The sequence below is a fragment of the Talpa europaea genome (assembly GCF_964194135.1).
Source record: "Talpa europaea genome assembly, chromosome: 16".
In the NCBI taxonomy this organism is placed as follows: domain Eukaryota; kingdom Metazoa; phylum Chordata; class Mammalia; order Eulipotyphla; family Talpidae; genus Talpa; species Talpa europaea.
The window spans coordinates 11,734,964-12,023,321 of NC_140084.1; the positions used below are offsets into that span (position 1 = coordinate 11,734,964).

A 288,358-nucleotide genomic window follows, 5' to 3' on the forward strand; every position below is an offset into this window, starting at 1 on the left:
GGTGTTGCCATCCACGCTGGGGGTCCAGAGATCATTCTGTCCAGTTCTGGACCTTGGTTTCATGTTGTTCCAAAGGCCCCATTTCTGCAGAGGTGGAGCCTGGGCATTCCCACATCTGCTCGCATCTCCTGGTGCAGGCCCCGAATTTTCTGTGCTCTCCTTTCCTGCACTGTCCCCAGGAAAGTAAACTCTGTGAAAAATAACTCCAGCCTTCTGCGATGCTGCCTTTACATGCATTGGAAATGCCAACCCTTTCCCGCTGCCGAGGACTGGTTTGTTCCCTGAAGACAAGGCCCCGCCCGAGTGCTCGCTCTGCACGTGGACACCCCGCCGCGTCTGACGCAGGGGGAGCATGAGCGCACCAGAGCAGGGGAAGCCTCAGCTCACCCTGCCGTCTCAGGTCTGAACCCGCCAGCACATCCTCGGGGGGCTGCGCTGCTGCATTCAGGAGTCAGTGACCAGATTCACCTCTGAATCTCTGCTGCTGGGCCAGTGTAGCCAGCGAGGACCCCCTCACTACCCGAGAGGATCTATGGGCGGTACTCGACCTTCCTGCGCACGCCCCTCCCAGAGCGCTTTCGGACTTGGCTAGAAGCAGCATTTCTCAACCTGAGTTGGGAGGATTTCTCATGAGTGAAACACTCACCTCACACCGGAGCAGCCCGATGTGAGGAAGCAGCGGGAGAGGAGAGTTTCGGGTGTCCATCCGCAGTAAGTGAGCGAGCGAGGGTCAGCTGGCACCGACCCGCCCCCACCCCGTTTACGGTGCTGAGTTGTCAGGCTCCTTCACGGTCAGGGTTCGCCTCTGCGCACCCTCATCACTACAGATGCACTATTTTTCCAGAGCAGTGAGTATTTTTGTATGTGTCGTCACTGTCCACTACACACCAGGTGGGTCCTGGGGTACGAGTCTTCACTTCTTGGCACAGAGCACCCGTGAGGAACGAACGCGGGTCGTGCGCCACTGTTCTCGTATTTACATGCACCTGTTTTCATCCTTTGCAAACCTCCTGCCGCTTCCTCTTTCTGCCTCCCAAGGTCAGAAATGACAAGAGGTGGGAGGATATTTTTAGCGTCTGTTCCGAAAGCTCTAGCCAGGATTTCCTTTGCACACCAAGAACTGGAGCTGAGAGCGCCTTACTCCAACCCGGTTCTAGTGCCTTACACCCCACAATGCCAGTGGGGTGGAGAGCGGAGGGCAAGACAGAGGAGCTTCATTTCACCGTGGGGCCCCCGTGCACCCCCACGGCCGCTCCTGCCCAGAGGGATGGCGTGGGGGAGAAAGCCCCAGCAGCCCTGTCACCGAAGGGCAGCTGTGACGCTGATGGAGGCCGCCACTCATTTTGGCGTTGGCACCGCTCCAGTGGCGCTTCCCCGCGCAGAGCGAGCGCCTGGTCCCGGGGACACTGGCGGCCCTTTAGCCCACGGACCCTTCTGGAGTCTCTGGGACACAGGGAGGCCGGCTCCTCTGCCCTCCGGGGACGCGGCCTTCACGCTGTGCCCCGCGTGCCCTTCCCGCCCCATTCTCGCGCCGCCTTCCTAGTTTGTACGTGAATAAACATTTTACCTGCCCTGTCGTGTCCCTCTGTGGAGCGCGCCCCCGGGTAACCTGGTGTGTGTTTGCCCTCAGGAGGCGTCGGCTTTGTACAGAAACCCTTAGTAGCCGGAGCGCAAAGTGTGAAAGGACCGGGCGCCAGAGGTCAAGAAGACACGGGCCTCGGGACCCTCTGAGCCTGGGGGAGGACGCCTCGCCCCTCCTCGGTGACCCCGGAACCTGAGAGAGCACCAGGTTTGTGCGGCGACCGGCGGCGCGTGCTCACAGCTGAGAGAGGACACGGGCTTTAGCCAAGCTCCAGGGCCCGTGCCCACCGCACTGCAGAGGTCTGTCCCGGGCGTGTGCTCACCTCACGGGCTGTGAGCCTCTCCACGGAGGAGCCCGGAGCCCGTCTCCTCGCCCAGTCGGGAGCACGCGCTCCCCACGAGGAGCCAGGAGGCAGAGACGAGAGAGAAGTGGGACATGGACACAGAAGGGAGGGGCTGAGAGCTGGAGGGGAGGTGAGAGAAAGGGAGATGGGGTGGAAGAGATGGAGAGGAGAGGGCAGAGAGCTGAGTGATGAGGGGAGATAGAGACGGAGAACAGAGAGCGGGGGAGAGAATGGGAGAAGTAGCAGGAGAGAGAGGGGGAGAGACAGGAGGAGATGGGGGAGAGAGAGGCAGAGAGAGAGAGAGATAGGGAGCGATACAGCCAAGAGGTACAGAGAGATAGAAGGAGAGATGGGAGAGAGATGGGATAGATAAAGCTGAGAGATAAGGGGAGAGACAGGAGGAGAGGAGATGTAGGGAGACAGATGAGGGAGAGATAGTTGGAGATAGGGAGCGAGAGAGCAAGAGAGCTACGAGGAGACATAGGGAGAGGACATAGCAGAGAGACGGGGAGCGATAAGGGGACCCATAGGAGGAGAGATAGGAGAGAGAGAGGGAGCGATATAGCCGAGAGATAGCAGGAGACAGACACGGAGAGAAATAGGAGAGGAGGAGAGAGGAGTGATAGGGAGGCCATAGGGAGAGATCATGAGAGAGATGGGGAAGAGAGATAGGGAAACAGATGGGGGGGAGAGAGGGAGAGATCAGGAGAAATAGGGAGACAGAGATAGCAGGAGAACCGGAGGAGAGATATCAGGAGAGAGATCATGAGAGGGGAGGAGAGATAAGGGGGAGAGAGAGAGATGGCGAGAGAGAGGAGTTGAGATATGTAGAGATCAGGGGAGAGACAGGAGTTGGGACATGGAGAGAGATTGGAGAGAGATAGTAGGAAAGATAGGAGAGATCGAGAGATAGGAGGTGAGAGATGTAAATAGAGATAGGGAAGGAGATAAGGAAGACAGGAGAGAGATAGGAGGTGAGACCGGGAGAGAGGTGGGGACAGAGATACGGAGAGATGGTAGGAGAGATAGGGAGAGATGTAGGAGTTGGGAAGAGAGGTAGGAGGAGATTGGGAGAGTGACAGGGAGGCGAGATTGGAAGAGAGAGAGGCAGAGAGATAGGGAGAGAGAAAGAGATAGGAGGAGAGAGAGGATGAGTGATAGGGAGTGAGAGAGGGAGGAGATAGAGAGATGGGGAGAAGGCTAGAGAGAGATTAGGAGAGAGAGGAGGTGAGATAGGGAGAGAGGGATAGAGATAGAAGGAGAGATAGGGAGACAGTGGACAGATGGGAGAGAGATAGAGGGATAGGAGGAGACATTGCAGGAGAGATAGGGGAGAGAGGGAGAGAGATTTGTAGAGCTAGTTAGACACATAGGGAGAGAGACAATAGGAGAGAGATAGGCAGAGAGATTGGTGGAGAGATAGTTGGAGAGATAGGGAGCAAGAGAGGAAGAGATACAGAGCGAGATAGGGAGAAATACGAGGAGACATAGGGAGAGATGAGGGGACCCATAGGAGGAGAGATAGGGAGCGATATAGCTGAGAGATAGGAGGAGTTATGCAGAGATCAGGGGAGAGACAGGAGAAGAGATAGGGAGAGACTGAAGAGAGATAGTAGGAAAGATGGAGATAGTGAGAGATAAGGAAGACAGGAGAGAGGTGGAGGGGAGAGAGGGAGAGATACAGGAGGAGAGGGAGAGCTAGGGAGAGAGGATAGTGAGAGATCAGGAGAGAGAGAGGAAGAGAGGCAAAGAGATAGGGAGAATGATAGCGGGAGAGATAAGGGGAGAGAGAGGACAAGTGATAGGGATCGTGACAGGGAGAAGATACGGAGAGATCATGAGAGAGACGGGGAGAGATCGGGGGAGAGATTTGCAGAGATAGAGAGATATAGTTGGAGAGATATATCCGAGAGATAGCAGGAGAGAGATTGGTAGAGAGGAGACGTAGGGAGAGAGATGAGGGAGAGATAGGAGATGGCGGGGAGAGAGGAAGAGATATACGAGGAGAGATAGGGAGCGATAAGGGGACCCATAGGAGAGAGATAGAGAGATAGGAAGTGACATAGCTGAGAGATAGCAGGAGAGAGATAGGAGGAGAGAGGGAGCAAGATGGGAGAGTGATAGATCGGTGGAGAGATAGCAGGAGAGAGATACAAGAGATAGGGAGATAGGGGAGAGATACGGAGAGATGGGGAGAGGGAGACAGGAGGAGAGACGGAGGAGAGATAGGGGAGAGATGAGGACGAGTGATAGGGAGCAAGATGGGAGAGTGATAGGGAGAGAGATTGGGAGAGATCATGAGAGAGAGAGAGAGAGGAGGAGAGCTAGGGAGAGAGATACGGGGAGATAGGGAGGCAGATAGTAGGAGAGCTAGGGAGAGATAAAGGGGAGAGATAGGAGGAGAGGAGATGTAGGGAGAGAGATTAGGGAGAGAGACATAGGGAGCGAGAGGAAGAGATATGGAGAGAGATAGAAGGAGATAGGAAGAGAGATATGGAGAGATAGGAGGAGAGATAGCAGAGACATAGGTAGAGAGATAGTGAGATATGGAGAGAGATAGGGGGAGATTGGGAGAGAGAGAGGAGGAGATGGAGGGTGCAAAATAGGGAGAGCAGAAGGAGGTTTTAAGGGGGAAGACATGGGGAGAGAGATCGGAGAAGAGAGGGAGAGATGCGGGTGAGAAAGGGAGAGATCAGGAGAGGGACTGGGGAGATGGGGGAGTTCAGGAGAGAGACAGGGAGAAAGATACGGAGAGGGGTAGGAGGAGAAATAGGAGAGAGATACAAGAGACAGGGAGAGAGACGGGGGAGAGATGGAGAGATGGAGAGATGGGGGGGATAGGAGAGAGATCAGGAGGCTCATGAGAGAGGAGGAGAGACAGGGAGTGAGATTGCAGAGAGATACAGGGCGAGATAAGGGAGAGTTAGGACGAGAGAGATCGGTAGAGATATGGAGAGAGATAGTTGAGATCACTGGAGAGACAGGAGAGAGACAGTAGGAAAGATAGAGATGGAGAGATAGGAGGTGAGATATGGAGATAGAGATAGGGATAGAGATAAGGAAGACAGGAGAGATATAGGAGGTGAGATAGATAGTAGGAGTTGGGGAGAAGGATAGGGAGAGAGAGATATGAAGAGGGATAAGAGGAGAAATTGCAGGAGAGAGAGAGGGAAAGAGATTTGCAGAGATAGTTGGAGAGCTTGTGAGAGAGATAGGCAGAGAGAGGAAGAGAGATCGGGAGAGAGAAGAGGAGAGAGATAGTAGGAGAGATAGCGGAGAGATAGGAGGAGAGGACACATAGGGGGAGAGAGATAGCTGAGAGATAGCAGAAGAGAGATAGGTAGAGAAAGGGGGAGAGATAAGAGGGGAGACATAGGGAGAGAGATAGTGAGATATATATATATAGAGAGAGGAGAGAGATAGAGGAGAGAGGATGAGTGATAGGGAGGAGATGGGGAGGGATAAGGGGAGGGATAGGAGACATAGAGAGACTGGGAGAGATCATGAGAGGGTGGAGGAGAGATAGGAGAGGAGACATAGGGTAGGGAGAGAGACAGGAAGAGATACAGGAGGGGAGAGATGGAGAGAGAGAGCGATGGGGAGAGATGGGGGCAATCAGGAAAGAGTTAGTAGGAGAGATAGGGAGAGAGATTTGCAGAGCTAGTTAGGGAGACATAGTTGGAGAGATTGGGAGAGAGATAGGAGGAGAGAGAGGATGAGTGATAGGGAGAAGAGATGTAGCCGAGAGATAGGTAGAGATGGGGGAGAGATAAGGTGAAAGATATGGAGAGGGGTAGGAGGAGAAAAAGCAGGAGAGATAGCAGGAGAGAGATACGAGAGATAGTGAGACAGATACAGAGAGAGATCCGTGGAGCTCTGGAGAGAGATAGTAGGAGAGATGGAGGAGAGATCATGAGAGAGAGGGGAGGAGAGATAGCAGGAGAGAGATAGGTAGAGTTGGGGGAGAGATACGGAGAGAGATAGGAGTTGAGATATGTAGAGATCAGGGGAGAGACAGGAGAAGAGATAAGAGGTGGACGAGAGATGGGGACAGAGATACGGAGAGATACTAGGAGAGATAGGGAGGGAGAGAGATGAGAGAGGGAGAGATAAGGAGATAGAGAGAGAGGAGGTGAGATCGGGAGAGTGGTAGGGAGAATGACAGCTGGAGAGACAGGAGGGGAGAGAGGATGAGTGATACGGAGTGAGATAGGGAGATGTCATGAGAGAGACAGGGAGAGATCAGGAGAGAGAGAAGGTGAGCTAGGGTGAGAGGGACAGAGATAGGAGGAGAGATAGGGAGAGAGATCATGAGAGAGAGAGGGGGAGAGACAGTAGGAGAGATTGGTAGAGAGATAGGAGGAGACGTAGGGAGAGAGAAGGGGGAGAGTTGGAGAGATAGGAGGAGATGGGGAGAGAGATACAAGGAGAGAGAGGAAAAGAGATACGGAGAGAGATAGGAAGAGAAATACGAGGAGACATAGGGAGAGAGATAGCAGAGACATGGGAGAGATAAGGGGACCCATAGGAGGAGAGATAGGAGGGAGATAGGGAGTGATATAGCTGAGAGATAGCAGGAGAGAGATGGGGAGACATAAAGAGGGGGGAGATAGGGAGAGAGGAGGAGAGAGAGGATGAGGGATAGGGAGCAAGGTAGGGAGAGAGATCGGGAGAGATCATGAGAGAGAGGAGGAGATGGAGGGTGCGGAGTCGGGAGGCGGTTTTACGGGGGAAGACATAGGGAGAGATCGGAAGAGGGGGAAAGATAGGGGAGATAGGGGTAGGGAGAGATAAAGGAGGGGGAGATAGGGGGAGAGAAGGGGGTGATTGGGAGTTAGTAGGAGAGGGCAAGTGATAGGGAGCGAGAGGGAGAGATTATGAGAGAGATAGGAGAGATGAGGAGAGATGGGGAGAGAGAGAGGGATAGAGATAGGGGGAGAGACAGCGAGGGAGAGGGGAGAGATACGGAGAGATACAGGAGGAGGGCTAGGGATAGAGATGGGGCAGAGCTAGGTGGAGAGAGGGAGAGAGCAGGATGGGGGTAAGTTTGGGGGAGAGTGGAAGAGAGGGAGAGGAATGGGGGAGACATGGGGGAGTTCAGGAGAGAGAGAGGGAGAGGGGTAGGAGGAGAGATAGCAGGAGACAAATACAAGAGATAGGGAGACAGATATGGAGAGAGAGGGAGAGATAGCAGGAGGGATCAGGAGAGAGAGAGAGAGGCAGAGAGATAGGGAGAATGATAGTGGGAGAGATAAGGGGAGAGAGAAAGAGAGAGAGGAGAGGAGGGGAGAGAGGGATAGAGATGGAAGGAGAGATAGGGAGACAGATAGTGGAGAGATACGGGTGAGATAGGAGAGAGGGAGAGATTTGCAGAGATAGGGAGAGATAGTGGAGAGATAGCAGGAGCTATTGGGGCAGAGATAGGAGGAGAGAGGGAGAGAGGACGAGGGATAGGGAGCAAGATAGGGAGAGAGACTGGGAGAGATCATGAGAGAGAGAGGAGAAGAGATAGGGAGTGAGATAGCAGAGAGATGTGACGAGATAAGGGGAAAGTGAGGAGGAGAGATAGGACAGGGATAGGGAGAGATATAGCCGAGAGATAGCAGGAGAGAGGCAAGTAGAGAGATGGGGAGAGAGAAGGGGAGAGATAGGAGAGGTCGGAGAACGGAGAGATTTGGGAGAGAGATAGGAGTTGAGATCAGGGGAGAGACAGGAGAAGAGATAGGAGGTGAGGTGGAGGAGAGATGGGGAGTGAGATACAGAGAGATATTAGGAGAGATAGGGAGAGAGACCTTAGGAGAGAGGGAGAGATGAGGGGAGAGATGAGGAAAGAGAAGATGAGAAATCAGGAGAGAGAGTAGGACTTAGAGAGAGAGGGAGAGATACACAGAATAGGTGAGATATGGAGATAAAGAGAGGATAGTGAGAGATCAGGAGAGAGATAGGAAGAGAGATGGAGAGAGAGAGGAGGTGAGATAGGGAGGAAAGATCGGGAGAGAGAGAGAGGGAGAGAGATAGGAGAGATTGCAGGAGAGTGAGGACAAATGAGCGGGAGGGAGAGATCAGGAGAGAGGGATAAAGATGGGAGAGAGATAGGGAGACAGATGAGGGAGAGAGGGGGGAGAGAGAGGACAAATAATAGGGAGAGAGATCGGGAGAACCTGAGAGAGAGTGGAGAAGAGATAGGGGGAGAGAGAGAGGGAGATGAGGATGGGGGGAGATGGGGCGAGATAGGAGCAGTTCAGGAGAGAGAGTGAGGTATGGAGAGGGATAGGAGGAGAAGTAGCAGGCAAGAGATACAAGAGATAGGGAGATCAGGGGAGAGATAGGAAGAGAGATTGGAGGAGAGATAGCAGGAGAGAGATAGGGAAATGGGGAAGAGAGAAGGGAAGCGAGGATGAGTGATAGGGAGAGAGATCATGAGAGAGGGAGGAGAGATAGGGAGAGATACAGCCTAGAGATAGCAGGAGAGAAATGGGGGAGAGCTAAGGGGAGAGATAGGAGAGGGAGATAGAGATAGGAGGAGATATGGAAAGACATAGGGGTTGAGATATGCAGAGATCAGGAGAGAGACAGGAGAAGAGATAGGGAGAGACTGAAGAGAGATAGTAGGAAAGATGGAGGTAGGGATAGAGATAAGGAAGCCCGGGAGAGAGAGGAGGTGAGCTAGGGAGAGAGGTGGAGGAGAGATGGGGAGAGAGATACAGAGAGATGTTAGGAGAGATAGAGAGACCTTAGAGAGAGGAGGATAGGGAGAGATGAGGAGAGACAGGGAGAGAGATAAGAGGTGAGATAGAGTGATAGGGAGGCGAGATGGGGGGAGAGAGGCAGAGAGATAGGGTGAATGACAGAGAGAGATCATGAGAGATGGGGAGAGTTCGGGAGAGAGATAATGGGAGAGATGGGAAGAAGGATAGAGAGAGATCAGCAGAGATAGGAGGAGAGATAGGGAGAGAGATTTGCAGAGACAGGGAGATACAGAGGGAGAGAGATACAGAGATAGAGATAGTTGGAGAGATCATGAGAGAGATAGGGAGCAAGATGGGAGAGTGACAGGGAGAGCGAGCAGGAGATTATGAGAAAGAGGAGGAGAAAGATGGGGGAGATTGGGAGAGAGTCAGTAGGAGAGGTAGGAGAGAGATAGCCGAGAGATAGCAGGAGAGAGATCAGTAGAGAGCTAAGGGGAGAGACAGGAGGAGAGGAGACATAGGAAAACAGGGAGGGAGATGGGGGAGAGATAGTTGGAGAGAGAGGAGGAGATGGGGGAGAGAGAGATAGGGAGCGAGAGAGGGAGAGAGAGGAAGAGAGATACAGAGAGAAATAGGAGAGATAGGGAGAGAGAGAGCAGAGAGATGGGGGAGAGATAGGGAGCGATATAGCTGAGCCATAGCAGAAGAGATAGGTAGAGATGGGGGAGAGATAAGGGGAGAGATTGGAGGAGAGAGGACAATGATAGGGAGCAAGGTAGGGATGTGATAGGGAGAGATCAGGAGAGATAGGGAGAGAGATCGGAAGAGATCTTGAGAGATAGGAGAGATTTGGGAGAGAGAGATGGAGAAAGAGAGGAGTTGAGATGTATAGAAATCAGGGGAGAGACAGGAGAAGAGATAAGGAGAGATCGAGAGATAGGAGGTGAGATACAGAGATAGTGAGAGATAGGGATAGAGATAAGGAAGACAGGAGAGAGATAGGAGATGAGGTAGGGAGAGAGACCTTAGAGAGAGGAGGATAGGGAGAGATGAGGAGAGAAAGGGAGAGATATAGGAGGTGAGATAGATAGTAGGAGTTGAGGAGAGAGGGAGAGATAGGGAGAGAGGGAGAAAGGGTAGTGAGAGATCAGGAGAGAGACAGGAGGTGATAATAGGGAAATGCGATGGGAAGGGAGAGGCAGAGAGAGGGGAGAATGATAGCGAGAGGACAAGTGATTGGGAGAGAGAGAAGGGGGAGAGATCAGGAGAGAAGAGGTGAGATACGGCTAGAGCTAGGGCGTCGGTGAGAGGGAGACACATAGGGAGAGAGAGAGGGATAGAGAGAGGCAGAGAGGACGAGTGGAGATCGGGAGAGATCATGAGAGAGGAGGAGAGATCGGGAGAGAGGTAAGAGAAGAGATAGGAGGAGAGGAGATGTAGGGGAGAGACAGTTGGGGAGAGAGGAGGAGATGGGGAGAGGGACAGGGAGCGAGAGAGGAAGAGAAACAGGGAGAGAACTAGAAGGAGAGAGAGGCAGAGAGACAGGAGGGATAGGAAGAGAGAGACCGGGAGAGATCAGGGGACTCAGGAGAGAGATAGGGAGCCATAGTGAGATGAGGAGGAGAGAGGAGAGAGGATGGAGTGATGAGGAGAGAGGTGGGAGATAAAGGGGGAGAGAGAGGAGAGAGGAGGAGGAGATGGAGGGTGGTTTTAATGGGGAAGACATAGGGAGAGATCAGGGAGAGATGGGTGAGATGTGGGAGAGAGAGGGGGTGAGAGGTGGGAAGGGAGGGGAGGAGGGAAGATAGGTGAGATGGGGGGAGGGAGAGATGAGGCAGAGATACAGGAGGGCAGATGGTGGGAGCGATGGGGGGGAGAGTTAGTAGGAGAGACAGGGAGAGAGAATTGCAGAGATAGGAAGATCAGGGGAGAGAGATAGTGATACGGAGTGAGATAGGGAGAGTGATTGGGAGAGAGATCATGAGAGAGATAGGAGAGATGGAGAGAGAGGAGGTGAGATAGGGCAGAGATAGGGAGAGATGAGAGAGATAGGTGGAGAGAGAGGGAGAGAGTGACGGAGGTAGGGAGAGATATAGAGAGGGATAGAGATGGAGAGATAGGAGGAGAGATGGGGAGAGGATAGGGAGAGATTAGAGGGAGGAGGTGAGATAGGGGGAGAGATACGGAGAGATTTAGGGAGATACAGGACAGAGCTAGGTGGAGAGATCAGGATGGGGGGAAGTTTAGGGGAGATAGAGGGATGGGGGAGATAGGGGAGAGAGATACGGGGAGGGGATAGGAGGAGAAATAGCAGGAGAGAGATACAAGAGACAGGGAGAGAGATTTGATAGGGAGGTGGGAAGAGATAGGGAGATCAGGGGAAAGAAGATAGGAGGAGAGATCGGGGGAGAGAGGAGGAGAGCTAGGGAGAGAGATAGGGGAGAGATAGGAGGAGAGGAGATGTAGGGAGACAGACATAGGGAGCGAGAGAGGAAGAGATATAGAGAGAGATAGAAGGAGAGGGGAAGAGAGATACGGAGAGATAGGTGGAGAGATAGTGAGTTATGGAGAGAGAGATGGGAGAGAGATGGAAGAGAGATCAAGAGAGAGAGAGAGATGGAGAGAGGAGAGAAGGAGAGATGAGGACGAGTGATAGGGAGCAAGATGGGAGAGTGATAGCGAGAGAGATCGGGCTAGATCATGAGAGAGGGGGGAGGAGAGATAGGGAGAGAGATGGGGGAGATTGGGAGACAGATAGTAGGAGAGAGATCAGGGGAAATGTGGGGAGAGAGAGAGGGAGCGTGAGAGGAAGAGATAAGGGAGAGAGATAGAAGGAGAGAGAGGCAGAGAGATAGGGAGAGAGATAGCAGGAGAGAGATTGGTAGAGATGGGGAAGAGACAGGGAAGAGATAGGAGGAGAGGAGACATAGGGAGAGAGAGAGTTGGAGAGATAGCAAGAGAGATCAGGAGAGAGGACAAGTGATAGGGAGAGAGATTGGGAGAGATCATGAGAGAGAGATAGGGGAGATGGGGGGAGATTGGGAGAGAGAGAGGAGGAGATGGAGGGTGTGAAATAGGGAGAGTGGAAGGTTTTAAGGGGGAAGACTCAGGGAGAGATAAGGGGAGAGATCGGAGAAGAGAGGGAGGAGAGATAGGGAGAGGGATGGGGGAGATGGGGGTAGGGAGAGAGACAGGCAGAGATATAGGAGAGGAGATAGGGGGAGAGATGTGGGGTGATGGGGAGCTAGGAGAGATCGGGAGAGAGAGGAGGACAAGTGATAGGGAGTGAGATCGAGCGAGAGATCGGGAGAGATCATGAGAGAGGAGGAGAGATGGGGGAGAGATAAGGGGAGTAGGAGTAGAATAGAGAGATAGCAGGGAGATAAGGAGAGGTTGGAGGAGATTTAGGGAGAGAGGAGGAGTGATATGGAGCGAGATAGGGAGAGATCATGAGAGAGATAGGAGGAGAGATGGGGGAGAGATAGGGGGAGAGATAGCAGGAGAGAGATAGGGAGGTCGGTCGGAGGTGAAGTAGGGAGAGGGATAGAGACAGGAGGAGAGACAAGGAGAGAGTGAGGGAGACAGGGAGAGATACAGAGAGAGGGCAGAGACAGAGGGAGAGATGGGGAGAAATGGGGGAGAGATGGGGAGATGGCAGGGAGAGATTAGGAGAGAGGGAGGAGGTGAGATGGGGGAGATAGTGAGGGAGAGGGGCGAGAGACAGGGAGAGAGACAGGGAGAGATCAGAATGGGGGGTAGTTTGGGGGAGAGGAGGAGAGATAGGGAGGGGGATTGGGAGAGGGATAGGAGGAGAAATAGCAGGAGAGAGATGCAAGAGATACGGAGAGAGATGGGGAGAGAGAGCTGGGGAGACAGAGATTGGGGGGGAGAGGGAGAGAGCTGGGAGGAGATACAGGAGGGATGAGGAGTGTGATGGGGAGAGGAGAAAGGCGGAGTGACAGGGTGTAAGATAGGGCGGGGAAGGACAGGCGGGAGGGGGCGGGGAGAGGGTCCGGCCCCACGCGGGAGGAAGAAGGTGAGAAAGGAGAGGTGTCCAGGTGTTCGTGGAGGGCAGGAGACTGAGACACCGCGGAGGGAGGCGCAGGACGCTGGGAAGCGAGGGGGAGAGACAGAGGCGAGGGCCCAGGGGAGAGGCCCCTGAGTGACAGGGGAGGGGGAGGGGGGAGGGGAGAGATGAGGGGTGCGGAGAGGCGGGGGAGCCAGGAAAGAGGTGGAAAAGCGGAGGGACGAGAGCTGGGGGCTCACGGGCGAGACCTGAGCCCCCGGAGACGCGGGAGGAAGAGGCGCAGGGCGGGATGGGGAGAAGAGCTGCAGGGAGGAGGGGCGGGAGTGCAGCGGGGAGAGGAGTCAGGCCGGGAGGGGAGGGGAGGCCGGGCTGAGAGGGCAGGAGGGGGCTGTGGGGGGACGCGGGGGGCAGAGGGAGCCTTGGAAGGCCCCGAGTCTGTGGGCGACGGGTCAGAACTGAGGAGAGCAGGGAGGAGAGGACAGGGGAGCAGGAAGATGGAGACGGAGGGAGGAGTGGCGTGGTGGGAAAGCAGACGGGGAGGGAGGAGAGGGGGGAGCAGGGGGAGAGGAGACCCACCTGGTGTCCCTGGCGCCGAGGGACAGGGAGGTCCCTGAGCTGCGGGGTCGCGGGCGGGAGCGCAGGTGACGGGCGCGACAACCCTGGGCTGGGAAAGAGCAGCAGCCGGGAGAGGCAGAGGAGGCGGAGAGGCAGAGGAGGCGTCTACGCGAACCCCCCAGAGTTTATTTGGGAGAGAACCGAGGAGAACAGCAGAGACGACACTCGCCGCCGCAGCCTGTGGCTCAGCCGCCGTGAGGCGTGTGTGTTGGGGTGAACCTGAGATGCACCAGGAGAACCTATTTCTCTGCACGTTTATTACTTTGAATCGATGCCGATGCAGTTGTCGGGGTGGGGAGTGGAGGAGAGAGCGAGGGGGGAGGAGAGCGAGGGGAGGAGGAACCCACAGGGAAGAGCAGGGAGAGAGGAGAGGAGGAGATGAGAGCAGAGCACAGAAGCGGGAGGGGGGAGAGGACGCGCCAAAATGTCTGAATAAAGCCCCGAGAGCCGCCTCTCCTGACCCCAGTAACTCGCTGCAGACCCTTCCGGCCTCTTTATTCCCCTCGCGGGTCAGCCGGGCCTGCGAGCGCAGGGGGCCCGCGGGCAGCTCCTCTGCTCAGAGGCCTCCGCGCTGGCGCCTGAGCGTCCGTCAGAGCCTTCACCTGCCGGTCGCCGTTACTTTCACATAAAAACAGGGACGTCAAAACCCGTGAAAACCGCTGGAGAGACGAGCCCGGGCTGTTCCGGCCCATCAGCCCCTTGTAAATGCTGTGAGGAGGCGTCGCCTCCCCGCCTGCCACCACCACCCGGGTGGACGTTTCCAGAGCTGCTGGTCCCCAGGGCCTTGGGGGTCCAGCTCAGAACTCAGCATTTAAGTTTACAAAGCAAAGCATTCTGAATCCTCGTCAAACGCCTGAAGACGGGGCTCACGGCCTGGCCACGCCGCTCTGACCGGACCCTCCCACTGCTGGGGCGGCCTCGGGCCCAGCCAGGAGTGGGTGTTGCCAGCTGCAGACTCCACTTCTGACCCCAAAGCCACACCCAGAGTCCTGGGCACTGACCTGTCCTTACGCCACTGCTGTGACTGCTGGGCCCTGCTCCCCGGGGGGTCTCTCCCACGGCCGGGTGGTGACGTGTTGTCACCGTTTCAGCCCTCACACGGGTCAGTCTGGTCGGCGGCTCCGCTCTCGCTCAGTCTGACAAGCTGAATGGGTAATGAGGTGACCGCACCCTGGGCTCGGGACTCGGTTTCTAAGTCAGACGTGCGAGACAGCTGGGGGGAGCTCTAGTCCCAGCCCCCCTGGCTGTGTCCAGGCCTATTACGAGCACCCCTGGCCGAAACCCGTCCTCATTCTCTTCCGCCGCGTGGGGCACACACAGCTGGTCTGGGAGGCCGGGACCCCGCACCCTCTCCAGGCCTTATCTTGGCTCAAGTGCTTACTGAGCGCCCATCCCGTCCTCCTGGCCCGGGGCTGCTGGCTCCGGGTCTCCACCCGACCTGGTCCGCACCCCGGTGTTTAAAAAGGCAAAGCCCACAGCCCATCCTGCCGAGGCGGGGCCGGTGAGCGGGCCTGGGGCCCTCTGCCCGTGTTCCGGCTCTCCGCTCACGCTCATGGCCTCATCCTGGGGTCTCCTGCCACCGGGACAGGCCGTCCCTTTACCGCAGACACGCACGCCGAGTCATCCCACGTACAGCACGCCTCTGAGCGAAGCAGAACGTGCCCCTGCGTCTTGTTCAACAAAATACGGCAGGCCCAAACACTGTCAGGGTCAGCAGGCATCATGCAGAAGAACCCAGAGGACACCAGCGAACTCGGGAGACCAAAGGGAGTACAGATTCCCCTGAGAAATCTGAAGCCAGGCCGCTGACACAATCCCTGGTGGTGGATGTGGGGACACTCATTCCAAAAAGAAGGCCTAGCGCTAGCAATGGAGTGGGCATCGAGGGCTGCTGGGAGTGGGGTCCTGAGCAGGATTATGACGGGGAGCTCCTGGCCCTGGATGCTCCCCCCGGAACTGACGGACACCTGGGCAGACGACAGGCTACCTGACGCTGGATACCAGCCCGTCTGTCAGGAAAGGTGCCGCCATGGCTGGGCTTCAAGTAAGGAGTACGGGCCATTTGCTTTTTAAAAAGTAGATGAGCTTGACACTAATTTGAAAGGGAATTTGAGTACAGCTGCGCAGAAGCCCCACTTGGGAAGCCTGAGAGGTGAAGTTCTGCCAATTCATAGCCCCCCTTTCTACTGCTTTCAACAAAACTTCCCACATCACCAAGAGCCTCCAGTTGTGACCAGTGGCTCTGAGTGAGGTTCACTTGGATTCCTTCTACTTCCCTAGATCTTCTCCTGGTGTCTTTGGGTGTTTAACTCTCCCTCCTGTTTATCCAGATGCCTGGGAGTTAACCCCAGGACACACCTCTGCACTGGAAATCCCCCCCCCCCCCCCCAGAACATTAGCGTCACTGCAGGTTGTCTGGGGCAGGACCAACACTGGCACTTTTGCTGTGCCTGGTCAGTGCTAAATGTAGCAAGAGGAAGTTATTGAAGGCCAGTGTCTCTTCAGGTCGCTGAGGACATTACTCAAAACAAGAAAATGAGGGGCAGCAAATGGGGCTGAAGTGTCAGGGAAATGAAGAGAGGCTAGTACTAAGTACCCCTTGAGTTAAGGAGGGAGAGGCTGAGTGAGACATGGGGATTCTTCACGTGCCAGAACCTAAAGAGCTGAAGACAGCAAAGGCATGTGGGACTGTGCCTCAGATCACTTTGCTCAGGACAACAGATGCTGTAGTGCTGGAAATAAAGCTAGGCTTTCTCTAGGATGGGGAGCAGGCTAGTGGCAGGCCGGGACTGGCAGTGGTTGGCTGGTTTGGTTCTGTGGGTACAGGAGCTGCCTGAGGAGTAGGCGTAGCATGGCCAAGCTGTGAAAATGAGCAACAGGGCCTCAGTGGTGACCACTAATAACAAGACCAATTCAGTCACAGAAACATTAGTGGTAGGGTGAACGGTTATTACTTGCTTTTTCTACTTGCCTATGTGTATTAGCTCATTGTGTAGTCCTGTAACTCACGAGCCCAATTTATTATTCTTGTTTTATAAGTGAAGAAACTGAGCTTCCTTCCTGCCAGGCACACCTGAGTCCCATGATCCTGGAGGACCCGAGCTGCCCCTCCTCACCAGGAGACGCAAGCTTCATAGATCACAATCTATGGCAGAGGGGAGCAGCAGGGAGGCCGGATGGGAGGTTACCACAGCTAAAGCACTAAACAGAGCTGGCTATGGAGATGGAGGAGGCAGAGGTAACCCACCTCATTCCTCAAGAATTGAAACAATATTTAAGCCCCATTGCCGCGGACCAGCACAGCAGTAGACGATGAGGCCACCTCGGGGTTGAGAGAAGCGTGCAGGGTGGTCAGGGCGTCGGTGAAAGAAATGACAAACAGACACACTTCAAGAGTGAAAATCTGAGTAATTTTGAGTTTGTGACCAGTATATGTTTTCCAAAAGCACAGGGACAATGAATATCAATGAAATCAGCTTGCTCGTGTCTATCACCATCAGGGAGGTGATCTACAGAACAAGCAATGACTTTTTTTAGAAGAAAGGAAGTTTAGAAAGACAAATAAGGGATTAAAGTTTGTAGTTCTAGAAGGACGGGATAAGATTTTTAGCATTCTTGTAGTGGTTCCTGGTGGTCGTTATGTTTTGATAAGCTTCTGCCTTTTCAGGGAACTTCCGCTGAACTTCCTCTGCTTCAGGGTGTTATGCTGTTCTCCCCCTGCGCGCTGGTTGCCCAGCCGGACCTAGGGACCGTGGCGAAAGCCATTTCTAAAGGTCACTGCAAGGGGAGGTGCAGCAGGTCCCCCTTTGTTTTTAGAAGGGAGCTGGAAGGCGTACATATCTCGTTGAAGACGATGAATGGACCTGTGAAGTAAGCGGGCACAGAGGGGAAGGAGTAAACAAAGGAGCAGGACGAGTAGGGAAAGAACAATAAAGGAGAGAACGAGGTGATACCAGTGCGTAGGAGTCAAAGATTGGAGAGTGGAAGCTAGAGAATGAGCAAAGGAAGAGAGTGAAGTGTGCAGATGAGACTTACTGACAGCAGAAATTTCAGCTTGGAGAGACGAAAGGTCATGAGAAAGGTCATTGTCTTGCCAGATGCCCAATAGGTGATGTTTGGTGAGATTCCAATGTAAGGAAGAGTTATAATGTAAAGGCGTAACACAAATGAAACGAAACTGAACATGGCAACGAGTAGACAGTTGGTGTTTGAGAAGTTGAACCTCATTGCCAATAGCAATAACAATTTCTTCCAGAGCATTTAACTTTCTAACTTATAATCAATGTCCCGCTGTATTGCGAGCGCCATGGACACGTTTTGGGTAAGGTCATTTACAAAAGCAGCTGTCTTAGCTTCCTGAATTAAAGCAACAGAGGAAGCAGCTAAAGAGGTAACTAAGGAAATCAGAGCGGCAATGCCTAGAATAAGGGTGGCAATAAAACGTTTGGGACGAAGAAGAGCATGTACTTCATCTAAAACTTGCATGGCAGTATTATCATACCAAGGCATATCATGTAAATCAACAGGTAACATAACATAGGAGGGTCTTTTGAGCAAGACCACCACAGGATATAGACGAACAAGAGAGGGGATAATACAATTAGTAACAACGCAACTGGAACAATGAATGGAGTAAGAAGTCCCACGCGATTGAATGCGTGTAGCTGAGGCGATCCCCAGAAGTATAGTGAAGGGGTATCCAACATAGGCACGCACTGGGATCTTAGTGGTGTTCTGTCCAGGTTGTTTGAATTGTACATCAAAGGCAGCGAAAAGACGAAGGAGTTCAGGCTTTATGACAGAGCTTTCTGTTCAGGGAACCGGGTTATTCAGTCCTGCCAATGGAGGCAAGCTTTCTCATCATTTTCAGAGGTGTCTGGAACCCTACGAACAAAGCAGCAGTTTCTCCACATTTTAGTTTAGCTCTATGTCAGCTCCCTGGAAGAATTGTACTGAAAGCCACATAAAAGGTTAGCTCTGCTAGAAAAAGAAAAAAAAATATATATATAAAACATTGCTGTAGAGTGTGGTCAGTCAAAACAAGAAAACTTTGTTGAATCAAGGCAAAATGTAAAAACATTTTCAATGTTATGCCAAACAAAAACAGTAAAAATCAGGTGTATTAACAGTTTATACAGTTCTTTGTAGAAAAATTTTTTTTTACTCTCAAAAGTTTATCATTTTGAATCAATTGAGGCCTTTTCTTTTTATATTGTGTAGAAACAAGTCCTGCAGACATTAAATCATTGAAGTATATAATATTGCAAGGCAACAATTATTGACAACTTACATACATTAGGTATTGAAAGATTTTGTTTTAGAAAACCAATGTTAACATTTTTGTACATATTAGAGTTTTACCATTTTTTCAAGTGACAGTGATTCCCTTGTAGTGTAACTTTACCAGGTAAACCAGATAGGATAAATTTATCTAATGTCCTTCCCAGGAGGAAAAGGAGAAAGTTTGTGGAGTATCTCTAAAGCTCTGCTTGAGGTTCCACAAAATTTCCTTTAATTGATTAAATGACAGGCTACCAAATTTTACTTTAATTTAGATTTTTGGGAAGCTGTGTCATAAATACTTAGAAAACAATCAGCCAGGTGTGATTCCCCGGGCTCTCATGGACCTCCTACAGCTCACAAGGGAGGAGGGTGCTGAGGGCCGGCCATGGGCCCTCTCTGTCACTATGTCCTACTTAGAGATCTACCAGGAAAAGGTATTAGATCTCTTGGCCCCCAATCAGGAGACTTGGTGATACGAGAAGACTGCGGAGGAAACATCTTGATCCCCGGCCTCAGGCAGAAGCCCATCACCAGCTTTGCTGATTTTGAGCAGCACTTCCTGCCAGCCACTGGAAATCGAACTGTAGGAGCCACCCGTCTCAACCAGCGCTCCTCGCGCAGTCACGCTGTGCTCCTGGTTAAGGTGGACCATCGGGAACGTCTGGCCCCATTCCGCCAGCGGGAGGGGAAGCTCTACCTGATTGACTTGGCTGGCTCAGAGTGTAACAGGGTGGTCCCCAGGAAAGGGGGAGGTTCCAGGTTCCCTGCCCCACCCAAGGGAGGGTGGAGCTGAGCAGGAAGAGGAGAAGCTGCAGAAGAGACTGAGGAAGCAGGATGGAGCCAGGAGACCTGGAGGAGGCGCAAGGAGCCTAGAGACACGTGAAGAAACTGCGCTTGTCTTTTGGTCGTGGACGGGGTGACACAGATGTGGGTGAGACCCATGGGGAGGTGACAATGGCAGCTTTTATCTTGATGTTGATTTTGCTCTTTTCCTTCCAGGCTTGTTTGGTTGTTTCTGACCCTTTTCTGTGGGTCCCCACTGGAAGATGCTTTAGACTTGTGGCAGGCTGTGGGGCCTTGCTCTGGGCCAATCCCATATGGATGGACTTTTACCCACGAGGGGACGGGTAACTTTGGGTGCTTCATTTAGAAACTAGACTCTTTGCCTTACCTGTATTGTTTCCTAGTTTTATTAAAGTTCCTTCCCATTAAAGTCTCCTATGTTTTGTGTTGATGCAGCGGATGGCAGAACCCATTTAGAATGGGCAGGTTTGCGGGTCTTGGGCTGCCCCTCTCCCTGTCCTATAACAAGAGGACAACCGGTGCACGGGCAACAAGGGCCTGCGCCTGAAGGAGAGCGGGGCCATCAACACTTCCCTCTTTGTGCTGGGCAAGGTGGTGGATGCGCTGAACCAGGGCCTCCCTCATGTGCCTTACCGGGATAGCAAGCTCACTCGCCCTGCTGCAGGACTCTCTGGGTGGCTCAGCTCACAGCATCCTCATTGCCAACATTGCCCCTGAGAGACATTTCTACCTAGACACAGTCTCTGCACTCAACTTTGCTGCCAGGTCAAAGGAGGTGATCAACTGGCCTTTTACCAACGAGAGCCTACAGCCTCATGTCTTGGCACCTGTTAAACTGTCTCAGAAAGAACTACTAGGCCCATTGGAGGCAAAGAGTGCCCGAGGTCCTGAAGATGAGGAGACTGGGAGTCCTGAGCCCCCAGCAGCCCCCTTCTCTGCTTCCCAGAAACGCAGTCCTCTACAGAAGCTAAGCAGTATGGATCCGGCTATGCTGGAGCGCCTCATGAGTTTGGACCGTCTGCTAGGCTCCCAGGGGAACCAGGGAACCCCTCTGGTGAGCACCCCCAAGCGCGAACGGATGGTACTCATGAAGACAATGGAGGAGAAAGATTTAGAGATTCAGAGGCTTAAGATGAAGCAAAAAGAACTGAAAGCCAAGGTGCTGGCCCAGGAGGCTGCAGACCCAAAGGAAAAAGAGAATTGCTCTCCCACAATGCTCCAGCCCCTTGCCCGCTGCATAGTCACAGTGGCTAAACCTCTCAAAAAGGCTGTAGTGATGCCCCTACAACTGATTCAGGAGCAGGCAGCATCCCCAAATGCGGAGATCTACATCCTGAAGAAGAGAGGTCGAAAAAGAGAGCCGGAGTCCCTGGATGCCTCAGAGCCAGAAGAGAAGACTGAGGATTGCTGGGAGCGGCAGATCAGTCCGGAACTACTGGCCCATGGGCGTAAAAAAATATTAGATGTGCTGAACAAAGGCTCACTCTGGGATATGCGCAGCCTGCGGCGCATTGGAGAAAAGAAGGCCCAACTCATCTTGGGCTGGAGGGAGCTCCACGGCCCCTTCAGCCAGGTGGAGGATCTGGAACGCGTGGAAGGCATATCCGGGAAACAGATGAAGTCGTTCCTGAAGGCGAACATCCTGGGTCTAGCCCCTGGCCAGCGGCCCCACCTGACTGCCGGCATCTCATCTTACTCCGCCTTTAATGTTTGTTTTTTTTTTCTTTTAAATCCTTGTATAACCGCGTGTTATAAATACAGATTTATCTTGGGGGGGGGGGGGGGGAAGAAAACAGCAAAAACAACCATATTTAATTTTTATAAAAATTATAGCCCTGAGTATAATATTGACAATCAAATCATAACCTTTAATTGTCATCTCAAAAATCTTAGTTTTTCAGACACTAAAAGACATTATGTACCCAAAATCATTAACCTAGACAAGGGCCAAGATTATACCCAATGTTAGTGTATAGGTACATGTTTTGAAACAACCCATTAGATTAAAACTCAGTTATTATTAACCAAAAATTATTTTAGCTAATGTGTTCCCAAAATACTAAAATAATATAAATCATTTGAGTATACAAAATTTGTTTTTTGTAAAATTTCTTTGAGATTTTTAACACTTTCCTTAGCCTTGTTATTTTTTAATTATTTTAGACCTTCAACATTTGCTTTAACACTTATCACTTTACTTTTAGGACCATTAAAATATCTATTTTTAATACATGTTTTTCTTTGTAAACACACATTTTACATTACATCGATTTAGGATTGTCACATCTTTCATTAGCAGTAAGGCATTATAATACTGTTATTTGTTTGTACTAGATGACTTAAATGTGAACACACAAGGTAATATGACATTAGAATTTTTAGCTTTCACAAATAGGTGCAAAAAGTAAACCTGAAAGTTTAGTTGTAGTTTTAGTTTCTGTTATGACTGGAATTCCATTTTGCATGGCTGTTAATAATATAATGGCACATACCTAGGTTTTTCTAGGCTAGCTAATAAAGAAGCAATTAGGCAAATTAATAAAAACAAAACAAAAAAAAAAATCAGAGCACCATATAGATACTATGTACATTTTTCTAGGAAGGACAAAAGTACTTTTTATACCAGAAATTTCTTGTTTGAAATAAACACATTTAAACAAAGTATTTATAACTTTAAGGCATATATACTTTGAATTATATTATAAAATTTAAACTAGTTTGTTTATTAAAAAATTGTTTAAGATCTTAAGATTTGTTTTATGATAATTTATAAAGGTGCCATCTATAATTAGTCCTCTGGAGGTAAAAAACAAAACAAACACAAAGACAGACAAACAGATACAGAGATCTCTTGATAACATTTAAAATTTTGGCCAAAAGCTCTCCTGAAAAAAAAAGAAGGGAATGGAGGCATCACACTCCCAGACTTCAAGCTATACTACAAAGCCATAATCATCAAAACTGCATGGTATTGGAACAAGAACAGACATACAGACCAATGGAATCGAATAGAAAATCCAGAAATAAACCCACAGATTTATGGTCAACTAATCTTTGACAAAGGAGCAAAGAATATGCATTGGAGCAAAGAAAGTCTGTTCAATAAATGGTGCTGGGAAAACTGGGTCGCTACATGCAAAAGAATGAAGCTTGACCACTACCTCACACCATACACAAAAATCAACTCAAAATGGATTAAAGAACTAGACATAAGACCTGAAACCATAAAATATATAGAAGGAAATATAGGTGAAACACTACGTGATTTGCACATCAAAGACATCTTTATAGACACATCACCCAAAGCAGTGATAGTGAAGGCAAAGATAAACAGCTGGGACTACATCAAATTAAAGAGCTTCTGCACAGCAAAAGAGACAATAACAAAAACAAAGAGAAACCCCACCGACTGGGAGAACATTTTTGCACCCAACACTAATGATAAAGGACTGATCACAAAAATCTGCAAAGAGCTGATGAGACTCAACAACAACAAAGAAAATAATCCAGTCAAAAAATGGGCAGAAGAGCTAAAAAGAAACTTCTCTGAAGAGGAAATGCAAATGGCCAACAGGCATATGAAAAAATGTTCAACATCACTTGCCATCAGGGAAATGCAAATCAAAACTACCATGAGATACCATCTTACACCAGTGAGAATGGCACATATTAAAAAAACTAGCAACAACAAATGTTGGCGAGGGTGTGGAGAAAAAGGAACTCTTCTGCACTGTTGGTGGGAGTGCAAACTGGTCCAACCACTGTGGAAAGCTGTGTGGAGATTTCTGGACCTACTAAACATAGAGCTTCCATATGATCCAGCAATTCCACTCCTAGGTATTTACCCAAAGGACACAGAAACATCAATTCCAAAGAACACCTGCACCCCTATGTTTATAGCAGCACTGTTTACAATAGCTAAGCTTTGGAAACAACCCAAATGCCCAAAAATAGATGACTGGATCAAGAAGATGTGGTACATATATACCATGGAATATTACTCAGCATTCAAAAAAGATAAACACATGCAATTTGCAGCAACATGGATGGCGCTGGAAGGGATCATGCTCAGCGAAATAAGCCAAAAAGAAAAAGAAAAATACCGGATGGTCTCACTCATAGCAGGAATCTAGAAAACTTAAATAAGGGACCAGGAAAATGAATATAAGAAAGTGAAAATCAAAATCAACAAAAAACTATGAACCAGAGACACTTTTAGGAGGGCGGGGGCGGGAGGGGAGGGATTGGGGTCAGAATGGGGGGGCTGCAATTGTATGGGGAATATAACAATAAAATTTAAAAAAAAAAAAAATAATAAAATTTTAGGGCCTCCCCGGTGGCGCAGCGGTTGAGCGCTGGGTTGCGAAGCTGCCTGCGGCCTCTGCGGCGCCGGTTCGATCCCCGGCTGCTCCCCGGCCACCAGAGGAGGGTCCCACATGGCGCGCAGACCTCTCCTGCCGCCCGCTGCTCCCCTCAGCAGTGTACTTCGGTCCTTCTGCCTGCTCTGCTCCCCGCTCTGGCTCTGGTGAATTCTCTCACCCTCCCGCGCTTCTGACTGTACCCAGTGCATGTATAAACAAAACAAACAAACCAGCAAACAAATAAAGCATGCCTCTATAAAAAAAAAATAATAATAATAATAAAATTTTGGCCATGTGTATATATTTTGAAACAGTTATTTTACCAATATGTGTGAAGATACTGAGGTTTTTAATGAGTTAACAGCTAAAATCTGTACACAGAATAAGTGTCTAATCTTACTTATTACCAAAGACCTTGGGCTCGAGACCACAGCAGTCACGGCAATTTACTTTTTTTTTTTTTTGATAAGAAAATATTTTTGGAGTTTACATTTTTAAGAAATGATTATTTGGCTTTAGGTTGTTAACATATTATTTCACTGGGAACGGTCATATTTTAAAACATAAAAGTACACTGTTATCTTGAGAACAGGAGAAGAGGTAAATTTTTACAGTCTGCCTGTAAAATTTGAGGTTTAGAATTTAGCTCAAAAATGTCTGTATCATCACTTTATGTTTTACCAGGTTTGTTTTAACAAGAAACTTAATCTTTTACAGGACCAATAAGTAAAATTAAAAGCTTTTATTCAACCAATAAGGATTTTGTATAGCTTGTTAGCACATCAAAAGTAACTCAGCAGGGCCTCCCCGGTGGCACAGCGGTTGAGCGCTGGGTTGCGAGGCTGCCCGCGGCCTCTGTGGCGCTGGTTCGATCCCCGGCTGCTCCCCAGTCACTGGAGGAGGGTCCCACATGGTGCGCAGACCTCTCCTGCCGCCCGCTGCTCCCCTCAGCAGTGGACTTCTGTCCTTCTGCCTGCTCTGCTCCCCGCTCTGGCTCTGGTGAATTCTCTCACCCTCCCGCGCTTCTGACTGTACCCAGTGCTTGTATAAACAAACAAATGAAACTAAATAAATAAATAAACATGCCTCTTAAAAAAAATAATAAACTTTAAAAAAAAAAAAAAAAGTAACTCAGCAGTTGTTGCCTAAGACAATTTAGACTTTAAAATCAGAGAAACACAGGGAAATGGAACTTTTTTTTGTAGAATGAACCAAAATAGTTATTTAAGGTGGATAATAGAAAGGTTCAGTCCTCCACAGCAGGAAGGTAGTCGAGACCTGTCAGTGATCCCAACACTGGAGAAAAAGTCCAGGCAGCTGCTTGTTGAGATCAAGGGCAGCCTCCACCAGCCCACTGCAGTGGGTTCAGACTATTTTAATAAAAACCTTTTATTTATATTATAGTCATATAGTCTCATACACTCATATTTAACCATTTTTTATAACTTTATCAATTGTGAATGAACTTTGAATACTATTATTTAAAAATGCTTTATTTATTTATTTATTTTAAAAGAAACAAATGGCAAAAAACTTCACTGGGGGGAACCTAGCCTCTTCCCCAAATAATTAACAGGAAAAGATTGGAGTATTTTTTCTTTCATTTAAGATCATGTCACATTATTTGCTACTTGTTTTTGAGTTTTTATTTTTATGTCAACACTTTTAGCCAAGTCCGAGCTGGAAATTTGGGCTGGATTTTGAAATGGTCTCATAATTGGGAACCCATGCCTCTGCAAAGAGGTCAGCAGCATTGGCTCTAGAATCAACTTTTGGCTTTTGAAAAACAATTTTACTATCCCAAGAATTCTGATAACTTTCTCTACTACTGCAGGCTATTTTTTGTTTTACCTTTTGTTTTGTATATTTCATTTTGCCTCCAGCCAGGCAAAAAACAACCTATCTGTTCAGGCAACTGTTTTATTAATACGGGGCTGTCATTTAGGGATACAGACAGCCATAAGTTTTTGAGTTTTTTATTTATTTATTTGTTTTTTTTTTTTTTTTCCAGACCCTTGATCTAGTGCCGCGGGGGAAGCATTTAAGCAAACTTTAATGTAATCTTGAAGTATACCAGTTTTTCTTATAGGTCTAATTAGTTCTTTACAGAGGGAATTAGCATTTTCCCATGCAAGTTGTTTAAACAATAAATCTCGTGCTCCGGAGGATGGAAGAACCTTATCCAGAGCAGTTTCTAATCTAGCCACAAAATCCTGGTACATTTCATCCTGGCGCTGGTGTATATCAGTGAGATTAGTGGGTTTGTACTCAGGTGAAGGAAGATTTTTCCATGAGGCAACTGATAGTTTATTAATTTCAATTAGGACATCTTTTGAAAGGGCAGCTTGTCTGCGTACCTCAGCATATTTGTCTGTTCCCATGAACATAGAAAGGGAAATTTTCTCAGCCTTGACCTCATTATCATGCTTCTTAAGGAAGGCATGTACTTGGTCCTCATATTCCATGTGAAATAATACATACATTCCTGAAGGAAGAACAGCCTTGGCAAGATTATGCCAGTCATAAGGGGTCATCCAAGTGGCTGATAACATGTCAATAATTTGATAAGTATAAGGAGAGTTATGACCTGTTGTCTGTACGGCTGACTGTAATTTTTTAAGAGTTTTTATGGGGATGGCCTCCCATGCAGGGCCTTCATCAGCGCGAGACAAAGCCGGAGGTCCGGCAACGGGAAAAGTAAATGAAAAATCTCCTTACTGGCCTTTCTTGCTGATCCTAAAATGCCACCTAGGGGCCCTTGATGGGCTTTGATATGATTAGGATTATTATGTAATGCAATTTTAGGTTTGGTAACAACTGGAAAAAGGTTAGCGGGTGGGCGGGAGGGTTTATCATTTTTGAAAGCTAATTTATCTAGCATTTCAGTATAGTCATGATCATTAAACTCATCCTCTGACTGGGAAAGGGATTCCTTTGATACGGGAGCAGAGGCTTGAGCGAATAATGACGTGTTTAGATCATTATTGTTTTTAGGATTATCCTGAACGTCATCCTGTTGGCCTTCCCACAATTCTGCCTCAGTGGCATTAACCAACAAATCTCTAATTTGTACCCACAAGGACAGAGCCTGTCTCGGAACCTGAGATGGTCCATGAAGGGCATAAAACTCTTTCACTTCTTTTCCTACTTTCTTCCAAGTTTCCAGTGACAAACTACCTTCTTCAGGAAACCACAGGCATACCCGTAATATAAATTTATAAAGTTGCAGTAGAGCTTTCTTATTTACTTTAATACCTCGTGTTTCAATCATATTTTTTAATATAGATAGAAAAAGATTTTTGTTTTGGGTCTGTAATTGACCCATGGTCTCGTGGTGCTTTTGTTCACTCAAGCAAAGAGTGAGGGTCCCATATGGCATGCAGACCTGCTGCTCCCCTCAGCAGTGTACTTCGGTCCTTCTGCCTGCTCTGCTCCCCGCTCTGGCTCTGGTGAATTCTCTCACCCTCCCGCGCTTCTGACTGTACCCAGTGCATGTATAAACAAAACAAATTTTGCAGTTCACAACTAGAAACTAGAAAAACAGAAGCACCCCAAACCAGTAGAAAAAATAAAAATTAGCGCAGAAATACATGAAATAGAAAAAAAAAATTCAAAAAGATGAGTGAAACCAAGAGTTGGTTCTTAGAAACAACTAAATTGACAAGCCATTATTAGCTATGCTTACAAATAAAAGAGAAAACCAAGGGCCTCCCCGATGGTGCAGCGGTTGAGCGCTGGGTTGCGAAGCTGCCCGCGGCCTCTGCAGCGCCGGTTCAATGCCTGGTTCCATCCCCGGCTGCTTTCCCAGAGTGAACCCAAGGACCCCGCACTCTACAAAACTCCAACAGCACCGCGCCCGCCCGGGGGCCACAGGCCACGAGGGGACCCAGGGGCGGGATGCGCAGCACCTTCCCCACCTCACTCAAGCGGCACCTGACACCCTTTAAGAAACCAATTTTTCTCAGGTTGGGCGGGGGAGGGAATTCCGCCCTGGTGCGGCTTTTCAACAAGTGCGCCAGGTCAGGCTAGTCTGAGAAACGAGTAGGGAGCCCGGCACGGAGCCCCAGCACCGTCGCCAGCACCGTCGCCGGCCCCCCCCCAGCCCCCCCACTTTCCCTCGCGCCATGCCCACGCGCAGGGGCGGAGCGCGAAGACTCGCCGGCAGGTCCGAGCATCCTCCCAGCGGCGCCAGGGGTCAAACCTGAAGAAGCGAGTTCACGGGCCAGGCCCGGGTTTTTCCAGGCGGCTCAGCGCCGGCCCGCAGCACAGTCCCGGGCAGCGCAGCGCGAGGGGCCGCCGCCCTCGAGGCGGGAAAACCCTCCCGCCCGCCGCCTGGCCGCGCCCGGGGTGTCGGCCCGCGGCGGGAGCCAGAAGCCGGGTCACCCGGGCATCCTCGGGGCCGGGCGCCAACGCCCGGGAGCGCCGGCCCAGGCCCGGGCGGCCTGCGAGACCCGCACAACCCCCGCCAGAGCGCGCGGCCGTCGGGGGGGCGGGGGGGGGGGAGGCGGGAGGAGGCCGCCCCCCCACCCCGCTCTCGCCGGGCGGACGCGGCGGGGCCCACGGCGGCGGGGGCGGCAGGAGCGCCCGGGCGAGAGCGGCGCGGAGGGGGCGCGCCGGGCGGGGCGGGGAGGCCCCACCAGCGCGGCCCGCGCGGGCTCCTTACCTCACGGCCCCCTCGGGCTCGGGCTCAGCGACACCCGGGGAGCGCGGCGGCGGCCACCACCGGGCCGGGGCGCCGGCTGGGGGTGCAGGGCCCGGGGGTGGGGTGGGGGGCGGGGCGGCGGCAGCACCTCAGACCGCGGCCGCGCGGGCTTTAAGGCCCCGGCGCACGCTCATGACGTCAGCGCGCGGCCCGCCCCGCACGTGCGGCTTGTTTGGGCTCGCGAGGTCACGCCCCCGGCGCAGGGCTCCGCGCCCCGCTAGTGACGTTGCAGGCCTGTGATTTGGGGAGAAACCGAATTGTCTGCAGGAAATGGTGATGACGTGGAGGATATTTAATGCGTTAACTGCACCCCGTACACGCAGCCGGTCGCGGACAGCTGTGTGGGCTGCTCCCGGCTCCCCGCTCCTTCACCACCTGGCCCCCGACTCTGAGTGTCGGCGCTGAGGCTTCTGTCCAGTCAGCAGTGAGCCTGGCCCTGGGGGGGCCTTGTAACCTGTCATGCACTATTTTTCATGTTTTTGGCTTCTTTTCCTCTAAAGCTTCAGGAACGTCCCTTAAAGAATTGAACATGCTCCTCGTGCACCATTTTTCTCATGGCATTTAGATGCACCTGCTTTTATCCTTTGCAAATCTCCTGCCTCCTCCTTTTTCTGTCTCCCAAGGACAGAAATGACAGGAGGTGGGAGGAGTTTCTATTTATTTTTATTTTACGTCGTTCATTTTTAAACAATGTTTGCTTCCCCCCACCCCGTCATGTGCAGTCCCCATAGAAATTCCTCGACCAATGCGCCGCTGCACAGTCACCTCAGTCCTCTGTGCTCCTCCCGCCCTCCCTCCCCACCCCCTGCAGGATGTCTCTGGTTTATAATCATCTGTTTGTATTGGTTTTGTTGTGTATTGTTATTATTTTTTCCCCTTATGTCTTATTTTGTTCCCCTATATTCTCCCTAATGTTAGCTTTATTATTATTTTTTAATCAAACCAATGCAGACTCCTGCTTGAAGTAAAGTAGTACCACCTGGCTTGTAATGGTGAACAGCAGTTTCCCTGATTCTTAATCTCAGGGGTAATCACTCAACTCCTACTAACTTTGGGCTGGCGATTCACTCTTTATTCCTCGACTTGTGCCTACACCGCTTTTTTTTTTCTTTTTTTTTTTTTGGTTTTCAAGTTCTCAGGTTATTCTCTGCTGACTTGGAAGGTAATCTTGCTCTCATACCTCACAAACACTCCTTCCTCCCATTTGTGCCCCATCCTGTAATTTTTCCTTTCATCTTCTTTTGGAATTAATACTCACTTTTACATTGTCAGATACTATAGTTGCATATCTGTTAGCTTTTCCTTATCAGAATATGTCTTTATTTTACCTTCATTACTGATAAATAAATTTCCTTGGATATAGAATTTGGGGCTGATGATTCCCTTCCACCCATTGCCCCCTGGCCCCTTCAGCACATTAAGAACATCTAGTTTGGGGCCTCCCTGGTGGCATAGGGGTTACGCATCACACTATGAAGCAATCGAGGCCTCTGCAGCAGGAGTTCAATCCCCGGCCAGCCAGGGAGAAACCGACATGGCGCAGCAGACCTCTCCTGTCGCGCCCGCTGCTCCCCTCAGCAGTGTGTTTCGGTCGGCCTGCCTGTTCTGTTCCCCTCTCTGTTTTTGGTGAATCCTCTCACCCCCTGCATCTCTGGCCTGTACCCCAGCTCTTGTATCCATAAATAAATCTTTAAAAAAAAAAGAATATCTGGTTTTCATGATTTCTGATAAACCTAATTAATTCAATTACTGTTTTTCAAATTTTCTCATTATCTTTGATTTTCAACATCTTGATTATGAGATGCTTAAACTCCCTTCCAAATTTATCATGTGTGGGGTTTATTGAGTTTCTTTAACCTGCAAATTAATCTTCTGCTAGTGTTGACATGTTTTCAGTTTTTAGGTTTTCAAATACTTTTTCTGCCACATTTCTCTCTTCTCCAATCTTTTCCCTCTTTTATTTAGCTCCAATGCTTTCTATTTATCTACCTCATCTTTACTGCCTCTTTCTTCTCATTTTTTTTAAAGATTTATTTAAGCATACAAGAGCTGGGGTATAGGCCAGATGTGGGGGTGGGGGGTGAGAGGATTCACTAAAGACAGATCGTGAAACAGAACAGGTAGATCAACTGAATTACTGCGCCATGTGGGTTGCTCTCTGGCTGACCGGGAATTGAACTTGTGCTGCAGTAGCTGCAGAAAGCTTCAGAGGCTACAAGGCCCTTTCTTCTCCTTTTTATCTTAGTACTAAGTCCACTCACTTTTTCATGTGTTCAGGTATTATCACTTTACATTTTAAATGCCCTTATTTGTCTGATTAAATTTCCTAATTCCTCATTCATTAAAAGCATACTTCCTTTAGGTCTCCCTGGTGGCCTAGGGGTTAAGGCCTACCACAATGGCCTCAATTTGATCCCCGGCCAGGAGGGTGACCCACATGGCACAGCAGACCTCTCCTGTCTCGCCCACTGCTCCCCTCAGCAGTGTGTTTCAGTCAGTCTGCCTGTTCTGCTCCCCTCTGTCTCTGGTGAATCCTCTCACCCCTCTCCCCCACTCCGTACCTCTGGCCTACACCCCAATTCTGTGCAAAAATAAAATCTTTTTTTAAAAAAAGCCTATTTCCTTTTACATCAGTGAAGGTATTCAGAATAGCCGTGTTCAAGTACTTGTCTGGCTGGTAGTTACAGCATCTGGCTCCTTGTGGCGTGATCTGTTCATTATCTTTTTCCCCTGTATGCTGAAACATTTTGGATTGTATGCCTGACATCGTGACTGTTGTGTCGAGTCTAAATTCTGTGCTACTGTTCCCAAGCTTGTTGACCTTTTGGTTTCAGGAGCCTGCCAGGCTAGGGCAGCAGAATCTCCTGCCTGCCTGCCCAGTGGTTCCTATTGGTTCTTCCAACAGTTACAAAATGCTTCATTTGCATCCCATGAGCATATTTTCAGGGTTGGCCAGAGACTTGGGTGAGTCAATAGGTGGGACTCAAGGCTCCTCTTCCAAACTGGCTCCTTGTTTCAGCCTCGGCGCATGCACTCAGTCTTTGCTTTCTCTATTCTGTCCAAAGTGTAGAGGTGCTATTTGTGGGAAGACTGGCTGGTTAGGAGCTTTCTTCTAAGGGATGGAAGTTGACACCCTAACCCTCTAATACTTCAGCTTTCCTATTGACTAGAGTTCAATGGTTATGTAAAGTTTTTTGGGCTTTTTTATTGACTGACAAAAACATATGTGCCATTTTTTCTTACACAGTTTTTGGGGACAGAGTGATACACGTTTTATTCTTTAAAGCAATACTTGTTTTACATTTTGCCTACTTAAAACATGAAAACGTGTGCACACTTCATGGCCTTTTCTTTATGTCAAGAGAAAGGATATTTCTGATGGGCCAAACGGATCTTTGCAGGTAAACTGGCAGCATGACTAATGTAGCCATTGATTTAGTCACCTTCGGACAAGCATGAAAGAAAAAGAAAAGGCTTGCTTTTCTCCCTCACCTCCCAGTGGGTACAGGCTGGGCTGTCCCAGGGTAGCCTGTGATCAGGGCTGATCTAAGTCGCTGGCCTTATCTGCAGATGGATGGGTCAGAACAGACTCACTGAGGCTTCCTGTTTCTAGCTGACCACCAGCCACACCTCAGACTCTTTTTTGCCTTTAAAATGTAACTGGATTTGTTTCCCTGCTTCTCCTGTGAACACCCTGGGACACTTTGACAGTTATGCTGATGGTGGGTAATGGAACAAAATCTGCTTGGCCTCCATTTTGAAGACACCTGTGGTCACAGGACACAAGAGCTGTAACCTCAGAGCTGGAGAGGGTCGCTTCTGTCATAGTTTCCTTTGTAGTGCACCAGGCACTGCTGAGTGACTGAAACTTTCCAGGAAGATGCACACACTGCCTATCACTCTCCCCTACCTCACCCCACTCTCTCTAGCCCCACAGGCCCCTGGGCTGGCTCTTCACACTTGCTGAATCTAATGGAGTCCACCCGTGGGTCCGTTTCTGCTTAGACTCGTTTATCTTTACTAACTCCTGTTGTTTTTATTTTACTACTAAGCCCATTCATTATTTTTATTTATTTTTAAAGATATATTTATTTATGCATACAAGAATTGGGGTACAGGCCAGAGGTGTAAGAATTCACCAGAGACAGAGTGGGGAACAGAACAGGCAAATTGACTGAAATACACTGCTGAGGGGAGCAGTGGGGAGCAGTGAGTGAGACAGGAAAGGTCTCCTGCTCCATGTCAGCAATCTGGCTGGGGCTCAAACTCATGTTGCAGTGGCTGGAGATAGCTTGATAGTGCCGTGTCTTTAACCCCTGCACCACCAGGAAGGCCCCATCCATTATTGTTAAATTTTCAGATATGATCATTTTAATTTTAAACCACTCCCCGCTTTTTTCTGTTTCTCTGCTGAAGTGTTCTAGCTTTTTATTCATTACAAGCATATATGAGACCTAATATATGTTTTCTTTTCTGTTCATTTCAAATATAGTTGATGAAACCACTTGCACCTAAATAAAAGAAAGCATAGCTGAACACCCTCCAGCGCGGGATTCCAGCAGCTGATAAGAGAGTCCAAGTCCCCATGTTTCCATAACCTTCAGCCTGCAACTGGGAGATAGTTAGTGATGGAGTCTCTTTGAAGTTCCAACCAACCAACATTGGAATCCACCTACTAACTGTTTCTACAGTTCCCCTTTTTCTCCACAGCAGAGTGAAAGCAATAGAACACTCTGTTTAGCCATCAACAGTCCCCATCAAAGTGCTCTCCTCATGGCTTAGAAGGAGTGAGCCAGCCACAGCAGTGGTCTGGAGGGTGACTCAGTTGTTGTAAGCATGTTTTGAAAATTACGCCAGAAACTTGTACACAAATGTTCATCGTAGCATTAATCACAATAGCCAGAAAGTGAAAGCAACTCAGAGGCCCCTCACCTGGAGAGCAGATGAATAGAACATAGTCTAGCCGTATAATGGAGTATCACCCAACGCAGCAAGGAATGGGGTCCTGAGACACGCTACAACGTGGAGGAACCCTGGAAACATGCAGTCGAGTGAAAGAAGCCAAGTGTCAAGGCAAATCTGTAAAGACAGACAGTGGATTACAGGGTTCAAGGGACTGGGGTGGGAGGTTGAAGAGACAGGGGAGACTGCTGATGGCCTGGATTTCTCTTTGGGTGGAAGAAAATGTTTTAGACTGGATGGTGGTGAAGAGTACACAGCTCTGAGACTGTAATAAATACCGTTGAACTCTACATCTGCAGCGGGTAAAATGAATGGTAGGCATGTGAGTTGCTGTGGGGTGCTAAAAGCCCACCGAGAATTCCTCCCACCCCATAGTTCCTCCAGTGAGGGTATAGGACTGCGACTGCCCCCACCCAGTGTGGCACACCTAGGAGTGGGACCTGGTGGGTGGGGGGGGATGGCAGGCAGGCATCTACACATCTAAGGGGGCCTGCTCAGCCCGAGACACAGCTGCTTACCAAAGGGTGGATGCCTTGGAGAGCAAATTTGGGAGGGCTAGATTTCCAGAGGAGCCACACCATCTTCAAGAGGAGGATGGAGCCATGAGCCAGCTTCTCAGTGGGAAGGCACTCCCATCTACTCTGCAGGCTGAACACATGGTGCTGCTCACCCAGAAACCAGACAGTGAGCAAAGGGAAGGCCATGGGCCGGGTCAGGCCCACCTGAGGCTCCTCCAGGCTCCAGCCCGGTGGCTGCTGGTCCTGGGCAAGCTCTTCTACTCTTTGAGATTCTGTTCCTTATCTATAAAATAGGGAACAAAAAATTATCTGACGTGAAGTATAGCATCTTTAAAATTTTATATCTTAATAAGTTGAGTTAATTTTATTAGAATTCATTAAAATTTAGATTTTTTTAAATAAAAGATAAAAAAATAAAATAAAATATGTATGACCCATCGGGAGAGAACCCATGATTTGAAAGCCCAAGTGATTCGTGTTTGTAAGATTCCTACAACAATCCATGTAGCTCCTCTTTCCATACACCTCCTGCCTTTTGTCAGGGGCTGGGCTGGCCAGCTCCAGGGGACAGCAAGAGGCTGTTTTTATGCAGATACCAGACAACACTGCAGCAAAAAGTGCAGTAGGAGGTGCCAGGCTAAGTCTGCAAAGTTCTTTATGTGGATCCACTCATTTCAGCCTCAAAACAGCCCTGAGAAAATGCTACCATTCCCGTTTTATAAAAAACAGAGTTGAGGCTCAAAATGGTTAAAGGCCTTGGCCAATGTCTTCATCTTAGAAAAGCATTGCAGAGACAGATTCACTGGGCAACCCAACAGGAGAGCCTCTGCTTCCAGTCCTCTGCTGGGCCAGGGGCGGTGGGGAAGAAGAGGCCAGGGGTCGACAGCCAGTATCAGGAGACCCATCTCCTCCCCTCCAGAGCCCAGACTAGGGGCTTTCCAAGAGACCCGGATGTTGGGGCTGGCTCTCAACAGCTGTGCACCTATGTCTGCCCCCCAGCCTCCACCCTCACGGCGGAAGTAGACACCAAGCCCCTGGCTCTGGAGCCATAAGAAGGGTTCAGTTTGAGGGGAAGTGCCGCACCCTTTGACACAGGGGTCTGATGGAGATGGAAACCCAAGCAAGGCTTCTGAGAGCAGCCGCTGCATCCCGGATTGGCTGGGCCCTGCGGCTCTGGCTGCTGCTTTCCGCCTCAGGTGAGGGATTCTTCCCCCAGCCCCATTCTGAGCACTTCTCTTCATTTGTTAAAATAGGATTGGGGAGGAAGTCTGGTTCAGGAGAGGCCTATGAGGCCGGGGAGACCATGGGCTGGAGAGCAGCTGGTGCACAGTCGTGTGGACCGCTCACTGACAACCCCCAACCCCTGCAAGAACACAGGCCTAAGTGATGGAAGGGCCCAGAAAAGGAGGGGTCACTGAGGAAACTATTATTCTCCAGGTACTTGGGCCAGGCCTGGACAGACAGGGCAGCTTTAGTAGAAGGAGGAGGTTGGCTGCAAGGACCGGCTGCAACTGCAAAACCCAGGCAGCAGCTTGTCTGCAGGCTGAGGAGGCTCCTGTCAATGCGGAATGGGGACAGGGGTGTTCCCTCACTCTAATTTTGTGGATATGAGATCAGAGTGATCCTAGGTGCACATGTCCAGAGGGCAGGAGGGAAAGCGGGTGAGGGACAGAAAAGCCAAGGACTAAGACTGAAGACACTGGAGGTGACAGGACAAGTGGAGGGGACAGGGAATATGGGCCTCGCTTGGGCCACGGGGCTAGCCTGGGCTGGGGGGCCAGGTGAGGCTTTGAGACAAAGTGGTCAGGGGAAGTGGTGCAGAGAAGCCCAGAGAGGTCATCAGAAGAGAAGCCACTGGACCCCAGGCCTTGGTGTCTGTTTGTGGGGGGAGAGAGGGGCTTGTTCTTTTCAAAATGTGAAACCTTCGATTTCTGTCTGATTGTGATAGTAAAGCATGAAAAATAAATAGCAGTGGGCACATTAACAGGGATGAGACCTCTGTAATCCCAAACCCACACCCAGCTACTATTTAACAGTTTCAATATTTCCTTTGGACTTCCAAGTGCTCTACATCTTTGCCAAAATGAAGTATTTCCTGCCTTTTCCACATTAGCCGCCAGGTTTGGGAGGCTGCCCATCACCCTCACTGGTTTCCCAGATGACTGAGAGACGAGGCACCTTCCTGTGTGCCGACGGACCTTTTGGTGAAGGACCTGTTCAAATGTTTTGCCCATTTTTCTGTCGGTTTGACTTTTTCTTCATGACTTGTCGGGTCTGCCCATTGTCTACATACAACTCTGTCTGCTGTGAGCATTGTTTCCTCCACTCCATGGTATTCTCTGTTGTTAATGGTGTCTTTTGATAAGTGGAAGCTCTCAATTTTTATAGCTTGTTATGACCACAATTGTTCTAATTTGCTTGCAAAGATTTCTAAGATTCTTATTAAGATTTATTTTTTTAAAAAAAGATTTATTTATTTATGCATACAAGAGCTGGAGTATAGGCCAGAGGTGTGGGGAGTGAGAGGACCCACCAGAGACAGTAGGGAACAGAACAGGCAGACTGACCAAAGTACATTGCTGAAGGGAGCAGCAGGCGAGTCAGGAGAGGTCTTCTGTGCCATGTGGGTTGCTCCCTGGCTGGCCTGGGATCGAACTCATGCTGCAGAGGCTGTGAACTGCCTCATAGTGCGGTGCTTAACCCCTTGCGCCACCAGGGAGGCCGCCTTGCTAAGATTTCTGCTCATAAAGATACTCTCCTATGTTTTCTTTTAAGAGCTTCATTGTTTTCCCTTCCAAATTTAGGTAAATAATCTCACGCAAAAGGGTTTGGTTACAGTCTGCTAATTGTAGAGGTTGAAATTCATTTCCTGCGGATGTAAGTTGACCTACTACTGTTTATTGAAAACTGTCCTTTCTCCATGGCCTTACAAGTGTCCCCTTTGTTGTAAAATGTATGTGGTTCTGGATTCTGTTCTTCTCGTCCATTTGTCTGTCCTTACACCAATGCCATGTTGTTTGTATTACATCGGTCTTTTCACATCTCTTTACATTTCCGTAAAGATTTTAGAACCAACTTTTCATTTTCTACAAGAAGATCTGCTAGGCCTGATTGCTTTCACACTGTGCGTCAGCTTGGGAAGAACTGACAACTTTATAATAGTGTCCATTTATTTACATTTTCTTCACTTTCTTTTGATGATGTATAGATTTCAGAGCAGAGGACTTGCATATTTTTTGGTTAGACTTATTTCTAGGTATTTGATGCTATCACAAAGGAAAATGTCTTGCTAATTTCATTTTCTATTGGCAGTTGATAGAAATACAGTTAATTTTTCTACCTTTACCTTTTATCAGGTGAACTTGCTAAACTCATATTTTTTTAAGATTTACTTTATTTATTTATGCATACAAGAACTGGGGTGTAGGCCAGATGTGTGGGGGGTGAGAGGATTTACCAGAGACAGAGTGGGGAACAGAACAGGCATATTGAGTGAAATACACTGCTGAGGGGAGCAGCGGGCGAGACAGGAAAGGTCTGCTGCGCCATGTGAGTCAGCTCCCTGGCCCAGGGGATTGAACTCAGACCCCAGTGGCTGATGATAGGTTGATAGCGCTGAGACTTTAACCCCTGAGCCACCAGGGAGGCCCAGTCCATTAATATTTAATATGATTATTGACACAGTTGGGCTGATCTATTTCTGGTGGACTGACCTCTCTCTAGTCTTTAAATTAAAGGATTTAGCCTACTTATATTTAGTGTCAACTGATACACTTAGGTTTATATCCACTATATTGTTTTTTTTGCTCTTTTTTTCTCATTTCTTATCTTTTATATAATTTAAAAAAATATTATCCTCTCCTCTATCAACTTTTTAATTATACTTGCATTATCCTCTTACTGGTTACCTTTTACAGATTAAAATACACATTTCTGACTTCACAGAGCTTAGTACATTACTTTGTATGCCTAGAACTTTAGAACACTTGAATTCACTTGCATCCTCCCAACTTTCGTGTAGTTCTTATAAAACATTTTAGGTCAAACTCCATTTTATTTTATTATTTTATTTTTTTAAAGATTTTTTTTTTATTTATTTATACAAGCACTGGGTACAGTCAGAAGCGGGGGGGTGAGAGAATTCACCAGAGCCAGAGCGGGGAGCAGAGCAGGCAGAAGGACCGAAGTACACTGCTGAGGGGAGCAGCGGGCGGCAGGAGAGGTCTGCGCGCCATGTGGGACCCTCCTCTGGTGGCCGGGGAGCAGCCGGGGATCAAACCGGCACTGCAGAGGCTGCGGGCAGCTTCGCAACCCAGCGCTCAATCGCTGCGCCACCAGGGAGGCCCTCAAACTCCATTTTAAAGGCATTACTATTGCTTTGTGCAAACAGTATTTATTTAACTAAACAGTTCTCTTTCTACTGCTTATCATTCCTTCATACACTTACCTTATTTCCATTCAGAATCATTTTTCTTTTGCCTGAAGATCTTCCTTTAGGATTCCTTTTTTTTTTTCACTCTTAATATCACTTTTATTTAATATGCACACCATGCACATGATACAGGTAGGGAAAACGTTTATGTATCCATGCATTAAAGGCAAAACAGACTGGTACTATTGCCAAATGTGCAGAGTCAATTAGGATGTTGCTCAAAGTTCTTTATACTTAATTGTTTCCATCAAAATAAGTGCAGAAGAAGAAATTTACAGAGTATTTTCTTCATTTGGTTTCGTGTGCTTTCTTTGCATTGTTTTTCTTTTGCCTTTTCTACTAGCTGTATTAACTGCTGATGTTCTGCTAAAGTCTTTAACAATTCCATAACGAAAGGGAGATAATATTTCCTTTTTATGTTTTCAATCTTGTATCTTTTTAATTTCTGTACTACTTCTTCAATAAGCATCTGATTTTTGGCAACCTCTGACTGACCGGCACTTAACATATTATTACCCTGATCTGTATCCATGGGTTCCTCCTCTGCAAGTTGTATTTGTAATTCTCCTATCTTCTGCTCATATATCATTTTTCTGACAGACACAATAGCCATTAAATTAAATAGAATTTCACCCTCATTGTACTTTTGTATATTTTTTTCTATGACTGGCCTCACTGCGCTGATCCAGCCATCTTGATTGCATGCACCTAAATCAACCGGTCCTTCTCTTAATCCATCTAATTCATACAGTCTTCCATTAACAGAAACATAACTGACAAAGTGAAAAGCATCTTCTTCTTTTGCTGTTGTCTTTGCATCAAACTAAAACATTTGCTGTCTGGCGAAACTGTTGTGCACTTGTTGAATCACATCTGAATTGTTCAGTGCCAAATCTTTCATAGCTGCATCGAAACTTTGTGAAAATTCTTTAAATTCTGATAATGTCTCTCCTAAATGGACATCTTGATGGGTACAGTTCAACAACACACTTACTATGGCTTGAGTAGCACAAGCATTATTAATTACCTGCTTGGCAAAAAATATTGTGTCAAGTCTGGAGTCCAGAACCACAGAACCTGCTGGTTCTTCTCCTGGTTGCCACTTGAAAAGAAAAATTAGCCCATGAACTGGCTTTAACTTTTCAAAAATCTCAGGCTTTAAACTCCCTATTTCTTCTACTTGGGCTCCTTGGCAACCGAATCCTTTAATGAGCTCAGTGAAGACCCCAGGGTTGCTTTCCATGAGGCACCACTCCCTGGCATTGCCTGTCATGGCCCCAGCCACACACCACCCCAGTTCACCTCTTGCTCTGGCCACCCCCACCCCAGCAGCCACCAGAGAGGGATCTCGGCTGCTGAGCTCCTCTTAGGATTCCTTTTTGATGCAAATCTGATGATGATAAACTCTCTCAGCTCTTCATCTTTACTTTAATGGCTCTTTTTATTAGATTAAAAAAAAATACGTGTTGGTAGTCTGCTTTACATGCTAGAACTTTAAATATACTTTTTTTTTGTTGCCTTTTGGCTTCTTCATTTCTGATTAGAAATCAGCCATCAGTCTTGGTGCCATACAATATAATGATCAAAGTTAGGAAAGAATATTAATAAAATGATTTTCTTCATTTCTCTCTCTACCACACCACCAGTGCCCAAGCTCTACTTGCCTTCCTTCCCATCCGCTCCACCTTTCCCCCTATTCCCTCTGGTATGCTTTATAGAGGTCTGGGCTTAGCTTTTTTTTTAATATATATATAATTTTTTTTAATTTTTATTAAAAAATAAAATTTAATAATTTTTATTAAAAAATAAAATTCCATACAATTGCGACCCCCTTATTTTGACATCAATCCCTCCCCTCACCGCCCCTCACCCCCCCATAGAGTGTCTCTGGTTCATAGTTGTTTGTTGATTTTGATTTTTACTTTCTTAGAGTTATTCATTTTCCTGGTCCCTTATTTAAGTTTTCTAGATTCCTGCTGTGAGTGAGACCATCCGGTATTTTTCTTTTTCTTTCTGGCTTATTTTGCTGAGCATGATCCCTTCCAGCGCCATCCATGTTGCTGTAAATTGCATGTGTTTATCTTTTTTGAATGCTGAGTAATATTCCATGGTGTACATGTACCACATCTTGGCTTAGCTTTTTACTGTCCTATCTTGTGAAACTTTGGGTTTCAGCAAATAGAATGAAACCTGAATACATATTTGTGGTGCTTCAAGCCCTCAATTTTGCCACTGACTACAATTTTGTCACTATAAAACAAAAAACCAAAAAGCCATCACCACCCTGCTGGAGGCCTTTTGGTGGCCTAGGGGTTAAGTCTCAGCACTATCACGGCTACAGCATGAGTTCGATCCCCAGCCTGGGAGCTACCCATATGGCGCAGCAGACCTCTCCTGTCTCCCCTGCTGCTCCCCTCAGCAGTGTGTTTCAGTCAGTCTGCTTGTTCTGTTCCCCACGCTGTCTCTGGTGAATCCTCTCACCCCATCAAAGTGTTTGATGATTTACAATCTTCATAGGTAAAGTGTCACTTGATGTTTTCATCAATGACAGTGGTCCCAGCAGACTATCCCACAGGCTGCGTGTACAGCAGGCTACCCCATCTAGGTTTATGTAATTACACTCTGTGATATTCACACAATAACATTGCCTTTCTCTGAAGGTATCCCATTATTAAACACATATGCCAATATTTACAAATGGCCCCCCAAAAAGACTTTCTGATTGGTGGAGCTGATATTAGAGTCTAATACATAACCACTGAGTTGCTTTGAGTGGGTCACTAACCTCTCCACGTCCTCAGGTGCCACAGAGGTCGTCCAGCCCTCTCTGTTCCAGCCTGAGCCTTCCGTGGTGAGTGGACAAGGCAATCCACAGATCTTGTGTGTGGTCCAGGGCAGCTCTGCCAGGGCCCATGTCTTGTCTTGGTACCGGCAGCTGGAGGGGAGTAGCCCCACCTTCCTGTTGAGTCAGCGAGAAGGTGCTCCCCCAACCTATGGTGTGGGTGTGAATCCCCGATTCCTAGCAGAGATGGACCTAACGCAGAATGCTGTACGCCTTACTGTGGGCAATGCCAGTCCTGCTGATGAGGGCACCTACTACTGTGCCATATGGTTTTCTGGCCAGTACATCTTTGGAGAAGGAACCCGTCTGCTCTATCAGGGTGAGTCAGAGCGTGTGCAGCCCTTGGTCCCCGGTTCTGTAGGACTGCCAAGGAGTGGAGGTGGGGGTGATGGGTTTGAGAAGAAAGGTATGGACGGTGGAGCCATCTTAGTTGGTAGGGGTGAGGGGCAGAAGAGTAGACAGTCAGCAGGGGAGAGGCTCAAGTTTCTTGATGGGAGAACTGGCCATAAGCAATTGAGAATGGACACAGACACCCGAGAACTAGGGGAAGCCTCATCTAGAATATTAACTCTAGTCCCTTCCCTTGCCCTGTCCAGAGAAGCAAAGGAACAGGTGGCAGAGACAAGCTCAAAACCAGTGTTCTATAGAACGCACTAGAGGGCTAGCTGTGGGGAAATAATAAATTCTGGGAGAGTCAGAGTCTCAGGGAGTTGGGAAGGAAGCCATGGAGGAAGGAAGAGACTCCCTAGAGGTCTCAGGAAGGAAAGGGATGGATTTGGACTGTGGCTTGCAGAGGTCGGTGGTGTTGATTCCTTTTTCCCTCTATTCCCCCAGCTGAGATGCAACCCCCAGCTCTCCAGCCACCCCAGCTGAGCCTGTTCATCCCAGGCTCTGGGCCTCCTCTCCAAGTACTTTGTGTGGCCCATGGGCACTCCCCTGCCCCCCTGAGGATCTCCTGGGTGCTGAGAGGCCAACAGCAGGAGGAAGATGACTTCACAGGAGGCGCTGGGGCTCCTGTGGTTAGCTGGCTGCAGCTTCCTGCAGAGGTAGCAGGGTTGTCTGTGACCTGCCAAGGCCTGCACCAAAGTGGGGTCTCAGAGGTGGTGCTGGCCCTGCCTGGGGTCCAAGGTGAGTACGGAGGATCCAGGGGTTGTGCCCCAGTCCTCCTCCTGCAGCCCCAGTCAGGTGCCCCCTGAAACATTAAGCCAGGTCTGCAATGGATGGCCCAGCACCCCTGGCTCTGCCCCAGCCTCTGGGTGAAGCCTAGACATGGGCTTTGGAGCTTGGGCAGTTACCTATGAGGTCCAACACCCATCTATCACTGGTTCCTGTGCTCTCTAGTGATGGAATGCCTCTTTTCTTTTGGGGACACAGCAGAGGGAAATTTGAGGGGTATCTGCTCTGTTCTAGGGTGCAGGAGGCTGGGACTGGACAACTGCAATGAGACTCTTGAGAACAGTGGAGGCATTCTCCTTGGTATGAATCCCTTGACACTGCCCTGGCACCTGGGGCCTCCCTGGGTGGCGTAGGCAGGACTTTCCAACTTCCACTCTCACTGTCAAATGGATCCATTCACAAGCGCTCATGGGTCTAAGTCTCTGCTAAGGCAGAGGGTGAAGGGAACAGTCTGAATACTAGGGGTTCAGACATAGCCAATGTTTAGAAGGCAGAGGAAATGGACCACATCCTGGAGCTCAGCGGGGCGAGGAGTCCTCGCTGGAGGAGATGGGAAGTGGCTGTGGTGGGTGCAGTCAGCCCAGGCCTGAAATTCACACCATGAGTACGTAGACCCAGTCCAAAGCTCCAGGTCTAGTCCTGGTTGAACCCTGACTATGGGTGAATCTCTTACCTTTTCTTGGCCTCAGACCAACCATCTGCCTTCTACACCCAGTCCAAACCAGCTCTGCCTGTAAAGAACTTAGGCTTGATTTTCCCTCTGTGTATGGGGCTAACTAACACATCTCTAGGAGGACAAAGTGAGGCAGACAAGGTTCTGCAGAGGGAGGAGACCATAATGTGCCATGTCAGAGCTGGGCCACTAGCCCCATGCCTGCCTTCCTGCAGAGGAGCTGGCCGAGACCCTCACCACCGCCACCTACTGCTACCTGGGCCTGCTGGGTGCGGCTCAGACCTACAGCCTGATCCTGGTTGTTTTTTGGATAAGTCGCTGCCGCCAGACCCGCGCTAGGGAGCAACGCAACCAAGAGGGTCAAGGAGCAGCCCCTGCCAGGGTATGAGCAGCCAAGTCCCAGCAGCCTCCACGTCCTCCGAGCAGCAACGCCCCCTCCGTGCTCCATCAGCTTCCTCCTAGTCTGCTGCCTTACTTATCCGTTGGCTCCCCGTTTTCTCTCCCAGGTTGTTCAAGTTTCTCAACAAATACAGGAAACTTAAGGAGATGCTGCTGTGTTGTGGGTTATATTGGGCAAGGGAAGTGGGAACTGATGCCTGGGAGCTACGGACTCCTGGGCTGGGTCAGCAGCTGCTAGAGTTTGTTCAGAAAGGTCCCAAAGCCAAAGAGGGGAGTGCGAGTGACGGGCCTGCATTCTGCTGTGCTGCTCACTAGCCATCTAGGAAAACGGGGTCCTTCCCCTGCTCAGTACCTCCCTTCCTCATTCAGGTGAGAGTTGGATGGCCTGATTCTCCCCTTTTTGGCTCAAAGTCTTTATTAGCTCACAGGCCCCTTTGAGAACAAATGCCAGATGCCTCTGGGGAGTGACATTGCCCAAGGATCTTTTACCAGAAACATCTTCACACACAAAAGATAGGGGTGGGGTGATTCAGAGACTGCTAAGGCAGCAAGTTCCTTGTCATTGTTGAGATGCCCGCTAGATGCTGACAGCAGCTAAGCGAGCTGGGCCATTCTCCCCACTGGGCCCTGTGATGTGCACCTCATCTTCCATGCTCAGACCAAAGCAGGGCAGACCCTCCAAGTCCCCCAGGAGCACCTGGTGTCAGACCCTGACATTCAGGGAAGAGGTGGGGGATGTTTGCATTGACACTCAAAAGGCCCCCAAATCCTCAAGTGACTTGAGTTCTGAGATAAAACCCTGGTTTCCAGGGAATCCCTTTCATCTCACCGAACCCTTGTTGGAGTCACAGCAGAGACCTGTGACTTCAAGGCATCCTTGTTACCACGCGCATTGCTCAGGCTATTATTTTTCAATACCCAGGCACAAATTAGCTTTGCTGAGAGTGGGAGGAAGTAGAAGAAAAGGCTCAGGAAGGTGTCACAGTGGCAGCTGACCCCAGGGATGGGCAGGAGGTGGCTGACCCCAGGGACTGAGCAGGACACTGAAAATAAATGAGACTCACAGCAAAGCCACACACATCACACAACCAACACACTGCACAAGTGTGATGTGACCTGCCGCTCTCTTCTACAAGTGAAAATAAATGCGAGACTCACAAATGCTTGACCTCGCTGAGGACACCACAAACCTGACAGGAAGCTTGGTGAGCAGCAGCCGGCGAGTTTGCAGTCAGTGCTCACAGCTTGGCCGACTTCCACTAGCACAGCGGATGGTTGGAGGGTCCTCCCAGTCACCAGAGAGAAGATTTAACAAGTAAAAACCTGCAAACTCTTTATTAAATTCTCCCATTTCTTCTGTACAGAAAAAAATGCACATTATGTTCAGAATCTCAGTAACATCTCAAAATTACACAGCATGAACATGTAAAAACAAGGAACTGCCAAGATTTTATACATAGAAAGGAAAACCATTTACAAAAGAGACTTGTTAACTTTACTTTTCTTTTTTTTCTTTCTTAAAAAAAAAAAAATTAAAGGCCTAAGATCTCCCACAGTTTGCTGCACAGTCTGTTTTCCTGCTTGGAGTGACCCGGGGACACTGTGCTGGGAGAAGCCGCTAGAAGCCTCCTGCAGCTGGTTCTCCTGCTGGCCACCCCTCTGTCCAGCGCACTGCAGGCTAACTGGTCCCTGCTCACTCCACCCTGCCTCTCTGGTCTATGGTCTGCTGGGCTCTGGGGTCCAGGTGTCAATTCTATGTTGGGGGGAAGGCAAAAACATCGAGGCACTATCTGAATTTTCTCCTTGCCCAGGGAGACTTCTCCACTGCATGTATCCCAGCACCCCTAGCTGTGCATCGTGGTGGATGGTGGGAAGGGGGCAGGAGAGGAAGCCAGTGTCAGAGCCAGCCCACCTTGTGCTCCAGATGACAAACAGTCCTGGATCTCCACAGTGATGTATCCAGATATCCTAGGGGAGCCCACCCCTTGATAATTCAGTCTGGGTTTGCTAGGGCTCCATCAGGTATCTGAGGTCTGGGAAGGAAGGGGGCTCTGACTCCACATGTGATTGCCCTGACACTTGACCCTGGTCCTAGAGGAGGGAGGAGGACCCAGGAGTGTGGCCAGAGAGACGGCACAAGACAAATGAGGGAGAGAAAGGCAGGCCTGAGCATCTCTGGCTCCAGAGAGGAATCAAAGACCAGTGGTGAGAGGACAGAAGTGTCCCCAAAGGCCCAGGAAAAACTCAGGGCACCAGAATGCTGCATTTTATAAAACTATTGAGGTGCTGTCCAAATGGTGACAAATGAAAGGGAATTCTCTGATTTCGGAGGTATTTCAAATTCATAAGAATCTGAAACACAGATCAAGATAATAACACACATAATTCGGAAAAACATACTCTTTTTGTTCTACAGCCCAAATTTATGTGGAATGTGTCAGGCTGGGTGAACTGGCCCCCGAAGGTTCCTATTACAGCTTTATTCTCCATTGCTTACTTAGAGTAAGTTGTATGTGGAGAATGCTGACTTGGGGGGAGGATAGAAATTGGAAGTGAAAGGCTTTTCTCAGAACTTGAGACCAGCTAAGCAGAGAGGCCTAATGAAGTCACTCACTCCTCCCCAGTGATTCACTCCCTCAGGGATCTTTGGGATAGAAGCAGTGCCATGGCCTGGACGTGGGGAGAGACAGGAGACAACCCAGAAGTCATACTCACATATGAGAGGGATGGCAGAGGAAGCCGGCACCTAACACCCTTTCTATGCTATCTGGTAAAATGTAAATGGATGCTACACATCTCTTCACCATTAGATTCTTCTATTGCGTGACCTCAGGAAATGGGAAGAAATGACATCCAAGAGCAGTTTTCTGTCTCATCTTCGAGGCAGCAAGATCCTCAGGGCGCACAGAGGAAGACCGCTTTCCCACCGGAGCAGCCACGGCTTCTCCAGCAGCAGTAGCAGAGAGATCAGGGAGGCCAGGCTAAGGGTCGCGTGCACAGAGCTACCCTCCTGTGAGAGCTCGGTCAGAGAAAGCAGTAAGTCGTGTTCTTGACCATTTGCTGTCTCCTGTACTGCAGTGCCTCCAGCCCAGGGGAATGACCTCTCGGTGCCCTGGAGTGTTGCAGAGCTCACTGTGAGTCTCCGAGACAGGGGGATGAGCTGACAGGCCAGATGAGTTACCTGGCTGCTGTAATTTTCAGCAAGTGCCTAGAGGTTTGGCCTTGGTGAAACCCCTGGCGCTGCTGATGTTCCTTACTGTTCCAAGGTTAGACATCAGAAGGAAAGATAAAGGCAAAAGTCTACCATCAGCTCCTGCATGAGGGTCACGGTTTCCTCGCTGATTTATCCACAGCTGACTGATGAGGCCAGCAACCAGAAGTATCCCAAAACCTGTTCTGTGATACCAAATGAGTCCAGAATGGATACAGCTGGGCTGTTGGTTCAGATGGTGCTGGGCCTTGGGCATAGAAAACATGTTGAGGACAAAGCCGGGGCCTCTCAGAGCCAGTTAGTGAAGTTATTCCAAGTATGGTGATGAAATGCTTTCTTACACCAAGCAGCTGAAGAGGCTGGCAGTATCTCTTCTATTCTGATGGCTTCTGAAGGTGACAAATGTCTTGAGAATCACATTCCCTTTCAAACTTCGAAATGTGCTGCAGACAACTAATGGGATTTTTCTCTCAGTTCAGAAAGAAACATTGAGACACGTGAACTAGAAGTGTTTTTACATGTATGTGGAGGGACACTGAAAGTTGGGGGAAGGTGTTTATCACCCTCCTCAATTGGTGGCATTGATCTTCCCCTGTAAACCACACCGGACAGGTCGGTGGGGCCTAGTCCTGAGAACAGCCAGTCTCGATCCCAGCCTCAGCCTCCCCGCCCCGTAAGCAGCAGCCCTGGAGATGGGCTAAGTGGACCAGCTCAATGCAGTCCAGCAGTGGCGGCAGTGGGGTTGCTGCTAGGACTCTAAGAGTTTCAAGTTCTATACAAGATGCGAGAATCCCAGGCAGTGCTGAGAATCAGGAAGGCCCTAAGAACAGGACTGAGGGGACCAAGCAGCTTGGTGGCTCCCCCTTGCGACCTATACCCTAAGGATGGGTGATGTATGGTTGGCTTCTAGAAACCACTGCCCCTGGGATAGACAGCAAAAGGAAAAGAAAGAAAAAGAAGAAAACCACAGTATTCAAATATCCGTCAGTCAGGTTAGACAAGGAGCAGTCTGGACCAACTGATCCACAAAGTGACCCACTTTGCACTGAAGACATTTCAGGGAAGACAAAGGTCGCGCAGTCCCGCCGTACACGGACAGTGGCGAAGGAGGGCGGAATGGGAGGGTGCATGGTCATGTGGACAGTTTTAGGCACATGATTTATAATACTTTGTGGATGTCTAACAGGTTAATAAAATATATATTATATAAATATATCTCCTACTATACACGCCACCCTCTTGTGCAGCGACTGTGACTCCACGCCCCAAACTCGTCAAGGTATCCCTGGTTGAACCGTGTTGCCTGCACCTCCCTCTTTAGACCCCAAACCTGCCACCTACACACTGGAGCAACAAGGGAAGATGGCCAGGGATATTGCTTCCATAAAGCTCAGACTCTGGAAAGATCGATGAATCACCAAAGGCAACATTTGGCCAATGCCTACTACAATAGGTATATGCAGCAAATGAATAGAAAGAAAAAGAAAAACCTCCATCTCTTACTGGAATAACTTTTTATGCCCTCTCCACGTACAGGCATAAAGGAACTTGTCTGAGAAGATGGCCTCGACCCTGCAGAAAGGTCAGGGTGACTGTCAAGTCACATCCTGAGCCCACCCTGACCGCCTGCACTATTGCCTGAAAAGTAAAGCAAAGTGAATCAATCCCCCACTCCTCCCGTCTTTCCTGCCCTGAGCAGTTCTCCCACCTCTGCCCCAGTCACTGCCCCAGGGAATCAGCTGGCTTCTGCAGTTACTGCTACGCCTGCAGGGCTGCTCTGAAGGGGACTGTGCTGTGCCCTGGCCTGGAGGAAGATGAGCACTAGGTTCCCACCACCCAGGGGTGCAGGCCCAGCCTTCAGTGCACATCAATGGGCTGACCGGCTCCTCACACTTCGGGTCCCTCTGCAGCCCGGCTGCCCTTGGCCAGAGGAGGCTCCTGCGTACTTCACTGAGGTGAGGAGACCACAGAAACACCCTTTGCCTTGGGATCTTGACCAGTAGTGGCTCTATTAGGGTGGAAACTGGAAGGCATCACTGTTTCAGCAGAAAAACAGGACCCAAAGCAGAGTGGTTAGTGGTTTCCCACTACTCGGTGAGATCCATGGCCCTGACATTGCCCAAAGGTGCTTCTGAGAAATGAGCAAGACATCCCAGTTACAGCAATTGGATGGCGTATTTCCCCTTAAAGTTCTGCCTTCATTTTATAGTCACAAAGAAGAAGTAATCTCACTGCCCAAAGCCAGCCTGAAGGAGATGTGTTACTATATACATTTTTTCCTTTCCTTAAAAATTTCTTTTTTTTTTCTTTTGTTTTTTAAAAAAAAAAAATCATTTGAGTTGCAGGTCAGGTAAGTTGGTTCTGGAAGTACTGGTAGTTCCACTGTATGAGAGACTTGTCTATGGGCAGGTACACCCAAGTTTGCCAACAAAGGCAACAACCAAAGCGGCCAGCTGCTGATGCTGCACGAACAGTCGAGGAGGAGGAGGAGGACACCATGGACACGGGTGAAGTCTGAGATGGGACAATGCAGTGGGTACCTGCTGCTGCTCTAACATGGGTGGTGTTGTCACCTCTCAGAAGAACGAGGTGAGTGGGGACACTATACAGGAGGGCTGTACACACTGGGCACTGGACAGGTAGTTCCTTTGGTGGTCAAGGTGGCTCTACCTGTCCTTGAGCTCTCGTGTCACTCGCTTGGTGATACGTCCACACATGAGGCCAATCAGGAACAATATACAGATGCTCCCACTGATCACAGAGAGAATGTAGTTCTTGGATGGCGATGTCATCACTTGCATGGCGAGGTCAGAGAAGCCATCTGCGGGGGCCACCTGAAAGACACACAGCAGCATCACCCGCTGAGAGAACAGGGCTGGAGCAGGTGGGCCTAACTGGCTCCGCTGAGTTTCCATGCAAGGGGCATGGAAATCAAACACAGAGGTACAACCCCTTCCCCTGTGCATGATATTCTTTTTTTTTTTTTTTTAAATATTTATTTATACAAGCACTGGGTACAGTCAGAAGCGAGGGAGGGTGAGAGAATTCACCAGAGCCAGAGCGGGGAGCAGAACAGGCAGACTGACAAAGAAGTACACTGCTGAGGGGAGCAGTGGGCGGCAGGAGAGGTCTGCGCGCCATGTGGGACCCTCACCGGGTGGTCGGGGATCAAACCGGCGCTGCAGAGGCTGTGGGCAGCTTCACAGCCCAGCGCTCAACCGCTGAGCCACCGGGGAGGCCCTGCACATGATATTCTATGCATCTCCTGCTCAAGATTAGAAAAGAGGTGGTGTCAGTTCATCATGGTGACCACCACCGACACAACACTGGGGCCAGAGACCTGCCGAGGGCAAGGGGTTGGACATGTGGTCAGTCTCCTAGTCCTCACACCAACCCTTGCAAGAAGACTGGATGCCACCTGTATTACAGGTGAAGACCCACGGGCCTGAGGGCTGGGGTTAGGTGACTTGCACTGGACACAGGTTCTTAGGAATTCTGATTGATTTTTTTTATCACGCTTGCCACCTTTTAAAAAACAAAAGGTTCAGGGCCTCCCCTGGTGGTGCAGCAGTTGAGCGCTGGGCTGCGAGGCTGCCTGCAGCCTCTGCAGTGCCGGTTTGTTCCCCAGCCGCCGGTGAGGGTCCCACCAAAAAAAAAAAAAAAAAAAAAAAACACAAAACAAAAAAACCAAAAGGTTCAGACTGTGTTGCATGCTAATTCTCTATCCTGACTTTTTCCACTCACCGTTACATGGTGACCATACTCGTATATCAAAAACTGTGCAAACATGACTCAGAGTGACTTAATACACTTAACCACTCCCTTGATCATGGAATTATTTTTTAAGATTATTTATTTATTTATTTTAAAGATTTATTTTATTTATTTATACAAGCACTGGGTACAGTCAGAAGCGTGGGAGGGTGAGAAAATTCACCAGAGCCAGAGAGGAGAAAAGAACAGGCAGACTGACGAAGTACACGGCTGAGAGGAGCAGTGGGTGCAGCAGGAGAGGTCTGTCGAGTCACGTAGGACCCTCGCCAGCGGCCAGGGATCGAACCGGCGCTGTAGAGGCTGCGGGCAGCTTCGCAGCCCAGCGCTCAACTGCTGCGCCACCAGGGGAGGCCCTTGATCATGGATTTTTTAAAGTGCATCCAGTTTTCTTCTTCACTCTGCTCTTTGTTTTCTCACATGGACCTCTATGGCGTCCCACCATGTGATGGCCTTTCCCATTTGCCTTGTGACCCCTGAACTCTAAGCACATGATTGTGGGAGGGACTGGCTAAGGAGAGGAGTTCTCATGGTTACTCTTTAGATCTAAGGTAGTTGGCAAAGTCTATCCCAACTTGGGGTGACACAGAGAGCATGGATCTATCAACCTGCCATTCACTGAGGGACCTCCAGTCTCCTTCTCTGATGTCACAGGCTCCCCCACTGTGAAGTGGGAAATACTAGACATTCCTCGTTGAGTTTCAAGGCTCAAATGAGGTAATATAGTCATCAAAGTGGTTTGTAAACCACACAGTAATGTACATATGAGGAAAACTATTACAATTACTCTCACTGAGGCTGGATTTTTTAGGAAAAGTTTTCAAGTAGTTTCCCCCAGTCCAATCAGCCTGGGTACATACACATTCACTAGTGTCTTGATGTCTATTTATCCTAATATTCTTCATTTTTCAGGCTGCTGAAGGCTAGTCTCACGTAGGCTTTCTTTTCACAAAGACTGTGTAAATTAGAAAAAACAGCTTTAAGAGAGAAGAGGATAGATTTCTTTTTCAACGAGCAAGATGTCAGGCTTTTTTCTGCATGGTTGACTTAAGTCACATAAGTTTTTTTTTTTTTTTTTAATTTAATTTTGGCGAGGAACTGGGGTATAGACCAGAGGTGTGGGGGTGGTGAGAAGGTTCACCAGAGGAAGTGTGGGGAGCAGAACAGGCAGATTCACTGAAATCCACTGCTGAGGGGAGCAGCATGCAAGACAGGAGAGGTTGCTGCGTCATATGTGGGTCAGCTCCCTGGCGGGGGATCGAACTTAAGCCATAGTGGTGAGAGCGCTGAGTTAAGTCACATCATTGCTTTGGGTGACTCACTTTCCAGTGGTGGACTATGGGCAAGTGAGGGCAGAAAGCAGTGGCCTGGCAAAGTCTTGCAGAAACAGCCCAACGCAAAGGGCTCCAGGCACACGGACAGGTGCAATGACAGATTTTCCAAATACAAGCACTGCCAGGCTCACAACAAGTACAGGAGACCAGTGATGTATCTCAAAGAGACTGGGAAACCAAGAGAAGAGATGGCCACGTCAGGAGTCTTATGGTCATTACCTTTGCTGCATAACTCCACATTTCAATCCGATCATTGAGGCGTTTTTTGCACTCTGGTTGTAATCTCACCCGCTTATCCTCCAGGGCTTCCATAAGGCAGGACATTTCTGTGGAAGGAAAAGGATAGCAGGAGTCTGAAACAGTACAGGCAGAAAAATTTCTGAAAGGAGAATGGTATCTAATCACCACATAATTCAGATGTGTGGGTTAAACAAAGTTAAATCTATTCCAGGAAACATGATTCAAGATACCACACGGAGGAGAATGACATTTAAGCCCCCCAAGCTGGCTGTCTGGCATCTCTCTGAGAGCCTCTCTGATTTATTGGGCATGTCTGGCTCAGAAACCACTTTCTGCCCCCACTGGGTTCCACTTCACATAGAACCTGTTCACTGAACCCAGTATGGCCACGGGAAAACTGATGAGCCGTTCTAGGTGGGAAAAGAGGGCAGCAAAAAGGGCCATGAGGGTGGCTTCACTTTTGCTGCCTTAACTAATAACTCAACTTTCCCTTTTCATCACATCTTTGTGTCTGGTCATAGCTAGGTCAGCTTGCATCTATAGGATTTTGTCACAAAGGCCTAGTCCCGACATTAGCCCAGCCCCCAGAGGATGTTGTCTACGGTGGAGCTGCAGCTACAGGACACAGGGGCTGCAACTCATATCTTAGACGTCTCTTCTCATCCCAAGACAGCTCAGATAGGGTCAGAAGGAACACTGACTTACGACGCCCTCGGCCAGGGGTGATGGCAGCACAGTGGTGCTTAATGTCCAGAGCACAAGCTGTGTGAAGAACTGGGTCCACAAAGATGTCTGCTTTGCTCTCCTTCAGCATGTTTAGCACTTCCTAAGGCAGGAAGATTGTGGTAGAGAAAGCATTCATAGGGGAAACACATCAGATCTGTTATCTCCAAATACTTTTCATATAAACAAAAAAGCCAAGAAGGGAAGGTTAAGGGTTAATGATAGAGCCTGCTTTGAGATAGAGAGCAATGTGTGATGATGCAAAGAACGAAAATTTTTAGCATCCAATTTAACTCAATAAACTCACTTGGGGATAGAGTGTAGCAAAGCTGTCTTCTAAACAAAGCGGGGGACTGTAAGATCAAATTTGGGTTTCTGGCATTCCTATATGCCATATTATTAAGGGCTAAATGTTAGTATTTACACTGATGTAATTACAGTTATTTTGTTAAGTCTGAAAATGTGAAAACTGAAATTCAGTAATATGCTATATTAAAATTCCCAAAGGCATATTTGTTTGCAAAATGTTTCACTTTAACTCTATCATCCTCAAAAATTAAAAAAGAATTGACAGCATAAAAACTACTGCAAAGAGAATTCTTATTAAGTTAAAGAAGTTCAATGAATAAGAGGATAAAAACGAGATAGAAGTCGAATTGCAGACACTCCCACAATACACGAGAAAACGAGAAGAAGACAAGCCAGAAATGCTTTCTTAAATAATAGCCTGCTCTCAATACAAAGACTGTAGTCCCTGTTAAAAATCATATCCCAAATATTATTCAAAAATGTACCCTTAAAGTCAGGTGGGACCATTTGACGAAAGTCGGAGGAAATATTCATATTCCCACTGTTCCCCAGACCAGATGAAATCAGAAGCACTTTCAGCAGAGGAGAATTCATGCACATACTCACATCACATGTGACTACCATTGAGTAAGGTTTTTTTTAAAAAAAACAAAGCTTTTAAAACAAATACATTATTTCATTTTCAATTTGTTTTAATAAATTTGCTTTTATGTGATGCTTCTGCTATTTGGTATTTTTGCTTTGGTATTGTACTCACAGTCCCCTGAAACAAAGGTCTAGGGGTCAGGGGATGAGACATATGAACAACTGGCACATGTGAAGGAATATTTAAGTAATGGGTGATGAGTGGTCAAGGATCATTAAAGTATGGTAAGAAAGAACAGCATAGAATTCTTGGAAGAGGGTTTAAAGATGTGCAGATGATAGCATTTAAAAGGAAAAAGAGAAGAGGAGATACAAGCAAGTGTGTGTGGAAAGAGATGGGTACCTTTTTACACATTTCCGTTTTGATTTTGAGCAGGTTAACTTTGAGGCACTCCTCTACCTGACCCGTCTGCTCTTGGGCTGCTGCTTCTTCGGCACACAGATTGGAGATCTGGTCAGGAGACACAGAGACAAGGTCCTCATTCTCACTAGAAACCTTGGTCTCTGGAACCTGAGGATTTGGAGCCTCCCACATGTGCCTAGGGCTCTTCTCAGATTCCTGGAGGATTCCTCTCCCCTCCCTCCTATGTGGGGAGTCAGGTTCTGTTCTCTTTCACTAGGCCTGGCACACAGAGCTGAAATCTAGTCAAAGCTTCTATCTGGATGCTATCAACCCTGAGATATGCATCAGTGTCTCAGGACTGGTCACAGAAGGCTGAGCCCTGATTCCACAGGAGAAAGGTTATACAGCCATGTAAAATACCAAAAGCAAACACTTGACATTTACAGAGGTTTAGGGTTAACCCAGAGTCACAATTTGGTAATGTGTACACAACCAACCATAACGTTTTTTTGGGCAGCTTTGTGAAATATATTTAGCTAACATATATTTATATTTGAAAGGTATTTAGTTTTGAAATATATTTAGATATAATTGACATAAGTTATACAGGATTTTCCACATGGCCTTTATAGCTAGGAAGTCAAATAATTTCCAAGTTCTGACTTCTTATAGGAGCACTTTTATCTTTCTGGCAAGTTGACCATCAGAATATCTACAAAATAAATGCAGACAGAGATGATAAGGGAACATTGTTGTTCAACAGAGAAATATGGAACCAACATTGTTAGTGATAAGATGAATGCCAAGTCTAGTATAATGTTACAAAGAACCAGGAATTCAGCAATGGACAGTCTAGGAGATGGGCCTCAACTATTCCTGGATTCCAGTCTGAAAGGAAAGAGGGTAAACAACTTTTCTCCAATAAAAACTTCTCTGACCAGCTCTCTAGAGAACCAGTTCCTACCTCATCTGAGCAGTGCAGCTGGAGCTGAGGATCTAGTCGGTAATCTAGAGCAGATTCCTGGATAATAATCCGTATCTGGTCTTCACAGTCTGAGGAAAGGCGCTATTGTGACAAAGAGAACAGATGGATCTTAGATGACTTCACTTATTACTTGGTTCCTGGCTTGGGAAAGGTATGAAAGAGGTCCTGGGAAAGTAGGAGTTTTTCCAAAGAAAAACCTGCCAAGAACAGTGGTGCACCCTAAATACAGCTCGGCAGGGTCTGGGCCAGTTTACCTGGTCGGCGTATCTTAGTTTGAGGCAAGAAATCACTTGACCTTCTAGCTCTGAGTCATCCTTGGCCTTAGTCAGGATACCATGGCAGAATTTAGGAATGTCGGCTTTACAGGCTTTCCTCAGCACGGGGTTTAAGCGGTAATCTAGAGTAGAAAGTGGTAAACATATTCTACATGGATTCACAACTGTTTAGAGATCCACCTTCTAAAAGGAGGCATACTAAGTCAACAAACGTGAGCACATCAATTTGTTTATTTAATACAGGCTCACTGAGCTCTCACTACACTGCTTTTTAGCAGCAGTAAAATTTGGTGAGAGGTAGCTGAGGAGAGCCCCAAGAATCCTCCTCTGCAGCAGCCCTGAAGGGGCTCGTGGGACCAATGCGTTAACAAACATCAAGTGGACCACAGCCCTGTCCATATGACAGGTATTTGTGAAAACAATGAGAACAGAATATCCAATTCACCTGCCCCATCAGTTACAAGGTCTTGTAACTCACAAATGAAAACTCTCTGGTCTAAAACAGATTGCCCATATATTCTTCTGCCATGTGCATGAAGTTTTATTAAATCTCTAGTGCTGGGGCCTCCCTGATGGCCTAGGGGTTAAGTCTCAATGCTATCGCCACTACAGCCTGAGTTTGATGCCCGGCCAGGGAGGTGACCCACATGGCGCAGCAGACCTCTCCTGTTTTGCCTGCTGTTCCCCTCAGCAATGTATTTCAGTCAATCTGCCTGTTCTGCTCCCCACTCTGTCTCTGGTGAATCCTCTCACACACACCCCTTCTCCCCTGCCCAGCCTCTGGCAACACCTCTGCCCTATACCCCAGTTCTTGTATGCGTAAATAAATAAATCTTTAAAAAAAAAAAGGAAGAGTAAGTTGTTTGCTTGTATTCAGACTTTAAAAATTTCATGAGCAAGACAGCCCCTGTACTTTTTAGGTTAATTATATACCCATTCATTCTATTTAAGCTGCTCATGGACACCAGGAAAGCCAAGCCAAGACTTTTTTTTTTACCTGTGTTCTGGGTGATCTGGCGCTTGGTTATCATCTGTTTGCATTTGGGATCCATCAACTCACTATTTTTATTTTGTTTTAAGCACTGCAACATGGTTTTAGAATCTGCTTCTGGACAAAATCTCTGCAAAAGAACAATGTTTTGTAAAAACAGTTATCCAAATATTACAATAAACACCATATATATTACTCTTCCTTCTAAGGGAAGCTCACGACAAAACAGCCTGAAGGTATCACTGGCTACAAGTGAAACAGCGGTGTTCAGTTATTCTCTACTGTATTGTTCACCTTTCTTCCTATGACCTTACTATTTTCTCTTTTGCACAGAATTAATTCCTGACCAATCTGGCTATGCTATATTATATGGCATCTCATGAACACAAATATCGTTAAGCATGAACAAAATATTATACCAGGGAACTACACAGCCATCAAGCCTTATTTATCCAGTCCACCAATGTGGACAGGGATGTCAGATAAGGATGTCTGGTTTGGCTCTTAGCCTTAGGGCCTATAACCCTGTGGGCTAGCCCTTGTATACTTGTTAGTATCCCTGGAGTCAGAGCTCAGTTTTGGAGGAGTAAGTAAACTCCATCTCTGCCTGACAATCCATAGATCTTTAAATGTCAGAGTATCTGATAAACTCTAGTGCAGACGCCTGAGCATCAAGCCTCCCTCTCCAGTGCTCTTTGGCTAGTTCTGGTGGCATTCTCAGTACACTGCCCACTAAGTACCCTCAGAACCATTCTTAGATTTGCTGGACATTTACTTACTTACACTCAGGTCAACGAGGATGGTCACCAAACTTGGCATGAACAAGAACAAGAACAAACCACTCTGTGAGAGCTTGTTAAAACAGACTGCTCCACTCCCAGTTTCTGCACCAGTAGATCTGGGAGGAGCCCAAGTATCTGTAATTTACCAGATGATATTGCTGGTCTAGGACAACACTTCAAGAACTACCCTCTTAGCTGTATAAAGCAGGCTGAAGTATAAAGATTACATGAATTTACTCTGTGTTATTTTTAATCACCATGTGCTTCCCCTGGTTTTGGATGGCTTACCTTGATCATCTGCTTGCAGACTCTCATGAGTGTGTAGTCTAGTTCTGGGTCCATCATTTCTGTTTCCTGCAGCTTAAAAACTTTCTGGTGGCAGCGGGTACTCAGCTGCTTCTTGTTTTCTTTCAGACATTCAATAATCTAAGGCATGAAAATTATATTTCAGTTAAGGGCTATGTCAGGATTGATAATCCATGCAGTTTGTATATCCCCTATATTTTTGTATTCATTTCTAATTCCTAGGAAATAAGCATCAGGTTTTCTTCACCGATGAGAATTATATCTATAGGTCTACAGCCTCAGCCCTAACAGCCAACCAAACTACTGAGTCGTCGAAAAAGCCATGATGCGTTTTTGCTTGAAAAACACAGGAAAAAAAACACATCATGACTTTTCCAACAACCCGATATATAAAAATTATGGATGAACAGGCTGCAGTGGTGTTTAAAGGGAAGGAAATCCACTCAGGCTTCCTGCTCTCTTTTGCTTCTAGAGCCATTCTTTGTCAAGATTCCTCACGGAGTATATATGAGGCTCTCTGCATTTCCCTGGAGCAAGGACCCTGGCTAGACAGTAGACATAAGTCAGGTGTTTCAGTTTAACACCCCCCTTATAGGAGAAAACACCATTAGATGTCAGGCATGAATAAAACCCAGTCCCTACCCTGATGAATATACCATCTCACAGGGCAAACATCTATAAACAAATAATATTAAAGCATAGAGTAACATGGGATGGATTTTAAGATTGTGAATTAGTATATCCTGAAATCCCCCCTTCCCAATAACACACATTTATATATTATTAAAAGTGATAAAGGAAAGCCGATGAAGCTGCAGAGGCAAGTATGAATTTCTGAGACTTCCATGAAAACCTCATATAAAAACACAAAATTTAGGGCCTCCCCGGTGGCACAGCGGTTGAGCGCTGGGTTGTGAAGCTGTCCGCAGCCTCTGCAGCGCCAGTTCGATCCCCGGCTGCCGGGCAAGGGTCCCACATGGCGCGCAGACCTCTCCTGCTGCTCCCCTCAGCAGTACTTCAGTCCTGCCTGTTCTGCTTCCTGCTCTGGCTCTGGTGAATTCTCTCACCCTCCCGCGCTTCTATAAATAAATAAATAAATCTTTAAAAAAAAAAAAAAAAACCCACAAAATTTAGATAATTTTGCCTAATTTAATTGAACAAATGAGATACTATGGTTTTTCTTTACTCCTACCAACCCAGTCTTCAGAAAAGTTTTCTAATTCTACATGTCACAATGTTCTTACTTGGTTTGAGTTATCCAAGAAAATATAAATAAAATTAAAAAATTTCACATACTCAAAAAAAATCCTCAAGGTACAACTAAGAACCAGCAAATAGCTGAGAAACACTAATACTCTAAGAAAGGAATCAAGACTCAAAACTGAGGGGAAAGGGTAATAGGGCAATCCAAAAAATAGGTTTATTATTCTTAGAATAATATAGAAGGAAATGGTAAATAAGAATCAAGAACAGGTATTTATGAAATGAACTAATTAAAAATCCTGGAAATGAGGGCCTCCCTGGTGGTGCAAGGGGTTGAGGCACAGCCTGTAGAGGTGGCCACAGCCACTGCAGCACGGGTTTGATCCCTGGCCAGGGAGCTACACACATGGCACATCAGACCTCTCCTGACTCACCCGCTGCTCCCCTCAGCAGTGTATTTTGGTCAGTCTGCCTGTTCTGTTCCCCGCTCTGTCTATGGTGAATCCTCTCACCCCCCGCCACCTCTGGCCTGTAACCCCGTTCTTGTATGCATAAATAAATAAATCTTTAAAAAAAAAGAGTAACTAATTAAGCTGGATGTGGAACTGAGGAGTACAAATGGAATAAAGTAGTACAAAGAGACAAAGAAACAGAAAGCATGAAAGAAAAAGTGACAAAACCTTGAGAACTGATTCAGATGTTCCAACTGCCTAACAACAGTTCCAGAAGGAAAGAAAAGGAAGGCGATATTTCAAAGAACAATGCTTAAGAATTTCCTACAAAACAAAAAAGGAACATACAGACTGGGAGAAGATATTTGCATATCACACATCAGACAAGCTGTTAATTTCAAAAATATGTAAAGAACTCATACAACTCAACAACAAACAACCCAATCAAAAAATGAGACAAAGGGGCCTCCCCGGTGGCACAGAGGTTCAGTGCTGGGTTGCGAAGTTGCCCGCAGCCTCTGCAGCGCCGGTTCGATCCCCGGCTGCTCCCCGGCCACCGGAGGAGGGTCCCGCATGGTGCGCAGACCTCTCCTGCCGCCCACTGCTCTCCTCAGCAGTGTGCTTCAGTCCTTCTGCCTGCTCTGCTCCCCGCTCTGGCTCTGGTGAATTCTCTCAGCCGCCCGCCCTTCTGACTGTACCCAGTGCTTGTATAAATTAAAATAAATAAATAAATAAATAAAGCACAAATGTTTTAAAACAACAACAACAACAACGAGACAAAGACCTAAATAGACACTCCTCCAAAGAAGACATTCAGACATGAAAAAAAGTCCAATATCACTTATTATAAAGGAAATGCTGATCAAAATCACAATGAAATATGACCACACCCCTGTAGAATGGCCGACATCAAAAACACTGGAAACAAAGTTGGTGAGGCAGTGGAGGGAAAGGAACACTTATTCATTGTTGTTGGAATGTGATGCAATCTTTATGGAAAACAGTACAGAGATTCCTCAAAAAAGTGAAAATGGACATACTGTGTGAGCCAGGAAACCCCATCTAGGTAGCTACACAAAGAATAAGAAAATAGGGTCTCTCAGGTGGCACAAGGGGTTAAGACGCAACCTATGAAGATATCTGCAGTCACTGCAGTACAATGTCGACCCCTGTGCCAGGCAGCTACCTGTATGAGGCAGCAGGCCTCTCCTGACTCGCCCGCTGCTCCCCTCAGGAGTGTATTTCAATCTGCCTGTTCTGCTCCACACTCTGTCTCTGGTGAATCCTCTCTCACCCCCCATAGCTCTGGCCTATACTCCATTTCTTGTGTGCATAAATAAATAAATCTTTAAAAAAAAAAAAAAGAACAAGTAAACACTAATATGAAATGGTTTCTGCATGCCTATGTCCACAGCAGTGTTACTGACAATAGCCAAGCCATGGAAACAATGTAAATGGCCACTGACAGATGACTGGATAAAGAAATTGTGGAATATATACTTATAGAATATTACTCAGCTATTAAAAAAAGATGAAAAAAGTGACTTTTGGGGACAAGTGGATGTATCTTGAGGTGATGATGCTAAGTGAAATAAGTCAGAAAGTGATAGACAGTTATGGATGGTTTCACTCATTTGTGGAACACAGATAACCAAAGAAAACAAACTGGCAAAACACAACAAAAAATGACTTTTAAGACTCTACTCTGTAAAAAATATAATGGTTACCTGAGTAAAATGTGAGGAGGGAGGAATGGAGAGGGGTGGGGAGGTGGCGGGGCATAGGCAACTGGGGTGTTGGTGGAGGGTAAATGACAAATGTGCGCATATGAAAGAGGGAAGTCGTAATCCCAAAATAATATGGTTGTGTAAACAGTGGACAAATCAATGAAACTGGAAGAAAAAAATTCCTAGAACTGAACAAACACATGAATTCTGAGACTGAATCAACCAGGATTAAAAAAAAAAATTCATACCTCACTACATCACAGTGAAACTACAGATCATTAAAGATTAAGAGAAAACTCAGAATAATTGCACAGATGAGAATCAGATTGACGTCAGACTGCACCAGCAATGGGAGATATAAGAAGACAACAAAGCCCTTGTCTCAAAGGCTAAGGCAATAATGCCCTACACTGGAAGAGGGAGCTGAGTCACTGGGAGAACATTAAAAAAAAAAAAAAAAAAAAAAAAAAGCAGCTCTCCTGCCTTCCTTTGACTATGCAGGTGCTTTTTTTTTTTTTTTTTCTCTTTCTCCTTTTCCTAACAAACCTCTCCTTTTAAAATGTTAAAAAAAAAAAAAATCACTTGCTTGTACTTCATTCCTGAGGATTCTGGGCAGGGTCCTGTTCTGTGTACTTAAACAAAAAAGTTCTGTAGGTGATCCTTATGGGTCTTCCTACTGTGTAATAGGAACATGTGAAGGATCATTCTATGTGGAGGTACAGGGTACTGGGAAAGTTAAAGAGAGGAGGAGGCACATACAGATCCACTGGGAATATATTAGGCACACAAGGTGAGAAAGGACAAGGTAATCTGAAAAGGGAAGAGAATGAATAGGCAATAAAGAATACAGGTAAGGAATTTTGTCTGGGAAAAGTAGTCTGGTGTAGCATAAGAGGGGGTGATCAGGTTATATAGGATATGATGGGGCCTATCCTGCCAACAATTTAATTATTAAAATGCTACCTTTGTAATAAAAAATAATTTACCTGAGCATTGCCATATTGCACACTGGAGCAGTAGTTCTTGATGTCACTCTTGCAGGCTTCATACAGATCTGGTTCTAGACGGATGTCCTCTGTCTGCAGAAGAAGGGCCAGCATGGAAAAGGGAGGTTAATTCAAGGTAGGGATATCAAATGTTCTCTATACCTATTTGCTGACTAGATTCTGTCTAGTAACCACAACTTCCCCCTAGCAGAGTGGCAGCAATGTGGCTACTGCAGTGAAAGGAGAAGTGGGCTTTAGTTTTAATTTCTGCCACTAACTAGCTATGTGGCCTCAGACTCTCTGGAAAAAGAAAGGCAACAATCCACCCTGACCCCTTCATAGGCCTGCTGCAAGCTGATAAAATATGGAAACCACTTTATAAAGTTAAAACCATTATATAAATATAGATTTCAACTTTCATCATTATTATTTTATTGCAAGATTAGATTCAAAGCCAGAGGCCCAAAGTCTGTATTCTAACAGGGTATTCAGGCCAGCTCTACTTCAAAATAATTTTCTCTGAATCAGTACACTGTATGCGGAAATCTGGTGATGTAGCTTTTAGGATATTAATGGTATTTGGTGTCTATTACAAGTTTTTGCTTAGACAGAGGGGAAATAAGTATGATTCATAATATGAAACATACGAAAGTATTTTTAGCAGTCGCCTTAGCATGGTTTGGGCTTAACCTCAGGAGTCAAGCAAGATGCTTCTCTTAGGGTGCACACTACAGCTGACTTCCCAATATCCGTTCCTCCCTGGTGACCGCAATAATTCCTCCCTGGTTACCCAATGCCTGGCATTGCCCTGGAGACTGTTGTTGGTCAAGAGAGGACAAGATCCCAAATTGACACCATCAGCCTGAAGGGAAGCTTCTTTACTGCAAGCTGGAGGTGGTTTCTCTCGTTTCACTTTCCTGCTGAACAAGGCCGCTGGAACAGGTGGCCCAGCGACAGCAGGCGGCCATCGTGCAGCCTCAAGGAAAACCAGTCTTACAACGAAGCTGTTGCAATGATAGCAGAGTGGAGAGGGAGAGACCCTGGGTCCCTGAGGACATTACTGGTGTTAGGATTTTATCACGGGCTTACAGATGGTCTTATAGCTAGATTTCCATTTATGTATAGTAGAAAAATATTTTGTTAAAAGAAAAAAAAGCTAGGAGCTAATTTTCCCATGGTCAAATTTTAGCACATAGCTCTTAGTATTAGATACACATCCTTGGCTAAAATGCCCACTTGCCCTTGCCCCTCACCCAACCTTCCCAACCCTTGCCCCGCAGCTTCAGGCACCAAGTCTGTATGGCGGGGCATTACCATTTCCAGCTCCTCCACCCGCAGCTGCTTTCGGCACTTCAGGGACACCCGGTGTTCCTTGGCTTCCTGCAGAGTGTCATTGCGCACGGTGGTGCTCAGGCAGATCACCACATCCACCCTGCCAAGGACAGAAGGAGGCCTGAGACAGACTGGAGCCACACATGGGCAGGCGGCCGGAGCCTGGCCCAGTCACCACAGCAATCCCCCAGAATTCATGACCCTCTGTACTAGGTTTTGGAATGCCTTTCCTGAAAGTCTCACTGTGAATTTAGAGCTGAAACTAACATTTTGACTGTCACAGAAGTTAGTCCACAGCCCCAGTGCTGATTACATTCCTGGCTGGAGGAAAGGCCACAGAGGGTAGGGGAGCAAGGACTGTTCAACACTTCCGTTATTTTGTTAAAAACATGTGACCAGAGAATACTGCTCTTAACTCTGGACTGTGTCCTGATGTACAGTGAAACTCATCCCTGAAAGAAACAGAAACCTGTGCAAAACAGGAACTAGGTGCAGACATGGGAAACGTGTTCTAATAATTACCTTTGCACAGAGCAGCCATACTGTAAAAGCGCATCACTGTCCTCATTGAGAACTCATTTTTATTTTTTTTAATTTTTTTATTTTTTTTATAGAGGCATGCTTTATTTATTTGTTTGCTGGTTTGTTTGTTTGTTTTGTTTATACATGCACTGGGTACAGTCAGAAGCGCGGGAGGGTGAGAGAATTCACCAGAGCCAGAGCGGGGAGCAGAGCAGGCAGAAGGACCGAAGTACACTGCTGAGGGGAGCAGCGGGCGGCAGGAGAGGTCTGCGCACCATGTGGGACCCTCCTCCGGTGGCCGGGGAGCAGCCGGGGATCGAACCGGCGCCGCTGAGGCCGCGGGCAGCTTCGCAACCCAGCGCTCAACTGCTGCGCCACCGGGGAGGCCCAAGAACTCATTTTTAAATGAATAAAGTTTTTGTATCCTCACTGGATCTCTAACTCTGTAAGCCTCCGCTGCTTCCCTAAAGTAATGACATACTGGAGAGATGCTGGGAATAAGTCAATGAACCTTTTATTCACACTGTAGGTTGCTCCTCTAAGTAAACAATCTCTCTGCTTGATCAGTTAGAAAACCTGAACCTGGAAAAATTAAAATCTCTCCTTTAGCCAAAAGATTCTCCAGTTAGAAGCACCTCCACAGTGGTACCTCTAGGGCAGCTATAAAGATGATCTGTCCAGATTCTGAGTGCTTGGCTACCCCATCAAAGGCATTATGGAAGGCCTTTGGCAGGAGGCTGCCTGGCACCCTGTTTTACTGAGTATGAAAGAAGGACTTTAGGGAAGCAGAATGAATCAATTCAAAGCTACATACTTCTTTTTTATATTGGGGCAAAGTTTCAACACATCTTCCTTGCAGGCCATTTTAAACTTGTAGGAGAACCGAAAGTCCTTCATCTGTACCTGAAAAAGATGATGAGAAAGAAAATCAGAAGCTCTGTGGCACGTTCCAGTGACCCTGTTGGTCACAGAAACTTGCTTTCCAGGGCGTGCAAGGCTCATCCTCGCTCTGCCTGTCTGATTCATCATCTACCAACCTCCCTGCTACTCGCTCACCGCCCTCTCTGCCATTCCAATCACACAAGTGGTTCCCTCTGCCATGTGGTTCTTCTTCCAGATCTTCCCATGGGTCTGCTTTGACACTTCCTTGACTTTTCTATTCAAACACTTCCTTCTGAAGTCCCTTCACCTTCACTCTCCAATTCTTATGCAGCTTTACTTCTCTTCATAGGCCCAATGTTAGACCGTGTTGTTTGTCAATGTGTTTTTGCACCTGTCTCTTCCTAGAACACAGAGTCGACAAGTGTGGGGTCTATCTTTTCCTTCGCTGTCTCCCAGTGCCTGTACTCCACAGCCATGTGTGAAGAAGTCAGGTGGGCTACATGCCCAAGAAAGGGTCCATTTTATACATATGACCAGAGGACATCCTCCCAGCAAGGAAGTGCTCATTTTACCAGAAACACTTCCTTTAGATAGGTGGTAACTATTAAGAGGAGGGTTTAACCTTCTGACTCAAAAGCTGGACCTACATAGTATGATTTCAAAGAAAAAAGGGCTTAGAGTTCAGTGTCCTGATAACACATTTGGGCTGCTGCACTCAACAGTGACATGAAACAGCAGATCTCACTGATACCACCTGTTCAAGGTAAGCCTGAAACACCTCTAGAGGCAAGTCGTATGACTGAGGCAGGAAACGCCTGCTACTTGTCTATCCCAAAGGGTTTCCTGCACCCAAGGGGTACTGAATTTCCAGGAGCTGAACAAAGCACCCAGCCTTGGAGGATAAAAACCACACTGCTAGAGAGAACAATGAGATCAGATATGTATTTGGAAAAAGCAACTGTTCACAGAAGAGGGGCTTTGATGTTCTGAAAGAAGAGATTCAGTAATTATCAAAACAACCAAACAGGGACTCCAAAGCCAGGTGCGACTGACCAACTGGAAGTGGGTGACTCCGATGGCGCACTTCTCATTCATGTCCTTCTGGTGTTTGTTCTGGATCAGACACTCCATCAGGTCCCCAGAGTCTATCTGGTTATCTGCCACATCCTGCGGAAGGCAGTGCACATTCACGCTCCATTAGTGACAAGTAATAAACAAATCCTACACCCTGGTCCATGAAAAAATGCAAGCCAGACTAGTTTTAGAGCGTTCCCCAACAAGACACATAGAAATTATATAAAACAAGGCCTGAACAGTTACAAGGATAAACAACTGGGGAATAAAATTTACACAGCATAGGTGCCCTGCACAAGGCACCTAAGAATGTGAGCTGTGCGGAGTCCTCACTGCTGTCCTCATGTGGCGCCCACTACAGTGGGCTTTCCTTGGGGCTTCACTCCACAGTTTAGTAGTTCAGTAAGTGAAAAAAGGAATCAAGTAACAGAGCAGTTCTGTCTCTAACCCTTGTTTCTCTACACATCACTTACGTGGCAAAAGTTTTGAATTATGGGCTCACAGGCTCTCATCAGCAAGGCTTCGATTTGGATATCCTGCAAAAGATTAAACATGTTAAAGAATCTGCTTTAGAAAGGGCTATGTGTGGAGGGAGGAACTGACTGTTTTTAAGAATCAGTAGCTTCTGATGGGCAAGTAATCTAACACGCACACTGGAAATAATTCCAGTGTTTAAGTTCCATGATCCAACATAGACAGAACTGCTGCCCCACTACATTTTGAAAGGCAACTTTTCTAGAGGTAGATTCTTGTACTTGAATGACAGAGAGCAGAATTAAGGATGGTGGGAAGAACAATGAACAAAAATATCAGAGTATGCAAAGCCTTTGGAGTGTTTACAAAATGCTAAGCAGTTCAAAATGAAAACAGAGGTAAATGACATCTGTCTTTAGTTTTTTTAATTCTAAGCCAGATTGTTGTCCTTAAACCAGATGACAACCCAGTGCCTCTGGGGAACACACACTAAAAGGCCTCTGAGAGACAGAGTAACCCCTGTTCACCCACACTAGCTGTTAAAACAAGGCCTTCCTTTAAAGAGTCATAAGGACTGAAAAGCTCACAATGAGAATGAGAGAAGAAAACAGAAGATGAAAGAAGACAAATATTTGAAAACTAGAAAGCAAAAAAGACTGGTTGAGAAATGTGATTTAATGTACTGACAATTTTTACAATTCAAGTAGTTCTAAAAGGCATAAGCCTTAAAAAGAAAAAAAAAAAAAGGAATTCCTATTTTCCTAATTCCTACCCCCAGACCTCAGTAATAATCTGTTTTCCTAAATAACATGCCTGTATTTATGGGACTCCTCCCCTGCCCCCAATTTTATTTTATTTATTTTTTTCTTCATTGAGGTAACAATTGCTTACAACACTGTATGTGACTTAGGGGAAGAGGTTCACACCTCCTCGGGTGTATGTCAGCACTATTTGTGGGCTTTTTAAAATTCCATTTTTTTATAATTTAGTGGATTTCAAGATGGAGCGGGGATAAAAATATCAAGGTTTGACTGGAGTCCCAGGTTATTTCATTAAACACACAAATATTACCAAATGATTACATTAAAAGAGCTAAAGATAAGAGAACATGAATGCTTGAACTGCTCTTGAATGTGATTAAGACGTCTGAAGTAAAGCTTTTATATAGGCTTTAAATTTAGTTCTCCTTCAATTATTCACTGATTCACAAAAAATGGTTTAGAAAACCTTCAAAGATTCAGTTTACTATAGAAAGGAAAAGATTTCCTGGGGTCTGAAGGGATTCATACTTGCAGACGCTCCAATCAGCTGCACTGAGTTGAGCATTCTGCAGACAGAACTGTGTCAAATCTGCAGCTGCCTGGGAAACCTTCAGATGGTTGAGCCCAGCCTCCAGCTGTTGAACCACTTTCTTTATAGTGGTGATGCTGGAGGAACTGACATGGAGCAAACAAGAGCTGGGTCCGCACAACATGCTTGTTTATAAAGCAGATGAAAAGAAACTTACTGTGTTCCTTTTGTTTTGCAAAGAATCTGCACTCAAAGTCTAGAAACAGTAGAGTTAAGAAAAAAGGAAAGGCTGCTGACAGGGCGCTCCTCCTCTGAGCTGCAAACGGCTTACCTCAGATTCTAGCTCGGTGAGGTTGCCAACTATATCTCTGCACTCGACGGCCAAGTCATCAAGATGATCCTGGAGGCACTCAAGTTCCTGCAAAGGAAAAGGCAATCCTGGGCATCTGCCACTCACATACGTGACCAAGGGATGTTGAGATGCCGTATCCACTTCCTTTTCAGTGGGACCTCCTTTTCTTTTGTTTGTTTTTTTTTTTTTTAATTTTCTAGAGGCATGTCTTATTTATTTATCTATTTGTTTGTTTGTTTGTTTGGTTTATACATGCACTGGGTACAGTCAGAAGCGCGTGAGGGTGAGAGAATTCACCAGAGCCAGAGCAGGGAGCAGAACAGGCAGAAGGACCGAAGTACACTGCTGAGGGGAGCAGCGGGTGGCAGGAGAGGTCTGCGCGCCATGTGGGACCCTCCTCCGGTGGCCGGGGAGCAGCCGGGGATCGAACCGGCGCCGCAGAGGCTGCGGGCAGCTTCGCAACCCAGCGCTCAACCACTGCGCCACCTGGGAGGCCCCGGTCCTCCTTTTCTTTTTAGAACTAATGCACTTAACGGAAACCAAGGCTTTGCTGATTCCCCAAACTGAGACTACTGAAGAGATGATTACTTGTAACAGGGTGGCTACGAGGGTCAGGGTGGCACAATACCCATGCAAAACCTCCATAAGGCCAAAGTGTCAAATCCAACATGTATCAATGCTCAGGTGTCAACAGAGTCTACATATTTTTTTTCAGGATTTTATTCTATTTCATCAACATATGGCCATTTCATTTTTACCTATGTTTTGATAATCTTTGCCTCCCATTTTTAATCTATTTTTGATAAAAATAATTGGACTAAAAAACCAGTGAACAACAATGGAATATCTTTTTTTTTAAAAATATTTATTTATTTATTTATTTATTTATTTATTTATTTATTTATTTATGCAAGCAGTGGGTACAGTCAGAAGCGCAGGAGGGTGAGAGAATTCACCAGAGACAGAGTGGAAAAGAGAACAGGCAGACCTACGAAATAGACTGCTGAGGGGAGCAGCGGGCGGCAGGAGAGGTCTGTGCGCTATGTGGGATCCTTGCCCACGGCTGGGGATGGAACCAGCACTGCAGAGGCTGCAGGCAGCTTCGCAGCCCAGCGCTCAACTGCTGCGCCACCAGGGCAGGCCCAACAATGGAATATCTTAAGACTTCGTGGGCAAAGCATAACATCAGCTCACTTTCCCAAGCACATCAACAGCTAATTCTCAGCAAAATGCTCTGCTAAAGGATCAAGTTTACCTTACTATTCTACAAGAATTGCTGTGCTCCAGAATTAGAATGGAAAAGGAGGAGAAAGGTTGTGGGAATTATGCGCCAGAACTTTGGGAGGAGAAGGAAACCTTAAGCAAAATGTATACAACTATTGAGAGTAAGATACTCGGCTAAGATGAAAATCCCACTCATGGAATTCTCTCTATAGTTCAGCTTCACAGTGGCAGGTTGCAATGTAGTGCTGCTTTCTCAATGTTTCTTTACTGGGGGATGGGGGTTAATGGGAGGGGTGCATGACAGGAAACTATTTCCTGGGATCCTGTATCACCATGCCCCTTGTTTCATTAAGACAGAAGCAGAAAGGATAACACAGGCATTTCAAAATCTACAGAACTACAGTAGGCTCAGGAAGGTGAAAGACATGTTGGTTCTTAAAAATGTCTAATTCCTATATACATGACTTTTTAAAAGTTTAATCCCAGGGACTGCTGTGGAACCTGGAAGTGAGCTCACTTCTAGTTCTAGTATCAAAGGGCTCAAGTGGCGGTTACTTGATGCCTGGTTTCCTACCTTAAGATGTACGATGCAATACCTTCCTACTTAAGTTACAATGCAGTAATGAACTGGGCACAAAATCCTGCAGATCCATTCACAGCACACATGTTACTTTTGGGGACTGTTCCTTCTCTACATACAATAGAATGGAACCAATGCCTCATTTTTGTCAAATACGAGATGGGAAAAATAATTCCATCCCTATGTGGCCTGTGGAACTGTTGAAGGACAGGCATTCATGCATATGAGTATTTACATATATATTTATACCACTTTCCCTCAAAAGGACTTAATGTTTATGAAATTGAGAAAAAAAAAAAGAGGCAAGATAAAATTAAAATAAGTAAAAAAGAGGAAACTATGTTAAAGAAAGTGGGATAAGGCCACAAAATGCCCACCACACAATCTTACACACTTGTTAAAGGCAGGTCATATCTTTGGCTTTTTAAGAGGCAATACCAAGAGGAAGATAATCACAAACAAACTATAGCAACCACAACAGAAGATCAAACTGCTTAGGGAAAGTAGAGTTATTCCTGGTGTACAGACCAAAGAGAAAATTTTCCCAAGGATTTCTTTTTTTTTTTTTTTTAATAGAGGCATGTTTTTTTATTTATTTATTTGTTTGTTTCTTTGTTTATACATGCACTGGGTACAGTCAGAAGCGCGGGAGGGTGAGAGAATTCACCAGAGCAGGGAGCAGAGCAGGCAGAAGGACCAAAGTACACTGCTGAGGGGAGCAGCGGGCGGCAGGAGAGGTCTGCGCGCCATGTGAGACCCTCTTCTGGTGGCCGGGGAGCAGCCGGGGAGCAGCCGGGGATCGAACCGGCGCCGCAGAGGTCGCCTGCAGCTTCGCAACCCAGCGCTCAACCGCTGCGCCACCGGGGAGGCCCTTCCAAGGATTTCTTACAGAGAGAACACTGAATAATACAACAAATCATGACTGTGAATACACAGAGATGAATTTTATGGTGTTTATGTTAGGGGGAAAGGATGTCCTGAGATAATCTCATACAGGCTTTGTGGACTCCACCCCTACTCCAGACTAAAGCCATCAGGACAATGGGAAAGACAAATCCCATCACCACCAAGGGGAGGGTGGCTGGGACCTGAGGGTGGAGTTGGGCAGCCAGGTTGGATATAAAAACCAAACACGTGGGCCTTGCTCACTCTCTGGCTCGCGATCGCTTGCCTCCTGGCTTCACCGCTCCTGGCTGGCGGCCAACTCTGAGAGCGCCATTTTGGGATTCCTGATCGGCGGATCGGGTAGGACTCATTTAAAACTTTGTCTCCCACTTTTCTCCCAGAGCTGTACATTTCCTCATTTCCTCTTCCCTTGTAAATAAACCTTTTATTAACCTTTCGCGTGCACCTGCAGTAGAGCATTGATAAGTCCTTTTAAGCGCGCGGGTGAGGACCCACAGTCAGGCACCCCGTTTTGTATCGGGGTTGCTCTACAACATTTACACTCTCTATAAACACTATCATTGTAAGATAAATAGGCAGCTAGATCACCCACCTGCCCAGTCTCCGTCTTTTCACTGCACCACTTCCCCAGATCGATCAGGCACTTATTCTGGAGGGCTGGGTCCAGCTTAACATCCATGGCTCGTTGGTGGAGGATTCTCTGGACTTCAGCTCGGCACTCCCTTGAGAGCTAGAAGAAAAAAAAACACGCAAAATACTTTAAAGATACCAGAATCAAATCAAAACAAGCAAACCCCCACTAGATAAAGCAAATCTGTTGTCAGGAAACAAACAAATGACTTTGTTATTTATATAAAACCACATACTTGGAATTTCTTCCAGAATGAGATATTCTTTTTTTTTTTTTTAAGATTTATTTATTTATTTATTTATTTATTTATTTATTTATTTATTTATTTATTTATTTATACAAGCACTGGGTACAGTCAGAAGCGCGGGAGGGTGAGAGAATTCACCAGAGCCAGAGCGGGGAGCAGCCGGCGGCAGGAGAGGTCCGCGCGCCATGTGGCACCCTCCTCCGGTGGCCGGGGAGCAGCCGGGGATCAAACCAGCGCTGCAGAAGCTGCCGGGGAGCAGCCGAGGATCGAACCGGTGCTGCAGAGGCTGCCGGGGAGCAGCCAGGGATCGAACCGGCGCTGCAGAGGCTGCGGGCAGCCTCGCAACCCAGCGCTCAACCGCTGCGCCACTGGGGAGGCCCCAGAATGAGATATTCTAAGGGGCTTCTAAAAGCCTCTGTCTTAGGAGATTATATATTCAGCATTTTCTAATATACTATATGAAACAATATTCTTTTCTGAGACTATCCTGATAAAAAGATCAGGATTCATTCTGATTAGGTTACAGTTTTTATTTTAGCAAAATTAAGTCACTCGAATGAATGAATATAGAATAGAATGCTGGATCCAATTAGGAGAGAATACATACTTGGGTCAGGAGAACTGAGTTCAAATTTACCTAAATTCAGAGCAAGCACCTAACAGTAGCAGCAACAGTTACTACAGGTAAGAACCAGACTCTTCTAGATGAATTACAGAGGGAGTTAGCAGAAGGCAAAACAGATGAAAATACTTTCAGAAAGGTTGTGAGAAAGCTGTCATTGACAGGTACAATCTTCTCTCTTCCTAAAAAAGCCAAAACACCTGGGGTGGGAGAGGTGGGGAGAAATTGCTTAATGACAAGGGGTTCCTTTATGGAGACATGGAACTATTTATAAAGTACATAGCGGTGGTTGTTGCATAACTTTGTGAATGTACTAGATTTCTCCCTTTAAAATGGTTAATGTTATGTAAATCTCACCAATTAATAAAATACAATTTCAAAAGGTAGCAGATTAGATTCCAACCCTTTCTACATTTACAAGAGAGGGAATCTCCTAAAAGTAAGATGACTAGCAAGATGCTAGGATTTAGGAGCTCCTGTGGCTAAGGAGAGGTGTATTATTTGAAGAAAAAGCAACAAATTTCCATATTTTCTTACTCACTAGTATAAAATCTAGGTTAAGAATGAAGTAGCTAACATAAATGTTAGTTTCTATTAATGTAACATTTCTATTTGGGTCTTCTCATTCTGAAACCTACACAAACTTTTGCATTAGGTTTGCATAGAAGGGGTCTTTATAGGGCCTCCCTGGTGGCGCAGTGGTTGAGCGCTAGGTTGCGAAGCTGCCCGCAGCCTCTGCAGTGCCAGTTTGATCCCCGGCCGCCAGGCAAGGGTCCCACAAGGCGCGACAGACCTCTCCTGCCACCCAATGCTCCCCTCAGCAGTGTGTTTCGTTAGTCTGCCTGTTCTGTTCTCTGCTCTGGCTCTGGTGAATTCTCTCACCCTCCCGCGCTTCTGACTGTACCCAGTGCTTATATAAATAAATAAATAAATAAATCTTTAAAAAAAGAAAGAAAAAGAAGGGGTCTTTATAAACATGCATGTGCCATAACACCATTTCTCTTTTATGTAACTAACAGGACTGAAATGTAATAGGGCATCTCAAAAGGCTTACAAAAGCCTCTCTGGAGAACAAACTGCATTTCAGTTTGGCATTGGAGGCATCAAACGTCTGAGAGGCAAGTGCACACAAACGTCCCAACAAGAAGCCTCAATTACGGCAGACACATACCAGGAGACCGGGGATGGAGGCTTCTGCTCCCACGAGTGTTCTGTGGGAGAAGCCTCATCTACGAGGTGCTGTGTTCAGCTGCCAAGGGGAGAAGCCTGAAGAGCATCTGTATCCTGCCTGAGAGCTTCTAATGGATCTTTAAAGTCAAATCAAGTTAGGGCAGCAGAGTTTAACTGTCTATTGGTGATGCAGATTTCAGTAATTTAAAGGGGGGGAGAGCTAAAAATGTCCCCAATCTGCTTTGTCAAAGACACAAAATCAGATGGGAAGAAGCTGACAGAACAACAATCTGGACACCCACTGCATGAAGACATTTCAAGTAGTATGACAAGACCCTCCCTGCTGCATAGATTAAACAAATTTTCATAGGATAACAGAAACAGAACAATATACAGGAAACTAATTTAAAAAACAAATGACGATAAGGAGAAATGAAGCCAGTAACTGAATCATACCCTCCTGCCCTGTTCCTCGGTGCGATAGGCGTGTCTATATAAGCAAGAGAACACGGCTCCAGGAGGCATTAGTTCACTGGTCTCATTCCAACCATGGGTGTGGCAAAGACGAGACGCATCTCCCTGGCACTTGCGGTATAAGACAGGGTCCAACCTATGAGAGCAAGGGAGAACCACGATTACTATATATCTTTCCTTCTGCAGCACACTAAGGGTTTTTACGGGTGCCTGTGTACTCGTTGATTATCACCTCCAGGGTAGTGGAGACAGCATGTAAGCAAAAGTATATTTCTGAATTTTGCTCTTCTTGAACACACAGAAGTCTATCCTAATAGCGAAAATCTAAGCTCTAGCTCAAAGCTATTATTCTGGTGATGCAAGGCTCATGACATTACAGGAACACATTCAGCACTGACATGCCAGGGTGAAAAGAGGAAAAACAGGGTTGTACCCATTACCAGGCGATTTGAAACTGTATACTCATTACTTTTTTTTCTAAGTATGAGTAAAATTCAATTCTACTAGATATACTGGATTCAATAAGGTCAGGAAATGGCAAGAAAAACAAAATCTTCCTACTCAACTTTCTAGTAAAATTGTTCCTTTTTTTCTCACACAAGGTAAAGTAGCTATATTTTTAGTTTACTTGAATATGCTCATCAATTAAAGAAAAAGAAAACGACATTTAACTGGATAGCGGGTTAGGCAGTAGGCCTGTTGATTTTCCAAGTAAGATCAGTGGTCAACTTTGGGAGAGAACTTTCAGTGGGAGAAAAAAGGCTAATATTTAATGAGTACCCCGTAACATTGTGAAGCATTTTTGGTCATAGGTTGAAATATTAGAGGAAAAGCCATGATTTTGACTAAGGTAGTAAGTTTAGTTAACTCTGTGATTTCATTTTCGATGGACTGCGTAAGCACAGAGAAAGTCCCACTCAGCTCTCTGTAGCTAATTTGAAGGAACAGAAATGAAAACAGATCAAAATTTCAAGTAATCTCTTTTGAGCCAAGTAGGAGGGTAAAAAAAACTATTAATTACCAGAAAAGGTTCAGGAAGCAGGTGAACTTGGGAAGCAGGAAGAGCAGGCTGGTCCAGTGCCAGCTGCTTTGGAGGCAGGAAGGAAAATAAGACAAGGACAGGAGGGGACTACAGCATTATGTTATAGTGATTCTGACTGTAATACAGCTCTTCCGCCCAGTTCACTGTCTCCACTTTTATGGCAATACTGTACGAGAAGAGAATCAGGGAATCAAGATGTAACTAACTGATTGATAAGTCTCTTCAGATAGAAAAATTCAGTAACTTTGAATAGTCAAAAAAAAAAAAAAAAGCAAATTCCCATACCATGTGCAAATTAGTAAAAATAAAAGTGCACTATTATCTTTTTAGAGGCATATCTGAAGATGCTTTTGCTGGCCCACAGGTGCCTGAGTTTTTCAAGATAGAGGCTTATGGTATCAAGAACATCTGAATCTGGTTTCTAAAGTGAACTGGGACACTGGGGACAGACCTTTAGGGGCTGCCTCTGCTTTTAGATACTGTTTTGAAGGTAATAAAGAGGTTTTCTAGGGACCTGGTATGTGTCAGCTATCCCAGAACTTAACAGAAACAATTCCTACTGATTGTTTCAAATGCACAGGGGCTACTGAGTACAAGACAGGCTAAGGTTTATTCTGGGTTAAAAATACTCACTTCCAATCTCGGGAGATAAAATACTGTAGCTCTAATAGACGGTGTTCACAATCTTCCACCATCTTCTCTGTGTATAAATGTTCCATCAGGCATGAGAGGATCCTGGAGGAAAGCAGTAAAACCATGAGAAAGCAGTTTCGACAACAGGTTCAGCATTCTCATGTCAGTATTTCCTGGACCCAGAAAAAGCCACTCAGCTATTTTCCTAGCGTAGTTAGGGATTTATTTTTGTGAGAATCACTCAAATTAACTCAACTTAGCAGTGATTAAGTCTTCTGTTTGCTTTAGAGACACTTAGGACTCAGCTTGCACAAGATCTGTGTGCAGCTGCTTTGGGTTTAACTGTTTATTAAGAAAATTTTCCAACATGCACAAAAGTAAAGAATTATATAATATCCACCAATCCTCCTCATAGGTTTATCAAGCTACTGCCAAGTTTGTTTAAACTCTACAATCTCTTGCTGATACTATAGAGCAAATCCCAGATACCACATCATTTTGTTGGTAAATAGTTTAGCATATTTCTCTATAGTGTGAGAACATAACACCATTATCCACCAAAAGAAATAAAAAAAAAAATCCTCAATATCATGTAATATACTGTTAGTTTTTAAATTTTTCAATTATCACACGTCTTTTCACATGTCTGTTCAATCAGGACCCTGAAAAAGCCCACACATTCAATTGAACTGACAGTATCTTTATGTAATCTGTAGCAGGAAGTTCTCTCCTTCCTCCCTCTTCCCTGCCCCTTTGTGGCTGAGGCAGGTATTTTTATGTCGGTAAATACTCTTAATTAGTTTTAAGTTTGTGTGTCTATCTCCTACAACCACACAAGAAGCTTTGAGGAAGAATACCTTTTTTCATTCTCCTACCACAGCATGAACAACAGGAGTGCATGCATAGCTGAATGATGATAAACATTGACTGCATTCATTTTATTATTGGGTTCTGCACCTTCAGTCTATATGGATTTTTGCAGATTGGGAAATCTGTTCTTACCTGCAACCTGGTTTTAAGAACTACTTGTACATCATATGGAATAAAAAGAAATGCATGAGAACCAAACACTTTACTATAGCATTTTTACAGCTTTCCTAGAGTTCCTTTTGTCTATGATTATCCTCTACACCCAGATTTTGCTTTCTAGTTCAAGTACAATTACTTTCTAGTGATTATCAAGTAGCCAACGTATACAATGAGCTAAAATTCAAATAGGATGAAAAGTACAGAGTCAAAAATACAAGTCACTCAATCCTGAGCATTCTTCTCAGTTTAATTTGGAATTATTCAGTGGCCTAATGGATAGGCCTTTATGCGCTCAGTCACTGTCAATAAATAATGCTGAGTCTAAGGGGCTCCACATTATGGATGAGTGCACAGCCAAAGTTCTATTTCCAAGAACAGTTTTAACAAAAGTTGGTATGTGTTCCTGTTTAACAAAGTTTCAGTTAAGATCTTCAATAACCCAAAAGCCATGGGAGGGAACGTTTCCTTTGCCGCGTTGCCAGATAAAATACAACATGGATAAAAGCCACAAATAAGAACCTACATTGGGTCTCCTGATCTTATGTGTTTGCAGGCTGTCTGTATTACAGATTCACAAGCTTCATTCAATGCTCTATCGATGCGGTAATCTGCCCCAGGGTCAGTCTCCTGAATCAGTGTTTGAAGCTGGATTAAAAAAAATTAAGAAGGAAGAAAGTCACTTACACATCAGGGAAGAACAATGTTATGTCTTCGTACAATCAGCTATCAGTCTGGTATATCACAATGTACTTATTTTTATATAACATTTAATGTGATTAATGTTTTAGTTTAGAATTTTTTTTTAAAGATTTATTTATTTATACAAGAACTGGGGTACAGGCCAGAGGCACGAGAGGGTGAGAGAATTCACCAGAGACAGAGTGGGGAGCAGAACAGGCAGACAGACCGAAGACACTTCTGAGGGGAGCAGCGGGCGAGGCAGGAGACGTCTGCCGTGCCATGTGGGTTTCTCCCTGGCTGACCAGGAATAGAATGAGCACTGCAGAGGCTGTGAACAGCTTCGCAGTGAGGTGCTCAACCGCTGCGCCACCGGGGAGGCCCTATCACAATGTACTCTTAACAAGGTCCTGCAATTATCCCGAGCTAAGCTCAAGAGCTCTTATGAAATACTTTTCAACTAGTTTCTTTATGTACATTGCAAGTTTTTCTGTTTACACCATTGTGCAGACTGCTTGATTACCTGTGTGACCCATTCCTGGACATCTGCAAAACAAAAGGTCTTTACAATATAAACGCTGCCTCCTTCCTCAAATCTGCAATCTGTTAATCACATTACTAAATCTGACACTCACGGTCATGTCAGAATTGAGTGGAAAAGAGCACATAGAAGACATTTCTAGTTAAGAGACCTAAGTTGGTCATAAGATCTAGAATGCGAATCTTGCTGCACAGAAACTGGCATTCGAATCTGTGTATACTAGTTTATATAAAACATGTGAGATTTCTTTTTTTTTTTTTAATAGAGGCATGTTTTATTTATTTATTTGTTTGTTTATACAAGCACTGGGTACAGTCAGAAGTGTGGGAGGGTGAGAGAATTCACCAGAGCCAGAGGGGGGAGCAGAGCAGGCAGAAGGACCGAAGTACACTGCTGAGGGGAGCAGTGGGCGGCAGGAGAGGTCTGCGCGCCATGTGGGACCCTCCTCCGGTGGCCGGGGAGCAGCCGGGGATCGAACCGGCGACGCAGAGGCCGTGGGCAGCTTCGCAACCCAGCGCTCAACCGCTGCGCCACCGGGGAGGCCCTTTGTGAGATTTCTTTTAACTTGCAATATATCAATTACAAAAAGCTAGAATACTTATAATTTTTTATTTTTCCTTAACCATCTTTTATAAACTAAAAGACAAACCAGAGTTTGTTCATTATACATATACAGAAAAATACTTGTCATTGTGCAGCTGAAATTGAAACATCTACCTTAACATTTACTTTTCCCCGATCTGTCCTTTGTCACAGAATAAAGTAACAGCATAAGATAATGAGCTACAGATTCTTTTTTTCTGTCTTTGAGGAGAAAGTGATTGGGGCACAGAGGAAAAGCTCTAAATTAAGAATCAGGAACCTGAGTTCTATTAATAGTTCTGGTTCTGCCAGATATTAGCTTTGCGAACATGGACAAGTTGATTAACCTCTGCATTCCAGATTCTCTAACTATAGAAGATTCTAAGAAATAATAATATATAGAAGAAAGCTGTGTAAACTGCGAAGCATTGTATAGATGTCAAAAAATCTTATTACTACAGGTGGGTAGCAGATGGTGTCTGGGGGTGGGAATCTTAAATAACAGAAAGCAAATTTGAAAACTACAGTCCTTACTGGTTGGGTTCCTTTTGTTCCACGGGAAACAATTAGAGCCCTTCCTGTGTCACAGATTTAGCCTCTGTAGGAACCTTCTCTGGTCCTCAAACATTTGACCCACAATCCCAGAGGGACTCATGAAAACACTGACACTACTGTTGAAAGTACACAGATCAAAGGAAATGAAGAAAGAAAACGGAATTCTATCCACCCTAAGAAAGGTCAGTCTCCAGGATGAGAGAAATATGAAATATGAAAGAAATATGAAAGTGTCCCAACACTCTGCGACAGAAGTTATTTACAAAAATTCTTGATGGCAATTTGGGAGAAGCCGCAGTTGTCATGGTTAGTTGGAAGGAAGATTACTCTCAAATGGCCACCAATTCTAGTTATGACACTGACAAAGACCAAAGAGTTGACATCTATTTCTGGGGAAAGTTACAATCACCAGGGACGTATGGAAGTCTCCACAAGAACTGCGTCAGCTAGACAGCTGAGGCTGACACGCAGACTCTTTGGAACATTCACAATGAATGCACTGGATTGCATTACTAAAAGGAGAAAATAAATGCCCTATAGTCTCTAGTAGGCTAATTGCCTGGGGGAACAATGCCTCTCTGGAGTCCAGTGACAGCAGTGCGGGAAATAAACCTCAAGAAGCTGGAGCCCTTCCTAAGCAGATGTCTATCCCAGCTCCTCTCTACTTAGGAAAAACCTGGGGAAGTGCTTCTGAGAAGTGAGAAGAGTCTGAGCAGTCACCTTTGGCCTTGGAGAGAGTAGGATCAGATTCGTTCAGACATAAATAAAGAGAATGAATTAAACTCAAGATTGCCTACATTTGGAAGAATATGTACTCACTAAGAATCTATCTTTATGCATCAGTTTGCTATTTGTTGAGAGATCACTGAATCAAAGCAGCATTAAAGAACAGGAAAACTACAGTCAATCAAGTTGAGTGTCAAAATCTGTGTCAACAAAAACTATGAAAAAGAAAGAAAACCACTCAAAATAAATTATTTCAAAATATTTCTCCATTTGATTGTGTATGGATAATGTAGTAGCAGACGAAGGAAAATCTCTCTCTTGGGATCATATATACCTTTAATTTTTTTTGTGAGCAAAAGCTAAAAACTTGGCACCCCTGCTGCATTTGGTATTATAAATTGTTCAGGTTCTTATTCAGTAAAAAGTATGATGGCAATGATACTGATGCATTCTATCTGTAATATTCCATTAACTTTACATTATGTACCTGATCTTCAGCTACTCAGTTGTTTATAAACCATGGATAAGAATAACTTTATGGGGCCTCCCTGGTAGTGCAAGGGGTTAAGTGTCAGCACTATCAAGCTAGCTGCAGCCACTGCAGCACGAGTTCAATCCCCAGCCAAGGAGCTAACCCACATGCAGCAGACCTCTCCTGTCTCGCCTGCTACACCCCTCAGCAGTGTATTTCAGTGACTCTGTCTGTTCTGCTCCCCACTCTGTCTCTGGTGAATCATCTCCTCCTCATCCTCTGGCCTACACTCCAGTTCTTAAATGCATCAATAAATGAAATCTTTTTTTTTTAAAAAAGAATAACTTTATCTTCCCAAGCAAAGTTTACTAATTTCTCCCATCTATCTTTATAGAACTGATTGTAGAGTTTGGGAATAGAGAAAGTGCCTTCTGTGCATAGTTTTCTTTACCTATTAAGAAAAGATTGGTAGGATTTTGAAAATGACATGCTTTCTTGATCCTCCAGGCCAGGAATTTATGCCACACTGCACATGAATAATCAAAAGAAACTCTCAGAAAATTTCAATTCATTTCATCTCTCTTGCAGCCTCAGTTAAATGAAATCTATTGAGACAATTTCTTTTGGTGGGGACCATTCCTGATTTGCCAAAACAGTGCCTTGATTCTCAGTTTCAAAAATCTAATCTTGAAGTTACCTTTTCCTTAAAAACCTTAGCAAACACTGCATTTTATCTTTCTTTAAGTGTATAGCTTTTTTTATTAATTATGAACTCAAATTTCTGCTCTACAGCAAATTTCACATTCTTACTACAATTTGCCTAAAGAAACAACAGTCTGTGTCTGGCCTATAGTACCTAATGCTCACTGTAATGTCACAAATGACCCAGATGAAGCTCGCTGGGGTGGTGGCAGGAAGGGGCTCCTTAGTAGATAAATGTCACATTCAAAATGGCAGTAGAAAATTTTCCCTTACCGCTTGCTGGCAGTTGGTGCCAAGGTTCCCTTTCTCCCCCCGAACAACTTTCATCAGACAATGCAAGGTTCGCCCTTTCCGATGTAATCCAGAACAGTGGTGTTCAATTTCCGCCCGACAGCTCAGGATGATCTCAGGGCTCAAAGAAAAGTCTTCCATCAACATGCGTCGGTAATCTAACATCTCCCCCTGGCATTCACTGCTCACTTGCCGCCCTAGGTAAGGATTTAAGTCATAACGTGAAGGGTAGTGAGATTAGGATCAGATATGACACATGTTAAAAGTACACATTTTCTTCTATAAGAGACCAGTTGTGTTACTATCTTCACTAAAAAAAACTTAGGACTTAGCAAAAGCTTTAACAGCATAAAAGGAGCTTAACACTCTAGAGACCAGGCTTTATCTTGACAGTATGCTGTACTACACAAGTTGCACAATGAATTAATGATGTGAATATTTTGCCAAAGGTAATCTTGTCAGTAAGATAACCAGTGGGGTAAAAATGGAAGTTAAAGAACAATCCTACTGTCTACACATTTAAGCTAGTAGAAAAACACAAAATTAGAAACTCTTGCCTACCATGGACTCGTCCCCAGACTGCTGGTGAATGCCTGAAACTGTGCATAGTAACAAACCCTATATATACTGTTATTTTCCTAGACACACATACCCATGATAAAGTTTAATTTATAAACTAGACACAGTACGAGATTAAAGCAATAATAAAAGAGAACAAGTAGAGCAATATACTTCAGTAAAATTTATGTGAATGTGGTCTTGTTCTCTCAAAATATTTCACCGCATATATTTTGACCATAATATATTGCCTGCAGTAATATTCTGACCACAGGTGAACTGAAACTGCAAGAACTGAAATTGTGGATAAGGGGGGGTATTACTATACCCTTCAAATATTCATTGCAGCCCCCACCACCACTTTCCTTAATCTGTAAACTGTGAAAACATAATTTTTATTAAAAACAGCTTTCCTGACATTTAATAAACACACATACTTACAACATACAATCTGACATGTATACACTGGTGAAGCAAGCCGTCCCCACAGTCAGAGCATAACCATGCCTGTCCATTCCAAAAGTCCCTTCGTGCCTCTTCACTTTAGGTCCTCCCCTTCCTTTCCTATCCATCCCACCAGCCCCATCCCATCTACCCCTGATGTGCTCGCTCTGACCACAGACTAATTTTTTAACTTGTATTTTTCAAAGTTAATATAAATAAAATCTGGTATAGACTCTTTTTTTTTCCATTCTGACTTCTTTGACTCACTCTATTTTGAAATTCATGACTCAACAGTTCATTCTTTAATGCTGAGTTATATAATTCTATTAATGTGGATATATGATTATTTGTTTATCCCTTCAACTGTTGACAGATATTTGGGTTATTTCCAATTTTGGGCTATTACAAATGAGACGGTTATGATGATCCATCTGCAACAGCGTATTGGTGATATGCATTCATGGCATGTGGTGACCTAGGAGTTACATGGCTGGATCATATGATAATGTATGTTTGACTTAAAAAAAAAAAAAAAAAAAACCTAACTGGCAAACTGTTTTCCAAAGTGGTGGCACCATTTTAAATTTCCATTAGCAGTGTAAAATAGCTCAGGTCTTCCACGTTATTGCCAACACTTAATATAGTTAGTCTTTTTAATATGAGCCATCTGTATAACTTTTTTGAATTATTTGTTTTGTATCCTTCAGTCAATTATTTATGGAATTTTTTTGCGTACATTTCTTATGAATTTGCAATTTAAGAACATTAACTCCATTTTGTTAAATACCAGAATTAGATTATATCATGCATACTGCTATGAATATGCTTTTCCATATACTTTACACATAAATATACTTTAGACAATTATCTCTACCTTTCCATTTTAGAAACTTTTCATCTAACACCCAGACCATAACCAAAATTCTACAACCATTCAAAATGTTCTTTGGTATTCAATCCAAGTCCATGTATCATCTGTGATTGCTATTCCATCACTACAAAGTTTAAGAATCTTTTACTATCTGGGACCTCCCTGGTGGTGCAGGGGTTAAAGACAGCGCTATAAAGCTATCATCAGCCATTGCAGCATGAGTTTGATCCCTGGGGGCCAGGGAGCAACCCACATGGCGAAGCAGACCTCTTTCTCTGGTGAATCCTTTCACCCCCTGGACCCGCACCTCTGGCTTACCCCCATTTCTTGTAGGCATAAATAAATAAATCTAAAAAAAAAAAATCTTTTACTATCTAGACATAAAAAAATTCACCAAAAAGTCCTGAGTTTTATTTAATGATTGATTTTGGGGCCTCCCTGGTGGCGCAGGCGGTTGAGCGCAGTGCTGTGCAGCTGTCCACGGCCTCCGCAGTGTGGGTTGGATCCCGGCCAGCCAGCAAGATACTCACATGGCGCGGCAGTCCTCTCCTGTCTTGCCCACTGCTCTCCTCAGCAGTGTATTTCGTCAGTCTGCCTGTTCTGTTCCCCGCTCTGTCTCTGGTGAATGCTCTCACCCTCCCGCACATCTGGCCTGTACCCAGGTTCTTGTATAAATAAATAAATCTTTAAAAAATGTTTGTTTGATTTTTATTTTCATTTAACTTTTTAATTACTAACCTAGCAACATTTATTCAATAAGAGCTAGGAATTTCATTCTTGCAACCTTGCTGTCTGACTCAGTGAAGCCAATTCTTTATTTTACTGTTTAATTTCTTAATATTATCACTATTATAGGGCCTCCGCTGGTGGCACAGCGGTTGAGCGCTGGTCTGTGAGGCTGCCTGCAGCCTCTGCAGCGCGGGTTCGATCCTCGGCCACTGCCGAGGGTCCCACATGGCGCACAGACCTCTCCTGCCATGCCCGCTGCTCCCCTCAGCAGTGTATTTCATCAGTCTGCCTGTTCTGTTCCCTGCTCCAGCTCTGGTGGATTCTCTCACCCTCTCACACTTCTGACTGTATCCAGTGCTCGTATAAATAAATAAATAAATCTTTAAAAAAAATTATCACTATTATAATAACAACAGTACTTACACTTAATGTATGCTAAGTGCTATGCCAAATCTTACCTCACTCAAACCTTGTAAGAACATCTCAATATAAGTAGTATTATATTTGTTTTACAGATTTTTTTTTTTAAGATTTATTTTTATTTATTTATGCACAGAAGAACTGGGGTGTGTGCCAGAGGTGTGGAGGGGTAAGAGGATTTACCTAAGACAGAGTGGGGAGCAGAACAGGCAGATCTACTAAAATATACTGCTGAGGGGAGCAGTGGGCAAGGCAAGAGAAGTCTGCTGCACCATGTGGCTAGCTCCCTGGCTGGCAATCAAATTCATGTTGCAGTGTCTGACGATAGCTTGATAGCGCTGAGACTTACCCGTGTGCAATCAGGGAGGCCCTGTTTTACAGATTTTAAAAAATCCTCATTAGAGACTAACAAAAGTAAGTGGTGATGCAGTCATTAGTTTGGTAATAAAGCCATAATTTGAAGCCATATCTCTGACCCAAATTTCATCTGCTGTATCATTATGCTGCCCTGACTCTCCTAAAAATGCAGCAAAATATGCATTTTTAAAATTAAAAGATTTGGATTTGAGAAACATACATTACTTTTTAAAAAATGTAAAGAAAAATAAGAGGAAGGGCTTTGAACAAGGCCTAGGGATACCAAGTCTGCAGGGCAGAGTTATGCTACTGAATTATAAGGCACAGGTGTATTGAAAGAGCAAACTTAGGAGAAAACTAATATTTATAGGTAGAAGAGGCTTGAGAATGTGAATACAAAAAGGAAAGGATAGGAAGAAATTAACTTACCTCTGTGCACAGCTGACTCCAGACACATTAGAAGGTAGGAGAGTCTGGCTTCCCGGGACCGAGGGAGGTTTTCCACGTTGCACCGGTATTTCTTCAAGTCACTCTTACAGGATTTGGCCAATGAATAACTGACTTTATAGTCTTGGGCAATCAGCTTTTGGCGAGTTGTTAGTGCTTCTCGACACTGAGGACAGAGTGCAGCAGAGTTGTAAGATGACTGAGGTGACCCAACTGGTCACATGTGCCACTAAGACAAGAAGAGGCTCAAGGCCAAGTTCATGTCAACAACAGCAGTTGTTACCAAAACTGCCTGTTTAAAGTTTGGTTTAAAATCGAGCACAAGCATGCTGACTAGTGTGGTTAGAGGCCAGGGTAAATGAGTGAGGAAGCCTGGACTTCTACAGTGAACTGCTGGTTGTTGCTGCAACAGCAGCTATCCTCAACACACCAATTGAATATATTAACTTGACAGTGTTCTTTCCCTCCTCAGCAATATCCCTAAAGCATATTTCACCAGAATCAAAGTGATAACTGATAAAACATTGGCAGTTCCAGTCTATTCATCTTAAATAGAATTATTCAATAGTAAAAATGATATAAAGACCTGAAAAGAAAAAACATTTCTTCAGGTCTGCATAGGACAATACATGACAGGACAGGAAAACTAAAACTAATTATTTTTAAAAGTTATAAAAGATCATTGAATTCATCCAGGGTCTGAGGACTAGCAGTAATGAGATTGCATAATGAAATAGCTGCTGGAGAATGAAACAGCTAATCACCTTTGAAGCACACTGGTTTGGTTAGCTTAAACTTCCTGAGTAGTAGAGGAGGCATCAGTGTGCTCCTGATATAAAATTCTCCAATTTTACTCCCAAAATTGATTCCTAGTAGGCTTTCCCATGTCTAGAAAATCACAATTAAAGCATCATTACCTTGGCTTAACTGAAATATGCTTGGTACCCCACTAAAAGTCAAGTACCTCACCTCTGCAAAGCACAAGCTTTACTAGTCATTTATATTTGGTAAGAGTCTAAGAATACTGTTCACAAGGATTTGAGGTAGCTTTTAAAAACAAAGAAAATACTGGTTTGTTTTTGAAAATAATAATTCTTACCTTTTCACTCATGGATTCTTCAAACTTATGGTTAAAGAGGCACTTATACACTCTGCCCTCACCAGCTTGTGTCTGTAAGAGGTAACACATACATTACAGCAATGACGACTGGCTAGGTAGTTATGCTGGGCACTGTTCACTACCTTCTAAGAAACCTCCTGTAACTATAACAATGTACACCTTTGAATAGTTCAGCCATTTATAAAATTTAGTAGCTTTTGAATAGTGCCCACAGTAAAGATGAAAAAATTTCCCCATGATGCTTGCTACTGTCATTTTTTCTCAGATGAACTGATACTTTGGGAACCAAGAGATGTGTCAACGAGTCTCCCTCCCTACAACTTTATGCTAAGAGTCAATAAAACTTATAATCAGTGGCTCTGATGGTTAAAGCTGTTAATTCAAAACAGCAGGCAGAGTGGGAATGTACTCAAGTCACTCCCAGTCCTTTGTTGTAAGGCTAGATATTATTTAATTTAGGGTTAGAAGGTTGTTCTAAAGGGTCTGCAGGTAGTAATCAAGGATATGGTTTCAAAAGTAACCTCCTGCTGTTTTTCATTTTAGCCAAAGACATAAATAGAAGTAAGTAACATGGCAAAGTTTTAGCCGTGGAATAGATGTTAATGGGATTCCTTGGTAAAATAGGATTTCCACAGCTAAAATTGACTTCTAAGAAATCAAATTGAGAAGTGAGATAAGGTAGAAAAAATAATGTATGGAAATTGTCAGAAGCCAGCTGTTACCTAGATGGGAAATCAAGATGACACCGCACCCACTATCATATTTTCCTGTAACCAACTTACCTTCTACTTCAGTTACTTCTCAACATGCAAGGTTTTGTGTTGGTTTATTTTATTTTGGAATAGGGTATTTAAAATACATTTTTTTAAAAAAAGGAAGAAAAGCTTCTGAGTTCACTCACATTTTCACAAAAACGCTCCCGATCATCTCGGCAAGCAAAATATAAATGCCGGTCCAAATGAAAGTCATCTGAGGACAGTTCAGCAACCCGGAGAATGGCTTTCTTGCAGAGGTCAGAGACCTGAATTTTGGGATCTCCTTCTTCTGCTTCCTTCACCAGGCCTTTCTCCAAACATGATACCACCTCACCTTGTGAATGTACATCCTAAAATAGTAATGACACCGGTATTTATAAAGAAATCTCGCTACACTGAGTTTCAAATGAACATCATTTGCTTTAAAAAAGAGAGAGGGAAAAAAAAAAAAAACCCCAACATATAGGTAGTTTATTGATGTGCTAATGAGAAATCAAGTGGGAACCAATCTGGAGATTACAGAAAATGCCCATAAAAATCTCCTGTGAGAAGATAATGCTTGCTGCAAAGGGAAACAGAGATCCTGGGAAATTTAAGTATAGCCTAGTACTAGAAATAAGAACCTGAGATTTTAAATTTAAAAGTCAGAAAATTTTAAAGAAATTACATTGGTCCAATGCTGTGATCACCGTTCATTGTCAATATTGAAACTACACCACAGATCTCTATCGTTGGGGGCTAGATATTTCCCAAACAATAGAGTCTTCAGTCAACTTTAAAAAACAACATGCAACCATGAAATCTGTTGAGGAAAGACGTTAGGCACCTTTTTTTTCCTTTTCTACTCAATACTGTCCCAAGACTCCAATACATATGATCTATAGAGTAATAATCACACTTTGATGCTTTGGATTTGTCTTAATGTGATTTGATGATATTACCACTCTTATACAGAATGTTTTTAGAAGCTTTCCTAAAACAATCCAATTATCTTTAATTGTACATTGCATCATCCCCACTGCAACCACAAGCATTCATTCATTCAAAATATGAGAAATTGCCCTTAAATATTTGCTAATCAAGAGTCTTAATATTGGACACTCCCTGGTGGCACAAGGGGTTACGACGCAACCTATGAAGCTATCTGCAGCCACTGCACGAGTTCGATCCCCGGCCAGGGAGGTGACCCACATGGTGCAGAAGACCTCTCCTGACTCGCCCACTGCTCCCCTCGGTAGTGTATTTCAGCCAATCTGCCTGTTCTGTTCCCCACTCTGTCTCTGGTGAGTCCTCTCAACCCCCACACCTGTGGCTTATACTCCATAAATAAATAAATCTTAAAAAAAAAAAAAGTCTTAATATTCTTCCTCCCCCATGTTGCCTGGTCTGTAGAAAGCAGGTCCCTCCTACCTCTTTTTAAGAACCTTTTTATTACATACAGTTGATTTCATAGACATGGTATTTTTTATGGCAAGATTTTGTGTGTGTGTGTGTGTGTTGTATGTGTGTGAATAAATGATAGCACTATGTTTTATGCTGCTTTGGTTTGACCCTCCCGTGGCGCAGGGGGTTGAGCGCCACACTGTGAAGCTGTCCGCAGCCTCCGCAGCGCCGGTTCGATTCCAGCCGGGCAGGGAGAATCCCACATGGCAAGGCAGACTTTTCATGTCTTGCCCGCTGCTCCCCTCAGCAGTGCCTTCAGCCCATCTGCCTGTTCTACTCCCTGCTCTGTCTCTGGTGAATCCGCTCACTCTCCTGCAACTCTGGCCTGTACCCCAGCTCTTGCATAAACAAAAATAAATCTTAAAAAAAAAAACAAAAAAACAGGTAGGAAACATCACTTCAAGAAACATATCGATTCAAAAAAATAATATATATATGTAGATATACATATTTTTTCTCTTTTAATTTTCTTGGTATGTTCTACACCACATTAATTTCCAAATATTTATAAATATTCATGTTTTCTCCTAACATAACCAAGATGAGGTAGAGCTGTGGTATCTATTGTGCAGATGGGGAAACAGATCAATTCCTCTAAGCTGCAGAACGTAAAGTGCCTAACTAACTGTCCATTATTTACTGTGAGTTTTGCATATTTTTCCTGAGGAGATTTCATAGCTTTCATTAAGTTTTCAATAGGTTTGTTGACCCAAAAGACATTAGAAAGCACATAATTCATAATTAACACTCAAGTTTGTATGACTTTGGCCCAAATGGGCAAGGTCTACCTATTTCCACTCCCCAAAGGAAAAACAAATCTATGATAACAAAGACTTGGACAGAAACATACTATAAACATGATTTTATGTTATAACACAACATCCTATATCAAACTTTAGTGGCCCATAATAATTTACTTAGATGGTTGCCAGTAATTAGGTCCCAATCATATAAATGAGGCTGAAAATAAAAGTATGATGATAGGATTCAGATTCAGCCTTCATCCCGGTATCACACAGTAAACAAATGATATGTAATAAGACTAATGTTTCCCTGTACACTAGTCACTATTTAGGGCTGTTATATTTCTGCAGAATCATCATGGGTTGAGACCACCCCCCTCCCCCAAGGAATCTGAGATTTAATTTTAATTATAGCTCTTACGGCACACACTGGTCCTGGGCCATAACATTAATCTCCACTACCTGTCTTCATTCATCGTAACCTTACGTAATATTTTCAAATACAGATTTTTCAGAAATTCTTCTCAGTTACCCAGTGCCTCTGATATTTTCAATTCAGCTCAACTGAGTTTTAGAACTGAAATGTATGCAAATATTTGACAAAGAAAGCTGCATGGCTAATTACTGAATAGGAATGAAATCAAGGGAGGTGAACTACACACTGGCATACTGTCTATGAGAAAATCAAATCATTTAGGTTTAAAAAGTCATTAATACACAGACTTGAGGGCCTTCCCTGGTGGCACAGCGGTTGAGCACTGGGCTGCGAAGCTGCCCGCAGCCTCAGCAGCGCCGGTTCGTTTCCCCAGCCACCGGAGAGAGTCCCACATGGCACGCAGACCTCTCCTGCTGCCCGCTGCTCCCCTCAGCAGTGTACTTTGTCAGTCTGCCTGCTCTGCTCCCTGCTCTGGCTCTGGTGAATCCTCTCACCCTCCTGTGCTTCTGGCTGTACCCAGCGCTTGTATAAATAAATAAATAAATCTTAAAAAAAAAAACCCCACAGATTTGACAAGTGAATAACAAATGATTCTGTAAATGAACTTAAAATGAATTTAAAACATTGTATTATAATGAGACAAATGTCTGTCTTGAAAATATGACTGATCAGTTTTCAGTAGTTCATTTGGTAGTATTTTTTTAATTCTCTATACACCTTGTCCTTTTTATTTTAGGAACAGAAAAGGATAATGCCTCAAAATAGTAGGCAAGAACTCAGTCTTCATCTCTATTAACCATTCAGTGTTTTTAGTGTTTTGTGATCTATTCCACTAAACAAAGAGAGAAAAATTATTCAAAGTAATTGGTTGAAAACAGGGTGATACAATGATGTTTGGAGATCTGCATTTTCATTTTAGAAATATTTATTTACAAAATACTAAAGATTTTACTAATATAATCTTTGTTCTAAAAAATATATATTTAAATTTTGAGAAAAATCATTAGTTTTGAAATCATGACATTTAAATGTTCATACAGAGGCAGGGAAGAAACAAATTAACCATGACCTCTGATCCTTTGACCTTTGGAGAAAGTCAGTTCAGATCCAGTCACAAAAGGGTTTTTACAGAGTTTTCAATTGAATTTGTGGAAACAAATTTCAAAGTGATAGGCCTGTTTTCTTCTACACTCCGAAGTCAACTCATTACTTTACATATCTAATTAAGTGACTTCAGAGAAGTAAACTATAGTCAGAAAAGGCAAAGAAGGGCCAAGGACATGCCTCCCTCATTATTAAACTTGGCTGATACACCAGAGTGAGTGTCATAGGAAGGAACATGCTTTTTCAGAAGTGCAGGCATAAGTCCAACTCACTGTCCCAAAATACAAGAAAAGTCTTTGATGCTAGGGTGGAGGCCTGGTATGAACAGAAATTCATCTAGTTGTTAGGCATAAAAAACATAAAAATGACCAAAAGAATGTGTATTTTGATGGTGCATAGAAAAAAATTTTTGGTTATTTTTTAAAAAGTCAAGAAAACAATCTTCACTGTCAGGTCTTTGGGTTCCAGCACTGCTCTCTTCTGCAGCTCTTTCAGTCACTACACATGCAGCAGATGGCAGGTTTTATACTGACAGGTCACACTACCAGTGGGAGGCTAACCAGTGGGTATCTAGTGGCCAACAGGGAAGAACTACAACAGACAGAGGTGAACTGGAATGGTCTACTCCACTGTGTATGTAACTGATCAAAAACATGAAAAGGTGTCACTACTGATTACTCAAAGGTGTGTCTGGAACACATGTGAAGATTTAAAAAGAGTGAGGTTTGGAATTGGATGTAATCTCTAACACCTTAAAAAAAGTCAGAGGAGCTTCCTGAATTATCAGGAGACTTAAGTACTTTTGTGCCCTTTTTAGTGTCTGCTAGAGAGGGGAAAAAATTGTCTTTTTTATTAAAACTGCCCTTTCTTTAGCTGCCTGAATGCTTTATGCCAAGTTCACAGTACTCTCAAGATTGCCTCGGAGGTACCCTGTGAAAGGAGCAAAGCCTGTGCTGGTGTGAAGAAAAGGAACTGAGTTCCAGCATTCCAGGCCAGCTACAGCTCCCTTTGTCAGGGAAGGAAGCCTGCAAACCACAGAACAATGAACAAATAGAGGGCAAAAAGACACATGGATTTCATTTTCTGTCATTTTTCCTAAAGAGAAGATTAATGAGTAGTGGTAATTAACATCTTAGGCCACAAGTCTGAATCCACCGCTCCTATCAGCTATCTGTTGCTTCTCAGGAGTTTCTTTCATTTTTGCAGAACATACAAATTCTGGATAAATCTGGCTAACTCTCCATTGTGACCTCCAGACAACAGACTAATAAAGACAAAAAATAAAATCAGATATAATTAAGGAAGAAGAAGCTACCTGAGTACTTATTTTCTGTCCTGTCTTTCCTAAAAAAGAGTTCCTCTGAGATAAAGAAAACAAAATATATAGTTCATTTATTCTGACAAGCTAGACATTCCTTCACCAATCTTAAATTTTTCTAATATTTACAAACCTCCTTGTAAACTGCTTACAAAGTATTTTTTCATGGTAACGCTGAGGAATATGCAGAGAAAGATTAGAGAACTAAAGTCCCTCCTAATCTACCTACTATCCCCACAATAACACAAAAATAATAATATGCTTTGTCAAAAGAACATTATAAGTAACCAGTAATTGGTTTAGTATTTTGAAACTAAAACTACTCTTAGCAGGTACTATTCCTCTACTTCCCCAGAGTCGTGAAAAATTTGTTACAAACAGATGAAACGCATTCACAAGTGTGGGGTCGTCTGCACCTCCACTTTAAGAATAACTCTAGCCCTAGCTTTTTCCTATACCAGTTTTACACAAAGCTTTTCATCCATCGAGTTCACATGTCCTCTTTGCGGGGAAGGTCAGTGTAGTAGATACCTTTTCTCCTAGCCGAATGCTGCCACATTTCAGAATGTTGATGTCATTTTTGCAGTCATCCATGAAGCCACAGATTAGACGGTAATCACTAAAGATGATGGCCGTCATCTTGGTGATGTATTGGTGACACTGATAGTCAGTGATGTTGCCTCGGTGATCCACCAAACAGGAAAGCAAGTAACCTTTTCCAACTGGCTCATCAGCACATTCTTTAATCTGCTCAAAAGAAAATGACTGTTTTATTACAAGTATTCTATTTTCATATCAAACAACCTTTATGAAATACGTCTCACTTCTTCATTGTTGATTTTCCATCTCTATACTTAAGAAAATGAAAGGAAAACACTTGGAAATACATTTTTTTAAAAAAAGAAAATAGGGGGCCTCCCTGGTGGCTATCACCACTGTGGCCTGAGTTCAATCCCCGGCCAGGGAGCTAACACACATGTGGTGCAGCAGACCTCTCCTATCTCGCCCACTGCTCCCCTCAACAGTGTATTTTAGTAGATCCACCTGTTCTGCTCCCCACTCTGTCTCTGGTGAATCTTCTCACACCCCACACCTCTGACCTCATCCCAGTTCTTCTATGAAAAAATTGAAAAACAATTTTTTTGTTTTAATTTTACTGAAGTATAATTAATAAGCTGTTAATATTTGCAGCTTCAACTTGTGCTCTATTGCTAAGTCCCTCTATCCACGTAAGAATGCACTGGATTAATTGTAGGAGCTTAATCTAGGGAACAGGTCTGGAAAACAGGTGCAGAACTGCAGTTTAGTTGCATGTCCCAAGCCAAGCGCCACAGCAACTGTTACTGTTAGGTAAACCCAATGGCAAGGGGAGGGATAGTGAAGGCATAATATTACTTCTTGACATGACATTAATGTGTTCTCAGTTAACTAAGGATTTGGACATGTGTTTTTGAACTTAGCAGAATCCTGGTTTCACCACTGTGGTCTGGAAACAATTTTAAAATGATGATCAGTGCAATCTGGCAAGAAGTTTGGGAAGGGGAAGGGCACTACAAAAGTAATTTGGGGGCCTCCCCGGTGGCGCAGTGGTTGAGCGCTGGGTTGCGAAGCTGCCTGCAGCCTCTGCAGCACTGGTTCGATCCCTGGCCACCGGGCAAGGGTCCCACATGGCGCGCAGACCTCTCCTGCCGCCCGCTGCTCCCCTCAGCAGCGTACTTTGGTCCTTCGGCCTGTTGTGCTCCCTGCTCTGGCTCTGGTGAATTCTCTCACCCTCCAGCGCTTCTGACTATACCCAGTGCTTGTATAAATAAATAAATAAAACTTTAAAAAAAAAAAAGAAGAGGGTTTTTTTTTTTTTAAAAAAAAAAGGTAATTTGGATGGTTTAGGCATATAATCTAGTGGATCAAGCAAGAGTGATTCCACATGGTTAGTGTTCCTACAAAAGTGCATCCCAAACCACAAGAGCTAATAAAGCAAACTAGCTAAAAAAAATGCTGAAATTCAAGCATTAAAAAAGTGAAATCTACTTACAGGCTTATAAGCTTGAACAGAGAAGCTTAAGTCGAGAAGGTTGTTTGAAAAAAGTCTACTGCATTTGGAGAAATTAAAAACAAACAATAATGGCAGGTTTGACAAGAGGAAGAAGCCAAATGTAAATGTTTATTTTGAATATAAATGAGAAGGGAATGTTTTACTAGCATTTTGAAACCAATAGGGACCATGCTTCACTATCACACTATCTATTGTAAATATGTACACAGGATAAAATAAATACAATCTCCTTTTCCAAAAGGTGCTGGGTGAAGGACAGCCACATGCTCTCCCATGGGCAACTAGGTCTCATCATGTCCAACCCCAGAATCAAATCTAGACCCAGTAAAAGATTCAGTTCAAGACAGAAAATTGTGTTTACTGTTAAAGAAGAAATTAGGGATTTAAGTAAACAGTCTCACATTGGCTTCTAGAGGTAGCAGAGATCTTCAAGTCAATGGATGCAATTGTTTCAGTTTAATTGAGCACTTTTTCTGTGAGGGTCATGAATATGTTTCCAGAAGAGGTTTTGTTTTTGAGCAAAATAGTTAGGTTTCAAAGGGAAAGGAGAAATAGTTCTTGAAAATCTCAGCATTTGTATATCACCTACTGAAAAAAAAAAAACCCTATATGAAAAACAGGCCTAATGGCAGATACCTCGCTTTTAAAACTTAATGAAATAGAAGTAACCATAAGGCCCTAATTTGGGCAATCAGGGTCCTCCCTGATGGTGGAAGGGGTAAAGATGCAACCTATGAAGCTCACTGCAGCCACTACAGCACAAGCTCGATCCCTGGCCAGGGAGGTGACCCACATGGTGCAGCAGACTTCTCCTGACTCTACCGCTGCTCCCCTCAGCAGTGTGTTTCAGTCGATCTGCCTGTTCTGTTCCCCACCCTGTCTCTGGTGAATCCTCTCACCCCCCAAAACTCTGGCCTGTACCCCAGTTCTTGTATGTATAAATAAATAAATCTTAAAAAAAAAAGGCAATCAGCCATTCAAAAATTTGAAGGAAAACCAAGAACACATTTGGAAATGAAGCTCCAATAAGAAATTAAATGTATATGTATTTTTTAAAAGATTTATCTTAGGGACTCCCTGGTGGCGCAGCGGTTGAGCACTGGGTTGCGAAGCTGCCCACAGCCTCTGAAGCGCCGGTTTGATCCCCGGCCGCTAGGCAAGGGTCCCACATGGTGCGCTGCTCCTGCCACCCGCTGCTCCCCTCGCAGTGTATTTCTGTCGTCTGCCTGTTCTGCTCCCCGCTCTGGCTCTGAGTCCTCTCACCCTCCCGCGCATCTGACTATACCCAGTGCTTGTATAAATAAATAAATAAACCTTTAAAAAAAAGATTTATTTTATTTATGCATCCAAGAACTGGGGTATAGCCACAGGTGTTGGGGGAGGACGCGGTAAGAGGATTCACCAGAGACAGAGAGGGGAGCAGAACAGGCAGAATGACTGAAATACACTGCTAAGGGGAGTATAAGGCAAGACAGGAGAGGTTTGCTGCACCATGTGGGTAGCTCCCTGGCCAGTGGGGATCGAACTTGTGCTGCAGAGGCTGTGGATAGCTTCACTGTGCTGAGACTTAAGCCCTTGTGCCACCAGGGAGGCCCCAAATTAAATGTATATTGAGTATCAATCATGAGCTTTTACTGAAACACAGAGCTCTAAGATCTATTCGTAGTTCACCACCAATTACAACAAATTGTAGAGTCTGAATTAGAAGTTCATGCTTTTAACTTTTCTACTAGATAGGAGAGTTCAATAAGAGAGAAATATAAGTTCTATGATTATCTGCAAAGAAGCATTAAATCATCAACATCTTTATAAATGGGAGTAAATTCTGAAGTGGTTGGGAAGCAGATTTGTAAATTAGAAAAATGCAATAGTCACTCTACTTTTGACATGAGACAGGAGGAAACTAGGCAGTATTTGACTTGTAGAGTCTTGTAGAGTAAATGGAAAGTCTGGTTTGCAGTTATTCTTGTGAGGTTGATTTTCTCCTTGCAAGTAGGAGAAAAACAGGACCCTAAAATTAATAAGGTAGGAGAGCAAGATATAGAAGAAAACATTTTGTGGGAAGTATATTCTTTCCTGATATTTAATTTCTCTGATCCAGTACTATCCTTCCTCTGAGGAAGAAGTCCCTTTGTTACACAAATACTTTACAAAACCACCACACTCCATTACAACTGTCATTACATATGCTTTATAAGAAACTGTCATTACATATGCTTTATAAGAACTCTCCTTTGTCAAATTTATTATATATGAACATATGAAATAAACCAGCAAAGAGTGAAGTTTTTCTGGTAAATTTGCATCTACTGTAAGGTAAATTTCCACATAGCAAATTGTTATGTACAGTATATTCACAGAGCTAGCTAAGGGAGTTTGAGCAGTTTACTAAAGCTAGAAGTTAAAGATCAATGTTACCAAGACAATCTATTCTATTCAGAAGTGCCAGGGTAAATATGAAGTTATTGTTTGAAAAAAAAAATCTGATCTAGTATTAGGTTTGAGGAAGAAAACAGGTTCTATAAGTGCCCATAATGACATAAGCGAGGAACATTATGTTGAGGGTTTCTCTGGCTGGAACAGGGTCTTCCTTAAGAGCTCAGGAGAAGAGGTCTGGACCAAAGTCACCTATGAATTAGTATAAGGACAGATCAACATGTTATAAGATCTATGATCATAAACTTTGAAATTTCTATAAATGATCCCCCAACCTAAAAATTTCAATACCACAATTTTTACTATTATTTGTTTACAGTGAGCCAAGAAAAATAACTAAAAAAATTTCCCCAATTAGCAGTCATAGAGTGATATATATTTTCATTAATGATTTTTGTCTTTATATTCAACTTTGATTTATAACATTATACACAATCTTTTTACAAACCTTCTTTATGCTAACTCCTATTATATTTGAAACATTTGCTCCTGGAGTTCGACTGATCCAACTGCATAGCCCAAACACTTAGGAATGCTTGTGGGCCTCCTGAGGAACCCATTCTGATATGCCTGACACAAGCAGATTGTACAGTGTGGGAGAGCAGCGCTGATGACAGAAGCACTTCTATTCTCTGCGGCCCAGAGAAGCCTGAGCCTGATTTCCAATACGTGTGAATCAACAGCACTCCACTGTAAATAGGTGAACATAAACCAAAAAAAGTCTAATCACAGCCCGTTGGCCTATCTCTCAACCAATACACAAGTGAATTCTAAGTAATTGAGTCAGCCATTCCTCTCTTAAGGACTGGTCTGATCAATAGATGTAATATTCTCCTCTAAGCCATTCAAATTAACACCTTTTTTTGTTTTGTTTTAACAAAAGGACCATTTTTCAAAGTTATGAGTTCAAAGTCATTAAAAAGAAAAAAATTAAAATTAAAATCCCTGATAAGGTTTTAAAAACATTATGTTCTGGGCCTCCCTGGTGGCGCAGCGGTTGAGCGCTGGGTTGCAAAGCTGCCCGCAGCCTCTGCAGTGCCGGTTCGATTCCCAGCTGCTCTCGGCCACCAGAGGAGGGTCCCACATGGCGCGCAGACCTCTCCTGCCGCCCGCTGCTCCCCTCAGCAGTGTACTTCGGTCCTTCTGCCTGCTCTGCTCCCGCTCTGGCTCTGGTGAATTCTCTCACCCTCCCGCGCTTCTGACTGTACCCAGTGCATGTATAAACAAAACAAACGAACAAACAAACAAATAAATAAACAAAACATGCCTCTATTTAAAAAAAAAAAAATTATGTTCTGCTTACATGAAAAAGTCTAGCCCTGAAGCTCAGATTTTCAGTTACAGTTTTCACAACCAGTAGTTTCCAGGTATAGCGCCATTCTTTTCAAATCTTTCAAATTCTTTCATAACCTACCTCTGATATGGTAGATTTGCAAACCTCTCTGGCCACAGATTCAAATTTGGGATCCGTAGTTAGATTCAGCTTGTAATTCCACAACAACTAAGTAAAAGAAAAACAAATATCTAGTTAACAGTGTTAAATTTATCATTGATGGTTATTATAAATAAGTGATAAAAAGCCATTATACAGAATCAGATAAAGCATATTCACACCAGTTAAAACAGGAAAGATTAAATGCCAAATAATTTTTAGATAAAAAGAAAAACACTGTGTAGACAAAATAAAATTAACACCTTTTTTTGTTTTGTTTTAACAAAAGGACAATTTTTCAAAGTTATGAATTCAAAGTCATTAAAAAGAAAAAAATTAAAATTAAAATCCCTGATAAGGTTTTAAAAACATTATGTTCTGCTTACATGAAAAAGTCTAGCCCTGAAGCTCAGATTTTTAGTGACAGTTTTCACAACCAGTAGTTTCCAGGTATAGCTCCATTCTTTTCAAATCTTTGACTTGACACATACACCGTGAGGTCTACTTTGAGTTAAGACATGCTTTAACATGTCTTAATCAAGAAAATATCTACAGCCATTACAATCACAGGTGAGGGGTAAATATTTATCCTTGCAGCTTCAGCTAGAAATTCTCAGTAAATGATCTAATATCAAACAAGTAGTAAAAACGAGACTTTGAACTCTGCTGTGATGGAGAGAAGGCATAGGGGCTTTGTATGGTGTAAAATAGGAAGAGATTCTGGGGGGAGGGAGAGGGCTAAGTGCCCTTCTCCCCTATAATCCAAGACTAAAGAATACAATGAACCACATACTTATCACTTCTAATGAGGTACCCCACACAATCTAATCTTAAGGAGCTTCATAGGTTATTAGAGGAAACCGAAGCAAATGTTTGTATATGTACTGTGTTAAGAAATGGGAGGTGAAACAGGAGAGGACAATCGAAAGATTGTCCAGTGTTGTCTATGGTCAATGGGAGACAATGTAATTAAATGTTTGGTGATGGCATCACACCAGTACAGGGGAGGAGAACCCCAGATTGCTGTGGGGAGTTTGGTCAGAGAAGGTTTACCAGACAAAGTACTCCCTAAAATGAAACCTGAAAGATTAGAAGCATTTAGCCATACCAAAGGGGTAGGGAGAAGACTGTTTTAAGCAAATGAAACAGCTTGAGTGAAAGCTCACCCAGTGAGCAACAGTGCCTGCGAAGCAACTGAAAGTCCAATGGAGGGCTGGCCCTGGAGAGGCAGGCCAGGACCAGATCCTAAAGTCCTTCTACACCATGTTTGAACTTTTACCTAAAGAGAAACTTTCACCTGAAGAGAAAGTGCGGGAGTAACAAATGACAAAATCTGCTTTTCAGAAGCAGAACAGAGGCTTTTAAAAGTGCTTTAGGGGGGCCTCCCTGGTGGCGCAGTGGTTGAGCGCCGGGTTGCGAAGCTGCCTACAGCCTCTGCAGCGCCGGTTCAATCCCCGGCTGCTCCCCGGCCACTGGAAGAGGGTCCCACATGGCGCGCAGACCTCTCCTGCTGCCCGCTGCTGCCCTCAGCAGTGTCTTTGGTCCTTCTGCCTGCTCTGCTTCCCGCTCTGACTCTGGTGAATTCTCTCACCCTCCCGTGCTTCTGACTGTACCCAGTGCTTGTATAAATAAATAAATAAATCTTAAAAAAAATAAACAAATACATTTTATTACTATCTACAAGCTAAGTTAGTACTACAATGCCATTAAATTTTATATTTTAAAATTAATGTAACACTCTTCTTTCAAAATATTCTAATTCTGGGTGTAAATCAAAGATAGATTAAAATATTTCCTCCTTATGGAGAGATTTGTAACTGACCCAACATCATTTTCTCATTAAAGAAAGACCGTTAATGGGCCTCCCCGGTGGCGCAGTGATTGAGCGCTGGGTTGCGAAGCTGCCTGCAGCCTCTGCAGCGCCAGTTCGATCCCCAGCTGCTCCCCGGCCACCGGAGGAGGGTCCCACATGGCGCGCAGAACTCTCCTGCCGCCCGCTGCTCCCCTCAGCAGTGTGCTTCGGTCCTTCTGCCTGCTCTGCTCCCCGCTCTGGCTCTAGTGAATTCTCTCACCCTCCCGGGCTTCTGACTGTACCCAGTGCTTGTATAAATAAATAAATAAATCTTTTTTTTTAAAAAAAAGGAAAGAAAGACCGTTAACCCAAGGATTTACAGTGAACAACAAATGTCAGAATAATAGAAATATTCTGTGGATTCACACAATACTACCTTACTCTATTTTATAAAAGGTACAATATGTCCCGTGGTTGCACTAGAAAACAAGTTTTCTGTAAATAGTGAATGACTTAATCACTTAAATCTTTTGATTGTTATTTAACTTTTAATTTTGAACCTTATTAGCTTTGATAAGAAGACACTGTTTTCCTTAACAGAATTCAACTATGACAGAACTGTCAATTATTACATATTCTACCTTTCATATTTTATCTTCCATTTTTAAGATGTAATTCAATGTACAATTTGGTGTCTATTCAGGGGTTTTTATTTTACTCACAAGGTTGCCCAGACATCACCACCTTCTGATTATAGAACACCCCAAATAGTAACCGCTTACCTATTCTGTCACTTCCATCCACCCTACTCTCATCCTTTGGCAACCATTAAATCTACTTTCTCATCTTTTTTTTTTTTTTTTCAAGATTTATTTATTTGTACATACAAGAGCAGGAGTATAGGCCAGAGATGGGGGTGGGGGGGTGAGAGGATTCACCAGAGACAGAGTGGGGAACAGAACAGGCAGACTGACTGAAATACACTGCTGAGGGGAGCAGCGGGCAAGACAGGAGAGGTCTGCTGCGCCATGTGGGCTGCTCCCTGGCCGGCTGGGTATCGAACTTGTGCTGCAAAGGCTGTGGATTGCTTCGTAGTGTGGTGCTTAACCCCTTGCGCCACCAGGGAGGTGCCCCTCATCTTTTATTTTTAATATGATCTATTAATGCATTATTTTTCAATTATCAGGAATATAAGTAAAAAGGAAATTCAACATAGATCGACATTGTATCATGGAAATCAGCCACAGATAATGCATAAATGAATGGATGTGGCTGTGCTCCAATAAAACCTTATGCATAAAAAAGAGCAGCATTCTGGATTGGGCAGATGGATAGTAGTAGTTTTCTGATCAGTGGGCTAAGGAATGCTGAAATCCTCTATACTCTCCGCAATACTAGGCATTTACCAAATCTTTTATATTTGCTAATAAAATGAATGAAAACAGTATACTCATTTTTCTTTTTTTTTAAATTATGATGGAAATCATCTTTTTTGTTGTTTATTAGACATCTTTTGCCTTCCTTATAAACAGTCTATTCATGTCTGCTGTCTATGTTTTTTTTTTTTTTTTAAATAGAGGCATGTTTCTATTTATTTATTTATTTGTTTGTTTTGTTTACACATGCACTGGGTACAGTCAGAAGCGCGGGAGGGTGAGAGAATTCACCAGAGCTAGAGCGGGGAGCAGAGCAGGCAGAAGGACCGAAGTACACTGCTGAGGGGAGCAGCGGGCGGCAGGAGAGGTCTGCGTGCCATGTGGGGCCCTCCTCCTGTGGCCGGGGAGCAGCCGGGGATCGAACTGGCGCCGCAGAGGCCGCGGGCAGCTTCGCAACCCAGCGCTCAACCGCTGCGCCACTGGGGAGGCCCCTCTGCTGTCTATGTTTAACAACATTTTCTATATAAAAAATATAGTCCTTTTCACCTGCATTGCAAATACTTTCTCATAATTTATATAACATTTTTGAGGAAAAGAAATAACCTCAAACTTTTTTTGCAATCAGATTTACAAATTTTTAAATATTTTTTGGAATTGAATCAGGTTTAGAAGAACCTTTAGCATGTTAATGTTTCCTTCTAGCACTCTTGTGGTTTTATTTTTGCTTTAAATCTGTCTAGCTAGATCAACTTTAGAAAAAGTAATAAACCTAAGCAACCACTCTGCTTCTCTGTTCTGGTAGTCGCCCATCCAGATCACCTTCTGCTTTGTGACTGGGATTTCTTCCTGTCCTGTCAGATAAGGAACTCCTCTTCCTTTAAGGCACAGCTCAGGTATTATTTTTCCTGACATTAACCCACCTGGACAAAAATGACTTCTGTGTTCCCACTGTGCTCACTGTGCTCCAAAGAGACTTCTACCAAAGCATCTAGTATTTTTTGCATAGACCTGACTTCATACCAGTCTCATTTTTAATGTCAGACTGTGTGTGCGCACATGACTTTGGTGTATTAAGTACAACTATCTCTGGCATTCTTATCTGCTGACTTTAATACATGTCTCTGTCTCCGAGGTGCTTAATGTGTCTGTGTTTCTCTAGTTCCTACCAGTGGCACATGATAGATGACTATATGGTGATTATATAAGCAAATAACTTTAAAATATGGAATTTTAAAGTAGTAAACAGTTGATAGGCAGAGAACAATCCTTTTCAATGGCAGCATGAGCTTAAGTGCATTACTGTTACTTGGCAAGCCTTGCTGGATTCTACAATGGAGGGGTACTAGTAGATTACCGTGGATCTTAAGCAAGGTTTATCATCCTCCTGTTAAAAGAATCTAAGAAAGCATAAGCTTCCCAGAACAACTGGAAAAGCATCCCAAAATCTGTCATCTTACAAAAAAACATACATGGCAAATAAGATAAAATCCATACTTACATGATTGCAGTCTGCAGAAATTTCATTTTCAGGCTAAAAGGGAAAAAAAAAAAAAAAAGATGATGTTTAAAAAAAACACCTCTCAAGTTTTCAAACACCACCAAAATAAACTCAAAACAAGAAATCTGAATATTCAACTCATTATGCTTCTTCAATACATAGCATAAAATGGGGCTTATACATCTTTTAGATTGCTGGAGAGAAACATGCTAGAAATGTAGATGAGATCAATGATACAATTTGGAAATGGGGAAAATGGAAAAGAATGTAATAGAAAGAAATAAAACAATATGACATAAGAATTCTTTTTAAATATATAACATATTATTACTGAATTGCTTTTATAATTTTAAGCATATAAAAATGTTGCACGGTTTTATGTTATGATGCTAGAGTAAAATGTAAATATGTCTCAAATTATAATGTGCTCCAGATTTTCTTAATTTAGACTGGTACGTAAAACAATTTAAAAGCCTAGCTCCAATTTTCCTCTCTAAGTAGAACTGCCACCTAACAGATTTGCTTAAGGCTTTAGTTATCATCGAGAAACATGATCTGAATTAGGATCTTGGTATCATTTACGGCCTAACTCACGCCTCTCACAGTTATCTCAATCAATATTGACTGAAAGCTCACCATGTATATGGTTCTGGATGAGGCATTTTGATTTAAAAGGTAGAAATGTGTTAGATACCCGTGGCACTGGCTTAACTTGAAGTGCTTTTTGATAATTATTCAGAACAATTCCAGTTCTTTTACTTTTTTTTCTTCACCACCAACCCTTCTGAGGCCTTCTTTTACCCTTCCCCCCCGCCACCTTAGCCTCAGAAACCTCATTTCATTTATTAGCGTCCACTGTTTTTTTGTTTTTGTTTTTAAGATTTATTTATTTATTTATTTATGCAAGCACTGGGTACAGTCAGAAGCATGGGAGGGTGAGAGAATTCACCAGAGCCAGAGCAGGGAGCAGAGCAGGCAGAAGTACCGAAGCACACTGCTGAGGGGAGCAGCGGGCGGCAGGAGAGGTCTGCGCGCCATGTGGGACCCTCCTCTGGTGGCTGGGGAGCAGCCCGGGATCGAACCAGCGCAGCAGAGGCCGCGGGCAGCTTCGCAACCCAGCGCTCAACCGCTGCGCCACCGGGGAGGCCCAAGGTCCACTGCTTTTTAAAGGTATTTTATTTTGTCAAATAATCTGCCATGTAAATGTCTAGTATGTGTCTGTCAATCTGATTTGCTTTCCTACACATAATTCCTTCAAATTCCTTCCATTTTGTTGGACATAAGGATTCTCACATGGCATCTGAAAGCTGGAGACAATCAGGCACAATACAGGTTTTTTGGTGGTTATCTTCTTTTTTTTTTTTTAAAGAAAGCTTAGATAAAAGGTTTACTGAAGAGGGCACAGAAGGTCCTTTGGTGATTTAAAAATTAGTTGAATGTCACCATTAGGGAAAGTTAGGTGATGGATACCCATGACCTCTATGTACTGTTTGCAACTTCGAGTCGATAACCTTGCGGAATCTATACTTAAAAATAGGAAGATTTTAAAAATAGAAATTATATATATATTCCCATGAATATATCTGCTTTGAAAAGCCAACAATGTACAAAAGATAAAATGAACTTTCAATTTCATGGTGGAAAAGTAGGGTAAGGTTATGCCTAATATTGCATAGTTTTGCAATACACATCTTAGTTTCCTGTTCATACCATTAAAGGATATACAACTACAATAACATAAATAATAGTAGAGTACCATTACTTTTGAGTTTCTACAGCATTCCTCTGTTCAAAGGAGGTAGAGTGTGAGCACTCTACAAAATATTACCAGTATCAGTTGTAAAACATAATCATTTTCAAAACAAAAAGAGGCTTTCTCTTTAAAGACATTGATAAGAGGGCCTCCCCGGTGGCGCAGCAGTTGAGCACCGGGTTGCGAAGCTGCCCGCAGCCTCTGCAGCGCCGGTTCGATCCCCGGCTGCTCCCCGGGCACCGGAGGAGGGTCCCACATGGCACCCGCTGCTCCCCTCAGCAGTATGCTTTGGTCCTTCTGCCTGCTCTGCTCCCCGCTCTGACTCTGGTGAATTCTCTCACCCTCCCGCGCTTCTGACTGTACCCAGTGCATGTATAAACAAATAAATAAATCTTTAAAAAAAAAAAAAAGTATTTCCTTTATTAAATAAATAAATAAATAAATAAATAAAGACATGGATAAGGCAATAAAGGAAACAGTAAATACAGGTTCTTCCCTTCCCCCCACTCCTATATGAAAGCAGAGCATTCTTATCAAACATTTTGTAAGGTGAAATGGTGTAAAAGAACAACTATCATTGATTTATATGGAAAAATTTTTGAACATTCCTAGACTCAAGAAATAACCTAATACCAAATAACACAAAAACCTAAACCTAAAATAACACTAACATAAAATAAAACCAGGAATGAGGTGACAAATACACCGCCAGGCAAGAGGCTTGGCGGGTCGCTCTCAATGCTCGGGGGCTCACTGACTGTAGAACAGCTGCTGAGAAACGAACGGTCAGCGCTCTTTTCACTTTTGTCCTAAAAGCAAAAATCCTCTTTGGATTTCTTTTCGTTATTGAAAACAGGTATGAGCATAGGACTCTGGTAAAAGCAAAATAGCATAATACAAACTTTAAAAAAGCAGAGGATCCAGTATTAACAATTTAAGGTGCCACACCCTGGGCTACCTCAGGAAGAAAAGGCTTCTAGGGAACTATTAAGTCTACTGCAAGTCTACTGCTTTTTATTTATTCACAAAATATGATATTAAAACTAACTTTAATTAGATTGCTAAGATTATAACATACCACTCTTAAACTTTCTTCCTACTTCACTGAGAATAGCTATTTTAGTGCTTTTCTGAAGTGTCTGAGTCTCAAAAACCAGCCTCCACACTGTAAGTATAGATTAACTCTGTTCCCCTCCAATTCCAAGTGCTTAATTTATTTCTCTTAAAAGTTTATTAGCAAGAAAGCTTTATTCTATTTTAGAACAAAGAAAATTTCTGTCAACTTCAACTTCTTTTCTGAATATGGAGAATTCAAAAGGCAAGGAGTGGAAGGAACTCCACAAAGAGGTCAGAGGAAGAGAGAGCAAGGTAATGACCGAATAAAGCTCTGGAAGACATTATTGAGTTCTCTATTACCCTCTAAAATGCCACAGGTCAGCCTGTGCAGGCCTGGTGCTATGAATTAAAGCTGAGTACCAAGGGCCAGAAATTAGATATATATAAGCAAATCTGAAAACATGTGTATCTGAATTGAAAGGCTATTCCTGACACAAAAGGTCAAGATCCTGAAACCATCACAAAGAAAAAAACAGATGGACAAGGGGGAAACAGCTCTGAAAGTTCTCAGAGAATGTATCTTCCTGAAGTGGTAGCTATCCTTGAAGGGTCTACTGCTCTCTGAGAGGAAGCTGAGAGAGTGGAGATGACAACTTCTGCCCCCATGTTGTGTTTGCCTTCTGCAGCTGTGACTGGAAAGATGGAGGAAATGGAAGAGCAATGGCCACAGGAGTTGTATGGTGTCAGAGGGCGTGCGGCCCAGGGCACAAGCTGCCCTGCAGACACAGAAGCCTGGGTCTGGGGTTTCATGTGGGATAAGTCTGGATACCTGAGAATCGGGAGAATGTCTGCACTCTTCCTGCTCCCTGCCTGCATTTTCCATCCTGCACCTGGGAATTAGGTGCTGTGTCCAGAGGAATAAGGTGTTCATGGAAAGCATCCAGTGAGACGCTATTACCAGGGAAAAGGTTACAGCTGAGATGACCCCATGGCACACTCAATCAACTCCATGGAGTTGCTGACAGCTGAGCTCAGGCCCTCTATGCCCACCATGCTCTCTGAATCTAAGTTTAATGACTTCAGACTGCTTAGTATTTTGAACCAAAGTGATAGCTGTGCTTCTCTCCTTGCGTCCCAAAACACATTCTTAATATATAATATATAAAAGAAACTTTATAAAAGATTTTTTAATAACCTTAAATCTATGATATGTTTCTGGGATAAAAAGAACACTTTTCAAGTATTACTTCCACTTGCAGCTTTTCTGTATTATTTCTACTGCTTAAAAATGTTCAGTTAGGGAGATACCCACATGGTGCGGCAGACCTGTCCTGTCTCGCCCGCTGTTACCTTCAGCCGTGCTTTTGGTCCATCTGCAAGTTCTGCACCCCGCTCTGTCTCTGGTGAATCCTCTCCCCCTCCCGCGCCTCTGGCCTGCACCCCAGCGCTTGTAAAAATAAATAAATCTTTAAAAAAAAATTTTTTTTAAAAATCACAAAAATTAGAAAAAATTCTAGTACTGTCAAAAAAATGTTCAGTTACTTTCAAATCATAATTGCATAATATACTGCATTTAGAAGGTACATATAAAAATTAGTCATCTATATTTTAGTAAACTGTACTTAGTGTGTACCAGGTTCTTAGTAGAGTTAAACAAAAAATCATTAAAAAAAATGAATGCTTTTAGTTGTTTTTCTTTGCCCTGTAACTTTGCATACCTACTGGGTACACCATCCTACTCCACTGAATCAGACTTGGTCACTAGCTTGCATTGGCCATTGGGATATTTTTAACAGACATAATATGAGCAGAGGCTGTCAATGTGCTCCAGTGATTTGGCTTACAGTCTTACTCCTGCCACTCCCTGAGGATGATGTGTTCAGGTAGCTTGTTAGTATAATGAGGAAGAAAGATTGTGGAGCAGACTTAGACCTAAATCTAACCTGTAGCCTGGTGCAAAGGCATCTCAACTGCATAAACATGAACAAGAAAAATGAATATTTGTTATCACAAGCCCATAAAATTTTGAGGGTGTTTGTTATGAAGGAAAAAATGACTTATAATATATCTACAAAGCAAATGAAATAATAAAAGTTGCAAAACCTTTAGGTTACAATTGATAACAGCTATGATCTAATTTAGTAAATTATGTTAGTAATTACTAACATAATTAGTAATTAGCACAGGGAAAAAATGACAATATACAGAGAAGCATGTGAACTGCAAATGGGGACAAGTGTTTGCTTTATATCTCTCATCTTGTTTTGCAATTGACGATCAACTGGTCTTATTATTTTTTTCATTCTACATTTGGTTTTACTACACAGAAAGCATAGGCATGCCATAAGAAAAAAGTTAAGATGGGGCCTCCCCAGTGGCGCAGCGGTTGAGCGCTGGGTTGCGAAGCTGCCCGCGTCCTCTGAGGTGCCGGTTCGATCCCCGGCTGCTCCCCAGCCACCAGAGGAGGGTCCCACATGGCGCGCAGACCTCTCCTGCCGCCCGCTGCTCCCCTCAGCAGTGTGCTTCGGTCCTTCTGCCTGCTCTGCTCCCCACTCTGGCTATGGTGAATTCTCTCACCCTCCTGTGCTTCTGACTGTACCCAGTGCTTGTATAAATAAAATAAATAAATAAAAAAAAAAAAAAAAAAAAAAAAAAAAAAAAAAAAAAAAAAAAAGTTAAGATGTTAAAACTGTTGAAATCATAAAGATCTATGAAGAAATTTCTAAGTAACAAGAAATATGAAATATTTTGGAGTCACATGAGTCAGCAGGGATTGAAAATTGGGTTCCGGGCATGTCCAAGCCGATACACAACTACCTCCAAAAGGCTGAAGCAAAACCATCTAGCCACAGGCAGAACAGAATTGAAATCCGACCAATCTCTGCTTGAGGAGCATCCCACCAATCAGAACTGCACAGACTGAAACTTTATTTGCATATGGGGAACCTGAGTGTAATCTAGTCTAACTTTTTGTGCAACTCAGGCACTCAACTCAAATGTTTCTCAGGTCTCTGTTCTCAGGTACAGTTCTAATAAAACCTCTAAATAAGCTCTTGTATTTTGTTTCAACCAGGTCTCATTCACTCTGGGACAACATTTAAGTGTAACTGCAAATCATTAATTTCAGAAGTGTTAAAAGGGGCTCTAGTATTAAAGGACATATCAGTAGTTCAGAGGACAGAGCAGAAACCGGCAAAATATAAAATAAAAAGCAGTGTACCCAAATGGTGGGAACATCAATAGTGGCAGCAAAGATTAATTCTTGAGAAAGCACAAAAAGAAAATACTATGATTTAGCACTTAGTCATTTCATAAGGAGCAAAAAGACAGAAATCTCAAGGAACAAAAACAGCTGACATAGGTTTGGTTCTCAAGTTGCACCATTCCTGTGATGTCCAATCAAATCGCTTCAGCAGAAAGAGTATACCTTCTGCTGCAAAGCTAAATGCAATCAGACCTGATTTTCTCTCAGAAAATGAAGAGTATGGGGAATAAAACCTACAACTACTAGAGTGAGGTTGAGAAGTTTTTCCTTTTGCTAGCAATGAGTGAAATAAATACTCTGAAATGATCCTAAGAAACAACATCAACAAGTAAAGGTAGAATAATTAAGTACTCAAAATTGTGTGAGACTTTGCTGTGGGAAGCAAAAGGCCCTCGGGGACTTGACAATACAGATTGACAGATGAAAGTAAAGGTAGGACCGTGAGCTAGGCCTGAAGGATTAGATAGAAGAATGATTTCCAAAGAGCATACACATTACATGATCCCCTGGGGTTCAGAAAGAAAATAGAATTTCTGGTTTTTTTTTTTTTTTAAGATCATTTTAATGTCTTAAAGTGTAAATATTAGAATTTAAATTTATGAATAAAATATCTACCCACTGGGGGTATGATGGATAATTTTTTCAAATGAGAAGAATATTATCAAGAACAGAAACCCTTCTCACCAGTTTAGGTGTCTGACCCCCACCCAAACCCTTTAAATCAGAAGCCAAGTGCTGGCTCCTGGCTGCAGAAGCCTCAAATTAGAAGTTGAGTTTTGCTATATTATCAGTTGCTCCCTATCACTTTGGAGATAGAAATCTGAATTTCACAAAGACATGTTTCTTTTTTTTTTTTTTAAAGATTTATGTATTTATGCATACAAGAACTAGGGTACAGACTAGAGGTGTAGGAGGTGAGAGGATTCACCAGAGACAGAGGGGGGAGCAGAAGAGGTGGATCCACTGAAATACACTGCTGAGGGGAACAGCGGGCGAGACAGGAGAAGTCTGCTGCACCATGTGGGTATCTCCCTGGCTGGGGATCGAACTCATGCTGCAGTGGCTGCGGATAGCTTCATAGTGCTGCATCTTAACCCCGTGTGCCACCAGGGAGACCCAAAGACATGCCTCTTTCATCAAGGGCTTACTAACTGGAAATAAAACAACAGTCCTCTTAATGCAAAACTGGGATAGGAAAAATTTCTGAAAAGTCTCATAAATAGCTTCATTAATTAAATGATCAAAATGTATACAAGAGACTGCTGAAATATATATATTAGGATCAATAAAGAAAAGAATTATGAACAGAGGAAAGAGAAAAAAGAGAGAACATGACACAACCTTCCAACTTAACACTGCAGTGCCTAAAACCAGGAAGGAGCTGAGTTAACGCTGAATGAATGATGAGGCAGGAACAAAGCAATGTGATCAAAGATTTAACTGTACTCAACTCCTCTGGTTGAGTAAACCAAAGCTGAGGTCACTGATTTTGACACTTTACATATCTAGTCCTTCTTCTAAGTTCCATAAATTCAGAATTGGTTTTAAGGAAAGGGACAAAATAGTGGGAAAAGAACAACTGACTAATAGAAACAATCAGCTGTGAAAACTGCCGTGTGACTTTAGGTGTGTCACTTAAGTGAACAGGGATCACTTCACCTAGGATGCAGGAACAGAATTTAGTTCAAGATATCTTGAAATTACACGCAAACTTTTGTGTACAAACATATTTTTTGTGAGAACCCACAGCTGTCATTATAATCTCAAAAAGATCCATGACACAGGAAAAAATTAAGAAACATTGGTCGAAAATGGTTGAGATTCTTTCCAATTTTATGAGTCTATAAAACTTGAGATGTAGGGCCTCCCCGGTGGCGCAGCAGTTGAGCGCTGGGTTGCAAAGCTGCCCACAGCCTCTGCAGCACTGGTTCAATCCCTGGCCACTGGGGGAGGGTCCCACATGGCGCGCAGACCTCTCCTGCTGTCTGCTGCTCCCCTCAGCAGTGTATTTCGTCAGTCTGCCTGTTCTGTTCCCCGCTCTGGCTCTGGTGAATTCTCTCACCCTCCCGCGCTTCTGACTGCACCCAGTGCTTGTATAAATAAATAAATCTTTAAAAAAAAAAAAAAAAACTTGAGCTGTAGATCTATAAAAACAGAAACATTTATTGAATTTCACATCTTTTAATGCAGGTTAATTTTCCTATCACGATTATAGTTTCCTACTGCTTCATTCTCTGCTGGTCAAAGTCACAACAAACAGGTTTTGGAATGAAACTTCAGAAAAGCCTGAGTCTGAATGTTCTCAATTAAATCAACCACCACATCGACTTAGGAGGATGGTTTTTATAGAACTACAAGTCTGGAACCATGATTTCCCCAAGGTGAATAGGCTCAGTTAATGAGTCTGGCAGAACAAATTAAAGGATTCACAAAACTAACTTGGAAGTTGTCCCAGTTTCTGAAACAGAAATGCTTGAGAGTTGAATTGTGTCTAAAATATGGAACATTCCATAGTTACAGTGACTCAAGTGGAATTACCCACCTGATCACACCTCGTACTAAGTTAAGTGATAATACACTCTGTTTATTAAACATCTGGGAGAAAACTAACAAAAAAGCATATGTAGTATTGGTGTTTTTATAGCCTTGCAAAAATCCGAAGGCTGGGCAACAACCTGGTGTACTGATTGAACCATTCTGTAGTGATAAGGAAATTCTCCTCCTGGGAGTTTATTCACTAAGAAATCAGTAAATTCTCAGTCATACAAGCAATTTATTTATTCATTTGCACAAACCACCCTGCCCCTGCCCACCAAAAAAGCAACTGAATAACAGCTTAGCTAGTGAGGATTAGATAACCCAGTTTTCTAGTCTTGGTAAACTTTCCATGAGGCAAGGTAAGGAATATAAACGGAATCTTAATCCTCAGATTCACAACTAAGTTATTCTTAGATCCTGCCCTTTTCTGGCTCAATCAGTCAGATTGATTTTTCCTTATAGGTACCTAGGGACAGTAGGTCCTGAGTGCCTTGAGGCACTGAGAAAATGCAACACATCCATGACCTAACTGCAAATCTTTAGGATTTGGGAGGAAACCAGAGCATCCAGAGAAAACCCAAGCAGACACGGGGGGATCTTATGAACGCTGCAAGGACAATGACCCCAGAAGGACAGGTTTTTGAAAAAGACATTTATAAGTAAACTTCTTTGATTTTCTTCTCTTTTCAATGGAGAAGGTAAACTTAAATTTGCATATTTTTGTCTACTGTGCTTTCCCCTTTAACCTCTTTAATTTACTTTCCCTTTCTGTCCTTTGTCTTAGCTAAGCTACTGAAGATAGCACCTAAAGTCCTACAGGTGAGTTACTCAGTCATGCTGGGTCTCCACTGAGTATACAGGAGGTATGGATGTTACTATTTTTTTTAAGATTTATTTTATTTATTTATGCATACAAGAGCTGGGGTGTAGGCTGGAGGTATGGGGGTGGGTGGGAGGATTCATCAGAGACAGAGTGGGGGGGCAGAACAGGCAGATCTACTGAGATACGCTGCTACGGGGGGCAGCAAATGAGACAGGAGAGGTCTGCTGTGCCATGTGGATAGCTCCCTGGCTGGGATGGAACTCGTGCTGCAGTGGCTGTCGATAGCTTCATAGTGCTAACTCTTAACCCCTTGTGCCACTGGGGGACCCTACATGTTATTATTAAACTTTTTAATTATTTTTACTCTTATCAATCTGTCCGCTGTTTGAGTATTCGCTAGCCAAAAAGAACCCAGAGGGGTACGGGGTGGTTTCCTTTGTGTGCCAACAATTTCTATCATCAAATAAATGCCTCTTTATTATATTATTGCCTGATTATTTCTCTTGGGTCTACAGTAGGAAATTATAGAAGGTCTTGCAAATACTGGCCTTTCATTCTCTGTATATAATTTAATCATTTAAATCAGCAAAAAGCAGCACAACTGCGTTCTAGAAATGTATACTTCATGCAGGAAAAGAAGGTGTTTCTTTTTACTCCATATTCTTTTGCACTTAAATTTTGTGCCTGGTGCAGAGAGAAAGAAAAAAAAAACTAAAGATAATTTCAGTATAATACACATTGGGGAAAAAATTAGAATACATCTTCATAGATGGGGCATCAAGAGAGTTTAATGATATGATATACTCACACTCTTTTCCATCCATATTTTTTTATTTCTCTTTCTTCAAAGGATGTTTCAAAGGATGTTGGTAGTGGGAAGGGAATTTGGGTTATCTATACCCTCTGGCATATGGCAAGCAGCAATTCAGCCTTCTTAATAACCCTAGATTGGAAGCTGTACTCTAAGAAAAGTACATTAACCATTTTATGGTCAACATTTTTGGTCAAGTTATCAAAGTAAGGTCAACTTTTATGCAGGAGTTTTAGAATGAGAGGTGAAAACAAATTCCTCTGAAGGGCACTGTATGAATAAGCAACAGTCTCAATTTTGATACAACATTATTTATATTCTTTACTTATTTGCTGTTTCACATGATTTGGAACAGATGAAATTAGACACAACTATGTCAAAGCAGTAGCTGTAATAGCCAAATGCAAAGCAGGAAACTAGACTAAAATAGAGAGAAACTTTCCAGGCATCTGACAATAGCATTGATGTCTAAACCCAGTAAATCTGGAATGTTATGTTATTCAGTGCTTTCAATCCAACTGTTACTCCTATAAATTTAAAGATAAAACCAGAATGTGGAAATAAGATCATAGGATACAAAAAAATTCCTGAGATCCGATGTCCATGTATCTGAAAGTACCACATTTCTTTGACGTTGACCGTGTGAAAACATTGTTTAACTGGCCTAAGAAGCAAATAGTGCTAAACTGCCAGAATGCACAGAACCCTCTGTGCATAGCTGGTGCTTCCTTACAGAACAGCTCTGATTCAGGGACTGGCCTTCTGGACTCAGAATAAGATAGCAATTACACTGCACAATTCTGAAGGATGTACAAATTTAAAGTAGGAGCCAGCAGGAGGGCCAAACTAGATTAATGAGAGATGAACACATTTCCAGTATTAGAAGGTCAGCTAGAATGGGGGAAAGGGGTGCCTCACATCTTAAGTGTCATTAAATATATTTCAAGAATGTGGAGAAGTAGCGAATAATTATCATATAAATAGTCTTTTCTAAAAAGGAATTGTGAAAGGGCAAAAAGAATCACTACTGAACAATAGCAGATTTAGAGAAAGATAATTCTAACCTGGGAAGGTAAGGAAAACTGAATATAGCTGAAGATAATTACAGCATTACCAGAAGAGAAATTCTTGGAAGTTGTTCTGATCAAGAACTATAAAAGGTATGTCCTGAAGCTCACAGAATCATCAGAATGTTTTAAAAAATGAAAGATTAACTTAGAGGTAATTTATACAAGAGACATTCAAACTTTTGGAGCCTCCCCCTGACTCCACCAGACAGTCAGAGGTTGATCACCCTGATGTAGTCCAAAGGCATTTCCCCAACCACCCCTGCCACCAGACTGCCCTACACTTAAGTGTGAAGAAGTCATCTGCTTGAGATCAAAAGAATCAATTCTTACTGGCTAAGTAAACATCTTAAGGCTCCATCTAAGTAATATTAAATATGAGAAGAAAACTAAATTCTGAGCTGGGAAAACCTGACATCCCTGAACACTATTTTAAGAGATTTGAAGACACAGCTGTAAAAAAATATATAACCATACAAAAATCAAACACATAACAAAGATCCCAATACAAAACACAAATCCATGGGAAAGTTCTGTTTCTTTACTCTCCCACACCTCCCTTCTAAAACCCCAAATCTAAACTCCTGTCACATGATATTAAGGAAAGAAGGCTTCTGTCTCCACTGCAATAAGACTTGACGATTTTTCAGAAGCTGGTCTATACCCAAACTGTCACAAGAAACAGATGGTGTATATCTAATGCATGTGCTTGTATAGACCTTTTACTATGCAGGTAATTTTCTCTTTTTTGTTGTTTTTTATTATTTCATTAGATTTGTTCACAGTTGGCAATGGTGAACTTCTTGATGGCCTTGCTATTCATGGACCCAAAGGCCTCTATAGCTTTCACCTTGCCGAAGACCACACTTTCCACCTAATCACTCCATCTTGGCAATACAGATGAAAAACTGGAAACTGTTTATGTTGGATTCAGCATTTGCCATTGACAAGATACTAGTGTTAGGGGGAAAAGGCGGTCCCAAAGCAAATTCCATACAGGCTTTGTGGACTCCACCCCCACCCCAGGTCAAAGCCAAAGACACTGGGAACTCCAAATCCCATCACCACCAAAGGGAAGGTGGCTGGGACCTGAGGGTGGGGTTAAGCAGCCAGGTGGATACAAAAGGCAGACACGTGGGCTTTGGGGGCGCTCTCTCCATTTTGGGCTCTTGGCCAGCAGCAGCGTCCGGTCAGCTCTGAGAATGACTTTGGGGTTTCCAGGTCGTCGGATCGGGTAGGACGCATTAAAGACTTTATTTCCCTATTTTCTCCCTGAGTTGTACATTTTCCTTATTTCCTTTCCTCTTGTAAATAAACCTTTTATTAACCCTTTTGTGTGTGTCTGTAGTAGAGTATTCATAAGTCCCTTTAAAGCGCGCGGGTGAGGACCCACAGCCAGGAACCCGTTTAATATCGGGGTTGCTCTATAACACTAGGACCTATATGCTTCAAGATGACTTTCATCAAACTTCTCCTCATGGTTGGACTTCCCACCAGTGTCATTGTGACATGTGAGCTCACCATCCTGGCACAAAGAATGAGTCCATGAAAGCAGGAACCTTTATAACCAAATCCCTTCTCTCCAGTGCTCAGAGATATAAAGTTTTCTACTGCCTTTCCAACTCTGTCTGCAAATAGCTTGAAAGTGACATGGTCTAAGGGCTTGCTGTTGACAGAGACCTTGTGGTGGGGCTCTGTTGCCTATGTGGGTAATTTTCTGATTACCTATCAGTTCTAACTCTTCATCTACTTGATAATGTCTCTATATTTTCCTATCTGGCATCCGATTACTTTTGAACAGCAAAAAAAAACTACATATTAAAACTTAATGGGTAACCCCAGATGACTGGTACTAGATTTATGATACAAAAGCCTATCCATTACTACCAGCAAACTGGACAGGGACTTGTTCACTTGGTAAACTGATACTAGTCTTCAGAACAGTCCCTTCAAGCTAGTCTTCTGGGGACTGTTCTGAAGGCCATTCTGCTCCATATCTTCATCTCCCAGAAAAAAGAAACTAGATAATATTTCTCGAGGCTGGGAAAAGGGAGGTCTTGGCATTGATTTGTACATTTTAAAGTCATTTAAAATGTTAATTTTATATTATATGTATTTTACCCCAAGGGGGAAAAAAGTATACCTCAATTGTAGGTCTAAAACCTTACTCACACAACAGGGATTCTGCACAATTTACTTCTGTCCTCAACTTTCTTTATACACACTTTACAAGAAGCACAGAAAATTGGGAAAATCTTGCATGTTACATGGTTCAGATGAAATGGGAACTAGAAAATCAAAGAAATCAGGAAATCAGGTAATCTGGCAGATAGCCCCTCATGTGGTAGTTCTGCAGTCTCCATGGACTGTGGATGAGATCTGTTTTTCTTGTTTTAATTTGGGTACTTTTGGTTTCTTGGTTTAGAAATGGATTACAAACTTTGATCATAATCTCACTCCTGTTTGCGGTGTAGTGCTCAAATGCATGATATTCCATGTCTCAAATGATGGATTAGATTACCAAAAAAATGATCATCCCATATAATAACAGAACTCAGCATGGGTAGTAGATGAAATGATCGCCAGAAATGGATACAGAATCATGATTCTTTACAACGGTGGATGACATCTGGATTGATCATGTCCCCAGAGAATAATGTTCCATTCTCCAATTTGGGGTGAAGAAGGGCCATAGAGTAAATGGCAACTAAGATCAATTCTACCAATAAAACTTAAGGCTATAGATCACTTATGTTAAACATGACACAGGTGTCTATGTTAGGAATCCGAAAAAAGATTGTAAATATAAATCAATATATAACACCCCAGCTTAGTTCTAAAATTCCTATAGATCAACTTATCAGAGTTCAAAGCCTTCTCATCTGAGCAAGCAATCTGCTTATCAAACAATAGTTTATCAGTCTAAATATACCAAAAAATCTAAAATAATATTATTATTAGTTTACTTCTATTAGTGTTAATTTTATACTGTCAATCCCAAAATAAATCAATCTCAAAAATAAGTAAAGAGGGCCTCCCTGGTGGCACAAGGGGTTAAGCACCGCACTATGAAGCAATCCACAGCCTCTGCAGCGCGAGTTCAATCCCCGGCCGGCCAGAGAGCAACCTACATGGCGAAGCAGACCTCTCCTGTCTCGCCCGCTGCTCCCCTCAGCAGTGTATTTCAGTCAGTCTGCCTGTTCTGCTCCCCACTCTGTCTCTGGTGAATCCTCTCTCACACACACACACCTCCCCCACCTCCGCCCCACATCTCTGGCCTGTGTCCCAGCTCTTGTATGCATAATAAATAAATCTTTAAAAAAAAATAAGTAAAGAAAAAAGTGCTTTTAAGATCTTTGTTTCACCACTTTTGTCAATCCTAAACTAGTGTATTACAAGTCTTGCCAAATCACAGGCAGTTTCCCTCTTTGAAAGAAATTTCAAAACTACTTGATCAGTCCTTGAAGCCGCTGAAATATCTCACCTCTGACTTCTCCCTATCAAGGGTGTTTTCTTTTACTGTTATTAATAAATTCAACTTTCCTTTGTTAACAGATTGTCTGGTGTTATCTGGGGACCACGTCATTGATGGTTCAAAATCTGACTCAAAGATGGGAGTCCAGAGCTGAAGTGGGAGAGACTTAATTGAACTATTTTGAACACAGAACCTTCTGGGGCTTATAAACATCACCAATGTGCATAAAACCCAATAAAATCTTCAAAGGTACCCATAGTTCTTCTAGCTTATTAAAAATCAATCTACAGTTGACAGAAAACATATTACTGATTACCATCACTATATCAAACTTTAAGTGCTGAAGTGACAGAAATTAAATACTGAAAAATTAATGTAAACATTAATAAGATACAATATTTTACAAGAACGATCTATAATCTCTAAATCACATCTTTGCCTTTTAAAATGGTAACTCTCGGGCCTCCCCGGTGGCACAGCGGGTTGAGCGTCGTGCTATGAAGTTGTCCACAGCCTCTGCAGCGTGGGTTCGATTCCCAGCCAGCCAGGGAGATACCCGCATGGCATGGCAGACCTCTCCTGCCTTGCCCACTGCTCCCCTCAACAGTGTCTTCGGTCCGTCTGCCTGTTCTGCTCCCCGCTCTGTCTCTGGTGAATTCTCTCACCCTCCCGCTCATCTGGCCTGTACCCCAGTTCTTGTATAAATAAAACTTAAAAAAAAAAGTGGTAATTCTCTGTTATAAAATGAACTGATTTTGAAACAAAGTGCAAAGAACTAAATGCTAGGAGGATCCTCTTAATGGCACTCCAGCGGAACCAGTTATCACCAACTGACCTGAATAAACCATAATTTCCCGTGTTTCAGTTAGAATATGAGAGGAACTGAATAAAAAGCAAGATATTCTGACTTCTAACTGGTTGCAAATCTAATAGGATTCAATAATAACAGGTACCTACCTTTCTAAGGAAAGGGAAATATGTGTATGGGAAGGGGAGGAAAGTGAAAGAAAATGGAACAATTTCAGGTCCTTTTAAAATTAATGTTTAAAACACTTCAAAAGTATTCCAATAGTTTAAAAATGTGTCACTTATCTATTAAAGAATATTCGCCTCCAATAATGAAAACAAAAGATACTTCCAACTATTACTAACTACTCACTACTGTATAGGATTGTTGGTGTCACATAGACTTTGGAGAGGAAGACCTGGTATAAAATTTAAGCTCTTCCAGGAACTAGCTAAGTGACCTTGGACAAATTATTTAATTGCTGTAAGCCTAAATTCAGGAATAACAGCATTTATTATAAACAGCCATAAATAGGGCAAAACATACAAAGCACTCAGCCAAGTGCTCATTCTAATATACCAAAAATATCTAAAATAATATTATTACAGTTTACTTCCACAAGTGTTAATTTTGTATTGCCAATCCCAAAATAAATCAATCTCAAAAACAAGGAAAAGAGATTTTCTTTTTAACATCAATTTTAGAATTAAGTTTATAGACACACACACACACACACACATATTCTTAGCCACAGTTCCATTTAAAAAGTTTAACTACATTAGGATAAACACAGTAAAGGAACAATTAATTTAGAAAAATCTTTTTTTTTATTTTATTTATTTATTTATTTATTTATTTATTTATTTTTTTGTAGAGGCATGCTTTATTTGTTTGCTGGTTTGTTTGTTTTTTGTTTTGTTTATACATGCACTGGGTACAGTCTGAAGCGCGGGAGGGTGAGAGAATTCACCAGAGCCAGAGCGGGGAGCAGAGCAGACAGAAGGACCGAAGTACACTGCTGAGGGGAGCAGCGGGCGGCAGGAGAGGTCTGCGCGCCATGTGGGACACTCCTCCAGTGGCCTGGGAGCAGCCGGGGATCGAACCGGCGCCGCAGAGGCCGCGGGCAGCTTCGCAACCCAGCACTCAACCGCTGCGCCACCGGGGAGGCCCTAGAAAAATCTTATTCTAATGGAAAGAACAGTCTTTAAATTACCTCACCAAGTTTGCTCATTATGAATAACTGTGTACAGAATTTCTGTCTGCTCTATTTCTCAATCTAATATCCACATACAAATCCAGATGTGTTTTGAACTTCATTTAGGTTTCTAAGTAAACATCAGAGGATTAAATAGTTTGGTTTTGTTCACTTGCATGTTTTAAGTCTCCAAATAATCTTTGTATTTAAGTTCAGATGCAGATATCTTTAAATATGATATCAAGACATACTTATTTATTTTTGATGATTTATTATGTTTGCATCAAGAACGGGGTACAGGCCAGAGGTGTGAGGGCTAAGAGGATTCACCAGAGGCAGAGTGGGGAGCAGAACAGGTATATTTACTGTAATACACTGCTGAGGGGAGCAGTGGGCTACATAGGAGAGGTCTGCTGTACCATGTGGGTTGGCTTCCCCGCTGGGGATCACTCAGGCTGTGGCACTGATAGCACTGAGACTTAACCCCTAGGCCATCAGGGAGGCCCAGTCACGGCATATTTAAATAGAGCCAGACAAGACTCTAAAGCATCAAAAATCACTTTTCTAAATTTCACTTAGGAACTGTTTCTGCTACTGCTGACTGTGTTATTTGTCTCATTACATCAAAGTCAAGTTGATCCATTTTGTAAACGAAATTGCTGCTTATAACCAACTGCTCAACTTTAATAAGCAAGATCAATGACTTTGACAATTCAGTTTTAATGTCATGCATCTGGGTGGTTTATTAGCTTACAACACATGGCCACCTCCTGTAAACAGGTAGTGCAAAGCCGTGCAAAGGAGGTCCAGGGCTATTCTACCATAACTCTTTCAAATATGTTCAAGTCTTCAAACTTTTGATCATCACAACTATTATTCTTCAGAAGACTATTGGAAAATCTACTGTTTAAAGTACAAGCATTTGATTGAAGGCCCAGTCTACTTCAATAAAAGAGAAGATAAGGATCCATGACTGGAGGAAAGTTTGCTATTTCAAAGAAAATATTTTAAAATCTGACATGCAATGCAAATGAAATGACCACAGAAAGAGAGAGGAGTCACATACAACATGCAAGCAGTTTCCTAGCTGAAATCTTAATAATAATGCACATCATAAAACTTGACTGGGGAGAGGTTCTCTGCACTAGGTAGAGCATAACTAGATCTATTCAGAAGCAAAAGATGATACCGAATAACCCAAGGCATAGTTTTGTTTCAGTTTCAGAAGGAGAAAAAAAAAAAGATTGGGGTTGAGAGGAAAGTCAGAAAGTCAATTATAGATTGTGCTCTTTCTAGAAATCTTGCTTTCAGTACCAAGGAAAAAAATTTTTTAAGACCTCCTACCTTGATTCTCTGTGTTTCTTATTTTAGCTCACCATGTAAGAAAAAAAGCTTCAAGCATTTTCTTCTTGAATATGTTCTAAATAAGTATATAAATAAATAACATGTACTACATATATAAATACATTTTTAAATTTTATAAATTCTATTATTTTATAATTATATAAAATATATTTACATACAAATAAATATAAATAAATATGCACTAAATAAAAATCTAAGAAATCCAACATTCTAAAGATTATTTAAAATACTTAGCTGTAAACAATTCTGTACACACTATTCTTTTTTTTTTTTTTTTAAGAGTTATTTATTTATTTATCTATACAAGCACTGGGTACAGTCAGAAGCGTGGGAGGGCGAGAGAATTCACCAGAGCCAGAGCGGGGAGCAGAGCAGGCAGAGGGACTGAAGTACACTGCTGAGGGGAGCAGCGGGCGGCAGGAGAGGTCTGCGCGCCATGTGGGACCCTCCTCCGGTGGCCGGGGAGCAGCCGGGGAGAGAACCAGCGCTGCAGAGGCCGAGGGCAGCTTCACAACCCAGCGCTCAACCGCTGCGCCACCGGGGAGGCCCTGTACGCACTATTCTATCTTCCTTACAACCTTGACAGTATTGATGGCTAGTTTTGCCATTAACAGAAAATTCTCAGGCCAACTTACATGATTCATAATAGATTTTAAAATAAAAATTTAGGACATAACACACTAAGATATTTTAGAATATGATGTCTTATCAAATTAAGCAATTTATAAAACACCCTTAGCCAGAATTTTGCTTTTTAAACTTTATCCCAAAAGCACATTTTAAAACATTAAATAACACAGAATGATTCTGACTTAAGAGCAAGTTAATTAAGTTTAAAAAGACAGAGAGGTAATGCATTAATCCTTTCTTTCCAAAAGACTTGAAACTGAACAAATGATCTCAACATTCATGACTTACCAAAATAATTTATTCAACTAGTTACTAAAATTGCCTTTGCTGGGCCTCCCCTGGTGGCGCAGCGGTTGAGCACTGGGCTGCGAGGCTGCCCGCAGCACCAGTTCGTTTCCTGGCTGCCAGCGAGGGTCCCACCAAAAAAAAAAAAAAAAAAAAGTATAAAATTGCCCTTGCTTCCAGAACAAAGTACAATAGAACAGGAAGTTGACCTCCCTACTTTAACAGTCTTAGTTCATTTTGGGACTACTAAAAATTCCTAAGTTTTTCTGGTTTTATTTTGTCTCCTTACCCCTTTGGCGGTTACAGTACATCTTCAATTAAAAACAAAACTAAAAAATTGTTATGAATATTGATGTTACCTTCACAGTCTTATTCCTGTTTCACCAACATCTTTTAAAATATACTTTTTAGAAATCTCAGACAAACATAAACAAAAAAAAATGAACAGCAGATTCTTATTTCCAAGGATGACTAATCACATTCATCTTAGAATTTAAGATTAAGTAGATATAGCTTACATAATTAACTGCCACCAAAATAGATCAGACATAACAAAAGTGTCTTGCATCTGTGAACTGGCTTAAGACTACAGTTCCTCTTATGACAAAATTCAAATCCTGTCCATATGTACCTTTTTTTTTTTTTTTTTTTTTTTTGTATAGTGAAGAAAATAACTGATTGGGTAAGACTATGAAATTTTTCATTCCAATTCCTATTTTGCCGTTTAACTGATACTGTGATTGGTGCTATAATCCAATAAACTGCCATCGGATGCTTTAAATTTAAACTTTGGTGGGTAAAAAAAATTTTTCTCAAGTCTTTTCTCCCATAAAAATTAGAGCCATACTTTTCTGAAACCCTCTGCTAATTCTGATAGAATAATTATCAACTCACAACATTTTACATCTGTAAAATATACCCACTACCAAATAGAGGGATCATTTCTATTGTCACTGATGCCAAAAGTTGTATGCACTGACACATATATATAATATTTGGCATTGATTTAACCCAGTGATTGCAACTTAAACTTGCATTTTTAGAAAGAAGAATTCAGATGAAAAATCCAAAGATTTAAAATAAATATTCAATATCAGAATCGATGAGAACCTGACTCACAGTACACCCTTCAGCGGCTCTGTCGTTCTAAAAATATCAGCACCAGGAGACTTTATTCAATCTGAGATTGACTAAGAATTTCAAATCTGTGTTTGAACTCTTGCTTGGTGGAACTATGACATCACAGAGCAGGCAAAAGCACAAATTATTTTTGTTTAGAAATAAACAAAATTAGGGCCTCCCTGGTGGTGCAAGGGGTTAAGCATAGCACTATGAAGCTATCCACAGCCACTGCACCACGAGTTTGTTCCCCTGCCATCCAAGGAGCTACCCACATTGCGCAGCAGACCTCTCCTGACTCGCCCGCTGCTCCCCTCAGCAGTGTATTTCAATCTGCCTGTTCTGTTCCCCACTCTGTCTCTGGTGGATTCTCTCACCCCCCGCATCTCTGACCTGTACCCCAGCTCTTGTATGCATAAATAAATAAATCTTTAGAAAAAAAAAAACAAACTTACAGCCATATTTTCTGAAACCCTCTAACAACTCTGAAAGTATGATCTAAATTTGGCTCCAGGTTATACCTCTCTCGAAATTCTTTCTGATAATAGTAGAATTTTAATGCAATTCATTCTTGATTGATCACAAAATTTCCAATTTGGGGCAGAATTTTTCTTCTTAAGCTAACACTCCAGATACTTACATTTAAGGACTTTCCTTAAAGGTGATAATCACAGCTTGAGCTATCATAGTACTAGGCACACACTGGCATCTACACATATTTGTTATCAGAGAAACAGAAATTCTATCTGACTTCCAGGTTTCCAAATGCAAACTGTCAGTCTCTTTGGATCAAATGAAATAAATATCTTCTCCCAAACTTTTTCCTCTCTGGCCTACTTTTCAGGTCTTTCAATTTTCCTACCAATTCTCGAATATAGCCCCAAATTAAGACCAAAACTACGTAATGACTTCAAGATGGACAGAGGAGGAAATTATTTATATATCAAAGAACATTTTAGAATTAGTTCTTTTTTTTTAAAAGATTTATTTTATTTATACAAGTATTGGGGTACAGGCCAGAGCGCGGGAGAGTGAGAGAATTCAACAGAGATAGAGTGGGGAGCAGAACCGAAAACACTGCTGAGGGGAGCCACAGGCAAAACAGGAGAGGTCTACTACACCATGTGGGTTTCTCCCTGGCCGGCCAGGAATTGAACCCGTGCTGCAGAGGCTGCGGACAGCTTCACAGCACTGCGTTCAACCCACTGTGCCACTGGGGAGGCCCCTAGAATTAGTTCTTTCTCACAAAATTAAGTCCACTACTTTGTTTCTTGATGGAGAAGCATTAGAATGGGTAAGAAAAACACTATCAATAATTATATTTCTAGAGTACCTCTTCAAGTCTCTAAAGTAATTCATCGCCATTATTTAAATTTAATTCTCGGGCCTCCCTGGTGGCACAAGGGGTTAAGACGCAACCTATGAAGCTATCTGCAGCCACTGCAGCACGAGTTCGATCCCCGGGCAGGGAGCTACCCATATGGTACAGCAGACCTCTTCTGACTTGACCACTGCTCCCCTCAGCAGACTTCAGTGGATCTGCCTGTTCTGTTCCTCACTCTGTCTCTGGTGAATCCTCTCGCCACCACCCCCTCACACCTCCGGCCTGTATCCTAGTTCTTGTGTACAGAAATAAAATAAATCTTAAAAAAAATCTAATTTTCTAAGGAGAAACTGCACATCCTTCAAATGAAGCTTTTAGAAATATCCAAGAAAAAAAACCCCAAATGAATGAACATCAGTGCATTAGTGCATTGTCTCAACTTCTGAAAAAAGAAAAGAAATTCTGAATGAAGTTACAAGCTTAGTTATCGCCAGAGGAGAACTTAGTCTCTTTAAAATGATCCTCCCTGAATGGCACATATTAAAAAAACTAGCAACAACAAATGTTGGCGAGGGTGTGGAGAAAAAGGAACTCTTCTGCACTGTTGGTGGGAGTGCAAACTGGTCCAACCACTGTGGAAAGCTGTGTGGAGATTTCTGGACCTACTAAACATAGAGCTTCCATATGATCCAGCAATTCCACTCCTAGGTATTTACCCAAAGGACAGAAATACTAATTCAAAAGGGCACCTGCACCCCTATGTATATAGCAGCACTATTTACAATAGCTAAGCTATGGAAACAACCCAAATGCCCAAAAATAGATGACTGGATCAAGAAGATGTGGTACATATACACCATGGAATATTACTCAGCATTCAAAAAAGATAAACACATGCAATTTGCAGCAACATGGATGGCGCTGGAAGGGATCATGCTCAGCGAAATAAGCCAGAAAGAAAAAGAAAAATACCGGATGGTCTCACTCATAGCAGGAATCTAGAGAACTTAAATAAGGGACCAGGAAAATGAATAACTATAAGAAAGTGAAAATCAAAATCAACAAAAAACTATGAACCAGAGACACTTTTAGGGGGGCGGGGGCGGGAGGGGAGGGATTGGGGCCAGAATGGGGGGGCTGCAATTGTATGGGGAATATAAAAATAAAATTTATTATTTTAAAAAAAAATAAAAATAAATAAATATGTATGAAAATAAAAAAATAAAATAAAATAAAATGATCCTCCCCTTATATTCTTCTAAACATTTCTAAAAATTAGGGTAATATAGCACAGATTACAACATACACATAAGGTAACTTTCTGCTTCAGAAATCAATCCATGGCATATGAAATCCTGATAATTTCTGCTTCATTTCTTTCTTAGAAGAACCTATTTGGGAAAGAACACTGAAGGATGTTGGCAAGGAGGTTGAGGCGCAGGCAGTGACTGTGGATGGAGCAGTTAACCTAGCATAGGGTAGAAAAGACCTACATCCTCTGAGGCCTTTTCTTTGTCTAATTTTTGCGTAGAAGAACTGGGGTATAGGCCAGAGGTACAGGGAGGGAGGATTCATTAGAGACAGAGCAGAGAGCAGAATAGGTGCATTTACTGAAATATACTGCTAAGCGCAGTAGGCAGTAAGACAGGGGAGGTCTACAGCGCCCTATGTGGGTTAGCTCCCTAGCCAGGATGGAACTGAGGCTTTGGCAGTAATACTGCTGAGACTTAACCCCCAGGACACCAGGGAGGCTCTTTTTGGGTCTTTTTTGGAGGAAAAATGTTTGGGGAAGCCCTGAACAGTGAGAGGGGGGAAATAAGAGCAGAAGTGTTATATCCTTTGAGAAAAAAAGAAAAAGTAATTCAGAAGGGACTAGGAAATAATGGGGAAGCCATATCCTAGACAGAAAGAAAAATCCCTCTCCTTAGATCCTCAAGAGTTGCTAGCTCCTACAGAGTCTAAGTATCTAAAATTCATTTCAATTCTGTTCCTGATCCACTCTGTTCTTCACAATTTACTCAGTCTCCATGAACCCAGCAGTATCAAGTCTAAATAAGCAAAGATTCTGCATAAAACATAAAACACTCTTTATCCAACAAAAATTTGCTTCCAAATAAAATAAAAAGAAACTTTACTCTTTTATAAAGAGAAAGTACAAATGGTGGCATTCAGTTACTAAACAGGAAATAGCCTCTACCTAATTGTGTCAAACCCTGCAACAGACAATTCATTATGCAAGCAGTCATTTTGTTAAGTGATCAATGAAACTGTAAGTTACACTTCTGTTATACAGAAAATTGAAATTTTTTCTTACACTATAAGGGAGAGATGAGGTAAAAGCCAGGAAAAAAAATCTATATTTTAGCCTTCATTTTTTTTTTTAAAGATTTATTTATTTATTTATTTGTTTATTTACACAAGCACTGGGTACAGTCAGAAGCGCGGGAGGGTAAGAGAATTCACCAGAGCCAGAGCCGGGAGCAGAGCAGGCAGAAGGACTGAGGTACACTGCTGAGGGGAGCAGCGGGCAGCAGGAGAGGTCTACGTGCCATGTGGGACCCTCCTCTGGTGGCCGGGGATCAGCTGGGGATCGAACCGGCGCTGCACAGGCTACGGGCACCTTCACAAACCAGCGCTCAACCGCTGCGCCACCAGGGGAGGCCCTTTAGCCTTCATTTTAATTAAAAGGGGAAAACAGATTATCTTTAAATTATTGCATTTTTACTTTTATAAAAAAGACTTAAGAAAAATAATTAAAAGTACATTATAATAAAGTTAACTGAAAAAGAATTCTGAAATTTGTTAAAGATATACTGTTACTAAAACTGCAGAGGGCCTACCCAGTGGCAAAGCGGGTTGAGCACTGCCCTGTGAAGCTGTCCACAGCCTCTGCAGTACGGGTTTGATCCTGGCCGGCCAGGGAGATTCCCACATGGCGTGGCAGACCTCTCCTGTCTCGCCCAATGCTCCCCTCAGCAGTGCTTCTGGTCCATCTGCCTGTTCTACTCCCCGCTCTGTCTCTGGTGAATTCTCTCACCCTCCCACACCTCTGGTCTGTACCCCAGTTCTTGTATAAATAAAAATTAAAAAAAAAAAAAACTGCCAAGCTTAATCCTTGAGAATCTCAAGAGCTGAAACCACCCGTGAAATGGAAATTTACTACATTTCTGTTAAGGCCTGATCTTGATTTAATACCTCCGCATATCCTTAAACTATTCTGGCATACTTACATCACTTAAATTCAGGTTGGTTATGCTCAGCGTATGTGGTATTTAGTAGGTAACTTCAGAGTTGGTAATTACTGGATGCAGAATTGTAGGAAAGAGCGAGCAATGATGCTGCCCTAGTTTCTTGACTTGGGGGACGGTGGCATGTTCACTGAGATGTGAAATCCAGTGAAATCGGAGTAGAAAGCAGGTACTGAGCTCATTACAGAGATGGGGAGATGGTTAGTAGTATGTATAGGGCTCAGGAAAAGAGGTTTGGGCTGACCACAGAGATGGAAGTCATAATATTTAGGTGTGAATGAAATTAGACAGGTTGAGTGAGGAAGAACCATGGCATTTAAGCACCCGATCAAGGTGACTGACAAGGTGACTAAGAGAACAGTGTTAAGGAAGCTGAGAAGTGATTTAAGAAAGGAGTGAAAGTGTATCAATGATTGCATTTTTGTAAAAAGTCCAAAAAGGCACATTTGGAAACAGGAAGTAGATTAGTGGCTTCCAGGTATGGGAATGAATAGGAATTACTATAAGAGAACATGATGGGTCTTTCTGTAGGGTAAGAAATATCTAAAATTGGGCCTCCCTAGTGATGCAGGAGTTAAAGACAGTGATATCAAGCTATCACCAGCCACTGCAGCATGAGTTTGATCACTGGCTGGCCAGGGAGCAATCCACATGGTGCAGCAGACCTCTCCTGCCTCGTCCACTGCTCCCCTCAGCAGTGTATTTCAGTAAATCTGCCTGTTCTGCTCCCCACTCTCTCTGGTGAATCCTCTCACCACCCCCGCACCTCTGGCTTACACCCCAGTTCTTAAATGCATAAGTAAATAAATCTTTAAGAAGAAAAAAAGAAGTATCTAAAACTAATGTGTGGAGAAACCAAACAAAAGGTCAAGAAAAAGTCCAAATGAGCAAGCTGACCACAGAACTGAGGCACACAGCAAAGGAGGGGGTGGGGTGGGGTGCAAAACAGGGGGAGGATGAACACAAAGGAAAATGGTGATGGTTTGGTGATATAGTGTTGGGAGAACTATGGGGATGACAACAATGTAAAATAAAATTTAATTAATTGGAAAAAAACAGATCTGTGGACTGTGGTAAGAACTGCTGGTGCTTTGGTGGTGGACGTGGTGCAGTAACATGCAAGATATGTGACCCTATACTCCCAAAACAAACACGGTGTTGTAAACAAGCATTATCTCAATTAAAAATAAATAAAACTGATACATGGAGATGGTTACATTATTCAATAAAATTACTAAAAATCATTGTAAACTGGACATGGATGGATTTTATAATATGTAAAATACACTTCAACAAAGTCACTTAAAGAAAAGCAGGTTGGGCCTCCTTGGTGGCGCAAGGAGTTAAGATGCAACCTTAGCCATAGCCACTGCAGCACGAGTTCTATCCCTGGCCAGGGAGCTACCCACATGGCATAGCTACCCACATGGTACCCTGCCTTGCCCGCTGTTCCCCTCAGCAGTGTTTCAGTCGATCTGCCTGTTCTGCTCCCCATTCTGTCTCTGGTGAATCCTCTCACCCCCCCATACCTCTGGGCCTATACCCCAGTTTTTGTATGCATAAATAAATAAATCTTTTAAAGAAAAAAAGCAGGCTGAAATTACATTTTCCACACCGTGATGTGGATACTCTCTCAAGTGCAAAAGAAACGTCTGAGATTTGGTGAGATTTATAACCACCAAAATTATCAACAGCTGCACCAGAACAGCTGTTGAGCCCACCCACAGACAGGTAACATGTATTCTAACTGACAGAACTGGGAGGGAGGGAGGAAAAGAGGGAGGAAGGCTCATTAATTAAAATTCAGGGCAACCCTTGAAATTCAGAAAGCAAAATTGGTTATATGGATATGTATACACATTCAGAGAACAAAGGAATTACACAAAAAATATATGGTCCATCAGGGTACATTTGGAAATGTAAAGGGACACTTTTATCACACTGGGTTGGAGGACAACAGTGTATTAGCATTTAGAGGGAAATGTTTGAACTATAATTTACTACTTTTAAAAATAGTAAATAAGGAATACATACTGATATTCATGTATACTTAATAAAGACCAGGCAGTAACATGTATAAGCATTTCTCTGTAGTAGTGCAGAAACTTAGTTATTTTCCTTTGAATCTTTATATAAAGTTTAATTCTGGTTTCCCTTCAGATTGCATAAATCTTACCCCTTTTAAAAGTTTAATTCATGAGCTGCCTCAAGACATAGGACATTATATTATATATCTTTCTAATAAAACATTAAACTCTATTATATCTTCTTACACATTTTTCGAGGGTGAAATTTTGTCTATTACACCTTTGGATGCAGTGCCCTGCACAGCTAGCACACAGTAGGTATTCTGTATTTGTTTTTGGAATAATTGAACAAGGTTATTAAAAACTAAATGTAATTATTTATAGGTTATTAAAAGTTAAACACAATCTATATGGTGAAGAAAGCCTACCTTTGTCCCTAACTTTTATTTTCAGGAAAATGAACTAATTTTATACTGGAAAACCTCAAGAGTAATTTTACCAGAATGAGAAATGTCTGGATGAAGGTCACAATGAACTAAATGACTGCTGTTGCACAGAGCAGACAACTGACAGGGGCAGTCACTGGTAACACCCAGTACACCTATTCAACAAAGGACAAATACACAGAACAATTGGCCCCTTCTACTTTTCATGTTCTAACCTCTTCCCCTCACTTTGAGCTACATTTCAGCCCTTCTTCATACCCTGAGACCAACACCTAAGATCGGTGCTTAAAAACTCTTTTCCTTCTGGTTATTTGGTCATGGGAGGGGGATAAGGAGAAAGTGAAGAGATTATCATCAAGACAGGGCATGGTGGTAGGGGTGGTGACTTAGCACTTAAAATGCATTAAAATATCTAACTTACTGCATTCTAAAAGGCACATACTTTCCTTTATTGCAATAGTCATTCAAAAGCTTTCTGAAGGTGAATAAGAGATTTCATAAAGTTTTGAATATGTGTTTTCATAATGTAGCCAAAGGGTAATGCTGGCAAGACAAAGAGCTAGAAGTCTCAATTGATAGAATCCCATGATGTCCTGGAATCTTAATATATCTTGGTCAATATGTTGGCTTAAAAGACAAGCATATGGGGAGCAGCGGCTCTGCTTTATGCCAGGTGATGTCTCCCCAGTGTGTGGGTTTCCTAGTGTAACAGCAGTCATACCATATGGTGCTGCTTTTATTGGCATGGGCAGGACAGAAGTTGCCAAAAATTGAATGTGCTATTTTGGGCCATGAAACGTGATAAATCCCAAATTTAAAACAGAGTAACTTTTTTTTTAATTTTAAAAATCTTTATAATTTTTAAGATTTCAAAAATAATGAACTTTTGTAATTCAAGGCTCAATTGGGTAGTACTCTTAGACTGAAACAAGATAAAGATTCAAATAAAAATAAAGATCTGGGGAATAGTTTGGCAGCAGTTATATGGAAATTTCAGGATTTAAAGAATATCTCTTTATAGTTATACTATAAATATAAAGGAGCAATGTATAGAAACAGCTTCTAGAATACTACATTTTGATAAAACCAAATAAGGGCAGGAGATGTGGGAAGCTGAAAGACAGTACATCAATGAATCGAATCTGTATTTATCTTCAGCCACTTCTCCAAGTTTTTGTACAGCAACACAACACCAACTACAGAAATAAACTGATCTCATGTTCAAAGTTAGACCAACCTTGGAAATACCTGTATTGAATCTAATAGGCAGTTATTTAATCCTTACCCTAGATTTGAGTAGCTACATACAGGATTCCAACCAGTTCAAATGCTATACTGAGGCTGGTAATACTGATTTCAGAGAAGCAGTTTTGAGGTTCCACATTTATTTCAATGCTAGCATTTCCCCTACACCTGCTCCTTTTTTCCTGAATTAGGTTAATTATAAGTAATAAAAATAGCTTTTAGTTTGCCCTTAGCTGGCAAAATGAGTCTTATAAACTGCACTATATAAGTCAAGAAAATTTTAAGATAAGGACTAATCAATTTAAAATTATAAGTGAAGTCTCCATTTTTCTGCCCCACCAATACCTTAGATAACAGTAAACATAAAATATGTAGAGTAAGGAGAAGTGAAAACTCAAATAACATTTCACTTAAAGAAGGCTTTGGTCAAATATGTAAAAACATTCATACAAGCTACTATGTTTCTCCAGTGCATCAATAATAGCAAATTCCAGACCTCCACTCTAGGCCTACTGAATGAACCAAAAACTCTGGAGATGGTGCCAGCAGTGTGTGTCTTAACCAGATTTCCAAGTGATCTGATGCAAGCTCAAGTTTAAAACCAGCGAAGTAAAAATACTTGGGCTTTTGATGCAAGAAAGCCAAACTAGGGCCTACCCAGTGGCACAGGCAGTTGAGCGCAGCGCTGTGAAGCTTCCTGCAGCCTCTGCAGTGTGGGTTCGATCCTGGCCGGCTGGCAAGAATCCCACATGGTGCGGCAGACCTCCTGTCTCGCCAGCTGCTCCCCTCAGCAGAGTATTTCAGTCGGTATGCCTGTTCTGTTCCCCACTCTGTCTCTGGTAAGTCCTCTCACCCTCCCGCGCATTTGGCCTGTACCCGGTTCCTGTAGGCATGAATAAATAAATCTTTTAAAATAAATAAATAAATATGGAGCCTCCCCAGTGGTGCAGCGGGTTGAGAGCCATGAAGCTGTCTGCAGCCTCTGCAATGCGGGTTCGATTCCCTGCCAGCCAGGGAGAATCCCACGTGGCATGGCAGACCTCTCGCCCACTGCTCACCTCAGCAGTGTCTTTGGTCCACCTGCCTGTTCTGCTCCCTGCTGTCTCTGGTGAATTCTCTCACCCTCCCACACCTTGCGCCTCTCAGTGTACCCCAGTTCTTGTATAAATAAATCTTAAAAAAAATAAATAAAAAATAAAAAAAGCAAGCCAAAGAAAGTATGGCAAATATAGATTATTATTGCTGCAAGCAATTCAATAACTTTGGTTTATCCTGTCATGCTTTCTCTTGCAATTTTCTGAGAATATCAATGCTTAGAAGTCATTACTTTGAGGTTTAAGACAGGAGGAAGTGAGGAATTTTGGGGGGGGATTTATATAAGTGTATTTTCCCATTCCTTCAAATGTCAGTTTTTTAAAAATAAAATAAAACTTTAAAGAGTCACTTGGTGGCTTGTGAGTAGGTGTGTGTTGGGAGGGGTTGCCTTTAGGTGTCAGGACAAAGGCTGTGATGGTGCTCTATAGTTTATATCAAATCTACCAGGTAAATCATGTAGCAGGGGAATTATTGGGGGGTGGGAAGAGGGAGGAAGCAGGAAGTAGCATCTATTAAAAAATACTTTCCCCGGGACCTCCCTGATGGCGCAAGGGGTTAAGTGTCAGCACTACGAAGCCATCTGCAGCCTCTGCAGCACGAGTTCAATCCCCAGCCAGGGAGCTACCACATGGCGCAGCAGACCTCGCCTGGCTCACCCGCTGCTCCCCTTAGCAGTTTACTTTGGTCAATCTGCCTGTTCTGCTCCCCACTCTGTCCCTGGTGAATCCCCTCACCCCCTACACCTCTGGCCTGTACCCCAGCTCTTGTATGCATAAATAAATTTAAAAAAAAAAAAACTTTCCCCACTGTTGGCTCTTACAGAGCTTACCCATTACCAAATATAGATGCAACAGAAGTAAGACTAGGACAGGAAGTTAATTACAACTAGAAGAAACTAACAAGCACTCTTCTTTTTCTTTTCCTACTAATTCTTCACCTTTTCTCCTGAAGTGTTTTTAGTCAAAAAAATTCAAAGTGTGTAAAGATCTAGTTTGGGACATGTGGAAAATAGGCCGGATAAAATTCTCCTGAGCAATCAAAAGTGCATGTGACATTTACTTGAGACTCTACATTGTCTTCTATGGGATGGATCATCAGCTTTTTTCAAGTGTCTTGACTTGGAAGATATGAACTCTGATTTTTAGGTCCCTTTGCTTATGCCAGTATTCACCTGTGTTTTGGTTCTAAACTCCTTTTCCAGTTGTTTTTTGTTTTTTTTTTAAGATTTATTTTATTTATACAAGAGCCGGGGTACAGGCCAGATGCGAGGGAGGGTGAGAGGATTCACCAGAGACAGAGTGGGGAACAGAACAGACAGAGTGATTGAAATACACTGCTGAGGGGAGCAGGGGGTGAGACAGAAGAGGTCTGCTGCGCCATGTGGGTCACCTCCCTGCCCGGGGATAGAACTCATGCTGCAGTGGCTGCTGGCAGCTTCACAGTGCTGCATCTTAACCCCTTGTACCACCAGGGAGGCCCCTCCTTTACGAATTTTGAACACATTTTATTAACACTAATTATATATCAAAGAATTTAATTCTTAGAGAATGAAATAGGGTAGTGAAAGGAGGTTTTTTAAAACAGTGTCACTTAAACTAGGCCTTGAAAGAGATGGAGGAATTTCAATAGATGAAAGGAAGAGAGATTTTAGGCTGAGAAAGCCATGCTCATGCCTTCAAAAAGCACTGGGTACTCTGGAGTAGGCGCTGGAGACAGCATGCTGGAGACAGTCACAGCCACTCCCCGTTAAATCTGAGAATGGAGAGGTGAATCAAGAATAGCCAGATGACTAAAATAAGGGCAAATTTTGCTGTGAAGGAAACAAACAGTGGAAACTTAAAGTGGCGAAGGCAGGAAAAGCATCTCTGTGGAAGCATCACTTAAACTGAGATCTAAAGGGGAAGGATGTGGTTTGGAAAAAGTGGGGATGACCAGAGGGCATTCTAGGCAGAAGGAGTATCATCTTAGAAAGAGTCTGTCATGTTTTGCCAACTAAAGAAGGCAGGTAAGCACAGACTCAGTGAGAAGAAAGTGGCAGAAAATGCATTTGCAAAGAGCAAAGATTTAGATTTTACTTGAAATGCTATTAGAAGTGTTAAGGGATTTTAAGTTGGAAACAGACATGATCAAATTGCTTTTTATAAAAGATGTTTTTTATCGCTTTCAATATTTTTTAAATTAACCTTTTTGAGGTATTATTTACAATAATAAATTTCACACAACTTAAATGTACAGGCTGGTGACTTGGCAAATGTATATTCTGTGTGATCACTACCAACAATCAAGAAAGAAAACACTTCAATCCCCCAAAGTTCATTCGTGCCTCTCTACAGTCAATTTTCCCTGTCCCCACCCCTGGCTGAGTCAACTATAAGCCTGTTTTCTATCACAGAAGGTGACTTCTGCCCATTCAGAATTTCATATGAGTATCATCACTTCTGGTGATGCAGCAGGCGGCAGGAGAGGTCTGCATGCCATGTGGGACCCTCACCAGGTGGCCGGGGATCGAACTGGCACTGCAGAGGCTGCGGGCAGCTTCGCAACCCAGTGCTCAACCGCTGCACCACGGGGGAGGCCCAATAAGAGGCCATTTTAATATCTTCTTTTGGTAAAGCAATCAAATCTTTTTTCTATTTTTAAATGGAGTCATTTGTTTTGTTACTATTGAATTTTAGAACTTATTCTAGATATATATCCTTTGTTAAGTATATGCTTTATAAATGTTTTGTCTTGGCTTACCATATATTTTCATGGTATAGCTTTTAAAGAGCAGAAATTTTATATATAAAATTTTAAAAAATAAAAAAAGCAGAAATTTTAATTTTATGAACTTAAATTTATTCTTTTTTATGATTAATGCTTCTGTGTCTTAAATTTTCATTTATGCCAAATAATAGTCTATATTTTAGCTTTTTTAAGTTTAGGTCTATTGTCCATTTCAAGTTTGTACAGGGGGTAGGGAAAAAGTTAAATTTTTTTTAATATATGAATACATCATATTCCTCAACAAATGGCCCAAGAACAACATTATTTTACCATGAGATTGTCACCTTTGTCAAAAATCACTTGACCAGATATATGTCTACCTATTTATGAACTTTCTATTCTGATCCATTGGTCTTAGAGGGACAGAGAGTATTTTAGGCTTGGGGGCATATATAGTCTCTGTTATAGCCTCTGTTACAGTTCTAAGTCAAAAGCAGTCTTAGGAAGTACAAACTTATATGTAATGTAATAAACTTGATTTGCAGAACACAGCCAATCTGTGGAACCCTGATTACAAATTTATCCTTCCAACAATACCATACTGTTTTGATTACTTCATAGTAGATCTTTATAATAAGTTCTGAAACACAAGGTATATAAATTATACATTTTTAAATTCATCTCTTTCAATTGTTTTAGCTATTCTAGTTCACTCACATTTACAAATAAATTCTAGGCTCACTTTGTCAATGTCTACCACCCTCCAAAAGAAAAAGAGTTACTGAGATTTTGATTGGGGTAGCACTGAATTGTATCTGCATGTCTTTCAAATCAAGGAACATATTATCTCTCTGTTCATATTTTTACTTTCAGCAAAGTTTTTAATGCAAATTTTATTATCTATTAATATTAAACACACATAAAAACAAAACAGAGCTTACTCTTGTGACACCAACTCCCAGATTCTCCAACACTAATTCTGACCCTCATAACCTAGAGTCAGCACAGACCTGGGGTGGGGGCTCAGTTCCATAAGACTGCCCTGTTTCAGATGCCAAGCACAAGCTCCTGGTGCTAGGGTGTACAGGTTCCACAGGGGTGTATTCCTGTCCAAGCTGGTTACAGGTTTGAGGGTTGCCGCCATGACCTCTTCCTCAGGTTCATTTTCTAGAATGACTCTCAGAACTCAGGAAAGCACTTTACTTATATTTACCAGTTTATTAAAAAGAATAGAACTCAGGACCAGCTAAACAGCAGAAAAGCAAAGGGCAAAGGGAGGGAAGGACCATACCACCCCCTTAGCACCTTGAAGTTTGAAGTGTCCACCAATCCAGAAGCTTCCGGGCCTTCCAGTTCAAGGTTTTTTGATGAAAAGCTTAATCTCTAGCTCCCTCCTCTAGCTTCTAGGAAGCTGGTGGGTTGAGTTGAAAATTCCAACCCTCTACACACTAATTTTTTGGATGACCCAAAGCTATCTACCTTAAGTCACCTCACCAGCATACACTCAGGTAAACTGGAATGGGATTTGTTGTAAATAAGAATTCCTATCAGAAACATCTAAAGGTTTTAGGAGTTATGTGCCAGGATTGGGAACAAACTCCAAATATATTTTTTATTATACCATACTCTTAAAAAATGGGGAGGGAGAGCTTCCTTTCGGCCGGAACCGCCATCTTCCAGTAAGTCGCCAAAATGACTAACACCAAGGGAAAGAGAAGAGGGACCCGCTATATGTTCTCTAGGCCTTTTAGAAAACATGGAGTTGTTCCTTTGGCCACATACATGCGAATCTATAAGAAAGGTGATATTGTTGACATCAAGGGGATGGGCACTGTTCAAAAAGGAATGCCCCACAAATGTTACCATGGCAAAACCGGAAGAGTCTATAATGTTACCCAGCATGCAGTTGGCATTGTTGTAAACAAGCAAGTAAAGGGCAAGATTCTTGCAAAGAGAATTAATGTTCGTATTGAGCACATTAAGCACTCTAAGAGCCGAGATAGCTTCCTGAAACGTGTGAAAGAAAATGATCAGAAGAAAAAGGAAGCCAAAGAGAAGGGTACTTGGGTTCAGCTGAAGCGCCAGCCTGCTCCACCTAGAGAAGCACACTTTGTGAGAACCAATGGGAAGGAGCCTGAGCTGCTAGAACCTATTCCCTATGAATTCATGGCATGATAGGTGTGCAAAAAGAAATAAAAGAGCTCTGGGCTACAAAAATGTTTCACCTAATTGAGTAGAAGTGTGGTGTCCCCTCTCTAAAAAATATTTAAAGCAAACTTTTAATTATATCGTAAAAAAAAAAAAAAAATGGGGAGGGAGATTTGATTCCTTACAAATATGTACCAGTTCACTACCATGGGAATGCAGTCTCCCTTACAATTGCCCTTTTAAAAATCAAAATTAGCTTGGGTCATTCCAAGCAAAACAGGCAACCAGTTGATCCTTGGAATCTGCCTTTATGGTATTCTCCAGCAGCCACACCCTCAATATTGTTAGTGTGGAACTATGACTCACAGAGAATTCTCCTTCCCCTGAGATAACTCACAAAAACTGGCTTTCACTTCCTCCTATTCTAAGAGAAATTCTCCCTGTTTACTTGGATTTAAGTTTATGGTTGAGTCATAGGACCTTTTTTTCCCCTTCAAAACTTGACTGTTGAGGCAGATTCTAGCTTAACAGTATTAGTTAAGTGGTAATTATCTGGAACATTCTCTAAAATAGGTGTAGACTCCTCCACAGCAGTTTCAACTTGAGTTTTTATACTTTGCTATCATTTTGATATTCCTGTGGCTTCTAAAAGCTGAGTTTTCATTATATATCCAAATTGCATAATTTGGTATAGAGCTCATATTTAAGTAGCATTCTGATTATACCAGAATTCACATATATGAGGATATAATTTATCAATCCAGATAGTGATAATGATGATGGTGATAGGATTAAAAATCCCCAACCAAAGCATATGCATCCAACATTCAACAAACCTCAGTGACAAGTATTTAAGAACTAAGTACAACACAAAATAGACATCTGGAAGAGACACTTGAAAATTACTATTTGCACAGTCTTAATAAAATTAAAATTTGCAAAATTCCTCAGTATAATTTATTTAAATCCTACTTTGTTCCAAAAGGATTTAAAACAGAAATTATTCAATGAATGAGTTGAGATGCCCACATTTTTCTCAATATATTACTGCTAAATATGAGTGTGTCACTTAATGTCAGAAGGGACTTCATTAAACCATGATGAAAATGAACAGTCAGGAAAAGAGCTACATTATGGACAGGAATTTTGGTAAAGTGCAGAATAAAATACCTTTTGATGGATGTGACTTATTAATATTCATTTCCTCAACTTGCAAATTCAATGACATCATTGTTTGCCATTGAATTAGCTCTTTGCTCAACAGTGAGCCTACAGATAGATGCCCAAATAAAGATGAGATGCTACTATAAAAAGATGTAATTTCTTTCTATTTATTTGCTAGGACTTTGTGGTAAAATAGGCGGGAATACCCAGTTAAAACTATGTTTGAAGATACCAACAAGATGAACTATTCTCACATATTGATCAAATGATTATTGTGATAGTTTTTAAAATAAGTACACATGGGCCTTCTTGGTGGTACAGGGGGTTAAGTCTCAGCACTATGAAGCTATTGGCAGCCACTGCAGCACAAGTTCAATCCCCAAGCAGGGAGCTAAGCCACATGGTGCAGCAGACCTCTCCTGTCCCACCTGCTGTTTCCCTCAGTAGTGTATTTCAGGAGATCCGCCTGTTCTGCTCCCCACTCTGTCTCTTGTGAATCCTCTCACCCCACCCCACCCCTGCACCTCTGGCCTACACCCCAGCTCTTGTGTGCATAAATAAAAAAAATCTTTAAAATACGTACACAATGGGCCTCCCAGGTGGTGCAGCGGTAGAGCGCTGGGTTGCAAAGCTGCCCGCGGCCTCTGTGGCACCGGTTCGATCCCTGGCTGCTCCCCGGCCACCGGAGGAGGGTCCCACATGGCGCGCAGACCTCTCCTGCCGCCCACTGCTCCCCTCAGCAGTGTACTTCGATCCTTCTGCCTGCTCTGCTCCCTACTCTGGCTCTGGTGAATTCTTTCACCCTCCCGCGCTTCTGACTGTACCCAGTGCATGTATAAACAAAAAACAAACAAACAAACAAATAAATAAACATGCCTCTATAAAAAAAAATAAATAAAATAAAATACGTACACAAATTGCAATTTCTCCTTTAAAAACTGGATCAAGTAATCAAATTCATCAAGTCATAATCTTGTTTTTGTCTAGTGGCTTTGTCCAGACTGATAAAACACAAAATAGGTCAATTATTCATGTTGTGAAAGGATTCCCTATACAGAAAAACAAAAAAACTTAGCACAAATTTCCTTTATTTTTTTTTTTTTAAGATTTATTTATTTATTTATACAAGCAATGGGTACAGTCAGAAGCGCGAGAGGGTGTGAGAATCCACCAGAGCCAGAGCGGGAAGCAGAGCAGGCAGAAGGACCAAAGTACACTGCTGAGGGGAGCAGCGGGCAGCACGCCATGTGGGACCCTCCTCCAGTGGCTGGGGAGCAGCCGGGGATTGAACTGGCACTGCAGAGGCTGCGGGCAGCTTCGCAACCCAGCGCTCAACTGCTGCGCCACCAGGGAGGCCCCACAAATTTCCTTTAAATCTCCAACTAAATCAGCACAAATAAATATGATCCCTTTCTCCAAAGAATGATTTGCAACTGTGTTTACGCTTCCCTGTAAAATAACTACACATCATATCAAGATAATTATTAATGTGTTATTTTCTGTAATGTAGTACCATGGCAGCAAAAACTTCACATACCACAAAGGATAGCATAAAGTCTTCTTGCTACTTAGTCCAACCACTACGGAAAGTTGTGGGAAGGTTCTTCTAATTACTAAAAATGGAGCTACCATGAGACCCAGCAATTCCACTCCTAGGAATCTATACAAAGAACACAAAAACATTAATTCAAAAGGATACCTGCATCCCTATGCTTATTGCAGCACTATTCACAATAGGTTAGGCATGGAAACAACCCAATTGCCCAAAAATAGATGACTGAATCAAGAAGATGTGATATATATACACAATGGAATACTAATCAGCAATCAAAAAAGAAACTCATGCTATTCGCAGCAACTTGGGTGGAGCTTTCGGAATCGTGCTCAGTGAAATAAGTCAGAAGGAAAAAGAAAAATAGGAATATAGGGGAACCAAATAAGGGATCAGGAAAAAAAACAACAATATATAAAAAAAAATAAGTAACAGGCAACTATAAATCAGAGACATTCTGCAGGGTAGGGGGGAGCGAAAGGGTGATGTCAAAATAGGGGAGGGGAGGGAAGAGGACAAGGGACTGTGGTGATGGTGCACAGGTGAACTGGTGGTGGGAATTCTAAGGGGACTACACCTGAGAGGAGAAAGCAAATATTGTATAAAAATGAACAATGATGTAAAATATATATGTAAATAATACAATTATCTTTTTTAAAAAAGTCCTCTTGCTAGATCCTTCCTCCATGACAAGAGCTAGGATCATTCCTAGGCTTTCGCTCACTTATTTATTTATTTTTAAGGTTTATTTATTTATATAAGCACTGGGTACAGCCAGAAGCACGGGAGGGTGAGAGAATTCACCAGAGCCAGAGCCGGAAAAAGAACAGGCAGACTGACGAATACACTGCTGAGGGGAGCAGCAGGTGCGGCAGAAGAGGTCTGTGTCGCCATGTGGGACCCTCGCCGGTGGCCGGGGATCAAACCAGCGCTGCAGAGGCTGCGGGTAGCTCCGCAACCGAGTGCTCAACCGCTGCTCCACCAGGGGAGGCCCCGCTCACTTATTTATACTAAGGAATTTGGTTTGGAACATATAAACCAACGTTTGTATTTTACTTTGGAACGTAATATGGCTTTATTCAGCATTTCCCTGAACTAACAATTAAAATGTGCTGCCACTCCTGACCAATGGTTCAGAAACAATTTGTTCAGGAGTTAAATAATTTTTGTGGAAAAACAGTCACTAATTCATACAAGGACAATCATAAATTGGTGATAATTCATCTACTTTATATTCTAGTAAAAGTTAATTCCAAATTCTTAAAATGCCAAAAATTCCTTTTTACAAGGGATTGTTTACTATAAAAAAACAAAACAATTCTATAGGAGAAAAGCAGGAAGTGGGGAATAAGTAACAACAGGAGTCTATTGATTATTTCATGACTTTATAGAATTTAACTTTACTAGAAAGTTGAAGGATTTTTACTAGGAAAAAAGTGCTTCTTTCTACAAAATTTTTGTTTTTGTTTGAGGCTAATTCAAACACTTTTACCAACTTTTGTATGGAGTATTTTAATTTGCAGATTTTATAGACAAAATGACCTAAAGTCTCTAGTCAAGGAGTAAGAGCACAACAGAGGCTATTTCTATTATGTAAGCAGATAAGAACAACTCTACATATCTGGCTTCATTTAATTTAGCTGCATTCTTGTAAAGAAAATGTATTTAGATTTTCACCATTCAGGAACAGTTAAATACATTATTAATTTGGTAGGAGGAAGACTTACTCTCACCACACTTTAATAGTAGGGTGAATCTTTTTCCCACAAAATTATTACAACCCTTCCCATAAACTGGTGTAGCGGTAAGTGTAGGGAAGGAGTCCTGGCCTTGGGTAAAAACAGCTTAGTAAATCCTTATGTCAAATATTACAAACTTTTCTATAACAACATATTATTTGTGTTATGTATTTTTTTTTTTAAGATTTATCTATTTACCTATACAAGCACAGGTCACAGCTAGAAGCGCAGGAGGATGAGAGAATCCCCCAGAGCCAGAGCAGGGAGCAGAACAGACAGACTGACCAAGTACACTGCTGAAGGGATCAGCGAGCGCGGCAGGAGAAGTCTGTGCGCCATGTGGGACCCTCGCCGGTGCCGGGATCAAACTGGCGCTGCAGAGGCTGCGGGCAGCCTCGCAGCCCAGCACTCAACCACTGAGCCACCGGGGAGGTCCTGTGTTAATGTGTTTTTAATGGATCTTAATTACTGTATAGTTATTCATCTTATTATATAATAAGTGAACTGAAGTAACACAAAGATTTCCAATGAAAGGAAATTTTAATCACAGTGGTTTTTAGGTACTAAAATAGGCAGAAACCTCTGTTTAGGTCTGGAAAGTGACCAGAGTATAGGCTGATCAAAGAGGATGTGACCAGAGGTGACTGTAACTTGCAGACACTGGTAAGCCAAAAGACTGAGAAGGTACAGAGACTGTAGGAAAATAAACCAAATGCTCAGGTGAGACTGAGCAGTTAACAGGAGGTAAAGAAAGCGGAAGATGCTGGTCAGAAGACCTTTTCCAGGAAGCAATTGAGAGAAGCCTAGGGCAGTTATCTAGCAGCCAGCCTAGTTCCTTATAAACAATGTATTGTCTTGAAAAGCCCGGGTCTTTATACAATTCCCCATATATTAAAAGGGAAATAAAATGAGTCTTTATTTGGGAGACAGGCATACTGAGACACATACTGAGAATGTATCTAAACGCAGACACATGCTAATTTAAAGAAAGCACAGAACAATGAAACTTTGGGTAGCTAAGAAATTAGAATATTTGCATTTTCATTTACAGGTGTTTAACTTTCACAATATGATTTTCATATATTATATAATTATATACCTACAAGACTGTTAAATGCTGATTTTACATTCTGTGTTTACCAGCTGACAAACTTTTGAGCTAGTTTGCCCACCAACATTTCACTTTTGGCAGTAGCAACACTTAAGATGTGTCTCTGTAAAATTATCAGAACGCTTTGTTGGGCTTAAGGGGACAGTTAAAAAATGCAAGTGCTAATATTAACAAAAAGAAGCATCTCAAATTTAATTGACTACCTTCTGGTCCTAAGCCAGTCAATTATGTAGGTTGGATGATAAAATGAAAGCATGTGCAAAACGTTTGAATTATATTACTGAAGACTAGGCCTAAAAGGTTAAGAGTAATTTGGATTCTATAATATTTGCTAACTCACGGAGCACCTGTCTCATGTAACATCTAAGTTTAACTTTAACCTATACTACTTTCATCCAGGTTTCCATGGATACACATCCATAAATTTGAGTACTTGAAAATCAAAAGACATTTTTTAGAGAATGTGAAGAATCTGCCGTTTTCCCCTTTTTCCCTTTCTGTTAACTTGTTTCTTTGAGGGATGTCTAGAGAGAAGAGCAGATAATTGATGTTTAATTCCCTCTTCAAACATTTAATCTCATCTTAAAATAACATGAAATTTTTAACTTGATTCTATTACCCATCCTGTCACTAACTGCCTCTTCCTTTCACTTTTTAAAAGAGGAATATGATTACATTTCCTTATTTCCTGCTTCGGGTGACTTTCACTATTAAAAGTAACCCCTTATCTCATTCTTTAGGCTTTCTGCTGTTTTTGGCGTTTAAAAAACAATTCTGTTTTCCTTAATCCTTTATTCCCTTCAACAATCTCAGTTTTGGATAGTGAACTATGAAGATAAATCCGGTCAAAATCTCCCCTTCCCTTCTGATTCTTGATACCCTTAAACTTTAATTCTTCTATCTTCTTTCTTCATTCCTCATTCTCACAGAGGTCATCACATCTTCTCACAGACAGCAGTATCACTATTATAATTACCTCATTTTTTATCTTTGGAGTTGAACCTGTATTCGCCTCAAATGTCTACATCTCCTAAACTGTAAGGTGCCTAAAGCAGAATTCACTTTTTCATTCTGAATTTATAGTTTTTAAAATAAAACCTTTATTATAATATTACAGAAAAGTTGCAAAGTTACCACCTATATTTCTGCACACCTTTCTGGATTTCCCCCATTATTAACATCTTGTAAGACTATGTAATGTAATTTGCCACAAAATAAAGAATCAATAATGGCACATTACACTAACTTAATTTTATGAATCAATTTCACTGGGCCAAGGAGTGCCCAGATATTTGGTCAAACATTATTCTGTAAGTATAAGTGAGGGTGTTTATATGAAATTAACCTGGTACTCTGAGTAAAGAAGATGGCCTTCCCTCAGTGGGTGAGACTCAGCCATCTGAGGCAAGTGAATCCTGAAGAGACAAAAAGGCTGGCCCTCCTTTGAGTATGGGCACATGCCTCTGCCTGGCCGCCTCTTCTTAGGACACTGGTTGTTGCCTGTCTTCACACTAGAATATGAACAACTATTCTTCCAGGGCATAGGGCCAGGCAGTGTTGGGACTATAACGACACACCATTAGCTCTACTGGGTCTCCCGCTTGCTCTGAGGATCTTCGGACTCATCAGCTTCCATAAATCAAGTAAACCTGTATCGTATTATCAAACAATCTCTCTGTGTGTATACACACACACACACACACACACACTCCACCCTACTGATCCCATTTTATTGTTATTTTTCTGCAAAATGTAAAAGAACAACTTTTTAAAAATATCCCTTTTCTGCTGTAGAATTCCTTGAGGATTATTCACTATGATTCCTTAGCCATCCTATTTCTGAGGGCCTTGACAGTTTTGAGGAAACCTTGTCAGGTATTTGGTAGAATGTCCCTAAATTTGGGTTTGTGTGGTATTTTTCTTTTCTTTTCTTTTTTTTTAAATAAATAAGAGTACTGGGGGGGGGGGTGTCTTTATTATTTATTTATTTGTTTATTTATTTATTTATTTATACAAGCACTGGGTACAGTCAGAAGCACAGGAGGGTGAGAGAATCCACCAGAGCCAGAGCGGGGAGCAGAACAGACAGAAGGACCGAGGTACACTGCTGAGGGGAGCATCGGGCAGCAGGAGAGGTCTGCGCGCCATGAGGGACCCTTGCCCGGTGGCCGGGGATTGAACCGGCGCTGCAGAGGCTGTGGGCAGCTTCGCAGCCCAGTGCTCAACCGCTGCGTCACAGGGGAGGCCCTTGTGTGGAATTTTTCTTATGGTTTATAGGTTTGGGGGAGGATGTGCATCCTGTCAAGGGCATACATGCTATAAACTTGACATCACCAATGATGCCAACTTTGATTACCAGGCCAAGGGCGTATTTGCTTTCTCTAATGTAAAATGATTCCCCTCAGCCTTTACAGTCTACTTCTTTTTGAATTCAAAGTATTAAAGAGTCCTAGGATATAGGATCTGTTTTTGATTCGAGTCACCTCAGAAATAAAACTTCCAAAGGTAAAAACTATTGCTTCCTACACTGAAACCCTACAACATAAAGTGAAATTTTGTTTTTCTCTCCCTTTCTTAGCCCTACTCTTAGTTCAGTTACTTCAGTTAGGACTTCATTTTTAAGACAAGGTAAAGCAAAGGGCTCCAACATCTAAGACTATACTTATAATACTCCTAAGTGGTTCAAGGCTCAGACAATGACAAACAATAAGACAAACAAAGCTGGCACAGAATGAGGAGTCTGGCTACTTTGGCCATCTTGCCACCATATGGAGACAGTAAGCAAGACTGCCCAGAAGCAAGACAGGAAAAAGAGAAATCCCTTCAATTAAGAGGGTTAAGCCCTGATGTTGAACAAAACCTGAAGCCAGTGTTGTGCCTTATCTTTACAGTCACATGAAGCAAATTAACTTTTTAGCTTAACCTCCCCCTAAGGGTGAGAGAGATTTTTCTCAATACAACTGGAGTAGGCCTCTTCCAGTTAGGGTCACCTAGGTCAAGAGAGATCTTAAGAGGCTCAAGAAATCTGTTACCATTACTTAAAGAATGAAGATTATAAGTTAAGAGCAATGAAGTTTCTAGATGAAACAAGTTTTGTCCTTTTCTTGGTAAATTTACCCCTTCCCTAACCAAGAAATGAACTTCTCATTTCTGCTCATTTTTCATGATCTAGAAAAGTGTACTTTGGGGGGGATCATTCCGGTGTATGTTTATCTGGGAACATGTCCTTCCTATCTGAGAAATTTATCTTTTTACTCTCAGAGGAAAAGATGAGGTCACCTCCTCCCTTGCCTATCATGTGATGTCTCCCCTCTGTCCTTGACACCAGGTCCTCAAACACAGGAGAGATATATATATGCCTTGGGATACCCCATTTGCTTAGAAATTTACAACCATGTAAATTCCCCATACATAAGTCAGTAAATTGATTTTTCCTTTGCTAACCAATCCAAGGCTATTTTCATTACTTATCCGGTCCAAGGGGGTGTAGGATTTTTTCCCCTACACCTGTATGCTAGTTTGGATAGGGCTTCTTCCTACTACAAAAGAATCCTAACTTCTAACAGAGAGAAACATGTATTTTTAAACTTAAATATTGCTCTGATAAGACAAAGTTGAAATAAAATTAGAAAATTTTTGCTATTCTTTAATCTGTCTTTAATGACAACACAGTAAAGGTTTCTTTTTCTTTTAAAGAAGCCCAATGGTATTATATACATTATATGCTAAATGCAATTAAATCACCCAATTTTAAAAGGATATGGGAAAAAGGAACAAGGCACCTAAAATACTAAACTAATTATTCTATACTCTGGCAAATGGACCTGTTTAGTTGTAAAGCACATCATCATCAACTTCTGCCAAGTAACTTTCCAAAAGGAACACAGCACATTTTCATGTCCTAAAATCTCTCTGATCTCAATGGGAGCCGTCAGTCTTCTAAATCACATTTTCACAAGGCCTAGAAAAGTTACTTAATTTTCACCTGTTCATTTGCAGTTTCATGTGCTTTTTTTTTTTTTTAAGATTTATTTATGCATACAAAAGCTGTGGTACAGGCCAGAGGCCAGAGATGCGGGGTGGTGGTAAGAGGATTCACCAAAGAGTGGAGAGCAGAACAGGCAGACTGACTGAAACACACTGCTGAGGGGAGCAGCGGGTGAGACATGAGAGGTCTGCTGTGCCCTCATGCGTTATTTAATGGACAGATGGCAACTACTAAGTTTTTAACTCTGGCTGTAGCTGTAGCTATAAGACTGAGAGTCTTACAGCAGATCAAATAGGAATTTCTGTGGAATTATTAAATATAAAATGCCTACCTCTCTACAAGGCCCAGAAGCTGATGACATACTTGTAAGCAGTCCTGGAAAAATGTCATCACATCTGTTTTCTTACAGATAGGTTTGTAAAACCAAACCGACCAAATAGTAAGAGTTTTGTGGCTACTGGTTTGTAGTGGTTGTTGCTATCAACTACCAGAAGGCTGTGTGTTAAGAGAGAAAACAAAAACAAAAAGACAAGGGTAGGAAGAGAAATTCTTATGCTTTCATAACAATGGAAGTAGATGTTGATTTAAAAAATGTGGTAAATGTTTAGAGTTTGGCAAATGTGAACACACTCGAATGTTACAACTCAGAGCATTTTGAATTATTTAATGCTTAGAATAACTCCAGTTTGTCTTTATAGTGACTATTCAGTTGACAATAATCCTAGGCAATAATTCACTGTGCAAAATACAAACATCTGTGTTGATTTTAATACATAAACCAAAGTACTAAGTCCAGGAATGCATAATACACATATAGTTGTCAAATCACAGAAGAGGCAAAAATTTGCCTTTGTCAACTACAAGACTCAATGAGTAGGGATCAAAGTAACAGCTATTAAGCATTCATTCACCATCACACCAATCTGATTCACCTTCTGATTTGTCTCTCTGTCACACTACTCTAAAATATTTGTTTTGCTGTTCAAGAAAAGACACATTTGAGACAGCTAATCTCATGACCCAAGAATCAGAGCAACAGCCTACTATAAATGACCAAAATCGCTGATTTTCCTGTAATACTTAAACACCTTAGTTCCTACATTGCATGGTCCAGAGCAACATAATAAATCACATTCTTAAAGAGGTGTGTAAAGCAAAGCAACTTGAAAGAAAAATTGTCAGTTCCTTACCTACAGTGGTGTGTAAATGTAATAGAAAATAACTAAGAAATATCTGCTTTTAGTGCAGGAGAAAATATTTAGGAAATAGAACACCTAGATGGAATTGTTTTATATTTCACCTGCAGATTAAGAGAATGTCAAATTATAATTACAAATTAAAACTGTTTTTCCACACATATATAGGATAGTTTTTAAAAATGGCAAACTGTAGAAAAAAAAAAAAAAAAAAAAAAAACTAAGCCCAAAAATAAATATAAATTACTGGGTAAAGACACTGCAAAATAAAGAGTTTTAAGTGCACATTTCTAGTAGACATGTCACAATTCCTAAATATGGGGAGGGTATCCTGTGATCCTAATCCTAACCACAGCAGTCATCAGTTAAGCAACAGGTAACAATCAATCACTTTGTCCATACTTTTTCCTTATTAGTAAGCTAGAAACTTCCTACTGCCATAAACACATCTGATCAACTCTATAAAGTTCCAAGTAAAACAAAGGAATTTCATCTTTTTATTTTTTTTTTAAATAGAGGCATGTTTTATTTATTTATTTGTTTGTTTGTTTGTTTGTTTGTCTGCTTTGTCTATACATGCACTGGGCACAGTCAGAAGCGTGGGAGGGTGAGAGAATTCACCAGAGCCAGAACAGGGAGCAGAGCAGGCAGAAGGACCGAAGTACACTGCTGAGGGGAGCAGCGGGCGGCAGGAGAGGTCTGCGCGCCATGTGGGACCCTCCTCCGGTGGCCGGGGAGCAGCCGGGGATCGAACCGGCGCCGCAGAGGCTGCGGGCAGCTTCGCAACCAAGCGCTCAACCGCTGCGCCACCGGGGAGGCCCAATTTCATCTTTTTATTAAGTGAAGAAATGCCAGTTTTTATCTAGTATGTGTATTTAAACTAAAATGGACATTCCCCATTGATTTAAATGACTCCCAGTTTCTCCCTCATAACAATGTAACTCCCCACCTACTTAATTTTTATAATTCTACATATATCGTCCATTTACAAATTGCCTAATCAATCATATCCTGTATCTTGTATACATGAGAGTAGAGGAAGCTTTAAGATAAAAAAGAGATATGGTCATCTATTTCTCGTAATGGCATTATTTAGAACTAACCTCAAACGATTAACAACTAAAAATTCTGGAAGGTAAGTAGTCTTAAAAGCATAAAAGAGCTAACAATACTCTAGCTATTATGAAGCCAGGACTGTAGGAAAAGGGAGTACTTCAGAAGCACAGGACAGCTCAACAGCTCACTTTTTTATTGAAGGCACCCACGAAAATGGCTACATCTTTTTAAAGCACCATGTGGGCAGACTTCAAGCCCAAGACCTGCCTAAGGTAAAAAATCTAAAAAGAGACGCTCCTATAGGTAAAGACTACACCTTTAAGTCAAGGGCAGACTATCAGTAAATCAGCCTTTCCAAAAATTCGCACTATCTGGGCCTTTCCAAAAGCCTTAAGACTATGAAATTGAAATTGATTAAGGTGGTACTGGATTGGCAGAGATCTGAACTGCCTGGCAAGAATCAAATAAAAATCTTTTCCAGGAGGTCCCTCAACAATGACTATTAGGAGTGCCATGGCATTGTGGAAGAGTATGGGGCAGCATACTGCCTCTGGCAGAAAAATTCACTGGAAGGCAGCTTTAAGTGAGCTGAGAACACTGCACAGCTTGGCCATATACAAAATTTCACTCCAGCTTCTGACAAAGAGAATGTCTTTCAGAGAGGTAGGGGATGGATTCAGTTTTCTTCAGCAGAACTTCAGAATGCACTACAACATGAAAATCATGTTACTGATGAAGTTCAAGCTTGAAGACTGTAAGTTTTACAAGGGGATCAAACATTCAATAAAAAGAAAGACTGAAACTATTACTGCCTATTAAATAAAGCAAACAAAACTGTGGGTGGGAGGGGAATCCTGAATGAAAAACAGCAAATTCATTGTGGGTTATGAATTATTGTTACAAATAATTTCCCAAAAGACAATGAGCAGCACAGTAAAATTAACCCAAAATATTCTGAAACAAGACATCATGAATGAGAATCGGCAAAAAGACAAAGAAACATATCTTAAAAAATATGTTATTGGAATTACCAGAGATTATAAAACAATCATATTTGCTGTATCTAACTTTCAGAATACTGGTAAAAATAATAATCATTGTCATCTTGATATTAAATACTTTACAATAGTCTATAGTAGAAAAAAGTGGAAAACTTAATTAAGAAAGTTTAAAATACATCTTTATATAGGCAGCCCAAATATTTATTATATATATTCCTGGGTTTTTACATATACATAGAAATTTAAAAGTCCAAAAGATCAAAGAAACCAGGGCCTCCCTGGTGGCGCAGGGGGTTAAGCACAGCACTGTGAAGCTATCCGCAGCCTCTGCAGCAGGAGTTCGATCTCTGGCAGGCCAGAGACCTACCCACATGGTGCAGCAGACCGCTCCTGTTTTGCCGGCTGCTCCCTTCAGCAGTGTATTTCAGTCAGTCTGTCTGTTATGTTCCCCACTCTGTCTCTGGTGAATCCTCTTAACAAAAAACAAAGTAAACAATGCAGTCAAAAAATGGGCAGATGAACTAAAAAGACACTTCTCCACATAGGAAATGCAAACAGCAAACAGGTATATGAAAAAATGTTCAATATCACTTATAATCAGGAAAATACAAATCAAAACCACAAGGAGATACCACCTTACACCAGTGAGAATGGCACATATTTAAAAAAAAACTAGCAACAACAAGTGTTGGTGAGGATGAAGAGAAAAAGGAACTCTCCTACACTGCTGGTGGGAGTGCAAACTGATCCAAGCACTATGGAAAGCTGTGTGGAGGTTCCTCAAACTACTAAAAATGGAGCTACCCTATGACCCAGAGATTCCACTCCTAGAAATCTACACAAAGAACACAAAAACATTAATTCAAAAGGATACCTGCACCCCTATGTTTAGTGCAGCACTATTTAAACAGGTAAGATATGCAAACAACCCAAACACCCAAAATAGATGGCTGGATCAAGAAGATGTGGCATATATACACAGTGGAATACTACTTAGCAATCAAAAAAAGATAAACTCATGCCATTTGCAGCAACGTGCTTGAAGGGCTCATGCTCGGTGAAATAAGTCAGAAGGAAAAAGAAAAATATCAGATGGTTTCATGTACAGGAGGAATATGAGAGAACCAAATAAGGGATCAGGGGAAAAATCATTATAATAAAAAAAAAAAAAATTAACAGGCAACTATAAATCAAAGACAATCTGCGGGGGTGGGGGAGTGGGGAGGGATCAAAACAGGGGAGGGAAGAGCATAATAGTGCACGGGTGAACTGGTGGTGGGAATTCTACGGGGACTACACCTGAGAGGAGAAAGCAAACATTGTACAAAAACGAATAATGATGCAAAATATAAGTAAATAAATTATGTAATTTTTAAAGTTTAACATACATCTTTTCATAGTCAGCCCAAATATTTATTATATATTTTCCTGGTTTTTATGTATATATACACAGCTGCTTATCATCTGTCAATCATAAACATGGAACACACAGACCTTGTAAATATTTGTTCCAGATTTCAAATACATCTCTAACAGATTCTATTTTAGCATTACTTCTGGTTCGTCCATTCACTTACATCATTAAAATGCAATAGTTTTAAAATTTTTGATTGTTCATTATTTTGTTGAGTGCAGATCTATTTCTTCTTTGCTCCATAAATACATAACATTTTCATTTGCATATTCATAAAATCATCAGAATAATAAATTCAAAGAATATTTTCATTTCTGTATCACCTACCTCCTCTTTGTATGTATACTCAACTTCAGGATCTTTCCACTTGTCTAGTAAATTTTGGTGCAAAACATCATGAAAGATGTACAAACACTGTGACACACCTGGAAATTAAGACTTCCTAATTTTTACTGAAAGGGGAAGCCCTTACAAAGAAAGAGTTTCCTTTGGGCAACTTCCACTCAGTTTTCAGTGCCTCTCCAATGAAGCATATGCAAAAGAGACATATTTTGTTTGGGGTGGCAGATTTTGCTCCCTTATACTACCATACAGGAAGGCATACTTCTACAGTGCTATTTGTCTCTTTACAACATCTCTCCTAACTCACGTAACAGTGAAGTGTTCTTCTTTTCGCCATTAAGAGCAGAAAACGAAGTTTTCAACTGCATTCAATGAAAGCTTACAGTGGACTATAATGAATTACAAATTACTAAACTACTTAGAATTACTAACGAATCCAAAGCATCTACAGGTTAATTGGGAGATAAAAAGTAAATTTCTTTGGAAGACATCTAAAAAGAATAAAGGTCATGAAATCTCAATCTTCAAATTATTTTCCAAGACAGAAAATAACTAAAATTGGGTCCAGTGGAACCTTATACAGTACAAGCTGACCAAGGATATATGCATTAGTCCAGTTGACACCACTTAGACCAGGAACAAGTCATCCACTGAGTGCCGCCCAAACTGCTGACCCACAGACTCATGGGGAAATAGCTGGTTATGAGTCATTAAGTTTGGGATGGTTTGTGACCCAGAAATAAATAATTGATATCCAGGATCAGCAAAAACATCTTTTAAGAACAGAAACAAGGGCCTCCCCAGTGGCGCAGCGGTTGAGCGCTGGGTTGCGAAGCTGCCCGCAGCCTCTGCAGCGCCGGTTCAATCCCCCACTGCCTGCGAGGGTCCCACATGGCGCGCAAACCTCTCCTGCCGCCCGCTGCTCCCCTCAGCAGTGTACTTCGCTCCTTCTGCCTGCTCTGCTCCCCGCTCTGGTGAATTCTCTCACCCTCCCGCGCTTCTGACTGTACCCAGTGCTTGTATGAATAAATAAAATGTTTAAAAAAAAAAAAAAAAAAGAACAGAAACAAGACATTTCCAGGCAAATAAAACCCAACAGTTGGCCTCCAAGAGACCTTATTAAAAGAAATTCTGAAGAATGCAATATAGGTATTTGGAAAAATCATCCCAGATGGAGGGTCAGATGCAAGAAGATAGGAGAAACAAAGGAAGTGCTAAATATGTGGGTAAATCTATATGATTTTTAAAAAAACACTGTTTTTGCAAAACATTTATAGTAATACCTTAGAAGATTAAAATAAATTCAAGTTCAGCAACCACCCCCACACATACTGATTTAATTTACCTGAGACTTGTGTGTGCTGATATTTTGACAATCACCCTAGGTGTAACAAGGCTTAGAACCACTGACAAACAAAAAACTATGCCTGTATATTAAGAGTTGGCATTAATCCCCATATTCCTTTCCCTCCCCCACCCCACCCCCCGTATTTGGCTTGGCTTTCTTAAGATTTGGATTTGTGATTCTCCACTAAAAAAAAAGCTTTTAAAAAATGTATTGTCTGTACAATACAAAGTGGCTCACTATGGGATATATGAAAGGTTAAAAAAAAATTACTATGTAATTTCGAACTATTTCCCATCAACAGGGTACTACTGTTGATAAACTCAGTGTTTCCAGGCCCAAGCATTCAAGAAAATACCAGCTAAGGCTAAAGCTAAAGAGGCTGCCTGGTTAATGTTCTTCTACAATATATTCACCAAAGCAGAAGGTCAAGCTGTTAACTAAAAGGAATAGATCAGGCTACTCTGCATTAACTGTTCATTTTCCTAAATTCCTCTGTTGACCACATATGAATGATAATGCTTATGACCCAACTCAACACACAAATTTCAGAATTAAAAATAACACACAAAGCAAATGGTTTTGAAGTAATAAAAGATTTCTAGAATAATGGTTTCTGGTTGCAAAATCAAAATAAGAAGAGGAGGAATAAATATAAAAAAATAAAATAACGTCCCTAACAGGTAACATAAATTAGTAGAATATATATGAACCATGCCTTATTGATTTTAAGATGTAACATTATTTTATGTACCACTAGGGGGAAAATTCTACCAATCACAAATGATTAATTTAAGAAGCATCTTGATTAAGGTGAAAAAATGAAAAGTATGTTTTTGAATCTGTAAATATAAATGACAAACCATTATAGCTAGGCAAGCAAGGGCCTTTTGCCAGCAGTACTCTACCAATAAAAAACTATCCACTAAGCCAACTGTACAATACAACGTAACATCTAGATACAGCCTCAGAGAAGTAACTCTCTCTTTGTGCAGTAGACAAAGGTATCAATGAGAGAACACTGACTCTGGAGAAAACAACAGATAAATTCACAGAAACACTTTCAAGTGAGCACTTGCTTGCCCACTCTCTCTCTCAACAAACCAAACCATTATAGTTTAATTAAAATCCATGGTGTCATGCCTACACATTTGGTCCTGCTTAATAAAGTCCATATCAACCACAAAGACTGACAAATTCAGTGTCAAGTTAGGATAGGTAAAGAAATTAGAAATTTAGAAATTAAAGCAAAAACATTTTTCTAACTCTATGTGATGCCAATTTAGATGGGATGTAAAATGTTTAAAATGATTTACATTATAGTATAAGACAAATTTGTTCTGCAAAATGACATAAGATGGGGCCTCCCTGGTGGCGCAAGCAGTTAAGCACAGTGCTGTGAAGTTATCCACAGCCTCTGCAGGATGAGTGCGATCCCGGCCACAGAGCAACCCACATGGCGCAGCAGACCTCTCTTGTCTTGCCCGCTGCTCCCCTCAGCAATGTATCTCAGTGGATCTGCCTGTTTTGCTTCCTACTCTGTCTCCGGTGAATCCTCTCACCCCCCACACCTCTGGCTTACACCCCAGCTTTTGTATGCATAAATAAAATAAAATAAATCTTTTAAAAAAAAAAGAGAGATACTAAGATCTTACTGAGAGCAAATCATTTATTCTAATACCTTCTATCATACTTTCTACATGGCACAAACCTGGGCTTCAACGTAACTCACAAAAAATAACTACAGAGAATCATTCTATATACTCTTGCAAATAACAAAGCCTATCCAGGCTTTGATAATCATAAATAAAGAGCCTAATTCCCTAAGACTGGATGTGCAGGATGCATATCCCCAAAAGGGGGAGAAGTGTCTAGGTGTAGTATTGCCCACAAAAGGATGCATAATTTTTGGAGTTTTGATCAGGAACTGTTACCAGGCAGGGTGATGGGTAACCCAGGCCTCCAAACCTGCCTGCTCTAAACAGGTTCTGTTACCCACTCCACCAAGACAAAACTGACTCTAGTGTGTAAGACCTTTAATGGAAAGGAACGTTGATACAATTAGTGTGCAATAAAGAGAAGATAAGAAAAAGACAAAGAATAAAGTTTCTAAACCAAGCATCCAAAGTTACCCATCCCCCCATGAGTAAATGTTCAGCCAGAGTTGGCCCAAAGCAGGGCGACTGAGACCCAAAAGCCTGTCACAAGTCTAAGGTACCTCCTGGTGGGGACACAAAGGCAAGTGGCAGAAAGGGCCAGACAAGTCTGGAAGGAAAAGAGCAAAACCAAAATCATGATAAACGCTGCCACTGTTAACCTACACAGGTCTCTCAGCCAAGTCTGTTTCAAGTGCCCTCTTCCATGTCCACCAAGTCCCTAGCACAAGTGTAAGGCCAAGAGGCAAGTGCAGCTTTTTCACCACTCTCCCTGCTCCACGTACTTCTTCCAGGTCTCCTTCTGGCTCTCCATCCTTCTTCCTTCTTCCAGTGCCCTCCCCAGCTTCTCCTCCAACCAGCTCAACCCCACCCTCCTTGGGTGGGCAGTGAACCCGGAACCTCCCCTTTCCCTGGGGACCACCCTGTTAGAGAATCATCTGAAACCCTTCTCTCCTTCTCTCTCTATGCCCTTTGAGCTTACATACCGCTTAAAGATATCTCTGAGCACCCTAAGAGTCTGTTTTCCTTTCTTTTGTGAAAGCAGATGGTCATACCCTTAGGACATGCAAAATGAGTCTTTCTCCTTGACAATCTGGGGTCCCTGGGACCTCTCAGCTTCACCAATGAGGTCAAGACTAAGGCAACAGCTTCTTCTGTCTAGTCCATACTTGCTTATAAATGGGAAAATGAATTTATTGCTAAGTTTTATATAAATGGCATTTTTAGTAGGTATTAAAAGAAACTTAAAGGCTAACGCCAATTCAGAAGAATCTCTGGCAAATTGCTCGTGTATCCTTAGCCGTTCTTATGTAGAAGAAATCATTTCCAAACTTAAAAAATCAGATTCAGGGCCTCCCCGGTGGCGCAGCGGTTGAGCACTGGGTTGCGAAGCTGTTCGCAGCCTCTGCAGCACCAGTTCGATCCCCGGCTGCCAGGAGGGTCCCACATGGCACGCAGACCTCTCCTGCCGCCCGCTGCTCCCCTCAGCAGTGTACTTCATCACTCTGCCTGTTCTGCTCTCCGCTCTGGCTCTGGTGAATTCCGTGCCTCTGACTGTACCCCAGTGCTTATATAAATAAATAAATTTAAAAAAATCAGATTCACAAAAATCCAAAGTAAATTTATTATGATAAACTGAGTCACAAAGGAACGATTCCACAAAGGTAGATTCTAGAAATATTTTTAACAAAGAACTCTGCAAAGTTAAAATGGGCCATGACCATGGGTCCAGAAATGCAAAAGAAACACAGCCAAAGGACTTTAATAACACAATCTATAACAAGAATCCCAAATATGGCAATAAAAATTATAAAACATGAAGGGGATGAAATCACTTATTTTGCTCTGAGTACTTTTACTTCACACTAAAACATTCTTACAGCAATGACAGATTTGTTCCTTGTTCTCTATTAAAATGATTAAGACACAACTTTGGGATGGGAGGGGTATTTCTTTGCTTTTGCTGTTTTTTTAAAGTAATCAGACCTAACTGCAATGAATTTGATCTTTCTTAAAAAACTGTTTACTGTATCAATATGTTGGTGACTCATGATTGATGAATGAGACTGAGACAAAAAGGAAATGGACCAAAATTGATTCTCATTAAACCAGATAAAAGCTTTCTGTAGAACTTAGCCAATTAATATCATATTCGAAAACTACTGTTGTCTGAATCTGCTTGCAGTGCAGCATATAGTCTGTTTCCATCATTTAGCTTTGTAGGGTTTTTGCTCTGTGAACTTGCTTTCAGAGTAAACACTGTCAAGGTGTTTTATGAGGACTAAACATAAATTATTTGTAAGAAATCAATAATGCTTAATATTTTTAAATAAAGAGTACAGCACAAGTATTTATTTAAAATACCTTAGGTAACAGAAAAAGAGTTAAAAATGGGGTGAGCTGAAATAGGAGACTACATAGACCTGGTAATTCTCTGATTATTAAAACTATACATTGTTTTTTTTTTTTTTTTAAACTAGGGGAAGATTAAATACATTTGCCTGGGGGCTTCCCTGGCACAGAAGTGAAAATCTCAGTGCTTTCAAGCTATCGCCAGCCACTGGGGCCTGAGTTCGATCCCAGGCTAGGGAGCTAATCCATATGGTGCAGCAGACCTCTCCTGTCTCACCCGCTGCTCCTATCAGCAGTGTATTTCAGTCAGTCTGCCTGTTCTGTTCCCCACTCTGTCTCTGGTGATCCTCTCACCCCCACCTCTCTGGCCTGTACCCCAGTTCTTGTATGCATAAATAAATAAATCTTTAAAAAAAAAAAAAAGAAAAGACCTTTGAAACAATGTTTTCCTCCAAGGTGACAGGGTCAGTTTTATAAGACATTTCCATAATCTTTAACCTGTTGAAAATGGGTAAATGTGTCCTGAACCAGTTCTTAATAATCCACATAAATGGATTGGGGCCCTGAACAATATCCTGAACCAAGAATGCTGCATAGCAAAAACATACCAGGATGTGAGAAATTAAATGCATAAACTGTTTTTAAAACTAAAGAGATCTTCATGTAAAGATATTAGCATACTTTTTCCAGAATACTTAAATCTCCTGGGTACCATTAAAAAATAACAGGGCCTCCAGGCAGGGGTTGAATCTCTATTGCCCTGAGGGCCTGGGTTCTAACCCCAGCTAGGTAGCTGGCTGGCCCACCGGGCGCAGCAGACCTCTCCTGTCTCGCCCGATGCTCCCCTCAGCAGTGTATTTCAGTAGATCTACCTGTTCTGTTTCCTACCCTGTCTCCCCACACCTCTGGACTATACCTCAATTCTTGTATGCATAAATAAAAAAAAATAAAACTTTAAAAAAAACCCCATAGGTCTAAAATGTAAAGATCAGTAGATATTAAAGATGCTAAATCAAAGAATGAAATTGAAAACGATGCTTTTAACGGGGATAAGAACAAATCCCTGAGAGGCTTTCTAGGTCTAGAAGAAAAATGGAGCTCGAAGGACCGTGTAGAAGAAATGCAACATTTCATCATAGGAAATTCTTGGGCTTCAAAGCCATACTAATAAATCCTAAAGGTTTTTTTTTTTTTTTTTAATATGAGGGCCAATTTTCAACAAACAACTATGAACCAGAGATACACTATGGGGGGGGGCGGGGAAAGGTGGGATTGGGGTCATGATAAGGGGGTTGCAATTGTATGGGGAATATAAAAATAAAATTAAAAAAAACAATATCAGGGCCAATTAAAAAAATTTAAGTATCCTTAATATATACGTTTAGATTTCTTTTTCCTGAGTCACAGGTTTGTACTTGACACATTATTTTCAGATGTACATGATATAACTTCCCACCAAAAAATCCAACTAAAAATTACCAATTAAGAAAAATAATGTTGTTTCCCCTCCCTGGCCACCTTAGGATCCATCACTATCATGAATGACACAAATAACTATCCAGGGCAGGAAATTCATGACCAACTAGCTAATTCAGCAGAAACAAATGGTCATTGACATCTTTCACTTTTGGATGGCAACAGGACCTAAGACAGAAATTCAATAAAAACTAGGTAAAATGTACAAGACCACCCCAATGCCATCTATGTATCTGGATTCAGAACCCAATTTGGAAGTGGCAAGAGAACTAGCTATGGCAAGATTTACGATTTCTTGGATTATTACAAAAAGAAAAATGAACCCAGACATAGACTTGCAACACATTACCTATATAAAAAGAAAAGGACCTCAAGAAAAAAGTAAAACAAGGCAAAAACAGAATGAAAAATGTCAGGGGGACTCAAAGGCCAATGTTGGTGCTGGCAAAAAGTCAGCTGGAGATTGGAACTAGGCATACAATGCTGGTTGGCTGCCAAGAAGCACACACATATACTCAGAGCCCAAGAGGCCAGAAGTGCTTACACAGACACGAAATCAGAGGACAGCCACACTGACAAAGGTTAGGCATTGTACAACTTACTGAAAACTACTAGTTAGATCAAGAAGGATCACTCTGTGATCCTGACATTCTGCTTTACAGTAATTTCCTACACTGATCTATTCCAGATGGCACTTAAATCATTTCTGATTTAAGTTTACTTTCCTAAAGGCCTCACAGGCTTACTAAACATTATTACAGGGGCACAAAGCCCCTGTGTTTGGTTCCACTCCCAAAAATACCTTGCAATATTAATCAGCATGGTGACGATTTAAAAAGTGGCTATAGGGCCTCCCCGGTGGCACAGCGGTTGAGCACTGGGTTGCGACGCTGCCCGCGGCCTCTGCGGCGCCGGTTCGATCCCCGGCTGCTCCCCGGCCACCAGAGGAGGGTCCCACATGGTGCGCAGACCTCTCCTGCCGCCCGCTGCTCCCCTCAGCAGTGTACTTCGGTCCTTCTGCCTGCTCTGCTCCCCGCTCTGGCTCTGGTGAATTCTCTCACCCTCCCGCGCTTCTGACTGTACCCAGTGCTTGTATAAATAAATAAATAAAATAAAATAAATCTTTAAAAAAAAATAAAAAAAAAGTGGCTATATAATTACTGTGAACAATAGGGTTAAACATCTCTACTTTTTGCTGACAATGAACTTGCCATGAAAAAGTTCTGAGGAAGGAAAAGAAGAAGGAAAACAAAACAATTTCTATTCTGTGGATCATAGTTAAATCAGAGATAGCAACTCTCCTGGAAACTGATAAGGTTTGTGAAATTCAAAAGGACTATAACCTTTAAATTCTTCAAAAAAAAAAATTATGAACCATCTTTTCTGAAACTGATTTGAATCTCCTCCCCCTTTCTTTCCTTATGAACATTCATGTTCACCCTCTTTCTCTCCAGCAGCTCCGGACTTTTATCCTCTACTGGTTCCTTTCTCTTTGCTTTAAACTAAAACATTTCCTTAATCTTGAAAAATCTTTATTTAACTGGGATGTCCTCCCATTCCAGATAGTCTCACCTCTTGTCACTATCAAACGTCTGAAATGGACTAAATTAGTCTCAAATAGTCCAAATCTGGATTCTACAGAAACGGTTCTATTTTACCAAAAGCTGTATTCTTTTCTCAGTCATTAACCTTAACCGTTACTTTATTACTTCAGTGATTACTTCCATTCCCTTTTAAAATTCCCTTTCTTTGGTTCCCACAACTAAAATTTCCCTCCTTGGCTTCCCTAACTGCTTCTAAATCTTTTAATTCTCAACCACTCCTTCTATTCCCTGTAATTCCCTCAACAAGTCTCTTTCCAACCCTCAATTGCAAGCATTCTCCAGGGCTTAGCCCTTGGGATCATACTCTTCATTTACACATTCTTTAAGAGGGCTCAACCTTTTTCATACTTCCAACTACAGCCTTTTAAGCTACATGACTCTAAAATTTAGATTCCGTTTAAGATTTAGTTCCAAATTTACATCCTCTTACTGGAAACTGCTTGAAATGCCTGGCTACCATTTCAAATGCAACACAAACTAAGAATTATATATTTTTGGAGGCAGCCTAACAGTTGGACTTCTGTTCACCTGGTTAAGTTCTACTGTTCCTTTGGCTCAATCATTTTCTTAGGAAAACAATTTCCAACTCTGACTAGCCAAATGTTCTCATACCTTTCTTTCATGGCACTTGTCATAGTTGTAATTTTTCATTTATTTTGTGACTGTTTAGTGGCTTCCTCCTCCTCCACTAGGGAGATCTAAATTCCAAGACAGGGACTCCCTGATGGAGCAAGGTGGTCTCAGCACTAGGAAGCTATCGGCAGCCACTGTAGCACAAGTTCGATCCCCGGCCAGGGAGCTACCCACATGGTGCAGAAGACCTCTCCTGTCTCACCCACTGCTCCCATCAGCAGTGTGTTTCAGTTAATCCACCTGTTCTGCTCCCCACTCTGTTTCTGGAGAACTCCGCCCCCACAACTCTGGCCTACACCCCAGTTCTTGTATGCATAAATGAAAATAAGTCATTAAAAAAAATAAATTCGAAGAGAGTTGGGATTAAGCCATAGGAGAGCTAGGTGAGGGGTATGATAAGCACCACATTCTCAATCACCTACCACTGCATTCCGGGCAATTAATAATATTTATATAAAATTTGTCAAATGAATGAGCAAAATCATTCTAAATTTTCCTCAGCAATGAGTCTTCCATCATTCCCATTCCATTTCTATCACCATGAGTGTACTATAGTCCAGGTCTCTACATCACTCAGCTTAATTACAAAAGCAGCTTACTCAATAAGCTTCCTCAGATTTTCCTTACTTCAGTTCATACTGCCACATGAATAATTTCCTTAATTATTTTACTATGTCATTCTCCTAGCCAAAAATCTTTAGCAACTTCCTATTCCCTCAAAAACATCCAAGCTAATGCAGACAATTTCAGTCAGTAGTTCAGTTGATCAAGAACAACAACCCCTAATGTCAGCTGCTCATGGCAACCCATCCCACTGGTCATGGCTTTGAAAAATACTAGTGATTCTTCTCTTTGATTCCCTTTTATTCTAAATTCTTGCAGACTACCATCAGTAATATTGCCTTTGAAATGTTACTATCAATCGCATCACAAGTATCTAACATTTATTCACCAAGTTTTGTGGGTAATACATTTACAAGCCACCTGTTAGGATATGTTTCTTATTAGGTGTGAGTATTCTTAATAACTGCACTTTCTTTTATCAATGTGCCCTTAAATTCTCATGATCACAGATTCAAAAGTTCTAAGTAAAATTTTGGCAAATTAAATCCAGCTATGTAAGTAACAGGTGAAGACTGGTTCAGTAATAGAAAAATCTATTAATACAATATACTCCATTAAGAAACTGATGCTTCTTTTCAAGGACTTGCTTTGACACAAAATAAAACAAAATATATTCCTAAAAATACCCAAACATAGATGTGTTATTGTATTATGATAGCAAATTATTGATAAAGCAACAATATCTAATATACCAAATCACTTAGTTTTCCTTCATTACCTGTCCAATAATTTGAACCGAGATTTTTAATGTTAAAACTAATGTTGTTCTCCCAACCCTCGTGGATTATTCACATCATGTACAGTAAAAGCTACAGAAGGGGGCCCCTCTGGTGGTGCAAGGGGTTAAACACCGCACTATGAAGCAATCTACAGCCTCTGCAGCACGAGTTCGATCCCCGGCCGGCCAGGGAGCAACCCATATGGCGAGGAAGACCTCTCCTGACTCGCCCGCTGCTCCCCTCAGAGGTGTATTTCAGTCATTCTGCTTATTCTGTTCCCCACTCCTGTCTCTGGTGAATCCTCTCAACCCCCGCATCTCTGGCCTGTCCCCCAGTTCTTATATGCATAAATAAATAAATCTTTTTTTTTAAAAAAAAAAGCTACACAGAAAGAAATATTAATAAACTTTTAAGACTTTTTCTTTTCTGCATAATATTATGCATGCTTCAAAACAGTAACACCCTGTACTGAAAAACTACATTAAAGTTAGAATATCTCTGGATTAGGAAAACAAATTAGACAGGTGGACAAATAGGCAGCCAGGTACCAAACCACTAGAAGAACACTAGTAAATATCTTGCAGGAAGTGTGAGAGGGAAGACAATTAAATTGCCTTGCTAAATTTTGTGCTTAGGGAGAATTATATGGGCCTAAGTTCATGATTAAAAACATTTACTCAAACCCTTAAGCAGGTACAGTCCTTGAACTTTATAAACCAATCCTGTCCTCATACCAAATCTAAACTGGAAAAAAAAAAAAAAAAAGTCAAGAGAATTTTGCCACAGTTTTTAAAAAAGGACTCCAACTTGGCTTTTCAGAAGGAACTAAACAGGAACTCCAACTGTGTGTTGTTTTATCTCCAATGTTACATTAAACCCAGAGACATTAGGCAGTTTGCCCAAAATTGAAAGGAAGGACAAAGGGTGTAAGAACGACCTAGTGGCGGGCCTCCCTGATGGCCCAAGCGGTTAAGTCTCAGCACTAAGAAGCAATCAGCAGCATGAGTTCAATCTACAGGCAGGGAGCCTGTTGCTCCCCTCAGAAGTGTATTTCAGTAGATATATCTGTTCTGCTCCCCACTCAGTCTCTGGTGAATCCTCTCACCCTCTCGCGCATTTAGCCTGTACCCTGGTTCTTGCATAAATAAATAAATAAAATAAATATAAAAAAAAAAAGAAAACCCACCAGGATTCGATGTTCTAAAAAATCACCTTCTGGCAAAAAGCAGTGATTACCAACACCAACAGCATATTAACACATATCCAATCATATTCAATTGACTGTTAGAAAGTTCCAGTTGACAGCCAGTTTTTGAATCCACGAAATTCAGGTACTGTATAGCAATAACAAATTAATGTCTAGATTTTAGCATGGCAATGGAATTAATTTAACATTACAAAAGACTCGTCCCCTAATCATCCAATGGAGAAATACAACATGGACTTTTTTATTTCTTTATGCATACAAGAATTGGGGTGTATGCCAGAGGTGCTGCAGTGGCTGCTGGATAGTTTGTTAGTGCTGCAACTTAACCCCCCTGTGCCACCAGGGAGGCCCTGCACTTACTGTTCTTTACATAATAAACATTTTTTAAAAGTTCTGGCAGCAGCAGATGTTTTGGTTTTGGTCAGCCCCCAAAAAGCTATGGATTAAAATGGATGTGGAAGAACTCTACAGTCAACTGTATAGTAAAGGGTAGAGCTGAACTTCTAGTGGTGAGCTTAATGAAGTATGTTCATTTTTGATTCACTGATTTTTAACGATGAAGATATGAAATTTACATAATGTTATAATAAAATGTTACTTCAATTAAAAAGAATTGACAAGTGGGGCCTCCCTAGTGGCGCAAGGGACTAAGATGCAGCTATGAAGCTATCTGCTGGCCAGGGAGCTACCCACATGGCACAGCAGACCTCTCCTGACTCGCCTGCTGTTCCCCTAAGCAGTGTATTTTGGTCAGTCTGCCTGTTCTGTTCCCCACTCTGGTGAATCCTCTCACCCCCCCACCTCTGGCCTGTACCCCAGTTCTTGTATGCATAAATCTTTAAAAAAAAGAATTGACAAGGAATATAATTTTTTACATAGCTTCCAATAAATGTGCAAAAACTAGTATTTATGTGATAAGGTACAGTAAAGTGTTAGTGGTAGGACTTCAGCGGTTGGGTATATGGGTGTTGAAATGAACAATTCAAAAATTTTTTCTGGACATTTGAAATTTTTCAACATAAAATGGGGACCAAATAAATATACTTGTTAGAGTGACAGTGATGATTAAGCAAGATAATTACACAAGCACAGAGCAGTTGCCCAATAAATATTAATCTCCTTGTCCCTTTTACAGGACGTTAATTATCTCAAGAATGGGCTATCTCAAAAGTCAAGAACTTCAGGTTTCAGCAATATGTATGCTCTCCAGCAAAGTATGAAACCTGAAAAGTTATTACCCTAGGTCTTGGGGCTGAATGGCCAGGATGGGCCACAAGGTCCTAACCTTCACCAGTTCAAAACTGAAGCCTCCCTGGTGGTGCACGGGGTTAAGTCGCAGCACTATCCGCAGCACTATCCGCAGCCACTGCAGCATGGCACGAGTTTGAGCTCCAGCTGGCCAGGGAGGTGACCCACATGGCGCAGCAAACCTCTCCTGTCTAGCCGCTGCTCCCTTCAGCTGTGTATTTTAGTCAATCCACCTGTTCTGTTCCCCACTGTCTCTGGTGAACCCTTTCATACCCCCGCACCTCTGGCCTGTACCCCAGCTCTTGTATGCATAAATAAATAAATCTTTAAAAAAAAAATTGAAGCTGAGATCACTACATAAGGTTGAAACTGCTTCCATACTTTAAACCAAAGAAATTATGACACTGAAAATTGTGTCTGTTTCCAAACATTTAGAGCAGAAAGAAGAAAAACTTGATGAACATTCACCTTCCGAGAGGAAAGGAGACAAAATATAACACCTTGATATGACAAATGGAAAGCTGGCACATGAACATGACCAACTTGTCCAGACAACTGCAACAGAGCCTGCTAGTGGTCTGCAAGTGTAACAGGGTGGTGCCCAGGAGAAGGGAGGTTCCAGGTTCTCTGCCCCACACAAAGGAGGGTGGAGCTGAGCAGGGAGGAGAAGTTGGAAAGGAGACTGAAGAGGGAAGGAAGCAGGATGGAGAGCCAGAAGACCTGAAGGAGGCACATGGAGCAGAGAGACATGTGAAAAAGCTGCACTTGCTTCTTGGTATTAGACTGGTTCAAACAGATGTGGGTGAGAGACCCATGGGGAGGTTAACAATGGCAGCTTTTATCTTGATTTTGATTTTGTTCTTTTCCTCCCATATTTGTCTGTTTGTTTCTGATCCTTTACTATGGGTCCCCACTGGAAGGTGCTTTAGACTTGTGGCAGGCTTTCGGGCCTTGTTGGGCCAATCCCATTTGGGTAGAATTTTTTTTTTTTTTTTATAGAGGCATGTTTTATTTATTTGTTTGTTTGTTTTGTTTTTGTTTATACATGCACTGGGTACAGTCAGAAGCGCGGGAGGGTGAGAGAATTCACCAGAGCCAGAGCGGGGAGCAGAGCAGGCAGAAGGACCGAAGTACACTGCTGAGGGGAGCAGCGGGTGGCAGGAGAGGTCTGCGCGCCATGTGGGACCCTCCTCCGGTGGCCGGGGAGCAGCCGGGGATCGAACCGGCGCCGCAGAGGCCGCGGGCAGCGTCGCAACCCAGCGCTCAACCGCTGCGCCACAGGGGAGGCCCCCATTTGGGTAGAATTTTACCCTTGAGGGGATGGGTAACTTTGGGTGCCTGAATTAGAAACTATATTCTTGTCTTTTCTGTATTGTTTATTTTTTTTTAAATAATAAATTTTATTTTTATATTTCCCATACAATTGCAACCCCCCCATTTTGACCCCAATCCCTCCCCTCCCGCCCCCCACCCCCCACCCCCCAAAAAGTGTCTCTGGTTCATAGTTTTTTGTTGATTTTGCTTTTCACTTTCTTATAGTTATTCATTTTCCTGGTCCCTTATTTAAGTTTTCTAGATTCCTGCTATGAGTGAGACCATCCGGTATTTTTTTTTTTTTTTTCCTTTCTGGCTTATTTCGCTGATCTGTATTAAAGTTCCTTTCCTGGCCTCCCTGGTGGCGCAAGGGGTTAAGACGCAATCTATGAAGCTGTCTGCAGCCACTGCAGCACGAGTTCAATCCCCGGCCAGGGAGTTACCCACATGGCACAGCAGACCTCTCCTGTCTCGCCCGCTACTCCCCTCAGCAGTGTATTTCAGTAGATCCGCCTGTTCTGCTCCCCACTCTGTCTCTGGTGAATCCTCTCACCCCCCGTACCTCTGACTTGTACCTCAGTTCTTGTATGCATAAATAAATAAATATTTTTTTAAAATAAAATAAAGTTCCTTTCCATTAAAGGTCTTGTATGTTTTGTCTTGATGCGGCGGATGGCAGAACCTATTTAGAGGAGGCAGGTTTGGGAGTTCTGGGGTGCCCTTCTCCCTGTCCTGTGATACTAACACTTTGTGCTCTGGGTAAAGCATACCCAGCATCTGTGTACTGAACTGAGGTATGGTCAAGACTTGTCACCAATGGAAAATGAACAAAAGCAGCATGAACTGCTGTTAAGAACAGGTGAAAAGGGCCTCCCCAGTGGCGCAGCAGTTGAGCGCTGGGTTGTGAAGCTGCCCACAGCCTCTGCAGGACCGGTTCGATACCTGGCCGCTGGGTGAGGGTCCCACATGGCGCGCAGACCTCTCCCGCAGAACTCTCCTGCCGCCCGCTGCTCCCCTCAGCAGTGTGTTTCATTCAGTCTGCCTGCTCTGCTCTGCTCTCCGCTGCTCTGACTCTGGTGAATTCTCTCACCCTCCCGCGCTTCTGACTGTACCCAGTGCTTGTATGTATGTATGTATGTATGTATAAATAAATAAATAAATAAATAAATAAATAAATAAATAAATAAATCTATTAAAAAAAAGAACAGGTGAAAAGGGTAAATTTTATGGTGTATGAATTATCTCAGTAAGAAAGGGGTGACGGGGAGAGAAGAAGAGGACAGGGGAAAGAAGTAGGGGGAGAAGGAGATCATAAGGAATTTTTTTAAACAGCAGCAGTCAAGGCTTCTAACTTTTTTCCTGCCTGAGAGCAGATGCCTCCAAAGTCCTAAGAAAGGGAACCACAATATGGGAGGAACCAGGGTCAGCCGACCACCAGATGGCTGGTAGTCTCCCACAACTTCTCTGGTGTTAAGTCACTGATATTTTTGGGTTTGGTATGGCAGTTAGTTTTGCCTTAAATAATACATTAACAGAAAGGGAATCTTTTATCTTCTAAGTTGGCAAAAGGCCTGGCTCAACCCAGTTACAAAATAAGCTGAACCCTCTTGACATGTTATGAAATTCTAACTTTGGAACACTTGTGCTAAAGTGATTTTGTCAACACAGGGCACTGGAAAAAGACTTTATTTTTATTTTAAAAAAGTAATAAACAGGTAAGATACACACATATGGTTGAAATATTTTTTGAAATAAAAAATATAAAGAATATACTGGAAAGTTTTCTACCTATTTTTATCCTCCTGTAACCTAGTTTCTTCTGTATCCTTCCACAGCATTCTAATGCAAATACAAGTGAATACGAATAGATGGTTTTATTCTTACTATTTTCCTCATAGATTACAAAAAAAGGTAATATACTACCCCAAAGGTAATTTTACTTTCTTCTTTTATTAACAGATCCTGGAGCTCTTTCCATACCTGGCATAAAGAACTTCTTTTCCACAGCAATACAACAGTTCATTGTACAGAGGCACAATAATTTATTTAGTCACTCCCTTATTGAAGGGTATTGGGTTGCTTCCAACTGCTATTACTGAGAAGATGCTTCCATAAAACATCCACATGTTGATCATACTGCTATGTATAAATTCTCAGAGGTAGGACTGTTGGGTCAAAAGATGTAGCATATATTAGCAATTCTAATAAATAACTCTCAATCTCCTTTTCTAACAAAGTCTACCCATTCATTTCCACTTGATGAAGCATAAGTTAAAATTGAAGGGATGATGACTGCTACTTCTGTTTATGAAGAATCATTGGAGGAATCACCCCCATTGTAATTAACAACTAGACAACACATATGGAACAATTTTCAGTCACTGGACAATAGGCAGCACAGGACTATGATCCCTGAGAAAAGGGAGACAAAGCAAGGTGAGCCTGGTGTGTAGCCCAGCTTACTAAAGTTCAGGGGATTCACTGACGCTAGAATTTGCAAGACAAAATATAGAAAGAAAAAAAAAAAAAAAGAACAGTGCAAAGAGCCCAAGAGATCTGCAGAGGGAGACCACTGAGGAGAGTAATGTCCTGCAAAAGTGTAGTGGGAGATGAACATTTAAAAGCAAATAGGTCAAATGATTCCTGAATTCTGCAAGACAGAGAGTAGTTCACTGCCACCAGTCACAACGGAGAGACCACATATAACCGGGAACACTGAGAAGAGACCCAGAGAAGAGTCACATCTTAGCAGCAGGACTACACTCGACACAGACGAAACGCTAGTCTGGACTTGTCCTAACAAAGCTCAAAAGCAAGTCTCAAAAGGATGAAATTGATCTTAAGGTAACCTGGGTGCCAGACAAAATCCAATACTCTTTAAAGATCCAACAAAACATAGCACTCAAAGATATAAAATTTGCAATGGTCAAGAGCGAATAAAAAATTATCACACATGCAAGAAGCAGGAATGTGACCATAAGAAGAAAATAAATCAGTAGGAAAGACCAAGAAAATGACATGATGGAATTAACAGATAAATCTGCAAAATTAGAAACTAGGAGCGGAGAAAGGACAGAAAAACCATCTGAAGAAATAATGGGCCCATAAGAGCATTCAAATATTTATTCACAAATTTAAATAAGGATAGGAAAGGGCTATAAAATATAAAAAACAATAATAGGAAGATAGACTATCTATGTAAATATGAACATTATCAGAAAAGCAATGTGGGAACACAGACACTGAGAGACCTGGACTGGAGTCTAAGCTCTCAACGCTTGGGCAAATCATGATTCATCAGATTCAGTTTTTTAAATCTTCAAAGTATCTGTTCTATGTACCACATACTGTTATCAAGAGATGCAAATGAGATTAAAAGATTTCCATACACTAAATGTTGGACGGCAACTTAAGAGAAATGATTTAGGAAGAAGGCTGTTAGGTCAATATTCAGTTTTTAAAAGGCAAGTGTATTTGTTGAGTTCCTCTCAGACATGTGTGCCTGGTTCCACATTTCCCACAATGCAGAGTTAAGAGGTTTTTCAGGACAAATTGTAGCACACAACAATATTATAAAATAAAACTCTCAAGCTACCTTTTTCATGCCAAATAACTGCCTTGCTTATTAACCCACACAGTAAGTACCCAGTATATATTTCACAAATAATATGTCAAAAAGCACAGGTTCATCTATACTGGTTCTCTTCTTTTTGGTTGTAGGGAAAGACAAACCAAAGGAGAAGCTGGGGGAAAAAAATTCAGAAAGATTCAAAGTGAGAGTCTTAAACTAAAATGACTAATTCCGCCTATCTCCTTGCTCTTAGCTGGAAATTTCAAGATGATACAAAAGAAAACAATGAAAATGCTGGGAAGGCTGATACTATTTACTCAAAATCTGAACAAGAGGAATAATTAAGTTGATCCATATGAAATGACAGCTTTTTAAAGTTAAATATGATTAAATATTGGTACTCTCTTGTGGTTCCATCAATAAAAACAATGAAGCCAGAAAACAATGCTCTGAGAAGAGCTAGTGGGCGAGGGGCAGGGCATCATGGTCAAAGGGAAAAGATACTGAGCAATCTTCTGGTGCAAAAAATTCTCAAATCACTGAATATAAAATCTTTTATAAAAAAGCTAATGCTTTTTATCTATGCACATAACAGGTCCTAATACATACATCAAATCAGTTTTAATATGAGATTATGGAATTTTAACTGTTTCAAAACTAACTCTGCTGCCTAATCTCAGACAGAAGGCTTTCAGAGGAAAATACTTTGTGCTGCCCTTAATGTATGATTGATTTCTGTGTTTACCTTTCAGTATAGACCTATGTAGGTCAGAGAAATGTTTCAACTTTAGTAATCTATGAGTAAACTTCCTTACTTATTACTTTCTCTCTGAGAAGCTGCCAACTTTCAGGAAATTTTCAGTGATGTTTATATTTCTCTGGTTTTACAAAGGGCAAAAAGGTACAATAACACCTTCCATTTCTCAGCTAATAAAATAGCTCAAGTTCCAGCTCTAGTTCTTAAGTCACTCACTCCATTTTATAGCAGGAGGATCTGTTTGAAGTAATGCAGCCTTCAGAATAAAAGCACTGATTTTTTTACTCTTGCATGAGAGAATGTGGAGTTCCCCTTTAACTGGCAGACGGTATATTCCAAATGTAGGCACATTCAGGCCAAGAAACTAATGACCATTTGGTAGAAATGAACTCCTTCACCCAGAGAATTTACTCTTTGCACTCCATAATCTCAAAGCATACACATTTTCAAGGCTTGGTAATGCTCACTCTTCAAGTAAGATCAAGTAAAGTTTTCTTCAATGATTCTTGGAAAAAATATATAAAAGCTGTGAAACACTACAGTTCATGTCACATTTCTCTTAAGACAATGAATACAAAGCTTTACCTTAAAGGATTATATCTGCAAGAACGATGGGAAAGCCCATTTATGGGCAAATGCCATTTGACAGATGACTTACATATTTTAAAATTTTCACCCGTACCATAACCCTATGGGAGAAGGTTCCATGCCTCAAATTTAAAGATAAGAAAACTGAAGGTTGAAGGGATTACTTTGGCCAACATCATAGTAAGAGGTAAGTGAGCTAGGATTTGAGTCCACAACTGAAGCTCCAAAACCCATTCTGTTTTTCCACTTAGCACATTGCTTCTCCTCTCATAAACTCCATGTGACAATGGACCTTCGTTCTCCTGATTTTTATTTCACATGTAGCAGCTATGCTCAGAAGATGGCACTTATTAACAGATGGCAGATTTTGTTCAAGATTCAAACTCTCCATTATATCCCTGGCCCCCTCCTTGAAGTTCTATCCACTTCATGCTGCTAATCACATTACACAGCTGGTTTGACCAGTGCAGGAACTTCCATGCAGACTGTCTTTCTAGGTGAAACTTCAATTACAAATGAAACCTTCCCAAATACCTGAACACTTTCCTAAACATGATTTCTTTCCTTTCCTTCGCCCCCCCCCCCACCCCACTCTGTAGCTTTGCATTTGAATTGATATATACTTATTTATGTGCATATTCTTCTGGTTAATTTTTCTCATATATCCTTTCACCTCACTGTTCAGCTTGCTTATGATTTTAAATATATCTCACACTTGTTTTTTTTTTTTTAAAGATGTATTTATTTATTGATACAAGCACTGGGTACAGTCAGAAGTACAGGAGGGTGAGAGAATTCACCAGCGCCAGAGCGGGGAGCAGAGCAGGCAGAAGGACCGAAGTACACTGCTGAGGGGAGCACCGGGTGGCAGGAGAGGTCTGCGCGCCATGTGGGACCCTCCTCTGGTGGCCGGGGAGCAGCCAGGGATCGAACCGGCGCTGCAGAGGCTGCGGGCAGCTTCGCAACCCAGCTCTCAACCGCTGCGCCACCACCGGGGAGGCTCACACTTGTTATTTTTTAAAGGAACAAAAAGTGTTTTAAGAGTTTGTTTTACAAGTGTACAGAAGCAGGAACTCAAGTGAGAAGCCATTTTCACTAAAACTCCCCCAATAGACAGTTACATATGCTATTCAAGCCTTCAACAGAAAAATGTATAAGTACTGTAAGCACCATGTATTCAATCTAATATAGTCTTCTAATCTCAATAAAATTATTAAAACTGAATGAAAATAGATTCTGGTTCTCTTAATACATTGTTTTTAGATTCCAGTCAAACTTCTTACTCCTCCACTCTCTATTTTAATGCAGATACAGGGGTTAGTACTGGCACAGTTCTGAGGGCCATCACCTGAGATTCTTTCTTCTTTTAAAAAAGATTTATTTATTTATACATACAAGAACTGGGGCACAGGCCAGAGGTGCGGGGGATGAGAGGATTCACCAGAGACAGAGTGGGGAACAGAACAGGCAGATTGACTGAAATACACTGCTGAGGGGAACAGTGGGTGAAACAGGAGAGGTCTGCTGCGCCATGTGAGTAGCTCCCTGGCCGGGGAATGAACTCGTGCTGCAGTGGCTTCATAAGCTGCTTAACCCCTTGCAACACCAAGGAAGCCCCGAGATTCTTTCTTAAGTATCAAATTGATCTAATTCAACCAAATAAACATGCAACACATACTGTCTTCCTGGTTTTTATGTACTATTCCTCTCAAGTTGAAGGAGCTATAATACCCCTATAATTCATAAATGAGGCACGCTGAAGAAAAGATCCATCCATTAACAAGATCAGGAGGTATTTTAAGGGAGCTAAATTAAGAATTTCATGATATGAACCACCAAGCTAATAAGTACTGAAGGGCTTTTTCTGATACTCCCAACCATTTCCTCTACCATATGCCCACAGCATTTAATTTATCCTTCTCTTATGGTACTTACTACTTTATAACTGTGGTTTTTAGTAAAGATATCTTTTTCTTCTTTCAGATCAGAGCTGTCCAATAGAAATAAAATGTCAACCATATATATGTAATTTTGTTTTCTGCAGTCACATTAAACTTTTAAAAGGAAAAATTGGTTTTAATAATGTATTTAACCCAACATATTGAAAATATTGTCACTTAAGTGCACAATCAATATAAAATTAATGAGGTATGTCACATTTTTGTTTATACTAAGTCTTTGAAATCAAGTGTATATTTCACATTTATAGCATATCTCAATTCAGACTATCCAGGGTTCAACTGCTCAACAGCTATATATACCACACTGGACAGCACAGGGATGGGGGAAGAGGAGTTACTTCACAGTTAGACAGACTTGCTTTCAAATCTTAATTCCATTACTTACCAGCCCTGAGGAGAGTTACTTAATCTGTTTCCTCATTAACAACAATGATAAGGGCTTCCCTGGTGGTGCAGGCGGTTGAGTGCAGCGCTGTGAAGCTGGATTTGTCGGAAAAGTCATGACGCATTTTGCGTAGAAAAAAATATGTCATGCTTTTTCTTATAACCCAAGAGTTTTGAATTGCTGACTAAATTCGTGTTGAAGACATTAGGAGAAATGTACAAAAGAGATACGTGCCATTTCATCTTTTGATGTTCAAGTATTTCATTTCCTTCCAAAGAACAATGAATTATTAAGCTATATACTGTAAAACACTCTTACCAAGAGATTTCTTTTAAATTGTCCATAAGGGGCCTCCCTGGTGGTGCAGGGGTTAAGCACAGCACTGTGAAGTTATCCACAGCCTCTACAGCATGAGTTCGATCGCAGGCCAGCCAAGGAGCTACCCACATGGCGTAGCAGATCTCTCCTGTCTCGCCCGCTACTCCCCTCAGCAGTGTACTTCGGTCAGTCTGCTTGTTCTATTTCCCGCTATGTCTCTGGTGAATCCTCTGACCCCCTGCACCTCTGGCCTGTGCCCCAGTTCTTGTATGCATAAATAAATAAATCTTAAAAAAAAAAGTGTCAATAAATGACAATGCTATTTTTATAGGTAACTCAATTACAGTAATATTTTTATCTCAGTTTGGGATAAAAACACATCCCATTTCTGGGCTTTCATTGGTGAACCAGCCCATGGTACAACTAACACCCTTAACAATCTGGATTCTGAAAAACATCCCAAACTCTCTCCTTCTGTCACTACAGCTCCATTAACTTCTCAAAGTATCTCCACTTTTCACCTATGCTTATGACTCCTTTGTGTGTGTTTTGTATTCCCACAGATCACAGAATCTCAAAGTATGAGAGCTGAAAGGATCTTAAAATAATTCAGTCTCAGCATTTCCCCAAGCCTGCACTGTTACTGGTAAGCAAGATGATTTCAGGTGGTGTGCATGAGTATTGTTTATTTTAACAGCCATATACTTAGTTGAATATATATTAGAAGAATAGAAGCTGCACATCTCCATTTATGACATGGCTGAAGTAGACAATCCCTACCCAAAGGGGGAAAAATAATTTTTAAGCTAAGTGTAGCAGAACTGGGTTCTACCTGTCTAAATCCTAATTTTGTGATCTTTGCATTGCCCTAAAGAATGTATTATCTGGGGCCTCCCCTGGTGGTGCAGCAGTTGAGCGCTGGGCTGCGAAGCTGCCCGCAACCTCTGCAATGCAGGTTCAATCCCCTGCTGCTGGCGAGGGTCCCACATGGCATGACAGACCTCTCCTGCTGCGCCCGCTGCTCCCCTCAGCAGTGTATTTCGTCACTTTGCCTGTTCTGTTCCCCACTCTGGCTCTGGTGAATTCTCTCACCCTCCCATGCTTCTGACTGTACCCAGTGCTTGTAGGAATAAATAAATAAATCTTTAAAAGAAAAAAAAAGAATGTATTATCTGCATGACATCAAGTGATTAATATTCATTTATATAATTGTTTCTTAATCACAATCTCATTTGTTAAACCATCTATAAGCAATGGTGGTGTTTTAAAGACCAACGTTCTTCACAATGATAGGTGCATAACAGGAGATCAATAATGCCTTGATTGTGTGGTTAGACTACTTCCAACCCACTGAGAATTAGCATAGGAGGAAATTCCACACTGGCTCAAACAAAACAATTATAATATATCCTAAGGCCAAACAATGTTTGGAGTAATTGCTGCTTGCATTATTCATATCACTATTTCCCCCAATGAGTGAATAAGGCATCAGGAGATGGTATACAAATAAACCCTAGAAACCATACAATACAAACAAACATACAGAGATATAAATAGGAAGCAACTCATAAAGGTTAAGTAACAGGGAGCATAGAACTTATAGTATTACCCAAACCTCTCACTGAACACAATAGGAAATGGAGATTCAGAGTGGCAAATGACTTGCCTAGAGTCATACAATCAGTCATTGATGGCAGTGCCAGCTCTAGCCCTAGTTCACTTTTTTGTATATTCAGTGGATTCAATACAAACATTAAGGAAATGTATCTAAATTCTTCTGTTGTACTAGTATAAATCCTGCTTAAGGTGAGATGAGATTTGAAAATTGTTTCATTAAGCAAAAATTCTACTGATGACAGACTCAGAAACTAGTAATTAAATTAGCTGTGATTGATAGTGCTGCCTGAGAAATCTATAATACTTCAATGGAGCTTCACAGTAGTTGCTGCCCCTTCTTATTTTGTGCCCATTTATGAGTCCCTGGCATTCTCAACAGTTAAACTAATTTCTTTAACAATAACCATCCAGGGTAGACTGGAAAGAATTCGTTCTTTGATGGCACAGAGAACTTCCTGCATTATACCTCTAACACTTAGGATATAACTTCAGACTAATTCATGTCTCTGAGTCCACTTCTCAACTAAATGAAATAACACTATCTGCTCATAAGACTATCAAGAATATTAAAAGAGGGCCTCCCCTGGTGGCGCAGCGGTTGAGCGCTGAGCTGCGAAGCTGCCAGCAGTCTCTGCAGCGCCAGTTCGATCCCCGACCACCGGCAAGGGTCCCACAGGAGGACCTCTCCTGCCGCGTCCACTACTCCCCTTAGCAGTGTATTTCCTCAGTCTGCCTGTTCTGTTCCCCACTGTCTCTGGTAAATCCTCTCACCCCCCACACCTCTGGCCTGTATCCCAGTTCTTGTATGCATAAACAAATAAAAATAAATCTAAATTAAAAAAAAGATGTCAGTTTCCCAATCCCTGAACCACTTCCTCCCACTCAAAAACAAAAACAAAAACAAAAAAAAGGTAGGGCCACAGTTGAAGTGTAAATGGGAGTCATCATACTACTCTCTCTACTTTTGTGCATGCTTGACATTTTCCATAAAAGAAAAGGCTTTTTTTTTTTAATCTACCAAAACCAAAAAAGTCTAAGAAAAACTATGTACACCATAAGCAAACTTTCCTAAGAGGTCAGTGTTTTCATCTGAAACTTCTGATTACAGGATGCTACTGGTGGTTTCAGTGAAAAATACATACAAAGCATTTTAAAATTACTCTCAACATAAAGCATGTCTTATTTCTTCATTGAATACTGGAAAGCAGTATCTTCCCCCCCCCCCCCCCTATGGTATGACTTCTTCACCTGGCACAGAACAAGCCAGGGTATAGTTTTCCTTTTTCTCCTTATATTTTCTAGTTACATATTTTTACAGCTAGAACTACTACTAGCTACATAAATACATATAACCAAGACTGTTATCCCCCACTACAGCTATTACACCTACTTAATAGTGGGCCCATTGGGTATATATGACCTTTTAAAAAGTATGACTCATCAGGGAATTAAAAAAAAAAAACTCCCACATAACACATGCCTTCAAAATGAAGAAGACTGCAAACTACAGAACTAATCTCTATGCAGTTTTACTATAGTTTATATATTGATTTTTAATTTGCCGGCACATAATGCATTAGACAAACTGAAAAATATCCTCTGAAATTACCATAAGTAGCTTTAAATAAATTTTGTAGGTGAGTCACTACATAACTTTAAACAGTACACTAGAGAGAACCTTAAAATATTTGAACTAACACCATATACCCCCAGGTTGATTCAAAATAAAAATGTGGCTTACTATAATGCCATTCAAATACTCACATGCTTTGCCTTTTCATAAGTCTCATGAGAAATTCATGCTGGAAACGGTATCCAAAGAATAAAGATGTGGGCCTCCCTGGTGGCCTAGGGATTAAGTCTCAGTGATACCACCAATATGGCCTGAGTTAGATCTCAGGCCAGAGCCAACAACTCACAGACCTCTCCTGTCTCGCCCGCTGCTCCCCTTAGCAGTGTATTTCAGTCAATCTGCCTGTTCTGCTCCCCACTCTGTCTCTGGGGAATCCTCTCACCCCCTGCAACTCTGGCCTACACCCCACATCTTTTTTTTTAAGATTTATTTTATTTATACATACAAGAACTAGGGTACAGGCTAGAGGTGGGGGGGGGAGGGGTGAGAAGATTCACCAGAGACAGAGTGGGGAGCAGAACAGGCAGATTGACTGAAATACACTGCTGAGGGGAGCAGCGGGCGAGACAGGAGAGGTCTGCTGTGCCATGTGGGTCACCTCCCTCACCGGAGATTGAACTCATGCTGCAGTGGCTGCCGATAGCTTCATAGTGCTGCATCTTAACCCCTTAACCAGGGAGGCCCCTACACCCCACTTCTTCTACATAATAATCTTTAAAACAAAACAAAGGAATAAAGAATCACTCATGCTTACTTCCATATCAAGTAGTCCAATTATTGAACAGCAAATACAATATTCAATAATTTCTCTGCAAATGTGCAAGCTGGTTTGCTTATTTAATTATGTTATGCTCTTTCAAATATACAAATAAGATATGACTAATTCCAGAACTTAGTGGAGTAAAATTTCCCTTTGCTGTCTTTAAAGGAAAATAAACATAGTTTAAAAATAACTCTAACTCCAGAAGACTATGAAGTTTATTCATGGTACTCTTCTTCCAATTTTTATGTATATAAAATTGGAGGATATTAAATTGGAAATTTGGAATCCTTCTCCCTCACCCCCAAAAACCCACCTCCAATTACTTAGCACCTTTTTTCCCACTGCAGAATAAAACTGTTTCTACTTCCTTGTCTTCTTCCTCTTTTTCATTTGAGATTTAGAATGTTAAATTATTCACATGTCAGAAAAAAAGTATGATAGCAGAAATAACACATTCATTGTCTTTGGCATTATATACACACATACACTACAGTCTTAAATATTTTCTAAAATATTTTCCATTAATATGATCACTCTTCCTAGACAGCTTTCAAGATATGCTGAACTTCACTTCAAGTAAAGATACAGGAGAGAGAGCTTGAAATGTTCATTAAATTGAGTTAATAACTGAAGTAAAAGAAATATACTGTTGGGCCTCCCCTAGTGGCACGGGGGTTGAGCGCTGGGCTGTGAAGCTGCCCGCAGCCTCTGCAGCGCCGGTTCAATCCCCGACCGCGCCGGCGAGGGTCCCACATAGCGCGGCAGACTTCACCTGTAGCGCCCGCTGCTCCCCTCAGCAGTGTATTTCTTCAGTCTGCCTGCTCTATTCCCCGCTGTCTCTGGTGAATCCTCTGACCCTCCCGTGCTTCTGACTGTACCTAGTGCTTGTATAAATAAATAAATCTTAAAAAAGGAAAAAGAAATATACTCTGTAAAAGGTTAAAAAAAAAAAAAACCCTGACTCCATTAGTTTACTCATTCTCAATCAGTAGATAACATTTACATTGTCTCAACACTGAATTAGACACTCGGGAAAGTTACAAAGGAATACAGACCTAGTAATTAGCCTCAAAGTGTTTAAATGTCTTTCCCCATAAAACAAGAAAACTTTAGTTACTGAAATAATTCATTTTTTCAGGTTTCTCACTGTTTAATGCCACTCCAGTGGCTCTTGCTAGAAGAAAACACAGCTCCCTATTTGGTATTCTTTTGAGCTTCTTATGGAGCATAATTTCAAGCCAAAGGTATTTTTGCACTGAAACAATATTCCTGCTGAGAGTAAGACTTAAAGTAGAGTAAAGCTTAAAGTAGAGTAAGACTACACTAAAGAATGCAAGAAAGATACTACCCAGTAAATCAAGCAGACTCCAAAGTTGGTCAAATCTAATATACGCTGCTACAAAATTCTTCACGCACTGGTCAAAGGAAGACTGCTCCCGTAACTTTCTAAATGTCCCTAATGAACACAAAGAAAAGAGACAAGAACTTGAACATGCCACTTTTTGCCACTTTCCTTAATAAAGTCCTGTTTCTGCCACAAACCAGTAACAAAGTGGTCACCAGAAGTGGGATACTAGTTTGATGGAACAATATCTATTATACGCCCTCAAAGACCAAAAAGATAATTTCCAGCACCTTGACAGAGTTAAGAATCTTAGCTGTATCTCTAATACTAGAGGAGTGGCTGACAAATAAAGGGTAACAGGGAATTGTCCTTCAAGTTTTCAGTTATAGATGAGAAGTCCACATTTCTGGTGGCTGCAGAAACTTCCTCTCTGTCTAGTGACTATGCCAGTCTTTTCCTCTTGTCTATTACTCTGAATAGATAGAATACGAGAACAAATAACACGGTGAGACTAGGATCCAGGTGAGGGAGGGACTGTCAAGACTAGCAATTTTCTACAAACCAGGGGTCTTCCCAAGATCCTAAACACCTTAGATAATTCTGATGAAATAATTTACCAAACAAAACTGTATCAAGCAGCAGCTCCACTCTTCTTGTCAACTTTTAGGCCTAATTCTATATGCCTGAACCTTAAAAAAAAAAAAAAAAAAAAGTTATCTCTACCAGATTTACTCTCAAACTTTGAGAATTGTCAAATATGCACTTATTCTGCATCATAAATACAGACATTCTGTGAAGAAATTCTGTTACTTAACGGAATCACATCAACATGAAGCCTAGATTTCATGAAGAGATACTGTTAAAATCACACTCAGACGTCAGAAAGACAAGACCCTCCAGCCCAATCACAAATACTGTATGTGTATTGCAGCTGCCAACTCCTCAAGCTACTTGCAGGAACAATTTAAACTTGAAATTCACTACAAACGGACCAAAATTAATGAAAAGACGGTTCCTTTCAGCACCCCGAAGACAACAGAATTTACGAATTACAAAAGAATGGGCTAAAGTCGGTAAATCGGGCCGTTGGCTAGAATACACATCAGAACAGACCCTGAGTTACCTAAAAAACATCTTACTCCCCGGGAACAGCAGCTCATTCTCGAGCAGCTAAAGTACGCCAACCATTTTTCATGTTTTAAAAGGGTTGCTACAAATTGTCCAAGTCGAGAGCGATGGCAAAACCCTCAGCAGCTTCGACCAGGAGCCTCTGTGCTCAGAGCATCACACAAAAGACCAGAGCAAACATAAACACGCTCTGGGCCTTCGCCGCGGGCAGCCAGAAACCGGGGTCCGCGTCCCAGACCCCCGCCCCAGGGAGGGGGTGCAGGGGGAGGGTGGGGTTCTCTCGGAATGCGCCCGGGCGCAGGCCTGGGAGAGAAGGCGCGGGAGCAGCCCAGAGGCAGCGCGAGAAGCAGCAGCCCCGCGTCAGCGGCTTCCAAGGCCCGCGACACCCTCGGGCCCGCACCAGGCCCGGCCCTGCCGGCCCGGCCCGCCTCTCACCTCCCGCACGTCCTGCAGGCACTCGAGCACCGCCAGGTTGTTGCTCCAGGTGTGCTTGGGGCACACGCGGGTCACGTCCTCCCTGCAGAACTCTTCTTCCGCCAGCTTCCAGCCCCCGCCAGCCCCGCCGGGTCCCGCTCCGCCCCGCCGGGCCGGAGGCCCACCCGCGGGGAAAGGCGGCTGCGGCGGCTGCTGCTGCTGCTGTTGCTGCTGCTGCTGCTGCTGCTGCTGCTGCTGCTGCTGCGGTGACTGAGGCAGCTGGAGCAGCGGCTGCCCCCCCTGCCCGCCGCCTCCAGGCTGCCCCAGGAAGGGCACAAAGTTGGGCGCCGGGCCCTGGCCCTGGCCGTGGCCGCCCTGGCCCGGGTATCTGTCGGCCCCGGCCGCGGCGAGCAGCAGCAGCTGCAGCGCCGCCGCCAAGCGGAACATCCTCCGTACACGTCCACACGCCGCCATCTTGGGTCCGCGGCGAGCGCGACGCAGCCGTCGGCGCCGCGTATTTAAATGAGGGGCGGGGCCTCGGGCGGGGCGGCGGGGCCCACGCGAGCTCCGCCCCGGCCGGCGCTGACCCCGAGTCGGATGTGGGGCCCGAGAGGACGCGGGCTCGCCCCTGCCGGCGCCCTCTGCCCCCGGGAGGGGGGGGTCGGGAAGGCGGCGCTCTGTGCCGGGGGTGTTGGGGGGCGGGGTGCACCTTGGGAAGACGGAGTGGAGCGGCTTTGCCTAGTTCCCTTAGGTGTGACGGAAAGATGGAAAAAGAATTTGGGTTGCCACAACCAAGATGGCCGGTAGAGTAGGTCATTCATTCAATGACTTGGGAAAAAAAAGCACCACAAAATCCAACTTTACGTGTAGAGGTAGTTTGCAGGCTCAGTTGTATCCCGGAATCTAAAAGTACCTTCTTGGGGCCTCCCTGGTGGCGCAAGGGGTTAAGACTCAACCTGTGAAGAAATCCACAGTCTCTGCAGTAGAAGTTGGATCCCCCGGCCAGGGAGCTACCCATATGGCGCAGCAGACCTCTCCTGTCTCGCCCCCTGCTCCCCTCAGCAGTGTATTTCAGTCAGTCTGTCTGTTCTGCTCCCCACTCTGTCGCTGGTGAATCCTCTCACACCCTGCACCTCTGGTCTACTCCCCAGCTCTTGTATGCATAAATAAATAAAAATCTTTAAAAGTACCTTCTTGCATCGCTCTCTGTTTCCTTCCATCTGCCTCAAAAGTTTTCTTAAACCCGGAGAAGGCAGCTTTGACTGAGGGTTAGAAGCACAGGCTCCGGGATAACAGAGGAACTGGTTCTAACCCTTGCTCTTCTCCAGACTAGGCAAGTTCTTTAACTTCTCTGAGCTTCATTCATCAGCTCTGAGAAAGAAGAGGGAGAACTCTAATGTGAAGTACAATTGCGAACATTGAAGCTAATATGGACGTTCCTGGTCCACAATATGGAGCTCAAAGAGTTATGGTCAGTATTTTAAATAAACTGTGAAGCTCTTTTTTGCTGTCCTGATTCTAAGACAGAACTTAAGCTCATGTTTAAAGGAGGAAAAGAAAATAACAAAACCCAGGTTACGTTTGTGCCTGTAACTGTTATTGCTGACCAACACACAGCATCTTCAGCAGCACCTTGGGCTGAGACATCTCACACCAGTGTACTTTAGGAGAAATGGTTTCTTCCCAGTGCATCTTCACATCCGTCATGTCGTCATGTCGTTTGAAGTAGGTCTGGATTGGGTTCTAATTTAACAAAAGAATGACACAGATATGTTAATAGTTCTATTCAGCAAGGTTAGGTGACCAGCACAGAAGGAACTGGGACAGCCTGCCACCAGAAACCTGGGACTTCCCACTGCCCTGGTGCACTCTGATCCCAAATTGGAAGTGAAGACCAGATTAGCCATACCTAGAACAGGTGGGAGGTTATTGGACCCTCTAAGGAGCCCATGAAATAAAATATTCTGAGTCTATAGAGTACAATGTGATTGATGGATCCCAGGACTCTATCTTTGGGAATCAGGGCATTTTGTGTTCTCCATTAACACCCTTGTTACACCACAAAATTGACCTGAAGTTACTGCCAAACTTGAACATTGATGAAGGCAGCCCAGAATAGACCAGATAAATGCACATGCTCACTATCAGATACAGTATCCTCCCCTTACCTGTGGTTGCACTCTTGCTTTTTAAGGTTTCAGTTACCTGCAGTCAACTATTATTATTATGTAAATAACCAAATATTATGTAAATATTTTGAGAAACCATTCATGTAACTTTTATTAGAGTATAATTTTTTACATTATTATCATTGTTAATCTCTCACTGTGACTAATTTATAAATTAAACTTTGCCACAGTTTAATTTAGGAAAAAACTGTGTGTGTGTGTGTGTGTGTGTGTGTATGTATGTATTCAGCAAGTGGGAGATTTTTGAAACCAGTTTAAGGCTAGAAATATGCAGTCAACTAAGAGAAGTTAGCAGTTGCTTATCTCTCAGACTATACTAAGGAAATGATACCCAGTCACAGATTGTTTTTGGAGATAGGGAGAAGTGTATGTGCCTATCTTGAAATCATAGTGATCAAGAAGCAAGACACAGAAAAATTTGGAAATGTGGCCAGCTTAGGCTATGTCAGGCAAGTCTAGACCTAATATTAGGTACAAGTCTGCAAACATTGAGAAGAGGGTTTGTTATAGTGCAGGTGAAGGACACCCAAGGAACCCCCAAACCTGCCCACTCAAAGTAGGTTCTGCCCTCCACCACATCTAGAAAAAACATATTCTAGTATGTAAGGCCTTTAATGGAAAGAAATTTTATTTTTTAAATAAATTTTATATGGTCAAATGACTTCTTTTTTAAAAAAGATTTATTTATATATGCATGCAAGAACTAGGGTACAGACCAGAGGTGCAGGGGAGGGAGAGGATACACCAGAGACAGAGTGGGCAGCAGAACAGGCAGATCTACTGAAATACACTGCCGAGGGAAGCAACGGGTGAGACAGGAGAGGTCTGCTGCGCCATGTGGGTAACTTCTTGGCTGGCCCGCCAGGGATTGACCTCGTGCTGCAGATAGCTTCACAGTGCTGTGCTTGACCCCTTGCACCACCAGGGAGTCCCTAATAGAAAGGAACTTTAATAAAACTTTATTAAAGGAACTTTAACAAAATTAGTGTATAGTACAGAAAATGGAAAAAATAAAGTTTCCAAATCAGGTTCCCAAAGTTACCCATCCCCTTGTGGATAAATGTCCAGCCAAACAGGATTGGCCAAAAGCAGGGCCACTGAGGCCCGAAAGCCTGCCTCAAGTCTAAGGCACCTTCTGGTGGGGACCTATAGGAAAGGGGCAGAAGGGGCCAGACAAATATGGAAGGAAAAGAGCAAAACCAAAATTAAGATAAACGCCGCCATTGTTAAACTCCCCATGGGTCCCAACATCTGTTTCTTTTCTTTTTTTTTTTTTAAGATTTATTTATTTATGCAAGAACTGGGGTAAAGGTCAGAGGCACAGGAGGGTGAGAGGGTTAACCAGAGACAGAGTAGAGAGCAGAAGAGGCAGACAGACTAAAAACTCTGCTGAGGGGAGCAATGGGCGAGACAGGAGAGGTCTGCCATGCCATGTGGGTATCTCCCTAGCCGGCTGGAAATCAAACCTGCACTGCAGAGGCTGTGGACAGCTTCACAGTGCAGCGCTCAACCCACTGCGCCACTTGGGATGCCCTCACCCACATCTGTTTCAACCAGTCCGAGACCAAGAAAGAAGTGCAGCTTCTTTACATGTCTTTCTGCTCCATGTGCCTCCTCCCAGTCTTCTGTCTCTCCATCCTGCTTCCTTCCCTCTCTAGTCTTTTCTCCAGCTTCTTCTCTTCCCTGATCAGCTTCCACCCTCCCTTGGGTGGGACAGGAAACCTGGAACCTCCCCTTTTCCTGGGGACCACCCTGTTACAGTTTTGGACTGTAAACACTCTGTGGAGACACTTTGTGTCTCTGTGACATTGAACTAAGGTATATACGTTATTTTGTAGACATACTGCTATTTATTGCACACCTAATAGACTACAGTATAGTGTAAATGACTTTTATGTGCACTAAGAATGCAAAAAAATGGGTTTGTTTTTATTGTAATATTCACTTTAATGTGATGGCTTGGAGCCAAACCTACAATAGCTAGTAGTGTGCCTATAGAAGGGGTCAAGCCATAGAGGGCCCTGAAAGCCCTGTATATTTATGTAATTGGGAAGACTTCTGATTCCAACTATGAGTAAGAATTTGTATTTTCACTGAACTGAAACCATACAAGCCAGAAAAAATATATAAAATCACCTATGGAAGGGATTATAAAGTAATCAATCCAGTCAGGAAATGAAGGCCTACAATCTTTGAGAAAAGAGAAATAAATAAGGGAACTCTAGACAGAAATTTTTATTGTCTTTTTTTCCAGACTTTTTTCGAAGTGTACTGTCCAAATTGTGGCTCTATGGAATCTACCCTCTGCAGTAAGCTGCAATCTTATTGGACTAAAAATACCCAGGAGTTCAGAGTCCTTGAAGTTACTGAGACTGAAAGGTCAAAGTATAGAAGAGAAGGGAACCACAGAAAGAGTCAAAAACCTGAAAAATCACTCCCAAGTCATCAGCTGACTCCTAAGTTGTGCACGCACATGGTGAGATTCCAACAAATCCTGAAGAAAACAAGAGCGGAGAGAGTAATAAACTGGAGAGATTTCAGCAGACCCACAGGAGCTGGAGAAATGGGTAGAGTTTACATCCCACTGAGGTGCCGAAGCCTTGGCAAAAACTAGAGTTTTTAGCTGAGGCCTCAGAAAGGCTACACCTGAGGAGTAAAAACAATATTCCAGGGCCTCCCTGGTGGCACAAGGGGTTAAGCACAGCACCGTGAAGCTATCCACAGCCTCTGCAGCACGAGTTTGATCCCCAGCCAGCGAGGGAGCTACCCACATGGCACAGCAGACCTCTCCTGCCTCACCTGCTGCTCCCCTCAGTAGTGTGTTTCAGTCAGTCTGCCTATTCTGGTCCCTGCCCCCCATCTCTGGTGAATCCTCTCACCCCCTTGCACCTCTGTCCTGTACCCCAGTTCTTGTATGCATAAATAAATAAATCTTTTTTTTAAAAAAAAAAAGCAGCTATACTCCAGGAGGAAGGACCACACTCCAGGAGTAAAGACCTTGTCCTAGAAGAAAGGGCAAAACTACAATAGGCCACTGCTCATTCAGCAGCACATATACTAAAAATGGAACAATACAGAGATTAGCATGGTCCCTATGCAATGATGACACGCAAATTCATGATGCATTCCATATACAATAAGCCAAGCCTAATAAAGCTGAAAACATGTCTCAGTGGGATCAAGGTGACCCACAAATACTCTGTCTACAAGAAATAAATTTAACGTTTTTGGAGAAAGAGAATATGACCCAGAGCTGCTACAATTTTTTATTTTCAAGGTCCCACATTGAATCAAAAATTATGAAGCATGTTGAAAACAAAACTGAACGAAAATAAATAACAAAAACAAACAAAATAAATGTCAACAGATAGCATACTTGCCATAAGGGTTCTTTAAAATAATTGTGACTAATACATGCTTGAAAATGAGATAAAATAGATGAAAAATAGAGGATTTCTTTTTTTTCTTTTAGATTTATTTATTTTTGCATGCAAGAGTTGGGGTGTAGGCCAGAAGTGAGAGGTGGGTGGTGGTAGTGAGAGGATTCACCAGAGGCAGAGTGGGGAGTAGAACAGGCAAATCTACTGAAATACACTGCTGAGGGGAACAGCGGGTAAGACAGGAAAGATCTGCTAATCATGTGGGTTAGCTCCCTGGCTGCAGTGGCTGCTAATAGCTTGATAGTACTAAGAATTAACCCCTGTGCCATCAAGGAGGACAGAAAAATAGGGCCTCCCTGGTGGCACAAGGGGTTAAGCACAGCACTGTGAAGCTATCTGCAGCCTCTGCAGCATGAGTTCAATTCCCGGCCGGCCAGGGAGCCACCCACACAGCACAACAGACCTCTTCTTACTTGCCCGCTGCTCCCCTCAGCAGTGTATTTCAGCCAATCCACCTGTTCTGCTCCCCACTCTGTCCCTGGTGAATCCACTCACCCCCCCCACCTCTGGCCTGCACCCCAGTTCTTGCATGCATAAATAAATAAATCTTAAAAAAAAAGACTGGGCCTCCCCGGTGGCGCAGCGGTTGAGCGCTGGGTTGCGAAGCTGCCTGCGGCCTCTGCGGCGCCGGTTCGATCCCCGGCTGCTCCCCGGCCACCAGAGGAGGGTCCCACATGGCGCGCAGACCTCTCCTGCCGCCCGCTGCTCCCCTCAGCAGTGTACTTCGGTCCTTCTGCCTGCTCTGCTCCCCGCTCTGGCTCTGGTGAATTCTCTCACCTTCCTGTGCTTCTGACTGTACCCAGTGCATGTATAAACAAAACAAACAAACAAATAAATAAATAAATAAAACATGCCTCTATAAAAAAAAAAAAAAAAAGACCAAAAAATAGAGGATTTCAACAGAAAATTTGATTTTTTTTTCTTTAAAGATTTATGTATTTATCCATATAAGAACTGGGGTACAGGCCAGAGGTGTGGGGGTGGGATGAGAGAATTTCCCAGAGACAGAGTGGGGAGCAGAACAGGCGGATTGACTAAAACACACTGTTGAGGGGAGCAGCTGGCAAGTCAGGAGAGGTCTACTGCGCCATGTGGGTCACCTCCCTGGATTGAACTCATGCTGTAGTGGCTGTGGATAGCTTCATAGTGCTGCATCTTAACCTCTTGTGCGCCACCAGGGAAGTCCCAAAATTAGAGTCTATAAAATTAATCAAATGCACATTCTAGAATGGAATCAAAATGTATTAGATGACTAACAGCAGACTGGAGGTCTTAGTCTACTTGGGTTGCTAAAAGCAAATACCATGGACTGGGTGGCTTGTAATCAACGGAAACTTATTTCTCATAGTTCTGGAAATTGGGAAGTCCAATCAAGGCATCAGCAGATTCAGTGCCCAGTGAGAGCCTACTTCCTGGTACACAGACAGCTGTATTCTTTCATAACCTCACATGTTGACAGGGCACCAGGGAACTCTGTGGGGTCTCTTTTAAAAGGGCAGTAATTTGGGGCTCCCTGGTGGCATAGGGAGAGGTCTGCTGCGCCATGTGGGTTGCTCCCTGGCCAGCCAGGGATCGAATTTGTGCTGCACAAACTTGTGCTATCAAGCTACTGCCAGCCACAGCAGCACGAGTTCGGACAGAGGCTGCGGACAGCTTCACAGCACGGTGCTCAATCCGCTGCACCAAAGGGAAGCTTGAAACAAATCTTTAAAAAAAAAAATGCAATGGGAAACCTTTGGAGAGTTTTCAGCAGGAGTGTTGATTTCTGCCCCAAGAAAGAGCTAGTAAAGGTAGGGCCTATAACCCCCTCACAACTACCCTTACAGTACTCAGTGTGATGCAGGGCACACAGAGATTGATGATTGTAAACTTACTGAGCTGGTCAAGAAGTCTCCTCCTGGGCCTCCCTGGTGGCGCAAGGGGTTAAGCACAGCACTATGAAGTTATCCGCAGCTTCTGCAGCACAAGTTTCTGCAGCACGAGTTCGATCCCTGGCTGGCCAGGGAGCAACCCATATGGCACAGCAGACCTCTCCTATCTCGCCCGCTGTGCCCCTTAGCAGTGTGTTTCTGTAGATCCACCTATTCTTCTTCCCACCCTGTCTCTGGTGAATCCTCTCACCCTCTGCACCTCTGGCCGTACCCCAGTTCTTGTATGCATAAAGAAATAAATCTTCAAAAAAAAAAAAAAAAAGAAGTCTCCTCCTACTGCTGAGCGACTGAAATTGTTCTGCTTCCCTAAGACACACTGTTTGCTCTCTCACTGGCTGTTTGGGCAAGCAAGGTAAAATGAGGTGATTGGGTAGACCCCTCCCCTCCCACTTCTTACACTTGGGAGGCTATGGCAGCTTCAAGGTATGGGAATACTTCTCCACATTTGACTGTGCGGCTGAATCACCTGGAGCAATTTCCAAAAATTTCTGATTATGTTATCTAGGCATATGCTTTTCCCAACTCAGCCATACTGGTCTCTGCCTTGTTTTTCAGAACTACATAGGTGGTTTCTCTTTTCAGATCTTTACCATAGAAAGGTCAGAAAGGTAAAGTTGACCTTTACCATAGGCAATATTTCAAGATCGAATAGAGAAAAAACATTGACCCCTAGGGCCTCCCTGGTGGCGCAGCGGTTGAGCACTGGTTGCAAAGCTGCCCGCAGCCTCTGCAGCGCCGGTTCAATCCCCAGCTGCTCCCCGGCCACCAGAGGAGGGTCCCACATGGCGCGCAGATCTCTCCTGCCACCTGCTGCTCCCCTCAGCAGTGTCCTTCTGTCCTTCTGCCTGCTCTGCTCCCTGCTCTGGCTTTAGTGAGTTCTCTCACCCTCCTGCGCTTCTGACTGTACCCAGTGCTTGTATAAATAAATAAATAAATAAATCTTTTTAAAAAACCCCAAAAAACATTGACCCATGAAGTTTTAAAACTTTCATCCTAATTTTTTTATATAAAATTAGTGCATGTAAGAACTGGGGTGTAGGCCAGAGGTGTGTGTGTGTGTGGGGGGGTGAGAGGATTCACCAGAGACTGTGGGGAGCAGAACGGGGAGATCAACTGAAATACACTGCTGAGGGGAGCAGCAGGCAAGACAGGAGAGGTCTGCTGTGCCATGTATCGGCTCCTTGGCGGGGGATGGAACTCATGTTGCAGTGGCTGATGATAGCTTGATAGTGCTGTGTCTTTAACCCCTGTGCCACCAGGGAGGCCCCCTAAATTTTTCTTAATGCTTATCTTATTTTTTCTTTAATGCTCATAATTTTTGAACTTTCCTTGGGAGAATTAAGACCTTGTCAACATGTCATTTTTATATTCATTCATCTATTCAACAACTATTTTTGGAGCCCCTCCTACACATTTCCTGCTTTGGGGGTAGTGTGGTTAGGAGAAACTGCCAAGACTGGGTTTTGTTATCTATTCCACCATTTGCCTGATGGTGGGCTAGTCTGGGTTTTCTGAGAAGCAATTTCCAGAGAAGATTAGCAATGGAAAAGACTTACTTAGTAGGATGAAAATAACCTGGAAACAGACCTGCTTTAGCATTTTTGCCATGCTCAGTCACTGGCTAGGAACCCTGGCTTCAGAGTAAACGCAATGATAGATTTCAGACCACAGCAGCTGGGGCCACTGGTCAATTACACTCCCCATGGCTGGAGCTCTGTGAGGCAAATCTTTACCACTGCCACATTCCACCTCTTGTGCCCCACAGATTTCTACATACAGATTTGGTGAGCAGGTACGCATGGCCTCCAGGAATCTCTATAGGAGAAAAACTCCAAAGACAGAGACTTAGTGGGATAAACTAACATTCACCTTGGCAAATGACCTCAGGGCTATAACTGGTATGTATTCATTCTTTCCTTCCCTCAGTTAGCACCTCAGACGTCTCGGGGGGGGGGGGGGGGCTTACCTGGTGATGTGACCCAAACCTTCACTCCTGGAGTGGTGGTGGTGTTTGATTTCATGGTCATCGTACCCTTCTTAGTCTGGTGTGGTACTGTTGCATTTCTGCTCAGGTACAGAGGGCCAGTGGAGTATCAGAAGGCACCCAAGTGGGACACTTGGGTATTTCCCCTGCCTCCATTATATACCAGCTGCAATACCTCCTCCTGTTGATAAATGTTATTTAATTAAAACTGACAACATGGTGATTCTTCTCTTATTGGTTTCTGGGTACAAGGTCCAAAAATGTCTGGGTAGCAGTCATAACTTGTAGTTCAATGGGACCCTTCTTATATCTTCTTGGCAAATTATACCCCTACAGGAAGCCAGGATCTCCAATCACATGGAGCCAAGAGTGGCTGTAAGGGGGAGCACAAAATCACCCAGGTCATTGGTAGTGACAGTAAATGGGGTGACTAAGTAAAAATACACCAATAGCGTAAAGACAAATACATTATGATTTGACTGACAAGAGGTACCTAGAGCAGTCAAATTCAGACAGAAGGTAGACTGGTAGTGGTCACTGGTGGGAAGGAGGAAAGAATGGGGAGTGGATGTTCACCAAGTACAGTTTCAATTTTATTTTTTTATTTTGTTTTTACTATTTATTTATTTATTTATTTATTTATTATTTATTTATTTATGCAAGCACTGGGTACAGTCAGAAGCGTGGGAGGGTGAAAGAACTCACCAGAGCCACAGCAGGGAGCAGAGCAGGCAGAGTGAGGAAGTACACTGCTGAGGGGAGCAGCGGGTGGCAGGAGAGGTCTGCCCCGCCATGTGGGACCCTCCTACGGTGGCCGGGGAGCAGCCAGGGATCGAACCAGCACTGCAGAGACTGCGGGCAGCTTCGCAACTCAGCACTCAACCGCTGCGCCACTGGGGAGGCCCTCAATTTTATTTTTTTAAGACTTATTTATGCATACAAGAACTGGGTTGTAGGCCAGAGGTGCGGGGAGTGAGAGGATTCATCAGAGACAGAGGGGAGAGCAGAACAAGTAGATATACTGAAATATACTGTTAAGGGGTACAGCCAGGAAGACAGGAGAGGTCTGCTGTACCATATATGGGTTAGCTCACTGGCTGGGGATCAAACTCAGGCCATAGGGGTGATAGAGCTGAGACTTAATCCCTAGGCCACCAGGGAGGCCCCTTCTGATTTATTTCAATTAGCATATTCCCCTTAAGTTCCTTCATGTTGCACAATGACAAGATCACATCTTTTGTTTTTAATAGCTAATACTCCTAGTTTATATACCACATCTTTTTTTTTTTTAAAGATTTATTTTTTATTTATGGAAGTGCTGGGGTACAGGCCAGATCTGTGGGAGGGTGAGAGGATTCACCAGAGACAGAGCGGGAACAGAACAGGCAGACTGATGAAACACACTGCTGAAGAGAGCAGCGAGCGAGATAGGAGAGGTCTGCCACACCATGTGGGATTCTGGCCAGCTGGCCGGGATCAAACCCGCGCTGCTGAGGCTGTGGACAGCTTCACAGTGCAGCGCTCAACCGCCTGCACCACCAGGGAGGCACCCATCTTTATCCAATCATCAACTTAAGTTTCCTAATTTTGGTTATTGTAGCTAGTGCTGCAACCAACACAGGAGTGAATATATCTTTTTGAGTTGGTGTTTTTATATTTTTTGGATACCTAGAAGTGGAATTGCTGGATCATCTGGTAGATTGTTTTTATTTTTCAAGTAACCTCCATACTCTTTTCCATAGAGGGTGCACCACAAGTGTTCAAGGATTCCTTTTCTCCACATCCTTGCCAACACTTGTTTCTTATCTTTTTGTGGTGGCCACTCTCACAAGTGTGAGGGGATCTCTCATTGTGGTTTTGATCTCCATTTCCCTAATAAAAATGATGATGAGCATTTTGACATGTGCCTTTTTGTTATCTATACATTTCCTTTGGAGAAATATTTATGATCTTCTGATTGGGGTTTTTTGTTGAGCTGTATGAGTTCATCATATATCTTGATATTAACCTCTTGTCAGATGAATGATACGCAAATATTTTCTCCTGCTCAGTAGGATATCTTTTCATTTTAGTTCTTTTGCTGTGCATGTTTTTTTTTTTTTAAAGATTTATTTATTTATTTATTTATACAAGCACTGGGTACAGTCAGAAGCGCGGGAGGGTGAGAGAACTCACCAGAGCCAGAGCAGGGAGCAGAGCAGGCAGAAGGACCGAAGTACACTGCTGAGGGGAGCAGCGGGCTGGCGGCAGGGGAGGTCTGCGCGCCATGTGGGACCCTCCTTCGGTGGCCGGGGAGCAGCCGGGGATCGAACCGGCGCTGCAGAGGCTGCGGGCAGCTTTGCAACCCAGCGTTCAACCATTGCGCCACCGGGGAGGCCCTGTGCATGTTTTTTAATTTGATGTATTCCCATTTAGTCTTTTTTTTAATTTATTATTTATTTATTTATTTATTTATTTTTAAAAATTTTTTTTTTTTTTTTTTTTTTAAAGATTTATTTATTTATTTATACAAGCATTGGGTACAGTCAGAAGTGCGGGAGGGTGAGAGAATTCACCAGAGCCAGAGCGGGGAGCAGAGCAGGCAGAAGGACCGAAGTACACTGCTGAGGGGAGCAGCGGGCGGCAGGAGAGGTCTGCGCGCCATGTGGGACCCTCCTCCAGTGACCGGGGAGCAACCGGGGATCGAACCGGCGCTGCAGAGGCTGCGGGCAGCTTCGCAACCCAGCGCTCAACCGCTGTGCCACCGGGGAGGCCCCTAAAAAATTTTTTTTTAATAGAGGCATATTTTATTTATTTATTTGTTTGTTTGTTTTGATTATACATGCACTGGGTACAGTCAGAAGCGCGGGAGGGTGAGAGAATTCACCAGAGCCAGAGCGGGGAGCAGAGCAGGCAGAAGGACCGAAGTACACTGCTGAGGGGAGCAGCGGGCGGCAGGAGAGGTCTGCGCGCCATGTGGGACCCTCCTTTGGTGGCCGGGGAGCAGCCGGGGATCGAACCGGCGCCGCTGAGGCCGCGGGCAGCTTCGCAACCCAGCGCTCAACCGCTGCGCCACCGGGGAGGCCCCTTCCCATTTAGTCTTGCTTTTTGTTTCCTTTGATGTCTAAGTCTAGTCTCCAAAGACATTTCTATAGCCAATGTTGTAGAATGTACCATCTGTATTTTTTTAAAGATTTATTTATTTACTCATATAAGAAATGGGGTGTAGGCCAGAGGTGCAGGGTATGAGATGATTCACCAGAGACAGAGCGGGGAGCAGAACAGGCAGACTGACAAAATACACTGCTGAGGGTGGGCAGCGGGCGAGTCAGGAGAGGTCTGCTGTGCCATGTGGGTTACTCCCTGGCCGGCCGGGGATCAAAGTTGTGCTGCAGTGGCTACAGATAGCTTCATAGTGCTGTGACTCAACCCCTTGTGACACCAGGGAGGCCCCTGTGCTCTCAATTCTGTTCCACTGATCTATTTTTATTCCAGTGTCACACTATGTTAACTACTATTGCCTTATACTGTTGTGAGAAATTGGAGAATGTGATGCCGTCATTCTTTTTTCATAGAATTACTTTGACTGGGGTCTTTCGTGGCGCCATACAAATTTCAGTAACATTTGTTCTATTTCCTTGAAGATTACCATCAGAATTTTGATGGGGATTATATTGAATCTGTACATTGTTTTGGTTAAACTGGCCATCATATCAGTAACAATGTTAATTCTTCTAATCCATGCAGTTCATCAATTAATACTGCATGAAATGGACGAATCTACCAGGCTGAGATTATACAATGTTCCTGCCTCTGGCAGTTAAGGAGTCAAAACACCAGGAGATGTACCACACAGCAAAAGCTTTATTTTCGTATTAACATGAAATACAAACATTAAAAATAGAACACACACACATTAGAACACAGAGACTTCATTGCTGTTTTCAAAGCAGGTGCACAGATACATACAACTACAAGATCTTTTGACTCTGCTTAATTCCGAAGCCTCAAATGGGAAAATCTTAGACATGGGGGTGAGAAAACATGGCTGGGAAAAGTCTGGTGTTCCACAGGATACCAGAGCCTGGGTCTACAGATGTTGTTTTCTGCCAGGCAGAAGGGCTGGAAGTTGGGAATGGCTAGAGGCTAAGCTTTTTCCTTGGGAGAAATAAGCTGTAGTTACATGAATTTCTTTTTAAAACATCTCAATTTACTGGAGGAATTCAAGGATCGGCAAGATGTAAGAGTCACCCAATTTCCCTGATAGTTAGTCTCTTTGGTTCCTAAGCTTCTGGGATTCAATCAACATCAATTCAGTATATTTCAAAGCTAGTTAGAGCTTAAACCTGTTCTGTGTTTTGCCCCTGCCAGGGCCTGACCAACTGCATCCTCTCTGTGAAAGTAGATGAGTTCTGCTTTTTAATTCAAATCCTTTTCTTCCATCAAGCTCTCTGCCTGGGCAGTCACTCTTAAACATGAACATATCAAAAGGAATTATCTCCTCTGAGAAATAGGGGATCTCTCTCAATTCCTGGAAACTTTTTTTTTAAGGAAAGATGTCCTTAAAAAGGCAGCTACTCTTTAAAAGGTCTGACTAGAACTTGGGATTCTGGGAAAATCTAACAATAATAAATCTTGACTGGATATACTGGCAAAAGCTCAGGAATTGACAGGCTAGAACTGTTTCAAAATAAAAATAACACCTACAACAATTATTTAAGAAAATCACAGTTTAGCTACCCTGCTCCCAAGAACAGGGCACTGACTACCTACACTTTGAGGCATGTACTGCTGTGGACAGCAGTTCAGCAAAGTCGCCTCAGGCAAAGCAAACAGACATAAACTGAATGCTCTATTGGGGAAAAGTGCAGCTATAAGGTTGGAATATGTAGGGTTAAAGTTGTTGGATATCTCTCTGTAATCCACACAGGTTTCCAACCACTATTGTCTTCCTGAGAATAAGCATTTTACCAACGACACTTTCAGAAAAAGTTAGGGAGGAAGGCAAATAAGAGGAACTAAGCATCAGTTTCACGTGAGGAAGGATTTACCTAGGAAATTATAAGCTAAATAACAGGCCCATTCTGAGAGGCTGGCTTTATTCAGGTAAGAACTCTTAAAATAGAAGAAACAAGCTCTTCTCCTATTTTCAACAGCAGTTTGAGCAGTTTCTTTTTTTTAAGCCTCTCCCAGTTAGCTCCTTACACCTGATATCTGGTATGAGGAGAGAACTAAGTTAAGAGCTCTGACGTATTACTGCTCATCTTTTTTAGTGAGGTGGGGAAGAAATAGTCTTCTAAGCACTGGTTTATAAGTCAATCTTAAGAGCCTAAGGCTAGGAAAAAACAAGCCTCCCTAACTGCTCAAAAAACTGGTCTCTCTCCTTGGTTCCCACAATGTGATGAACTTAATGCACTTGGCATTAGAAAAGGATGCAAAAAAAGGAAGGGGGTCTGAAGCTCATGAGCGGCTTCCATGACCGGCCTTGCCAATATCCCAGAACTGCACACCTGGATCATAACCATTGCCACAAAGTAGAACAGATGTGCTTACAAGGTCAGAAATAGATCAAAGCCTACACAAGGTTCTATAATGCCCTCTTGTGTTCAACTGAGGACTCTTGTATTCAAGTTGCAGCCAAAAGATGGTTTAGTCCTTTAAGACATAATCATTTTGAGAATGATTGGCTTGAGGCCAAACGGACCAAGTGCTAAGATCACTCAGTGGAAGTGTCACATTCTCCTGAACATGCTTGGTGCACACTCATATGCTAAATGCCTGTTCAGAGGATATTTCTGGAGATCCAGTGAAAGTCTAATTGAAAAGACTCTCAATGAAGAAGCACGAAGACTTAAAACTCAAGAAATGGATAATGTACATGGAGTACCAGTCACTCTTTCGATGGCCACAGCAAAAATGCAACCTGCAGAGACCCAGAGTCCTAGAATCATAGTAACCCAAAGGAACATGATCCCAAAAGTTCTAGACCACAGATAATAAACAGGGATCTTTGCCAGGCCAGCTGGATGCTAGCAAACATTTAATGTTAAGTGGCGGCATGCCAGGTAAGTTTCAAGACTATGGTCACTCCCACCTATAGATGTGGACTGTCTTCTCTGTTAAGGTAGCCAAGTAGTTGGAATGGTTTGCTTCAAATGGGCAGATGTCCAAGACGGGCTGATCAGCCTGCAGATCTTGCAGCAATGAACCACTGCCAGCATCCCACAGCTAAGGAAGACAAGCAGAGAGAATGGTCAGAAGTCATCTAATTCAGATGGGAAAAACTTGAAAAAGCTGCAGGGCGAACATTGCCTTGGGAACAGAGTAGAGTCCTTAACTTTCACAAAGTTGTGCAAAGCTAGCATACCCAACAGAGTCCAGATAAGGCCTCACCTACTGGAATTAGCAATTAAAATTTACCCATGAGGGGATCTGAATACCAAGCCGAGCATGTACTCCTGCAATTTATGTGCCAGACACTATTCTAGATATTGTTTCTTCTAGGGACAGAAAGGTAAGACAAAACCTCTGTCCCTGTCCTCATGGAAACTATATTCTAACTGGTGCTTTCCTTTACTTATGAAAACAAACAAAACATATTTATTATGGGAAAAAAAGGTAGACTAACGAGAACAATAAAGACTCCATCAGTCATTGCTGGCTTTGAATATAATAGGGAAACAAGAAGGAACGCAGGTATCTTCTAAAGGCTGAAAATACAAAACAACTCTCCTTTAGAGCCTGCAAGAAGGAATGCAGGGCAGCAAATACCTCATTTTTAGTCAGTTTAGTAGCAACTGGATTCTTTTTTAAAAATATTTATTTATTTATGCATACAAGAACTGGGGTGCAGGCCAGAGGTGTGCAGGGTGAGAGGATTCACCAGAGACAGCGTGGGGAGCAGAACACGCAGACTGAGTGAAAAACACTGCTGAGGGGAGCAGCAGGAGAGACGAGAGAGGTCTGCTGTACCATGTGGGTAGCTCCCTGGCCAGGGATTGAACTCGTGCTGTAGAGGCTATGGATAGCTTCATAGTGCTGTGCTTAACCCCTTATGCCACCAGGGAAGCCCCCCACCCCCTTTTTTAAAGATTTATTTATTTATGCATACATGAGCTAGGGTCCAGGTGAGAGGTGCAAGGGTGGGTAAGAGGATTAACTAGAGACATAGAGGGGAGCAGAACAGGCAGATCTCCTGAAATACACTGCTGCGGGGAGCAGTGGGCAAGACAGGAGCAGCATGCTGCGCCATGTGGGTTAGCTCCCTGGCCAGGGATTGAACTTGTACTGCAGTGGCTGCGGACTGCTTCATAGTGCTGAGATTTAACCCCTTGCGTCACCAGGGAGGCCTGCAACTGGATTCTTACTGGTAAAGTATCAGCAGGAAATGTCTCTCCCTTCCTTTCCTATATTGGCTGCAATACAACTTATTGAGATCTTTTTTTTTTTTTTTTAAAGATTGATTTATTATTTATACAAGCACTGGGTACAGTCAGAAGCGGGAGGGTGAGAGAATTCACCAGAGCCAGAGCAGGGAGCAGAGCAGGCAGAAGGACCGAGATACACTGCTGAGGGGAGCAGCGGGCGGCAGGAGAGGTCTGCACACCATGTGGGACCCTCCTTCAGTGGCCGGGGAGCAGCAGGGGAGCGAACCTGCGCTGCAGAGGCTGCTTGCAGCTTCGCAACCCAACGCTCAACCGCTGCGCCACCGGGGAGGCCCAACTTATTGAGATCTTAAGGAGAAACTGCCAACCCACTGCAAAGCAATAGCTTTAGAATAAGTCATATTAGATGTTCCAGGATCACCTCATCTTAACATATATGTAACAATCTTATTAAGTTCACATTCTAAGATATAAAGAAGCAAATGTTAGAAGCTTTACTTCACTGGTCTATTTCTACCATGAGAAGCAAACAGTTTCAAGGAGAATACTGAGTAGTTTTGGCTTTCAATAAAAAGTTCAACAGTTAAGAGGACAAATATAAGGAAGAGGTTTTGCTATGAGATAAACACTGAAATTATGTTATATATATAAAAAGGCACAATGTGCCATCTACCACTCAGATTATTACGCTTTTACCACATCTGTTTTATCAATTCTGATTTCTTCTCACTGACTTAAGGTTTTTTTTTTTTACCTTTATATACTTAAGAATGTATGCAGCTCTAAAAAAAGGACATTTTCTAACAACTTTTATATCACATTCAACAAAATAAATCATTTCACAGTACTATCTTACACCTAGTGCATAATCAAAATTTTCTCATAGTTGGTCCTCCCTGGTGGTGCAAGAGGTTAAGTCTCAGCACTATGTAGCTCTGGGCAGCCACTGCAGCATAAGTTTGATCCCTGGCCAGGGAGCTGACCACACGGTGCAGCAAACCTCCCTGTCTCACCCACTGCTCCCCTCAGCAGTATATTTCACTCAATCCGCCTATTCTGCTCCCCATTATGTCTCTGATGAATCCTCACACCACAACCCCTCACCCCCACACCTCTGGCCTACACCCCAGCTCTTGTACACATAAATAAATAAAATAAAATAAATCTTAAAAAAATTTTTTTTTTCTGATAGTCACTTTTTACCTTTGGTCTGTTTGAATCCGTATTCAAGTAAAGTCCACATTACGTATGGAGATTATAAACTAGTAAGTTTTAATCGAGAACAGATCCAACCTCTCCATTGTTTACTCTGTCAGTGCTTTATAGAAGCTGGATGATTTGTCCTATAGAATGTCTACAACTGAAATCTATTTTTTTTACTTTTTGTGCTTTTAACATGCTCCTTTATTCCCTGCAATTCTAATAAATGAAAGTCAGCACCGAACTAGAGTGGTGTTATCTAATATAGAGTGATGTAATCCAATATAGTGGCCACTAGCCACATAAGACCATTTATATTTCAATTAAAAATAAAATAATTAAGTTCTTCAATCATAATAATCACATTTAAGTGCTTATGTAGCTGGCATGGCTGTTTTGGAGGCACTGCTCTAAGACGGCTCACTAGCTTCGTGTTCAAGGGCTTCTCAATGAAGGCACTGCATGTCCACACCACTACATTAGGAGGTAATTTACTTTTGATTAACCCACTCACAGTGATGCTAAGGTTGATCAAGTTGTTCAGGTGATAAGCTGATCCCTCCACAGACAAATTCTCTATCAACTTTCAACTCTGTTTCATCCTGAACTGATGAAGCTGATGCTTGATTCAATTACTTTATAGGGGTTTCTATGTTTTGTTTTATTTTTAAACATTCACAATATGGCCCAAGGGACATTATAATTCACTTTAAAAGAATGAGGTGAATTTACAGATATTGAAATGGAAAAAACCTAAGACAAGAAGTTAAAAGCAGCACAAGGAAAAACTAAATTACATAACAATATGGAAAGTAACTCACATGTATAAAATTAACCAAACAACTGCATGTACACACATACATAGATATGTGTGATTACAGATCAGGGGAACTTTGGCTTTTGCTTTATTCTGTTTCTTTCTTTCTTTTTCCCCCCTCCCGTCTTTACATAGCTTTTTTTTTTTTATTAAAGATTTATTTTTATTTATTTATACAAGCACTGGGTACAGTCAGAAGCGCGGGAGGGTGAGAGAATTCACCAGAGCCAGAGTGGGGAGCAGAACAGACAGAAGGACCCAAGTACACTGCTGAGGGGAACAGCGGGCAGCAGGAGAGGTCTGCGCGCCATGAGGGACCCTCCTCTGGTGGCCAGGGAGCAGCCGGGGATCGAACCGATGTGCAGAGGCTGTAGGCAACCTCGCAACCCAGCGCTCAACTGCTGCACCACTGGGGAGGCCCTACATAGCTTTTTTTTTTTTATCTTTTCTTTACACACTTTTGCATAAAAAAATTATAGGCTCACCAGGGCAGAATTTGATGCTTCATCCCCATGGCACACCAGGATACTTCCATCATTCTCTGGACTTTGGAAAATGGCACTTTTGGTCAGTAATTTGCAAGTGGGTCCCCCCAGGAATGTTTGAACAGGATGGCAGGTACAGATTGGCTCTCCAGCATCATCCAGTTTATAGTACATTTCCATTAGGACACTTCTTAAGGTATTGTGATTTTTGTCTACAGGTCAGAGAAAACAGTGTTGCTCCATTAGCAAGCCCAAAGAAATCAACCAAGTACCCATATTTCAGATACTCACTGCCAAGGAGAAAAGCCACAATTTACTGTACCAACAAGAATAGCTACAAAGAAAACATAACAATACAGCACAAATGAAATTCAGAATCCGAGGTTAGGATGAAGCAAATTACCTACAGTAAGTTTTTGCTTATGAGAGAAACAATTCTAAGAATGAACTATCCATTTTAGCAAAAGGTTCTGCACAATTCTGCTTGGGTTCTTAGCTTCCCTAATAGTTCTGACTCAAGTTTTTTTTTTTCCTTCCCCTAACAAGGACCCCATTAGCCCCTAGAAATGTACTTTTATATTATTAAAAAAATTGCATTCTAATTCCATTATTGTTTTAAGTCATGGGGGTTCCTAAAGTGGCCAATTCACATGCAGCAAATACTTGAATCTGTCCCAGTTCACACATGTGAGAAGCAGGGAGGCAGGCTTGATGGATGAACTTGGGGCTACCATCCTAACTGTAGCAGCAAAAGCCGTAACCTAATCTGTTAGTCAGTGAGGAGCTTACAAGTGCCAACTGAAGGGGAGGACAAGCTCTGCTTCCCTCCCTCCCCTCTACAAAGCTGCTCCTAAACAAGACACAGGTGGTCCCATGCAGACATCCCGGTACTTACCAGGCCTATAAGTCACAAGAAAGTGCCGGGTACTGTTTTCTGTCTGAAAGTCTACAAAACCCCCTGATTCCAAAGGCAGTACATGAGGCCAATGAGAAAAGCCCGTTTTCTGTTCCCAAAAGGAAGCATTCTCCAAGGTTCCGGCCAACACCCCTCCATATGGAAACGCAGCCGAGGCAGCTCTAGGTATGTAGGACAGGGATACCAGAGGGCATCTGAAGGGAAAGGAAGGAAACCAGACCTCACATCCCAATACTTGGACTGTTTCAGAGCCCACTAGCACCCAGACCCCAGGAGCCTTTGAGAACATCCCTGTATTGATAGAAGAGGTTAGAAATCTTCTATGGATCACTATCCCTTGACTCTGTAGAAACATTCATATAATATTCTGCATGCAATTTCAGATGAGACACATGCTCTAAAAGCAATAGGAAAAAATGGAGTAGGAAATTTAATGGCTACAAGATCACAATGAAAAGCAAGCCTGACTTCTACAAATGGTATTAATCATATAGACATGAAAAGCCAGCAAGAAACTACAGCTTATGTTACTATAATGAAGCTTCTAAACCATACTGGACAAATTCCTGAACTAAATTATAGCTTATATGCTTGTTCAGAAACAGGATTGTTTCTTTGGAGATATTCTAAATATCTTTCTGCAAGCACATGATTAGGATTTTATGCCAAGAATTCTTTCAGAAATATTAGCTTATACACTTATAGACATATAAACTTGTCTCAGTCACCCTGTTTGTCAGAATTCACATCTGTTTAAGTATACAGAGGTCCTCTTTAGTCCCACAGACCACATGACTGAAGCATAATTCCACCCTACCCAAATGAAAAGAAAACCTCCAAGTGTTGAGCCTAGATTTCAATAAATAAATAATCATTATTGTAATGCTATCTTTATTTTAGACTCACCATCCCACTTTTAACATACAATCAGATTAGAAAAGGAAATTCTCTCTTAAGACAGTTCTCATTTTGGTCTTGGTTACAGAAAATTTTCCTTTTGAGGACTTTTGGCCTCCTGCCACATATTATGCCTGATTGACACTCAAAACATTCTGAAAAGCCACTCAGAACTTGGGCTGACCTCACAAACCTCCCAACCCTGTAACTGGATTATAAATCATAATATGGCATCCCTTAGACCAAAATGGTTTAGCATTGGACTAGGGAAGATTTAATTCATTTTGTATTTTTATAGGCCTACCTCTTATTGAGCTGTGTGTCAGACAAGAGTTTATGAAAGCAAGTTATAGTAACCACACTTTATAGATGAAGCTCACAGCAGGCCAGGAAACATAACCAAAGTTACACAGCTATTACAGAATCGAGTAGGGTTCTGAACACAGACTTTATTTTTCATGCTGGATGCTGAGTGACTATGAATCTAGTTATATTTGGTACCAGAGCATATGATCATGTGCAATATCTGATTATGAAGTAAGAATGTATTAGTAGGCCCAAAGAACTGCCCTATGTGAGGATTTTTGACTAGAGTGAAACTCTCTATAAAGAGCATTAATACAATAACTGTATAATAGAACACAGCTACCTACAGGAAGTGAGTGGCTTCCTACCTAGTTTTCTGAGGTACTAGCTCCTGGACAGGAGAGCTTGTGTTTCGAAGGTCATATACAAGAACTGAACCGTTGACCAGGCCAGCATATATGTAATTGTCTTCATCAAGACACCAGCAGCAGCTCCAGACCGGTCGGCCAGCATTATAAGTCTGAACCACAGTATTTGTCTCCAGGCTGTGGAAACACAAAAGACTTCTTTAATTAGGCATTATCACACTTTTGGCCATCTTAGAGCCTATGGAGGTCTGGTAGAAGCAGGATTTATAAAATATGACCAGAAGGCAGTGGTCCAAGGCCCTTTTGCTGGCTACAAGTGGTATCTCTTGACACCTCTTCTTAAAGTTGAAGGTGTTTATGCTCAACATGAAACTGAATTCTACCTAGGCAAGAGATGTGTATGAGTATACAAAGCAAAGAACAAACTAGAGTAATCTGGGGAAAGGTAATGCATGCTCCTGGCAGAGTGGTGTGGTCTGTGCCAAATTCCAAAGCAACCTTCCTATTAAGGCAATAAGACAGCAAATTTGTGTGATGCTGTACCCTCAAAAACTTAAATTTAATAGAAGTGGATTTATTCTCTTGGAAGGAAAAAAAAAGGAAAATCATGCATATCAAAGGATGTAAATATTATTTCAGTGATAACCTTTTAAGAATATACCCATACACCCAAACTAGTCAGATCCCCCATTTTCTCTAGATAACTCCTTTCACATTTGTTGTGGGGGGGACAAATGTTTTCCTTATAAGCTCTAAGCAAGTAAAATATTAAGTCAAAGGGATATTAATAGCACATTGCCCACGCTTCCTTAAAACATTCCCCAAGGCTTCCCTGGCAGCGCAGGGGTTAGAGACAGCGCTATCAAGCTATCACCAGTCACTGCAGCACGAGTTTGATCCCCTGCCGGCCAGGAGCAACCCACATGACCCGGCAGACCTTTCCTGTCTCGACCACTGCTCCTCTCAACAGTGTATTTCAGTAGATTCCCCTGTTTTGCACCCCACTCTGTCTCTGGTGAATCTGCTCACCCCCCGCACTTCTGGTCTGCACCCTAGTTCTTGTATGCATAAATAAATAAATGTTAAAAAAAATTCCCCAGTTACCTATTACATAAGTAATCAATACCCCCTATTGTTTAATACCATTAGGAAAAACCCAGTGCATATACAGGCATAATGGTACATTGACTTTGGAGATAAAATTAAGCTGAAACATTCTTAAAAAGTCAAAAGGCCTCAGAGCACTGTCACTCAGGTTTTACCAGAGAAATTAAACAAGAATCCAACCATTAGCTATCTGATCAGAACATTTTTTGTTTTAAAAGATTTATTTATTGGGCCTTCCCGGTGGCACAGCGGTTGAGCGCTGGGTTGTGAAGCTGCCTGCGGCCTCTGCGGCGCCGGTTCGATCCCCGGCTGCTCCCCGGCCACCGGAGGAGGGTCCCACATGGCGTGCAGACCTCTCCTGCCGCCCGCTGCTCCCCTCAGCAGTGTACTTCGGTCCTTCTGCCCGCTCTGCTCCCGGCTCTGGCGAATTCTCTCACCCTCCCGCGCTTCTGACTGTACCCAGTGCATGTATAAACAAAACAAACAAATAAAAAAAAAAACAAAAAAAAAATGCCTCTAAAAAAAAATAATAAAAGATTTATTTATTTATGCACACAAGAGCTGGGGTACAGGCCAGAGGTGCAGGGGGTGAGAGGAATTACCAGAGACAGAGTGGGGAACAGAACAGGCAGACTGATGGAAGTACACTGCCTAGGGGAGCAGCAGGCGAGTCAGGAGAAGTCTGCTGCGCCATGTGGGCTGCTCCCAGGCTGGCTGGGAATCGAACTCGTGCTGCAGTAGCTGTGGAAAGCTTCATAGGCTGCACCTTAACCCTTGAGCAAACAGGGAGGCCCCAGAACTACTTTTTATTTATTTTTTTAAGATTTATTTATTTATACAAGAACCGGGGTACAGGCCAGATACACGGGAGGGTGAGAGGATTCACCAGAGATAGATAGGGGAACAGAACAGGCAGACTGACGAAATACACTGCTGAGGGGAGCAGCGGCGAAACTGGAGAGGTCTGCCGTACCTTGTGGGATTCTCGCTGGCCGGCCGGGATTAAACCCGCACTGCAGAGGCTGCGAACAGGACTTCACAGCGCAGCGCTCAACTGCCTGCGCCACCAGGGGAGGCCCAACTGAAGCGTTTTTAGGATTTTTATTTTTATTTAGAAGAACTGGGGTATAAGCCAGAATGATAGAAATAAGGAGTAAGCAATGCCATGATAGCACATGGTGATTCTGTAGTGTCAGATACCAAGGCTCCCTCGAATACTGTCATTCTCCCATCTCTGATATTACTCATCTACATGACTTCAGCTATATTTCGTAACACATATAATTTTTAAAAAGCAGGACACTACGCACTGTTTTATAACTTGCTGTGCCAGCCTTAAAAAAATACATTTTAAATTCCATGAACCTCAATCTCAAAAGGCAATGCCTTAGAACAAAAGTAAGACAGCTAAATCTATAACAATACAAATACTGATTTCCATGCTCTTGACAGCCCAGGTCCCATCTTCCTCCCCAAAGCTCTCACCTGGTCAGTTTAACAGTGTTGTCCAGGGAAGCAGAAAGCAGTAAACCTTTGGGCTGACTGCTGAAAGCCAATCCTCGGATCTGTTTGCTATGCATGGGAATGTACTGACTACTTTTCATGTTGGCAGTACTCAACATCTTAACACCAAAGCCTGCCAAAGATGAGAGAGAGAATGAAACAGATCACTAAAAGTCAATTCAGGGCAAAGCAAGCTACCTTTGCAAAATACCTCCTTTGTTCACACACACTTCTTGGCATGTATGTCTTTGGGAAAAAGTTGATGAAACTACATAAAAATTCTGTAGGTTTTTTAAGATTTTATTTTTGTGTAGAACTGGGGTGTTGGCCAAAGGTGTGGGTGGTGAGAGGATTCACCAGAGACAGAATGGGGAGCAGAGCAAGTGGACCTATTGAAATACACTGCTAAGGGGAGCAGCGGATGAGAAAGGAGAGGTCTGCTGCGCCATTATGTGGGTTAGCTCCAAGACGGGATATCAAACTGAGGCTGTAGCAGTGATAGTGCTGAGACTTAACCCCTAGGCCACCAAGGAGGCCACTCTACAGGGTTTTATGTTAAAAGTATATTCCACTCCAAATGTCATCAACAAGTGAATGATGGGCCTCCTTGGTGGCACAGGTGTTAAAGACACAGCATTATTAAGCTATCGCCAGTCACTGCAGCACGAGTTCGATCCCTGGATAGGGAGTAACCCACATGGCGCAGCAGACCTCTCCTGTTTCACCTGCTATCCCTTCAGCAGTGTATTCAGTAGATCTGCATGCTCTGCGCCCCACTCTGTCTCTGGTGAATCCTCTCACCCCCCACACCTCTGACCTGTACCTCAGTTCTTCTATGCAAAAATAAATAAAATCTTAAAAAAAAACACACAAGTGAGTAATAAACCACTGTATAAACATACAATGGAATACTCCCAGCAATAAAAAGGAACAACTGCCAATTTATACAATAATATGGATGAATTTCAAATCTTATTCTGCAATGAGGCAGACAGGAAAATATCATACACAATTCTCTTACCTTTCTCTCAACTGGAGGCTCCTAATAGCCTCTCAACAAAATGATAATATTAGTGAATAGAAAACTACAATTGAGGGATTCCACACCCAATTCCATATGCACCTGTTTGTAAAAATATAGCTGTGAAACATTTGAATGGAATATCTAAGTGGAGAGACACAGGAAATAAAATCAGGCTGAAACAAAGGAACTTGACAGTCAGCAGAGATCATATACTGAAGATAGTAAAAAGACATATCTACAACACCGAGAAATGATTTAACTGGGCATGTGACAACATTAAGATAATCTAAAGTTAAGCTTAAAAAGCATTAAAATATGGGAAAACTAGTATAAATTGAAAAAAAAACCCAAAATGAATATATACCCAAATTCTTTTACTTGAATTTTGTCAATTAAGCACTACTGAAACTTATTAGCTCTTGTTTCAACTTGAATCAACCCATGTGGTAGTGTTTTTACAAATATTTCCAGTCTGAAAAATTAATCTGAACTTTAATGGGACATATAAGGAATAACCTTCTTCTCCTTGGACCACACCAGTACGTGACACACCCAAACATCTCTTCTCACCTTATGTTTATCAGTGTTTCTGCCCTCTTGGTGAATTTGTGGACCAAGTCAAGAGGCACTAATGACATCTTGGCAGCTCTCTAAAGTATGTGCATTAACGAGACACCAACGAGAAAAGGTGATTTCATGGACTTTGGACAGAGTTCACCCACCAGTGAGTCATGGATTCTCCAAAGAGGGAGAGAAATAAATGGAGTCCAATAGTGAAAATGAAAGCTGAGGTTCTAGTCTGCTCACCTGGAAGGAGGGAGGCCTGAGGAGAAGGTTGTGACATCACCAGGCAACTCAGAGAATCACAGTATGTCATGATTCGGCAGTTTCCTGTCTGAGACACTGTGAAGGTCTTCTGGAAATGGTACTTGCGTTGGCTCTGGCTGGGGGGCAGGCAGTTCAGGAAACCTGCTTGGGAGCCCCCGAGTTGCTGTGAAATCTGATCTCGATGTGCTACAATAAGTTTTCGCAAGTCCTACAATGAAAAAGATTTTATAGAGGTGAAGCTTTTTCGTTTGCTATTTCCCTTAGCAAAACTCCTTAAGGCAAAATTTCTTGCACATTAGATGAAAATGTAACATGAATCCTAGAGAACTGCTGCAGTTTTCACAGTATTTCAATTAGCAACTTAAATAAAGAAAACAGAATCATGAAATATTAGGAGTGAGAGTCTTTAATGGTAGTTTTGTTTAAAACCTTCACTTTATTTTTTATTTTTATTTTTTTAAAGATTTATTTATTTATGCATACAAGAACTGGGGTATAGGCCAGAGGTGTGGGCAGTGAGACAATTCAGAGAGAGAGTGGGGAACAGAACAGGCAGATTGACTGAAGTACACTGCTGAGGGGAGCAGCAGGTGAGACAGGAGAGGTCTGCTGTGCCATGTGGGTTAGCTCCCTGGCTGGGCATCAAACTCGTGCTGCAGTGGCTGCAGATAGCTTCAGAGTGCTGTGTCTTAATCCTTTGCACTGCCAGAGAAGACCTTATTTATTTTTTAAACCTTCACTTTATTGATACAGAGAGCTGAAATGACCTAGACTTTTGAATTATCAGGTGTTTAATTTTTATTTATTTTATTTTATTTTATTTTTTTTAAGATACTACTTTTTAAATTTTCATATATCTATTTATCTTTTACAAATTATTGGAGTAGCATTGGTTTATTTTATTTTTTTTAGAGATTTATTCATTTATTTATACAAGCACTGGGGTACAGTCAGAAGCGGGGAGGGTGAGAGAATTCACCAGAGCCAGAGCGGAGAGCAGAACAGGCAGATTGATGAAGTACACTGCTGAGGGGAGCAGCGGGCCGCAGGAGAGGTTTGCGCGCCATGTGGGACCCTCGACCCGAGGCCGGGGATTGAACCGGCTCTGCAGAGGCTGCAGGCAGCTTCGCAACCCAGTGCTCAACTGCTGCGCCACCGGGGAGGCCCCGGTGTTTAATTTTTAATAAGTTCATACTAGGGCCTTCCCTGGTGGTACAGTGGTTGAGCGCTGGGCTGTGAAGCTGCCCACAGCCTCTGCAGCGCCGGTTCGATCCCAGCTGCTGGCGAGGGTCCCACATGGCTCAACACACCTCTCCTGCTGGGCCCGCTGCTCCCCTCAGCAGTGTACTCTGTCCTTCTGCCTGCTCTGCTCCCCGCTCTGACTCTGGTGAATCCTCTGACCCTCCCGTGCTTCAGACTGTACCCAGTGCTTGTATAAATAAATAAAATCTTAAAAAAAAAAAAAAAGTTCACACTACTGTATAATATCATAAACTGCGTAAGTTTTGGGAAAATGCCCTAATCAGAAATGAACAGGTGGTCATGTTTAATTCCTGGGAAACTTGGTAAATCCTAATCGTATCTGAGATGAACCTAAGTAATACTTGGAATCCTTTCCAATTTCTATTCCAAAAGTTGTCTGGAATAGAAAGGATAAACTTACCTGGACACGACTTTGAAGCTTAGTGCATTCATCAGTGAGGACTTGAAGTTGGAGCCGGCACTGTGCCGATTCTAATTCGGCTTTCTTTCTTAGCATCTGCTCCTTCAGTAATGAACTAGGAGGAAAGTCAGCAAGTGGAGCTTAGGAAGGTTATAGAAGACTTCCCACATCAAGACCGCATAGTAAGTTTATTGTTATGATACACACATTTTACTATGAACATGTGTCATAAAAGGATAAAGTATAACAAGAAAAAAAGTGTAAAATCACTAAGGAAGTTACATGTAAGACTGAATTCTTGAGCCTACTGGGTTTCAGGGTTAAAGTAGGCCCTGATGACCAGAAGTCTGGCTCCTACTAGGGGATAGGGACTAAAAATGTATAATGAAGAAACAGAGGCAAGGGCCTCCCCGGTGGCGCAGTGGTTGAGCGCTGGGTTGCGAAGCAGCCCTCAGCCTCTGCAACACCGGTTTGATCCCCGGCTGCTCCCTGGCCACCGGAGGAGGGACCCACATGGCGCGCAGACCTCTCCTGCCGCCTGCTGCTCCCCTCAGCAGTGTACTTCGGTCCTTCTGCCTGCTCTGCTCCCCACTCTGGCTCTGGTGAATTCTCTCATCCTCCCGCGCTTCTGACTGTACCCAGTGTTTGTAAAAATAAATAAATAAAAATAAATCTTAAAAAAAAAAAAAAACAGAGCCAAGCGTACTACTTAAGCTAGGGCCAAATCATTAAAAAACAACAAAAAACACCAAACCAACCCCCCAACCACAAAAACAAAGAAAACAATATTGGTTGTTCACCAGATAGTCAAATAATACATACCCCCCCCCCAAAGCTGAAGTTATTAACAGACAGCATACATTCAAGCAATGGCTAACAAATACCAATTAAAATTAAAAAATATGAATAGGCAATAAAGAGAAACAATGCATAAGGAAAGCACACGCTCGGGGCCTCCCTGGTGGCTCAGCGGGTTGAGCACAGTGCCGTGGAGCTGTCCGCAGACTCTACAGTGCCGGTTCGATTCCTGGCCGGCCAGGGAGATTCCCACATGGCGAGGCAGACCTCTCCTGCCTTGCCCGCTGCTCCCCTCAGCAGTGTTTCAGTCCTTCTGCCTGTTTTTTTTTTTTTTTAAAGATTTTTTATTTATTTATTTATTTATACAAGCACTGGGTACAGTCAGAAGCGTGGGAGGGTGAGAGAATTCACCAGAGCCAGAGCGGGGAGCAGAGCAGGCAGAAGGACCGAAGTACACTGCTGAGGGGAGCAGCGGGCGGCAGGAGAGGTCTGCGCGCCATGTGGGACCCTCCTCCGGTGGCCTGGGAGCAGCCGGGGATCGAACCGGCGTTGCAGAGGCTGCGGGCAGCTTCGCAACCCAGCGCTCAACCGCTGCGCCACCGGGGAGGCCCCCTTCTGCCTGTTCTGCTCCCTGCTCTGTCTCCGGTGAATTCTCTCGCACTCCCTCGCCCCAGTGCTTGAATAAATAAATCTTAAAAAAAAATTGAAAAAAGAAGGCACATGCTCATCAAGAATAAAACTCACGGGCCTCCCTGATGGTGTAAGGGGTTAAGCACCACACTATGAAGCAATCCGCAGCCTCTGCAGCACGAGCTCGATCCCTGGCCAGACAGGGAGCTGACCCACATGGTGCAGGAGACCTCTCTTGTCTTGCCCGCTGCTTCCCTCAGCAGTGTATTTCAGTCGATCTGCCTGTTCTGTTCCCCTCTCTGTCTCTGGTGAATCCTCTCACCCCCACACCTCTGGCCTGTACCCCAGTTCTTGCACAAATAAATAAATCTTTAAAAAAAATTTTAAAAAAAGAGAATAAAACTCACAAATCTGTATGTACTTAAAGACAGTTTCAAAATATGAAATTCAAAGATAGATTGCTACTCTAATGAGATAGGACAGAAAAAGGTGAAAATTGGAAAGGAAGGAATGGAATTGGCTTTATTATCATGGAAACCAAAACTATAGTGGGTTCTTCAGAGAATCCACAAACTGTTAAAGAGTTCAGCAAGATTGCTGGAATGAAGACTAAGAAAACTAAGTCACTAGCACCCCATATATACCAGATAACTGATTAGCAAATGTAACAGAAAAAAATTCACTCACAGGAACAAACCTTAAAACAGCAACCTAAGAAAGTTAAAGAGCATATAAGACTTTATTAAGCAAAATACACTGTAAATGACACAATATAAAAGTGGAAGGAGATTACAGAATGTTCATGGTTGGAGAGATTAGCGTTCCTCAAGTGCTAATAATAAATTAAATGAATTTAATAATAAATCTAATAATAAATCTATTTATTTATTTTTTTTGGAAGCATTTTTTTTTTAATAGAGGCATGTTTTATTTATTTATTTATTTGTTTGTTTTGTTTATACATGCACTGGGCACAGTCAGAAGCGCAGGAGGGTGAGAGAATTCACCAGAGCCAGAGCAGGGAGCAGAGCAGGCAGAAGGACCGAAGTACACTGCTGAGGGGAGCAGCGGGCAGCAGGAGAGGTCTGCGTGCCATGTGGGACCCTCCTCCGGTGGCCGGGGAGCAGCCGGGGATCGAACCAGCGCCGCAGAGGCCGCGGGCAGCCTAGCAACCCAGCGCTCAACCGCTGCGCCACCGGGGAGGCCCCTAATAATAAATTTAATGCAATCTCTATCAAGATCTGAAAGAGTTTTTCCTGGAACTTAGCAAAGTAATTTTAAAATTAATATGAAAGAGCACAGTGCCAAAAACAGGAAAGCCAATTTTGAACAATAATGTAGGAGTATGTATTTTAAGATTTTTATTTATTTATTTTATTTATACAAGCACTGGGTACAGTCAGAAGCGTGGGAGGGTGAGAGAATTCACCAGAGCCAGAGCGGGGAGCAGAGCAGGCAGAAGGACCGAAGTACACTGCTGAGGGGAGCAGCGGGCGGCAGGAGAGGTCTGCGCGCCATGTGGGACCCTCCTCTGGTGGCCGGGGAGCAGCCGGGGATCGAACCGGCGCTGCAGAGGCTGCGGGCAGCTTCGCAACCCAGCGCTCAACCGCTGCGCCACCGGGGAGGCCCAGGAGTATGTATTTTAAAGCTACAATAAATTAGAACTCAGAATAGAACAAGAACTAGTAAATAGATATTGGAACAAAACAGCCCATTCATCTGTAGAAACTTCATTTAGGATACAGGTGGCAGTGGAAATTTATACAGAAAGAACATACTTTTAAATAATTACACATAAAACTAAATTTCAGATAAATACTACTTCACCCCTGATTAGTCTGGTAATATAAAGTGGGCAAAAGCATGGAAAAAGAAATCTCTTCCACTGATATTGGTGGGACTATTAATTGGAAAAGCCTCTTAGAAGAACAATTTGACTGCATTTAGTAAACCTGAAATTACATATACCCTCCAATAAAGCAATTCTATTTCTATACCTGAAGAAATTCTCACCTAGCTCTGTGCAGAGTGTTTTATATTAAAAACAAACAAACAAAAAAACTGGAAACCACCTTAACCATTCACCAATACAAAATATAGAATAGGTATGTACATACAAACATACAAGACAAAATAGCTCAAGTTAGAGGACTAGAATATTATAGAGAAATTGAAATAAATAAGCTAGTGCTCTATGTATCAACTAGGATTGCCTAGAAATATTAAGCAAAAAAGTAAGTCACAGGATAAAGAAGATGTGGCACATATATACAATGTAATTATTATCTTTTAATAAATGTTTATTTTTTTATTATTTTAAAAAAGATTTATTTATTTCTATACAAGAACCGGGGTACAGGTCAGATGTGCAGGAGGGTGAGAGGATTCATCGGAGACAGAGCAGGGAACAGAACAGGCAGACTGACGAAATACACTGCTGAGGGGAGCAGCAGGTGAGACCGGAGAGATCTGCCTCACCATGTGCGATTCTGAGGCTGTGGTCAGCTTCACAGTGTGGTGCACTGTGTTACTGAGCACACAGTAACAAGTTGTCTTAGTATAGTGTGTTTCACTCCTCTTTCATGGAAGATTTTTGTGATCTATGTATGTTTTCCAGGGATGGATATTTCAGATGGTGCTACACAGGTTAGCATTCCTTAGATAACAGGGATAGAATACACTTAACTAAAATTGAAACCAAAATTGAAAATCAATGTATTGACATGTGTAACAAAAATCCACTGGAGTCTGACGCGAGTATCAGGAACCTGTTTTCCTCCACTTCTAGGCCCTGCTATCGTATGCACTGACTATTTTCACATAGGCTTTTCCTTCTATGGCTGAGAAGTCTGGGACTACATTCTATTCTTAAGTATTTCAGCAAAAGTCTGGGGGGCCTACATTCATTGAATCAGCAGAAGTCACAATTATTTATATTCCAGATCCTCATTTTTAAGGGTACAAGGAGAGCAAACCAAACTGACCACCATCAGAAGATGATCAGACATATACAACAAATCAGAATGTGAGAGAGATAGCCAATAAGCCCCACATAAAACCCAAGTCTCAGAACCACACTAAGAATGACTCACACCACCTTTTACAGATGTGCATAGAAGGAAACAAAAGGGAACGTTCCAGTGAGGCACTCTTGCTGCCTACCCCACCTACCTTTTCATGCGCTCATGCTCACTAGTGTCCAACGCTCTCAGGGTTCGGGCATAAAGGACAACGATGTCATTGTGCTTTGCTTTCTTGTTGCACTAAAGAGTTCAATAAGACATAATTAGTAGGAGGGATTGGGGTCAAAATAAGGGGGTTGCAATTGTATGGGGAATATAAAAATAAAATTTATTAAAAAAAAAAAAAGAAAGACATAATTAGTATAGTTCTGGGAATTTTCCTGACTTAATATGCCAACTGTGCAAAACACACAGTACTTACCTGAGGGCATTTTCGTGCCTGTCCTTTGAGCCATTTAGAAATGCACCTATACCCAAAGAGGTGTCCACAACGTAGTGCTGAAAGCCGGTGGTCCCCAGCATTGGTCCATTGTTCTAGACATATTGTGCAAGTGTCCCCTTCATCCTCATCCATAGAAGCAGAAGTTAGAAGAGGATTAGACATCTGGGGCGACTGCTAAATGGAAAACAGAATACATTCAAATGAGAAAAAATGCAAAATCAATCTTGAAGAGGATGTACAACTCCACCAAATTCACCAAAATGCACAAAAATGATCCAAAACTGAATTGAAAACACTATAGAAAAATGGTAACATCTATTAACCACTTGTTATTTTTTTCTAGAATGTAATCTGGTAAAATAAAGTAGAAGTCATGAAAATACTACTTTTTGATCTTATGAAATTCTTGGGTATATTTTTCTTCATTCAAATGAAGAAAAGGCACAAAATATAAAACAAACAAGCCCAGGGAATAGTGGGCTAGGAGTTGTCTCAGTGCTATTACCGGTACAGCCTGAATTTGACCCCTGACCAGGGAACTAACCCACATATAGCACAACAGACCACTCCTGTCTCGCCCAATACTTCCCATATCAGTATATTTTAGTAAATATGCCTGTTCTGCTCCCCACTCTCTCTCTGGTAAATCCTTTCACTCCTACAACTGTACAGTATCTCTGGCCTACATTGCGGTTTTTCTTTGCAAAAATAAATTTAAAAAAAAGGGGGGGGGGCCTCCCCGGTGGCACAGCGGTTGAGCGCTGGGTTGCGAGGCTGCCCGCAGCCTCTACGGCGCAGGTTCGATCCCTGGCTGCTCCCCGGCCACTGGAGAAGGGTCCCACATGGCGCGCAGACCTCTCTTGCCACCCGCTGCTCCCCTCAGCAGTGTACTTCGGTTCTTCTGCCTGTTCTGCTCCCTGCTCTGGTGAATTCTCTCACCCTTCCGCACTTCTGACTGTACCCAGTGGTTATATCAATTAATCAATAAATAAATCTTTAAAAAAAGGGGGGGGCCTCCCCAGTGGCACAGCAGGTTGAGCGCAGTGCGGTAAAGCTGTCTACAGCCTCTGCAGCGCAGGTTCGATTCCTGGCGGCCAGGGAGCTACCCACATGGTGAAGCAAACCTCTCCTGTCTCGCTGCTCCCCTCAGCAGTGTTTTCAGTCCATCTGCCTGTTATGCGCCCTGCTCTGTCTCTGGTGAATCCTCTCACCGTCCCACACCCCAGTTCTTGTATAAATAAATATTTTTTTTTAAAAAGGGAAAACATGGAAGCCATACAGAAGCAAAAAGTAGATCAATGACGTTTTAGGATTGGTAGAGTCCACAGTTGATATAAATAACTAATTTCTCAGGGCAACGATGAGTAGATGTCATTTTTGAAAATGAAAATTGTTTTTCACACAGCAATCATACTTGGCCTAACAGTTCATAAAGTACACTCATATCTAATATCTATTATTTTAGCTAATAATACATAATCTTACAAATAGGCAGGGCAAGTTATCCTTCCACCTCTTCCCACCATTTTTAAACCTAAGTGGCAACAGTCACACAAAAGAGTAACTTGGATAGCATCACATCTGAACCTCCTGCCTACAAATCCTACAAAATTTCCCTTGTGACTGCAGCCAAAATGACAATCTAAGTCTTTCACACTGAAAAGGATATTCAGGAATTACCTGTTGGGGGACAGTCTCTCCTGCATTGCCACATGCAGTTTCTTGCTCTGTTGAGATACTTCCTACTTGCTCTGCCAAGTTGTTTCCAGAAATGATAGGTAATAAACAAAAGAACACATAAGTCACCTATGAGAGGCTAGCAGCAGAGAGCATTGATTCATACAACTTTCCATTTCTAACTGGTAGTGTTGCTATGATGACAATTTCCCCAAGAAGCATCAGCAAACATTTTGTTAACATATTTTGGATATTTTCAAACATACATAAATGAAAGTAAACAAATTAACCCAGAAGTAGCCATCACCTAATTAAAAAAAATAATATTTTGCCAATCTTGTTCCACCTAAGCCCCTATTCCCATTATTTTCTTTTGGAATACTTAATAACAAACCTTAAAATAGCTTGTCATGTGTAAAAACTTTCATAACACTAACAACAAACTTGAAAGATATAATCAAGAATCACATGTATTGCTATAAGCCAGTTAGCTCAATAATTAAAAAAATGAAAAAAATATAGAATCTGTATCATTACTGTACCTAATAATACTTCTTTTAAAACTAGCTAATATAGGGCCTCCCCGGTGGCGCAGTGGTTGAGCACTGGGTTGCAAAGCTGCCCGCAGCCTCTGCAGCACAGGTTCAATCCCCGGCTGCTCCCCGGCCACTGGAGGAGGGATCCACATGGCGCGCAGACCTCTCATGCCGCCTGCTGCTCCCCTCAGCAATGTACTTAGTCGCTCTGCCTGTTCTCTTCTCCGCTCTGGCTCTGGTGAATTCTCTCACCCTCCCGCGCTTCTGACTGTACCCAGTGCTTGTATAAATAAATAAAAATAAATCTTAAAAAAAAAAAAAAAGTAGCCGGGCGTGGTGGCGCGCGCCTGTAGTCCCAGCTACTCGGGAGGCAGAGGCAGGAGGATCGCTTGAGTCCAGGAGTTCTGGGCTGCAGTGCGCTATGCCGATCGGGTGTCCGCACTAAGTTCGGCATCAATATGGTGACCTCCCGGGAGCGGGGGACCACCAGGTTGCCTAAGGAGGGGTGAACCGGCCCAGGTCGGAAATGGTGCAGGTCAAAACTCCCGTGCTGATCAGTAGTGGGATCGCGCCTGTGAATAGCCACTGCACTCCAGCCTGGGCAACATAGCGAGACCCTGACTCGAAAAAAAAAAAAAAAAAAAAAGTAAAAAAAAAAAAAAAGTTAAAAAAATAAAATAAAATAAACTAGCTAATATCAGGGTCTCCCTGGTGGTGCAAGGGGTTAAGCACTGCACTATTAAACAATCTGAAGCCTCTGCAGCACGAGTTCGATCCCCGGCTGGCCAAGGAGCAACCCACATGGTGCAGCAGCCCTTTCTTGTCTCGCCTGATGCTCCCCTCAGCAGTATATTTCACTTAGTCCACCTATTCTGTTCCCCACTCTGTCTCTGGTGAATCATCCCCCACATCTCTGGCCTGTACCCCAGCTCTTGTATGCATAAATAAATAAATCTTTAAAAAAAACAACAAAAACTAGCTAATACTAGACACCCAGTTCACATTATTCAAAATCTATTATTTTAAATTCTTTAAAAATAGATTTATTCTAACCAGGTTTCAGACAAGGTCTCCACTATGAATCTATGTCTTTTATTTTTTTTAAAGATTTAGTTATTTATGCATACAAGAACTGGGGTGTAAGCCAGAGTTGTGGGGGGTGAGAGGACTCACCAGAGACAGAGTGGAAACAGAACAGGCAGACTGACTGAAACACACTGCTGAGGGGAGCAGTGGGTGAGTCAGGAGAGAGGTCTGCTGCGCCATGTGGGTAGCTCCCTGGCCAGCTGGGGATCAAACTTGTGCTGCAGTGGCTGGCGACAGTTTGATAGCACTGTTTTTAACTTCCATGCCACCAGGAAGGCCCTGATTATGTCTCTTAAGTCTTTTTTCATTCTCTAACAATTCTCAATCAATCATTTTTATCTCTTCTTTGTCACTAATGTCCTGATGTGTTAGGGGATTATGGTCATTTGTGTTAAGATAAATCCCATACCCTAGATTTGTAAATTGCTTTCCTATGCTATTGTTTACTCACTGCTCTATCACATATTTCCTATAAACTGGTAGTTAGATCTAGCGGCTTCAGTAGATTCAGTTCTCTTTTGGGAAGAAAGAGAATACTTCTTAGTGTTTCTAACTGTAACACACCAGGAGGATCACAATGGGTTCAGGTGTTGTGAGGACAACCCCCAGATTATCAGGTTCTTCATCAAGCTCTCACATGATTTTTAATTTTTAGTCATTTCTTGAGATTCAAACTGTTCCATCACAGACAGTGGGAAACCTTCAAATTGGCTCTTAAAAACAACAAAAAGCAACTTCTACTGAAGTGTAATATACATACAGAAGTGTTCAGTGAATTTTTATAAACACATCTATAAACCAAAATGTCAACAAGAATACCCTTTATAATCATCTTATATCCTCCTTATATCTTGGGTGGGCAGGGAGGTGACCTTGTTCCCACCAAAGGTAACCAGGTTAGAATTTATATTAAATTCTAACATTGTAAATTGAATTTGCCTGCTTTTGCATATAAATGGTACCCCAGAGTCATCCATACTTATTTGTAGGGCAGTTCATTCATTTTCCCTGCTTTGTATAATTATACATAAATATAAAACAATTACTTTCTCATTCTACTGTTGATGGGTATTTACATAGATTGGGGATGTTTTTGTTATTACAAATAGGCCATTACATTCTCACACATGTTGAAAAATATACATTCATTTCTTAGTTATACACCTAAATCACACATAAAGTGAGTTTGTATAGATACTGCAAAAGTGCTTGGACCAATTTATACTTTGACCATCAGTGTACAAGAGGTCTGGCTGTTTTATATTCTTTTCAGTACTTCAATTCTAGCTGTCAGGATGGCTGTTCATTGGTTACCACACTACGGTTTTATTTATTTATTTTTTAAAAGATTTATTTATTTATTTAATACAAGCATTGGGTACAGTCAGAAGCGCGGGAGGGTGAGAGAATTCGCCAGAGCCAGAGCGGGGAGCAGAGCAGGCAGAAGGACCAAAGTACACTGCTGAGGAGAGCAGCGGGCGGCAGGAGAGGTCTGCACGCCATGTGGGACCCTCGCCCGGTGGCTGGGGAGCAGCCGGGGATCGAACCGGCGCTACGGAGGCTGCGGGCAGCTTCACAACCCAGCGCTCAACCGCTGCACCACCGGGGAAGCCCCACACTATGGTTTTAATTTATATTATCCCTTGTGACTAATGAAATCTTTTTAAGTATTGTCAGTTGGCTACCCTCTTTTGGAAGTTCATTTTCAATCTTATGACTTTTTCTATCAGGTTGCAGGAGTTATAAATCTTAAATATATGTATATTTAAAATGTATTATAAATGTCTTCCCTCAACGATGGAATACCATCTCACACTTTTTTTTTTTTTTAAAGATTTTATTTATTTATACAAGAGCTGGGGTACAGGCCAGATGTGCGGAAGGGTGAGAGGATTCACCAGAGACAGAACGGGGAACAGAACAGGCAGATTGACTGAAATACACTGCTGAGGGGAGCAGCGGGCGAGACAGGAGAGGTCTGCCACGCCATGTGGGTATCTTCCCGGCTGGCCAGGATTGAACCTGCACTGCAGAGGCTGCGGACAGCTTCACAGTGCTGTGCTCAACTGCCTGCGTCACCCAGGAAGGCCCCCATCTCACTCTTTTAATGATATCTTTTGATGAGCATAAGTTCTAAATTAAAATTCATCTGTTTTGGGCCTCCCTGGTAGCACAGGTGGTTAAGTATCAGCCCTGTGAGGCTGTCTGCAGCCATGCAGCACGAGTTCGATCCCCGGCCAGAGGGCTGACCCACATGGAGCAGCAGACCTCTCCTGTTTACCCCCTCAGCAGGGTATTTCAGTCAATCCACCTGTTCTGCTCCTCACTCTGTCTCTGTGAATCCTCTCACCCCTCTCCCGTGTCTCTGGCCTGTGCCCTAGCTCTTGTATGTATAAATAAATAAATTGTGAAAAAAAAAATTCATGTTTTGTCATTGATTTGTTAGAGAAATCTGATCATTTGTCCTGTGGAATCTTTGACAATGGGGGTGGGGGTGGGGAGACAGAAGAAAGTACTAAGGGGCCTGCTGCGCCATGTGGGTCAGAACTCGTGCTACATGGCTGCAGACAGCCTCACAGTGCTGACACTTAACCCCCTGTGCCACCAGAGAGGCCCAAAACAGATGAATTTTAATTTAGAACTTATGTTCATCAAAAGATATCATTAAAAAAAAGATATCATTAAAAGAATGAGATGGGGGCATCCCTGGTGGTGCAGGCGGTTGAGCACACAGTTTCTAGCCTTCTGGAGTTTAAGATAAGGTTCCACAAGGATGTTAGCCTTGCAAATCCAAACTTAGTAAAATACTCACCTTCTGAAGCGACAGCTCTAGGTTCCTCTGCTTGGACAACACCCTCTTCAAACTCTGTGGAGTTGTCACTGTCAGAATCAGAACCACTTGACCCAGGCAAGTCTACAAACATAGGATCCCTAGTCTCTGAATCATAAGAAATGGTTGGCAAACGAGGCTGGGTCCTGCTCACTTGAAAATAAGCATCCAGTGGTGCTCTTGACCTATGTATGCAAAAAAGGCAACAGAATTATATAGTACAATGGACCATCACCACAAGAATAGCCCACAAATTAGTCACTGTGACCGAGAGTAGGGGAGGCTAAGAACTTACTCCTAATAACCCTCTGCAGAAATCTAAATGAAGACAAATCGTAAGTCCTTTGCCTCCTTAGTGGTAGTACAAGGGTTAAGTGTCTGCAATGAAGCCATCCGCAGCCACTGCAGCATGAGTTTGATCCCTGGCCAAAGTGGTGACCCACATGGTGCAGCAGACCTCTCCTGTCTCGCCCACTGCTCCCCTCAGCAGTGTATTTCAGTCAGTCTGCCTCTTCTACTCCCTACGCTGTCTCTGGTGAATCTTCTCACCCCCTGCACCTCTGGCATACACCCCAGCTATTGTATACATAAATAAATCTTGAAAAAAAAAAAAAGACTTTTGCTTTTCTCTCTAAATTTAGGATATATATGAGGGGAAAAAAAAGATTCTGGGGTTAAACAGTTAACTTTTAACTTCAAGGTTTTTTTTTTTTTTTTTAAAGCTTTTTATTTATTTATTTATTTATACAAACACTGGGTAAGGTCAGAAGCGCGGGAGGGTGAGAGAATTCACCAGAGCCAGAGCGGGGAGCAGAGCAGGCAGAAGGACTGAGGTACACTGCTGAAGGGAGCAGCAGGCGGCAGGAGAGGTCTGCGTGCCATGCGGGACCCTCCAGTGGCCGGGGAGCATCCAGGAATTGAACCGGTGTCGCAGAGGCTGCGGGCAGCCTCGCAACCCAGCGCTCAACGACTGCGCCACCGGGAGGCCCAATTAAGGGTTTTTATCTTCAACATTGGTTGCTTACTCTATGAAGATTCTCCTTGAGTTCTGCGAGCAAAACTGGAATATCTGCTTATCTATCTCACCCCAAAATGTGAAAACTTTTACTTGCAACAGATGTACGTTAAAATAATGGTTATGCTGGGCTTACAACCTAACCCCACCCAGGATGGTGGTCACTTCTACCTCTAGCTAAAACAAATAGCAAAATATTTTCACTCCTCTAGGGCTTTGAGACTATGACCCTGACCAACAGGAAGCAGTTACAGAAGAAGAGAACTTCTCCCCAAAACCTCTTAAAATTAAGGGGAGGCGCAGCAGACCTCCCCAATAAATCCACCTGTTCTGTTCTCCAAATAAATAAAATTAAGGTGAGTAAAATCCCTCAAGGGGCAGAGGAAGGGGAGGGAAAGTGAGAACAACAAAATAGACCAGGTTAATTAAAAATTATGAACTGGCCGGGAATCTACTTCACAGGGAATTGTAAAACAGGTAATATATTGCCTATTTTCAGTTTTTTAGTATCATCTAAACTAGAACACAAAATTATTTTCAACTCTGCAACACAATCTCAGGTTAGGAGGACTAGATTGTTTCCCACTTAGATAAGGTCTAAATTAATTCACATTTTACTTTTTATAAAGTTTTTCTAAATCCAGCCTGCCTGTCTTCCAAAGTCTACCACACAACTGAGAGGACTGCCAATAAATCCTAGGTGAGTGGAATGTACTTGCAAGTTAATACATTTTTGACATACAAGACACAAATAATTTGAAGAGCCAGCTTCTACAGAAAGCACTGCCAACAAACTGCCACCTAGTTTTCAAAGCACAGCAGGGTAACTTTTCCTTTCAATTATTTTGTGAAGTAAGTAAGACAAGCATTTTTATTTTCATGTGACTTATGAAAAAATGGAGTTCAGAAAAGTTACCTGATTTGTCAAGTTATCAATGCCAAACTTCAAAGGACTCAATGACTACAGCCTAAGGTTATCAATTCCCAACCACACAAGTCAAACATTATTTACCTGGCACCATCTGTCCTCTGAGATCCCAAGACTCTTGCCCTGCGCGAAGCAGAACCCCTCCTCCTCCTTGCTCTCATTGGCCCGACACCATGGTCTGCAGATGAAGGTCTCAGAAATTCCAGCATGCCATGAAGTCTCTGCAGTCCACTGATAAAGCTGTTCATTGAATTCAACGAAGCTACCCTGACAGTGTGGTTAACACCAGATCCCTGGCCCTGGGCTTCCGAAGTTCCTGGATTAATGTTCTCAACACTATCTCCTGTCAAGGCCCCTACTCTCTCTGTCAGATTAATGGACACTTGTGGTAAAGGTGGGAGAAAAGGCATTCCACCCTGACTGCTGAGCACTTCAGCAGGAGCGGGCTGAATTAGGAGTGGTCCCACCCCTGGGCTGCTGAGCACTTCAGCAGGAGCAGGCTGTATTAGGAGTGGTCCCACCCCTGGGCTGCTGAGCACTTCTGCAAGAGAGGGCTGAAACAGGAGTGGTCCCCCTTGACTGTTGGCCACTTCAGCAGGAGCAGGCAGGAGCAGGGGTGGTTCTCCTTGGCTGCTAACCGCTTCTGCAGGAGCCGGCTGCTCTAACTCCATATGAAGATCACATTCCATTGCTTCGTGAGCCATCACTGGGAAAGCAATATTCGTAAAAAGTATTAGTAAAATAGATAAAAAACAGGTCATATAGCCAATACAGCTAACCTTTAAGGAGTTTTGTTTTAGATTGAGTTTACATTCTAGCCAATGGAAAAATAAACAATTATGAAATACTGACTATATAAGCTGATATTTGGTATTGGGAGTGAGACAAGGTGCACCATTTTAGACACAACTGTGTCACTCAGAGTGAAAAACTGAGGTGAGGTATGAAGGGTGTAAAGAAGGTGGTCAAGAAGAGCCAAGAGAGCATTTCAGAAGGACATCAGTACACAGGTCTCTGGTGAGTGTGGGTTTGGTGCATATGAGAAAAAAGTAGACCAGAATAACAAGCATAGTAAGGAAGAGCAGACAGTATGGGATGAGGGTGATAAGGCAGGATACTATCATATGAAGGCCTCAAGGACCTCAGCAATAAATTTCCTCTGTGTAGGAATGGACTATAAGGGAGCAACAATTCAAGTTGCTCCCCTCAGCAGTGTATCTCAGTAGATCTGCCTGTTCTGCTCCCCACTCTGTTTCTGGCAAATTCTCTCATCCCCCACCCCCGCATCTCTGACCTACACCCTAGTTCTTATATAAATCTAAAAGAAAAAAAGTTCAAGCAAGGTAACCAGTTTATAGGCTATTGTGGGAGTGTAAACTAGCGGTCAGAGAGGTTTGAGAAAGACTGCTAACAGTGGAGATGGAAAGAAGTGCTTTAAGACTCCATCGCTGTATATTGGAAGGATGCCTCCAACATGAGCGACAAAAGTAGACAAACAGAAGAATCTTAGGAGAAAGAAGACAAGGCAAGAAACAGTTTTAAAATATTCTACATTGGGCCTCCCTGGTGGTGCAAAGGGTTAAATATCAGCACTATGACACTCTGCAGCCACTGCAGCACGAGTTCGATCCCCAGCCAGGGAGATAACCACCTGGCGCAGCAGACCACTCCTGTCTCGCCCACTGCTTCCCTCAGCAGTGTATTATGGTCCATCCGCCTGTTCTGCTCCCCACTGTCTCTGGTGAATCTCTCACCACCCAGCATGGCTGGCCTGTGCCCTGTTCTTGTATGCATAAATAAGTAAATCTTTAAAAAAAAATTTCACACTAACAATACAGGGAGGGGGGAAAGGACAAATCAGAAAACAACAACTTTTTTTTTTTAAAAGATGTATTTATTTATTTATTTATTTATTTTTATTTATACAAGCACTGGGTACAGTCAGAATCGCGGGAGGGTGACAGAATTCACCAGAGCAGGGAGCAGAGCAGGCAGAAGGACCAAAGTACACTACTGAGGGGAGCAGCGAGCGGCAGGAGAGGTCTGCCCGCCATGTGGGACCCTCCTCCGGTGGCCGGGGAGCAGGTGGGGATCGAACAGGCGCTTCAGAGGCCGCGAGCAGCTTTGTAACCCAGCGCTCAACCGCTGCGCCACCGGGAGGCCCGAAAACAACAACTTTTGGAGATTAAAAATGACAGTCAAAGTACAAGTAGTACCAGAAGAGAAATCCAAGGATACCTCCAGCAAGTAGAATAAAAAAGACAGTCACATAAAGCAATGAAAAAAGAAAAAAACAAAACAAAACAAAACAAAACCAAACCCAAGCCAGGCTATCTGACTAGCTGAAGTACCAGAGAGAAGAAAATGGAGAACAAAGTAAAGCAAAACCTCTGGTCAAGATGGTTAGAGACTTGTTAACAGTGAGTTTTCCTCAAAAATTACATTGATTAGAAAGAAGCAAATTGCAGATGAATCCACTATAATCCCATTTTTATGAAACTGAAAAACATGTAAAACCATGTTATGATCTGGACTATTTCAGAGGGAGTGTGCAAGGGTACACATGAGGCCTTCATTTTATTTGTAATTTTAAAAAAAGATTTATTTATTTATGCATACAAGAGCTGGGGTGTAAGTCAGAGGTGGGTAGGTGGGTGAGAAGATTCACTAGAGACAAAGTGGGGAGCAGAACAGGTGGATCTCCGGAAATACACTGCTGAGGGGAGCAGCAGGTGAGACAGGAGAGGTTTGTTGCGCCATGTAGGTTAGTTCCCTGGCCTGGGGTTGAACTCATGCTGCAGTGGCTGCTGATAGCTTCATAGTGCTGAGGCTTAGCCCCTTGCACCACCAGGGAGGCCCCTATATTTGTAACTTTTTTTTAAAAAAGATTTATTTATACAAGAACTGGGGTACAGGGCGGATTCGTGGGAGGGTGAGAGGATTCACCAGAGACGGCAAGGGGAACAGAACAGGCAGACTGACGAAATACACTGCTGAAGGGAGCAGCAGGCGAGGCAGGAGAGGTCTGCCGTGCCATGTGGGACCCTCGCCAGCCTGCCGGAATCGAACCGGCGCTGCAGAGGCTGTGGACAGCTCCACAGCACTGTGCTCAACTGCCTGCGCCATCAGGGGAGGCCCTATTTGTAACTTCTTTAAGGAAAAAAATCAGAAGCAATTATACCAAAGGGTCAAGGCCACGCTATGTTAGATTTGGATGGTGAGGGCACAAATCTTTTAAAACTTCATCTGGGTCTCCCTTGTGGCGTTTGAGCACAGTGCTGTGAAGCTGTCCGCAGCCTCTGCAGCATGGTCCAATCCTGGCTGGCCAGGGAGAGAAACCCAAATGGCACAGCAGACCTACTTCAGTCAGTCGGCCTGTTCGGTTCCCCGCTCTGTCTCTGGTGAATCCTGTCATGCCCCACACATTTGACCTGTACCCTGGTTCTGTATGCATGAATAAATAAATCTTTTAAAAAATAAAACTTCGTATCTGTACTTTTCAGGATGGTTAAATGTTTAAAAATGAAGTTTCTCCCCATCAAATGCCCGTTCTGCCTAGAGAGCAACCAGTTCTGCTTAAAACAGGAAGACAGAGAGAAGAATCCAAGTGCAATTCACAACTGTATGGTCCACACCAAGAACTGCACAGCAGCTGCTAAACACCTATAGAATGACGAACCCTATACCCAAAAATCCAAGCCAAAACCAACCAGCCGATGAACCCCAACAACTAAGAACACGATACAAAGAGGTACAGCTAGAGCAGAGACACAGAACACTTTTACCCTGGAGGAAGAAAGTTCTATGAAGGGCCTCACTGGTGGCGCAGGGGTTAAAGTCTCAGCGCAATCAAGCTATGGCACTGCTAGCCAAGGCCTGAGTTCAACCCCCAGCCAGGGAGCCCCCACATGGCTCAGCAGACCTCTCCTGTCTCACCTGCTGCTCCCCTCAGCAGTGTATTTCTTCTTCTTCTTTCTTTAAAAAAGATTTATTTATTTATACAAGCACTGGGTACAGTCAGAAGCGCAGGAGGGTGAGAGAATTCACCAGAGCCAGAGCTTAGAGCAGAGCAGGCAGAAGGACCCAAGTACACTCGGCAGTGTATTTCAATGGGTTCGCCTGTTCTGCTCCCCATCCTGTCTCTGGTGAATCCTCTCACCAATCCCCCCCCACCTCGCCGCCCTACACCTCAATTCTTAGATGCATAAATAAATAAAACCTTATTATTATTATTTTTTTTTTTAAAGAAAGTTCCATAGAGCCGCGCTGGTCTAGAGCAAAGCTTCCCGATCGATGTGGGGAAACGTCTCGACCCCTGCAACCCCCGGGATAAGGCGGGGTGCCTAGAGCAGACGGCAGCAGGCCACCCATGGCTTTCACACAACGCTACTTTTTATTTTCTACGTGCGCCATCCAAGTCGGCGCTAGAGCAAACGGTGAGCCTCTCCCTCGCCACCGCACGCAAGGCCGGAGCTCAGCTTGCGATCAGCGCGCCCCGGCGCGGAGTCCACGGGTTCAAATCCCCGCCCCGCCACGTAGTACCTGAGGTTCGCGAGGCGGCTTTTCTAGCCCCCTCAGCCCAACTTTTTGAGGCCAGTAGAACTTGGGGGGGCGGGGAAAAGAAGCTCCCCCGTCACAGAGCGACTGAGAGGCGAAGTTCTGTGGAGACCTGAAGGGGCGCAGGAGCGGGCGCCAGCAGCTTGTGGAGAAAGAGGGGGGTCCCGACTCCGCAGGCGACGAACTGGGCTCCCAGGGGTCACGGAAGTTCCCGCCGTCCCAGCCGTCCCGCCCGCAGCCGCTGCCCAGGCGCCTCCCCCGCGACGCCGACAGAGCGGGCGTTCGGGCGCCTCGGCCGCGACCGTTGGGGGCGCCAAGTCTCCCCGGCCGCCCCGTTCCGGGCCCGGCCGCCCCACGGGGCGTCACTAGGCCCCGGGTCCGAAATCCAAATCCAGGAAGTTACTCCGGAGCCTGAGGCCCAAGCTCTGGGGGGAAGCGAGCGCCCCTCTCACCTGAAGCCGGAAGGGCGCGGCCGCGCTCGAGAGCCCACGCAAGCGAGGGGCGCCTCCCTCGCGGAACGCCGACCCCTCAGGAGCCGCTCAAGCGGCCCGCCCGAGTCTCGGGCGCGACCTGTCCCTATTGGTCAGCAGTCCAAGTCGCAAACCAATAGCATCTCTTCTTCTTCGTTAGGTCGGCCTTGGCTGAAACAGAAGCGCCGTCATTGGCTGGTTTGTCGTAAACTGACTAGGCGGGGCCACGCTAGGAGGCCTCCTCTAATTGGTACAAATCTACGTCTGTCTTCTTTGTTCTGCTCCCCAAGGGAAGAGCGGAAGCACTTACGTGCACTTTGTTATCCAAAAATTAGAAGCAACTCGAAAGCTCGCCATTAGGTGAATGGATATGTTAATTGTTCCCTCTACACATTGGCATAGTTTTCAGCTACTGTAATTTGAATAGTTGAATAGTTTCTACTATTCCATTGAGTAAAAAGTAATGAATTATAGATATAGGTAATAACCTGGATGAATCTCAAATAATTATTCTGAGTGAAAGAAGGCAAACATTTTATGCACCATATGATTTCGTTTATATAAAGCTTAAAATGCAAACTATAATGACAGAAAACAGATCAGTAGCAGGAAGGGGGATACAGGGATTGATTATAAAGGGCCATGAGGAACTTGGGTGGGCGATAGTGTTATAGGACAGGGAGAGGGGCAGCCCAAGCCCCGCAAACCTGCCTATTCTAAATGGGTTCTGCCATCCGCCGCATCAACACAAAATATATGACACTTTAATGGGAAGGAACTTTAATAAAAACTAGGAAACAATACAGGTAAGGCAAAGAGTCTAGTTTCTAAATGAAGCACCCAAAGTTACCCATCCCCTCGTGGGTAAAACTCCATCCATATGGGATCGGGCCAGAGCAAGGCCCCAAAACCTGCCACAAGTCTAAAGCATCTTCCAGTGGGGACCCACAGAAAAGAGTCAGAAACAACCAGACAAGCCCGGAAGGAAAAGAGCAAAATCAACATCAAGATAAAAGCTGCCATTGTCACCTCCCCATGGGTCTCACCCACATCTGTGTCACCCCGTCCACAACCAAAAGACAAGCGCAGTTTCTTCACATGTCTCTAGGCTCCATGCGCCTCCTCCAGGTCTCCTGGCTCCATCCTGCTTCCTTCCTTCCTTAGTCTCTTCTGCCCCTTCTCCTCTTCCTGCTCAGCTCCACCCTCCCTTGGGTGGGGCAGGGAACCTGGAACTTCCTCCTTTCTTGGGGACCACCCTGTTACAATAGGACCCTTGATTGTGATGCTTTCTTGGGTGTACACATGTCAAAACTTATCAGGTTGCACACTTTAAAATGTGTGTAGTTTATCCTGTGACAATTATACCTTAGACATGCTGCCCCCCACAAAAAAAATCAGAATTATGGGGCAGGAGAAAGGAGTCTAAAGAGAGGGACTGAGTGATGGGCATAATGGAAATTTCTGGTGTCATATATTATTGGGGTAGGAGTTTGCATTACTAATATGTATGCATTTGTCCAAATTTATCACATGATCTAGTGAGGATTTATGCATTTCTCAACATGGAAAATTTACTTGCTTGTCTCCTCCCCCCAAAACCTCCATAAAACAAATAATTGAATTTCAGTTAATAAATGCTCAAGTGTTTAGAAATGAAGTGTACTGATGTCAGAAATTTTCCTTTTCATACATAAGAAATTAGGAAGTATTAATGGATAGATATGGACAAATGGTTAAGTATGTGATTAAACAAATATAGTAAATTGCTAGTTGTAGGATTTAGTGGGTGGGTGTAAAAGTGTCCCACGTATAATTCTACTGACTTTTTTGTGTATATGGAAGTTTTTATGAGTAAATGTTGGCAGGAGGGTTTAGGTACAGGGCTTTGGGAGATACACTGTGAGAAGTCCTGAAGATTACACTTTATTAGTTTCACTGTAAATCCACTTCTTCCTGTGGTCTGCCAGAGTGTGAATAACCAATTCATTAGGGAGAATTTTCACTGTAACTCCTAGAAAGGTGAACAAAGTATTTTAAAAATGAAATGGTAGTACCTGAAAATAAGCTCTAAAAATGTCATATTAAATGTTCAACTCACCCAAGTTGTTCTACATTTTTTTTTAAAGATTTATTTATTTTTATACAAGAGCTGGGGTACAGGCAAGAGGCACGACAGGGTGACAGGATTCACCAGAGACAGAGTGGGGAGCATAACAGTCAGATGACAGAAATACATTGCTGAGGGGAGCAGCGGGCACGACAGGAGAGGTCTGCCATACCACATGGGATTCTCACCAGCCGGTGAGGATCTAAGCTGCACTGCAGAAACTGGTCACAGCATGGTGCTCAACCCGCTGTGCCACTGGGGAGGCCCGAGTTGTTCTACATATTAAAGCTTATAATATCACTCTCCATTAATTTAGGTTAAAAAAAGAAAATCAATAATAAGTAAAAGATACAAAAGAAATCATTTACAATTTTACTTCCAGAGATTACTAGAATATAAACTCTGGATTGAATTTTATTTTTTTATTCTCATGTTTGGAACAGTGCTCAGCACATTTGCTGTTGAATAGCTTGGAATGGGGGTTCTGAAAAGGAAAGGCAGAAATTAATGTAACTTAAGTAAAGCATACACTGTGAGCAAAGGTGGAAAAATTTGGGCCATATTATAGTAAACATGGGTCTGAGTATGGCAGCGATTAAAACCTAGGAGTTCCTAGGCTAACATATTTTGTTTGTCCTATATGGCATTTGAAAGGTTCACCACATTAAAACAAGTTTTTATGAGATGCTATCTTTTATTTATTTTTAAAAAAGATTTATTTATTTATACAAGAACCGGGGTACAGGCCAGATTCGTGGGAGGGTGAGAGGATTCATCAGAGAAAGAACGGGGAACAGAACAGGCAGACTGATGAAATACACTGCTGAGGGGAGTCAGGAGAGGTGAGTGAGTGAGCAGGTGAGTCAGGAGAGGTCTGCTGCACCAGAGATTGAACTTATGCTGCTGTGATTGCTAATAGCTTCATAGGTTGCGGGTTTTTTTTCTAATTTTTAATTATAAATCCATTGCTCCATAAAATTTTCTGATTTAGACTTTTTTTTAACTTTATTTTTATATTCCCCATACAATTGCACCTACCTTATTTTGACCCCCCTTATTTTTGACCCCACCCCCCATAGTGTGCCTCTGGTTTATAGTTGTTGATTTTGATTTTTTCTTTCTTATAGTTATTCTTTTTCCTGGTCCCTTATTTAGGTTTTCTAGATTCCTGCTATGAGTGAAATCATCTGGTAGTTTTCTTTTTCTTTCTGGCCTATTTCGCTGAGCATGATCCCTTCCAGCTCCATCCATGTTGCTGCAAATTGCATGTGTTTATCTTTTTCGAATGCTGAGTAATATTCCATGGTATATATGTACCACATCTTCTTGATCCAGTCATCTATTTTTGGGCATTTGGGTTGTTTCCAAAGCTTAGTTATTGTAAATAGTGCTGCTATAAACACAGGGGTGCAGGTGCCCTTTGGAATTAATGTTTCTGTGTCCTTTGGGTAAATACCTAGAAGTGGAATTGCTGGATCATATGGAAGCTCTATTTTTAGTAGGTTGAGGAAGCTCCACACAGCTTTCCATAGTTGCTGAAGACCAGCCTCGGCAAAATGTCGTGTCAGGAGTCCCTGAAAGGATGAGATGGCATTGGTGAAATCTTAAGGGTTAAGGGGAAGGGGATGAGGTAGTGAGGAGACACTGGCACTCGATGAGGTGCAAGCATTTTCTACTGAGGGACTCAGCAGGTCTTTATTCATTTTTTGCAAGCAGTGAGATGACATCATCATATGCATAGAAGCAAAGCAGAAACAATCAGTGCATTCTTTTCCCATAGACTTTTGGCTGCTACGTGCTCTCAGCAAAAAAGGCAACCTTCAAGGTTAATAGATAAAAAACTAAACCTTACACTAAAACTCATTATTTTAGCTTAGACAATTACCTAAGACAGTTGATAGCCGCCAGTACACCCCTATCAGCTAAAGCCTAAGCATCAAAAGACTCTTCTATTCATATGACCTTCAGCCAGAGACCAGCTACTTTTTGATTATCAGCTAACAGGGTTTTCTTCCTAGAAACTTCTCAACATAATTAACTTCATTTTAAAACTTTCCTAAGAAACTTCTAAAAAAAGCAAAAGAAGAACTTACTATTATCGTCCTGGATTGCTTGTCAGGCATGTTCATGTATAGCAAACTCTTTCCCATTCATTGTCAGGCAGGCCAAATTTACAGTGTTTAATTTTTTAGCAGGTAATTCTCTGTGCCATGTGCTTATAATATTCTTATACATATACTTTATTGCCCAATGTATTTTCTGAGAAGTTGTTCTTTTTTTATGACCAAGAACAAAAAACAAAGGGATGCTTATAGGTTATAAATTAATCTTCAGCCCACGGTGTGCGAGGCACAAGGAATCATCAGCCCCACGGTGTGAAGCTCTTTGGAAATCTTCGGCCCCACGGTGTGTGGCCCTTTCTCTTCAGCCCCACGGTGAGGCTCTTTTTCTTAGCTGCTTGCCAGTGTCTTATCTGGCTGGGGCAGCAAGGGCCCCTCCACCCCCATAGTGGTTGTGCTATAGGGTAGCCCCGATATTGAACGGGGTGCCTGGCTGTGGGTCCTCACCCGCGCGCTTACAAGGGACTTATGAATACTCCACTACAGACACACACAAAAGGTTCATAAAAGGTTTATTTACAAGGGAGGGGAGAGGGATGGGGAGGGGGAAGAGACATACCTAGAGGGGGAAAAATCACATCTCCTTCTCTTCTACCTGACTTTCTGTTTTCGGTGCTAGCCGTGCTCTCTTCACCCCGGCCCGGTCTCCATCCCTGCCCAGAAATCCTCCGCGCCCCTCCACCCCGCCGCCCCGGGGCCGCGCGCCCCGCGCACTCGCTCTCGTCCCTCCCGACGGCGTCCGGCCGGTCCGGCGCGCAGTTCCAGGGGCCCCTCCGGCGGCTCCGACGGCTGCTTCGCGAGTCTGCGGACACGGGGCCCCCGGGCCGCTCGCACCAGGTCCTGTGAGTCCTGCGGCCGTCGCGCTCCGCGCTCTTGCCTCGGGCGGGCGGGAGAGGCGGGAGGCGCGGGAGGCGGGAGGCGCGGGAGGCGGGAGGCGCGGGAGGCGGGAGAGGCGGGAGGCGCGGGAGGCGGGAGAGGCGGGAGGCGCGGGAGGCGGGAGGCGGGAGGCGCGGGAGGCGGGAGAGGCGGGAGGCGCGGGAGGCGGGAGGCGGGAGAGGCGCGGGAGACGGGAGGCGCGGGAGGCGGGAGGCGCGGGAGGCGGGAGGCGCGGGAGGCGGGAGAGGCGCGGGAGGCGGGAGAGGCGCGGGAGGCGGGAGAGGCGCGCTGGGCACCGCCAGGAGCCTCCTGACCGCCTGTACTTTCTCGCTTAGGGCTGGCGCTGCCGGCGTCCCGGCCAGTCAGCCAGCCTGCTGTGGTGCCGAAACTTCCAGAGGCTGCCACGCCCGCGGAGGAGCTTCCCCCAGGCCTGGAGTCCGAGGCTCCCCGCGGAGAAAACTTGCCAGGGGGTGAGCGGCCAGGCACCTTCCCGCCTCCGGTGTCCTCCTCCTGGCCTCCTCCTGGCCTTCGACCCTCTCGCACCTTCTAGGTCCGCGCAGTAACTACTGTTACAGTGCTCACCAGGGGAGACCCTCGCGCCGGCTGGGCAATCAGAAAAGAATAAGGTCTCAAAGAACTATAATAACCAGGGCCCAGTATGGGTAGGGCTGGAGGAGCAAAACCTGTGGGAGCCAGAGTGAAGGTATTTTTTTTTAATAAAATATTTATTTACATAGGATTACAAGAACCGGGGTACAGGCCAGAGTTGTGGGAGATGAGAGGATTCACCAGAGACAGAGTGGATAGACCGAAGTACACTGCTGAGGGGAGCAGCGGGTGAGTCAGGAGAGGTCTGCCGCACCATGTGGGTAGCTCCCTGGCCGGGGATTGAACTGATGCAGAGGCTGCGGACAGCTTCACGGCACTGCGCTCGACTGCTTGAGCCACCAGGGAGGCCCTGGAGTGAAGGTTCCTGTATCTGTCCCTGGGCTGGAGAAGCTATGGGGGGTGTGGGGGGTGAGCAAAGAGGGGAATGAGGGAAGAGACATACCTAGAGGGGAAAAAAATCACATTCTCTTCTCTTCTACCTGACCTTCTGTTTTTGGTGTTAGCCATGTTCTATTCAAGTTAGACATGTTCTACAAAACATTGCTAAAAGACATTGAAGAGCTGCAAGAAGAAACTCCAGGACCTTACTCTCTCCTCCATTCTGCCAATCTCTTGCCAGCTCCTATATTTGCAGGATGACTGGCAGCCCAAGAGCCAAAGGTCACCGAGCAAGATAGAAATGAGTCTGGAGAACAAATGAAAGGGGATGGGCCTCCCTGGTGGCTCAAGGGGTTAATACGCAGCACTATGATGCTATCCACAGTCTCTGCAGCACGAGTTCGAGCCCTGGCCAGGGAGCTACCCATATGGCACAGCAGACCTCTCCTGTCTTGCCAGCTGCTCCCCTCAGCAGTGTATTTCAGTCAGTCTGCCTGTTCTGTTACCCACTCTGTCTCTGGTGAATCTTCTCAGCCCCCACACCCATACCCTAGTTCTTGTATGCATAAACAAATAAATCTTCAAAAAAAAGGAGGGTGTCTGGCATATCTCATTTCTGTGTCTGATGTCTTTGTAGGTGTCTTTCTGGTGCCTGTTGTTTTATATTGGCTTTTACTCATGTGCTTTCTTTCCTTGTGTGTTTTGTTTTTATTGTGAACTTTAGAGTCCTTGTTATTTCATCTGTGGGAATTTATTGAGGCCTTGGTTGAGGTGGGATTGCTCCACAGACATTTGTAAGTGCTTCTTCTGAGAGCCTCATGGCTTCCCACCCAGTTACTTTATAGTACATTTTTGTCCTGAGGTGTTTCAGACCACCTGGTTTGCACAAATTCAGGCTTTTGACCTCCACGGGGACTGTGTGGTTCTATAGCCTCAAAAGAGTCCATCTCGGCTCCCTGCAGCCAATTTTACTTGCAGTGCCCTGGGAAGGTGAGTTTATTTCTGGTTCACTCTTAATATGGAGGATGTAGACCTTTGGGGTCTATGATAGACACATCTGGTGATCTCATCACCTCCCTCTTTCCACCTCTGGGCTACACCTCTAGTGGAAGGTTCTTTGGGAACACTGTCTCAGCTTTGATTTCTGGGGGATAACTCCTAGCAAGTTCACACTTAGCTCATACTGACAGCACCCCCACTTCAAGTCCATCTTTCTGCTTTTGCTTCAGGACCTTTGTCAAAGCCAGGGAATCTGGTTGACTTGCATGCCCAGATGGCCTGCAGGTGAGGAGGGAGTTGCACCCCTGGAAGGTACTGCTCAACCGATAGGAGAGGAAGCTGGTGGATAAATGTTCTAGCCTCTTGTCCCTTAGGCAGGTCTTCTGTTTGCTTCACAAGATGCACCTGAAGAATCTGTGAGCCTCACAGATTTGTCCTTGTATGGTTCCCTCACTCTCCTTTCCTAAACCTTTCCAATTTCTCATTCCTTTTTTCTGCAATCGCCTCTCAGGCAAATTACTTGCATTCATGTTCTTGTTTTGGTATTGCTTTTTAGGGCACCTAAATTAAGACAGAATCTCACCTTATGTGTTTTGCCACAAGACTTTTTCTTCTTTTCCTTATTGTTTCTTCTTTTTCCCCCTGCTAGAAGCTCATAAGTTGTCTGGGATGGAGTGAAGATGCAAATCCTGCCATTTTCCAAATTCCTCATTCATCCTATAAATTCCTTAATAGCAAAAACCTATTCACTGTGCTGTACTAGCTAACTATAAAGAAAGCACCAGTGGCTTTTTTGCAGTCAGCATATTGTTCTAGAAGTTAGAACGGAAAAGTTCAGGGTATGGTGATGGGTATCAGGGCAGGGGACTGTGATGGCCATATGGGGATATGGATCAATTCAATGACCAGGATCGCTATGGCAGCATCAGATATTATGACGAAGGCTATGATTTCAGGCTAGGCAGTGACTGAAGAGCATTTGGTAGCAGGTACCATAGGGCTGATGACTGCAGAGGAGTTGGGGACCACTTTGGAGATAGATATGACAGCAGAGATGATGGCTCATGGCTCTCCAGAGATGATTTTAGGCATGAGGATAGAGGTCCTCCCCCAAACACCCCAACTCTAAAGCCTCAGAGTACTCCTAAGGAAGATGATTCCTCTGCTAGCACCCTCCAGTCCAGTGATCAGCCTCTGTCTTTGCAGGGATCAAGCCTGTTGACATAGCTGCTAGAGAGGGCAAGTAGAAAAATGGCTGTAGAAAGAACGGAAGTGGCAGCATTAGCTGGATGAGCCAAAACTAGAACGACAGCCTTGGGAGAGACACTCAGGCAGGCGCAGTGAAGAAACTCAGGCGCGTGAATGGTCAAGGAGAAGTGAGTCATCATAGGGCCTCACTGGTAGCCTAGGGGTTAAGTCTCAGCACCGTCACTGCTATGGCTTGAGTTCAGTCCCCAGCCAGGGAGCTACCCACATGGCAGCGCAGACCTCTCCTGCCTCCGCTGCTCCCCTCAGCAGTGTATTTCAGTAGATTTGCCTGTTCTGCTCCCCACTCTGTCTCTGGTGAATCTTCTAACCCCCCTCCCACACCTCTGGCCTACACCCAAGATCTTCTAAGCAGAAAAAAAAAGAAAAGAAAAAGAAAAAAAAAAAGAAGTGAGTCATCACAGATTGGGACATCAGCCACATCTGGCAGAAGTCAGTCAAAACAGGATGCATGAAGGAGAGCAGTTTCCAGAAAATCAAACACTCAATAAAGAGGAAGACTATCACTCTCAAACTTCTAAGCCTCCCCAACTCAAACAGCCTCTAAAGGTAGTGCCGGTCCATTCACCAACGGAACATGCTTGATCTCAGGTCTGAGATCTGTTCCATCTTGGAACTTAGATACAGGAAGCAATCCTCAGCAAGTTGTGGAAAGAAAGCAGTATCAGCTCAACTGTCTGAGGAAGGACCAGCAGGGAAATATGAGAATTAGATTGAGTGAGTGTCCCAAAAGGGCAAAGTGGGAATTCCAGCTGTGGTCCAAGAGCTGAAGGGAACAAAGATCATTGAAAGCATTCAAGAAAGAATGGCAAAAAGGATCAACACTCCCGATCTGCAACTGACCCAAAGAAACTGGAAGGAAATCCAGCTGCTCTGTTCAATCCTGTAAGCAAGTATGCTGCTCTCTCCATTGATGGTGAAGAAGAAAATGAGGCCGGTTACACTGAATAGACATCTATATCCTGTGCTTTCTCCTAGCCTCTCTCTACCCTGACACATTCCAGAACAAATTAAACCCCTATCCAGACAAGACAAAATAAAACTCACCGTCTCCTGGAAAAAAGGGGGAAAAAAAGGTAGATGATGCAAAACAGGAGGTCAAGAGAACAGGGAAGGCAGAAAAGTGCTGGAATTTTATAATCGCGGACATCTGATTCCCACACACAGAGAGGGCAGGCATAATGGGACAGGGCTGCATGCTGTCACCAGAGGGCAGCAGAGGCCGGGGAACAGGTGGAGGTGCAGCCCAAATAATGTAACCTGACATGGGTGTACACATTTTTCTTTGAGTTATTGCTTTCAATTTTTTCCCCAAAAGCTTTATTTATTTATGCATATAAGAGCTGGGGTACAGCCAGATGTGCGGAAGGGTGAGAGGATTCACCAGAGACAGAACGGGGAGCAGAACAGGGAGATTGACTGAAATACACTGCTGAGGGGAGCAGCGGAGGCAGGAGAGGTCTGCTGCACCACGTGGGTCAGCATCCTGGCCAGGGATTAAACTCATGTTGAGGTGGCTGGTGATAGCTTGATAGCACTGAGACTTTAACCCCTGCACCACCAGAGAGGCCCTCCTCTTGCAGAAATAAATACAAGCACATGTCATAAATTCAGGCTTTTGCCATTAAGCTAGGCTCTCTTTCTTGCAGTTGATACAATTCTCCTACTTTACCAGATGGTCACTACGTAGGGACAGCATTGTGAGTGCCCATTGGCTTGGGGTTCAGGGCCTTATGGCACTTCCTGTATTCTTCCCTTCTGTAAGGGGGGGTGCACTCTCTCTTCCAAAGGCCTTGTGGACATTCTACACCCCTGGAAATTCAGTGTCAGCCCAAGAGGATTCTGGGGGAATCTATCCAATGTTCACTGAGTAGGTCTTTTCATTAACAGGTTAGCTTGGTTTTGTGGGGCTTTATTCTCTAATATTTTCCCCCCTAAATCTTCCCATTACCATACTAAAAACTCACTTAGATTTTTGCATGTCTTTTTTTTTTTAAAGATTTATTTTATTTATACAAGAGCCAGGGTACAGGCTAGATGCATGGGAGGGTGAGAGGATTCACCAGAGACAGAGCAGGGAACAGAACAGGCAGACTGACAAAATACACTGCTGAGGGGAGCAGTGGGCGAGACAGGAGAGGTCTGCTCACCATGTGGGTTGCTCCGAGGCCGGCAGGGATTGAACCGGCACTGCAGAGGCTGCGGACAGCTTCACAGCACTGTGCTCAACCACCTGCGCCACCAGGGAGGCCTGATTTTTGCATGTCTTAACTAGTTTTGTTTCACTCTTTTTAAAGAAACTTGCCTTCACTTAATTTTGTGCTCAAACTTGCTCAGCCCAGGCTTTTCTCTCGCGGACTTGCAGGAAGTTGATCTCTTCCTTTACTCCTCCTTATTGTTCCTTCCTTCCCTTCAAATGTGATGTTCTCTGGTCAGATTTCTGGTGCCCTCTAGAAAAGGGAGGTTGTGATTGCTGCTGCTTGGATGGCACCGATTCCAGTGAGAAATTCTGGGAGCTTGAGGGAAGGGCTGCTCAGACAGGTCACACTTATCTTCAGGCTGGGATAAAGCCAGCACTATTATCCCAGAGAAGAGGTGGGGCCAAGATTAGCTCCCTTTGCTTTGGCATCCACGCTGAACCTACTGCCTGAGACACCTGAGTTTTGAGGACCTGGATCTGAATTTTGACAGGTGGGTGTGATGTGGTGGCTAAGAAGACATTCTGAGAAGCTGTTTCTAGATGGAGCTGGCCTCAAGTTCTAGTTACCACGATGGGCATTTGTTACTAGGGTCTCCTCTCCTTGGTTTTAGGAAAGTCAACTGGAATCTCACTCAATTAGGATTTGGTAAATCCAAGAAAGAAAACTTCCTTGGTAAACTCCAGAAGAAACCTTCCTCATGGTGTATCAAGGAGGTTGGTGGGAATGACATCTCTCGTCCTTAAGTGCAGGGACTGAGGTGAGATGCTGTATGCATGGAATTTAAAAACAATAAAATGGAGCTGAGAGGATGTCATCTCATCACCTATCACCATGGGTGCAGCAAGCCTGCACAACCTGGTCAGTGAGAAAATATCCTACCAGTGCCCGATCACCCCTCCCCAGTCGTGATGAAGTCTGTTGAATCACAGCAACAACTAGCAACGAATCGGTGGTGGTTTGTTTTTCAAAGTTTTTATTTTTCAAAATATACAATTTATTTACACTTTTATTTCACAACTGTAGTGTTGTATATTTATTCCAAAATCTTTAAATAACTCTGCAGTAAACAGTACAAATCACAGAATCGGTCAAACCCTTTCTCTATAGCCTTTACACTCATTGAGTTTTTAAAGTTTCAAGTAGTAACCATTTATGGGTAAGAAGGGAACAAAAAACAGGATTTTTTTTTTACAGAAGCTTGATATGTGGGATTAGAAAGGGGATCAGAGCAGCTACTGGGCCTGGGGCCAGACTAAGGGCTTGAAACAGTTTATAAATAAGACCCTCTTATGAGCAGTGAGGGTTTTGGTTATGAGGAAGAAAGGGGAGGAACCTCCTCTACTGGGGTGGAGGCAAAAGGGGGGAGGTAAGGCACTGCTTGAAGACTTAAGGAGGCACTGGTTGGAAGGGTCCTGAGTGAGGGGGCAGGGGCCCTCTATGCCCTTGAGGGTAGAGGTTGAGAATGACTAGGGATGGGGGGGACTTCCACCCATGGAAAGGTCTCTCTAACCTCCCTTGGGGAAGCTTTGTGATTCTGGAGGCAGGAGGAGATGCCCAGAGCAGCTGGGAGACAGGTTCCCGCCAGCCTGGAGGCCTTCATCAGTGCCCGTTGAATTCAGTTCGCACCGTCCACACCAGCAGGTGAGGGTCACGTATGTGGGTATGGGTGAGGCATGGACAGTACAGCCAGCATCTGTGATTGGTGGGGGACACAGGCGCTGCTCCAGATCTGGGGTGCAGGGGAGGTATCATGCTGTCTCTCTTCTTGGGAGCCCTTTATCCACCTCAGCATTCTCCACTCATGAGAAGAACAGTTGGAGCCACCAGGAATGGAAGGGAAGGCAGGAAGGGAAGGCAGGGAATGTGAGGGCCAAAGGCCCCACAGACCTGCTCCTGCTTTGCGCACCGGCAGCTGCACCGTGTGTGTGAGGCCAGCTCCTAGGGAGGCCAAGGTGCTAAGACACCGATGGGCCACAGCTGCCCCAGGGATCAGTTTCCTTCATTCCCCTGGGGGAGCTCCCCATTGACCAGGTCCTGAGGCGGTCCTCTGGGCTTAGGCTTTAGGCAGTGACGCAGGTGGAGAGGCCGGATGCATTAGGAAAGAGCTAGTCCCCAAAGGCAGTTTGGTCCCCAAGTGGCAGGTCAGGAGGGCAGTCTCAGGATCAGCCTCAGTCTTCAGGGTCTCCGTAGTGCCCTCTACCCAGCCCAGTGGTCAGACAAGGCCTATTCTGCCTGACCAAGCCAACCTTCATTTTAGGGTCTGGATGGGGTTGGGGTAGGGTGGAGTGTGGGGAGGGAGTTGAGGGTTGTCATTGTGTCTTCGGGTGGGCTTCTTCTGGCATATGAGTGTGGAAAACATAATCCCAAAAATTAGTGCTGATGCCAAATCCTAGAGAGGGAGACAAATGGAGAGAGGATGAAGCTCGCAGAATTGGGCCTGCTGGGAAGGGAGACTGGGTATGGCTCCACATCTGTCCCCGCTGCTCTCCCCTACTCTCAGGGCCATCCTGGCAGAGGTCAAGAGCAGGGCACCTGTGATTCTCATCTTCCCAAGGATGCTGTCGGACAAACCTGAGTTCTTTATCTGGTCTGAGTTTCTGGGAGAGCCTGGTCCCAGGAACCAGGCTAAGCATCATTCATGCTTCAGCCTCTTCCTTCTCTTTGTAGCTGCCAAGTTCATTCCTGCTTCAAGGTTTTGCTCCCAGGATGCTCTTTCTCCAGACAGTGCATGCTGGCTTCTCTTAATTTAAGCCTCAGCCCTAAGGACACTGCTGCAGGGACACTCTCCTGGGCCACTCTATCTAGTGCCCTGGCATCCGACGTGGTAGCCACGAGTCCCAGGGACGACCGAGCCTGGGAAATGTGGCGACGGCTACAGAGGGACTTGGCTCTTCATTTCATTTCATTGTAATCTTTTTAAATTTCAGTTTGAAAACTTATACTCAACTTGGTTCTTGGAAAACTTTTAAGCACATTTGGAGCAATTCACATGCGTGAGTATACACTTTGGACTGCAAGTCTTATCAACTCTAAACCAAGATCCAGTATTTCCAATGAAAATTTAGCCTCTGAGTTGAGATGTGCTGCTGGTGCAGCGTACACAGCCCTCCGTGAAGACTTAGCACAAGAAAGAGAAGGTAAACCAGCCCATTAATGATTTTTTATATTGGTCACACATTGAAATGATAACCTTTTGGGTTAAATGGAATCGATTACTAAAATTAATTCCATCCATTTGTTTTTAGATGTAGCTCCTAGGAAGTTTCAGATCACATCTGTGACTCAAATTAAATGTTATCAGATAGTGCTGGGTCTCCTCCCCATTGTATGTCTCGTTTTATGTCAGTTTTTTTTTTATTTTTTTATTTTTAGTACTTCTTACCGCCTGAAATGATCTCTGCTATTGGTTGAGTCCCTTCTGTGTCTGTCTCTTTATACTCCCTGACCCTCCACCCTGCGCCAGCTTGCTTTGCTCCCTGGGACCCAGAGCAGAATCTAGTCTTGGGGAGGTGCTCAGCGGCAGCTGTCAGATAAATAAGTGAACAAACCAGGGAGGTTGGGAGGGGCTGGCCGGCCTCACCTGACTGCTGATGTGCAAAGTGGTGCTTGACATGGTGGGCCTTCAGGTTGTACAGGTAGGAGCCCCGGTATGGGGAGCCGAAGTGCAGGTAGTAATGGGTCATGTCGTAGAGGACGTAGCCCAGCAGACCCCCGGCAAACACAGAGCCGCCCACCGCCTCGGGCAGGAGGAACCGTAAGCCCATGTAGAAGAAGGCAATAACGAGAGAAGCTGGCACTGGGGGGAAGACAAGGCGGGACTCATCGAAGGGTGCCTGTGGATGGAGAGGCTCCTGGTCAGAAGATAGTCCTGCCACAGGGCAGCCTGGGTTTCGGGCCTGCCGGTGGGAGAAGTACTTGGAAGGATAGGGCAGAGCAGACAGGCATTTTTGTGAGCAGGTAGCCCTGTGTCTGGGGAGGCTTGGCACTTCCAGTGGCTTTGGGGAGGGCGGGCCATCCCACGACAGCCCTAGAGAGACCATCCTGCTCCCAATTTCCAAGTCAGGATGGGACTTGGAAAACTGTCCAAACACAGAGATAAATGGGATATGGGCAGGAGGTTCCTGGTTCAGAGTCTGGCTCGAGCTTTAGCCTGGCCATGTGTTAGGTATTAGAGAAGAGGGCCCCACCAGATACCATTCAGTGTACTGAGGCTGAGGCCTAGTGTCTGGGAAGGTCACACACTAGCAAGCTAAGGCTGGCGCAGGTTCACATGATGGGGTAAGCTGGAAGTGTGAGCAGATCTCTTCTCCCCATCCCCATTCTAAATGGGAGGCCTTTTTCATCCCTGGGGGGGTTGTCACAGTGAACCAGAGAACAAAAGAGCCGAGCCTTTGGCTCCAGAGCCTCAAAAGCCAATGTCCCGCAAAGAGGTAAGATTTTAGAGTCAGTTTGGTGAGTATGCTGAGATGAGAGAGTCCCTCTCTGGCTGAGGAGAAGAGAGAGAAGGCAGCCAAACACAGAGTGATATGCGGATACAGGCCTCTCCTCAGACCAGGAGCAAGAGGCTCTGGGAAGCCAGTTCCTGGAAGAAGAAAGAAGGGAGGAAGGCAGGTCAGAGGCCCTGGGACCAGCTGAGAACTGCTTGGAGCAAGGACAGAGACACAGCCCAGGGAAGCCCCTTTCTCTGGGAGACCCGGCTGCCAGCCCTAGCCCAGGGGCTGTCCAGTTGCCCTTGAAGAGCCCCAGGTGGCTGGGACTATAGACTGGGCCCCCATCCTGGCTGTGTGTATATGATGCTGGGCAAGTTCCTTAAATTCCCAAGCCTCCGTTTTCTGCTCTGTGGAATGGGGGGAATTGTAGCTTCAGTTCTCATCTTCAGAAGCAAGCCCTACAAGGCAGTGCAGTGGTTTTTATCTGTTTTGTCTAATGGTATCTAGAACTGTCCCTGACACATAATGAGCACTTGTGGAATGAACGAACACAGGGATGAGTTGTTCGGGGGACTAAAGATGCATGGTATTGATGATGGCATACAGAGACACCTTCACTCTGTCCACGCCTGGCTCAGACTGGTACCCAGTCACTCCTCTGAGAAACGCCAAACACCCTTGATTTCTCCCAATCAGACTCTTGAGAAGACAGGCAACTCTTGTGAGTCAGTCCCAGCTGCCAGCCCAGGGGAGAAGGTGGTATCGGGGGAGTCTGCCCGGCTTACCTTGTGGTGTTGCCCGTGCAAGATGAAGTGTAGGGTGATGAGGTAATAGCTGTCCTTGGGGGGCTTCATGTGGAACAGGAAGCGGTGGATGAGGTACTCCACTAGGGTCCAGCCGAGCATCCCCAGCATGAAGAGGCCTGGGAATGTGGACTTGGGCATGGCTACTGAGTACTCTGCAGGGTGGCAGGAGAGAGGCAAGGTCAGGGAAGACTGCCTGGGGTGCAGCCATACATACCTGGAGACTCCAGAGGCCCTCAGTGCAGCAGCTGTGAGGCTGGGCCACATTGCTGTACTGATTGTGTAAGTATATCTATGACTGAAGAATAATACATTATGTATCAACACCTAACATAATGCAACACTCCTCTTGTCTTACAAGTAGCTACTATGATTAAATATAACCAGTCAAAGTCCTACTTCTGCCTACTTTCTCCTTGTAGCGTTCTGGAGAGTCCCTGTTTGGGGAGGAATTTCCAGCCCTCATAGCAGGGAAAGAACCATTCCATGGCCACAGACTTTGGCCTTGACTTTGGCTGGGGATCCCACCGCACTATCCTGTTACAGGCCTGGAGCACCCTTTAGGTTGCTGCGGAGCTATAGTTCTGTCTCTAGACTCATCAAACACACCCTGGGAACTGCTCTGGGGGCCACCCACATGTACAGACCCCACTGCTTGTCGAGCATGTTCACACATGCACCTAGGAATCTCAGCCTTGAACAGGTGTCTCCCTTCCTGGCACCCTGACTCCTCTGTGTTTGTTCCAGCCCCATGTCCAGCAGCTGCGCTGGGACCCTGAGGAGCTCCCCCTTCCCTCGCCTACCCTCCTTTTCCTTCCTCTCCCCTCCCCTCTGTTTGCTTGGCTTTGTAGCTCTTATTGCCTCTGCTGGTGGCCTGTTCGCAGCCTGCTGAGCTGGAGGGCTAGGAAGGCAGGTGGAGAAACGGCTCTCATGCCACCATCACTGGCATCATGGCACAGCCTTGCCAACCCTCTCCACTTGACCTTTTGTACCACCACATTTAGCTCTCAGCAGAGGCTGCAGTTCTGACGGAGCTCTCGGAGCCCTCGAATCACCCTCCCTGCCACGCAGAAGAGTCCCTTCCTATAGGTCAAGTCTCCGCCCGCCCCCTCACCCCAGCATCACCCGCGTCAGCCCATGCAGCCGGAGCTGGTACCGAGTGGCATCTCCGGAGGAATCCTGCAGAGGGACCTGGGCCAAAGCTCTGGCATCCCTTCCCCCTCCGGCTGCCGGCCTGGCAGCCCTGCCACTGTTGGTGATTGTTAGGGGAGCGCCGGGTGGACAGTGGGTGATTCAGCAGCAGCTTTCTGAGCAACAAGCCCTGTGCTGTGCCTGAGCTATTCAGCGTGGGCAGAAAGGGTAACTTTGGGCTCCCTGGGCCTCGAGTTAACTCTTGGTGACCAAGATTAGCTCTGGACTTCAGGGCACTTCCTGCAGCTTGCTCAGGCCCACGGCATCCTGGGTCAGGTGGGAAAACTGGGGCTCCCATTGCTGTGCCTGTGGCCCCTCTCATGTAAAGCATTCAGCACTTGACTTGCTACTCTAGGGAGAGGTGGGCAGAAGAGAGCTATGCAGTGTGGGGAGAAGGTGCCTGAGTCCGGCAGAGAGAAGGGGGCTCTGTAGGTTTACAGTCAGGAACAGAATAAGTGGTTGGTGAAGGGAAGCCCACCTGAGCTACTCCCAACTGCCTCTCCTGTCCCACCAACTTGGCCTCCATTTTAGCCATCGCCCAGGGGCCAGCACCTCCCAGAGGCAGGATAGACAGACCACGGGGGCAGGAGGCATGTACCTGGGCCCAAGGTAGGTGCTGAGCTTGGGAGGCTTGCTGGCAGAAATGGCCACACCCAAATCTGGTGCCTGGAGAGACATCCCAGAAGCTTGGTGGAAATAACCCCTGTCAGCGCCTCTCTGTTGCTTGCCCCCCAAACTGGGGATACTAGCCTTCCTCATCTTGCTGTGTGACCCTGAATCACTCATTTGCCTTCTCTGAGGCTCTATTTCCTCATCTCTAATGGGCAGGATGATAGGCCCTGTCTCGTGGGGCTGCTGGGAGGGTTAAATGGGAAGGTCCCTGGAAAGCCCAAGACCAGGCATGTGGTAAGTGCTCAGCGGAGGTCAGAGGGCAGTTACTCCACATCCGGGATCTGCTGCATGGGCCTTTGCCAAGGAGACACTGAGGACACATCCAGGTCTTTCTCTCCCAGGTTCTAACCTATGCTATGTGTGTGTACCATGCTGAGTTGGGCTCTCAGCTCAGCCACATGGTGAAACGATTTCATGTGGTTTCTTGACCAGCAACCCCAGGTCATATATTTCCTTGTACTGATTCAGTGACACCACCGCCCCCACTCCACCCTCCCCCCCGCCCCGAGCTATTTTATTACTTCTTTATTGTTATGGCACCCGACGAGATGATTTCATTTAGTTTCTGCTGATGAAGTGCCTTTTTTTTTTTAAATAGAGGCATGTTTTTATTTATTTATTTGTTTGTTTGTTTGTTTTGTTTATACAAGCATTGGGTACAGTCAGAAGCACGGGAGGGTGAGAGAATTCACCAGAGCCAGAGCGGGGAGCAGAGCAGGCAGAAGGACCGAAGTACACTGCTGAGGGGAGCAGCGGGCGGCAGGAGAGGTCTGCGTGCCATGTGGGACCCTCCTCCCGTGGCCGGGGAACAGCCGGGGATCGAACCGGCGCTGCAGAAGCTGCGGGCAGCTTCACAACCCAGCGCTCAACCGCTGCGCCACCGGGGAGGCCCTTAAGTGCCTTTTTGTTTGCTTGCTTTTTATCCTTTTGGAGAGGGTAGTGGGAGTCCGAGGACGTTTTTCTTTGGAAGACTATTTTGACAAGTCTTGTTTAAAACTGTGTGTATGATTTGGGGTTGTGTGTTCTCAGAATCTCAGAACCAGGGAGAGTACCAAGCTCTCCCAACTCCAGGAAGAAAATCAGGGAAGAACCAACATTACCTGTGGTGAAGGACTCGAAGAGCCGGACATTGCCCTGGGCGAGGGTTCGGTAGTAAGACCAACTGAGGTACAGCATTAGGGGCATCCAGATGATGGGGACGCTGTACCTGGGGAAGAGTCATCAGGGTGAGAAAGATATATTCACAGGTGCTCAACAGGGTCCCGCTTCCCTAGGGACACAGCTCTCCACTAGATGGGGGACAAAATGATACCAGTGCAAATTCAGAAAGCATATGGAGACATGTGCTCGAAGGGACACTGTTGTGAGGGGTGGTGAGAAGAGCTGTGAATCCTTCTGTCCCAACTCTGAGATGATTTATTGGTGGAAAAGAACGGTGTCCCTGTAGCTACTGATTCTGTGCAGCAGGACAGATGCTGACCTCTTGTGGCAGAGAAGCTAATTGCAGGCAAAACTGTTCCTTTGAATAATGGAGACTGGAAATCCTTCATAAAAGCCTAGAATAGGACAGGGGCAGTGTTCCAAGTGATTTCTGGCTACCAGTTGGATAATTACTCAGAGGACAAAGCCATGCATAGAAACGGATTATACCTATGGCCCGTTTCACTCTCCAAGAGCTTACTGTATAACTCTGGGCTGGGGGGAGGGGTCGGGAATCTAGCCATCATAGTGGTGGCACCATTAGGAGACAGAGACAGCCCACCATGGGTTCAGATCAGGGCTTACCAGACAGTCTTGGTGAGAGCCTCAATGAAGTCTGAGTAGAAGAGGCGGATGGGCCTCGTCACTGGCTGGTGGACCCACTCATCATACTTCTCTCCCAAATGGCCTACCTGCCACAGTAGAGGCTTCCGCCAGTCTACCAGATCCTGTAAGAGACAAAGTCAAGTGGACACTTAATTTTCACACCTGTGCAAATTCATTCTTTAATCTCTTGGTTATAGCATCTTAATCCCTACCCCACCTCAGTTCATATGTTCTATATAGAGCTACCCATCCTCCTGCTTCAGCGATACAGAACTGACCAAGCTACTCATCCCAGTGCATGGTCAGAGAAACAGGATCCAGGCCAGGCCTATGACCTAAGCTGGCAACATGCTGTCAGTCATTCTCTCTTCCTGCCTGGGTTGCTAAGTTGGCAGGGTATGACCCCAGAATTGCCAGCAGAGCCTGCCTAATGATTCAGTTAACACAGAAGAGGGTAGGGCCAGCAGTTAGAGACCCCAAATCCTGGTGATGATGTCTGAGCACGTGCCTTCAGTCACACCTGAAGCTTAAAGTCTTAACCAGGACTCTTCAGGCACTGGAGTTAATGTATTCTTTAGTAGGAATGAAGTAGGCCCTTTTCCCTTCACCATGGTCTTTCTCCTTGGTGTTGGCCTGGGTAATTCATTCATTCAGTCATTCATTCAAACATCATTCATTCAACAATTTGCTTCATATTTCATATAAACATGTAAGTCTATGCTAGGAGCTGGGAAGAATAAACAGGAATGTAAGAGGCAATCTTTACTTCACATAACTTAATGCTTAATTAGAGTTTGGACTCTAGAGACATACCTGGAAACAAATCCTGGCTCTGTCACTTGCCATATGATCTTGGGCAAATTACTTGACCTCTCTGATCCTCAGTTTTCCCAGCTATGAAATGGAAGTAATAAAAATGGTACCTGCATGAAGCGCTCAACAAGGCGAGACATATGGCAGGCCAGACATTTCAGGGGTGATGTAGGCAGTCAGAGATCAGGAGGCAGAATAACTGGCCCAGGGTAGGAGAGGAAGGCTTTGCAGAGAACCTGGGTTTGGGCTAGAGCTTATACAACAAGAACTTGGTGAAGGGAAAGGAGAAAGAGGGGAGGAGGAAATGTGGGCAAGTACTTGGGGTTGAGAACAATTGTGGTCCATTCAGTACATTGGCATTGATCTGCACAGCAGCAGGACAAAATCTGCTCAGGGCTTTAGATGGTGGGCATCCCATACCAGACCAGGAGTTGCCACTGCATTTCCCAAGCCCAAGGTGGGGGTGACTATGTAAATCCAGGGGAACTTACTGGTTGATTGGCAGAAGTGGGGAAAAATATTAGAGACTTCATTTGTGATATATTTGTCTTATATTTAAGCCATAGTTAAATATTTTCTAAATTATGTAATATTAATAATGTATAGAAAATTAAAATGGGCATGTAATGGAGAGCATGTTCAAAATGTTTATCTTAGGTGCAAGATAAACAATGTTTACAGGCCACAACTTTAGGCAATGGGAAGCTCTTGAAGATTGCTGGTGAGTCAGTGTGTGGAAGACTAATCTAGAGCCCATCAGTAAACTGAAAGCCGGAAAGAACACTGGCCTTGGAGGGAGGAGGCAATCTGCTAAGCCTGGCTCTCCCACCCAAGGTGGGATCCTGGGTAAGTGTCTACTTCTCAGAGCCCTTCTGAGTGTGCCTAGACTCGCAACACAAGAGAGGGCGAGATGTGCCTATTGCCTAGGGCATGGTAGGTGATGAGAAATCTCCAATACAAGGGAATAGGGCAGCCTCAGCAGGTAAGAAGGGAGGTGGTGAAAAGAAAGGAAATGGGAGGAGCCAGAAATGTACTTGGAGGAAGAGTCAATAATGGTTTAGTAACCTGTCTTCCTGTAATGCTGGCAGGAATCTCATCCTCACACAGGCCTCCAAACCAAAGCAGGCTCGGTTCCAGCAGGTGTCCCAGCCCGGGAGGTGAAAGCTAGCCCAGCTGTCACAGCCTTGGAGCAGGGGCCTGGGGGTCTCAAGGCAAGCAGGGAAGGTCACTGAGCATTCTCTCTATGCCTGCCACAAGGGGGAAACGCTCCCAAATAAGGTGGCTCCTGCCATGTGAACTTGGAAGCCTTCCCGCTTCTTAGGTTGGAAGATGACCCAGGTCAGTTTGAACTGATCCCATCCAGCACCAGCTAAACCAGTTCATCATCCCAACCTTGTCTGTTCTCACTCTCTTCCTGTTCTCAGTCCCCTTGTCTCCTTGACTTTGTACCTTGGGTCTAGCAGCAAATCCCTTTCACTTGGTCTCATTCCTTCTGTTCCTCAGGTGTCTACACACACCACACACACACACATACACACACACACGCTGCCTCCACTACTACCAGGAAAAAGAACTGGAGGAACCAGCTAGTGACCTGTGTTTACACCTTATCTTTCACAACCTTCAGAGCCTCACCTCAGAAGAAGCCAAGCCAGTAAAGGCTTGACAGCACGGAGAAGTAACACAGAGCATTTTTGTTACTTGCCAAGCCTGGATCTATTCACTTTACATGAGTTTTCACTTGATCCTCATGAGGCACCTAAGTAGGCAGGTATTATTGTTATAATTTTGCAGATGGGGAGATGGAAGCAGTAAATTGTCCAAGTTTGCCCAGTTATATCTTTTTGATGATTTGACCCCTTTATCACTGGGGATTAGCCTGCTTGGTCCATGAAGTACTCCTTGTCCTGAGTACTTTTTTTTTTTTTAATAGAGGCATGTTTTATTTATTTATTTATTTGTTCATTTGTTTGTTCGTTTTGTTTATACATGCACTAGGTACAGTCAGAAGGGCAGGAGGGTGAGAGAATTCACCAGAGCCAGAGCAGGGAGCAGAGCAGGCAGAAGGACCGAAGTACACTGCTGAGGGGAGCAGCGGGCGGCAGGAGAGGTCTGCGCGCCATGTGGGACCCTCCTCCGGTCGCCGGGGAGCAGCCGGGGATCGAATTGGCGCCACAGAGGCCACGGGCAGCTTCGCAACCCAGCACTCAACCGCTGTGCCACCGGGGAGGCCCTGTCCTGAGTACTTTTTGATTTTAGAAGCCCATTTAGATTTTAATAGAATCACCAGGCTTCCTATGCCCGGTGTTTTCATGGTCTATCTTTTTCAGCCCTTTTGCTTCTAACACGTGTATGTCTTTACATCTCTTGCAGAAAGGACATAGTTGGGTCTTGTTTTATTTTCTTTTTCTTTTTTAAAGATTTATTTATATATGCATACAAGAATTGGGGTACAGGTCAGAGGTGTGGGGGATGAGAGGATTCACCAGAGACTGAGGGGGGAACAGAACAGGTGGATCTACTGAAATACACTGCTGAGGGGAGCAGCGGGCGAGACAGGAGAGGTCTGCAGTGCCATGTGGGCTATTCCCTGGCCAGCAGGGGGATTGAGCTCATGCTGCAGAGGTTGCAGACCGCTTCATAGTGCTGTGCTCAACCCCTTGTGCCACCAGGGAGGCCCGGGTCTTGTTTTCTTATTTAGTCTTTCTTATTTACAATCTGTCTGTAATTTGAATGTTTTTATTTCTTTTATTTTTTATTTTTATTTTTTTTAAATATTTTATTGCACTCAAACTTTTTTTTTTTAAAGGTTTATTTATTTATTTATACAAGCACGGGGTACAGTCAGAAGCATGGGAGGGTGAGAGAATTCACCAGAGCCAGAGCTGGGAGCAGAACAGGCAGACTGACGAAATACACTGCTGAGGGGAGCAGTGGGTGCGGCAGGAGAGGTCTGCTGCACCATGTGGGACCCTCACCCGGTGGCCGGGGATCGAACCAGCGCTGCAGAGGCTGCAGGCAGCTTCGCAGCCCAGCGCTTAACCACTGCGCCACCGGGGAGGCCCTTGAATGTTTTTAAATGCAATTAACTGTAATCCATTTACACTTAATGTCAAAGTAGGTTACCATCTTGGTATTTGTTTTCTATTTGTCTCCTCTGTGCTTTCTTGTCTAATTTGAATTAATCAAGTATTTTAAAATCCTTTATATTATCTTCTTGCTGGTGTTGTAGCTGTGCCTTTTTGTATTTCCCCCAGTTACTGCTTGAAAGATAATATTCATCCTTAACTTACCACCATCTGTCTTCAATGAAACCCCTGGCTTTTATATGTTCTACTTTTTTATGTTCCACAGGACACTCTATGCCTCTTTTTCATTTGCGAACTTAGTTTGGACTTAGCTACCTTAAACAATGAATGTGCCCAGTTATAGCATGGGGGATACAGCCAGGTGGGCAACTTAGCGGTGCCCAAAAATGTAGGTAAATTTTTACCTGTTGATCCAATGTACCCTTATTTCATAAAGAAAGTAGAAGATAGCATAGGATCCATAAGCTTAATTCAGTTGAAACCCAGGAAGAAATGTCTAGGTGATCAGCAAACAGGGATGCCAGCCTGAATCTTATACCCTAATGTGAAGGGAACAGAAACCAGGATAGAGGAGGTATGGAGAGTTGGAGCTAGGTTGCTGGAGAGGTGTTTGTTTTCCACTGTGGTGGAAACAACCAGCCCTCCATCCTATCCCCCCAACACATAGGGGTCCGTCATTTGATGTCCTATTGCCCATTTAACCTTTGGATAGGACTTTGGTTCCTCCTTGGGTAGACCAACAGGCAGTGGCCACCATACAAATAGAAAATGGCAGACTTGCTGTTTAGAGTTGGCACCAAGGGTCCGCTGACCTTGGCGGGCCTTGAGCCCAGGTTCTGCGACTAGCCCACAGTGAATTTCTTCAAGAGAGCCCTCCTTAGTGCCCAGAGATGGTCACTTTGCTAGGGGTACTGAAGGAGTACCCTGGAGAAATCCTAAGAAGACCTCGTTTTTTCCTCTGCAAACATCCCCCTCAGTCCACAAAGGCTGACATCTACACTTTCACCACTGCCTCAACCCCACTTGTCCAGGGAAAGAAAGTGAGCCTTTCCTGTGAGTAAAGAAATCCAGGCCTGCAAAAATGAAAAATGATGTAAAAAATATATTAACTAACTAAATAAATAAAAGAAATCCAGGCCTGCTGTCTTCCTCCCCATCTTATGGATGATATCACCGAGACCCAGAGAAGTTAAATGAAGCTTTAGACAGGGTTGTTTGTCCTAGAGAGAGAATATCCCTTCCGGCCTCCTCCCAGTTTGCAGCACCCACCACACAATCCCCCAGGAGCTAGGACAGTGCCCATATGCATAAGTTTGATTTAGACAGTAGGTGTCCTGATAGAGTGTCTATTCTCCATTCTCTTTCTGTCCTGATCAGCTGGGTGCTAACGTTGTCAACACTTTCAACTGCTGGTCCTTTCCGACGTGGGGTGGAAACTGGTTTTGAGAAGGGAGGCTGGCAAAAGACAGCAGCTGGGGATCTAACAAGCTAGGATGGGACTCAAGGTCCCTACCTACTCTACCCAGGTGTGGACCCCCTTCAAGTGGCTCACATAAATGGCTTTCTTCATCTCCCGCTGGTGCCTGGTCCTGGCCCCTTTCCATCCTACTTCCTAAGGCTTGGGGGAACAGGAGAGGCACAGACAAAGTTTGGGTGGAAGAAACGGGGCAAGGGAAGAAAAGGCCATGGATCACAACTCTAGTTTCTAGGCATCTGGGGGCTTTCATAGCTACCCTGATAATAGCAAATCCCCCTTTCCTAGTTGTGGAACCTGATGCTCAGAGAGGGCAAGTGGTTTTTTCAGGGTCGTCCAGCTAAAGCCGGACTTCATGGATGAGGATGAGAAACTGTTCTGGGTGGGACTCAGGGGCCCTTTGATAAATAAAAGACCTCATGCAATAGGCTGGGTCCTTGAGAGGCACAGGCGAGTTGGGGTGAGCTTGGCCAAAGCCCCTTGTGGGTCCCATTCCCCTCTCCCATCCAGCTCTACCCCTGCCCCAATAGGAGAGGGAGGGGGAGGGCCTCTTGGGGCTATGCCAGGAATGCAACCACACCAGGGCCTTGAAGGGAAAAGGGCAGCCTGCCACCCAGAAGGGTGGAAGCGTGTGTGAAAGGGGGGCCACTCTGCTCCCCTCCTCTAATGTCCAGGTCCTCCTCCTCCTGGCAGCAGGGAGCCAGGTGCACTCCTTCTAGGGGCATCACCAACCTGGGAGCAGGAAGTTGGGAATCTGCTCTCCTCGGATGGGGCAAACACGAGAGAGGGGGCAGGTGCTCTTGCCAGCAGCTCCTCCCACCACCACCGCCATTAGCCAAGGCAATTGTTTCAAGAAATGTCCACCCAAACCCCAGAGCTCAAAGCTCTGAGCCAGTTTTCTGAGCCAGGGAGGTGGGGGACCAGGAGGGAATGGGGGGGGGGGGGAGAAAGGGCCAGAAACTCGACAGGAATTCCAGCCACTGTTTCTATGTCCAGTCTGACCCCTGACCTCAGACTTCATGTCCATTCTCTCTCATCAGCTATGATTTTGAGAGTTAGGGTCTGTGACGTCCTCCCTGTACAGACAGGAGGCAGAGGCCAGTGGTTCAGCCATTGGTGTGCGTGGTAGGTGGGCCCTGCACCTGAGCCCCGCCAGCTGCCAGCCGAAGGGCTTAACCACGGCACAAGGAGGCTTCCTATCAGCTGCTCAGGACGCCCGGCTGTGAACTTCCCAGCGCACAGGCTGCGAGGGACCTGCAGGGGTATCTAGTGGGAAGTCTGGTGCAGAGGCCCATGGGGGCGCTTGTTGTCCTTGCAGGGGTGGCTGCAGGCCTGTCGTGTGTCGTGTAGCTAGAAGCTCACAACTGGACACATTCCTGTCTACAGAGGTGCGCTGGACCACCTGCTTGTCCCGTTCCCCGTGCCCTATGGCCCTCCCCACACCCCTATGACTTTAGCTTCCCTTCTGCAAGGGCCAAGGGCCACGTGAGAGGACAGACAGCAGGGGTGTGGGTGCTGAGGCTCAGTGAGAGAGGAAGATGGACTGCACCATGGCGCCAGCCAGTGTGACCTCAGCCCTTGGCCTCATCCTAAGGAGAGAGGGATCTGTGCATTACTGTGGGTAGCTAGACCCTCCATAACCCTACTCTGAGTGCTGGGGGTAAGCAAAGCCAGCACCCAAAGCATCTAGGCAGACCCATGCCCAGAGGTGGGCTGTCTAAGGGGCTCTTGTGCTGACCCTGGCACTACCTCCCCAAGTTCTCCATGACTTATCTGAAGGCCCCCAAAGGGTAACACCCCATCATCAAAGCCAACATCTTTGCCAGACCCTGAAGATCCTGGGAGCAGCCCCTAATGCAGAGGGGTGTGTGTGTGTGTGTGTGTGTATGTGTGCATGTGCTTGTAGGTGTGTGTACGTAAGGGACAGGGAGTAGGAAAGCAGACTGGTGCATTTTGCTTTGTGACAGAGCTGGCCAGATGATTATACATGTCTCTTAAGAGGAGAGAGGGGGCCCATACACCCCTGGCAGTTTCCCTCCAGGAGCTGGAGGGACAGGGTTCTGCTGGAGTCTGGCTTAGCCTGAGGCAGGGCCAGGAGACACCTCCCTGTGCCTGCTCAGTTTCCTCCCACCCTTCAGCCCATTGCAGCTCTCAGGGTCTTGTTCTTGGCAGCATCAGGGTGGAGTGTCCTGGACAGGCAGAGGGGCAGGCGAAAGGGCAGAGCAGGGAGAGGGTGCCATGCTAAGGAAGTCCACAGAGTGACTTTGACTTTGGGCAGGAGACTTAGCTCTCCTTAGTCAAATCAAGATCATTCTAAGCCTTATCTCTTGTTGTTGGAAGATTACATCAGAGGGTAGAAAATATAGTTCAAGTGCATTGCCAGCAGTGTCTGGCACGGGCAGGAGCGCAATCAAAGGAGTGTTCCTCGGTGCTGATCCCACTGCCCAGGGCATCAAATCACACCAGTTCTATAAGGTTTGAAAAAGGCAAGACCCAAGGTGGTGAGGGGGACGAGAAGGCTGCCAGAGGTGAGCTCTGTGAAGGACATAGAGAAATGGTGACAAGAAGGACAAAGGGCACAGGCAGGCCCAGAAGCCAGGGGCAGAGTGGCAGCTCTGGCCATCCCTACTGGATGGAACCTGGAAACAGGGAGAAAATGTGGGGTGTAATGTGGGGTGCTGGATCACAGCTGGGTTTCTTGTCTCACACAGAAGCCTGGTCCTGACTGACAAGGGGATGATCAGGATGGCTTAGACATTGTTCTAGTAAAATTCTATGCAGAGCCTGGAAATCAGACTACAACCCATCTCTGAGCAGGGCAGGGCATCCAGAGCGGGCTTCCTGGCCCTCTTTACAGAACCTTCTACCCTCTGGCCCAGCACCCCACTTCAGTGTTCCCTCATTCTTCCCAGCCGACCTGGGGGGCTTTATCCCCTTGCCTCAGGCAGTGACAGAGCTGGGGTCAACTTTGAACCTGAAGTCCAGGGAGACCATGGGAGGTTTCTTCCCCAGAGTAGGGCTGGCAACCCACCCCCACTTTCTGCTCCCCTCAGCCTCAGCCCACAGCCCCAATTCCCTCCAAGACAATTCTTTCCTGCCCCTCCGCCCAGTCAGCTGCCTGTATTGATCTACCCTGGGCAGGTCTCTCTTTAAAATATTTCTTCTTGAGCCTTCCCAGTGGCGCAGCTTGAGCGCTGGGCTGCAAAGCTGCCCGCAGCCTCTGCAGCGCCAGTTCAATCCCCGGCTGGTGGCGAGGGTCCCACATGGCGCGCAGACCTCTCCTGCCACCCGCTGCTCCCCTCAGCAGTGTACTTCGGTCCTTCTGCCTGCTCTGCTCCCCGCTCTGGCTCTGGTGAATTATCTCACCCTCCTGCACTTCTGACTGTACCCAGTGCTTGTGTAAATAAATAAATAAATCTTAAAAAAAAAAAACTTCTTTCTAATATTCAAGCCTGCAGATGCTGGCCCCAAGGACTGCTCTTCTCTGCACCCCCAGTGCCATCCTCTGGCTGCTGAGCCCTGAACCCTCCGCAGACTGCTCACTCTCAGGTTCTGCTCCTATCCCCACCCCCTCCCTCTGCTGCTCCTCCCTTTTCAGGGCAAGGTGTTTGTCCCCTTCAGGCAGGCCATCTCCCCCCACCCTGCCCCCACGTAGAACAAGCCCAAGTCTCCAAAGCTTCCAAAGAAGTCCACCGTTTATACCACGATCCCTCAACCCAGACCCCTCCCCAGTGCACTGAGCAAACATGGCCAAGTCCAGGGTGACGGTCAGGACACTAGGTCAGGACCCCAACTTCTAGGGAGCCCTCTGGGAAGCACACTCTGTAGCCGGTGGAGGCCATTCCCTCACTGGCCTTCTACTTTCCTTTGGTGACCGGCCTCTCTGCAGGGGATGGGGTATGGAGCAATTTGTCCTGGCCTCTCTACTCGAGCTGCCAAGGCTGCAGGCTGACGGGTTCCCCAGAGGCAGTAGCTGATGCCATTTGCATGTTCTTGGGGTCAGGCCTCAGGACTCCCAGGCACTGGGGCCCAGGAAACAGACTTCATGGACAGCCGCTCTCCCCGTGACTTATGTTCCTTGAGTGTGTTCTGGCCTCTCCCCAGGGTGCCAGAAATATGTGTGTCCTCCCCACCAGGCTCTGAGCTCCCTGAGGGCGGGGACTTGTCCCATTGATCTCTTTTTCCTGGTGTCCAGCAAGGTCAGGGGACATTCAGGGATGCACATATTCATGTCAATTCCGAGGGACAACGGCGACATGCCATCAGGATGGTCCCGTGGTGCAGGCTGGAGGGGGCGGGCACCTGAATCTGGTTCTGCCCAGAGCCCCCAAGTTGTGCTGTTTCACCTCCCTCTCCGCTGAATAGCTCCACTTCCACCAGGGACCCCCCAGGGCCTCCAGGACTCCCCTAACCAACAAATGAGGTCTGCTTCATTAAAAAGACACTGGACACCACGAGAGGTTTGTCGTGGGCTCTGCTGACCAAGGCTATGGATGGCTCATCCTGTCTGTCTCCTGCCTCAGCTCAGCAGGTTTCCTTGCCCGTGCCAGGGGGGCTCGCACCGTGATCGCTGTGCAGGGCAGCTCTGCCTTGTGCACTGGTAACCTCGTGCACTGTCTCGGTGCCCTTTTCAGCTGCAGGGGTCCTTGTGGGACCTCCTTCTTTTCTGGGGTGTTTGGGGCCTGGCTCTGCACAGACCTTCTTCTGGTAGTTTCCCTGCAGCTGCCCCAACCTTAGCTGGGTCTGCTGCCTCGTGAGAGACTTTTGAGCTGTGGACATCCGCACCACTGCCTGCATTTCCAGGGGAAGCGTCATGAATAACCATGGGTGTTGGCCCCACCCATTGCTCCATGAGGCCCTTATTTCATCCTGCCCCGTCTTGTGCCAGCTACCTTGTCCCAGTCCACCAATTTCAGCTTGGGCTCCATCGGAGGGTCTGTCTTCTGGCTGTTGACTGAGGCTACAGCCCCATTCTCCATGGAACCCTAGAGATACAGAAGATACAAGTGGATTACTACAGAGGGTGAGGGAAGAGGGTCCCAGAGGGGGTGCACCCCCCATAGTGGGGAATGGGGTGGTCAGAAGCCAGCAACACTGAGTGCACCTGAAAACAGGAATATGCTGATGTGGGTGGTACTATTCTCTGCACAAAAAGAGAGACAGAAAGATCTGGGACAGTAAAAAAAACAACTGGCTGAGGGACCGTAGGAGAATGGCAGCTGTTAGTGGGAATGCCCTGCGCAAGGGTGTCCCTGCCAGCCTTCCCCCAGGTCCCTGGCATGGTACCTGATATGACGTCTCACCCACCTCAGTCCTTCCCTGGTAATTCAACAGAGCCTGTGGGCCCTAGGCTGGATCAGTAGGTCCACATGCCCACAAGAAAGGCAGCCCAGCGCAGGGAGCTGTCCCTCCAGAAGCCCCCACTGTGGGTCAGCAGTCACACGTAGGGCAGCACTGACAGAGCAGTGTCCAAATAGGCTCAAGGTTAAACCTGACTAACAGCGAGGCAAAGCCAGGGTAAATGGAATGTACTGGGAAAGTCACAGAGCCCCGCCGGCACTGACGTCTCCTGGCATGAGGCTGGAAAGGGGAAGCTGGCATGTAGGTAAAACTCAAGATCCCCTGCAGGAAGGGTGGGGACAGCACTGCCCATGTGGGCAGGGGCTGCCCTCTGTGTCCCTGCGACACAGGGGACCATGGCGCCCTGGAGGGGAAGTGGAAGCTGGGCACTGGTGAGAGCAAGCGTGGACTGAGGAGCCCGCTGTGATTTCTACTGTTGCAATTCTTACATTTTTGCTTCCAAATGACCTACAGGAGGTGAGGGTGACCCTGTCCATGCTGGCATTTTCTGGGACAACCCTTACATAACCCAACTTTTGTGCATCTGTCTTGGTAAGTATAACTCACTATATTTTTAGTCTTGGTCACCAGTCTGATCCTGGAATTAAAAAAAAAAAAAGCATCTTCGATGATATCTTCAGGACAAGAAGAGTGGATGTTATAGCATATCACAAAACAAAGCATCCTAAACAGTGAATATAAGTGGCAGCTAATAATTGTGTCCCTTCTAATTCTGTCACACCCTCAAACATGCCCTCAAATCTCTGAGCCATTGATTTCCCTTCCCTCCTGGAGAGGCATTTTCTCTTGGCCACCCAAGTATTTTCTTAAGTAAGATGATCTCATCGTTCTCTGCACCTCCCACTCACTGCAATTCCATTTGTCTCACAACAGAACAAAAGGTCTATCTTGGGCCTCTGGTTTTGGTCTGTGGCGCCTTTTTCAGATACCCCTGACTGGCAGACACAGGTATGTTTTGGGTCCATCCACCCAAACAACCACCAGAAGCAAGAGAAAGGACCTCTTGGCTGTGGGTACCAAGCTCTCCTATATGCCACCCATGCTTCTGCTCACCAAGGCTTGGCTGTCTCCTGGAAGCTGTGGTCTTTGCAGAGTCTTCCTTCTGCTCAGCTGTCTGCCTTAGTTTTCAGGGATCTTTCCCAGTTCTTCCACTTTAGGACTGGATAGCTTTTTCCTTGTCACCAGGAAGTTTATGTCCATAACTCCAGCAGCCAACACTGTCTGTTTTCCCCCAGGAGTCTTAGAATGCACCAGTCTCTAAGCATAATGGTTGTCCACGTTCCTCTTCCAAGGTGGGTGATGGAACCAGAGCAGAAGCCAGCAGTGCTCAGCCCCCCTCGTCTGCACATCCCAGTTCATGTCATGGGAAGCCCCCCTTGTCTGCCCATCCTCTGTGGCCCATTCACTTAGTTCAATGCCCCCCCCCCCCCGCCCCCAAAGCTTTTTCCCAGTCTGCTCTCACGGTGTGGCATGTGGTGTGGAGAGCTGGTGTGGTTCAGGGTGTGGTTTGGACCTATTGATCCGTTAACTGGAGGGCCACAAGGACCTGTGATGACAGCTGAGAAGCCTGGAGTAGTGATGAATGGGAGGCCATGGGTGGTGGGAAACAGAAAAAGCCTGGGCAATAAATCATCAAGGGAAATTTGCAGGGATGGGAGCCCCTGCTCCAGATCAGCCTCTTCTTCCCTGACTGATGGTCTCAGAGCTGTGTCACCATGGCCCCCTTCCTATTCCCTCAATTCTAACCTCCTACTAGGGTCCCATCACTGCTTTCAACCACTCATCACTGGTGCGTGTGCACACACACTATACCACACACCCCCCTGAGTGTCCACAGTGTGCCAGAGCACCAGCTCAGAAGACTCTCTGACATCTCTCTGTGACACTGGCCTTTTTCTTACCCCAGGAGAATATCTCCAACTACCCACATCAAAGGCTGGCCCCAAAGTCCTGCTCTGACTTCCGACACCACTTTCTCAAACGTAAACATATTATTGTCCTCTGCAGATTGCCTTATCCTGACCTTCCTTTGTTCATTCATTCCAATTCTTGCAAATCTAAGTGTGAAATCAAAACTATATTTTATTGGTAGGAGCCCTTGTTTCTCCAACTGAAGACAGCGAGCATCATCCCGGGAAATCTATCTCAATTTCCCTGCACTGATTTTTTTTCTATGCTCAGAACTTCTCTACATTTAAAGTCAATCCCACATATTTCCATACTCCTCTCCTGCCGTGCCCTTGGATTAACCCTCATTTCCCCCTCTAGTTATCAGGGGTGACCTGTCATTTCTAATGCCAGGGTGTGGTGTGGAGAGCTGCTGTGGTTCAGGTGGTTTGGACCTGCTGGTCTGTACATTGCAGGCCACAAGGACGTGGGACAAAGGCTGGCATTTTCCTTCTTCAATGTCACTCTGTCCAGGATGATGACAGAGATGAACTTTCATGAACCCTCACTATGTGCCCAGCCCTTTAGTCTTCATAACTGTAGCAAGTGGGCATGGTTATTATTCCCAAGTGCTAGATAAGGGCACCTAGGCACGAAGCAGACACACAGCTAGAAAGGGGTGGAGCCAGCAGTTAGACTCTGGAATATTCTCTTAACCACACATACTTCTTCCCTAGCCATTCCAGCCAGAAATGAGCCCTTCATTATCCAACTGTCTAAAAATCATATTTCCCCCATGTCCCACTGCCTCATTTCGTATTTATCATTTCCTGCCTCTTGTTTCTACACATTCTGTAATTTTCCAGTCCAGTGGTGGTAGATTGCAACAGGTTGGGAAACTATAGTTTCAGATCTCAGGCTGTCTAGGATGGGCTCTTCCAAACACTAGATGTTCCACTCATATTTCCTCAGTGGCAACGTTTCAGTGCTGGGTGTTTGCAAAACAGTCAAGGTTCCCTGAGACACCTGCTGAGGGGAAGCTTGGCTGCTGTGGTAGGGCTATGCAGGGCTCATGTGCCTTGGAATCTAAACAAACAGGGTGGACACATCTGCTTAAAGCAGAGAGGTGGCCCAGGACACTGGCCACACCATCTTAAAATGCCACACTGGGAAGGATGAGACGGTAAACATACACAGGCATCAAAACTCCAGTATTCTAGACCATATGTTATCAGTGCCCTTTGGTCAAGTATATAGGACAGGGGTGAGCAGCACTAAAAGTCCCCTAAGCTGATAGGAGATTGCCAATATTTTATTTTGTCAGATAAAAATATTCTTTCCAATTACCATCAGCAACTTTTCCTAAGTGAAAGGACATTTCAGTACCAAATAAGTATGGCATGAACATGTTTGGAGGGAGAAACAAAGGGCAAACCTTTCCAAGGAAGGGCATTTGGCAACTTTCCACTGACATTTAAAAAATAAGTTCTATTTAAAAATATTTTCTGGACCTCCCTGGTGGCGCAAAGGGTTAAGCACTGCACTATGAAGCAATCTGCAGCCTCTGCAGCACGAGTTCGATCCCCGGCCAGCCAGGGAGCAACCCATATGGCACAGCAGATCTCTTCTGACATGCCCGCTGCTCCCCTCAGCAGTGTATGTCAGTCAATCTGTCTGTTCTGTTCCCCACTCTGTCTCTGGTGAATCCTCCCACCCCATCTCTGGCCTGCACCCCAGCTCTTGTATGCATAAATAAATAAATCTTTAAAAAAATAAATTAAAAAAATTACTAATGCAGGCAGACTCAGACAGCCTCTCCTGTCTCACATCTCGCCTGCTGCTCCTCTCAGCAGTGTATTTCAATAAATCCCCCTTTCAGTTCTCAAAAAACAATTATAAATGCAGAGAAATGTTAACCTAAAATTTTGTTTTGAGAGCAATAATTGGACATAATTGTTTTCTTGTTTCAGAGGGTCCTATGTTTTAATGTTTTACTTGAAAAACAGACACTGAAAATTCAGTTTCACAGAGAGGTGTTGGCTAACAGTGGATATTCCAGGTGAAATGTTCCAGGTGAAATGTGGGGAGTGGCCCTGGAGGAAAGGGAGTGGCTCCTGCCCGGGGCCTGGCTCACCGCTGGCACTCCCAGCACGAGGGGACAGGGACTCTCTCTAGACATCTGTGGCTCTTGATGTACACGGACCGGGGAGGAAACGAAAGGTTCCCCTTCAGAGTATCAAAAAGATATCTGGGGTCTCCCTGGTGGCTCAGCGGTTGAGCACTGGGTCGCAAAGCTGCCCGCAGCCTCTGCAGCACCAGTTCGATCCCCGGCCGCCGGGCAAGGGTCCCACATGGCGTGCAGACCTCTCTTGCCGCCCGCTGCTCCCCTCAGCAGTGTACTTCGTCAGTCTGCCTGCTCTGCTCTCCGCTCTGGCTCTGGTGAATTCTCTCACCCTCCCACACCTCTGACTGTACCCAGTGCTTGTATAAATAAATAAATAAATCTTAAAAAAAAAAAGTTATCTGCTTCCCCATATTCACGCAGCACTTTTTACAGTAGCCATGATTTGGAAACAACCTAAGAGCCCAAGTGCATGCATATACGTGTATGTAAACATAGAATGCTACTTCGCTATGAAAAAAGATGAAATCTTGCCAACAGCAATAACATGGAAGTACTCTGAGAATATTATGCTAAGTCAAATATTATGCTAAGTCATATGGAGAAAGACATGTGGCAGATAAAGAAAATAGAGAACAGGGGCCTCCCTGGTAGCGCAAGAGGTTAAGACGCAACCTATGAAGCTATCCGCAGCCACTGCAGCACAAGTTCCATACCCGGCCAGGGAGCTACCCGCATGGTGCAACAGACCTCTCCTGTCTCGCCCGCTGCTCCCTTCAGCAGTGTATTTCTGTCAGTCTGCCTGTTCTGTTCCCCACTCTGTCTCTGCTGAATCCTCTCACTCCCCCTGCACACACCCCTCTGGCCTGTACCCCAGTTCTTGTATGCATAAATGAATCTTTAAAAAGAAACAAGAGAATAAGCAAAACAAAGCAAAATCAAATTTAGATTTATGACACAAGAATGGTGGTTACCAGAAAGGGTGAGGTGGGGTGGGGTAAACAAGTGGAGGAGTTCAACTGAATGCTGGTGGATGTCCCGACTTCCGGTACCTAACACGGTATGTACAGACGTCGACATATAATGCTGTCGACATATAAATAATGTCGGAAACCAGTATTACCACAATAAGATAATTAAAAGTACGTGTCTGTGTGTGTGTGTGTGTGTTGGGGGAGGGCTGGAAGTAAGCTGTTCCTGGCCTCTCCCTCTTTCTGCTGTTCATCTTAATCACCACTTCGGACCTGGAGTCACCATGTAGAAAAATCACAGGCGATAAACTTTGACCAATAAATCCCAGAATAACCATATAAACGACGTGCTTTCTGGGTGGCTCTTGGAATCACACCCTCCCTGACACAAACCCAGGTCATTAATTACAAGCTCGTACGCACCTTCAAGGAGAGCCAGGGCCAGAGCACAGTGGCGGTGCCAGGAGCAGAAATTCCCTTAGGTACAAGGAAGTGTCCTCTAGCACATCTTTCCTGACTTTTCCTTTTGAGTCCAGCGGTGAGACTTCAAAAGATCTAAAAGCCTCCATGTACAGAGAAGCCCCTGTAGTCCTACTCTGGGGGCTGCTCAAGTCCGAACCTGGGGGGCAGTGGAGGACTCCCAGAACTGAGTCCTGCTCAGAGCCTCAGCATCACACACTTGGATCTGGGCCAAAGTTTCTAGACTTCCATGCCCCAGTGTTTATTTTATAGTTGAGCTGGGTGGCTCACCCTTGAATTCCACAGGCAAACACCATCCGTGAATCAGAAGTGTGTAAAGGTCATTCCCGGGACCTACAGTACAGCTCAAACTTTAAAAGACTTAAAAAAAATGTTTCATGGAAACTTCCACAATGCATTATTTAAAAGATTCTCCTAGGGGGGAAAATCCTGAAAGAAAGAAAGGAAATCTTTAAAACCCCCAAATGTCACAAAGCGAAGAATATGTTTTTTTTCCGGTACTTGGAAATTGTTCTGGGTGATGCCTTTGGATTGAATATGTTCCTGTGTTTGGCAAGGGAAATGAGTAATTTTGTAGTCAGACTCATGCTGGATTCCTAAGAACAGCCAGTCCACGCATGGATGAGTGTGGCCGATGTGGGATAGCCAACCCACCAGTGTCAGGTGACAGGAGCAACCGGCTACTGTCCTGGAGCAATGAGGTGGATCTGAAGACCCTTCAGACCTCTTCCCCTTAGGAAGGCAGGCCAGAGGACCGGCAAGCTAGATGTACTTTTGTGGTCAGATCCCAGGGTGTTTGGGGAGGACCTCGGTGAGGCTAGAAGGGCAGAGCTCGGAATGACAGTCTCTTGTCCCTTATGCCTTTCCCTGGACTGTGTCCCGAGTTTAAGCCTAGCACCTGCTGTCTTGCTCCCTGCTTGACCCCCAAGGGGTTTGCACTCAAATGCTTGCGAATCGGTGTGTTAATGACTAGATGGTAACATGTTTGGGTTCTGGGGCACAGACTTGGTGAGGCCAATGGTGTGTGAGTGGAGCAGGAAGGAAGAACTCTGTGTCAGGGACTTGCAAAGTCTGTATGTGCTTGGCAAGAGAGGGTCAATGTGCTCTGTCAGGAGATGATCAGGCACTGGCCATCCTGAGCTGAGATCGCTGGACATGCTAGGCTATGAGAGCATGGAGGGTGAGGAAGGCATTGCCATCTCTGTAGAGCCTCCAGACATAGTCCCGGGGGCCAGGGGAAGAAGCCAGTGAGAGTAGCGCCAACCCTAGCCTCTCTCCACACAGCGCCAATTCCCGGCTGGTCAGCAGGAGTTATTTCTTCTCAGGTCAGCCCAAGCCTCACAGAGATGGTCCTCCCTCTTCTTCTGGTCACCCTCCTCTGCCCATTGCCCTCACACTCATCCTTGGAACCTAGGAAGACCCGAGAGGGGTTCCCTGCCAGTTTCCTGGGGGTCTCAGCCAGTTCCCCCAGCACCTCTGGCTCTCAGAGGCTGGGAAGAGCCCAGGCCACTCATCTAGTTCTTCATGCTGCAGACTGAACAGCAAACGAAGGATGTGGTTGCAGACCAGGCTCAGACTTCGCTATCACTTGGGCATGGAACCTGAGGATCTTTCTCTTGGAACAAGAGGTTGTTTCTGGTGGTATCCACCCCTCCCAAGTTCCTGCTCTGTCTTCAGAGACAGGGCAGATGCCATGGTTAGTGAAGCATAGTGAGTTCATCAATAAGACAAGTTTTGTGTGCATTGGAAACATGTAGGAAAATTTGTTACTTCCACAAGGAAAGATGCCGTCAGTTTTCTCAACACATGCAACACCAAGAAACAAAAAACAAGAACAACAACAACAACAATAAAAAACAAGCAAAACCATGAAGCACCCTTTTACTACAGGAAAAAAAGAAAAGCAACACGTGTAGCAATTCCTGGCTACTGTCACTTGGTCTTGACATCAGGGAGGCTGTTGGGTATGGAGGGGATGGCCCTGAAATCGAAGGTTAGGCCCTTTTCAAAGGGGGTGGCCCAGATTTAGATCTAAGTCAGGTAAGGATGAGGGGAGGTATGTGTTGCTAGACCTTTCGATGTTTAAGAAAAATTGGAAATCGATTTCTATGTGAAATCTCTAGATTAAAAAGTCTGACTTGCATTTCTAAGAAATAAATGGATGATGTGGGCTAAACCAACCTGTCTCAATACCAAGACAGCCCTCTGGCTGCCGTTGTCAAATGTCCTGGTGCTGCGGCCCTCCTGCCCCTAGTGCGGTCACAGAGAATGATGGGCACAGGCAGCCCACCTCCAGATTGGAGCCGGGTGGCACCCACACAGGGAAGGCCTGCAGGGTCAGCTGTGCGAAGGCCGAGGGTGGGCTGGGTGACAGGTTGGCAGCAGAGAACCAGAGCCCCAGCAAGGCTCAAGGAATTGTAACCCCGGGCCTTCTCTCCTTCCAGTCTAGGATCAAGAGAAAGCAGGTGGTCAGGGAGCAGAAGTGGAAGTAGACCCTGATTTTTACTGGTTCTTTCCGCCTCCACAGTGCCTGGAAAGGAGGCAAAATCTGTACCAAAAAAAAAGAAATGACAGTGGAGATGCAGACTATGCCCCAGGGATGCTGATTCCACAGTCTCACTTGCAGAGGCCTGATGTGGGTTGATTTGGCTTCCCTATCCTGCCCCTCTTCCCATGTGGAAGTCCTAACCCCAGAACCTCAGAATGTGACTTTATTTGGAAGAAGGTCATTGCAGATGTCATTACTTAAGATGAAGTCATGAGGGTGGGCTCAAATCCAATATGACAGGTGTCCTTATAATAAGGGGACGCTTGGACACAGGGATGAACACAGGGAAAATGTCATGTGGCCAAGGAGGCAGAGATCAATGTGGAAGGGTAGCTACAAATCCAGAAAACCAAAGATGCTGGCAAAGCGCTGGAAGCTGGGAGGGCAACAGAGCAGATTCTTCCTCACAGCCCTCAGAAGCACTAACCCTGCCATACCTTGATCATGGACTTCAGAACCATGAGGCAATAAATTTCTATTGCGCAGCCGCCCAGTTGGTATAACTTTGCTACAGCAGCCCTAGCAAACAAGGTCTGATTCAGTGTTCCCCAGGGGGATCAAGCTCAGGAAGGAGGGGACAGGGCAGAAGAAGGAATTCGAACAGCAGAGAGGATACTGAGGGAAGTACCCAAGAGGACGAGAAAAGATTGCATCTCATCCTACACTGGGGAGGTGGCAGAATCCAGGACTTTGTACTCAACACAGCCTTCCTGCCAGGCCCGTGGTGACAGACCCCCACAGATGGCTCCTGGAAGTGGGGGGACTCAAGTACCTCCTTTCTAGCCTGCAGTTTGCTATCTGGCAGCCAGGGATGGACTTGTTCCCCTCTTCAGGGCTTGAGAAGTCACTTCCCAGTGTCCGAGCCACCTCCATAGTGTCTGCCATTACCACCCAGCAAACACAGCTGGCATCTCCTTGGCAAGCACACAATTCTCCGTGAGACAGGCAGCAAGTGTGCCATGGTGGGGGAAACTGAGGCAAAAGGGACCAAGTCACTGATTTCTCAAGATCTCGCCAATAGTTTTTGAAGAGCCAGCCAGGAACCCAGGGCTGTTCCCACTAAGGTTCTCCATGCGACCCCCTCTGCACATGTTCCTGGGACTCCCCAGATGCTCTGAAGGCTGGGTTTTCTCCAGTGCCCAGACTCTGTGCTCTCCAGAGAAGGTTTGCTCAGAGGGTGCATGGAGGGAAGAGAAAAGAGAAGAACAAGAGAGAGACTGCACTCTGCATGGCAAACAAACAAGCCGCCCAAGCAGGGCGTGAAAGGAGGCAGTGTGCTGAGGGTGGGGGGCGGGGGGGCGGGGAGCCGGCATAAAGGAATGTTGTTTGGGACAGCGGGGCTGGGCACCGAGGGATGGACAGATGGCCTTTTATCCCGAAGTCTGGGTTTGGCCTGAAAACCCTTTTTCTGAAATGAAATGGTGCCCCAGGCCCTGTGTCCAGCTGCCCCCAGGCCCTGAAGGCCCAGTGAAAAGTGGGGGCTCCAGTGTCTCAGCACACCTGGGCAGCCCAGGGCTGATAAGAAGGCGCAGGCGCCCAGAGAAAGAGAAAAGGGCTGGGGCCCTATAGGCACCCAGAGTCTTGGTGAGTCTTTGGGGAGAAGCCTTCTGTGTGAACAAGCCATCCCCGAGGTCCCCAGGGAGTCTCCTGGGAGCTGGTTATTTTGGGCAGCTAGAAACTTGGGCTAAAATGTGGGTAGCAGCCTCTGCTTCTTCCGTCTCTAACAAGCTACCCTCTGCCTGGCCTACCCTGGTTTTCTATTTAAATACGTAAATCTACATCAATATTGATATACTATAAATATACAGAATATATGATAGGTTACATATTTGAAAAATGCCAAACCTACCCTAAAAGCAAAACAAAACCCATGCCTGGCAAGTGACAAATCAAACAACTCCGCAAGCACGCCCCACAGCCGCTGCCAGGATAGTCCTGCTGGCCCAAGGCCCTGCATTCATGGCAGGGAAAAGAAAGGAAAGGAGAAAATTGATCAGGAAACTCACGCCTGAGTTGAGACCAACTTCTGTGCTCAGGACACGTGGGGATGCGGAGCCCCAGCCACCTGATCCCAGCCTCGCTTCTCACAACATATGCCCCTGTTGATGACATCACCAGCCACCTGGTCACCGGAAGCGGAAGCCAGTGGAGGGGGGCAATCCGGGATATAAAAAATGGGGACCAGTGGCCAGTGGTTTGAAAATACTAAATTGCTGCTCACAGCTCACCAAAATGCCCCCACAAGTTTTCAGGCTGTTAACTCGATTCTCTACCAAATCCTGCCTGGGACAGCCTGCACCCATGCATACTCTCCCCTCTAGCCTCTGACCTCAGCTTGACAGCGTCATATCCAGGAAGGTACCAACAGTTTCAGTGGCTTGCAGGGTGTTTGCTAAGAAAGCCAAATGGACCTTGGGACTAGGGCATCTGAATCAGTGGGAGAAAAACATCTCGGTGGAAGCCTGGAGTCAGGGTGTGGCCCGGTTAGGGAGGACCAAGCAGGCCCACTCTTGGTCCTGCCTGCACTGGCTGCTTGGTGGGCCGGTTTGCTTCTGACTTTAAATTTGAGGAGCAGCCCCCAATAGCAAGAAATCAGTTTCTCAAGCCTGAACCGTCTACAGATTGGATGGGACATTTCTACACTGTTTTCTCAAGACTCAGACAACAAGGCAGGCTTATAGAATGTTATGCACAAGGAAAATATACTAACTCTAACATATATGCTCTCTTCACTCAGCCAACTTCTATAATAATTTCAGAACTGTCAGGCAACACTCCAGTCTGTCAGGATAACTCTCACTGGACTGTTTTCCGCTGTTTTTTTTTTTTTAAAGGAGAATGAGACCACTGATTTACACTATTCATATACCAGTATTCCAGAGGCAATATTCCCTATAGATTATTAGATTCCTCTTTTTATGATCTAATAATTTAAAAAAGAAAAAAAATTACAGCTTCATCCTTGTTTACCAAAAAATGCAAATATCTTAGTTTCCAACAACAATAAAAGTCACTGGATTGCTTTGTAAACAAAACCAAGAAACCCACTAACAAAAACCCACTAACAAAAACCTGTATATCTACTTCTTTTTACTGATTCAAACAATTCCCTCTCTTCCTGCCTGGCCATGGACTTTTCTCCCATTTAGAGCTGATATTTATGATGTGATATTATGTCTTGGGTAGCATGCTGAATTCTAGAACACAAGACTGGTAGGCTTGAAGCCCAAGTCTTCTTTGTCACTCTCATTTGACCTGGCAATTTCCAGATCCACTGCACATTTCCTAAACTATCAGGCTCCAGTGGGCCCCAGTCCTTCCCGTGTCTCCCTGTAGTGACAGACTGTACTCCATGTTTTATACTTGTCATTCTGAAGGTGACTTAGCTCCGGGGGAGGACGTCCTTGAACAACCCTGGGATAAGTCATTCTGCTGTGGTCAGGGCCTGTCTGATGCGGCCTGGGTCAGAGACATCTCAATCATACGATCTGTGTGGTCAAGCAGAGGGACAAGAAGCAGCCATTTGTGACTGACACAGAGACACCAGTTTTCTGGGCTAGAATGACCAGGTTAGAAAGTTAGAATTACACCAAAGAAAAATGCCTACATCCTCTGGACCACAGTTCCCAAAAGAACCTGTAGCTGCCCAAAAGAACCTGTTGCAATGATGAAATGTTCTGGGTCTGTGCTGCCACAGGTGCCTACTGAGTACTTGAAAAATGACTGGAGTGACTGAACAGGATTTTTATTTTTTATTTTTTTTAAAGATTTATTTATTTATTTATACAAGCTCTAGGTACAGTCAGAAGCGCGGGAGGGTGAGAGAATTCACCAGAGCCAGAGCGGGGAGCAGAGCAGGCAGAAGGACCGAAGTACACTGCTGAGGGGAGCAGCAGGCGGCAGGAGAGGTCTGCACGCCATGCGGGTCCCTCCTCCAGTGGCCGGGGAGCAGCCAGGGATCGAACTGGCACCGCAGGGGCTGCGGGCAGCTTCACAACCCAGCGCTCAACCGCTGCGCCACCGGGGAGGCCCAGGATTTTTATTTTAATTTCATTTTTGCCCATAAACAATTTACTTCTGCCTTAGACCATTTGGGCTTCTACAACAAATTGCCATAATCTGGATAGTTTATAAGCAACATACATTTATTCCCCATAGTTCCAGATGTTGGGAAGTCCAAGATGAAAGTATCGGCATATCTGGTGTTTGGTGAAACCCATTTCCTCAGCCCTTGACGGCCATCTTGCTATGTCACCATATGGCAGAAAGTAAGAGGTTGCTGTCTGGGGTTACTTCTGCAGAGCACTAATCCAATTCATGAGGGCTCCATCTTCATGACCTAAGCACTCCCAATGGCTTCATTTTTAAATACCACTACATTGTGGTGGGGTGGGTAGAATTTAACATACAAATTTGGTGGTGGTGGTACAAATTTTCACTCTAGAGCAGTCAAATGTGATGTTTGTATTATGACAGATAGGGTTCTATTAGGAATTCAGCCATGGAGTAGTGGAAGCTTCCAGGGAATTGGAGGCACCATACCGCTCTTAACCCCCTTCTTTTATTTTAATTAATTTAAATTTAAATGGGGCTAGTGGCTACCATTTTGAACAGTCCAGATATTCTGCTACTGTGTGTACTTTCTACCTGGGTGTTTTCTTGGTGCCTCAAATCTAAAATAACCCCCAAATTTGTCCTATCCCAAACTTCGGCGCCCATCTTAAATTCATCATTTCCATAAATCAAACTACCCAGTTGCTTATTATAAAACCCCAGGGTCAATCCTCAATTCCTCTTTCCCTTACTCCCAACATCTAATCCATCAGCAAGTTGTTTCCATGCTGGCCTCTTTCAATCTACCCTCCATGTGACAGCCAAACCCACCTCATAAACAGTACATCAACTTTGTCTATCTTCTGCTAAAGAGCCTCTAGGGGCTGTCCATTATTCTCAGAATAAATTCTAACTCCCTACAATGATCCATGTGCCCTGGTGAGGGACACTCTGCTCACCTCCTCACTTACCCCACACTTCACCTCCCCTCACTTATAATGCTCCAGTGACACCAGAGCTTCCTTTGGGATTCCTGATGTCGTCAAATCCACTCATACTCCAGGACCTTTGCACTGGCTGTTGCCTCTGCCTGGAATGTTATATACCCATCTTGCCTATGACAACTCCTTATCCATCAGATATCAGTTCCTCAGGCAAGCTTTCCCTGACCACCTAAATCAAAGCTGTAGCTATCACTCAGTCACAGCACCCTGTTCAAAAAATATTACACACACACACAAACAGAGAGAGAGAGAGAGAGAAGAGAAAAAATGGTAAGCAAGTGAGGTTAAGCGTGTATTTTTTGTGTTCTTTGTACTTTTTGTATTTTTTCTGTAAAAAGTACTTTGTGCTTTTCTCTAAGTCTGAGATAATTTAAAAATAAAGCTCAAATAATAGAAAAACAATACAGATTTCTGGGGTCTTGCCTCCAGAGATTCTGATTTTATAGATTTGGGGAGTGGCTCAAGAATCTATTTCACACACACATGTTAATTTTTAAATTTAGTTACATGTGTGTTTTTTCACCTAAATGAACCATCGGACTTTTCACAAGTCTTCAAAATCAGGATCTGTCTCTACTAGAGTCATTCTTCTGAGACACAACAGCAATCTCCACCGCGTATCATATTCATGGATGCCTAGGCTGTTGGAGTGACAGTGCTATTTAGTGATATTTATACTGAGAGGAAACACACCCCTTCCCTGCATGAACCCCCATTCATGTCTACCTGCAACCTGTATGTGTGACTTTATTTGGAAAGAGGGTGGGCTCTAAATTTATTGCAGATGCAATCAAGTTAAGATGGGGCCATACTGGATTAGGGTGGGGTCTAAATCCCATAGGACTTGTGTCCTTAAAAGATGAAAAGAAATGGACTGATAGGGATATGGAAAAACAGGGAAGAGTCCTTTTGTGCAAACGGTGGCTGAGGTGAGGCTAGAAGGATATATCTACAAGCCAAGGACTGCTGGCCTGGCCCACCTGAAGCTAGGAAAGAGATAAGAAACAGGTAGTACTGTACAGCCTCCAGAAGGAACAAACATTGCCAAGACTTTGATTTCAGACTCTGCGCCCTCTAGAACAGTGAGAGAATCACCTTCTGTTGTTTTAGGCCACTCAGCGGGTGGTACTTTGTTACAGCCGCTCTGGGAAATACAGTGCCATGAGCACTGTGATGTCCCCTGTCTGGAGCCATCATGGGCTCGTCCTTATTTTTCCACCCATCCTTTAAGAACATTTCTGTGAGGGACAGCCACAATGTAACTACTTAGCATTTCCCCAACACTCTATTATGAAAAGATTTAAATATGAATTAAGTAGAAAGTATGTCAACTAAATACATCCCCAAACCTACATGTTATCATTCACATTCTATTTTTCTTTAATTGCAACCTTAAGAGACCTGTATATATTAACATCTAACTCTTGCAGTTGTAAGGTTATACCCTTAGGAATTATTACTAAATATGAATTAATTTGATCTGTCTCCCCTTTAAAAAAATGGTATGATTTTCATTAGTAAAAAATCACCAATCGTGAGTGTACAGTTGGTGAAGTTTTTGACAATTATGCCTCCTGTAGCAATGCCCAAATCAAGATGAAGAACATTTCCATGGTCTAGAAAGTCCCAGGAATCTATTTTTAATAAGCTTCCCATTCAATTTTGATGAAAAGAACAAGTATCCAGGTGAGGAAACAAGTTTCCAGTTCCCTTGGTCAGAAGGACAAGAAGTTTGAGATTTACAAGGCTTGGAGAGAGGCACAGATTTTTTGTTAGAAAATACAGTTGCTTGTCTGCTCTCCTAGCCTGCAGTGACTTGCATTTACACAGAACTTGACCTGCACGCCCCTCCTCCAACAACAGACTGTGGACACAATGCAGGAAAGGTACACAGAACCCACCCACGAGCTGAGTTCCAGTGGCAAGGCCTATTCCCGATGCTCCCTCCACAGCACCCCCCATCCTTGCATTCCCAGCTGAAATTGCTGCCATTCCATGACCGCTTGGACACCCACTTTGGATCCTCCCATGGGGCCTTCGGCTTGCGTGGGCTTCCCTGAGCTGCCTCTTCCCTACTTCAGCCAAAAGATCTCTGGGTCAGGGCATACCAAGCAGTCTCAGCCTCTGAAAGTCCCCAAGATCAGCAACATGACTAGAAATAAACTCAGCTCCTGTTCTGCCTTTTTTTTTTTTTTTTTTTTAGTGAAGCAAGTGGAAGCAGAATCTTGGATGAAATGAAACAGAAGAATGGAAAACAAAACAAAACAAAACCTGATGGCGAAAACCTAGTAAAAAATGAGTAATTTTATTGGTATAGAAAAAAGTCCAACAATAGAACAAAATATATCTGTGCGTCATCAATGTGTGATAAAGGTGTTTTTTAAAATTAGTGGTAAATGAATCTACTGGGATAACCAGTAGGACATCTGGAAAAAATATAAACCCAAAATAATCTATATTTTGCTTCTTATACCAAAAATAATCCAGGTAGGTAATACACTTAAGCAAGAAGAGGCAACAATTATTAAGCATAAAATTAGAAGGGTATTATTCATGATATTTTTCTTTTTCTTAAATCTTAAAGTAAGGTGGTATAAGAATAATAAAATTTGATATCTTTCACTATATGGAAATTGTGAGGATTTAAGTGGAAGAAAAATATTGAACAAATTAAAAGACAAAAATTGGATGGCAAATAGTCATGTATAATGGGAAATGAGCTAATATCCTTTAAATGTAAGCAGTGATTACAAATCAATAAGAAAAAGATCAACTATCCAATAGAAATATGGCCAAAGAATCTGAGCAGGCAGATAAGTCAAAAAGTCCAAATAGTTTAGAAAAATATGAAAAAACATTAGGTCCCTCTCATACTCCTTAAAAATAGAGATTTAAACAAGGAGCAGGTTTTTTCACTCATTGGTAAAGATTAAAAATACTGGGAACACACAATTTTGATGAGGGTGTGGAAAAATAGGGATCCTTAGATGCTTCTGGAAGAAATCTAAATCAGTAAACCTCATTCTAGGGCAATGTGGCAATAACCATCAACTTACAAATGGAATACTATTTTAATTTAGACATTTCAAACCTAGGATTCTATATTGCACATTTCTTTGCATATGTCTGTGAGGTGATTATGAGGTTGTACAATAAGAAAAAACCAGAAACAGGATAACCATTTAGAAGAATGAAGCAAACCTGTATTGCTGATATGGAAAGAAGTATAAAGTATGTCGTTAGATGAAAAAAGCAAAGCAGTATCATATGATTCCTTTGTATGGGAAAAAGAATAACATATGTGTATGTGTATAGAATACTTTGGTGAGGATAATAAGAAATTGATGGTTTTTATATAGGGACTGGACTGGGAGGGGCACTCCACTTTTTTTGCCCATTCCTTTTAACTATGTAAGTTTTTGTAAACTATGTTCATGTGTGGTTATGATAACAAGGAAAATTATGATGATAAAGTCTAGAGTCTAATTTTAATTCACTGGAATATTTTTCCCCTTGATTAAAGGTGTTGAATGTGATTAACCTTTGACCTCTCTGTCTAATAAAATGCAGATTACTGCACCTCCCTGGTGGCGCAAGGGGTTAAGTCTCAGCACTATGAAGCTATCCACAGCCACTGCAGCAGGATTTTGATCCCCAGCCAGGGAGCTGACCCACATGGCGCAGCAGACCTCTTCTGTTTCGCCTGCTGCTCCCTTCAGCAGTGTATTTCAGTCAATCTGCCATTTCAGTCAATTCCCCATTCTGTTTCTGGTGAATCCTCTCACACACACCCCTGGCATCTCTTGCCTGTACCCCAGTTATTGTATGCATAAATAAATAAATCTTTAAAAAATGCAGATTACTGAGCATTCATTAATATCAATTAAACTGAACTCAGGCACTCAGTAGACTTGAACCAGGTTCTTTCCAGCCCTTACTGAGCATCCCAGGTGGGACCACCTGAAGGCCACAAGATCTTGGCTGCATGTGAGACTCCAAGCCCAGTGGCTCGCCGCAAAATGCACCCTTGCCACTGGCTGACTGCTAGGTACCAAAGTCCAGGCCTCTCTTATGTCCCTTGTCCCATTGGGTCATCCCCTCTCCCCCTGAATCCTGGTAAGTTCTTCCAGATCAGGTCTAGGCCCCTGACATCTAGTTTGGAACTTTCTTCCTCTTCTGGGCACAAAGTCTGGCATAGAGAAGACACTTGAAGAGGTTGGAATCAAGAGTTTGAACTCCAGGATTCATGTATTTCTATAGGGAGTTTCTCCATCATCTCTTGATGACATGTGCACATACATACTTCCTGGGTTACATTCAGGACACTTCTTCCTCTTCCACATACTGAACACATCACACCCATGTCCTTCTCTCACCGGGTCAGACCTGGCACCCCATGAGGAAAGCCCTACTGCTGAAATGTGCCTTTCCTGCAATGGGGAGCAACACCCCAAAGGCTGATGGACTGGTTTCAGTTCCAGCTCCACCCAGAGTTGTAAGTTGTGGAGGAGGAAGCAAGAGGTCCCTGCCCCTTTAGCTAAAGATTCTGCTCTTAAATCTGATGAACAGAAATGTGTCACCAGCACATCCTTAATGATGCTTCTGAAAGGACAGAAACAAGGGAACGCTAGAAAGAGGGGGCTTTGAAAATTCCCCCTTTCCCTTAGAGGGTCACTTCTGCAGCTTGGCTGTGACTCCAGTCCTGGAAGGACCAGGACTGGAAGGCTGAAGACTGAGCTGAAGCTCTGCACGACTGTCCTGCTAATAGCAAAGGGACAGGGGCCCTGAGTCCTGGAGAATTGCTCTATTTTGTCCACATAGGACTTGGAATTGGTGGTGTGCTGCACCCTTCTAGGTGTTTCCCTTCTGGAACTCCCATCAAGTACTGGTGAAAAAATGGCACATTGCCACCCATGGCACATTTGTGAAGAAGGAGATAAGGAAGGACCTACAAAGCCATCTGGTCCAGAATGGCCCCTCCAAGATACACCAGGACAAAGCAGACAGGAACCTTAGCTTATCAGCTGTTTTCTTGATCCAGCATCCCTCACCTCTCCACACTGAATGGAAGAGACAGGCACTGTCCACTCCTGGGCACCCCCTACTCCTCCATGGTGCTCTGATCAGACAAGCATGACCTCTGCACAATTCAGATTTGCCTCCAGAACATCAGGCCCCTCAGGGAACATTCCGGGGGCTATGGATAATTATTACCTCAGGTTCCTACAGATTTGGGGTGATTCACAGGTTCTGTTGCTCACAAAGAAAGTACCTCTCTGGCTGGCTAAACTAAAATGTCCAAATTAAAGGCTTTAGGGTACAGCTGCAGCAAACAAAGATCCTCCAGGTACCTGTGACCTGGATGAGACTCTCAAGTCAACACATCACCCCATCACATACTCTGACCTCCAGCCCTACAATGGATGGAAGGGCAGCTGCCAGGAGGCTGGAGTGTTTGACCCACTGATTAATAATTAACTAAGTGTGCAGGTAACAGGTCACATGTCAGGGCAAGGAGAGCCTGCTCCCCTCGGGGAAACTTCCTCCCATGCATGCACACATGTCCACATGTCATCCTAGAAGGTGGAGGTTGTTCACAGGTCCAGAAAGCAAACATATTCAGATTCAGAACTCTTCTGTCCCCAGAGGCTTGACTTCAGCCCAATCAGAAGGATTAGAGGGAACCCCACCTGTATCCTGTCCCTCTTAAGCCCCATAGAAATGCATTTGCTCCCTTTTGATTTAATCTGATGCCTAAGATTCATCTCTAATGGGTGTGCACAGGAATACGGGGCACCTGGAGATCTGTATCACCTCTCAGGGTGACAGGTGTCTCACCTATGCAGTGGGAGGACTGCCATCTACCTGCCCACCGACCTTAAGGGTTCAAATAAAAATTGATGGGAAAATGTCTACTGAATATCTATTCAGTCCAGCATAGGTGCTACGTGTTTTCCTCCCCGGCAGCCAGTCTCAGAGTGTGGGCCTTGAACTGACTTAAGTAGTTGAGGGTAGATAAATGATGCCTATTTCTTAGACTGCCATTATTATATAAGAGCAGGGGCTGTTTATTAACAATTAAGTGGGTGATTAAATTTAGCATTCATAAAACTAAAACTTGCCCTTCTTAGAGATTCCCTAAAAATTCCGATTCCATTTTCCAATAGGAAATCCGAGCATCATATGACACTAAGCAAAGTCAAAAAAGTTCTTTTAGGCACAGAAGACTGTAGGGAACTAGAATTCTATTCCTTTTAAAGGAGAAGTTACCAGTAATTTACTTAGGTAATTATCAACCCAGTTTGTTGTAGTTTGTATGGTTCCCTCTACGTGTGTAGTCACATGGACTCGCAGCAATGGAATTTCTGGTTACTAGTTTTCCTAGGACAGCACTTTAAGACATTCTGTATGCTTTGTAGTTCAATATTACATGTGAAAACAAATTCTGTCAAGTTTGTTCATCTGGTGCTTTAAATAGCTTGCAATATACAATCAAGGTAAGAAAACAAAGTGTTTGGGACAACGATTCCCAACACAAAATTCTGAGTATGAGCTCTGTGTTTCTCAAGGATAAACTTTACACGTGCTGCTCAGGTTTGCTACTCAAGTTTCCCTTGCTCTCCGAATGCAGGGCATTCCTATTCGGGATGATCTGCTAGGTTGTTTTGGGGTCTGGGTATGCTAAAAAATTACTCCATATAAATATGGAGTAAAATGATAACAGCATAATACAAATAAGAAATAATGGTAACAGCATCATTCTCAGACCCAAAATAAAGCCTGCCAGGTAATGCCAGGTAGGAAGGTTCTACCTTTAGATAATGGGTGAAAGCTGTACTCCTATTTCATTGTCATGACAGTTCTTTTTCTACTGAAGAGCAAGAGTGGGTGGGGTGAGTAGCTGTTGGAATCTTTAGCCATCTTAGATGAGCAGCAACTGGAGAAGAAAACCACTCTTTAAAGACTACATGCTTTGGAGAAATTTGCATGACAAGACAAAGGAAAGAGTAAGTTTCCGGTTTAGTAGACAAGATGTGCAAATGCAATGAATAGGAAGAGCATTATGAACCTATATTGGAATGCAGAGACAGGCAAAATGCTAGAAGAATTTGGGAGAAGGAAAGAATCAGTTCTAGATGGAGAGGTCAGGAGAAGCATCTGAGCTGCAGTTAAGGGATGTGACAACGGGGAGCCACTGAGCAGTAGCAGTAGGAAAACGGGGAGCCACTGAGCAGTAGGAAAACTGCTGTAGCATAACGAGGAGGCATTGGCTCTCCTGAGAGCCACCCAGGAGATTGCAAATAAGCAGGGCAGCCACGGGCAGATGTCCCAGGAGGAAGATGAACGAGGCTCCTGAGGATCAGTCTGTCCAAACACTGGCTCTGCTTTTTCCAGTTACTCCCCACTTTTCCCCTTCAACTGCCTGTGGGTGGTCTAGGGCAGGGTAGGCGATGGGACCACTGTTGTTCAGAATGTGAAAATGTTAAGTTAATTTCCCGTAGCACTGCACGAAAGCAGCAGTCCAGCTGAGTACACACTGTATGATTCCACTTAAGTTGTACACACTTTTTGAGAAATGAGAGGCAAGAAAAACTACCAATGGAGAACAAGAAGCAATGACCAGGGGGGACAGGTGGGGAGGTAGCTAGTATAATACACCCCTCCGAGGGCTATGTCCCAGTGCCTACAACTTGTGGCTATGTTACCTGACAGTGAAAGGGACTCTGTGGACTCTGCAGGACCTTGAGATAGGGAGAACATGCCTTTCACTGGCTTTGGATTCTCCAGGACAGAGTGGAGTGGCAGTGGAGACACTGGCTATTATGAGTAAGGAAAACACAGATAATCTCGACATAGGAGGGTTTTTTTTTTTTTGTGTGTGTGTGTGTGTGTAGAAATACATGAGAGTGTGTGTTTAAACTGGTACTGTTTATTTTTCTGTTCCAATATCTGCCATTTTTGCAGGAGCTCCAAAACCACAACCCCCTTTGTTCCCTGTCTGCCTCAATTACTGATTTTACTTGGTTGCTGCTCAAAGCCTCGGTGCCCCTTGCAAATGGTAGTTTTCTCTCCTCTCGTCTACAGTGATGAAAAGGCAAAGGTTACTCAGAGGAGCAGTGACAGATTACTTGGGTGATAAAGGGAGAGGCAGAAGAGTCAGCATCAGAGGAGATACAGTGAGGACAAAGGTCTGAGCACTCCAATTATTGGCCGTGGCTACAAGCCAAGGAATACCAGCAGCATCTTAAGGCTAAAATAGGCAGGAAAAGAGTTTCCCTCTAGAGCTCCCAGAAGGAAGGCTTCCCTGACTCCTTTTAGACATCATACCTCCTCCAGTATTGCAAGAGAATTCATTTGTATTGCTCTAAGTCACTGAGTATGAGGTAATTCATGACAGCAGTGATAGAAAACTAATACAGATGGAAGACCAAAAGGGTGTGGTATCCAGAAACCCCCATGGAGAAAGCATAGCAAGGAGGAGGCAGTGAGTACCCTATGCCAGGCCAGGTAAGATCGGGTAAGAACTGACTATGTGCTTATCAAGGTGATTATCCCACCTTGATGGTCCCACCTTGATGACCTTGGCAAGGGCAGTTTCAGTGTAGTGGTGGGTTACAGAAAGAAAAGAGCAGTAAGTATCATCCACCTGTCAAAATAAATGAGGATAACATATGAGCCAGCAACGAGTGTGTGACATAAAAATAAATAAGGAAAGGGAAGATAAAGGATGCTGCTCAGTCAATACTTTGGAATCTTCCTGGAAATGTTTCAAAAGATAAGGGGGTTTCCATTTGTTTATTTTTATTTCCCCCAGAGAGTCCTAACTTCTGACCTTCCCTTCAATTTGGGTCTCGAAGCCCCTTAATTCACTGAATTCTGGGGTCACACCTGGAGGACTCCTGGATCCTGTGTTTATCCTGGTGCCACATGGAAACACAGTGACCTGCTCCCTGGATGCTCTATCACCAGATCTTCTGTTCACCCTCCAGCTAACACTTGCCTGGCACCACGCAGACCAGAGCTCAAAGTCCCTGGTAGATAGTGAAAGATGGTGGCTGCTGATTAGTCAGTCAGGCTCAACTGGGATGCCTTTTTGTAGGGTAACAAGGGCTCAACCCCTTTCAGCTGGCAAAATTCTCGCCTCCTTCTGCTCTTCAGTGGGGCAGGGAGTGTTTGGGTAAGCTCCCCAAAGCACTGCTTCTCTCTGAGTTCTTAGCTCAGAGCAGCTTTCTAAGTTGGGATGCACTCAACACGTTCCAGAGTCTGGGGTGGAGAGGAAACCCCATGTCTTCCAGCATATGGATCTCCTCCCAATTGTTCATCCCCATTTACTCCAGCCCTGAAGCTCAGAACAGCTAGACCCCAAAGCCTGGCAGAACCACATGTAGTAGAATAGGAGGATTTCTCAGCTCTCCAGAGACAGACGTGCCTGTGAGATGAGGATGTGGAACCCAGAGACATTCAAACATAGGATTACCCCATCATCAGTAGCTGAGATCAAGCCTCACCTGCTTCAGGGTCTTCTCTATCAGAGGGCTGTTACTGAGGGGCATGGTCAGATGTTGGCCTAGGAAGGACCCCTTGAGGTGTGTGTGTGTGACAGGGAAGTACCAGCTGTTGCTTCACGATTATAAACCTCTTGGAGGCAGGTTTGGGTGAGGAAAAGATTCTGGTTGGACAGATGACAGCTGTAGCTCTCATCAGAAAAATGCACCACTGTGCATTTTTAACACACAATTTCATCTTTTTCATCAATCCCAGAAAATGATCCAGAGAACACCAAGATTAAGTAGCTCTGTTCTGTGTGTTTTCCAAAATGTGATATTTACTCCACTGATGGTGTCTAAGATCACTTTAGAGTATATGGGGATGAGATTTTCTTATTTTTATTGCTCTATATTTTAAAGTGCATGGAAAATCTGTGATTTCAATGGTATTATCGCCTAGGGCATGTAAATGGCAAAGTGAAAAAGCGTGAGTACTTAAAGAGATAAATAAGAGTTTGAGTGGCAGGCCAATTTGGAAAAAAAACCTGTGACAGGGCTATGGATAACTGAAGTCTGGGGAACATAGTATCTATGGCCTTGGGAAGAGTTTTGATCCAAAGATTTTCCTTTGCTTTCTACTTCTTTCCTTCTAAAAAGTGCTGGCTGCAATTCAAAAAGTGAACTTCATACCCCATTCATGATGTAAACAAAGGTGGGAAAAATACTGTTTTTACTTGAATTCAGAGTGAGTTTGATCCTACTGGCCCCTAAGGGGCAGAGGCAGGAAATAGGGCCTGGCCTTCTTGCTCAGACATTGCTTTCACTTGCTCAAGGCGGGCAGCTCAGCTTCCTCAAGTCTAAAGCAGACCTTGTCTTACACCCACACTATGTTGGCTTAAACAAGTTTGACTTGCTTTACATGTGAGTGTCAATGTGTGTAAGTATGTATATAGAGGGACTGTGGCAAAGTGGAGAACAGGGGAACAATGGGATCAGGGCTTCTCCCTAGAAATATCATAGTAGAGTTTAAGGATTATGCTTATCTCCAGGGACCTGGGTTGGAGTATCATTCTGAAAGGAGCAGGGATGGCTCATCGCGCTCCCCTCCCCCATCAATGTCCCTCCTGCTCCTCACACACAAGAGGCGGCTCTAACAGCAACAGGTGTCAGCATTTCTAGTCCAGCAGGGGAGGAGGAGGTGGAGAAGGCAGCTTGGGGCACTAGAATGGCTTCGTGTGAGAACACGGAAACCCCTCAACTCCACTCACACCTTAGGTAGGCATCTCTCTGAAAGATGCCACAGAATTGTCCTCTGACTACTGCTCACCCCTGATTTCAAGATAACACTGTACTTGTTTCCAGAACAGAAATCTCTAGACAGAAGTCAAAAAGCAACTGGTGTGTTGGATGAGTATGGCCCTTGGTAGAATATGGTCTATGGGTTTGGCCCACATCCTGAGGTTGGGCCCAGATAGAAGGATCATTATGACATGGTCACACTGGGGCTCTTGGGGTAAATGGAGAATATATGAGTAGGACACAAATGTGGACTCAATATTCATTCAGTTCTCCTGAGAATCAAGCAAGGAAGAGCAAAGCAAAGCAAAAGCCAACCCTGCCCATTTCAGGGCTGTTAGCAGAGGTAGGAGGTAGGGCCAAGGCAGTGGATCAAGAGAGATTCCCGCCACCATCACCACCATCACACTGGAAGGGGAAGGTACTCCCTGGTGCTCCTGTTTATAGAACTCAGTTACAGTGTAGCATGGCTCACGGGTCCTCACAGCCTGGAAATCTAGTCTGATCCCAGGATTTCCTATTTCTTGCTCTGAGCTAAACCTTCTGCCCATCAGTATGACCTGACACCAAATATCAGCTTCCAAGATTGAACTGAGCTCCCCCTGAGTCCAAGAGGAGTCCTGGCATTTTACCTATGAAATCTCCCAAAGTCTTCCCCACCTGCCCCTCAGTTCCAGCAACTGTTACCCTTCTCACTATTGTGGGTCTCTTCCCACCCACTGGGTCTCCCCCTACTCCTTCTCTGCAGCTGGGGTGTTCTTCCAAAGATGCAAATCTGGCCATGCCACACCCCTGCCAAATCCCTTCCCTGGCTTTCCAACTTCCTTGGAACTGAGTACTACACCCTGGCCACAGCCTCTGAGGCCCTGTACCATGAGACCTAGCTGATCTTTGGTTCCTCTCACACCCCAATCCTTGCCATTCAGAATCTTCACCCATGCTTTCCTTCCATCTGGAATGCTCCCCCTGGTCACACTTCACCTGGTCAAGCCCTCTCCATGGCAAGGCCCTCAGTGTGATTGTAATGTTCTCAAGAAAGCTCTCCCTGAGCTCCTCTTTCCAGATTCCCATACTGAGAATCACAAAGGACATGCTATGCCATTAGTATGACACCCTGCCATCAGCTTTTAGCTTCATGAGGATGGTTTTGACCACTGTGCCTAGCCCAGTGCTGCCAGTCATTGAAGCAGCACTGAGTGACTGAGTGCCTAAATGAAGAATTGGATAAGATGGTCCAGTGAGGATCCACCTGGGAGAGAGGCAAGTCCTTTCATTCAAATGCACTAGTTGGGGCCAACTTGAAAGCAAGAGCAAGAAGTAGGCAACAACTGCTGGTTTTTATTTACCATTATGGCCCCACTGTCACTAGTCCTTAAGGCCAGAGGAGTGGGTTTGCCTCTGGTCCGAGCCTACTGGGAGCCCTGTGCATAGGGGCCACCTCACTGCTCAGAGACCCTTGGGACCGAGACAGCCTCAGTTTGGAATCAGATACACTTGGCCATCCCACTAACTAGCTGTTTGACCTTGGACAAATTGCAATGCCTCTTTGAAGCTCAGTTTCCACATTCTCAGATGGGGATAACCAGGCTGACTCCAGGATCAGATGTTTAACTACCATGAACAGCCTGTGCTGCATAGCAGCATGCAGCTGGAAGTTTTAACCCCTTCTTCCCGCAAATAACTGATTTCTCCTTGTCATGCCACTCTTGTTGACATCCAAGCACGAAAAACAAGGAACAAAGGGAGGTCTGAGGAGTGAAAGGACAGAGTCTCCCCAAGACACAGCCCAACCTCTCCAGATACCTAGGGGAGTCCTACTGCAAGATAAGTGCATAGCAGGAAATGCAAACTAGTGGGTAAGGTTGATGGACCTCTTGAAAGCGGGTGTAGGGAGGTAGGGAGAGGACAGGTAGGAAGGAAGAGCAGTTGCAATGAAGGAGAGACCAACAGGGGAACAAGAAGGAGAGACAGCAGCGTGAGGCTGGAAAAAGATGTTCCAAGTTGCAGCTGTCAGAGCCTGCAGAAGGAACAAGTGGGAAGGGGGGAATTCGGGCGATGATAGAAGCAGCAGAGAGGAGAGGGTCAGGGGAACCCCTGGAGAGAAGGGGAAGCTGGAAGCGTGCATGGGAGTGACCCGCCACCTGGAGAGGAGACCCGAGCAGCCGAAGTGAGGGTGGACGCTGTCCCCTTGGGTCCTCTCAGAGTGGCGAGCTGGGAGAGCGAAGCGGGGCCGGGAGAGGGGAGGGCGTGACCGCGGCCCTGCTGTACCTGCGGGTCTCCTTGCAGCTCGCCCACGTAGTACTGCTCCAGCCAGCGGCGTGCGTTCGCGGAGTGCCGGTGCGGCGGCCCGTCCAGGTCGGCGCTGACATCCTGGCCAGCCCTGGCCAGCAGCAGCTGCTCACCCCCGGGGTGGTGGCGCACGAAGCCCGTGAGATCGTAGAGGCGGGCGCCGCAGCGAACCCAGCAGGCGCCGGCCGCCAGGCGCCGCTGGACCTCGGCGGGCGAGAACGAGGCGGCGGGGGGCGGAGCGGGGGCCATGGCGGGACAGCGGAGCGCGCAGCTCCCAGCGGGGCGTCTGCCTCCTCTGGAAGCCCGGGCGGCCGGGAAGGGCGGGCAGCCGCCAGCCCCGCACCTGCTCATTTGCATGCCGCGCGCCCATTGGCCCTCGGCGGGACACCGCCCGAGCCGCAGGGTCCCCCAGTCCCCATTGGCCGGCAGGCGGCCAGGGCCGACCCGAGCCGGGCTGGTCGGGGCAGCGGGCCTCCCGCCAGGTGGCCGCGGGCAGGTGGAGGGCGCGCCCGCCAGGTGGGTCCCGTCGCAGCAGGAGAGAGGAGCGGGCGGGCGGCCGCAGGCGACGCAAGTCCCGTCGCCGAAGGCTGTCTAGACGGACATCCTCGATGGCTTGATCGCCCCTGGAATAACTTCTGTAGCTGCCCTGTGGGAGAAACTTGGAATTTTCCACGTTCAGACAACAGGAGGGGGCAAGGGGTGGGGAGAGGCAGGGCAGGCACTAGAGTAAGGCTCTGACCCGTCCCCTCTCCTCAAATCGCTCCCCCCAACCTAACCCCGCACAAAACTTATGTTAAACTCCGCAATCACAATATATACTATTTTAATGTAATCTGTTTTTTTGTTTTTTTTTTTTTTGGTGGGACACTCGCCGGTGGCCGGGGAACGAACATGCGCTGCAGAGGCTATGGGCAGCCTTGCAGCCCAGCGCTCAACCGCTGCGCCACCAGGGGAGGCCCTGTAATCTATTTTTTAAAGATTTATTTATTTATACAAGAGCTGGGGGACAGGCCAGAGCTGCGGGAGGGTGACAAGATTCACCAGAGATAGAGCGGGAGCGGAACAGGCAGATGGACCAAAGTACACTGCTGAGGGGAGCAGCGGGTGAGACAGGAGGTCTGCCGCGCCATGTGGGCATCTCCCTGGCCCGCCGGGACTCGAACCCGCTCTGCAAAGGCTGCGGACAGCTTCACAGCGCTGCACTAATCCCGCTGCGCCACCAGGGAGGCCCTATTTTAATGTAATTTTTTAATGTGAATGTACTTAGTGCCACTGCACATTTAAAATGTACACTTATTGTCACATGTACACTTAAAATGGTTAAAATGGTAAAATTTCTTATTTTAGTACAATAAAATATATATAATGAAGACTTTATTTAAATTTTATTTTTATATTCCCCATACAACTACAACCCCCTTATTTTGACCCCAATCCCTCCTTTCCCTGCCCCCCACCTCCCGTAGAGTGTCTCTGGTTCATAGTTGTTTGTTGATTTTGATATTTTCTTTCTTAGAGTTATTCTTTTTCCTGGTCCCTTATTTAAGTTTCCTAGATTCCTGCTATGAGTGAGACCATCCGGTATTTTTCTTTTTCTTTCTGGCTTATTTCGCTGAGCATGATCCCTTCCAGCTCCATCCATGTTGCTGCAAATAATATATAGAAGGAAATATAGGCGAAACACTCCATGATATGCACATCAAAGACATCTTTACAGACACATCACCCAAAGCAGTGATAGTGAAGGCAAAGATAAACAGCTGGGACTACATCAAATTAAAGAGCTTCTGCACAGCAAAAGAGACAATAACCAAAACAAAGAGAAACCCCACCAACTGGGAGAACATTTTTGCACACAACACTAATGATAAAGGACTGATGACAAAAATCTACAAAGAGCTGATGAGACTCAACAAAAACAAAGAAAATAATCCAGTCAAAAAATGGGCAGAAGAGCTAAAAAGAAACTTCTCTGAAGAGGAAATGCAAATGGCCAACAGGCATATGAAAAAATGTTCAACATCACTTGTCATCAGGGAAATGCAAATCACAACTCCAATGAGATACCATCTGACATCAGTGAGAATGGCACCTATTAAAAAAACTAGCAACAACAAATGTTGGCGAGGTTGTGGAGAAAAATGAACTCTCCTGCATTGCTGGTGGGAGTGCAAACTGGTCCAACCACTATGGAGAGCTGTGAGGAGATTTCTTGACCTACTAAGCATAGAGCTTCCATATGATCCAGCAATTCCACTCCTAGTATTTACCCAAAGGACACAGAAACATCAATTCCAAAGAGCACCTGCACCCCTATGTTTATAGCAGCACTGTTTACAATAGCTAGGCTTTGGAAACAACCCAAATGCCCCAAAATAGATGACTGGCTCAAGAAGATGTGGTACATATATACCATGGAATATTACTCAGCATTCAAAAAAGATAAACACATGCAATTTGCAGCAACATGGATGGCGCTGGAAGGGATCATGCTCAGTGAAATATAATGAAGACTTTTAAAAACCATATTGGCAAACTACAACCTGTGGGCTGGCCACCTGTTTTTTTAACTAAAGTTTTACTGGAGCAAGGACTAGTGAGGCAGGTGATGGAGGGTGATGAAAGTGAAGGGCTGGGGCCTCCCCTGGTGGTGCAGCCGTTGAGTGCTGGGCTTTGAAGTTGCCCGTGGCGTCTGCAGCACCGGTTCAATCGCTGGCAGCCACGAGGATCCCACATGGCCCGCAGACCTCTCCTGCGGCGCCCACTGCTCCCCTCAGTAGTGTACTTCGTCAGCCTGCCTGTTCTGCTCCCCGCTCTGGCTCTGGCTCATTCTCTCACCCTCCCGCGCTTCTGACTGTACCCAGTGCTTGTATAAATAAATAAATAAATCTTTAAAAAATAAAAAGTGAAGGGCTGGATTCTGTCTTTAATACTCAAAGTTGATCATGGATTTTAAAATAAATTTAGAATTCTTTAAATTCTGCATTAGGATATTCTTTGTCTTGATTTCTAAGTTTCTTTGGGAACCCCTAAATTTTGCACCCAGAACCACCACATTTGATCACTTCCGTCTCATCCCGTGGGGAGAAGCATGAAAACAGAATTCTGTTCCCAATAGGGAAGGGGACTTGGAGGAGTGAAACCTCGTGGTCATGCTGGATGGAAACTGAGACTGTGTTCCCCCAGTTTTCCTCATATGGGGAAAGACTATGCACACCTTTACGCTCCAGCTATAGGGGCTCTTATTTGAATTCATGATTCAACTCATCAAAGGATCCTTGTACTGAGCCTGCCCCCATCTCACTGACCTTTGTCTCCCAGGAAAAAGGTATTTTCAGGGTCACCCTGTTTATACTTTTCTGGGACTGGGCATCTATGCTAACTGAGTTGGGAGCCAGGCCCAGGTGCCTTGGTGGCCACTCCAAGAATAGATGTTCTCAAGGTAAGGATAGGCATCTCTTCCTCCTCTTCCTTCCAGGTATCTCCTGGCTCACCCTCAGGATATGGGCAGAGTTAGATTGAATCTACGGTTTTGCTATGGAATAGTTGTTCAATAGACCTAAAGGCATTAGGTCATTCATGTTATTTTTCTCAAGAAATGCATATATAAATAGTCACCCTCAGCCTACTTCCACCTACCTACTCTGTTCCAAATACCTCACATGTGCAAAAGCAGCTACACACACTCACAGGTGTCCTCAGGTACTACGATATCTATGGGACATCCCCATTTACATTTCTCACCATTGTCTTCTGGTTGAACAAGCAATTTAGCCATTGTTTGGAACTGTAATACATGTCATACCTTGTAATTCCACTTCTAGAAATTTAATCTTGCCAACATACTGTATAAAGGTGTATGTAAAATAATATTAATTGCAACACTGTTTATAAACTAGAAGTAATGCAATATAGACTAGAAGCAATGCAACTGAAAGAGTCATCATTAGGGAGGCCAGATTAAATAAAGGATGGTATAGTCAGACAGTGAAATACTGTGTAGTCATTAAAAAGAGGGAAGTAGATCTGTATATACTGATGTGGAACAGTGTCTAGGTCGTTACAAGTGGAAAACAGCTAGAATAGTGTTATGACATGCTAACAATTATTTTTTTAATATTTTATTTTATATAATTCTTTCATCATTTTTCATTTTTGCACAATGTATGCATTTTCATTTTGGTTATATTCCCCATACAATTGCACCCTCCCTTATTTTGACCCTAATCCTTCCTTTCCCCATCTCTCCCCCTCCCCACCGTAGTGTGTCCCTGGTTTATAGTTGCTTGTTGATTTTGATTTTTACTTTGTATTAATTAGTCTTTTTCCTGGTCCCTTATTTAGGTTTCCTAAATTCCTGCTATAAGTGAGACCATCCGGTATTTTTCTTTTTCTTTCTCACTTATTTCGCTGAGCATGATCCCTTCTAGCTCCATCCATGTTGCTGCAAATTGCATGTGTTTATCTTTTTGGATTGCTGAGTAATATTCCATGGTGTACATGTACCACATCTTCTTGATCCAGTCATCTATTTTTGGGCATTTGGGCTGTTTCCAAAGCTTAGCTATTGTAAACAGTGCTGCTATAAACATAGGGGTGCAGGTGCTCTTTGGAATTGATGTTTCTGTGTCCTTTGGGTAAATACCTAGGAGTGGAACTGCTGGATCATATGGAAGCTCTATGTTTAGTAGGTCAAGAAATCTCCACACAGCTCTCCATAGTGGTTGGACCAGTTTGCACTCCCACCAGCAATGCAGGAGAGTTCATTTTTCTCCACAACCTCGCCAACATTTGTTGTTGCTAGTTTTTTTAATAGGTGCCATTCTCACTGGTGTAAGATGGTATCTCACTGGAGTTGTGATTTGCATTTCCCTGATGGCAAGTGATGTTGAACATTTTTTCATATGCCTGTTGGCCATTTGCATTTCCTCTTCAGAGAAGTTTCTTTTTAGCTCTTCTGCCCATTTTTTGACTGGATTATTTTCTTTGTTTTTGTTGAGTCTCATCAGCTCTTTGTAGATTTTTGTCATCAGTCCTTTATCATTAGCGTTGTGTGCAAAAATGTTCTCCCAGTTGGTGGGGTTTCTCTTTGTTTTGGTTATTGTCTCTTTTGCTGTGCAGAAGCTCTTTAATTTGATGTAGTCCCAGCTGTTTATCTTTGCCTTCACTATCACTGCTTTGGGTGATGTGTCTGTAAAGATGTCTTTGATGTGCATATCATGGAGTGTTTCACCTATATTTCCTTCTACATATTTTATGGTTTCAGGTCTTATGTCTAGTTCTTTAATCCATTTTGAGTTGGTTTTTGTGCCTGGTGTTAGGTAGTAGTCAAGCTTCATTCTTTTGCATGTAGCGACCCAGTTTTCCCAGCACCATTTATTGAACAAACTTTCTTTGCTCCAGTGCATATTCTTTGCTCCTTTGTCAAAGATTAGTTGACCATAAATCTGTGGGTTTATTTCTGGATTTTCTATTCGGTTCCATTGGTCGGTGTGTCTGTTCTTGTTCCAATACCATGCAATTTTGATGATCATGGCTTTGTATCATAGCTTGAAGTCTGGGAGTGTGATGCCTCCATTCCCTTCTTTTTTTTTTTTTTTCAGGAGAGCTTTGGCTACTCGGGGTTTTTGGTGCTTCCATATGAATTTCATCAATAATTGTTCTATTTCTTTGAAGAATGTCATTGAAATTTTTATTGGAATAGCATTGAATCTGTAAATTGTTTTTGGTAGGATGGCCATTTGATAATCTAACAATTATTATGCCACTTTTAATTCTGTAACCTTTAAGTGAAAATCTACAAAATGCTGCTGAGAGAAATTAAAGAATATCTACATAAATGAAGTTCATGAATATAGCAAGTTTCAAGCTCATGGATTGCATGGCTCAGTATTAAGATCTCAAATTCTCCAATTAATCTACAGATTCAACACAATCCAATCATAATCCCAATAGCTTTTAAAAAAGAAATTAATAAACTATTATATAATTGAAATTTGCTGAGATTAGAATTTACATGTTCTCACCAAAGGGAGGAAAGAGGGAAGGGAGAGGAGGAAAAATTGACAAAATGCTAGAATTTATAAGGAAAGGTAAAGAACCTAGAATAACCAAAGCAATGCTGAGAAAGAACAATTTTACAGGACTTACATTTCCTGACTTCAAGAATTAGCCAGGGCCTCCCTAGTGGCGCAGGCGGTTGGTTGAGCGCTGCACTGTGAAGCTGTCGCAGTCTCTGCAGTGTGGGTTCAATCCTGGCCGCCTGGCCGGCGAGAATCCCACATGGTGAAGCAGACCTCTCCTGTCTCCTGCTCCCCTCAGCAGTGTAT

General features: G+C 44.1%; 5 protein-coding genes and 1 pseudogene across 6 annotated transcripts; 2 read left to right on the forward strand and 4 right to left on the reverse strand.

Moving 5' to 3' along the window:
- Positions 1-15,285: 15,285 nt before the first annotated feature.
- Positions 15,286-34,938, forward strand: LOC311185800 (kinesin-like protein KIF22; the record flags this gene model as incomplete). The annotated part of the gene is given in 6 exon segments (XM_084256619.1): positions 15,286-15,300; positions 18,812-18,986; positions 18,989-19,260; positions 19,854-19,997; positions 19,999-21,079; positions 34,886-34,938. Coding segments are annotated over 6 exon segments (1,740 nt in total).
- A 3,668-nt stretch (positions 34,939-38,606) lies between these two features.
- On the reverse strand, positions 38,607-39,600 carry LOC311186520 (ubiquitin carboxyl-terminal hydrolase isozyme L5-like; annotated as a pseudogene). Its single transcript has one exon. The product of its transcript is annotated as a ubiquitin carboxyl-terminal hydrolase isozyme L5-like (transcript).
- A 9,685-nt stretch (positions 39,601-49,285) lies between these two features.
- Positions 49,286-180,156, reverse strand: GLG1 (golgi glycoprotein 1; the record flags this gene model as incomplete). The annotated part of the gene is made up of 26 exons (XM_084257512.1): positions 49,286-49,453; positions 51,944-52,050; positions 52,670-52,790; positions 53,985-54,092; positions 54,949-55,050; positions 55,224-55,366; positions 56,242-56,365; positions 57,306-57,443; positions 61,692-61,784; positions 63,006-63,123; positions 64,360-64,448; positions 65,481-65,594; positions 65,975-66,037; positions 67,597-67,683; positions 70,920-71,057; positions 73,454-73,607; positions 75,147-75,248; positions 76,699-76,820; positions 80,705-80,919; positions 84,531-84,714; positions 85,648-85,719; positions 86,570-86,773; positions 91,999-92,214; positions 97,371-97,457; positions 102,055-102,087; positions 179,704-180,156. The coding sequence occupies 26 exons, from the start codon at positions 180,154-180,156 to the stop codon at positions 49,286-49,288; spliced, it is 3,555 nt and encodes a 1,184-aa protein (XP_084113638.1).
- On the forward strand, positions 136,007-136,875 carry LOC311186569 (large ribosomal subunit protein eL21; the record flags this gene model as incomplete). The annotated part of the gene is made up of 1 exon (XM_084257652.1): positions 136,007-136,875. The coding sequence occupies one exon, from the start codon at positions 136,007-136,009 to the stop codon at positions 136,487-136,489; it is 483 nt and encodes a 160-aa protein (XP_084113778.1). The 3' UTR covers positions 136,490-136,875.
- Positions 180,157-195,289: 15,133 nt separating the features above from the next.
- RFWD3 (ring finger and WD repeat domain 3) lies at positions 195,290-212,836 on the reverse strand (the record flags this gene model as incomplete). Its single annotated transcript, XM_084256980.1, is given in 10 exon segments — positions 195,290-195,433; positions 199,093-199,304; positions 199,988-200,202; positions 201,580-201,756; positions 204,172-204,322; positions 206,021-206,249; positions 207,705-207,829; positions 207,832-207,872; positions 212,304-212,395; positions 212,577-212,836. Coding segments are annotated over 10 exon segments (1,569 nt in total). The 5' UTR covers positions 212,760-212,836.
- A 25,725-nt stretch (positions 212,837-238,561) lies between these two features.
- FA2H (fatty acid 2-hydroxylase) lies at positions 238,562-282,278 on the reverse strand (the record flags this gene model as incomplete). The annotated part of the gene is made up of 7 exons (XM_084257900.1): positions 238,562-238,641; positions 239,833-240,085; positions 241,468-241,640; positions 244,449-244,555; positions 245,134-245,276; positions 255,423-255,515; positions 282,009-282,278. 7 exons carry the CDS (start codon positions 282,276-282,278, stop codon positions 238,562-238,564), a joined length of 1,119 nt encoding a protein of 372 aa, XP_084114026.1.
- Positions 282,279-288,358: the final 6,080 nt, after the last annotated feature.